Source organism: Dipodomys merriami, unplaced genomic scaffold, assembly GCF_024711535.1.
Source record: "Dipodomys merriami isolate MVZ:Mamm:240054 unplaced genomic scaffold, mDipMer1.0.p SCAF_7, whole genome shotgun sequence".
Taxonomy (NCBI): Eukaryota; Metazoa; Chordata; class Mammalia; order Rodentia; family Heteromyidae; genus Dipodomys; species Dipodomys merriami.
The window spans coordinates 68,043,422-68,267,653 of NW_027206290.1; the positions used below are offsets into that span (position 1 = coordinate 68,043,422).

Here is a 224,232-nt window from a genome sequence, read left to right on the forward strand (position 1 = left end):
CACAATGTTGAAACTGTATCCGCTGGCTGCATTGAGCTCTTAGGACTTGTCAAGATGGATGTGGTACAGGCCCTAGCGCACCTCGCGCTCTCCTCCAGGTCTCCAGCTTGGAGTCTAGGCCACAACCTCTCTGCCAACTCTAATGGAGAATCATGCTCATATTTCATGATCATCTCCTCCACCACCACCACCCAAGGAGATGCCCTATCCTTTGAGGGATGGCCAGGCTAGCATCTGTGAGGTGTGTGTTTTTCCAAGGAGAATTGGATGGTTGAAGCAGAAGCCTGAGGGGGACATGGTCAGGAACTCACCCACTTTAGCAGGGGAAGGGTGTGTGTGGCAGTGAGTCAAGGACCACATTGCTCAGTTCCTATTCAAATTGAAACATCAGCATTCTTAGTGTGTCTGAAGTTAAACGCAGGATTCTGGGGGATGGCTGGGGTCTGGCCAGCATCCTGGTCCCTGGCTTGCAGTGTAAGGCTGTGCTGGCCACTGCCTCTTGTCTGAACCTGGTTCCGCATCTGTCCCATGGAAGTGACCATAGTCCCAGGGCAGTGGTTAGCGCGAACTATGTAATGTAACATATGCAGAACAATCAGCACGCTCCTAGCTCCTGGCTCCAGGCAGGACATTGACCTTGAAATTATGATGGTAGCTTGTAAGAACAATAATATATAAACTATATTTGTAGGGACTGGGGTTTGAACTCAGGATCTTCTTCTTTCTTCTAGGTTGGTGGCTCTATGTGAGCTATGCCTCTAGTTTTGTTTTTTTAAGCTGATTATTTTGGAGATGGAGTCATGTGAACTTTGCTACCCAGGCTGGTCTTGAACCACTAGATCTAGCTCTCTCTCTTCTTGAGTAGCGTGAGCCACTAGTACCAAGCAGAGAGCTGTAAGCGAGTGAGTGTTACACATGAACGCAGGCGTCCAGTAGAGCCACAGAATCTAGTTTGGGCCCATTTCTGAGGAAGTAAGAAGGGTTCCTTCTTGTTTCTCTCATCTTCCCCCGGGGATGCACCTGTTCTCAGGCCCCTGCACCTGCTGGAAGTCCCGAGTAAAGTATCAGATCTGAAAGGGAGGGGGCAGATAGTATGCGGTGGGGAAGACCATGGAGCTCCACAAGCAGGTGGCCAGACCTAAGGGTTTGCGTTGGAGCCATATGCTATGATGACAGGATGGCCTTACACAGGGGTGGGGTGGGGAGGTGGAGGGAGACGTCATGGTTGGCAGGTGGAAAATGTCTCATCATTTGGGGGCAGATAGAAAAGAGAATGACTAATTTCAATGAAGAACTTGAGATGGGAGGTCTGTGGCTAGATCACCAGTGCCTGGATGGGGAGAATTTGATCTCTCCTTGGAGGGCAGAGGGCTGTGATTGAACAAGAGCCCCAGAATAAGCTCCAGGAACACTATTTGGAGGCGGGGTGGTGGTGGTGGTGGTGGTGGTGGTCTGAACATATGTCAGGAGGCACAGAGGGCTGTCCAGACCACCCCGGTGGTTAGGCCAGGGCTGTGGAGACCTGCCTCAGCTTGGGGGAAAGATGTGCCAGGGGTCAAGTGCAGTAGAAGCAACGTTTCTTGCCAAAGAACTAGAAGAGGCTGACTTTCAGATCACCAGCTTGGACGGCTGGACAGTTGAGATGCAGACAGAGGGTGGAGGGTAGATGGCAGGGTAGATTGCCCCTCTCACTAGCGGGGAGGGGGCATCTGGCAGGCATCTGCCTGGCCCAGGTGATTCCATAGATCCAGACTCAGACAAATCCGAGGTGTGGGGCTGAGTATTTGCCAATGGTTCTAGCTCTGAGTCTGGCCGGGTTGTTGGGAGAGAGAAAGGAGAAGAGAGTAGGGAGGGAGAGCGACTTTTGCTGTCACCCAGCCCACAAATGGCCCCATCTCAGCCCCAGGACAGGCTTGTCCTTGTCCTCTGTCCCCATCCCCCACTTCCTCTCATCTGACTTCCTTTCTGGTCTTACTTAGCTGCGTCATTTTAGGGAACTTGGAAACCAGGCCTCGCGCGTCTTTAACTTACAAAATTATACACTCCAATGAGCCGGAAAGGGGTTTTTGGAATAATTCTATTGAAAATATGTGGGTTTTTGCCTTGAAATGATCTTCCTGAAATTATCCCCTTTCTCTCTTTATAAATATTAAAAAGAAGGAATCAGAGCTTAGTGCTTTAAATCCCTATTCAGGGTCTTTCTCTTCTGCCTCCCAGGGAAGCAGGCAGTCATTTCTGTGGAAGAAAAGGAGGCTGGCTCAGTTCCCTCTAATGCGATCTCCTACCCCACCCTGAAATTCACATTTCAGAACACCCCTGAACATCCCTGGCCAACCCCCCTTCTTCCTCCCAGAGCCGAGCCGGGATCTGCCTTAGTTCCCTCAGAATACTCTGTGTCCATGTACTGGGGCTAGGGAGGGGAAAGAAGCAGGGTCCAGAAAGGGCAGATAGAGAGAAGCAGAGGGAGGAGGGGAGGGGAGATGAGAGAAGAGGAGAGGAAAGGAAAGAGGATAGGGGAGGAAAGGAGAGGTGAAGGGAAAAGAGAGGAGAGGAGAGGAGGGAAGGAAAAGAGAGAAGGAGATGGGAGAGGAGAGAAGAGAAGAGAGGGGAAGGGAAGGAAGAGGGGGGAGAGAAGGAGAGGAAAACTGAGGAGAGGGGAGGAGGGAGGAGAGAAAGGAGAGGGGAGGAGAGGAGAGGAGGAAGGGAGGAGAGGGGCAGAAAAGGAGAAGAGGGGGAGGGGAGGAGAAGTGAGGAGAGGAGAGGGGAAGAAGAGAGGAGAAGAGAGGGAAGGGGAGGGGAGGAGAAGAGGGAAAAGGAGGGGAGGAGGGGAGGGGAGCAGGGGAGGGGAGAGGAGAGGAGACTCATAGCCACACATACATACACGTGCGCACACACATACACACAGGGGTGTGAGGGAAGTTTCACAGAGAAAGGCAGTGACATGGATTGACAGCTTGGTAGAAAAAAGCCAGAGACAGTACTTAAGTCACAAGCACCAGAGAGACACACACACTGAAACAGAACGACCTGTCTGTCAGGCCTATGCACCGGCTGGAGCCTGGGACACCTGTGCATGAGGTGTGACTCAGCCTTGCCAACCTCTGATTCGGCAGGAGGGCAGGGCAGACGGGGCAGGGGTGTGGCTTCACAGACAGCTTAGTGCACGAGTTAGCTCTGCAGTAGCTGCTCTGGTCCTTTTAAGACACTTGGTCTTCTCATCTGAGAATTGGGGGGTGAAGATACTGGGAAGTGGGGTGCCATGTGCATCCTGGGTCCCAGTTGCCCTTAGGAGTCTATGGAGGTTCATCCTGGAATCTGGTCTTACTGTAACCACAGAGCAACCAGCACCCACCCTGGAGACCAGGAGTGAAAGTCTTACCCCACAGCCATCTGGATAGGAGAAATTAAAAGGAGGAAAGGGATCAGGAGGTCTTTGAGGGTGGGAGCAGGCCTGAGAGGGCTCTTTCAGGCTGCTGTGGTGGGAGCAATAGGAGGAGAAGGGTTGGTGTATAAACTATAACCTTGAACCCATCCTGGGCTTCTGCCCTCCCTGCCAGCTGAGCAACGCTGGACTCCAGGCTCCGTGCTGGCCTTTGAGTTCCTAATGTTCCAGGTTCTCAAAGTCTACGACTGTAAGCAGCCTCGACCTGGGAAGGGGTGGGGGGTGGGGGAGGGTGTCCCCAACTCCCCCTACCCTGCCCTCCTGCCAAGAGTGCGGCAGGAACAGAGGCCGCCAGCTCTGAAGGATCTGTCACAAAGCGCGGTGGTGGGTTACCGGTTACCACATAAGCCAAGCCCTTGATCTGCCGTGTTTGAGGAAACCCTTTGTTCCTTTCAAGTCTCTATTCTCTCAGCCAGGGCTGGTACAGGGACCCAAGCAGTGAGTTTTCTCTTTCTTCCTCTTCTTTTTTGGAATTTATAAAAATAACTGGCTCATGTGTTCAGGCAGTGATTCAGAATCGGGTTCCCAGGCTGGGTTCAGGACTCCTGCAGCCTCTTAACCCCTGAGAGGCCTGGGAAGGGGAGGTGCCTGCTGACAGAGAGGAAATACACAGGAGCTCAGGAGAGAGGTAGACATAGGCAGAAGATGGGGGTTCCTGTCTTGGCTGTAGCACTCCAAGATGCCTAAACTCAGTTCACCTCTCTCTCTTTCTGGACCTCAGAGTAGAGACCCAAGCAGACACGGATACCTCTCTCACTTCTGGGTCCTTGGCAGACATTGTTAATCAATCACCTTTCCACACTCACTTTGGATGAGCTCTAAGAATTCTTTTCAACACAAGGCTCTGGATATATACTATCAACTGCAAAATGAGGTCTTTCTCCTGAGATGCCATTATCTCCAAGGGACCAACTCGCAACTGGTATGCAATAAATACTTGGACATATACACATATATAATTTTGGGGGTTGGTCATGGGGCTTGAACTCAGAGCCTGGAGCTGTCCATGAGCTTTTCTGCTCAGAGATACCACTCTACCACTTTGAGCCACAGCTCCACGTCCAGTTTTCTGGTGGTTAATTAGAGATAAGAGTCTCACAGACTTTCCTGCCTGGCTGCCAGGGCTGACTTTGAACTGCGTGCTTCAGATCTCAGACTTCTGAGTAGTTACTATTACAGGTGTGAGCAGCACCTGGTGACAAATATATTTTCTAGCCTTTTCTACATGCAGAGCACTAGGCATGTTTGTTTGATTTTTTTTTTCTGAGTACTGGTTACTGGAGATTGAACCCAAGGCCTAAGCAAATGCTTTACCACCTGAGTTACACTCCTGGCCCTTTGGTTTTTGAGACAGAATCTTGTTAATTTGCCCCTGGCTGGTCTCACAGTCTCAATCCTCCTGTCTCTGCTTCTTGAGAAACTGGGATTATAGGCATCTGCCACCATACTCAGTTCCAGGCAGTGTTCGAAGAAAGAAGAAGAAGAAGGAGAAGGAGAAGGAGAAGGAGAAAGAGAAGGAGGAGGAGAGAGAGAAGGAGGAGGAGGAGGAGGAGGAAGAGAAAGAAGAAAGAAGAAGAGGAGGAGGAGGAGGAGGAAGAGGAGTAGGAGGAGGAAGAGGAGGAGGAGGAGGAGGAGGAGGAGAAGAAGAAGAAGAAGAAGAAGAAGAAGAAGAAGAAGAAGAAGAAGAAGAAGAAGAAGAAGAAGAAGAAGAAGAAGGAAGAAAAGAAGAAGAGGAAGAAAGAAGAAGAAGAAGAAGAAGAAGAAGAAGAAGAAGAAGAAGAAGAAGAAGAAGAGGAAGAAGAAGAAGAAGAATCACGTTCCTGACCTTAATCTCATGTGGGAGAGACAGACAGTCAGCAAATAAGCAGAGAACTGTATTGCATGACAGGTGGTGACGGGCACTAAGAAAAGAAAAATGAACCAATGTAAAGCAGAAGGAAGTGACAGGGCTCTGTGGACAGGATGCTAAGGCGAAGTCTTCCGAGCTGGGGATCTGAGAATGCAGAGCTCAGCGAAGCCAGGGTCTCCGGGGGTGCCATCCCTCTAGACTTTGAGTCTACATTGGTCTGGCTGTAAGATTTTTAATTTCTGTTGAGTAAGACTGGAATCCCATGATTACAGATTTTTTTTTACTGTGCTCATATTCTGCTGCAGTGATTTCACTGCTCTGTGGCTCTGAGATTCTAGGACTCATGGAAGCGTTGTTTTGCTTGAATAGACCAGCGTTCTTTCATTCGTTGCCTACCCTCTCCCCACTACCCCTAGGAAATGGAGCCAAAAATAGAAACAGTCAAAACAACCAACCATTCCAGCTCTAAGTGCCATAGTAAACAAATGGCCCGATGTTGCTCTGATAGATTAATTGTAGCAGTTTCCAGACAAGCCCATTCATGAAGGATCTTCAGTTGATGGGGAGGATGAATAAGCATGGGGGGGGGGGAGGAAGAGGGGGGAGGACAGCTTATGATTGGCCCAACAGGGAGGCCTGGGCCACCACCCCACCTGCAGCAGATGCTCTGGAAAACAGGCTGGATTTCATCCTCCAGAGCCCTGGTGGGGCTGGATCAAGTTCCTCTGCCTTGGGGTGAACATGGTGGTGGGTATTTTAACTGGGAGGGGCCCTTAAAGTCTAGCCCTGAAGATGGGAGAGAAGGCCAGGTTGGTAGAAATCTGGGAAGGTGAGTTCCAGGCAAAAGGAAGGGCCAGTTCAAAGGTCCTGAGGTAGAAGAGAGCTGGGCAGGTTTTCTATGTTGGTGGAGCATAGGACTGTGAGTTGAGATTGGAGGAGTTGGGAGGGCAATATATCACTTTGGGGTTTGAAGGTCAGGATTAAGATTTCAGAAGTTATGGGAGGTTTGCACCAGAGGAACAATGTACTCAAAATCCATACTTAAAAGATGATTCCTAAGTTCTCTGAATCAAATGGACTTACATGGGCAAATGCAGAGCTGGAAGCCCAGTGAGAGACAGTGGTATTTGTCCCAGTGAGAGATAATGGTGGCTTGGATTTAAATGGTAGCAGAAGGCCCTCTATTCATCTATGTTTTCTTCCTTCCTTTTCATCTGTTGCTGTGTCCTTCCATCCCTCAATCCCTCCTCCTCTCCCCTCCATCTGTCCATCATCCATGCAGGCATACATCATGCATCCGTCCATGCATCCATCCATGCATCCATGCATCCTTCCAACGGAACACTTACGCATCAGTGGGGATCCAGGCCCAATGTTGAGGTTCCAAGCATGAGTTATACATGGCTCCCAATGAAAAGGCCTTCCCAATTGGCAACATCATAGCACAGACGCTGTCATCAAGGAATGCACAGAGTGCCAAAGAGAGCTCCCAGGAGACAAGGGAAGTTGGGAAAGGCCTCTTGGAGGAGGCATTGAGGTTTTAATTGGGGTTCTGGGAGGACAGTTGAGTTGGCTAAAGGAAAGAAGTTCACCCAAGAGAGCCAGGGCCTGTTCAGGGAGTCTCGTAGAAGTCCAGGTTGGCCGGCTCCAGGGCAGTTGTGTGTGGAGGAAGAGCATGGGAGAGGCTCTGGGGTCAACTTGGGAAGAGGTGGCACGCATGCGTACCCCTGCCTGAGCCTGCCCCTTCTCGCTCAGCTCCGCCCGCCCATACCAAAGCCGAGCAATTTAATTACGTGCCAGCTCTTCAACAAGATGCAGCTGTTTAGCAGATGTTGCCTTCTGCCCCAGATGGAGGTGCATCTTGGCGACGGGCACAGCCTTTCCAGGGCGTCTAATTTGTGAGGCTATGGAGGGGAAAGAAAGGCAAGATGCTGCCATTATTCTTTAATGACTGTGGTGCTTTACACACATCCCTTTCCCCAGCACCACCATCACGTGTCAGATGTTCCCTTCCGCCTGGCTTTGGGACTGGAGGCAGAGCAGCCCCAGCAGGAGGGTTGGAGGGAGCCGGCCTTGATGACTGTCACTCAGAATGAAAAGTGGCCCATCCACAGAGCCCCCAAGAACATTAATGATGGTGGAAAATGACTTCTCTCCATCTTCCATGAAAGAGGTCCAGGTAATAACAGCTTTCTATTGAGCATGTTCTCAGAGCCAGGCGCTGTGCCAGCTGCTTCGGGTCTCAGATCCTCGCAACATCCAGACACAGTCCCCCTGGGAGGAGGGGAGCCTTGTCTCCTGGTTGGAGATGTACTTCCTCCAGACACCTTGAGGACTTGCTGAAACGTCGTCATCTTGGCCAGGCCTTCCCTCCACACCTACACTAAAGAACTCCCTTCCACACTAGTCTTCTTTGTTTTTTCTCCCTATCAGTCATAGAGTTTGAACTCCCAGCCTGGACGCTGTTCCTGAGCTTTTCTGCTCAAGGCTATCGCTCTACCACTTTGAGCCACAGCTCCACTTCTGGTTTTCTGGTGGTTAATTGGAGATAAGAATCTCACGGACTTTCCTGCCCAGGGTGGCTTTGAACCACAATCCTCAGCTCTTAGTTGCCTGAGTAGCTAGGGTTACAGGTGTGAGCCACGGGGAGCCTGGCTCTATACCACCATTCTTTGTTAGGTTTTTAAAAAGAGGTAGCCAAGTTAAGAACGGCACCACACACATGGTATTCAGGTAAGGGGTAGGTTTATTCATCGTTCCGGCTGGCACCAGGCCATCTTGGTCCTCCACGTGGTGGGGAAAGGTCTGGGAAAGAGAGCTGGGAGAGCTGGGAAAGAGAGAGAGCTGGGAAAGAGAAAGGAAGGAAAGAGCTAGAAAAGAGCAGAGAGGGCAGAGAGAGGGCATCTGGGCCTGGGCTAGGCCTTATCTAGGGTATGGGCGGAGAAAGGTATGGTCACATCAAATTCAGATGTGACCTCAGCGGATGCAGATGTGACCTCTTCCAGGTGTCCCAGTTGCCTAGGTAACGCAGGTACTGGGTGGAGACTTTGCTGCAAGGAGGGTGGAGTCTGCTTGCCATCCAGGAGCGGACCTTACATTCTTTAACCTCCTTCCCTGGCTTTATTTCTGTCAAAGGTATACAGTTGATCCCCACTCTGGGCTCTGATCTACTGACTCAATCAAATATGGGTCTAATTTGTTAAGCCTTTTTTCTTTCCTTGCCATTATTCCCTAAACAATACACTACCACAATTACGTGTAGCTAGAGTTGTATAAATATTTGTTCCGTGGGTGGGAGAGCCCATTGAACATACAAGAGTGGTCCGGAAGATAAAATCACCATCCCAAGAGTTCTGCAGCCATCCAGGGACAGGGCTGGATTTGAATTAGGGTCTGTCTACTCAAACCTCCAGCCCTTCATTTCTTCTCCCAAATACTTGGAGATTCTTTCTCACTCTTGTGTTTGGTTTCTATCTCTCCCGCCAGCATGGCCAGCCCCATGGAGCGCAGAGGTCATCTGTTTAGTTCACAGCAGAATCCCCCAGCACCCAAGAAGCAGCTCCCAAATACGTATTGGATGAACAAAGGCCTGGAAAGGCCATTGGGCTCCACACTCTTTGCTGTGTTCTGATTGGATTGGAGGGTAGGCACCTCCCAAGATGCTTTCCTCTCTCCTAGCTCCTCCCCCACACGCCCTTTTTATATCATCTGCCAGTTGTCAATCAGGCCATTTTACAGGTGGGCATATTGAACTTCATCAGAGATGACTTGGTCCCAAACCATCCAGCTAGTGAGTAGCAGGGTTGGGATTTGAACCCAGGTCTCAAGAGCTCATCTGTGTCTTTTATCTCTTACTAGCACCTACCTAGTCTACCCCAAGGCCAACAGATGCCTGTGCCTCCCTGTCAAGGTCGGCGCAGTGAGGGCCCAATGTGAAATTCACCTTTAATTCACCAACTCTCTGGTTTTGTCCATTTAAGTGAAAACTTTCATGTTATTTAAACTGAAAATCCCCCGTTGACTTCAATGGAAGCTTTGAAACCATGAGGAAGGTCAGAAAGTTTTTTTTTTTTTGGAGGTGGCACAAGCAGCCTGATGGAAATCACATTAGCATATTCATTATCATCAGGGCTCTTTGACTGTGGTTTGTAGCTGTTCTCTTCCAGTAACCTGGGGGCAATGGCACCTTTCCACTCAGGAACTCCTGGGTGTAAGCAGGACTGTCCTGACTCCCCTGTGCTGCGTGGTGCTTTCCAAAGGCCCACAGCTGACCCCCGTCACACAGGGTGAGGAGAAGAGTGCCCCCAGTGGGAGTTGCAGGAAGAGTGGAGTTGGCTCCATGGGTCTGGAAGAAAGTACTCTCTTAGGCCCAGAGCCAGGGGCTCACGCCTGTAATCCTACCTACTCAGGAGGCTGAGATCTGAGGATCATGGTTCAAAGCCAGCTGGGGCAGCCAGGCAGGAAAAATCAGTGAGACTCTAATCTCCAATTAACTAACAGAAAACTGGAAGTGGCACTGTGGCTCAAAGTGGGAAAGCGCTATCCTCAAGCAAAGGAGCTCAGGGACAGTTCCCAGGCCCTGAGTTCTAGCCTACCACCGACAAACACCAATAACAGCAACAAAACTTCTTTAGTCCTTTGGGCACCTGTGGTGGATCCCAGGCTGCATTCAGGCAGACTGCCTTCTGAGGAGGCTGGACCTTGTTAATTGAGAGTGGAGGTTAGGTCTTGGCCTCTTGAGGTGGTTGCTTAGTGCTTGTAGGTACCAGGATCATTGCGGGGGGGGGGGGGTGCGGGGGGGGAAACGAGGTGGGGGGGAGGGCTACCAATGTGTTTACCAACAACCAAAGCCCAAAGCCCAGCATGGCTCACTGGATCCTTAGACCCAAGGCTCAACAAGTGCCCTAGGAGAGATATGTATATAGAGGATTTCCTTGATGCTTGGGTTGGACCCATTCTCTTCTTCCTTGGGGTGGGAGGGGAAAGGGGAAGTGGGGGCTGAGGTAGAAGAAAGGGAAGTCCTCTGGGGATGTGCTGGGAGGGGTAGAGGAAGAACTTGGAGAAAAACTTCCTTCTTCTTCTTCTTCTTCTTCTTCTTCTTCTTCTTCTTCTTCTTCTTCTTCTTCTTCTTCTTCCTCTTCTTCTTCTTCTTCTTCTTCTTCTTCTTCTTCTTCTTCTTCTTCTTCTTCTTCTTCTTCTTCTTCTTCTTCTTTTCTTCTTCTTCCTGCTCCTCCCCCCACTTCTCCTCCTTCTTCTTTTTCTCTTCTTCTTCTTTACTTCTTTGTTCTAAACCAGAAGAAAATGGCCCGGATACCTCTTAACAGCCTGATTGGGGCAGCAGGGGTGCACTGTGGGATCCTTCCTGTTGTGCGTTTTCAGCTGAGTGTCCTGGGAAGGCCATGTGCCTGGCTGCCTCCTGGACACCTGGGAAAACAACACTGCTATTCTCCACTCCTGCATCTTGGGGGAGAGGTCACATCTTAATCTGATGTGGCCACACCTGGTCCCTCCTCTTACTTGGTCCCACTTCCCTTTATCTGGACACACCTTTTTCTGTCCCTACCCTACCCTATATAAGGCCTAACCCAGGGCCAGACACCCCCTTTGCCAGCCGCGTGGAGTGCCAACCTGGTCCCAGCAGGTCTACTAAATAAACCTACCCCTTACTAGAATACCACGTGTGTGGTGCTGTTCTTACTTGGCTACCTCTTTTTAAAAACCTAACACCCAGGACCCCCTGCTCTCAGGGGAGGACAAACCTTGACAGGAGAGCAAGCAGCCGGAACACAAATCCTTTCGCATTCAAGGCAATAAGCTAGTTACCATGAACAGGAAATCTCTAACGGTCATTCAGTAACATGATTCAAGAATAAAGGTTTATTTCCTAGATTAAAAGAAAGAAAAAAAATCCCCTCCTTGCTTGCTTCCCCTTGGTTCTCAGGCTTTGGGGCTGTCCAGCCCGAACAGCGTTAAGGGAGGGAGTGGACCAGTGTGGAGCCAAAAGCACCTGGAAGGTAGCCACTTAGATGTGTGACTCAGGCTGGGATGGCTCCAGGAGACCTTGATTGTGCTGCTTTGTGCATTTGATGGTGACTCACTGAGCACCTACTATGTGTTGGGTGTGATGTTCTAGGGAATGGGAAGACAGACATAATCCTAAACAGTGTGGAAGATGGACAAGAAACACTAAAAAGCACACAGTGCATGACAGTGTTAATTACTACAGAGAAAGGCAAAGCAGGAAGGAGATGGGAGGCCATGCCAGGGTGGGCAGCAACTGTGAATAAAGGGTTCAGGGAAGGCCTGTCTGGCAGGTGACAGAGATATTGGAACAGACCCAAACAAAGGCGGAAGTTCTCTAGGTAGAAAAACAGCAAGTGCAAAGGCCGGGTGTAGGAGCTCCTCTTTCAAGAACAATGGGCACCCTTACAAGGCTGGAGAACAGGGACAGTAGGAGTAGGGAAAGGAGAGGACTGGTCAGTGGGGAGAAGGCCTCTAGGGGAAGTAGGGCCTGACCATGTTAGACCTCAAAGGCATGCATAGATTCCATGTTCCTTTGAGAGAAGAGGTGGGCTTGAGCAAGAGGACCGAGCGTCCTGACTTAGTTCCACAGCGCTCTCTGATTGCTGAGCTAAGAATAAGCTGCAGAAGGAAAGCCAGAGCTAGAGGTGCTGGCAGATACTGGCAGCCAAAATGGCGGTCATAGTGGGTGTGGTCAGAAAGGGTCAGGTAGAGGTCATGGAACTTGCTAGCCAAAAAGAATGTTGGAGAATTGGAGGAGAATGGAGGAGAGCAGTCAGGACTGGAATCGGGGAGTTGATGGGTGTTTCCTGACATGGAAATCCTGTAAAGGGATAAGTTGGAACTATAACTAGGAGTGGGTTTTGGATGGGTCAGAAGTGAGGGGTCTGGGGCATCCAGTGGAGCTGTGATGTTATCTGTTGGTTGGTAGTCTGTAGCACAGGGGAGGGTCCTGGCCCAGAGTCCTGCCCCCGCCACCACCATCACTCCCCCCCCCCCCCCCCCCCCGCCATGGTAGGGACATCATAAAGGATGTCTTTGTACAGATGGAAAGCTCATACCAAGGACTGCGCTGGGGATTGTGGTCAAGGGACTGGGCCAGGCCACATCTCCTGGTTCTGTGAGGAGAGAGGGCTGAGCTGCCCTTACCTGATCACACAGGGCAGAACCTCTCTCTCCAATAAAACTTGGTCACAGAGATATTGCAAAGTTATCTGCAGAGATTGGAGGGCAGGGGGTTCTGACCACACATCACCAAATACCGGGACATCACTTAGGATGCAGTGCTCAGGGCCTGAGCTGGTTCACAGTGTTCCTGGGGACAAGGATGGTCGTCACCTCCCTTTGTACCCCCCCTCCCCCCTCCCCCCTTCCACGGGGAGTTTTGGCTTTCTCATTGGCCTGAGCCTTCTTGTTGTCTGTGAATGATCTGATCTGCTGGGATTTTTCCTCTCTTGTGTGATGAATCCCAAACTCTCTGTGGTCCATATTCAAACTGGCAGCTCCAGATGTTCTTGATGGGGTGGGTTTAGCTGATTGCACTAAGTCACCCTGCTGAGTGGGGCTTGGGGACTGGGGCTCCATCGTTGGCTCCCTTTGGGTCAGGTGGCTTCTGCTACTCCAGTCATCAAAATATGTAGTAGTCATGGAGATACTGGATATGTAATAATATGGGCCTGGCCTATTCTCTGATGGCAGCCTGGGTTCAAGTTCAGTCCCCATTCCCCCAGCATTTTTCTAGCTGTGTGATTTGGGGCAGTGTGTTCAACCTAACTGTAACCTTCATTGCTACATTCATAAGAGGGAAATACTATTGCTACCTATACTTTAGGGTTGTGGAAAAGGAATAGATAATTGAATCAACCAAATGCTTTGAGCACAGGATATAATTAGGGGTCACTTTGCATCGACATCGGGGAACAGCTCATCTGCATTAAATGAGGGGTATGAAGGCGTATTATCATTTGATCCCTGACAACCTCTGAATGAGATAGGGTACCTTATGAGAAATGGAGGTTTGTATAGAGGAGTGCTGTGATTTATCCCAAGGGCCTTCGGCTAGTACCTGCAGGGGCCAGGGTTCAGAGGCAGCTCTGTGGGGCTCATAGTCACTGGGCTACCCACACAGCTCCTGGGTGGAAATGCTGTCTCTGGGCCACCTGCCCAGTGATACTGTGGTCAGGAGCCCTCCTCTCCTTGGTCCCCAGAAAAGGTACACTATCATCCTTGACTTTCCCTCAAGGCCCAGATCTGTCTGCCTTCCAGAGAGAGAAGCCTTGCGTTGGTGTGGGGACCGAGCTGCCTGCTGGCTCTGGTGGGCTAAGGTCGGCCCCGTTCCTGTCCTGCTCTCCTCCACACTCTGCTTAATTAGCAGAGTGGGGAATTATTCCCTCCCACCTGACCACAGAAGCTGCGAGACCAAAAGAGTTGATCGTGATTCTGTCTGTCCCTTTCCACCCAGCCCCTCACAAGAGCACTTGGAGAAAGACAATATTGACCTTGAGGGGAATCTAGGCACGTAGAATTGGGGACGAACAGGGTCAGAAGGGAACCTCAGAGCTGCAGGTAGAAAGAGCCTTGTTTGTTTAAGTGGCTTGAGGTAAGCTTCCTGACCGAGGGCTGCTGGGAAAGAGAGGGAGGCAGCGGGCTCTTGGCTCACGGGCACATCCTGGAGTCTTAGACACCATGCACAGGCTTTGTCCACCCTCGCTGCCCCTGGGCTTCCATGCTTGAGAGTGGCTCGGAATCTGAGTCAGGGATTTGAATCTTGGCGTGCACTTGGAGGACGTCACCTAACCTCTCTGGTCTTCCCAGTTCCTCTTCTATGATGCTCTGTCCTGAGGTGACCGTGAAGACAAAGATGTGAGTACTGAGCGTTGTGTGGCACCTGGTGACCAATGTTATTGTCATTTCAGGCATTAAAGTCCTGTGGCCCTCATGAGAGTTCCAGATTCTTACCATTGGCATGAGAGGGACTTAAATTTTTACCTTTTAGGAAGTCAAAGCATGATAATAAAGGAAGGATGATGAGGATGATGATGATGATGATGATGATGATGATGATGATGATGATGATGATGATGATTTGGGGGAACTTTAGAGGCAGGGTCTTACTATGTAGCAGCCAAGGCTAATCTCAAAGTCATAACCCTCCTGCCTTCCCCTCCCCCCTCAAGGGCTGGGATTACACACATGAACCACTGCACTTGGCTAAGGAAGATTATTTCAATGGCAGCATGGTGGATGCAGTAGAAGGGGCAGGGCGGGTAGATGTCTCCTAGGAATGTGTCCTGCTGTTTCCTCTTCACCCCCACCCCCAAGGTTAAAACAACTTTCTACTTTTTCCTCATACCCACTTTTCCCTTCGGCAACACAATCCCTAATTTTAGCCTAGGCACACAGCACCTAGAGTAAATATTAGTTTTCACCCTCCCTTTCATCCCCTACCTGTGTCTGTATGAGTTCTGCCCAGTGGGAAATGCTATGTGTGATTTCCAGAGAATGTCTCAGAGTGCAAACATGGAGTTTCTTTCCTCCTCCCAGGCAGGGACTATGACAGGTGCTGACTCTATCTTAAGTAGCCATCTTGAGCCACGAGACAAACTACAGACGATTGCCAATTCCTTGACTCACCTCCCTTTGAGAGGAGTCTGTGCAGTTTAGGTCAATAGAATATGGCAGAAATGATGTTCTAGCACTTCCCGGGACTCACGTTGAAGGGAAGTTGGAGGCTCTGCCATGACCTCTTGAAGCCAGGAGGTCTCTGGATGAAGGCCAACTACCCTGCCAGTGACCCCCTGGAGAGGCCCCCCAGGGTACATGGAGCTGGGGAGAGGCCAGCTGAGCTCAACCCCTCATTCCTCTCCCCAAAGCCTCCCCCCACCCCGTCCCCCACAGCACCAGCTATCCACGGAAAAACATCTGACATTTCACATGGCCCAAAGATCAGTCAACTCCCACTGAACAGCCCTGTTCCCACCACCCTCTGAGGGTCAGGAGGGACCAGCCCCACGGAGCCCTGCCCAAATTCTCTGGAGGAAAAAAAAAGGCTGATGTTTGGAAGCAGGCTGTGGTGCAGCAGGACACACCCAACATAGACCAAGAAGCAGAGAATGTGCAGCAATCGCTCCAGCATCCTCTGCTGAGAGAAAAAAATAAATCAACCCTATGGGCTAAAGCTTTGATAACCTTGACTTTGGGCTCTTGCTCAGGGCCTCTATTTTCCCACCATTGGTAAGAGAAACATTTAACTCCTCTGATTATTTCCCAAAGGGGCCTGGGAAGTTGGAGTCAGAATCAAGACAAGGCCCTTCTCGTGGAATATAAACAGTGTTGATGTCTCAAAAGACCAATTATCGACACGCTCCAACATTTGTAAGGTGTTGAACATGTTCATAAAAAAAAAAAAAAGTAGAAGCTTGTCCAGAACCAATTGTGATGGATTTTTAGGATCAGAATGTTTGGGCTGAAGTGGCACATGCACTGTTACTTTCTAACCGATGGATCCAACCAGTCCCTAAATCTCTCCAAGCTTTAGTTTCCTCATCAATAAAACAGTGGCGTCGTGATTTCCCTCCCGGAGTCTGTGTGAGGAAGAGATGGAATGAGATTAGTCCATGTATGCGATAAATGTTCGATACTGTCTGGGCACTAGCCCAGACTAGCCCTGGCATGGGAGAAGCTGGTGCCCACTCACCCCTAGATCGAAATATTTAAAAGCTATAAATCAAGTTAATCCCTTGTTTAAAAAAAATGAAAGTTCTGTCCTCCCACTGGCTCAGCAGGACAACTTTAGAATGCCCGGGTTTCATTCACACACCTCTGTCTTGTCAGATAGCGACCCTGAAGGGGGTGATGGGCGGATGGGGGGGTGCCACCTCTTTTCCCAGCCTGGGACCTGCCCTCCCTCTCCTCATTCCATCTCCTCTCCCACCCTGTCCCATGCTGTGCACATCTCAGACACCCCATCTCCATTCAGACCCCATACTGCACATTGCCCAGTGGCACAGAGTTTGAGGCCCGGGGTTCTGCTTCCAAACACCAAGCCAGGTAGATCCAGCAGGCTAGACTCTGCAGCCAGGAAAGACAGGGACTCCAGGACCTGTAATATTCTAGCAAGTGGGCATAGGCTTGGGTGGACATTCCTTTTGCACATTGAGATGGTGGCTAGAGGGACCTTTGTTGTTGTTGTTGTTAGTCATGGGTCTTGAACTCTGGGCCTGGACACTGTCCCTGAGCTCTTCAGCTCAAGGGGAGTGCTCTACCACTAGAGTCACAGCCCCACTTCTTGTTTTCTGGTGATTTATTGGAGATAAGTCTCACGGACTTTCCTGCTCCAGCTGGCTTTGAACCTCGATCCTCAGATCTCAGCCTCCTGAGTAGCTAGGATTACAGGAATGCACTCGGCAAGAGGGACCTTTTTTTTGCGGGGGACAGGGAGGGGGGAGGGGAGGAGGGAGAGTCCGGTTGTGGGGCCTGAACTCTGGGTCTGGGCGCTGTCCCTAGCTCTTCAGCTCAAGGCTAGTGCTCTACCACTTGAGCCACAGCACCACTTCTAGCTTTTTTCTTTTTGCTTATGTGGTGCTGAGGAATCGAACCCAGGGCCTCATGCATGCAAGGCAAGCGCTCTACCACTGAGCCACCTTCCCAGCCCCAAGAGGGACCTTTTAAGGTGTCAGGGCTGGGGCTGGTGCCAGATCCTGGGTGGCAAGTAGGGGGGAGGCGGAGTTACTAACTCTGCCCAGGAAGATGGACACGCCTTCTTCAACCATAGCCCTAAGAAGAGGGCTTAGATGATCTGACGTTTCCAGATCTGTATTGGAGACAGGACCAGCAAGGAAGCTGGGAAGGAGGCAGGGAAGCCCAAGCTGGCCCCCATTATGTAGTCCCCTCCGCGTGTGGGTACAGAGTCTGTAGCAAGCTCAGGGACAACAAGGTGCACCATGCCCCTCCCCATCTTCTCACACCTCCCATGTCCCCCGTCCCGCTGCTCCACTCAGGGGCAGTGGAAAGTCCCCCAGCCCTTCCTTCCTGAGGTTTCTGAGATACTAAGCCAATCGCCCCACCACCCAAAGCTTTTGCCCTCAAGGTGGGGTGCCCTGTACCCCCAGAAGTGCTCTTTACCTGCCTGGGACCTGTCTCCCAGTCAGGCCTCAGCCAGATAGCCCAGGGGTGCTGGGAGCTGCCCAGCCTCCCTTGAGCATGGTGACATGCCGCCCTTTCCCTTCTAGCATGTTCAGTGGCCTCCATGTGGGCCTGGATTGCCTGCCCAGATCCAGGCTCCATCATCCACCCCGAGTCTGAGAAAGTTGTTGGACTGTGTCCCCCGCCCCCCCCCCCCCCCCCCCCCGCCAGGGCCGTGTTCTCCTTCTGGTTCGCCCCTGAGCGGATGCCTCCACGTCCCGTTCCCTATCTGCACAAGGTGAGACCACCTCGCGGCTCCTGGGTTTGTCCTGGGACTCCGGGGGCCCCGGAGCACACGTGTAACGCTCGGGGCGCACGCAGGGCTGCGCGTGCCGGGGGCACGCTGGTTGCCCTTCGCCGTGGTCGGGTCGGCGTCTGGGCTTGTTGATCTCCGGATCTCGGCTCTGCCAGGCTAGGCCAGCCTCCCGCCGGCCGCCCGGCCTGCCCGGGAGCTGCCCCCGCTCGATCCCTCGCTGGGAGCGCCTCCCGGGGTGGGGGACGGGGCGGGGGACGGAGGCAGCGGCGGGCTGTGTTTTGTTCCCTGCGGCGCGTGGAAGTCTTTCAGGCCGGATGAAAGCGCAGGCGGAAAGCGGCGCCGCCGCGCGCTCAGCTGCGCCTGGGTCCTCCGGGCCCGGTGCGCGAACAAAGGCATTTGCATGAAAACAGGAACTCCGTGTGTAAAAAGGATCGGTGTGTGTGTGGGGGGGGGGGGGTGCGACGCACACCCCGGCGCCCCACAGCTGTGCGCCCCTCACCTCCTCCTCCACCCCAGGAAAAAGCGGGGCGCAGCGGCCCGGGGGGGCACTGCGGTCCGAGGGGGGAGGGCACTGCGGTCCGAGGATCCCCCCCCCCTCCGCGGGTGGAAACGGCCGTCCGGGACCCGGAGCGCGCTCCGCAGACCCAGCCTGACTGCTCCGGGGAGTCTCGATTGGGGCGACGGGAACCCCGGCTCCCCCCCCCCCGCGCCCCGGCTCCCCAGGCTCCAGCCCAGCCCGCTGCAGCTCCGGGCCTCGGCCTCGTGGCGCGTCCCCCGGGGCGCCAACGTGTCCCCCGCACCGACTCCCGGGGCTGCGGGTTCCCCCGCGCCCGGCGCGCCCGCGGGCTCGGCCCCGGCGGGTGAAACCCTTCCAGCGGCACCCCGAGGGTGCGTTAGCGACGGGGTTCCAGCCCGGGGAGGTGGGGTGGGGTAGGGGGAGTGGTTTTGCCACCTCGGAAATGGACATCCGAACCCCGCCGCTCCCCCTTTACCACTGCGCACCCAGGGCGGCTGGCGTGGGCTCTTGGACGCCTGTTTCCCTCTTGGCAAACGGGGTGGGGTGGGGAGGCGAGGGAAGGGCTAACGAAGTGCCGGGTGCTCGGTTCCACGCCGCCAGCCAGGCGCTTGGTGGCACCCGGAACCATCTCCAACCCTGGTTTACAGACGCGGGACAGGCGCGGGGGAGGAGGCCGGGGCGAGGGCTCGGCTGCCCCGGACCCCACGAGGGAGGGAGTGCAGAAGTGTCCTGCCCGCAGGGCTTGCACCCCCAAAGGCTTGATGCACCGAGGGAGGGGCCGGAGCTGCGGGTCCTCGCCTTCCCTGATGCGCGCGGGATCCAAAGGACAGCCCTGGGGGGTCCTGGCTCGGCCGGGCTCTGGCTGGGGAACGGCCGCAGGGGCCACCAGCGGCAGTAAGGCGCTGGGGTCGGCTTTCCTCCAGTGTCGAGACTATCATTATCATCATCATCATCATTAGTATTATCATTATTGTTAATTATTGACAGTCCGAGGCCTTTTCTGCAGAAGCCGGTTTGCTATTCAGAGCAGACTAGGGCTCGGCTCCCCCCAGCAGCTCCCCGGGAAGGAAGCCTCGGCTGCCCTCCCGTGGCCGGCGCGGTTATGGCAGCCTACGAGGCTGCAGGCAGCCGGGGGAAGCCCCCCTCGCTCAGCTTGGGCTCTCTGCACCAGGCCTGGGACTGTCCAGGAGAGAGGAAGGAAATAAAAGAGCCCATGGGTTCCTGGATTGCTGTATTTTTTATTCCCCGAGGATCCTGGGAATCTCGGAAGCAGGAGAATCAACTCTGGAGTGGGAAAGGCATGGGAGGTTCCATAGTCTGCTTTTATGTGCTTTTGAATGGATAACAGGCCTCTAGGATTGGAAAGATTAAAAAGGAAGAGAGAGTGCAGGGAAGCCTCTTTTACACACAACAGGTGAGTATTAATTACTAATGATTGACAGCCCACCCATTTCCCCAACAGTCCTCCCCGGAGTAAGGGACTCTGTGCAAATACTAATATTTCCAGGCCAGAAGCTTTCCCTATGAACTCCTGGGCATCTTGTTGCTTTATTTAAAAATGTAGCAGGAAAAGCTGGGCACCAGTGGCTTGGGCCTCTTATCCTAGCTACTTCAGAGGATGAGATGTGAGGAGCGTTGTTTAAAGCCAGCCAGGACAGGAAAGTGGGAGAGACTGTTTAATCTCTGATTAACCACCAAAAAGCTAGAAGCAGAGCTGTGGCTCAAGTGGTAGAGCACCAACCTTGATCCTGAAAAAAAAGCTAAGAAAGAGTACAAGGCCCCCGAGTTTAAGCCCCAGTACTATCATCCCCCCCCCAAAAAAAATAAACTTTCAAAACTTTTTCAGCACAAATGGGTATTTTAATGGTGGCCTAAGTAGATAATCTAGCATTTGTCACAGCTGTTTAATAAATAATTCTGTAGTGTTCAAGAGGCAACAGGAAAAAACAACAAAGCTCCAAACTAACACGTTCATATGACTGTCCCTGAATCCAACAGAGGCAGTTTCTACCAGATGCAGCACAAATAAACATTCACTTGGTGACTCTGGGAACTTTCCTAATTACACATTCATGTGACCAAACAGCTCAGCACGCTTTCACTCGCCAGCATTGCTTCCACACACTTTGGGTGAGAGGAATTTTGTGTGTGCCACCTCATCAGTTTCCCCTTCTGTGAAGTCAAAAACTTTTCAACTGTAATTTGTCCACAGGCAGTCAGAAGAACTCTGATGTTCTGATCGTAGACATTAGACACCAACAGACATTAAATCTCGAAACCAGGAAATGGCTTACTTAACGCAAGAGACTGTACAGGTCTGAGAATTACTGAGATCTATAGAGATGTGAAAATACTACAGAGTTTCTGTATGCCCCTGACCCCTTGTTCACATATTACCCTGTAACTTCCTACAACTGAGCTTCATGCTTTATCCACATTGTGTAGGCTCTTCTTCAAGGCCTCCTCTCTTTATCCCATCCAGAATAACACATTGCACTCAGTCATCCGGCTTTTCTTGGCTGTGACCATTTCTTACCTTTCCAGCATTTATGCGCTTGAGAGCTTTGAGGGAGCACTGGTCAGGTACTGAGTAGAAAGTCCCTCTGCTTGAGATTGTCGGGTGTTATTCTCATGATGAGTGAAGGGTCAGTGGGTTTTAGGAAGGAACACTCTAGAGGTGACAGGTCTGCTCAAGATGTGATATCAAGAAACATGTCATCAGCTCCAGATAACATCAGTGATGTTAACCTGAATCAGCTGGCCAAGGTAGTGCTTGCCAATTTTCTCCACTTTTTTTTTTCTTTTCTCTTCTTCTCCCTTTCTGTGTGGTTCTTGGTCACAGGAGGTCAGCATACAACCATACACAGCTCCACTTCAGGGATGGAGGGCTTCTCTTCTCCCCTTCCTGGTAGGCTAAATGCCTCCGTAAAACACAGAGAATGCTGTTACTTCTTTATTCAATCATTTATTCAATTACTGGGCACTCAGGGATATTTATTTTGTACTTTGTGTCATACTTCATTACTATGTGATTTGTTTTGCATTCACGTGATTCCAATTTGTGCCACTGAGCACTCTTCCTGTGGGTGTCGCTTTGGTGCAGTTCTGTTTGTGAGCTCTTCCCTTACTTTCTGGTAGTGAGGGATAGTCCAGGGTCTTGGTGAATTATTATTATTACCTTTTTTTGAGCCATGTCTTCAAGAAGACTGGCTCTTTGGTTTTTGTTTTTGTCAGTCATGGGACTTGAACTCAGGACCTGGGTTCTGTCCCTAGCTTTTTTACTCCAGGCTTGTGCCCTACCACTTTGAGCCACAGCTCCACTTCTGATTTTTGAGTAGTTAATTGGTGATGAGTCTCATGGGGACTTTCCTGATTGGGCTGGCTTTGAACCTCAATTCTTAGATCTCAGCCTCCTGAGTAGCTAGGATTATAGGTGGGAGCTACCAGTGCCTGGAAACTGGCACTATGTTATTGGAGACTGGGATTATAAAACAAAATTTGAACACTCTGTGTGTTTCTTGTTACCGGAAACCCACACCCAGTATGCTGAGCTAGGAAATGTGTGTGTGTGTGTGTGTGTGTGTGTGTGTGTGCTAGCTCATGCATACACATAGCTACTTATTTCTGTTTCTCTTTGGAATCTATAGTAAGCTAAATGAGAGCTCATGCTAATGTGTCTCATTCTTACCCATTTCCACGGCTCTCTCCTTTTCCTCTCCTTACAGATAACTTCTTACTTCTATAGTGAGAAATCTGACCCCTACCCCCTGCCGTCCATTTACCTCATTGTTCAGTCTGACACGTGTGCTTGCACTTCAGAATTGTTGACCTGTACTCCTGAGAAACAGCTTGACTAACTAAAGGGCCTACAGACAGTTGTTTTGGTCTCCAGTGTTTTAGCCTATAGTTATTTTCCATGCCATTTTCAGCACCTCTGTCCCCCACCCCTGCCCCAACCTTCTAGATTATGTCATATGTTTAAAATACAATCAGCTTTGTCTGCCATTGTCCTCTATCTATCCGGTGATCCTGAACTTTCCTGTTAGATTGTTTTGAAGTTTGAATGCATTCCTTTTTCACTTTGTGCTATGGCTTTTGACAAATGGATTGTGATAAATGGATGCCAAAGAGCTCCGCATATGTTCTATTAAACTGGTCTTTCTGCTAGTTACCTCACTACCATGAAGAATGGTTTCATGGCTCCTGATATCCACTGTAATTCATGTTCAGCTTCCGGTCTCTAAACCTCTGGTAATCACCGATCTCTTTTTCCATCTCTATCATTCTGCTCTTTAAAGAAGTTGTATAAGTGAAATTGCACATACTGTGTAACCCTTAGTAACATGCATTGAACAATAGATGAGTTTGGGAAGATTTGGTAGCTCAATAAAATAGAGCCTTCCAATCCACGGATACACCATACCTTCTCATTCTTGTTTGTTTTGCTTTCATCTCCAAGTCTCTTCCCCTGTCCCCAAGCCTCTGGTAATCCACATTCTACACTGCTTCCAAGGGTTCAACTCTCTTAGTTTGTACCTATAAGTAAGGTCACATGGTATTTGTCTTTCTGTGCCTGGCTTATTTCACTGAGTTTCTCCAGGTTCATATAAATGGTTGCAAATGGCAAGATCTCCTTTTTAGACACAGGATGGGGTTCCACTGTGTGTAGCTGTGCACTACATTTTCTTTATCTGTTGATGGACTGTGAGGCTGATTTCATATCTTGGCTATTTTGAATAAGGTTGCCCCAAGCATGGGGTAGAAGATGTCTCTTCAATGTATCACCTCATTCCTTTTGAATATACACGCAAGAATGGGATTGCTGGATCCTATGATAATTCTAGTTTTAATGTTTTTTTAAAGTAGCCTCCACACTGTTTAACATAAAGGAGTGTATTGTCTATTCCGACCAACAGTGTGTAAGGGTTCCTTTTTTGTCTACAACCCCACCAACACTTTTATATGCTTCTACTGTCAATGAGATCCAAAGAAATGGCCACTCTTGTTCTTGATGTTGGAAGTCTGTGTCCTCTTACTTTCTTTCTTGGTTAGTTTGGCTAGAGGCCTATCCATTTAGTTAATCTTTACAAAGAACCAACATTTGGTATCATTGATTTTTCTCTATTGTTTACATGTTTTCAATTTCACTGATTTATGCTCTAATTTTTTTTTTATTATTTTATTCCTTCTATTGCCTTAGATTTAATTTCATGTTCTTCCTCTGGTTTTCTAAAAAAGAAGTTAAACTATCGATTTTCAGAACTTTCTTCTTTTCTAATATACACATTTAATGCTATAAATATCCTTCCAGATACTGTGTCAGCTGAAACCCACAAATTTTGACAATTCATTTTTCCATTTAGTTCCGAATATTTTCTAATTTCTCTTGAGACTTCTGCTTTGACTCATGGTTTATTTAGAAGTACATTGTTTACTTTCCAAATAGATTCTACTATCTTTTTGTTATTGATTTCTGGTTTAATTCTTTTATGGTCTGAGGATATCATTTCTGTGATTTCTAGTCTCCTAAATTTGTTAAGGCATATGCCCTGGTCCAGGAATGTGGTCTATCTGTGTGACCGTTCCATGAGCCTTTGAAGAGAATGTATATCGGGCAGTTATGGGAAAGAAACGTTCTGTGATTGTTCATTAGATCAATTTCATGGATGGTGCCATTTGGGCCATTTATGTACCTTTCTGGTTTTCTATCAGCTTCATCCGTTTATGACTGAGACGAGTTGGAGGTCTCCAGCTCTAAGAGCAGATTTTGCTGCTTCTCTTTTCGGCTCAGTTTGTTTTGTCTGTGGATTTTGACACTTTGTTCTTTTGGAGCTTAAAACCCATCTAGGTTTGACCTGCTTATTGCTTAGTAATGTCGTCGTTTATCCCTGATAATCTTCCTGTTCTAAATGAATACAGGCATACCAGTAGTCCTTTGATGAATAGAAACACAGTACCTCTTCCTCCATTCTTTTACTTTGAGAAGCAAAAAACAAAACAAAACAACCAAAAACCCCAACCAATCCAGAGATAATTTACACCCACCATAAATTTCATTCCCTTGGAGTTTGTTTAAGCAGAAACTATTCACCGTGATCAGTTCCTTTTTTTTTTTATTACCCTCCCCCCAACAGAAACTCCACAGCCACTAAACAGTACCCACTCCCCCCCTGCCCTCCCTCACCCAGCCCCTGGTAACTACTAATGTCACCAATGTTCTCCTGTCTCTATGAATTTGCCTGCTTCTAGCCATTTCAGGTGAGTGCAATTTGTTTGTCACTTTGTCTCTGGCTCTCTTAGGGAGGTGTTTCAAGGTTTCCCTTTGTCAGAGCATTTATCACAGCGTGAGGCCTCTCTGCCATGGAGTGAAATCCCTTTATGTGTGTAGAGGTCCTGCGTGTTTATCCTTCATCAGTGGAGGGACACAGCCTGCTCCCACTTTTTGGCAATTGTGAATCATGCTGCCATGAATATTTGGTGGATGACTTGTCTGTTTGAATTATTATTTTCCGTCCTTTGGGGGCTTAAGGCTAAAAGTGGAATTGCTCTGTCATCTGCTGATTCTCTGTCTAGCTTCTGGAGGGCCTGGCAAACTCGCCTACAGAGGCTTTACCATTTTACATTCTTACCAGCAGTGTACAAGGACTTCAATTTTTCCATAGCCTTGCCTCCGACACCTTGATTTCCATAAAATATTGATAGGTATGAAGTGATACCTCATTGTGGTTTTGATTTTGCATTTCCCTAATGACTACTGACATTGAATGTCTTCCCATATATGTATTAGACAATTATATATCTTCTTGGAAGAAATGTTTATTCAAGTCTTTTAGTCTGTGTGTGTGTGTGTGTGTGTGTGTGTGTGTGTGTGTGTGTGTGAGTGTGTGTGTCCCCAAACAGTGAACTCAAGGCTTCACACTCTCCTTCTGCTCATGCCTGGAGCTCTACTGCTTGAGCCATGCCTCCAGGTCCAGTTTTTTGTAGATTAATTGGAGATTAGAGTCCCATAGGTTTGGCTGCCTTGGTTGTTCCTCAGATCTCAGCCTTCTGAATAGCTAGGATTACAGGCGTGAGCCACCGGTGCCTGGCCAGATTGATTTTTTCTTCTTTTTTTTTTTTTTTTTGTCAGTTGTAGGGCTTGAGCTCAGGGCCTGGAAACTGACCCTGAGCTCTTTTTGTTCAAGATTAGTGCTCTACAAAGTTAGTGCTCTACAAGTGGAGCTATAGCACCGCATCCAGTTTTCTGGTGTGATTTTGGAGATAAGAATCTCACAGACTTTTCCTGCCCAGGTTGGCTTTGAACCATGATCCTCAGATCTTAGCCTCCTGCGCATCAGTGATTACAGGTGTGAGCCACCAATACCTGCCCTGATGGATTTTTTTTTAATGTTGAACCTTCCTTGCATGTCTGGGATGACTCCCACTTGGTCATAGCATTTTGCTGATTTTACTCACATTGTTATTACTAACTCAATCTCTTGTTATAAGTCTGTTGAAATTTTCTATAACTTCAAATTCAGTTAAGGTAATTTGTTTCTTTCCAGAAATTTGACCATCTTATCCGATTATTCAATTTATATTCACAAGCTTTGTTCCTTGTACTGGCTTATAATCTTCTTTTAGTTCTATAAAATTGGTAATAATGTTCCTATTTTTAATTCTGATTTGAGTCATCTTTTTTTCTCTTTTTTTCCCATCTAGCTAAAGTTTGCCTATTTTTAATCTTCTTTTGATGAACTGACTTTTGATTTCATTGATTCTGTATTGTGTTTCTAATCTTTATTTCTGAGCTCAGCTTGGAGTTTCGCTCGTTCTTCTTTTTCCAGTTCAAGTTATTGATCTGTTATCTTCCCCCCTTATTAATGTGGATGTTTATAGCTATAAAATTCTCTTTAGGCAGTACCTTTGATGCACCCCATGAGTTTTAGTACATTATGTTTTATTCTTGTTTGCCTCAAGGTATTTTCTAATTTCTTTTGTGATTTATTTTTCTTTGACTCATTGGTTTTTAAGAGTATTTGCCAGATACCAGTGGCTCACACCTATAATCCTACCTATTCAGCTGAGATCTGAGGATTGAGATTCAAAGCCAGACTGGGGAGACAAATCCAACAGATTCACCAGTAAAAAGCCAGAATTGGAGGTTTGGCTCAAGTGGTAGAGTACCAGCCTTGAGTGAAAAACCCAAGCAAGATTGCTAAGTTTCAGCCCCAATACTGGCACAAAAGAAAAAAAAAAGTATGTTGTTTAGTTTCTGTATTTTTATGAATTTTCTAGTTTTTATTCTGTCATTGATTTCTATTTCACTTTCTTGTGATCAGAAAAGATACCCTTAAAAAAAAAAGACAGTGTTAAAGTACTAAAAGGACTAGTTAATAATAATTAAAAGACAGGACAGGAAATCAAAGTAAGAAAAGACACTTTATATAATTTTAATCTTTTAAAATTTAGTAAGATTTATGTTGTGGCCTAACGAGTAGCCTTTTTGAGGAAACATGTTTCCATTATAACTGTTTTTTTGTTTTTGTTTTTGGTCAGTTGTGAGGGCTGAACTCTGGGCCTGGGTGCTGTCCCTCAGCTCTTCAGCTCAAGGCTAGTGCCCTACCACTTGAGCCACAATGCCACTTCTGGTTTTTTTCTGTTTATGTGGTGCTGAGGAATCGAACCCAGAGCCTCATGCATGCAAGGCAAGCACTCTATCACTGAGACAACTTCTCAGCCCTCCATTATAACTTTTAATGTACTGATAATAGGTATTAAATTGGCCATCTGGGAATTCTAAGATCTATGTTATATCTTATTCTGCTTCTGATGGTTGTTTTGTCTCTATCCTCTGTACTTTTCCTGGCTTTTTGGCCTATATGTCAGGCTGAATAATGGATCTTAAAATGAGAAGATGATCTTCAATTATCCAGGTGGAACTTAAATACAAGCACATATTTCCTTATAAGAGACAAATAGGGCCAGGCACCAGTGGCTTATGCCTGTAATCCTAGATATACAGGAAGTTGAGCTCTGAGGATGGTAGTTCAAAGACAGCCCAGGTAGGGAAAGTCCATGAGGTTCTTATTTCTAATTGACCATCAAAAGGCCAGAAGTGGAGCTGTGGCTCAAGTGGTAGAGAGCTAGCCTTTAGTGGAAAAAGCCTAGGGACAGCACCCCGACCCTGAGTACAAGCCACAGGATGGGCACAAGAAAGGAGAGAAGAGAGGGGAGAGGGGAAAAAGAGGAGAGGAGAGAAAGGAAAAAGAGATGAGACAGGGGAGAAGGAAGAAGGGAGAGAGGAAAAGGGAGAGGGGAGAGAGGAGAAGGGAAAGGGGAGAGGATGTGATCACAGAGACAGAGATTCCTATGGATTGGCCCCAAGCCAAGGAATGTTGGGTTTGGAGGCGTGGCTCAATTGGTAGAGTGCCAGCCAATGAATGAAAGTACCAGGTACCCAGTTTGAGTTCCGGACTGGGGGTGGGGGTGGGGGTGGGAAGGAATGCCAGCATCCGCCAGGAATTGTAACAGGAATTACTGGCCCAAGCCTTCCAACTGGAGCACAATTGGCCAACCTCTTGATTTTAGCTCAATGATAACGACTTTGGATATTTGGCCACCACAGTAAGAGAATAAATGTCTATTTTGAGTCAACTTGCCATGGCAATTTGTTACAGCAGCCTCAGGAAACTCATACAGCATACCTTGTTTACTTTTGGTTGAAAGTTGGACACGTTCTGTGGGGTAACAAATATTGAGGAAAACAGACCTTCAGGGTGAGGCTTGATGTGAATCCTGCCGGGACTTGGGCTCCATTTCATCTTGTGATAACAGGTGCTAGGAGTGGCTGATTCCTTTAGGGTCCTTGTTTCCTCTTCTTCTCTTGGCTTTCCTTGAAACGGTTCCTCAGACTCTGTCTTGCAGCTGTCACTCATGACATTATCCTGGAGCCTGATTGGCAGATGGTAACATGAGGAGCTTTCTGGAGGGAAAACCTATAAACCCTGACGTTGTCTCTCTCCTCCCTCCCTCCCAGAGCCTTACATGCATGCTAGTCTGCACTGAGGCAAATTGCCAGAACGGCTAAATAAATGCTCCCCTGACTTGTGGTCTTGCTCCGGGTAGCAGTCTTGGCAGTCAAGGTTTCAGGTGGTTGCCTGCCCTACAAGCTGTATTCTCTGATGGTTTCAAGAAAAGTCATGGATTTCTTTCAGCTTCTGTTACTTGTCCTTATTCTGATCTGAAAAGAGGAGTAATGACATCCAAGCTCTCTACATGTTGGAGTGAGAACCATAAGCCACTACCCTGGCCATTTTAATGTCAGTCTACTACAGCAAGTGAGAAATATTAGGAGCCACAAATATCATAGGACTTATACTCTTGGAGTTCTAAAAACTGGGGCATGTAGACTCAGAGTTTTATAATGGAGGAATAGTAAATTGGTCTTCTTTAAGTTTTTCATTGTTATTATAAAGGTGATGTACTGAGGGGTTAGTTACATAAGTCAGTAATGAGTACATTGTTTATCTTTTTCTTTTCTTTTTGTCGGTCCTGAGGCCTGAACTGAGAGCTTGGGTGCTGTTCTTCAGCTCTTTTCCTCAAGCCTAGAGCACTTTGAGCAACAGTGCCACTCCTGGTTTGTGGTGGATAATTAGAGATAAGAGTCCCACTGACTTTCCTGCCAGGGCTGGCTTCAAACTGCAATCCTGTCTCAGCTTCCTGAGTAGCTAGGATTACATTTCTTTATGAACAGTATCACCCCTTCCCTCATTCCCTTCCAGGTTTTCAAGAATCATAAATTGTAAGAATAAAATATTTCCTTGTTGAAGACCTTCCTTGGCTGGCTTGTGCTAACAGATAATCAGACACAGACTGTTCCCTTGATCTGACACTGGTCTAACCTCCATGGCTCTCAGATCGCTCGCAAAGCCTATGCTCTCTCCCCAACTCCCTTGTTAAACCAGGGTTCCAACCACATGTCAGAATTCTATAAAATAAGCAGGGCACTGGTGGCTTACACCCATAATACTGGCTACTCAGGAGGCAGAGATATGAGGATTGCAGTTCAAAGCCAGCCCAGGCAGGAAAGTCTATGAGCCTTATTTCCAATTAACCACTAGAAGGCTGGGCATGGAGTTGTGGCTCAAGTGATAGAGCACCAACTTTGAACACAAAAGTTCAAGGACAGGGCCCAGGCCTGGAGTTCAAACCCCAGGACTGGAACACACACAATTCTAGGTTACACCCACCCAATTGATTTCATGTCCAGTGAAGGTGTTGGTTTGAACAACAGCTTCTGTTCAACTTGGCAGGCAGAGACTCTCTCCCACATCCCTATACTCTAGCTCCTATGCTCACTTCCCCTCAGAGGTGGAGTTATTAGAAAGTGTTTCCTCTAGTAAAAGCTGACATGAGTCTCCGTACTTTCCATCAGCCTCTGCTCTGTGATAACCATCTGTGCTATCACAGACTCTGTGGTATGATTGGGTGTGATAACAATCATGTCTGTCTCCTGTCTTGCTGGGTTCCCCCTCCCGCACCCACAGGTGTCTCACGGGAGGGCAGAGAGCCTGGAAGTCCACCACTGAAGCCACCGGTGTGTGCTGATGTTCGCTATCTCCTATCAATCTGCTCTTTTAGGGGCCAACAACTGAGTCATGGTTGAAGTCTTAAGCTCCAGGACCACAGAAGTTAGCTGGAATTGTGGGAAATACCCAAAGAAGGGGCTTCTTTAGCCCCTGTTTTGTTTTTCTCTCCCCCCCTTGTTTCTTTTCCTCGACTCATTGAGTTTTCTTAATGAGTACCCAGTTGGGTTCACTAAGACCATTTCAGGAATCACATCTAGACAAAAGTAAAGCAAACAAACAAAAAACACTTGGCAACCTTTCACATCTTAGTCTGACCCAAAATGAAAGAGAGTGGTTAGCCTTTCACATCTTTGTCTGAAATTTCTCCCAGCCAGTCTTTTCCTCTCTCACTGTAGGATCAACCAGGGGGGCTGGGAGTTCTGAGGACCACTCTCCAAAGGGGTTTTCTCAGAAGTGGGGCCAGGGGCAGTAGCTAGCCCTCTCCTGAAGCGAGTGTGAGTTCTTAGGGTGGAATGCTTGATACCTTGGCACCGTATGCACAGGCATTCATGAGAAAATACTTGTTGAGTGCTTTCTGTGTGTTGAGCCTTGTGCGCAGTCTCACCTCGACTTCTCTGGAAGTTGCTAGAAATTCTCTGTAATAAAGTATGGTAGGCGCTCCTCTCAGGTCAGTGGCTGAGGGGCCTCTGAGTTGGGACTCCGCAGCCCACTGGGGGGTGAGGTCAGGAAGGCTTCCAAGAGGAGTCATTTGAGACAGAAGCTGCAGGACAAGGAACTCATGGCTGAGTGATCAGCCTCTCTCCAGCTCCATTCTTTTCCCAGAAGGCCTCACTTTGCAGTGTCCTTGGAAACCGTGACAGGCCACCGAGGTGTGAATATCTATCACCCAGTCGCTATGGGCCTTTCCCCCAGCCCCAGACACCTGCCCACAGTTGCAGCCACCTCTTCCTCTCCCACCAACACCCCCCCCCCCTCCGCCACCAGCCACAGTGTGTGTCTTCCAGCTGGGGGTTGGATCCTGCCAGCCCTGCTTCCAGCCCATGGCATTGCACACAGTCCACCTCCTTCCCCCAGGAGGCACCCTGGGATCCTGAGATTCCAGCCATTGCCCCTGCCCCCTGACTCTCTGCTCCCACCATAGCGATCTTACTGTGGCTTAGAGATGCATGCTCTCAGGCCCGGTCCTGCACCTTCCATTCCCCTCTCTGGATCATTCCCCCTCCTTCTAGAACTCTCCATGGCTCCCCCTGCTCAGGTCCCAGCTCACATGCCCCCTCCCCAGTTACAGCTTCTTATACATCCCGCTCTCTGTCTCCCGTCTTCTGTATGTTCCTTCATGTCCACCCGGAACAACACTGCCCAGTTACTCCTGATGTCCACCCATCTCTTTGGAATGTGGCCTCTGGAAGGGCAGAGGCCTGTCTGGCCCACTGCCTACTTGCTCCACTAGTGCCTGGCAGGTACCTGATTGGTTTCCTAATTGAGGAAAGAGTTGAGGTAGGAACGAGTCAGTGGGAAAGAACATGAATTCCCTGAGTGCGCAGCTCTGCTAGGCACTGAGGATCTGGGATGGAGAGAGTGGCCATGGAGGCCCCCTGCCCTCCAGGCGTCCAATCACCATGGGGGCAGGGAGATGGGTCTTTGATTACAGAGCCTTAGACTAAGGCACAAATGCGTCATCCAGGGGGAGTCTGAGGCCTGTATGAGTCAGGGTGAGGATGAAGGATCATGGATCATTGCAGCAAAGGGTTGGACTTTAAAGACCATTGATATACCCTTTTCTGAGGAACTGGAGGTTCTCTGTCATTCTTTGGTTCCACTTGGCTGGGCCAGGGGTCCAGACTGGTGACAAGGTCCTTCAGTTTCTAGAAAGACTTTGTTTCTGGAGCAGGTGAGAGTCAGTTCCTATCTGTGCTAGAATCTTGAAGGAGACCCTTGGGACTCCATGCAGGAAAAACCAAGCCCAGCCCAGTGGCCCAGCCTGGGGAAGCCCTGTGGATGCCTGGTCTCTCCTCAGACCATACACCGGAGGACTCTCATCTCCCCATTTCTCCTTGAGCTTTCCAGCCTCACCAGGCAGGCACCCTTAGCTCCCCACCCCCATGCAGGAGACTGACTGGTGTGTCAGTCTCCTCTGTCTGTGCAGATGGTGTGATTAATACTGAAGTGCCAATGCAGGATCCCTTTAAGGCAAACCTACTTCCAAGAAGGATACCTTCTTTGCTATCTAGCTGGGACTGGTTCTCTCTTCCCTTACTCTATAGCACATGACCTTCCTGTTGGTAGAGTCATGGACTTATCTGTGTAGTTGTAGATCCAAATCATACATTCTGCAATCCATCCATCCATCTGTCCATCCATCCATCATCCATCCATCCAGTCAGCCATAGATCCATCCATTCATCCACCTATTCATCCATCCATCCACCTATCCATCCACCCATCCATCCATTCACCCACCCATTCATCCATCCATCCCTCTGTCATCTATCTGTCCATTCACCTATCCATCCATGTATCCAGCCATCCAACCAGTCAGCCATAGATTCATCCATCCATTCATCCATCCATATATCCATACATCCATCCACTTATTGACCCATCCATCCATCCATCCATCATCCATCCATCCAGTCAGCCATGATCCATCCATTTATCCACCCATCCATCCATCCATCCATCCATCCACCCAACAAACATTCACTGAACACCTACTATATTTCTGACATTCTCATTAGTGAAGCAGGATGTGATGTGGTTCTTGCTCTCCAGGTCCTAGAGTCTAATAAGAGAAAGCGTCATTATGCTGCTAATTGAAAATTAAAATTTAATATAACTGCGATAAATGCTAAGCAAGTAAAGTGCCTGCACCCAGGAGACTGACGAAGGAAGTTTGTTCCTCTTTCCTGCTTGGTGGCGGCCGCCACCTGTGCCTCTAGCAGTGAGAACAGCACCAACAGGCACTAGATTTGACATTGTATTTAATTTTAATTGATCAAAATAAAAACTCAAGCAGTACACATGTTTTTGTTACTGTTGGTTCAACACAGCCTCATTGTTTGGGAAGGGCTGGTTTTCACTTTGTAGGAAATGCAAAGACAAAAGGAGAAGGCACATTAAATACCACAATATGGCTGGCATGGTGGAATATATCTGGATGTTAAATTAAAGGTTATAGTCATTAAAATTAATTTCACCTGTTTCCTTTCCTTTTCATTTTTTTACATATGGATTTTAGAAAATCTCGAGCTCTGTATGTGGCTCCCACAATATTTCTGTGGACAGAGTTGAGTGAAAACAGAACATAGTGGAGAAATTAACCAGAGAATGGAGAGGGGAATGGCTTGGGAAAGTGTATTTCTTAGGATGAAACACATTTGCTAAGCTCTTATTTTCTAGTTAAGACTCCAGCCTTTCTCTGTGTAAAAATCAAGCGGTGCTAGGCACGTATCACCAGTCCCTTCCTAAGGGCGTAGAAATAGGCTCAGGAAGGTTCTATGCAGGTGCTGGCCCTTTGTTGAACAGATCAACTTTCCAGGTTACCCAGTTGCACTGTTTGTGTGTGTGTGTGTGTGTGTGTGTGTGTGTGTGTGTGTGTGTGTGTGTGTGTGTGTGTGTGTGTGTGTGTGTGTGTGTGTGTGTGCACGCACACACACATGCATGCACACACACATATACACAACAGTACCAGGGCTTGAATTCAGGGCCTGAGCTCTATCTCTGTCCTTTTTGCTCAAGGCTGGCACTCTACCACTTGAACCACAGTTCCACTTCCAGCTGTTTTGGTGGTTAATTGTAGATACAAATCCTTGATCTTCAGATCTCAGCCTCTTGAGTAGCTATGATTACAGGCAGTGCCACTGGCACCTAGCTCTCCAATTCCTTTCTCTTGCTCAGTGAGGTACAAAGACAGACCAGTAACTCCATGTGGAAAGAGGTGCCAGCCTCCTCTCTGTGAAGGCACCCAGACCTTTTGGGGTGGCTTGCTTGGTTGGGTGGAGTAGGGGGCAGCAGTAGGCAGCAATAGGCATCCGTAACAAGCTCCCCCCTCCCCCCACTGGCAACTCCACTGGGTCTTTTCTCCCACATTAGTGGAAGGGGGCCTTGAGGGGGCGGAGACCCCCGGCTATTCTGAAGTTCCTAATGTGTGCACAGAGTGTGCCACCGCTGCCCACAGCCAGGAAACAGAGGCAGCATCTTCAAGACAGATCTTTTCCATAGGAGGAACCGGACAAAGGCCTGTCTGTCTGTGTGTCTGTCTGTCACAATGGACCATGGGAAAGCTGGCTGAAGTGTGATGAGGAGTAGAGAGAGATTGGGGGTGAGGGAAGCTTATTTTCCTAGGCTGGTCAGGAACTGACTAGTTGGAGCCTGACAGACAATTCTGGGCAATAGAATAGGTCCATGGTAGAAGCTAGATCAAAAATACACAGACATAATAAATTATACAGGTCTCTTGGCATTCACACACAGTGAGACCAAAGGAGGATACTTTTAGGAGAACACAAAGGCACAATGCCTATGTGCATCTGATCATACAAAATAATATTTATCAAAATGGAACTCCAGGAAATGGAAACAAGAGGTTTTTGTCTTTGTTGCTGTTTTTCTTTTCTTTTCTTTGTGTCCTGTTTGTTCATGTATATGTCTTTGGGAAGGTAATAGGGGACACAAAAATGGAGGGATACAGGGTGAACAAATGCAGTAGTGGTACTTCCTGGACACTATGTTGAAAATGAACTATACAACTGTGGATGGAAAGGGGAGGGAAAAACTGAGAGACAGCGAAGGGAAGGGGCGATATTGTACAAAAGGAAATGTCCTTTTTACCTGACTCACGTAACTGTAGCCCCTCTGTAGAGCACCCTCATAGTAACAAACAAAAAAACAAAACTAAAAAACAAAAAGGCCCAAGGGACATTCTTGGCCCCTAGTTAGGTAGAGGGACAGCGAGAGGTTTCAACCCCCCAACCTCTGTCTTTGCTGCCTTTGGTCTTATTTGTGAATGTGCTTATCCAGGACCACCGCAACCCGCCGCCCTGGGACCCTGGGCTGGGACTGGACAGCCTCAGGGGAGGGGACCCAAGACTCATTGCAGCCAAGGCAGCTCCGCAGCATGAAGCTCCAGGCAGAACTCAGTCCCTCCATGGAGCACAGAGAGCATTACACTGGCCAGAGGCCGCAGCCCAGCCCCAGCTGTGGGCCAGTGGAGTGTGGATGGAGATCTTGGCCACAGAGACCACTTCCATTCTAGTGGCTCACATTTTGGGGGCAGAAACCCACACAAGACACCCCAGGCTCATGCACAGTCATGTCCACGGGCTCAGATCGGGGACGTGGGGCACCTCTCTCGAGGTCTGCCACCCCCAGGCAGGGCCTAGACCCCTTCTTGCCCGCCCTTCTGCTGGGACTCACAGGTGAGTTCTGCATATTGCTCAAGGATACCCTCAGAACAGGTAAGAAGGAGCCTCCGAAATGACCAGCTCCCCACCACCACTATCTTGTGGCCCAGGGCGGGGAGACTGAGGCTTGGAAGCCCTGCCCGGGCTGTTTCCTGCGCCTCAGTGCTGTTTTACATTTTCTCCTCAGTGTGGACCTTGTGGGCCAAGGGAGGTAGAGGGAACTTGGGGGTCCGAGGAGGGACATGTGATATCGGGGAAGGGGCTGCAGGGAGGCCAGGCGGCAAGAGCGGACATGTTTCCTAGGTTCCAGCTCTGGGCCGAGAGTGTGAGATCTGAGTTGAAAGAGGGTGTGAAGGCAGGAAGCTCTTCTGGAAATTGAGGCCAATACCAGCAGTCTCCTATGACTCCTGTGGGGAAAAATAAGAACCTTTGTGTGTGCATGTGCACGTGTGCCAGTCATGGGACTTGAACTCAGGGCCTGGGTGCTGAGCTTTCTGTGCTCAAAGCTACTGTTCTACCACTTGAGCCCCAGTTCTACTTCTGGCTTTTTGGTAGTTAATTGGAGATAAGAGTCTTCTGGACTTTCTCATCCAGGGGGGCTTTGAACCATAGACTTCCAGGTTTTTTGGTAGTTTAGTGGAGCTAAGAGTTTCACAGACCAGCCAGGGCAGGTTTCCAACCATGATCCTCAGATCTCAGCCTCCTGAGTCACTAGGATTACACACATGAGCCACTAGTGCCTGGCTTCATGATGCTTCTTGATTTTGAAGTCTTCATAAACTTATACCCCAAAACGGAGAGCATGGTTCCTTACCTTCCCATCCCAACTCAATCCATCTTCTGACTGTGTGCTCCCCAAGGCTGGAGCCACATACAGCATAGTAGGCCCACAGGGCCTCCTCTTGCAGATTGCTATACGTTGGACCGTGACTCAGTGGGCACGCAGTCGCCATGTCTCTCTTTTGCAGCCGGGCAGCCTTTCATCTCTCTCAGGGGCCCCGCTGAAAGGACAAGCCCTGGAACGTCAGCCCCTTTCAACTGCACCACTGGCCCCTTCAGCTCCAAGGACTTCAACGTCACTTGACCAAGCAACGATGAGTGGCCCGCAGTGGACCAGCACCAGCTGCTCCAAGATGACGCTCACTCTATCCCCAGCAAGGCCTGGGTGGACCTGACCCCACACAACATTTTGTCCCAGGTCACCTGTGAAGTCACCCACAGGGACCTCAACAAGCCCCTGAAAGCCACCATGAATCTCTCTCAAGTGCTCCAAGAGGTGTGTGTGTGTGTGTGTGTGTGTGTGTGTGTGTGTGTGTGTGTCTGTCTGTCTGTCTGTCTGTCTGTCTGTGTGTCATTTGTGGGGTGGGCATGGCCAGATTGGATTTGAATCCTAAACCCTTAGGTTTACCTAAGGGGGGAACTGAAATTCCTCAGCAACACCTCTGAGCACTGTACATATAGACTTTAAGAATCATAGGTCCCAGAGGCTGGCTGCCTGTGTCATTTTACAAGTTGAATGGCTCTGAGCACATAAATATTTTCTGCCTTGGTTTCCTACTGGGGGGTGGGGGGGATGGGAATAAAATGTAGACTTCTGTTGAAGATGAGTTTTCCTTATGAAGGTCCTAGAGGGGTGCATAGTAGGTGCTTTATAGATGCCCCATCTTCTTGTTCTTACCTGGTTGCAGCCTCCTGTTCCAAGCGTCTCCCTTCTATTGATAATGTTGCTATTGTAATTGCTTTTAGGTGTGTTTGTTTTTGTTGTTGTTTTTTGGGTGCTGGTACTCAGACTTGTACTCAAGAACTGGGCACTGTTCCTTTGGGTTTTGGTTTTTTTTCTTCTCAAGTCTGGCTCTCTACTACTTGAGACACAGCTTCACTTCCAGCTTTTTTGGTGGTTAATTGGAGATAAGAGTCTCACAGACTTTCCTGCCCAGGGTGGCTGTGAACTGTGATCCTCAGTTCTCAGCCTTCTGAGTAGCTAGGATTAAGTCATGAGTCATTGAGGCCCAATAGGTAATTCTTGTTACTCTGATATTTCAAAAAACAAATCACAAAAAAACAAAACCCACATACCTCTATCTATATTGAATGAATATCAACGTTGAGCCCTACTTGCCTTATTTGAGCATGTCAGAGAGAGAGAAAAAACATTTGCTTAAAAAAGAGTGAGAGATGTTAAGACAGGTCTCTAGGACAGAGAAGCCTCAGGGTGATGCTAATTTTACCAGCTCTTACTTTTTATTCCTCTGCTCAGGTATTCCTTCTTTGAAAATCACATCCTCTGGGGTCTGTATCCACGTGAGCCTGACCTGTGACATGAGCTCCTTCTACCCACCTCACCTGGATGAAGAACAGACACAATGTAGACTCTTCCCAGGCCAGAAGAAACCCAGATGAAACATTCTCTCTGGAGCACACAGTGCAGGATGAGGTCAGAGAAGTGAGTTTGTGTGCTGGGTGATTCAGGATGACCAGAACTCTGTAAAATCCAACATCACCCTGAGAGGACCAGCTAAGGAGAAAGGTGGGCTTCTTTGTCTCTTTCCCATTTCTCCCCCCTCCCTTCCTCCTCTCTCTCTGGGGTAGCATTGGCCTGGAGCCCTGGAAGGTAGTTGAAGGCAGGCAGGAAGACCTGGTTCATGAGAAAGTTCCCACACAGCTATTTATACATTCTTTCCCCTCCCCTCAACTAAGGAGTGAGTGGGTTTCTCCATCTTCCCATTCCATGCGGTTCTCTGCCTTAAGGCTTGATTGCAAGAAACAGTGGAGATTAAGAACTGCTGTGCCCCCAAACCCTTCTAGGAAAGCCATTAATCAAGACTAGTTCAGCTGGAAGTTTCTGGAAATCAAGGTAATTCAAAAAAAGGTTTTGGGCAATTCTGAAGAGTCAGCTCAGGATCCTGTGTTTACAAGGCAGGTGCTAGACTACTAGAACCATGGCTCCCACCCCCTTTCTTGCCTTGGTTATTTTCAAGGGAGGGTCTCACTTGGTGCTGGGATTGGGCGGGGCTGTCCCCCAAGGATGACAGGTGCATACCATTACACCCAGCTACTGGTTGAGATGGAATCTCGAGAACTTTAATACCCCTATGCAGACCTTAAAACTTGAGCCTCCACCCCTCAAGTAGCTAAAAAATATGATGATGATGATGATGATGATGATGATAACGATGATGATATAACTATCCACCTAGGCTTGAGACACTGCCCCTGGCTTAGAATTCTTGACTCCCTTAGTACACCTCCTAGCCCTAATTTTCTCCATCTGTGGCTGCAGATATTTTCTCTCCACCAGGGGGCGCTGTCCGCTGACAGAAGGGCCCAGAGCCTGACATAATTGGCCTTTAGCTGACTGCACTAGGAATTCTCAGAGGCCGATGATCCCATTTCTCTTTAAGTTTCTCTGTGTCCTTCTTTTGTTGCTCATTCAAAGTGAGAAAAACATCCGCCCAGCAGGATGTACAGGTCTGGGTGAAAAACTCCAATAATGGGAAGCAAGGTACCTTGTGCCTGGATGACTTCACCCTGAGGGTTTTTTCTTCTGTCTTATTTTTTTTTTCTCCACATCTACACACACACACACACACACACACACACACACACACACACACACACACACGGGGCCTGCCACTGCAGGGCCTCACTCAGATGGCCCTGGTCTCTTGTTCAGCTTCGTGACACCCCAGGGCCCACAGCTGGAAGGGCAATCAGGCCCTTTCCTATTTGCTGTAAATATCCTTTTGCATCAGTGTCTTGCTTATGAGCCCTACTTTGTCAGCGCCCACTCCTTGCCCTGGCTTCTATTTGGTGCACCTATATAGCACTAACAATATACCAGACATGTTTGCCTCATTGTGATCATCAGCAGAGGGAGCGAATTCCAGTCTCTGCAGCGCTGGGTTTAGGATCCAGCCATCTGACCACAAAACCAGTGTTTCCTTCACTTCCCTTCTCTCCCGTCCCAGCATACAAACCTTTGTGTTCTCTCCCATGAGTTTCCAAGTCTCCACCCTAAGGAGCTGACTTCTCATCACACCGTCCACAGCCTTGGGCTGCCACAAGCAGCTTTCCCCGTGGCACCAGAACAGGGGCAGGCTTTTAGGGCTGGGTGTGAATGGAATTGTGTCCCACAACAGGCCCCTCGCCCTTCCCTTTCCAAGTCTTTGCTCAGCTTTGCCCTGACAAGGGCAACATCCTCATGCGGATCTGCCAAGGAGGCTCTCCCCCCCCCCCCCCGCCCTCCAGCCCCCTCGATACCCTGTGTGGCATCTGGACAGGGGAGCGCAGGGTTGGAGGGCTTAGCCCCGGTTTAGTCTCCACCAGCCAGAGTTAGGCTGAAAGCCAAGCAATCGTTAAGATCACCAGCGAATAGAAATCCAACCTTGGAGAATTAGAAGTTAATGTAGCAGAAAATTCCCCCGACTCCGGGTCAGAGCCCCTGGGTCGCAGTGTCAGTTTTGTTGCTTAGCCAAGGAGGCCGTCAGGTGACGTGGCAACCCTCTCAGAGACTTTTCTGTCTCTGGTCACATTCAAAGTGTGATTGGTGGGCTGGAGGTGTGGCTCAGTGGCAGAGTGCCAGCTGCAAGCCAGAAAGCCAAAAAAAGCTCAAGCCTGTAATCCTAACTGCTCAGAAGGCTGAGATCTGACAGTCATGATTTGAAGTCAGACTCTTATCTCCAATAACCAGCAAAAAGCTGGAAGTGGAGGTGTGGCTCATGTGGTATGGCACAAGCCTTGAGCAAGAAAGGAATGTCTGTGAGACTCTTTTCTCCAATAATCTATTCACAAAAAGCCAGAAATAGTGCTGTGGTTGAAGTGGTACAGCACTAGCCTTGAGCAAAAGAAGCTCAGGGACAGAGCCTAAGCCCAGAGTTCAAGCCCCAGGACCAACACACACACACACACACACACACACACACACACCAGCTGACATTTGTGGAACAACTACAGTGCACTTCGAAGTACAACAAGCTCCTCGCTTCATTTGGTAACTCTACGTCAGGAATCTTCCCCTTTCTCAGATGATGAAATTGAGGCTTGGAGAGGCTCAGCCAGAGGGATGGGGATGTGGATGTGGGCAGAGTGGGTCCCCTGAATCTGTGCTCCTTCCCCTTCCTGGTGAGATGTAAAGGAAAGTCTCCCCTTTTCGGGGACTGAGGTCGGAGCTGAGCAGTGGCCAGGGGCACAGACCCTGTGGCTGGGGTACCTCGCTGAAAACCCCTAGCTTTGTCCACTGACTAACTATGGACTTGGCATGTTGACCTAGCCTGCCTGGTTCTCCCTTGCATCAAGTGTGGAATGAGTGCCCCCTTGGGGCTGTGTGGGGAAATGCAGGATGCTGTTTGCTTAGGGGTATTTGCTCTGTGGTGTTGGCCTGTGTATGAACTGGGTCTTGGATCCCCTCTGGTCCCCTCTGCTGGTATCTGTAGCAGCCTTGGAAGGCTGTGGCTTCTCAGCAGGGAGGCTGGGCAGTCACAGGCATCAGGCACCTGCCGGACTCATGGCAAGCTGTTCTCCCACAGGGAGGATGGACCACGATAGGAACCTGAAAGGCCCTGGACAGCATACTGAGCCCCGCACAAGCATCCGGCTGAGCTACACATCGTTCATGGCGCACACACACAGCAGGTGATGGTGACCTGGTTCAAAAACATGCACCAGCTCCCTCAGTCCCACACCAGCATCGTCTCCAGTAGACACACATTCACCGTGACCAGCAACGTGTCCATCCCACTGCAGGAAGACAATGTGTTCTCCACCATCCTCTGCTCCATGAAACATGAAGCCATCCTGGTCTTCCAGAAGGTCATCAACCTGAGCCAGTACCTCTGAGGTAAGGACACCTCCCCCACACCCCCACCCCAGCCCCTCTGGCGGCAGGCTCCTCTGAGCACTATGGGGAAATAATTGGCATGGCTTTGTGGTGGCAGGGATTCAGTGATGGTGCACCTGTAGTGACAGCTCACAGGTGGTCATTGTGGGTGCTGGATTTGTACTCTGTACACACATACCCATACCCACAACCTGCCCCACCACATACATCTCTATAATTTAATTGAGATACTATTAGAAACATTGAAGGGGTTGGTGACCTTCTAAATTTTAGTAGCTGTGATAGTTTTCTATCATTTCTCTCACCAGGGTGTGGTCTAATGTTTCTTTATCTGTTTTATTTGTGTTGTTGATTGGCCTGGGCTTGACTCATTCTTGTGAATTGAATGAAACCGTAAGCTTTTGCTGGTGATGGTAGTGGTGGTGGTGGTGGTAGTGGTGGTGGTGGTATGTGTGTGTGTGTGTGTGTGTGTGTGTGTGTATGTGTGTGTGTGTGTGTGTGTGTGTGTATGTTGTTTGTTTGTTTTGTGCCAGTCCTAGGGCTTGAACTCAGGGTCTAAGCTTGTTTTTTTTTCCCTCAAGGCTATAGCTCTACCACTTGAACCACAGCTTCACTTCTGGCTTTTTGTGGTTAATTGGAGATAACAGTCTCATGAACTTTCCTGTCTCAGCTAGCTTTGAACAGTGATCCTCAGATCTCAGCCTCCTGAGTAGCTGGGATTGCAGGTGTGAGTTGGTGCTCAGCTGCCTCTGCTCTCTTTGGCTGTCAAGAAAACTCATGTTCCTATCTGCCTCACCTGGGTATTTATTACATAATTTCCTGGAGCTGGGACAGTGTGCGGGGCAATCAGAGCCATGCACAGCACAGACATTCATGAATGGATCGCTGCAGTAGAATGATGCTCCTCCGAACTTCGCCCGGCCCAGCGCATCGTGGCACAGGGTGTCTCGGTTGATTGGTGCTGAAAGCGGAGTCTGAGCACAGGGCTCTGGGGCTGGGGCCTGAGGGGTGGCAGTGAGGAAGCAAGGGGAATGGCTAGGGCAGGGTGAGTTGCTGGCCCAGGAGATGGCTGCTCTGGGCAGTGGTGGTCTCCACCATTGTGCCTCAGGGCGTGGGAGACCAACTTGCCCAGGTGGCTCTTCTTGGCTATAGAGAAATCACTGGCAGAGAGGCGGGAGGGATTCTGGGAGACTGAGGTGGAACGCTGTACGTGTGGCTGGGGAAGATGGACTTGGAGCTCGGGAACCGCCTGCTGGGAGGCCAGCCCCCTGCTGGGAGGGGGCTCAGCCTCCATCGAAGAGTGGCCCCTCATATCATGCTCCGCTGAGAATCCACACCCATGACTGAGTGGCTTTTGAAAAAAAATCAGATTAAAAAAATGGAGGCACATGATATTGGGGAGAATGAGTAGTTAAAAAGAAGAGGAGGAGGAGGAAGAGGAGAAGTAGGAGATAGGACGAAGAGGAGGAGGAGGAGGAGGAGATGATCTCCAATGCTAAGGAAACTGGGGACACTGGTTTGTTTAAGGAGTCCCCTATAAAAACAGATTCACCCTCATTTCAGATAGTTTCTCCATGTTACCCTTCCACGATTGTGCTGTGGATGTGAAGGTGAAGTATTGATTGGGTCACAAGCACAGTTTGGGGTGAGAAGTGGGGTCAGTTTCTTTCTACTCTAAGCATGCAGTCCCTCTGAAGAATTGGTATAGGTAGCTGCAATCATAGAATATAATCAAAAAGCAAATTAAATAAAACCATGTCATGATGTAAAAGGGTTTCAGGATGAAGTTTCAGCCAGTTCCTTCTTAAAACATTGTATGAAAATAAGGCCTGATTTTGTGTAGGTTCAGTTTTGGTCAGTGTGTGTGTGTGTGTGTGTGTGTGTGTGTGTTTAGTGCTGGTCCTAGGGTCTGTGTGATATATCTGAGCTTTTTTGCTCAAGGCTAGTACTCTACCACTTTGAGCTGCAGCTCTACTTCTTTTCTTTTTAAATTTTATTTTCTTGTAAAGATGCTGTACAGAGGGGTTACAGTTACATGAGTAAGGTAATGAGAACATTTTTTGTAGAATCGTTACTCCCACTTCAGCTCTACTTCTTGTTTTGTTTTTGTTTACTGATGGTTAATTGGAGATGAGAGTCTCATGAACTTTCCTGCCCCACCTGGCTGGGAACTGTGATCCTCAGATCTCCCCCTCCTGAGCAGCCAGGATTACAGGATTACAGGTGTGAGCCACCAGCTCACTTTCCTTTTCTTTTTTCCTTTTTCTTTTTGTCACTCATGGGGTTTGAACTCTGAGCCTGGCTGCTGTCCCAGATCTCTTCAGCTCAAGGCTGGCACCCTACCTTTGAGCCACAGCGCCACTTTCGGTTTTCTGGTGGTTACTTGGAGATAAAAGTCTCATGGACTTTCCTGCCCAGGCTAGTTTTGAACCACAATCCTCAGATCTCAGCCTCCTGAGTAGCTAGGATTACAGGCGTGAGCCACCGGCATCTGGTTCCAATTTTTTCTTTAGTATTAGTATTGAACTCAGGGCCTCAAGAATTCTACTCTTTGAGAACCACATCCTCATTCCCTTTACTGTGGTTTTTCAGGTAGGGTCTCATGTTTTTGCCCAGGCTGGCCTCAGATCATGATCTTTCTATACCTGCTGGGATTATGATCATATAAACCAAGCCCAGCTATTGTAGAGGTTCCTTCTAACTGCGGCTTTTCTCCTTTCCTTTTCTCTTCACACCATCTTTCTATGTTTATGTACTGGCTCTTGTGAAGATAAAATATGAAAATGCATGCAGGCTGCCCTGAACACTGCTGTGCACACAGAAGGTTCCGTCATCCACTGTGTCTAGCTGCTGGTGAGAGTTGATGCTGCACTGGACTTGGTACTTCCCCGAGTTCGCTTGGTTGATGGCACCACCCCCAGGCACCACCCAGCACCACCCACCAGGCCCCCAGTGACCTGGTCCTCCCTCCTCAGGTCTTGCCCTTGCTTGGTGAGAGCCCCTGTGTGGGCAGGAAAGAAGGATCACAGACAGCAAGCTTCTGGGCTGGCATCTCGCCTTGGTCGTTCACCCCTGGGGCAGCAGCACTGAGAGCATTCTGCAGGGCTGGGAGGGCTGAGAATAAGGAAGGACTATTTGGGAGTCAGAGGCCCTCAGTTCTTTCCACTTGCTCAATTAAAGGGCTTTCATTCTCTATCCTAGACCAAGGGCTGAAATCTGCTGTGACCGAGAGAGCTGATTTGACTTTAGAGAATGTCATCATTTCAGTGTCAGAAACAACAAATGTAGTCATAAGGTCTTGTTGGCTATAGGGTCATTTACTTCCTTCTTTCTGTCTATCCACACACCCATCCACCCACCCATCCACTATTTTTCCATACATCCATTCACTCATCCACTCATCATCCATCCACCATTCATCCATCCATCCATCTATCCATCCATTCACTTAACCACAGTCGTACATCCCCCCACCAACTCACCATCCATCATCTATCCATCCACTCCTCTACTCACTTATCCATCCACCCATCCACCATCCCTCCATCTGTTTGTTAACCACTCATTCATCCATCTACCCACCATTCATCCATCCATCCACTCTTCTACTCACTCATCCATCCACCTATCCACCATCCATCCCTCTATCTCTCACCCATCCATCCACTAACCACTCATTCATCCATCTACCCACTCACCATTCATTCATCCATACATTCACTCATCTACTCACTCATCCTTCCATCTACCCATTCACCTACCCACTCACCCACCATCTATCCATCTATCCACTTGATCATCCATCTACCCACCCACCCATTCATCCACCCACCCACTCCCCATCCATTCATCTACCCATCCTGCCATTCATCCATTCATCTATCCACCTACTTACCATCCATCCATTTACTCATCCATCTACCCACCCACCCACCCATCCACCCACCCATCCACTTACCCATCCATTCAAATATGAATTCATTTTTTTTTTTTGGTCGGTCGTGGGGCTTGAACTCTGGGCCTGTCCCTCAGCTCTTCAGCTCAAGGCGAGCGCTCTACCACTTGAGCTACAGCGCCACTTCCGGTTTTCTGGTGGTTTATTGGAGATAGGAGTCTCACGGTCTCTCCTGCCCAGGCTGGCTTTGAACCGCGATCCTCAGATCTCAGCCTCCTGAGTAGCTAGAATTATAGGCGTGAACCACCAGCACCAGGCAAATATGAATTCTTTATGCATGCACACTCTCCTTTATCACAACATTTTTTTTTATTATTCACCTTTTAACCAAGATCTAAATCTCCTAGGTGGAATGCTGGGCTGATCGTAGGCAAATAACCTAGTCCTCTAGGAACTCCCAGTGGATTTTGCACTGTAATCATCTGCTTTCTCTGGGCTCTGCCAGTTCCCCCTACAGTGACAGTGTCCCAGTCATCCACTCCTCTGGCTTGGTGGCAGTTACCTGCCATGTGCAGAGGTTCTACCCACAGGATGTGCGTCTTACCTGGCTGGTGAACTGCCAGGTGGTCAAGGACACCACGCTGCCTGAGCCTGTGCAGAATAAGATGGCTTCTGTGCCCTGGAGAGTGTGTACTGGACGAATACAAAGATGCAGAGGTCTGGGCACATATTCACCTGTGTGGTGGAGCATGACTCACAGCCTCCCCTCGGGGCCAGCCTCATACTGTATGCAGCACCCACCACCTACAAACATACAAGGAGCCCAGGTGAGTTTGGGCAGTGGGGCTTACCTCCATCTCCTGAGTGGATTTGGTGGAAGAGAGAGGGAGGCTGATAGTCTCCAAGGTTAGCTCCAGCCCACCAGCCAATAGGAGTGCTTGAATAATGGGCATAGAACCCAGCCAGCGACTTCCTCCAGAAGAGGCATTCTGAAAGGTTCTTTCATATCTGTGCAAAGAGTGGTTCGCAGCTCAACCTCCTCAAAAATGCCCTAAAAAGAGCCGAGTAATCCTAGCTACTCAGGAGGCTGAGATCTGAGGATCATAGTTTAAAGCCAGCCCAGGCAGGAAAATCCAAGAACACTGGAAGTGGAGCTGTGGTTCAAAGTGATGGAGAGATAGCCTTGAGGAAGAGAGTGTAGGGACAGCATCCAGTCACTGAGTTCAAGCCCCACAAACAACAGAATAAATGAATGAATGCATGCATACATACATACATAAATCACCCTAAAGAGACTTCGGCTTGGTGCTCATCACTGTGGAGGCAGAGTGGGTTTAGCAGTTGTCAGATGGGTTTAGCAGGGAGTGAGCAGGCTTGCCTGCATGTTGTTCTGCAAGGCTGCACCTACAGGGGCAGGACGTCTGCTCTGATCACAGAACAGGCTCTTTTTGTTCGTGGCCCTGGATTTGAATTCTAAGCAGGCATTCCACCAATTGAGCTATGCCTCCTGCCCTATCCCCACCCCTTTTTTAGTTATTTTTCTAATAAAGGTTGGTGTTATTTGTTTGGGGTCATCCGTGACTGTGACTGCCACCTTCATAACTGGGGTTACAGGAGCGTGCCTCTATGCTTATCTTATTGGTTGAGAAGTGGGATCTTGATAACTTTTTGTCCATGCTGGCCTCAAACCATAAACCTCCTGATCTCTGCCTCCCAAGTAGTTGAGATTATGGATGTGAGCCACCATACCCAACTTTCCACCCAACATTCTTACACATATATATATAAGTCTCCAGGCTCTACTTTGTTCCTTTGTAGATAGGGTGTAAGGACAGTTACTGATTTGCAGAGTCCTTGTGAGGATTAAGTGAACTAATATACCTGTACCCCATATACAGTCAAAATGTATGTTGACAACACTGTCATTTGAGTGTAGGTAAACTTGAACTTTTAATTTCCAGTAAACTGAGGCAACAGTCAGTGATCTCTCAGAGACTCAGTTTACTCACTTATATGATATTTTTGTAAATGGCACATTTAGAGATCATAGCACAGATCATGTTAAATGACCACAAGGCTGTAAGGACTGGCATTGGCGAAATTCAGATTTATGCCTTAAAGCTAAGCACCTAATTGTTGGCTTCCAGATATTCAAATAAGCATGTGTTGGGAGAGGTTCAAGGTGAGATTTCTGCTTTTTTTTCCCCCACCAGTACTCGGCTTAGGAGTCAAAGCCTTGTGCTTGTCATTCTATCACTGGATCCATACCTCTAGCCCTATTGGGATTTGGGTAAGGTTCTTGAGATTATTTTGCCGGGGTTGGCTTTGGACTGTCATCCTACCTATGTCTCACACATAGCTGAGATTACAGACATGTGCTGCCATGCCCAGCTTCTTTGTGGAGACAAGGTCTTAGCTTTTTTCCGGGGCTAGCTTTGAACTGTGATTCTATTGATCTCTGCCTCCTGAGCAGCTAGCATTTACAGCTAGGAGCCACCATGCCAGTCCCAAAGTTATCTCTTATTTAGGAGTGAAAAGTGTACAGAAAAGAGCTCAGAGCTGGAATTAGAGTTAGATCTGGCTCTTTGGCTCTGAACATTCCTGGCTCTTCATCCCAGATGAGCGAGCATCTAACCTCACAGAGCCAATCTGAAGGGCTTTCGGTTCTGTGGCTTTTAGATTCAGAGATGTCTGCCCATATTTTTGTGGCTTTGCTCCTGTGCCTCAAGGTGCTACTGCTGATGAATCTCATCATAGCCTATGTCTACAGGTGGTAGACTCTGTGACAGGTGGGTTTGGGGTGGGCCCTTAGTCTTAGGGTGGGAGGCCAGGGCTGCAGGCAAGGGCAGGCAAAAGGAGTTCAGAGTGAGCACACAAAGTCATAGGGTATCTGTAGACTGCCTGCAAGTCCAGTCCAGTAGCAAGAGAAGGTTGTGCACGCTCTTACTTTCTCCAGATGTGTTTTGAAGTTCCAGATCTATGCATAGCATCTTGTCCTAGAGTTGGGAGGTTTTAAGTTAGAGTCAAAGGCATAGGAGTGGAATGCAATCAAAACCCCAAGTGTTCACATGATACATCTACCACTGTGATCTGGAAGAGGGTGTATCTGAAGAATGGGAGGTTCTGATCAGTGGCAGGTGGATGTGGGCATGGGAGGGAATTCAGAATCTAGGAAGAGTGCAGTGCATAGGGCTTCACTTCTGATCTGCATCATGAGCTAAGACTGAGCAGAGTATTTGACACACAGTAGGTGTTCAATAAACACGTATAACAGCTCATGAATGAACCAATGAATGAATGATCTTCCCCTACAGCTTCTGCATGGGCGGTGACACATTGCTCAAGTGGAGAGAAGACCCTGCAAGGACCTGTAGGTGACCCCAGAACCCTGCCTACACTCTGTTGTCCTGGCACAGACATGATCCTTCTGCATACCATCTGACGTTCTACCCTCAGGGCTTTGGAGCTGAGTCAAGGGAAGATGTTGGGTGATGGACTTGGGGGTGTCTCTACTCCGAAGTATGGAACTTCACATGACTTTGCTTCTATTCGAAAGAGAATATAAGCGATCAAGTCAAATGTTGGTGGCTTGTATCTGTAATCTTAGCTACAGAGGAGGCTGAAATCTGAGGATTGAAGCCAGCCCAAGCAGGAAAGTCTGTAACACTCTTATCTTCAATTAACCACTAAAAAGCTAGACATGGAGCTGTGGCTCAGTGGTAGATCATCAGCCTTGAGGGGGAAAAAAGCTGAGGAGTGCCCAGGCCCTGAGTTCAAACCCCAGTATTGGCACCAAATTAAAAACAAAACAAAGCAATCCAAGTAGACAGATGTGAACCCTCTCCCTGATTGTGAACAGGTCTTAGTTTTTCACATCCCTGTTCATTATTATCCAGGGTTCCTGAAAGTGTGATTATATTTGCATAGACAGATGTTTTTAAAATTCCAGGTCTGCTGGGTAAGCATTTAAAAAAATCCTGAAATACATAAAAAAATAATACAAAAATATCCTCAGAGATACCATTGTAGATTTACAAAATCTTGCCATTGCATTGTTGTCTTCTTTAGTTTCCATTTAAAAAGTTTTGTCCCGAACTTGGTGTTAATCCTCCTTCAGCAGGATTGTGTACTTTTACAACATGTGTATTATGTTTCATGTTTAAACACCATACTCTTCTCCATGCTTTTATGTTGGACATAGCATTTTGGAACTTCATTTTCTATTGCATGTTGAAACACAAATTGTATCATGCTGATACATGTAGCTCTGCTTTATTATTTTTCCTTTCTCCTTGGGTCTCATATGGTAAAAATCCACCACGTTTCATGAACGTATCTCATCATGAATGTTACACTTTATCCAGCATCTCTGCTAGCTTTGTGACAAACATTTTGTGTTTTAAAACATTTTTTATTGTAAAGATACTGTACAGAGGGGTGACAGTTATATGAGTAAGGTAATGAGTACATTTCCTATTGATCATTGTTACCCCCTCCTTTGTTTTCCCCCACTATCCCTTCCCTCCCATCTCTCCAACTCCTCCCTCCCCCTTCAAGTTATAAAGTTCATTTCCAACATAGTGTCTATTATATGTCTCATTGTTACAATGGGTCAACCTGTATCCTTGTTTCAGCATTTTATTTCTCTCCCCCACCCCTCCATCCCCGCAAAATTAGAATAATGTATATACAAGATGCTGGGCACCGGAATCAAATACAGTGACAACAGAGGTTATACCATGGGGGAAGAACATAAAAAAGAAACAAAAAAATCACATAGTACATTAAAAACAACAGTGACAAAGAAAATACCTCTTGTGTCCATATCTTGGGGTTCATTTCACTTAGCATCATCTTATATGGTCATCTGTACATAGCTTTTGACCCTTTCTGCTGTGTGACAAACACTTTTGTGTTTGTCTTCCCTGGGTGCACAAGGCAAGCCCCTCTTGTTTCCTAGGTAGCACTCCAGGTGGTAGTATTCATACCACCTGGGAGTTTTTGTTGTTGTTGTTGTTATACACAAAACAGGTTTTCAGTTTTTGCTCAAATTATGCCCTTCCTATTTTATCTTTAGCTATATATTTTTTTTCTGGTGCATGAGTGGCAGGTGATATGTAGAGCTTATTTTTTGTCTACAATAATAAACTTTATTTTTAATTTTATTTTTTGGTCTTTTTTTTGAGCTGGGGCTTTGTGCTTATTTGTAATCCTAGCTATTCAGGAGGCTGAGATTTGAGGATCATGGTTTGAAACCAGTCCAGGCAGGAAAGTCAATGAGATTCTGATCCCTAACCACAAAAAATAAGTCAGAAGTGGAGCTGTGGCTCAAGTGGTAGAACATTAGCCTTTACCTTTAGGGATAACACCTAGGCTTTGAATTCAAACCCCAAGACCAGCACAAAAAAATCAATAATAATTCATTAATTTTTATTGCTGAAGTAGTATTTCATTATATGGATGCACAATTTGCTTGACCATTTGCTTGACCATTAGCTTGTAAGTGAATGCATTTTGATTGGTTAGTTCTTGTGTTTTGCTGTTCCAAATAAACCTATTATGGATATTCAAGCATATGACTTGTTTTGTTGTTTGTTTTACTGTGCTTCATCTTCCAATCCAAGAGTTCATGTGTCCCTGTGATGATGAATTTTCAGTGTCAACTTGACCAGATGAAGGGACCCACATAGCTGGTAAAGCATTATTTCTGGGTTCATCTGTGAAGACACTAGAATCAGTGAACTGAATCAGGAAAATCCCCATCACTCAGTGTGGACATGCAACCATCAAATGGCTGAGAACTAAAGATCAAAAGGGCAGAGGAAAGACAAACTTGCTCTCTCTTCTCGTGCTGGTACACCATGTTCTCCTGACTTTGGACATTAGAATCTTGATTCTGCTGCCCTTGGGTTTGAGACTTGCCCCAGCACCTTGTCCCCTCCCCCACCAGGTCCTCAGAACTTTGACCTCAATGAGATCAAAGCCACCAGCTTTCTCATGTCTCTAGTTTGCTTATGGCACATCACCTTATTCTCTGTAATTGCTTGAGTAAGACCCATGAATCTTGTCCTACCTACCATTTATCTCTATTTATATATCTGTGTATCTATCTATCTATCATCTATTCATCCTATTCATTCTCTTTCTGTAGAGAACACTGATTAATTATATTTGATTTTTCTTTGAGGAAAATATCTTCTGATTTTTTCATCAATGCTCGTAGGTTTTCACATGTTTTACATATCTAGATATAGATATAGTCAGATTTATGACCCAGATTTCATTTTTGAGCAATTCAAATAGTGTGAAGGTTTTTAAAAGTATTTTAATTTATTCATTGTTAATATGAAAGTGTTGTACAGAGGGGTTATCATCTTATTGGTTAGGTAATGAGTACATATTTTTTGGTGTGAAGTTTTTAATTTTTGCTTTCACAAGTTTGTCCATGCTATTCACAAATGTGCTTCATTTTTGTAACGTTGGTCATTTGCCTGGAAATCAAGAGCTTTTTGAGTAAGTTCTTTGGAACTTCCTACCAAGACTATTATGCATCATTTGCATTACAGTTTAATTTCTTTCAAGGCCTTTTCTTTTCTTTATGTCCTATCTTATTGCTTTGTCAAGTACTTCTAGTATTGTGTTAGAGTGCTCAGAGAGGAAGGAAAGCTGTCAGGAGAAATCATGTGGAGCTGGGCTGCCCATTGCACTCCTGGTGCACACAGTAGCCAAAGGGAAACCATGTGTTCAACACAAAACTATATCCAAATGCCAAGTGTAACATGGATGAATTCAATAGAATGAAGTAGGTAAGAATGACTTTCTATGAACTTAAATAGATTGAGCCTGGAACTGGTGGCTCATCTCTATAATCCTAGCAACTCAGGAGGCTGAGATCTGATCATCAAGGTTTGAACATGGCCCAGGCAGGAATGTCCATGAGACTTCTATCTCCAATTAATTATCTGTCAGTCTTGGGGCTTGAACTCAGGGCCTGGGTGCTATCCCTTTTGCTCAAAGGCTAATACTCTTATGACTTTGAGCCACAACTCCAGTTCTGTTTTTTTTCCTTCTTTCTTTCTTTTGTGCTGGTCCTGGCTTTTGAACTCAGGGCCTGACTGATGTTCCTGAGCTTTTTGCTCAAGGCTAATGCTCTACTACCTTAGTCATAGCTACACTTCCAGCTTTTTGATAGTTAATTGAAAATAAGAGTCTTACAAGGTAGGAGCCAATGGCTCATGCCTGTAAACCTAGTCAGGAGGCTAAAATCTAAGAATTATGGTTCAAGCCAGCCCTGGCAGGAAAGTTCATGAGACTCTTATCTCCAATTAATCACTACAAAATTGGAAATGGGGCTGTGGCTTAAAGTGGTAGGGCACTAGCACTGAGCAAAAGAGCTCAGGGACAGCACCCAGGCCCTGAGTTCAAGCCCCATGATTGACAAAAAAAAAAGTCTCACAGACTTTCTTGCCTGGACTGACTTTAAACTGCGATCTTCAGATCTCAGCTTCTTGAGTAGCTAGGATCACAGTGTGAGCCACTAATGCCTGGCCCCATGAGGTTTCTTCCCTTTAGAGGAACAGAACAGTTGGAGAGTGTTGGAGCTGCACACTCTCTTTCTCCACAAGGAAGATCAAAGATAGTTGGAGTTGGGTATTTCTCTAGGTAAATGCATCTCTAGTGGAGCCCACCAGGTTAAGCTCTGGTAAAATACTCTCTTGTGGTGAACATGTAGGAGTCTAGAAGTCCCCAACTGAGGGAACATGTCCCAGACAGAGCTGATGAATACAGCCAGGCGGGGACAGGATGTGGGAAAGTTTCCAGGAGGAGCAGGGCAGGCCTGGAGAGTTCCATGAAGTTCATGCCACACAGAGGGATGATGCATCTCCCCTTCCTGCAATCTGCCTCCCCCAACCCTGAACACTAGCAAAGCAGGGGTGTAGAAACATGTGCATGCCTCAGACATCCACACCTTAGCCTTCACATATGCAAGTCACATGATGTGGCCAGGTGTAAACCAGGAGGCAGATGAGGCCTCAGGTGAAGCAGCTGCCCCTTCCATGTACCATAAGGAATTTGGGAGTCCCAGAGGAGACAACTGATCTCAGAAGGTGGAGACGACAGGGATGGCACACAAATTGAGTTTAGGAATTCAGAGAGGTGAATTCAGGCCATTGGTGAGCAACTGGTCCTTTGAGATAGGGGATCCTTGAAAAGTTGTATTTGATCTTCCTGTCTCCATCTGGTACCAAGAGCACCAATAATGCCCTATGGTTATTTTTGTTTTTGTTTTTGTTTTCCTCAAGAATATTCCAGACAAGATTGCCTTTAATATCTGCTACCACACTTCAGGGCTAAAAAATACCCAAACAATCAGAAAAAGACTTCTTATCCCAGGTTGGAGATGACAAGATGAAGTGAGGGGTGACCTGCCCAGCTCCTGGTCAGGTCCTCACCCCAGTCACTCACCCTGCCTTCCTCCTCAGCTCCATCTGGCACAATGGGAAATGGCCTTGGTGCTTTCTATATAGAAAATACAGAGTCTGTGGTTGGAGGTTAGCTCAGTTGGTCACGCTCTGCCAGTGAGCTAATGCATCAGATACTGAATTTGAATCTGGTCTTGGACCAAAGAAACAAGAGAAAGAAGAAAGAAAGAAAGAAAGAAAGAAAGAAAGAAAGAAAGAAAGAAAGAAAGAAAGAAAGAAAGAAAGAAAGAAAGAAAGAAAGGAAGGAAGGAAGGAAGGAAGGAAGGAAGGAAGGAAGGAAGGAAGAAGAAGAAGAAGAGAAGAGAAAGAGAAAGGAAGGAAGGAAGGAAGGAAGGAACGAACGAACGAACGAACGAAGGAAGGAAGGAAAAGAGAACACAGAGTCTATGAGGTGATGTGCCTGCCCCAGGACTACAATATGCATAACCCTAGCCGCTTATATTAACCCCTAATCCCCAGCTTGCCCGACCAAGAAGCTAGCCATCTAAACCCACTTTCTCCCCTGGAATGAATCAGCAAATGGTTCCTTTTGTTGAATACAGGGACGCAGATCCCTTTGGTCCACATCACACCAACTTTGGGTTATGTGAACCAGTTATCTCAGCAGAGGGGTTACAGCAGCATGGCACTTCAGGAGCATGTGACTTCTGCTCCAACACTGAATGGGGCTGGGGAATGTTCCTTCTACCTCCATGAAGCAGGTACAAGACAAAACCACAAGCCAACCAACCATATCTGAGGCTAAAGACTTAAGGGTAAATTCTTCGTAGCCAAGCAAGAGCTCAAAAACCTCAAGGTGGGGTACAGGTCTTAGTGGATGGAGCTCAAGCCCCAGTGAACAAGAAGCATTCTTTCCATGAGGTGAATATTCTGAACTGTACCCTCGATAACTCCTCCTTGTGTAGCTTCCTGTGTTAGTGGATTTCTATTTCCCAATACCAAGACAGACTCTATGACAAACCACTTCCTCTTTCATGGAGAGAGGCAGGGTGCCTCATCTTTGCACACAGCAGAGTCTGGATTCTCCCCAACACTGACAGCAGGACACAGCAGACTGCTGAGGTCTCCATGATGCTCATTCCTGATTCCTGGCCCCAGTCTCCTCCTCCTGGCCTACTACTGATCCTCCTACTGGGATTCACAGGTGAGCATGGCCCTGAGCATGTTCCCAGTTCCTAATCCAGCCCTGCCTGTGGACTTCCAGATAAACCCAGGCACAGCCACAGGAGACAAAGACAGGGCACTGAGAGCCTATAGACTAGACACTTGAGCACTGTTTGTAGAGTCATCACCTACAGCAGGTGACCAGAGGCATCCAGTCAGAGAGCTTCTAACCATAGTCATGCCTGTGTAATATTTTAGATGATAACCTCTTTTCAATGGGATTATTATATTATACATAATATATAATAATACTTATTATTATTATATTTACCATTCCTCATCTCTCGATGAAGCAACCTGCCCAAGGCCACAGAGAAAGCTTAGGGACAGCTGCTTGAGTCTGTCTAGCTCTAAGGCTAGAATTTTCTGCTCATCCTCTGAAGACATGAACTCATTTGTCAGGCCTGACTATAACAATGCCCACTGTGCTCAGTGAGAAAAGAAATAGATATGTAGTTCCTTGGCTGGTGGTCCAAGATCAATGTGTTGGCAGGGTAAGCTTCTCGTCTTGCCTTGCCCTGGGCATCTTCTCCTGTCTTTGCACGTGGTCTGTCTTCTGTGTGTTTCTGTGTGTCTTCTTCTAACAGCACCAGTCCTTTTGGATGGCCCTCCCCCCACAACCTAATTTAAATTAGGTTAGTTAAATTAGCATCTGAGTAACAGCTCAGACCTTGTCTCCAAATAAAGTCTCATTGAAGTAAGGGAGCTCACAGGACTCACAAGTCAGCAGGTAACAGGTCTCCACAGACAGCCCTGCTCATCTCGCTTTTCTCATGGGAACTTTGTTTTCCCTCTTTTAGGACAGCAAGATGGAGGCCTGTCTTATCACAGGCCAGGACACCCTGCCCTGCTCACAGCTCCCCAACAACCTGTTTTGCCTTTGTCCCCCTTTTTTCCATAAAGCTGACCCCAAGGACCAAGTCCTGGGCATAACAGGCTTTCTGGCTCCACAGGTTTGGCCTGTGGTAATATGACCCCACAGTTCCTAAAGGGCTGGGGGCCAACTTTTACAAGTATTTCTACTACATACATAATGCACCCAAATGAGCAATGAGAGGCGACTGGCTGAGCCCATCTGAGGGGCAGGCAGGGCTGTCAGAACTTTGTTTTATTCATTTGCTGAAAGCCTGCCTCATTCCTGTGATAGATCCTCCTAGTATCCCAATAGCAGATGGGGAAACTGAAGCAGAGAGTGGAACTTGTCCACTGTCACCTCCCCTGGTCAGTGGAGATGCTGAGATTGAAACGCAGTTTTATAAGCATAGGTTTATTTCTTTTGTCCCTTCCTTCCTTCTTTCCTTCCTCTTTTTATCCTTCCTTCTTTCCTTTGTCCTTCATTTTTTCTCCTTTTTCCTCATTCTTTCTCTGTCTTTCTATCTCTGTTCATGCCTCTGCCTCTGTTTCTGTCTTTGTCTCAATACCCCTCTCTCTGTCTCTGTCTGTCTGTCTGTCTGTCTGTCTGTCTGTCTGTCTGTCTGTCTGTCTGTCTGTCTGTCTGTCTGTCTGTCTCTCTCTCTCTCTCTCTCTCTCTCTCTCTCTCTCTCTCTCTTTCAGCTGGATATTGAGCAAAATGGCCCCATTCATGTTAAGCCATACCTTACCACTGGTGATACCCACAACCCCCTAGATATCCAGATTTCTTTCTTCTTGCCGTGTTACGTTACTCAGCCTTTCAGTGCAGGCTAATTGCAGGAAGGAAGGTAGGAAAGCAACCTGCACTGTGACCACTGCCTGTTGCACAACTCAGAAAAAAAACAAAGTTAAAACCCAGTGTTGTTCCCATGTAATGTGTGATGTGTTCTTTACCTGCCAGGTATTTTATTCAACTTTCAATATGTAGCTTCATTAGCCCTCCAAAAAACCTTATATACTAGCACGGCAGATTACCCTGCTACATTTATGACTTGTGTGTGTGTGTGTGTGTGTGTGTGTGTGTGTGTGTGTGTGTGTGTGTGTGTGTGTGTGTGTGTGTGTACTAGTGTTAGTCTTTTACCAGGGTAGAGGTAAGGCGGAAATGAGCAGATGAAAGACACTGAGACACCTGCCTGCAGTACCTACGTCTATGCTGTCCTTTGGATCTGAAATCTCTCAGCTCCTGTGTGTTAAAAGCTTGGTCTCCAGAATGGTCCCACTGGAAGTTTGTGGACCTTTAAGAGTTGAAGCCAGTGGGAGTTCTCAGATCATGGTGGGGACACATTGTTGAAGGAGGAGGAGGGACCCTGGTCTCTTCCCTTTCTATCTCATGTTCCAGCATTGAGGTGAACAGGCTTTGGATCCCCTCATCCTCCTCACCATGAGGTGCTGACTCCCCATAGGCCACGGAGCAACAGGGACATCTTAACCTTCACTGAATCCTCTGAAGCTGTAAGCCAAGGCAACCCCTTTTACTTGACAGGTTGATTTGTCTCAGGCATTTACAGTCACACGAATGGAAAGTTGGCTAACACAATCTATAATACATCCATGTTTGTTATCTATATGTGTGTCTATTTACACATACCCATCTATATCATCTAAGATAACTGAAAACTTTTTGTGGGCAATCTGGAGTGATAACTCCCCTCTCTACGTGTCAGACACTGTCAGAAATGGTGTATGACTCTCTACCTCATGTGGTTAATATGTCCCTGTCACTCTACTTCACCAAAAAGGAGACAGGAACCCAAAATGCTCCAAGGCCACTCGATGAACTATCCTAATCTGAGATCCTCATGAGTGTTTATTGACATTTTTTTCCTTTTGATACTGAACTCAGGGCTTCATCCTTTTGAGGCAAGTATGCTATCATTTGAGCCATGTCCTTAGGACTTTGTTCTAAAGTTTGTTTTTCCAGTGGCATCCTATACTTTCTCCCTGGTTAGCCTTGGACTGAAATCCTCCCTCTGCATCTCCAGCAGCTGGGATTACAGGCCTGTACAACCACACCCAGTGGGAATGGTTTTAAGCATTAGTTTGTTAGACAGTGTGCCCAGATATGACACATGATCTTTCATGGTTTTAAGCATTAGTTTGTTAGACAATGTGCCCAGATATGACACATGATCTTTCAACAGTCTCTGTCAATTATGTGGAGGGGGAAGTGAGTTTGTGGTGTTCTTAGCAGGTCCCTTCTGCTTCCGGATATGCAAATAACCATTGGTTTTGGCCAAACTATTTACATAGGAAAGTCACTTTGTTACTGGGTCATTTCCACAGAAATATCTCCAGTGGCCCATGGAGATCTCACAGTGAGCAATCTATACACGACACACATGAATACTAGATATCTACTACATGCTGGTAATTCTTATAGGAACATGGATGCATTGGTGAGTAAAAGAGGCAGAGTCATTGTACTAGACTCTACTAGGGCAAATGACAGGAATCAGTACACATTACCACCACCACCACAAAATAAGGATAAGTGTGGTAAAGAAGAATTCACAGCTGGGTAAAGGGCTCAGAGAATCCACATGAGAAATGCACAAAACCAGAAGTATTTGGGTGGTCATCACTGAGGGGAAAATCTGAGTGAAATTTAGAGCAGGTGCCCAGTAAAGGTTCTGGCTGCCTGGGGGAGGGGCTTCCTGATGGGGCACAGGCATGTAATGCCAGAGAATCATTTTGGCTTTCACACTTCACGTGGTCTGGAACATGAAATTGTATAAACTGAGATGAAGTACTGGTTTGGATTTTGGTTTTTTGTTGTTGTTTTTTCTTTGTACTGGTCCTAGGCTTGAACTCAGGACCTGTGAGTTGTTCCTGAACTTTTGTGCTCAAGGCTTTAGCATCTGAGTACCAGCTCCAATGGAGAAAGATGAGACAGTGTGAGTGACTTGCCCATCATAGGTCAGATGAGGCCTGCTGCCTCCAGGAAGCACTTCTGCTTGGTGGCCAAGGCCTCTTTCAGGCCACAGCTCTAAGGACTCACTGTGTGCCAGGCTATACAAGAAATTCATGGGAAGCAGCAAGTGGCCCAGGCAGAGGTTCTGCTCCCTCCAAGCTGGGCCTAGGCTCATCCTCACCTCCATGATTTCCTGATGTCTTCTTCACAAGCAGCACTGAGGAGACTCCTGAGGGCTCAGGTTCCCTGCTCAGTGCCAGCCCTCAGGTGGAAAGGGCTGGGAGGTTGGGCCTCTACCCTAGCTCTGTGTCCGCATCCTGCATTAGGTACTTGCTCTCACAGGTGCTGAGGCTCTGAGCAGAGCTTTGTCATCCACCCAGGCTCAGTTCTCTTGTGGATGACATGGAGACTCAGGTGAGGCAGCAGAATTGAATTTTTCTGTCAGGCCTAGGGACTTCTTACCTCCAGACCCTGTGATTCTCAGCACACATAGGACCATCCACCACCAACCTTAACCCCCTTTTCACAGGAGAGCGCCAAATCCCAGAAATGGTCAGGACCAGGAACTAGGATCAGATCCAAGTCATCTTCACAGCAGATGCTAGAAACCATCTCCTCAGAGGAGCAAGGCCCAGCAGGTGCTGAATCAACCAAGAAAACAAAGGAAGTAAAACAACACAGCAACAAAGAGAAAAAGTCCTCGTGTTTCCATTTCCAGGAGTTCATGTAGACAAATATTATTTGATATACAACATAGCTTTGCACCTGTATGACCCTAGCCTCACCCTGCATAAATGTCTAGAGACTTGAATAATTGATCATGGCCCAGCTTATTTTTTCTTTTACTTGTAGATTTTTGGAGGGTAAGTGAGGCACAGAAATGGTGGGACAAAGGGTGAGCAAATGAAACAGTGATACTCACTAGACACTATGTTGGAAATCAACTATACAACTTTTGGGTGGGGATGGGAGGGAAAAACTAGAAGAGAAGTAGGGAAGGGGTGACATTGTCCAAAAAGAAATATACTCTTCATGTGACTTATTAACCCCTCTGGACATCATCTTTATACTAAATATAAATAAATTTAAAAGAATAAAAAGGGATGGTAGGGGAAAAAAACAAAGGAGGAGGCAACAATGCTTGATAAGAAATGTACTCATTACCTTGCTCAAGTAACTGTAACCCCTCTGTACAGTATTTTCACAATAAAAAACTTATTTTTTAAAAAAGAAACAAAAGCTTCATGAGATGGTCACTGAGAAAGGGCCAGCACTGTGATCTTCATGAGCTTCCTGGGGCTCAGGATCACTCTCCTCAACTCATTCCTGTGATAGCTACTCTTATTATTTCCTCATGGGGAAACTGAGGCAGAGAGTGGAAATTGTCCTTTGCCAACTGCCTTGGTCAGTGGAGACACTGAGATTAAAATTCACGCCCATATTACACAGGTTTATTTCTCTTGTCATTTCCTTCCATTATCTTTCCTTCCTTCTTCCTTCTTTCCTTTACCCCACCATCTGTTCTTCCTACAATTTTTTGGGGGTCCGGTCGTGGGGCATGAACTCTGGGCCTGGGCGCTGTCCCTCAGCTCTTCAGCTCAAGGCTAGCGCTCTACCACTTGAGCCACAGCGCCACTTCTGGCTTTTTTCTTTTTGCTTATGTGGTGCTGAGGAATCGAACCCAGGGCCTCAGGCATGCAAGGCAAGCGCTCTACCACTGAGCCATCTTCCCAGCCCCTCTTCCTACAATTTTATCATCACTCCTTTCTTTTTATCTTCCTTCCTCCCTATCTTCCATCTTTTTTCTTCTCTTCATCCCTCTTTTTGATCTTATTTCTCTCCCTTCCTCCCCTTCCCCCTCAGCTTCTCAGCTGCACATTGAACAAAGGACTTCACTCATGTTAACTCATACCCTACCACTAGCTACACCCACACCCTCCTAGATTCCAGATTTCTTTCTTCTAGCCATGTTATATCACTCTGCCTTTCAGTGGAGGTGAATCGCAGGGAGGAAGGCAGGGAGGCAAACCCCAGTGTGATCACTGACAGTCGCACAACTCAGACAGGACCAAAGTTAAAACCCAGTGCTGTTCTCATGGGTCACAGTGATGGATGTTTTTTCTACATGTCAAATATTTTGACTTTCAAAATATAGTTCATTGAACTCTTGATAAAGCCTTACATAGTAGCATAGCAGATCACCTATTACAGATATTTGTGACTCTGTGTGTGTGTGTGTGTACTAGTGTTCATCTACCAAGGTAGAGGTGAGTAGGAAGGAGGAGGTAAAGATACAGAGGCGCCTGCCTGCAGTATCTACCTCTGCTATACTTTGGATCTGAAATCTCCTCTCATCTGCCGTGTGTTAAAGGCTTGGTCTCCTGAGTGGCCCCACTGGAAGGCTATGGACCTTTAAGAGTTGAAGCCAGTGGGAGTCCTCAGATCATGGTGGGGACACATCCTTGAAGGAGGAGGAGGGACCCTGATCTCTTCCCTTTCTGTCCCAAGTTCCATTCTTGAAATGATCAGGCTTTGGACCCTCACATCCTCCTGACTATGAGATTCTGACACCCCATATGCCCCAAAGCAACAGGGTCAACTGATCCTGAATGGAAACTATCTTGAACTCTGAAGCCATAAGCCATGACAACTCTTTTTTACTTGATAGGTTGATTTGTCTCAAGCATTTGTTATAGCTCATTCGATATAAGGTATCATGGGCTTTCCTTCCTTAGCTGCCTTTGTTCTATGATCTTCAGATCTCAGCCTACTGAATAGCTAGAATCACAGGTTTGAGTCACCTCTGCTCGGCTTGAGATGAGTTTTTAAAGGATTATTCTAGTGCTTGATTGAACACAGACCATCACAGGACAGACAGAAGTCACCAGAACATGCAGAAGGAGAGTAGACAGCCAGTGCCTATATCCACACACAAATGGTGGTTTTGCAAAGGACAACAGCAAGTAGAGCAAGGAGAAAGAGCTCAGATTATTTGTGTACATGTTGAAGAGGAACACTCATAGAGGTGGAAGAAACTCCAGGGTTTGGTTGGGTGTGTTGTACGCATGTATGGACATGTTATGATGAAGCCCCTTTTGTACAATTAATGTGTACTGATATTAAATGTTTTAAAACTACACTGTACACAAAAGTTGCCATGTCAGGATTTCAAGTCAATGACATCGACCACACTCACTGTATTGTATAACCATCACACCCATTTCCCATTTCTGAAACAATATCCAAACTGAGTTCTCTACACACATGTATCAACTTCCCCTCAGGCCTGCTAGCCTCTGCACATTCTGTCTTTGTGAATTTGTCTGTGTGAGATGGAACCAGACCTTTGCCTTTGTCTTGGTAATAGTGATTCTAAGAGATGGGAATGGCTTCTTATTGTCATGAACTGTCCCAGCAAGTAGATTTGTCTAGCCTCTTTCCATGTGTTCATTGACTGCTCTATAGAGAAACATATGCTCCTGTGCTTTGTTCTTTTAGAAGTGAAGTGTGAGTTATTTTGTCATTCAGTTGTAGGAATTCTTTATATATTCTTGGTAACAGTCACCGTTGACATAGATATTTGGCAAATATTTCCTCCTTTTCTATTCTCTCATCTGCTTTTAAGCACAACATATGAATTTATTAATGTTTATCACTTTTTTCTGATGTGAAAGAAATAGTTACCAAATCTGATACGATAAAGAATTTACTTGCATTTTGTGTTTACTTAAGTTATCTTTTTTCAGAGTTAGGGGCATTTTTTAGTTTTAGAGGTTACATTTAGGACTTTGATTCATTTTCAACTAATTGTTGCATTGAATACAAGATAAGGCTCCAATTCATGCTCTTGCTTGTAGACATTTACTTTTTCCAGATGATGGAATTGAACTATATGGAGTTCGTTCTACTTCTTGGGTCTGTGGGGTTATGTTTGATCACATTTGGCGTGATATTTCATTGGGAGTTCTGACCACCACTGTCACTCCAGACTGTGGTGCTCTGGGGAGGAGGAAGCTGACCCTGAGTCTCCTGCTCCCAGACCATTCTCTGGGCTGTCACCCATGCTCATTTCTTCATGGCCCCCAGGAGTCACAGGACCCACCCACTATCATGGACAGGAAGTACAACGTTCCATGGGAACAGAAACCATGAGTCCTACAGAGGACTCAGGGACTCAAAGCTGAGCTCTCCCATGTGTATAGCCCTCTCTGTGCCTCAGTTTCTGCTTTGTATTACAAGCTCCTGTGAAAGTTCACCCTGGCCACATAGGCAGTGTGACAAACTCATGTTGTACACTCAGTCAGTGAGAATCAGAGTTGATTAAATTTTGAGGAACTTCACAGAGTCCCATTAGGATGAATAACTTCTGTGTTTCCTCCAGGAACTGCTGCAGATGAGCTGCAGGTGATCCAGGCTGACAGGGCGGTGTCTGTGGCCGCTGGAGAGACGGCCATGCTGCGCTGCACTGTCACCTCCCTGCTCCCTGTGGGGCCCATCCAGTGGTTCAGGGGGAAAGGACCAAGACAGGAGTCAATCTTCCATTTCAAAGAACCCCACAACCCACGCATCACACCAGTTTCAGATCCCACACAGAGAGACAACATGGATTTTTCCATCCTCATCAGGAACGTCACCCCAGCAGATGCGGGCACCTACTACTGCGTGAGGTTCCGGAAGACAGCCACTGAGGGGGACAAGGAGTTTAAGTCTGGACCAGGCACTGAGCTGTCTGTGAGTGGTGAGTACAGTGCGGCTTCCTTTGTCCCTAGAGTGTGACAGTATGTGCAGAATGACGCCCTCAGTTCTGTGAGTCACAGCCTAGAAGCAGGGGTGGTGCTGGGCAGTGGTGTTCATGCGCTGGTCTTCCCTCTGTGGGCCAGTGAAGCAGAGGTCTGCACAGGACCTGCTGCAGTGTTCCGCAGCTGGCCAGTGGGGACCTCTCTTCTCTGGTCTTCCTGCTGCACAGCCAAGCCCCTTGGATCCAAAGAAGGAAGATGAGACAGGTCAGATTGGCTCGCTGGTTCCAGAGAGCATTCTGCTTGGTGGCCCAGGTCTCTTTTCATGCCACAGCCCTGAGGACTTACTGTGTGCCAGGCTCTGTTCTGAAATGCATGGAGAAGCAGGGAGCAGTCAAGCTGTGCCTGGTCACTCTGGTCTGTCCCATGAGGACCACTGTGGCCAGGGAGGTGAGGGGCACGGCCTGATTTTCTGATGTCTTCTTCAGTGGCAGCACTGAAGAGACTCCTGAGGGTTAGGTTCTCTGCTGAATGCCTGCCCTGGTGGGAGGGGCTGTGAGGTTGAGCCTCTGCCCTGGCTCTGTGTCCTCACCCTGGATTAGGCACTTGCTCTCTCAGGTGCTGAAGCTCTTGGCAGAGCTGAGTCATTCACCCAGGCTCAGTTCTCCTGTGGGTCACATGGAGACTCAGGTGAGGGAGCAGTGAGGGTTTCTTGTCTGGTCCAGGGTTTTCTTTCTACCTGACCCCATGATTCTCTGCACACGTAGGACCATCCACCACCCATCCTAACCCCTTTTCACAGGTGAGAGCCAAATCCCAGACATGGTCAGGACCAGAACTAGAATCAGAGCCCATGCCTTATTCACAGCCCATGCTAGACATCATCTCAGAGGAGCAAGTCTCAACACATGGCAAGTCAACCAACCAGACAAATGAAAACAAAAACAGAAAGAAAGAGAAAAAAAATTCTTGTTTCCAATTCTTGCAGTTCATGTCAATAAATAATGCTTTTAAAAATTATTATTATCATTATTTTGTGGTTATGGGGCCTGAACACTTGGCCTGGGTGCTGTCTCTCAGCTCTTTAGCTCAAGACTAGCTCCCTAGCATTTGAGCCACAGCACCACTCCCAGCTTTTTCTGCTTATGTGGTGTTGAGGAATGAAACCCAGGGCCTCAGGCATGCAAGGCAAGTGCTCTACCACTGAGCCCCCTTCCCAGCCCGATAAATATTGTTTTATGTGGTCAGATGCACATAGCTATTGCACCTAAGTGATCTTCTCCTTAAATATCCTTCTTTGGCTTATAGAGTAGAGAGTATATATGTAGGATAGTATAATTTTTCATATCCCAGTATATTTTTTCTTTTTACTATGCATTGTGTTTACTTGTAGATTTTTGGAGGGTAAGTGAGGTGCAGAAATGGTGGGACAAAGGGTGAGCAAATGAAACAGTGATACTCACTAGACACTATGTTGACAATCAACTATACAACCTTTGGGTGGGGTTAGTTGGGAAAAACTGGAAGAGAGGAAGGGAAAGGGTGACATTGTCCAAAAAAAAATACTCTTCATGTGACTTATATAACTGTAACCCCTCTGGACATCATCTGTATAATAATAACTAAATTTAAAACAAAGAAAAAACTTCATGAGATGAGCCCCTGGGAAAGGCCAGTACTCTGATCTTCATGAGCTTCTTGGGGCTCAGGATCACTCTCCTCAACTCATTCCTGTGATATTATCCAATTTCCAGATTGGGAAACTGAGGCAGAGAGTGTAAATTTTCTAATGTCACCTACGTTGTGTCAGTGGATACACTGAAATTGGAACTCAGGCCCATATTGCATGTTTATTCCTCTTGTCATTTCCTTCCTTCCTTCGTCCTTCTATGCCTCCCTCACTCCCTTTCATCATGTCTCCTTTCTTTTCTTTCTTTTATCCTCCCTTTCTTTCCTACTTTTTTCCTCCATTCCTGCCTTCTTTTTCTCCTTCTTTCTCTCTATCCTCTCTCTTTCTCATTCCTTCTCTCTCTTAGCTTCTCAGCTGGACATTGAATCTAGGGCCTCACTCATGTTAAACCATAATTTACCATTGGCTACACCCACAGCCTCCTAGATTTCTAAGTTTCTTTCTTCTAGCCTGAATACCAGATTTCAAACTCTGTTACAACACCATATTTTAAAATAATATACATACTGCAACGAACTTCAAAGATATGGAAACAAAGGACCTTTTTCTTAATTTTTTTTGTCTCTGATGACTCTGTATTCTTTACCTTTTTGTGTATTCACATGCACATCTGTGGGAGGGCCGGGGGAGGACACCAAATCTGAGAAAAGAGGTGAAAAGTGCAGCAGTGAAACACATTGGCTGCATGAGATATTGATGAAAGTGAACTATGCCACTCGTGGATGAAGATGAGAATGGAAGAGAATGAGGGAACAGATGACACTAGGCAAAAGGAAATGAACTTATTACCTGATGTATGTAAAGGTAATCCCACTGTTATTTCTGGGTCTTCTAATCTGTTCCATTGATCTTTGGATCTATTTTTATGCCAATACCAAGGTGTTTTTGTTATTATGGCTCTATAGTGGAGCTTGAAATCTGGTATTGTGATATTGCCCCATTACTTTTTTTTCTTTGCCTAGAATTGCTTTAGCTATTCTAGGTCTTTTGTTGTTCCATATGTATTTTTGGATGGTTTTCTCTGTCTTGGTAAAGAATGTCATTGCAATTTTGATGGGGATTGCATTGAATTTGTTGATCATTTTTGGCAGCATTGCCATTTTCACAATATTGATTCTACCTATCCATGAACATGGAAGGTCTTTCCATTTCCTGATGTCCTCTTTGATTTCTTTCTTTAGATTTTTATAGTTTTTGCTATAAAGATCTTTTACATCTTTGGTTAGGTTATGTTTTTTGAGACCATTGCAAATGGGATTTTTTTTTATGATTTCTCTTTCTGCTTGTACATTGTTGGCAAACAGAAAGACTACTGCTTTTTGTGGATTAATTTTGTATCCTGCTATTTTTCCAAAGTGGTTAATGAGTTTGGGGGTGAAGCTTTTTGGTTCCTTTAGGTATAAGATCATGCCATCTGCAAGTAAGGATATTTTAATTTTTTCTTTCTGTATGCGGATCCCTTTTATGTCTTTTTCTTGCCTTATTGTTCTGGCGAAGAGTTCCAGAACTATATTGAAGAGGAGAGAAGAGAGTGGGCATCCTTGTCTTGTTCCTGGCTTTAGGGAAATAGCTTTAGTTTTTCCCCATTTCGTATGATGTTGACTGTCTGTCATATATAGCCTTTATTGTTTTAAGGAATGTTCCTTATATTCCTAGTTTCTCTGTGAATGGGTATTGTATTTTGTTGAAGGGTTTTTTTGGCACCTATTGAGATGATTATGTGGTTCTTGTCTTTGGCTGTGTTGATATGGTGAATTACATTTATTGATTTGCATATGTTAAACAAGCCTTGCATCTGTGGGATGAAGCCTACTTGGTCATTTTTTTATTAATAAGTTTTTTATTATGAAAATACCATACAGAGGGGCTGTAATTACATGAACAAGGTAATGAGTACATTTCTTATCAAGCATTGATGCCTCCTCCTCTGTTTCCCCTTACCATCATTGCCCTCCCATCCCCACCCCCTCAGCCTACTTGGTGATAATGTATGATTTTTTTTTTGCTTGTGGGCTTGAACTTGGCCTGGACACTGTCCCTCAGCTCTTCAGCTCAAGACAAGTGCTTTACCACTTGAACCACAGCACCACTTCATAATGTATGATTTTTAAGATTTGTTTCTGGGTTCTGTTGGGAAATATTTTATTGAAGAGCTTTCCATCTGTGTTCATCAGACAAATTGGTCTGTAGTTCTCTTTTTTTTTTTTGTTGGATCCTTACCTGGTTTGGGGGTTAGTGTAATATTGGCTTCATAAAATGAGTTTGGGTTTGTTTCCTCTGCTTCTATTTCATGGAAAAGCTTGAAGAGTGTTGGTATTAGCTCATCTTTAAAAGTCTAATAGAATTCAGCAGCAAGTCCATCTGGGCCTGGGCTTTTCCTTACTAAAAGACTTCTGAGCCGGGCGCCGGTGGCTCACGCCTGTAATCCTAGCTACTCAGGAGGCTGAGATCAGAGGATCTCGGTTCAAAGCCAGCCCGGGCAGGAAAGACCGTGAGACTCCTATCTCCAATAAACCACCAGAAAACCGGAAGTGGTGCTGTAGCTTAAGTGGTAGAGTGCTCGCCTTGAGCTGAAGAGCTGAGGGACAGTGCCCAGGCCCAGAGTTTAAGCCCCACGACCGACAAAAAAAAAAAAGAAAAAAGAAAGACTTCTGATTATTTCCTCTATCTGGTTGTATGTTATTGGTTTGTTTAGCTGGTTTTTATCTTTTTGGTTCAGTTTAGACAACTTCTTTGTTTCTAAAAATTCATCCATGTCTGCTAGGTTTTCCTTCTTTAGTGAGTATAGGTTTTGAATCATTTGGATTTCTTGGATGTTGTAATATTTCCTGTGGCATCTCTGATCTCGTTGATTTGAATTTCCTCTCTTCTCTTTTTCATTAATCCTGCAAGTGGTCTGCCAATTTTATTAATTTTTTTGTTATTGGAGTTTCTTTATTACACCACTTCATGTTACCATCAATGATTGCCAAATTCTACATTTTATTAATTATTTTAAAGAACCAGCTATTTGTTTCATTAATTCTATGTATAGTTTTTTAGTTTCTGTTTCATTGATTTCTGCCCTAATCTTTGCTATCTCTTTCCATCTACTAGTTTTAAATTTGATTTTTTTGTTTTTCTAGCAGTTTTAATTGCATCACGAAGTTATTTATTTGAGATGTTTCTGTTTTCTTTATGTGTGCACTTAGGGCTATGAACTTTCCCCTCAGTACTGCTTTTGCTATACTCCAGAGGTTCCATTACAATGTGTTTTTGTTTTCATTAAATTGTAAGAACTTTCTAATTTCTTTCTTAATTTCTTTTGTGTGTTATTTAGCCACCATGTGCGGGTGATTTCTGCAGTCTATTTTGTTGTTAAGAACTAATTTGATTCCACTGTGGTCAGAGAGGATGCAAGGACTTATATCAATCCTCTTGTATTTGCTTCGGTTCTTTATGTGTACTATGATATGATCTATTTTGGAGAATGTTCCATGGCTGCTGAGAAGAATATGTATTGGGTATTGTTGGGTGAGAATACTCTGTAGAAGCCTATTAAGTCCATTTGGGTTATGGTGTTATTTAGTTCAGAGGCTTCTTGGCTTAGGGTTTGTTTGGTGAGGTATTAAAATCTCTCACTATTGTCTTTGGGTCTATCTTGTTCTGTATTTGTTTAATGTATTTAGGTGAGCCATTGTTTGGTGCATAGATATTGACCACTGTGATTTCCTCTTCCTGGATCATTCCTTTTACTAATATGTAATGATGTTCTCTGTCTCTATACTGATTTTAATGAAAAGTCTATTTTATTAGATATCAATATGGCTACTCCTGCCTTCTTGCAGGTAGCATTTGCATGGAAGACCTTTTTCTACCCCTTCACTCAGAATTTGTTTTTTGTTTTTTGTACTTTTGGTCATGGGGCTTGAACTCTGGACCTGGGTGCTGTCCCTCAGCTCTTCAGCTCAAGGCGAGCGCTCTACCACTTGAACCACAGAGCTACTTCCGGTTTTCTGAGTGGCTTACTGAAGATAAGAGTCTCATGGACTTTCCTGCCCTGGCTGGCTTTGAACCATGATCCTCAGATCTCAGCTTCCTGAGTAGCTAGGATTCCAGGCGTGAACCACCAACGCCCGGCTCAGAATTGGTTTTTATCTTTGTGAGATGGGTCTCAAATGGATGGATATTTATTTGGAACCAATCTGCTGTCCTTTTTCTTTAGATTGGAGAATTGAATCCGTTAATGTTTAGGGTTAGCATAGGGAGATGTGTTGTTTCCTGATATTTTCTTGATTTCCTGTATTTTGTTTCTTTCCTCTTCCTGTGCTTACTAAATTGGTCTTCTAGTAACTTTTGTCTGATGTGTTTCCCTGATTTTGATGGTTTTCTTCAGATTGTATTCCTCCCTTTAGTATTCTTTGTAATGCTGGTTTAGTTTTCATGAATTCCTTTAATTTTTGTTTCTAATGGAAGATTTTGGTTTCACCATCAAATGTAAATGATACCTTCACTGGATATACCAGTTTGGATTGGCAGTTGTTGGTCTTCAGGGTTTGGGTTATAGCATTACAGGATTTTCTTGCATTGATTTGTGTACAGAGGTCTGTAGTGATTCTGATTTTCATTCCATTATAATATAGCTCCTTCTTTGATTTTTCAGCATTTAAAAGCAATTTCTTGCTATTACAAATCTAATATTTTCACTATGATGTATCAAGAAGTGTTTCTTTTTTTGAGGGGGAGGGATCCGGTCGTGGGGCCTGAACTCTGGGCCTGAGCACTGTCCCTCAGCGTTTCACCTCAAGGCTAGTGCTCTACAACTTGAGCAACAGAGCCACTTCTGGCTTTTTTTTCTGCTTATGTGGTGCTGAGGAATCGAACCCAGGGCCTCATGTATGCAAGGCAAGCTCTCTACCACAGCCACCTTCCCAGCTCAAGAAGTGGTTGGTTTTTTTTTTTTAATCCTGTCTACTAGGAATTCTATATGCTTCTGTTAGATAGGTGAGATTTTATCTCTTAAGATTGGGAAAGTTCTCCATTATTATTTTACTGAATAGATTTTCGATGCCTTTACTATTAAATTCTTTCCCCTTGCCGATCCCAATTATGCATTAATTTGATCTCTTAGCTGAGTCTGTAAATTCTTGGATTTCTTTTTTTTTTTTTTTGGGGGGGGGGGGTCCGGTCGTGGGGCCTGAACTCTGGGCCTGGGCGCTGTCCCTTAGCTCTTCAGCTCAAGGCTAGCGCTCTACCACTTGAGCCACAGCGCCACTTCCGGCTTTTTTCTTATGTGGTGCTGAGGAATCTAACCCAGGGTCTCAGGCATGCAAGGCAAGCGCTCTACCACTGAGCCTCCTTCCCAGCCCCTTGGATTTCTTTTTGGTAGTTCTGAGTGTTTTTCCCATACCTTTGGCTTTCTGTTCTGGCTCCACTGTTTTATCCTCAACTCTTCATTGTCTATTTTCCATTTCACTTATTCTGTTACCTATGTGGTTTGCATTGTGGAAATTGAACCTTTTATGCTTCTGAGACCAATTCTCATAGTGTTAATTTTATCTTAATGAGGTGTATAGTGTGTCTATTTTGTCCCATTTCTTTTTGGGAGTTCTGGATTTATTTGTCATTTTTTCTCTGTACTCTTGAAATTGTTTTTGCATCTCCCTTTATTTCATTGGCCATTTCTGCCATCATTTCTTTAATGGTTCTTTTGTCCTCCATCTCTTCTTCAATCTTACTGCGGTCCTTCACTGAATTGTTGTTGGCTTTTGAATTTGGCTTATTGTCTTTATTGTTCATGAATCTTGTAATCTTTTATTGTGATTTATGCATTTGGGTTCAGAGATTGTCAGGACTGTGGCCAGAGCTTGGCTTTGTTTGCACCCAACAGATGACTGCCCTTGCTTGGCCCAGGCTAGCTCATACTGGATGGAGTAGACCGCACTGGGTCCCTGGGTCAGCAAGCACCTATGTGGGTGCTTGGCCCAAGGGTAGCTGAAAAGCTCTCAGTCCCATATGCAGCAGGCCTGGGAAGATCAGGGTCAGGTCTTGGGATGAGTGCATGCTTCGGAAGCAGAAAGGAAGTTTGTTTGCACTTTGGCCCTCGTTTGGTTCTCCCTCTCAGGTGGCTGTTGCCTGGTGGCTTCTGCATGTGTGTGTGAGTTTGTGTGTGCAAGGGTCCAGGGCAGTGTGTGTGTATGTGCAAGGTTCCAGGGGTAAGTGTGTGTGTGTGTGTGTGTGTGTGTGTGCAAGAGTCCAGGGGAGTGATCCGCCAGCAGCTGCTCAAATGAGCCTGTTTGCTTGGAGGCTGGGGAGAGTAGCTTCAGGCCACTGGGATGGGCCAGATGGGCGTGAGGCTTCAGAAGGGGCAGCCGCCCATTGGTGCATGGAATTTTGTCTATGTTGTTTTCAAACAGGCCAGGTTTCCCTGCTGCTAGGGTTGTGGAGGATGCAGGGACCTCGGTCCCACCCACCATAATTGTGATGGCTTTCTGCTGGAAGCTAGTAGGTGGAGTGGGAGGAGCGAGGCAGGGCTCTGGCCCCTTCATCCTCTTCCACTGTAGTGCCCCTTCTTGGGCAGGAGGAAGTCATCTGGGCCAAGCTTCTGTGGGTGACCACCAGTAGTGGTCTCCTGTGGGCAGAGAGGAGGGGTCTCAGTAAGAGGGTACTTACTGATCCTGGGATGGGCTATGGACTGACCAGCAGCCCAGTGGCAAATCTCTGTGTCAGAATACTGCAGCTTGCAGACCAGGTCCAGAGGCCTGGGGAGCCGCAGAGTCTTGTAACTCTGCCCCATTGGTTGTGGGCTGACTGGTGGCACCATTGAAACTCTCTGGGTCATCACAGTGCCTTGCCACTGGTCTCTGTCTCTTTATGTTTCCTTGATTGCAGTCACCTATGACATAGATGCTTTGCAAATATTTGCTCCTTTTCTATTCTTTCCTCTGGTGGTAAGTTTGTGACTTTGTTGTCATATGAAAGAAGTAATTGCTGAATCTGATGTCATAAAGAGTGTACTTATGTTTTGAGTTTACTTATATTTTCTTTTCTCAGAGTGTGAAGTTTTTTATTTTATTTTTAGTGTTGTCATTCAGGTCTTTGATTCATTTTGAGCTATTTTTTGCATGTAGTACAAAGTAAAGCTGTGAATTCATTCTGTTGATCGTAGACATTCAGTTTTCCCAGATTACTGAGTTGAACTAGATGGAGCTCATTCTACATCTTGGGTCTGTGGGGTTATATTTGATCAAGTTTGGCATGACTTTATCCTGGGAGTTCTGAGCACCACTGTCGCTCCAGCCTGATGGGAAAAAGCCATCCTGGTACCTGTGGCACTCTGGGGAGGAGAGAAGCTGACCCCGAGTCTCTTGTTCTCAGACCCGTTCTCTGTGCTGCTACCCATGCTCATTTCTTCATGCTTATTCTTCACATGACCCACCCACTATCATGGACCAGGAAGTACAAGACACCATGTGGACAGAAACCATGAGTATTGCAGGGGACTCAAAACTGAGCTCTCCCATTATATTTTCTTCTCTGTACCTCAGTTTCTCCTTTCTATTACTAGCCCATATGAGATTTCATCCTGATCACACAGGCAGTGTGCTCTGCTCATGTTATATACTTGGTTAGTGAGAGTCAGGGTTGATTAAACTTTGAGGAACCTCACAGGGTCCTGTCAGGAGGAATAACTGCTGTGTTTCCCCCAGGAGCAGCTGTAGATGGGGAGCTGCAGGTGATACAGCCATACAGATTAGTGTCTGTCACCGCTGGAGAGATGGTCACACTGCCCTGCACTGTGACCTCCCTGCGCCCTGTGGGACCCATCCAGTGGTTCAGGGGGAAAGGACAAAGCAGAGAGTTGATCTTCCAGTTCCAAGAGCCCTACCATACACGCATCACACCAGTTTCAGATCCCACACAGAGAGACAACATGGACTTTTCCATCCGCATCAGGAACGTCACCACAGCAGACGTGGGCACCTATTACTGTGTGAAGTTTGAGAAGACAGCCACTGAGGGGGACAAGGAGTTTAAATCTGGACCAGGCACTGAGCTGTCTGTGAGTGGTAAGTAGTGCGGCTGCCTTTGTCCCCTAGAGTGTGACAATATAACCAGAATAATGCCCTCCGTTCTGTCAGCAACAGCCTAGAAGCAGGGGTGGTGCTCATGTTTATGCTCTGATCACCTTCTGTGGGCCAGGGAAGCCCAGGTCTGCACAGGACCTGCTGCAAGGTTCCACAGCTGGCCAGTGGAGACATTCATCCTCTGGTCTTCCTAGACCATTGCTGGCCAGTGAGAACATCCCTGGTCTCCCTGCTCCACAGCTGACCAGTGGGGACATCTAGCCCCTGGTCTCCCTGTTCCATGGCTGTCCAGTTGGGACCTTCACCCCCTGGTCTTCCTGGGCCACAGCCAAGCCCCTTGGCTCCAATGAAGAAAGGCCAGACAGTGTGATTGACTTTCCCTTCACAGGTCAGGCAAGGCCTGCTGTCTTCAGGGAGCACTTCTCCTTGACGGCCGGGCTCTCTTTTCACACCACAGCACTGAGGACTGACTTTGCTCTGAAAGCCATGGGGAGCAGGGAGCATCCCAGGCTGAAGCTTTACTCCCTCCAAGCTTTACTTCATCCCTCCTGTCCCTCCTCTTCTCTGAGGACAAGCTGCAGCACCAGGACGAAGAGGGACAAGTCATGATTTCCTGTCTTTTTCACAAGCTGTACTGAGGAGACACCTGAGGGACTCAGATTCCCTGCTGAGTGTCGGTAGGAGCCAGGCTTCCGTATGACCAGAAGTGGTCACAAGAACAGAGCCTCAGTGTCTCCTGATTTGTGATAATGGACCCAAATCCACCAGGACCCTCACTATATATCCACAACATGGAAAGAAACGTTTCTGTTTGAGCTTCTGCCACCTTTAAACACCTTATGAGTTAAAGGTTTCACAGACAAGGAAACTAGGACTGGGGAACAGTTGGGGTGCTGTTGATGACCCCTTGCCCTTAGAACAGGGGATTACATGAGCTTATCAAGGGACATCTGAGGTTCTTGAGGACCTGGCCACCAGCAGCCTGTAAAGCCGATGTGTGCTGATGAATGAAATGCTCCCCTCCAGTGCTCACTGCCCCAGTGGCTGGCTACAATCCTTCCTAGAACCACTCTGTGTTATTTCCCTGCCATGGAATACAGGAGCGCTTTTCCTCTTTTTGAAAAGACCAGGATCCTCCCAGCACAATGAGTGTTGTGAGACTAATCTTCTGGGTCAATGCTGGGTCAGTGGTATGATTGTGGGAAAAGTAAAGATAAGAAGCAAAGAACAATTTCATTGCTAGAGAAATGAACAGAAGATGCATAATCACATCCACTAAGAGTTCAGGCCTGGCTGGACATCCAATGCAAACAGAGTCCAGAGTTGGGTGACCAAGTGATTAAAGACATTGTCCTACAAAAAGAATATCACTCTCATAGTTAATAAGATTTAAAATCATTCTTCCACATCTAAAAGAGAGTACTAGGTACTGGTAGCTCACATTTGTAATCCTGTGTCCTAGGAGGCTGAGATCAAAGGATTGTGGTTTGCAGACACTCTGGGCTGAAATGTCTGTGAGATGCTTGTTTTCAATTAATCAGCAAAAAACTAGAAATGAAGCTGTGACTCGATTAGTAGAGTACTAGCCTTGGGCAAGAAGACTAAGGGATAGTGTCCAGACCCTGAATTTAAGCCCTAGTATGGAGATTAAACTAACAAACTAAATAAACAAGTAAATAACAGTACATATTTTTCAAAACAATTTTTGTTTTAATTCGTGTGTGTGTGTGTGTGTGTGTGCGCATGTGCATGCCCTTCCTGGGATTGAATTCAAGTCCTTGATACTGTCTCTGAGCTTTTATGCTCAAGGTGAGCACTCTACCACTTGAGCTACAGTTCCACTTCTGGCTTTTTGATGGTTAGCTGGAGATATGAATCTCACAACTTTCCTTGCCAAGGCTGGTCTCAAACCGTGTTCCTATGAGGTCAACCTCCTGAGTAGCTAGGATTACAGGCACCAGGGTTAATTCATCTTTAAATGGTAACATTTTCCTGTGAAAGTATCTGGGTATTAAAAAATCTTTGAAAACCAGGAGCCCATCATTCATGCCTGTAATCAAAGCTAATCAGGAGGCTGAGGTTGGAGGATCATCATTCAAAGCCAGCCCAGGAGCCCTTGAGACTTTTTTCTTTTTTTTTTTTTTTTGGTTGGTCATGGGGCTTGTACTTTGGGCCTGGGGAGACTCTTATCTCCAATTAAACACTCAAAAACCAGAAGTGGTACTATAGCTCAAAGGGGTAGAACACATTAGTCTTGAGCAACAGAGGCAGGCATTGTCCCTGAGCAATGCCAAGGCCCTGAGTTCAAGCCCTCAAACCACCAAAAAAAAAATCAAAATTGTTAAAATGATGAATTCAGCATCCCTTAATATTCTGGGCCACATAGTACTCCCTCTTATGTCAAATGCATGGTCCCTAGCCACTGATGCCATTTGAGGAGGTTCTGGAAACTTTAGGAAAAGGGGCCCAAATTGGAGGGATTAGGTCACTGGAGCATGGTTTAGGAAGCTCCGTCTTGTCCGAAACATTTTTTTCTCTCTCTCTTTCTCTGTTTCCCTTAATAAACCCCATGACACATCCTGAGTAACCCATATCACATGGATTCCAAGGCCAGGATGCTCTCTACCCAGGTGTCAAGAGTCAACAGAGCCCGGAAACATGACCTGAAACCTCTGAAAATGGAACAAAATCAATCCTCCCACCTTTTAAATTGGATTTCTTGGACATTAACAGAACCATTCCCATTAACTACATTAGGTTGAACCAATTGTAGGGAGTGGTGTTTTTGATGAACTGTTTCCTCTTCAGGGTCAATTTTCTGCATGCAGAATTCCTCACTACATACCCTTACCATCCCTGTGATTTATCTAGGATCAGCCATGGGTCCCCTGGTTCCATCCTGATGAGATAATGTGTCCATTTCTCCTGGGCATCATCAGTCTTACTAGAAGATCTCAATTTTACGACTTTTCAATGACCCAACTTCATGTTTCAGTAATCTTGGCCACAGTTTCTCTGTTTTCTACTTTCAGCTACTTCTAAAAAATTATTCCCTTTCTGTTGATTTTGCTCTTCAGTTTGTAGTATTGTGAGGTAGGAGATTTTGAGAGTGGACTTTAGACTTTCCTCTTCCTTTTTCCTCCAGCTTGAACCAGGGTAGCCAGGACAGGGCCCAGGTTCAAAGTCTTCAGAGTGTGGTAGGCCCAGGTCACTGTGGATGGGGCAAGTGCTGGCTCTGGGGAGAAATAACTCCGGGGGGCTCTCTAATGGCTCTTCCTGTGTCTTGATTTTTCAGGTACGATGTATTTTAATCTTGCTGTGCTCCTGATAGTTCTGCTCCTCAGCTCCAAGGTGTTGCTGGCAGTTGGAGTCTCTGCCATCTACATCCACAGGAAACAGATGGTAAGTTGAAAGGGAGGGAGGGCAGGCAAAGGAAGGGTCAGCTGGCAACCAGTTCACTGTCACACAGTGTCAGAGTCATTGGAGTCTAGAGGGGACAGAGACCCCTCCCCAGCTCAGAAGTCTCATGGAGCCTTGTGAGAGGTGCCCAGTTCCCAGAGCGAGTGTGAGTGCTTGCAGGAGGGGTGAGGTCAAGGGTTTGGAAAGGGTGTCCACAGGGTCTCAGGGGCTGCATGGAGGAGATGGAACAAAGAGTGGGAAGAGGGACAAAGCACTCCATAGTCCCCTTGGAGGCCATCACTAGATTCCTTCAAGGCTGGGACTCCCTGGGACAAGGAGAATGCAACTTGGAACAATGTGAAAAGTTTCAGGTGTGCAGATTAAGGGCTGGCCCTTCTCTGGCTGAATGGATAAAAGAGAGCCATTTGACCCAACACAATGGAAAAGAGTGAGCATGCAAACAGGAAGCTGAGGGAAGGGCACAGTGCTGTCCCAGGGGCTCCTGTCCTCTCTGGACAGGGGCCCAGGAGTGAGCAGCACCAGGAACATAAGAGCACTCAGGAGATACTTCATGAATGAGGCGAGGACTCAATGTGACATCTCCTCCACAGCGCTCTCCTTCCTCCAACTCTGCCAAACAGGACTCTCGGTCACTGACATCTTCACACTTGAAAACATCCAACCTGGGGTAAAAAGCAGACCAGAACTTTTCAAGGACTCTGCTCCAGATGCCCCCAGATTTCTGTTTCTCATCTGTATGGAGACTTGATGCCCACCCATAACCCCCACAATTTAGACTGCATTCCTGCTCCTGAACTGAAGCTATAAAACCAGCTTGAGGACTGACTCAGAACATTGCTTCAGGATGTGAAAGATGAGCCCAGCCTGAACACATTAAGAGGATCCCACCCATCACTTCTGGATGACCCTCACCACATGACCCATCAGTTATGGAAGCATGATTGTGTACCTAGGGCAATGCTCATGTAAGATAAGGTGTCTTTGGATCTGTGGTGGAGAAATTGAGGAGGTAAATATAATATAGCTGGGTAGCAGATAGACATGAAAGGATGAGTGTGATTTTTTTCTGAGTTTAACCAACCCCAGGAGATGACAAGACCACACCCTCAACAGGAATAAGGTAGGAGATTGTAGCTCCATAAGAGCAGACGTCAGATTCATATCTGAATAGTTGATTTACACAAATAAAGATGTCAAGAAGGCTGAAGAATATATGTCCACATCATGAACTCAAATGACTCAAATAGCAACAGGTAGATTAAAAATTTTGCTTTTTTGTATTTGTTGGTACTCTAGTACTCTACTTCTTGAACCACAGCTCTGTTCCTGCCACTTCTGGCATTTTGGTAGTTCACAAGAGTTAAGACTCTCATAGACTTTCAAACCATGATCTTCAGATCTCAGCCTCCAGAGTAGCTGAGATTACAGGTGTAAAGGACTGGTGCCTGATGACAGGATTTTAACCCGGGTTGTATCTGGTTCAAAAACTGGGCCTCTTGCACATTAATTCATTACCCACCCTCTACAGAGACACATGAAAGCAGTGTGGGATGATGTAGAGACTGACTATGTGTCTCTTGGAAGAATGTAGCTTTCCAGAACAATGGGATGTTCAGTAGGGGGGGTGACATCAAAGGGAGAAAAGAGAGTTATCTTTGTACATTACCTAACAGCAGGTGTAGCCTCTGCTTTCCTTTCTTCCCTTGTTCTAACTGCTGGCTCGAAACTTAGTGGGAACCAGAACAGGAGACATTTGTCCCAAAGACACCATGGATAGGAAAAGTGATTAATAGGAATGCTTGGTTGTTGAAGGCTTAGCAGCTGAGTATGAGAGTCTCTAGAAATAAGCTTGGTGATTGGGTAGAGCCCATTCCAGGGTTGAAGGAAGGAAGAAGGTTTATGCTGGTTCTGGTTTTGTTGGCATTGTGTTGCCTTTATTTTTTTTGCTGGCACTGGGGTTTGAACTCACATCCTCATCTCTCACGGCTTCTTTTGATCAAGGCTGGCGCTTAACCATTTGAGCCACACCTCCAAGTCTAGCTAGTTTTCTGGTTGACAACAGTGTCTCAGATTTGTCTACTCCAGTTACCTTTAAACTATAATTCTCAGCCCCCAGGCTTCTCAGTAGCTAAGATTACAGGCAGGAGCCTTCTGTACCTGGCTTCGGTTCTGCAATTTCTTAGCTTTTATTCTGCTTATTTTTCCTTCAAAAGTTGGCACTAATTGGAAGGATCAACATCGTGAAAATGGCAATTCTTCCCAAGGCTATCTACAAATTCAATGCGATACCTATCAATATTCTAACCTCATTCTTCAAGGAAATAGAAGAGGCAATCCAAAAATTCATATGGAACAATAAAAGACCCCAAATAGCAAAAATGATCCTTAACAGAAAGAATAGTGCTGGAGGAATATCAATACTAAATTTCAAAATCTACTAAAAAGCCATAGTAATTAAAACAGCTTGGTACTAGCACCAGAACAGACCTGAGGACCAATGGAATAGAATTGAAATCCCAGAAGTGAACCCACAGACCTATAGCCATCTAATCTTCAATAAGGGAGCTAAAAAAATAGAATGGAAGAAAGACAGCCTCTTTAGTAAATGGTGCTGGCAAAATTAGTTAACTACTTGTAGAAAACTAAAACTAGATCCTTATATTTCAGCCTGTACCAGAACCAACTCCAAATGGATCAAAGACCTTGGAGTCAAAGCAGACACTCTGAAAACATTACAAGACGGAATAGGAGAAACCCTAGGTCTCCTTGGCACAGGCCGAAATTTTCTTAATAGAGACCCTGAAACACAACAAATCAAAGAAAGGTTGGACAAATGGGATTGCATAAAGTTAGAGCTTCTGCATGGTAAAGGACATAGCTAGCAAAATCAATAGAAAGCCCAGGGATTGGGAGGAGATGTTCACTAGCATACAACAGATAAGGGTCTCATATCTAAAATATACCTGGAACTCAAAAAATTAAATCCCCCAACAACAAATCCTCAAAGAAACAACTGCCCAATAAGTAAGTGGGCTAAAGACTTAAAAAAACTTCTCTGAAGAGGAAAGAAGGATGGCCAATACACACATGAAGAAATGCTCAACTCACTAGCCATAAAAGAAATACAAATCAAAACAACATTGAGATACCACCTCACCCCGGTTAGAATGGCTATAATCAAGAATTCTAATAACAACAGATGCTGGAGGGGATGTGGACAGAAGGGAATCCTACTGCATTGTTGGTGGGAGTGTATTCTTGTTCACCCACTTTGGAAAGTAGTATGGAGGTTCCTCAAAAGACTCCACATAGAGCTCCTTTATGACCCAGCAATCCCACTTTTGGGCATTTACCTGAATGATCACAAACAAGACCATACTAAAGCTACCAGCACAACTGTGTTTATTGCAGCATTATTTACCATAGCTAAGATATGGAACCAACCCAGATGCCCCCTCAGCAGATGAATGGATCAAGAAAATGTGGTATATATACACAATGGAATTCTATGCCTCTATCAGAAAGAATGACATTGCCCCATTTGTTAGGAAATGGAAAGACTTGAAAACAATTATATTAAGTGAAATAAGCCAGGCCCAAAAATTAATATAGGTCCCATGGTTTCCCTTATTTGCAATAACTAGTATATATCTGAGACAAACAGAAACTGTCAGATAAGTTGATGTTAGGCAAAACGAACCACAAGATAAGGATTCAAATGGTTTTACTTTCTTATGATTGTTTCTAACATATTTATAAGAGGATTTCTTTGTTGCTTTGTATGTCCTTCCCCTCACGGTATAACCCCTGCTTTCATTGTATTTGATGTTGGTATAATTTGTGGAGGGGAAGATAAAAAACAAATTGCTTAACTAGGAATACAGGTGGACCCATTGCAACAATGATATGTACAAGACGTTATGTGGAAAAACGAACTTTACAACTTTGGCGGGAGGTGGGGGGTGGAGGGATGGGGGGGTGAGGGGAAGGGATGGGAAGGGGAAACAAAGGAGGAGGCAACAATGCTTGATAAGAAATGTACTCATTATCTTGCCCATGTAATTGTAACCCCTCTGTACGGTATTTTTACACACACACACACACACAGTATATACATATATGTATATATATGTATATGATTAAAAAAAAGTTGGCACTAGAATCAGTGAACTCATTCAGGAAAATCTCCATAATCCAGTATAGATAGGTGACCTTCAGTTGGCTGAGAACTGAAGAACAAAAATGCAGAGGAAAGGCAATCTTGCTCTCTCTTCTGATGCTGGGATGCCATATTCTCCTGTGTTTGGACATTAGAATCCTTGGTTCTGCCGCCCTCTGGGTTTGAGACTTGCCCCAGCACCTCATCCTCTCCCCCACCAGGTTCTCAGAACTTCAACCTCAGAATGAGAGTTATGCTACCAGATTCCCCATGTGTCTAACTTGCTTATGGCACAGCATGGGATTCTTCATTCTCTGTAGTTGTTTGAGTAAGTCCCATGAATCCAGTCATACCTATCATTTATAATATCTGTCTGTCTGTCTGTCTATCTATCTATCTATCTATCTATCTATCTATCTATCTATCTATCTACCTGTTTACCTACCTACATATTCATCTATCCATCCTATTCATTGTGTTTCTCTACAGAACTTGGATTAATTTAATTTTATTTTTTTGGGGGGTCCAGTCTTGGGGCCTGAACTCTGGGCCTGGGCGCTGTCCCTCAGCTCTTCAACTCAAGGCCAGCACTCTACCCACTTGAGCCACAACGCCACTTCCAGCTTTTTTTCTGCTTATGTGGTGCTGAGGAATCGAACCCAGGGCCTCAGGCATGCAAGGCAAGCTCTCTACCACTTAGCCACCTTCCCAGCCCCTCTTTCTGTGCCTTTTCTTGTCTTTTTTTCCTATCTTATTGCTTTGTCAAGTACTTCCAATACTGTGTTAGAGTGCTCAGAGAGGAGGGCAAGCTCTTAGAAGAAGTCATATGGAGCCACGGTGACACTGTACTCCTGGAGCACACAGTAGCCAGAGGGAAACCAGGTGTTCAACACTAAGCCTTATCCAAGTGCTAAGTGCAATTGCCCAAACCCACCCACTAAATGCACACAGAAAGGATGATTACCAACTAGGCTGTTTTGATGTTGAAGACCATCATAATAAAAGCCCAGACCAGATGATATTTATTATGCTAAGGCAACAAGGTCCCAGTAACAAAGTTGGAGTCATTAAAACTGAGAAGCTGGGGCTGGGAAGGTGGCTCAGTGGTAGAGCACTTGCCTTGCATGCCTGAGGCCCTGGGTTCGATTCCTCAGCACCACATAAGCAAAAAGAAAAAAGCCAGAAATGGCGCTGTGGCTCAAGTGGTAGAGCGCTAGCCTTGAGCTGAAGAGCTGAGGGACAGCACCCAGATCCAGAGTTCAGGCCCCACTACCGGACCCAAAAAAAAAAAAAAAAACTGAGAAGCTGACTGAATGGAATAATAAATTGCCATCAAGTAAGTTAGAGCTATACACAGAGCACCGTTGAATGGAGAAGCAAAGAGTTTGTGTTGGAACATGTTGTTTTCAATGACCTTTCAATATCTGTGAAGATATTGAAGTTAGATATCAATCTGGACTTTAGGAAATTGTATTGGGTTTGAGGTGTTAATTTGAGAGGTACTGGCATAGAATGATTACTAATAAAGGAATGGAGACATAATGCTAGAAGGTAAAAATCTGAGCCCAGAACTCCTCAACATTAAAGTTTCTCCTGCTAGTTACTGCTTTATATCTAATGGCCATAAAGTTCAGGGGTATAAAACAAGTAGCTGTAGCTCAGCTGATTGAGGCTGGTCTAGGCTGAGATTGATTCGTTGAGCTTGGCTTTAAGCTGGGTTGTGGCTTAGGTTGTGTAACAATGGATTTGCTTTGTAATACAGGCTAGCTGTTGCTCAAGCCACATTTATTAGCCCCCATGGATCAAGGCAGGTCAAATGGATGAGTTCAATAAAATAAAGCAGGCAAAATTGACTTTCTGTGGAGTTAGAGAAAGAGATTGAGCCAGGCTCTGGTGGCTCATGCCTGTAATCCTAGCTACTCTGCACCCTGAGATCTGAGGATAGTGGTTTTATGCCACCCTGGGTAGGAAAGTCCATGAGACTCTTATCTCCAATTAGCTACTAAAAAATCAGAAGTGGAGCTGTGGCTCAAAATGATAGCACACTAGCTTTGAGCATGGAGACAGTGTCCAGGACCTGAGTTCAATCCCCACGACTGACAAAATTTTTAAAAACAAAAGAGTCTCACAGACTTTCTTGCCTGCACTGACTTTAAACTGTGATCCTCAGATCTCAGCTTCTTGAGTAGCTAGGATTACATTGTGTGCTACTAATGCCTGGCCCCTCTGAGGTTTCTTCCCTTCAGTGGAGCAAAACTCGAAGGCCCTGGAGCTGCACACCCCCTTTCCCCACATGGAAGACCAAAGGCAGCTGGTAAATCAGGCTCTGGTGGAGCCCACCAGGTTACACTCTGGTAAAATACTCTCTCATGTTGAACATGGAGTCTACAAATACCATGGGGAAAACATGTCTCAAACATGTGAACAGAGCCAGGCAGGGGCAGGATGTGGGAAAGTTTCCAAGAGCAGAGCTCATAGTTCACACCACACAGAGAGATGATATATCTCCCTTTTCAGCAATCTGCCTCCTCCAACCCTGTACACCAGCAAAGCAGGGAATGTAGAAACCTGTGCATGCCTTAGATGTCCATCTCCTAACCCAAATGTATTCAAGCCATGTAATGTGGCCAGGCTTATACCATGGGGCAGCCAAGGCCTCAGGTGAAGCAGCTGCCCCTTTCATGCACCAATAAGGAATAGAGGTGCTGAGAATCCCAGAGGGCGCAATTGATCTCAGAAGTAAGTTCTTTGAGATAAGGCATCCTTGAAAAGCTGTATTTTCTCTACCTACCTCCATCTGGTACCAAGCGTATCAATAATGACCCATGGTTTGTTTGGGTTTTTCCCAAGAATATTCCAGACATGTTCCCTTTAATATCTGTTAAAACACTGTAGGAGTGGAGGGATGGTGATGGATAACTCCTTATCCCCAGGTTGGAGATGACAAGATGAAGCCAAGGGTTACTTGCTAGCCCCTTGGCAGGTCTCCATCCCCAATCACCCTTCCTTTCTTCCCAGCTCTATCTGGCACAGCAGGAAAAGGCCTTGGTGAATTCTATATAGAGAACCCAGAGTCTGTGGTTGGAGGTGTGGCCCAGTTGGCAGAGGGCTAGCCAAGGAGCAAAGGCATCAGACACTGAGTTTGAATCCCATTCTTGATCTTTAAACAACAAGAACATAGAGTTCCCAAGCAAATGTGCCTGCACCAGGACTTGCCCACAATATACATAACTCTGGCTCCTCATATTAACCCACAATCCCCAGCTTGCCCGAACAAGCAGCTGTTCATCTAAACCCACTTTCTCCCCTGGTACAAATCAGCAAATGGTTCCTTTTGTTGAATACAGGGACGCAGATCCCTTTGGTCCACATCACACCAACTTTGGGTTATGTGAACCACTTATCTCAGCAGAGGGGTTCCAGCAGCGTGGCACTTCAGGAGCATGTGACTTCTGCTCCAACACTGAATGGGGCTGGGGAATGTTCCTTCTACCTCCAGATGAGTGGCTCTTGGGGAAGCAGGTACAAGACAAAACCACAAGCCAACCAACCATATCTGAGGCTTAAGACTTAAGGGCAAATTCTTCATAGCCAAGCAAGAGCTCAAAAACCTCAAGGTGGGGTTCAGGTCTTAGTGGATGGAGATCAAGCCCCAGTGAACAAGAAGCATTCTTTCCATGAGGTGAATATTCTGAACTGTACCCTCGATAACTCCTCCTTGTGTAGCTTCCTGTGTTAGTGGATTTCTATTTCCCAATACCAAGACAGACTCTATGACAAACCACTTCCTCTTTCATGGAGAGAGGCAGGGTGCCTCATCTTTGCACACAGCAGAGTCTGGATTCTCCCCAACACGGACAGCAGGACACAGCAGACTGCTGAGGTCTCCATGATGCTCATTCCTGATTCCTGGCCTCAGTCTCCTCCTCCTGGCCTACTACTGATCCTCCTACTGGGACTCACAGGTGAGCATGGCCCTTGGGTAGAATTCATTCTTCCATCTCCTAATCTAGCCTTGCCCCTGGACTGCCAGATAAACCCAGACATGGGCACAGAAGACAAGAACAGGACACTGAGTGCCTAAAGAGCCAGACACCTGAGCATTGTCTGCGGAGCCATCACCTACAGCAGGTGACCAGAGGCTTTGGGTCAGAGAGTGCTTCCAACAATAACCATGACTGTATTACATTTCAGCTGATAAGTTCCTGTTCCAATGGGATTTTTATTTGAATCCTGGTCATTGCTCATCTCTTGATGAAGCAACAAGCCCAAGGATGTGGAGCAAGCTCAGGCAGCCACTGGGTCTCTCTAGCTCCAAGGCCAGAATTTTCTGCTCATCCTCTGAGGACAGGAAGTCTGTCATGGGGCCATCTTGATGTGGGCAAGGGTTTAGGGATCCCAGATTCTCAGTCATTGCCATTCTACAGTGGGAGTCCTCTGGCTCCACAGTCTCTACCTCTTTAATATATCTCACATTTTGTGCTGCACAGTTCATGTGTTCATTTGTCAGGCCTGGCTATAACAATGCATGTTGGTCTGGGTGAGAAAAGAAATAGACATGTATTTCTTCACAGCTTCTTGGCTGGAAGTCCAAGATCAATATGTAGTCAGGGGTGGCTTTTCTTCTTGCCTTGCCTTTGGCACCTTCTTCCTGTCTCTGACACATGGTCTTTCTTGTGTATGCTTCTGTGTATCTTCTTCTTACAGTACAAGTACCATTGGATGGCCCTCCCCTACAACTCAATTTAACCTCAGTGATCTCTTAAAGGCCTGATTTCCAAATACAGTCCCATTGAGGTAAGGGGGTTCACGGCTTCCACATATAGGACACACAGGTCAGCACATAACACGTCCCCACAGACAGCCCTGCTCATCTTGCTTTTCTCATGGGAACTTTGTTTTCCCTCTTTCAGGACAGCAAGATGGAGGTCTGTCTTTTCACAGGCCAGGACACCCTGCCCTGCTTACAGCTCCCCAACAGGCTGTTTTGCCTTTGTCCCTTTCTTTGTCCATAAAGCTGACCCCAGGGATCAAGTCTTGAGCATAGCAGGTTTTCTGGCTCCACAGGTCGGGCCTGTGGTAATATGGCCTCACAGTTCCTAAAGGGTTGGGGGCCAACTTTTACAAGTATTTCTACTACATACATAATGCACCCAAATGAGCAGTGAGAGGCGACTGGCTGAGCCCATCTGAGGGGCAGGCAGGGCTGTCAGAACTTTGTTTATTCATTTGCTGAAAGCCTGCCTCATTCCTGTGATAGATCCTCCTAGTATCCCAATTGCAGATGGGGAAACTGAAGCAGAGAGTGGAATTTGTCCACTGTCACCTCCCCTGGTCAGTGGAGATGCTGAGATTGAAACCCAGCTCTATAATTATAAGTTTGTTTCTTTTGTCCTTTCCTTCCTTCTTTCCATTCTTCCTTCCTTCTTTCTGTTGTCCCTTGTTTTTTCTTTCTTCCCATTCTTTCTCAGTCTCTCTGGATCTGGCTCTTATTCTCTGTCTCTGTCTCTCTGTCTCTCTGTGTCTCTGTCTCTGTCTCTGTCTCTGTCTCTGTCTCTGTCTCTGTCTCTGTCTCTCTCTCTCTCTCTCTCTCTCTCTCTCTCTCTCTCTCTCTCTCTCTCTCTCTCTCTCTCTCTCTCTCTCTCTCTCTCTCAGTTGGATTTTGAACAAAGGGTCTCACTCATGTTAATTCATACCATAACCACTGGCTATAACCACAGTCCCCTAGATTTCTAGATTTGCTTTTTCTAACCATGTTACATTACTCAGCCTTTCAGTAATGACTAATTGCAAGGGGGAAAGGCAGGGAAGCAATCTGAATTGAGATTGCTGCCAGTTGCACAATTAAGAAAGGAACAAAGTTAAAACCCAGTGTTACTCTCATGTTCCACAGTGATGCATGTGATATTTTCTCTTCCTGCCAAATATTTCATTCAATTCTTAACATGTAGTTTCCTTTAGCTCTCCCCAAAACTTGCATACTAACATAGCAGATCACCCTGTTACAGATATTTGTGGCTACATGTGTGTGTGTGTGTGTGTGTGTGTGTGTGTGTGCATGTGTACTAGTGTTTGTCTTCTACCAAGGTAGAGGTGAGTAGGAAAGGAGGAGATGAAAGACACAGAGGTATCATCTGCAGTACTTACCTCTGTGCTGTACTTTGGATCTGAAATCTCCTCTCATCTCCCATGTGTTAAAGGCTTGGAGAATGGCCCCACTGGAAGGAACTTTAAAAGTTGAAGCCAGTGGGAGTCCTCAGATCATGGTGGGGACACATCCTTGAAGGAGGAGGGTCCTGGCCTCTTCCTTTTCTGTCTCAAGCTCTGGCCTTGAGGTAAACAGGCTTTGGATCCCTTCATCCTCCTCACTGTGAAGGGCTGATTCCCCATAGGCCCCAGAGCAGCAGGGCCAACTTTTCCTTCACTATATCCTCTGAAAATGGAAGCCATGACAACCCTTTTTACTAGATAAGTTGATTTGTCTCAGGCATTTGTTACAGTAATGGGAAGTTGGCCAACACAGTCTATAATACATTCATGTTTGTTATCTGTATCTATTTACAAATACCTATCTGTATCATCTAAAGCCACTGAAAACTTGTCATGGGCAATCTCCTCAATGATAACTTCCCTATCTATGTGTGAGACACTGACATAAATGGTGTATGACTCTCCACCTAGTGTGGTTATTATGTCCCTGTCACCCTACTTCACCAAAAAGGAAACAGGAATCCAAAGAACTCCAAGCCTACTCAATGAACTATTCTAATCTAAAATAATCCTGAGTATGTTTATTGTTAATATTTCCTCCTTTAGAAACTGGAGTTAGGGCCTCGTGCATTTAGGAAAGTGATCTATCTCATGAGCCAGGTCCCTAGGACTTTGTTCTAAAGTGTGTTTTCCAGTGGCATCCTACACTTTCTCCATGGTTAGCCTTGGGCTGAAATCCTCCCTCTGTACCCCTAAGAGATGTGATTACAGGCCTTAAGCTACACCCAGTATGACTGGTTTTAAGCATTATTTTTCTTAGACACTGCTCAGATATGGTGCATAATCTTTCAACAGTCTCTGTCGGTAATACTGAGTGGGAAGTGAGTTTGTGGTGTTCTTAGCAAGTCCCTTCTGCTTCCTGCCTATTTGCAAATAACCATTCATTTGGGCCAAACTATTTACATAGGAAATTCACTTTGTAACTGGGTCATTTCCAGACAGAATTCCAGCCCAGAGAAGTATCACAGTGAGAAATTTATACATCACATACATGGTTACTAGATACCTACTACATGCTTGTAACTCTTAGGGGAACTTGGATGCATTGGTGACTAAAAGAGCCAGAGTCACTGTCCTAGCTCTACTAGGGAAAATGACAGGAATCAGTCCCCACCACCACCACCACAACAAACTAAGGGTAAGTGATGGATTATCTTGAAAAGTCAAGAGTGCTAAGGAAGAAATTCACAGCTGGGTAAAGGGCTCAAAGAATCCTCATGAGAAATACACAAAACCAGAAGTATTTGGCTGGTCACCACTGAGGGGGAAATCTGAGGGAAGTTTAGAGTGGGTGCTGGGTGAAGGGTGTGGCTGGCTGGGGGAGGGGCTTCCTGTCAGGGACACAGCCATGCAATGTCCAGAGAGTAGATCTCATTCAGCTTTCACACTGCAGAAGATGGGAACCTTCGCATGGCCTGGAACCCTAAGAGGCATAAACTGAAATGATGTGCTAGTTTTCATTTCGTTTCCTTTTGTTTTGTTTTCCATGCTGGTTCTTGGCTTGAAATCAGGATCAGGGTGCTGTCCCTGAACTTTTTGTGCTCAAGGCTTTACCATCCGAGTAGCAGCTCCAATTCCAGGGTTTAGGGTGGTTATTTGTGTGTAAGAGTCTAATAGACTATCCTGTGTGGACTAGCTTTAAACTGTGATCCTAGGATTACAGGTGTGAGGCTCAGTGCCTGGCTTGAGATGGGTTTTTATTTTATTTTATTTATTTTTGGAGGGGTCCGGTCGTGGGTCGTGAACTCTGGGCCTGGGCACTGTCTCTCAGCTCTTCAGCTCAAGGCTAGCGCTCTCTCACTTGAACTACAGCGCCACTTCCAGCTTTTTTCTTTTTGCTAATGTGGTGCTGATGAATCGAACCCAGGGTTTCATGCATGCAAGGCAAGCACTCTACCACTGAGCCACCTTCCCAGCCCCGAGATGGGTTTTTAAATGATTATTCTAGCACTTGGTTGAACCCAGACCATCACAGGACAGACAGAAGCCACCAGAGCATGCAGAAGGAGGAGGGGGCAGCCATTGCATGTGTTCACGCACAAAGGGTGGTTTTGCAAAAGACAACAGCACATGGAGAAAGGAGAAAGAGCTCAGATCATTTGTAGAGACTCCAGGGTTTGGCTGGGTGTGTTGCATGGGTGTGCGGACATGTCATAATGAACCCCCTTTTGTGCAATTATCGTATGCTGATATAAAAGCTTTTAAACATGCACAGCACACAAAACGTGCCCTTTTGCAATTTCAGTTCCACAGCACCTACCACATTCACTGTGTTGCTTAACCATCACCATTATCCATTTCTGAAAAATCACGTGAACTCTGTACACATACGTACCAACTTCCCCTCAGGCCTGCTAGGGTCTATGCCTTCCGTCTCTGAATTTGTCTGTGTGAGGCACTTCATATAACTGTACCTATATTATCCTTCTGTGTCTGGTTTATATACATGCCATGATATTTTGAAGGTTCATCTGTGAAGGATGTAGTAGAATTATTTTGCTTGTTAGGCCTGAGTAATATTCCATTACAAATGTCCATTCATTCACCTGTATAGGACTCTTTGAGGTGTTTCTACCTTTTGGCAATTGTGAATACAATGCATCTATGAAGATTATTTCATATCCCTGCTTTGAACTTGTGGAGTATCTGCCTAAGAGTAGAATTATTGCACCACTGGGTAATTCTATGCTTAGAGTTTCTCAGCACTGCCACTGTTTCCCACTGCAGCCACACTGCTTTCTTTACTTTCCCGTCAGGAAGGGATAAAGGTTCCAGTTGCTCCACACCCTTGCCAATGCTTATTATTTTCTGTTTGCTGTTTTTCTCTGCGTGTGTTCCATTTCTCTTTTGTCTTGGTAAGATCCGTCCCAAGAAATAGGAAGGGAATTTTATTGTTGTCTTGTTGTGCCCTGTCCCAGAGATGTCTGGCATTTTTTCCATGTGTTCATTGGCAGCTCTATAGAGAAATAGGTGCTCCTGTGCTTTGTTCTTTTACAAGTGAATTGTGAAGCTGAAGCCTGTGGCTCACAACTGTAATCCTAGCTACTCAGGAGGCTGAGACCTGAGGAATGAGGTATGAATTCAGCACAAAAGTCCCCATGAGACTTTTTTTGAATGATTACAATTCTTTATTATTATTATTATTGTGGAAACACTGCACAGGGTGTTATAATTACATGAGGAAGGTAATGAGTACATTTCTTATCAAGCATTGTTGCCTCCTCCTTTGTTTCCCCTTCCCATCCCTTCCCATCTCCCTCACCCCCCTTCCTCTCCTGCCCCCCCATGTCAAAGTTGTAAAGTTCATTTTTTGACATGACATCTTGTACATCTCATTCTCATTGTTGCAATGGGTCCACCTGTGACCCTATTTAAACAATTTGTTTTTTCCCTTCCTCTCCACAAATTATACCAACATCAAATACAGTGAAAACAGGGGTTATACCGTGGGGGAGGGACATACACAGCAACAAAGAAACCATCTTATACATATGTTAGAAACAATAGCAAGAAAGAAACACCATTTGAGTCCTTAACTTGGGGTTCATTTCGCCTAACATCAACTTATCTGACCATTTCTGCTTGTCTCAGACATATACTAGTTATTGCAAATAAAGGAAACCATGGGACCTATTTTTCTTTGGGCCTGGCTTACTTCACTTAATATAATTGTTTCCAAGACTTTCCATTTCCAAGCAAATGGGGCAATATCATTCTATCTGATGGACTCATATCTAATTATACCTGGAACTCAAAAAATTAAATCCCCCAACAACAAATCCTCAAAGAAACAACTGCCCAATAAATAAGTGGGCTAAAGGCTTACAGAGAAACCTCTCTGAAGAGGAAAGAAGGATGGCCAATACACACATGAAGAAATGTTCAACTTCCCTAGCCATAAAAGAAATACAAAACAAAACAACATTGAGATACCACCTCACCCCAGTTAGAATGGCTATAATCAAGAACTCTAATAACAACGATGCTGGAGGGGATGTGGACAGAAGGGAACCCTACTGCATTATTGGTGGGAGTGTAAACTTGTTCAATCACTTTGGAAAGTAGCATGGAGGTTCCTCAAAAGACTCCACATAGAGCTTCCCTGTGACCCAGCAATCCCACTTTTGGACATTTATCTGAATGATCACAAACAAGACCATACTAAAGCTACCAGCACAACTGTGTTTATTGCAGCATTATTTACCATAGCTAAGATATGGAACCAATCCAGATGCCCCTCAGTAGATGAATGGATCAAGAAAATGTGGTAGATATACACACAATGGAATCCCCATGAGACTCTTATCCTCAATTGACCACCCAAAACCCACTGTGGCTCAAGTGGTAGAGCACTAGCCTTGAATACAAAGAGGCTCAGGGACAGCATTCAGGCCCTGAGTTCAAGACTCACACCAACCAAAAAAACCTGAATTGTGGGTTCTTTTGTTGTTAAGTTATATGAATTTTTTATGTATTCTTCATAACAGTCACTGTTGTCATCCATCCTTTGCAAATATTTTCTATTCTCTCATATTAATTTATTCTATTAATATTAATTTATATTAATTTATTCAACATATTAACTTATTCTATTCATGTTCATGACTCTGTTGTCACATGTAAGAAATAATTGCCAAATCTGATGTCATAAAGACTTTACTTATGTTTTCTTTTCTTGGATTTTGGAGTTTTTTTAATCTTAGAATTTGCCTTTTGACCGTTGATTCATTTTGAGCTAATTGCTACATTTTGTATAAGGTAAAGCTCCAAATTAATTCTCTTGCTTGTAGACATTTAGCTTTCCCTGATTATTGTGTTGACCTACATGGAGTTTACATCTTGGGTCTGTGGGGCTGTGTTTGATCACGTTTGGCATGACATTGTACTGGGAGTTCTGAGCACCACTGTCACTCCAGACTGATGGGAAAAGCCATGCTGCCACCTGTGGTGCTCTGGGGAGGGGGAACTGTCCCGGAGTCTCTTGCTCTCAGGCCCACACTCTGTGCTGTCACCATGCTCATTTCTTCATGGCCCCCAGGAGTCACATGACCCACCTGCCCACTGTCATGGACCAGGAAGTACAACGCACCATGTGGACAGAAACATGAGTCCTGCAGAGGACTCAGGGACTCAAAGCTGAGCTCTCCCCTGTGTATTTCCCTCTCCGTGCCTCAGTTTCTGCTTTGTATTACAATCTCAAGTGAGGGTTTACCCTTACTACCCAGACAGTGTGCTGTACATTGGGTCAGTGAGAGTCAGGGTTGATGAAACTTTGAGGAGCCTCACAGGGTGCTGTCAGGATGAATAACTGCTGTGTTTCCTCCAGGAACCACTGCAGATGAGCTGCAGGTGATCCAGGCTGACAGGGCGGTGTCTGTCGCCGCTGGAGAGACGGCCATGCTGCGCTGCACTATGACCTCCCTGCTCCCTGTGGGGCCCATCCAGTGGTTCAGGGGGAAAGGACCAAGACAGGAGTCAATCTTCCAATTCATAAAACCCCCCAACCCACGCATCACACCAGTTTCAGATCCCACACAGAGAGACAACATGGACTTTTCCATCCGCATCAGGAACGTCACCCCAGCGGATGCGGGCACCTACTACTGTGTGAAGTTCCAGAAGACGGCCACTGAGGGGGACAAGGAGTTTAAGTTTGGACTAGGCACTGAGCTGTCTGTGAGTGGTGAGTACAATGTGGATGCCTTTGTTCCCTAGAGTGTGACCATAGGTACAGAATAATGCCCTAGTTCTATGAAGAACAGCCTAGAAGCAGGGGTGGTGCTGGGCACTTGAGTTCATGCTCTGGTCCCCTCTCCCTGGGCCAGGGAAGTCTGGGACTGCACAGGACCTTCTGCAGCATTCCACAGCTGGCCAGTGGTGACATCTGTCCCCTCCTCTTCCTGTTCCACAGCTGGCCAGTGGGGATATCTATCCCCTGTTCTCCCTGCTCCACAGCTGGACAGTAGACATATGCCCCTGGTCTTCCTAGGCCACAGCCAAGCCCCTTGGTTCCCAAGAAGAAAGATCAGATAGTGTAAGTGACTTCCACTTCACAGGTCATAGGCCTGCTGCCTCCAGGGAGCACATCTCCTTGGTGCCAGAGGTCTCTTTTCATGCTACAGACCTGGGGACTTACTGACTGCTCTAGTGGTAGGGGCTGTGAGGTTGGGCCTCTGCCCTGGCTCTGTGTCCGCACCCTGCATTAGGTACTTGCTCTCACCGGTTCTGAGGCTCTGAGTAGAGCTTTGTCATCCACCTAGGCTCAGTTCTTCTGTGGATCTGTTGAAGCAGTAGAGATGCTCCCTTTGGATTTCTTGTCAGGCCCATGGTCTTGTTTCTAGCTCCCAATCCCATGATGATTCTCAGCACACAGAACTGTGAAATCACCCAACCCAGTCTCCAAGTTTATGGTTTTTGATGGGACTTAGCCTCCCTCCAGTTGTCAGTCTCCACCCTCCTCATCTGTAAGATGATGGATGCCATTGCCCTGGACTATCAGTGTTCTGAGAACGTGGAGACACACACACCAAGAGTGTCAGGGTCATTGCTGTTGTCAGTAGCATAAGTGTCAAGAGGACTAGAGATGGAGCCTCATGGCTGGTCCCACATCCCAGCCCAGCCACTTGCCAGCCTGTGGCCTGGGACAATGTACTGCCCACAGTGGCCTTGATGATCCCTCTTAGAGCATGCATGGTAGGACAGAAGGATGCAAGTCCTGGGGTACTTAAAAAAGTGCCTGGTGTGTAGGAAATGCCCCATCTATGTGAGTGTGATGGGCCGAGGCCAAGGGACCTTGTACAGGTCACTTTCCCTCTCTGAGCCTTACCTGTCAATGGGATGGTGTGAGGTTGGTAGTTCCCCACCTGACTTCTCACTGGAACCACCTGGAAACCTGAAGTAAAGCCCAGGCCCAGACTCCACCCTGGAAATTCAGCTGTACTTGTTCTGCTGTGGGTGTGAAGTTTCCAAGTATGGCAGAAGAGTCTAAAATACAGCTAGGATTGAGAATCTCTGAGGTTCTCATGTTCACCTTCAGATCAGAACAGAAAAGTCGATGGGCAATATGGTATGAGACCCTGTTCCTTGTGGTTGAGTCAGAAAGCCATGTGCCAGACACAGCTCTCTGTGTCACCGAGGATTTAGGCACCCCGTCCCTCCGCCCCACCACCCACACACAGCGCTCCCAGCTTTCTGTTCACAGCTGCTCTGGGGAAAGGCCCTGAGCCCCATGTTTTTAGAAAGTTACATGTTTCCTAAAGGATGATCCTTTCACCGAGAAGGTACTGACCTGGTGCTTTCTGCTCCATTCTCATTCGGGTACCTGCAGGAGCAGGATGGAGCCTTGTCCTGCAATGCCTGAGCAGCTTGTTGTGAATGAACGTGTAGACATGGTGTCACTCATGATGTACCTACTATACATCAGATGCTGTGTCCAAATCAGTCCTCACTCACTACCCGGGGGGTAGGGGTGGCACAGGCAGGGTGTTGTATCCATTTTCTTTTGTTTAGTTTTTTGTTGTTATTATATAGAGAGGTTACAGTTACTGAGTCAGGTAGAATACATTTCTTTCTGGACAGTGTCATCCACTATCTCACAGTTTTCTCTCCACCCCCACCCACAAATTGTAAAGTTCATTTTCAACATAATGTCTAGTAAGTATCACTGCTGCATTTGGTCAGCCTTTGTCCCTCTGTTTCTGTGCTCCTCTTACCCTCCCCAAAATGGATAAGTGAATGAACAAGTCAAAAAGAATAAAAAGCAAACCAGTAATGAAGAAAAACACCTCTTGTTTCTATTACCTGAAGTTCATTTAGACAAATATGATTTTATATGTGTAGATGGACATAAGCATTGTGCCTTTGTGTTCCTCTCCTAAGAATATCTTCCTTTGGTCTCACTGTGTGGGAACACCTAGAGTTCTGTATTCTTTATCCACTGTGTTTAGATCTAGCTACTGCATATGAACGCAAACATGCACCATTTGTCTGAGCTTGGCTTGCCTCACTTAACATGATGTATTCTAGGTCCATCCATTTCCCTGAAAATTGTGTAATATTATTTTTCTAATGACTATATAAAATTTCACTGTGTATACATACCACATTTTTTGTTCCACTCATCTATTGTAGGGCATCTGGGCTGTTTCCATAGCTTGGATATTGTGAATAATACAGCAAGGATCATGGATGTGCAAGTGTCTTTATGGTATCCTGGCTTGTGATGTGCTGGGTAGATGCCCAGGAGTGGTATGGCTGGGTCAAAGGAAGATCTCTGTGTATCTACTTTTTATAGAAGGGGACACTTAGGCTGAGATGGAGAACAGGTATATGGGGAGGTGGGCCAGTGCTAGAACACTTGCCCACATCCACATGGGCCTGTGTTTGATCCCCTACTGTAGTGCATGCACATGAATATACAAAGTGTGTGGTGGTGTCTGTGGGTATCTCTGTGTGTATGAGAGGTGGAGGGCAAAGGAATGTGTATGTAATTGATCAGACTATATGGGATAGATGACCTAGGTGCCCTATGCCAGATAGAACACTCATCCTTATTCCAGAAAGAATCAAACACTTGTAACCCCTCCCCCAACATTAACATGATGGAAGAACTGAGGGGCCTAAAGCAATTGGGCTGGCATCAGGACCACAAACATTTGATATAATGAAGGTAATGACAGCCTCCCACATTCCAGTATCTGGTGGGCTACTGGAGTCTTGATGGCCTGGAGTCCAGCTGGCACATTTTTTTGACTTCTGTACCTCTTAGAGCCTTTGCATCTTCTTCTGAAAGAAGAAATTAAGTGTGTTTCTTCCCCATCTTTATTAGAAGATCTAATAACATCTTATCATCGGTGTCTGGGGACAGAGCTCAGAGGTAGATCCTGTGCTTAGCAGGCATGAGGCTCTGGATTCGGTGTTCAGACAGTAGTAGTCATAATGACAATAGTGTATAGTAGTACTAATAGCAGCAGTGTGTGGGAAGGTTGCTCACAGCATCTCTCCTGCACGGCAGGGCAGGCTCTGCAATCACATCTCTGTCTGTAAATGCTCCTTTGTAGCCAGACCTTCTCTTCCCGTGGTTTCCGGCCCTGAAGCCAGGGCCACACCTGGGCAGACAGTGAGCTTCACCTGCAAGTCCCACGGCTTCTCCCCTCGGAACATCACCCTGAAGTGGTTCAAAAATGAGAAGCAGCTCCCTGACTCCCAGACCAGCCTGGACCCCAAGGGAGAAAGTATCTCTTACAGTGTCTCCAGCACAGCCAAGGTGGTGCTGGCCCCCGGGGACGTCCACTCTCAGGTCATCTGTGAGGTGGCCCATGTCACCTTGTCCAGGAGCCCTCTCCGTGGGACTGCCGACTTGTCTGATTCCATCCGAGGTAGGTGACCCCAAGTCCCAGACCAAGCCCCTACCTGCCCACCAAGCCTGACCCTCATTAGGGATTTTGCTGTGGAGTCTGAAGGGCCTGGAATTGGTACCCAGCAGTCCTGCTGCCGAGCAGCCATGCCCACCACTCTGATGGAGGCTGCACTTCCTTTACCAGTGGCAGCTACTCGTACTGGGCCCACGTGCATGTCCAGCCCCCTCATGCTGTGGGTCTCATTGGTTTTGCTGTCCTCATTGCATCCGTCTGCATGACAGGGCTGCATGTGTTGGTTTCACTTATTATTCATTTAACAACAGCCATGAGCACATGAGGGCCTACTGTGCCGGTGCTATGCTTAGTGATTGTGTCCATGTGTATACCCTCAGTAAAGGAGCATCTACTATGTGCCCAGCACTGTCCTGGGTGTTGCTCTGGCGTTGGGGGTCAGTACTCCAGCTCCTCCTCTGGGGTCTCTGAGCCACAAGGTCAGAGACTCTACCCGTGCTGTTTTAGTGCCGCCCACCTTGGAGGTCAGCCAGCAGCCCATGATGGCAGGGAACCAGGTGAATGTCACGTGCCTGGCGTCCAAGTTCTACCCTTCAAGCCTCCAGATGACCTGGATGGAGAATGGAAACCTATCGCGGACAGACACCAGCTGGGCCCGCACCGAGAACAAGGATGGGACTTACAACCAGACGAGCTGGCTGCTGGTAAACGTCTCTGCTCACAGGGAGAACAATATGCTCACCTGCCAGGTCGAGCATGAGGACCAGCCCGCTGTCACTGCCAACCTCATCCTGGAGGTGCAAAAGGAGCAGGGTGCAGAAACAACCCCTGGTGAGCCCTCCATGACAGAAAACCAGCTCCTGGAATGTCTCATTAGCTGTTATTTCCATTTAACACATTTAAATGTCCAAAGTAGTGAATAGTGCTGATGATAGACTAATCTAGAAGTCTAGAAAATAGACTTTTAAAGTCAGTTCTCACGCTGACTCATAGATCTGGTTGCACAGCTCTATGGGTCTTTAGACATAAACATGTATTGAAGGAGAGAGGAGAGGGTTGGTCCTGCCCAAGCATTAGGCCTCCCGTCTTTGTTATCTTCAGTTCTTCTGTTCTCCTTCCTCATGGCCCTCTCCCTCTTCTTCAGTATTTTAACCTCCATCCAGTCTCCCTTCCATCTTAGACTTGTCCACACAGCTGGACCCTCACCCAGCAGACACTGGCACCTGCTGACTTAAATCTAAAAAGTGTCCCTGGGAACATGGGGTTGAAAGAGGAACCAGGCTTCAAGATGATCAACAGTGGTCATACAACAGAGCCTCCATGTTTCCTGATTTGTGATAATGGGCCCAATCCACCCTGGCCCTCACTATACATCCATGACATGGAATGAGAAATTTCTCTTTGAGCTGCCACCTTCTAGCACCTTGTGAGTTAGAGGTCTCACAGACAAGGAAACCAGGACTGGGGAACAGGTGGGGTGCTGTGGATCACTACTTGTTCTTAGAACAGGGGATTGCACAAGCTTATCAAGAGACATCTGAGGTTCTGAAGATAAGGCACTACCAGTCTCTAAAGCCAATCTGTGCTGATGAATGAAATGCTCCCCTCCAGTGCTAACTGCCCCAGAGGCTGGCTAGAGTCCTTCCTAGAATGAATCTGTGCTATTTCCCTGCCATAGAATGCAGGAGCATTTTTCCTTTTCTTTGAAGGTCTAAGATTCTCCCATCACACTGAGTGTTGCAGGACTAATCTTGTGGGACAGTGCTGTGTCAGTGGATTCACTGTGGGAAAGTAAAGATAAGAAGCTGAGGATAACTGGGCGCTGGTGGCTCAGGCCTGTTAGCCTAGATACTCAGGAGGCTGAGATCTGAGGATCATGGTTGGGAGCCTACTGGGAAGAAAAGTCCCCATGGAGCTCTTATCTCCCAAAAACTGGATGTGCAGCTCTGGTTCAAAGTGGAGAGCACTAGCCTCTCAGGAATAGTGCCCAGGGCCTGAGTTCAGCCCTAGAGAGAGAAAAAATGGAGTCAAGAACAGTTTCATTGCTAGAGAGATGAAAAAAAGATGCATAATCAGATCCACTAAGAGTTCGGGCCTGAATTTTCTTAATAGAGACCCAGAAACACAACAAATCAAAGAAAAGTTGGACTAATTGGGATTGCATGAAATTGCAGAGCTTCTGCATGGCAAAGGATATAGCTAGCAAAATTGATAGAAAGCCCATTGATTGGGAGAAGATCTTCACTAGCCATACAACAGACAAGGGTCTCATATCTAAAATATACCTGGAACTCAAAAAATTAAATCCCCCAACAACAAATCCTCAAAGAAACAACTGCCCAATAAATAAGTGGACTAAAGACTTACAGAGAAACTTCTCTGAAGAGGAAAGAAGGATGGCCAATACACACATGAAGAAATGCTCAACTCACTAGCCATAAAAGAAATACAAATCAAAACAACATTGAGATACCACCTCATCCCAGTTAGAATGGCTATAATCAAGAACTCTAATAACAACAGATGCTGGAGGGGATGTGGACAAAAGGGAACATTACTGCATTGCTGGTGGGAGTGTAAACTTGTTCAACCACTTTGGCAAGCAGTATAGAGCTACCTCAAAAGACTCCACATAGAGTCTCCTATGACCCAGCAATCCCACTTTTGGGCATTTACCCAAATGATCACAAACAAGACCACACTAAAGCTACCAGCACGACTACGTTTACTGCAGCATTATTTACCATAGTTAAGATATGGGACCAACCCAGATGCCCCCTCAATAGATGAATGGATCAAGAAAATGTGGTATATATACACAATGGAAGTCTATGCCTCCATCAGAAAGAATGACATAGCCCCATTTGTTAGGAAATGGAAAGTCTTGGAAACAATTACATTAAGTGAAGTAAGCCAGGCCCAAAGAAAAATAGGTCCCATGGTTTCCCTTATTTGCAATAACTAGTATATGTCTGAGACAAACAGAAACTGTCAGATAAGTTGATGTAGGGCTAAATGAACCCCAAGATAAGGATTCAAATGGTTTTTTCTTTCTTGCAATTGTTTCCAACATATTTATGATTATTTCTTTGTTGCTTTGTATGTACCTCCCCCAGGGTATAAGCCCTGCTTTCACTCTATTTGATGTTGATAAAATTTGTGGAGGGAAAGGGAAAAAGCAAACTGTTTAAATAGAGTTACAGGTGGATCCATTACAACAATGAGATTTACAAGACATTATGTCAAAAAATGAACTTTACAACTTTGGCGGGGTGGGGAGTGGGGGGTGGGGTGACGGTAGGGGTGGTAGGGGGGGTGGGGGTGGGGGGTGAAGAGGGGAAGGGATGCTATGGGGAAACAAAGGAGGAAGCAACAATGCTTGATAAGAAAATGTACTCACTATCTTGCCCATGTATTTGTAACCCCTCTGTATGGTATTTTCACAATTAAAAAACAAAAAAAGAGTTCAGGCCTGGCTGGATATCCAATGCGAAAAGAGTCCACAATTGGGTGATCAAGTGATTAAAGACAATTTCCTACAAAACCAACATTACTATCATAGTTAATAAACTACAATAAGTACCAGGTGCTGATGGCTCACAGTTGTAATCCTAGATACTCAGGAGGCTGAGATATAAGGATTTTGGTTTGCAGCCACCCTGGGATGAAATGTTTGTGAGACTGTTATTTTCAATTAAGCAGAAAAAAAAACTAGAAATGAAGCTGTGACTCAATTAGTAGAGTGCTAACCTTGAGCAAAAAGGCTAAGGACAGTGCCCAGACCCTGAGTATAAGCCCCAGTATGGAGATTAAACTAAATAGAGTACTATTTATCAAAAATAATATTTACATTTTTGCTAATTTGTTTCCCAATAATTTTTGTTTCAATTCATCTGTGTGTGTGTGTGTGTGTGTGTGTGTGTGTGCGCGCGCGCGTGTGCGCCCACATACACATACCCATCCTGGGGCTTGAATTCAGGGCCTGGATTCTGTTCCTGAGCTTTTGTTCTCAAGGCTAGCACTATTCTATGAATCTCACCTGTGCTTCTGGCCTTTTGGGTGGTTAACGAGAGAGAAGAATCTCACAAATTTTCCTGCCTTGGCTGCCTTCAAACCATGCTCTCAGCCTCCTGAGTAGCTAGGATTACAGGGTGAGCCACTGACAAATGTTTGAATTCATCTTTAAATGCTTGGTCACAGCTTCCTGTGAACACATCTGGGCACTAAAATATCTTTCCAGGACTAAAATGACTAATTCAGCTTCCTTAAGGGTCAAGTTCACAGAGTGCTCCCTCATATGTCAAATGCATGATCCCTGGCTATAGGCCATTTGAGAAGGTTCTGGATACTTTAGGAAATGGGACCAAGCTAAAAGAAATAAGTCACTGGGTAATAGATTCAGGGGCTCCTTCTTGTCCTTAACTCCTTTATCTTTCTCTCCCTTCTCCTTTCTCCCTCTTCCTTTCACTTTTCCTCTCCCTTATCCTCTCCCTTTCTTCCTCCCTACACTGTCTCCCTTAATGAACCCATGACACAACCTGAGTAGCCTCCTTCACATGGTCCCAAGGCCAGGGTGCTCTGTCTACCCAAGTGTCCAGAATCAACAGAGCCCAGACACATGGCCTGAAACCTCTGAAATGAAGAGCAAAATCAACCCTAGCACCTTTAAGTTTGATTTCTCAGACATTAGTAGAGCCATTCCCATTAATTATGTTTATATTAGAGGAATTGTGGTGAGTTGTGCTGGTCATGAATTTTTTTCTGTCTCTTCTCCTGAACTTTCTGCATTAAGAATTCCACACTACATACACTCAGAGCCCTGTGCTTTCTCAAGGAACAGCCGTGGGTGCCCTCATTTGATCCCGATGGAAGAAATGTGTGCCTATTTCTCTTGGACAGCATCAGTCTTTCTAGAAGATCTCAATTTTATGGCTCTTTTCAATGCCCCAACTTCGTGTTTCAGTGATCTTGTCTCAAATCTCTACTTTCATTGACTTAAAACTTATTTTCATCTTCTGTTGATTTTGCTCTTTGTTCTGTAGTTTCTTAAGGTAGGAAATTGACAGTGTTGATTTAGACTTTCCTCATCCTACTTCCTCAAACTTGAACCAGAGTAGCCAGGACAGGGCTCAGGTTCAAAGTCTTCAGAGTGTAGTAAGCCCAGGTCACTGCAGATGGGGCAAATGGTGGCCCTGGGGAGGAATGGACTCCAGGGGGCTCTCTAATGGCTCCTCTTGTGTCTTGATTTTTCAGATACTATGTGTTTTAATCTTGCTGTGCTCCTCATAGTTCTGGTCCTCAGCTCCAAGGTGTTGCTGGCAGTTGGAGTCTCTGCCATCTACATCCATAGGAAACAGATGGTAAGTTGAATGGGAAGGAGGGCAGGCCAAGGAAGGGTCAGCAAGCATCCAGTTCACAGTGTCAGAGTCAATGGAGTCACCACATGAAGCCTTCTGAGAGGTGTCCAGTTCCCAGAGCGTATGTGAGTGCTGCAGGAGGGGTGAGGTCAACGGTTTGGAAAGGGTGTCCACAGGGTCTGAGGGGCTGCATGGAGGAGGTGGAACGAAGAGTGGGAGGAGGGACAAAGCACTCCATGGTTATGTGGAGGCCATTGCTAGACTCCTTCAATGTCAGGACTCCCTGGGACAAGGAGAATGCAATTTGGAGCAATATTAAAAGTTTCAGGTATGATCCTATGTACATGGCTTTTGATCTTTTCTGCTTGTCCTAGACATATGCTAGTTATTGCAAATAAGGGAAACCATGGAACTTACCTTTCTTTGGGCCTGGCTTACTTCACTTAATATAATTTTTTCCAAGTCTTTCCATTTCCTAACAAATGGGGTGATGTCATTCTTTCTGATGGAAGCATAGAATTCCATTGTATAAATATACCATATTTTCTTGATCCAGTCATCTAGTAAGGGGCATCTGGGTTGATTCCATATCTTAGCTATGGAAAAGAATGCTGCAATAAACATGGTTGTGCTGGTAGCTTTGGTATGACCTTGATTGTGATCATTTGTGTAAATGCCCAAAAGTGGTTTGCTGGGTCATAGGGGATTCTATGTGGCGTCTTTTGAGGTAGCTCTATATTGCTTTCCAAAGTGGTTGAACAAGTTTACACTCCCACCAACAATGCAGTAGGGTTCTCTTTTGGCCACATCCCCTCCAGCATCTGTTGTTACTAGATTTCTTGATTATAGACATTTTAACTGGGGTGAGGTAGAATCTCAATGTTATCTTGATTTGCATTTCTTTTATGGCTATAGAAGTTGAGCATTTCTTCATGTGTGTATTTCCTCTTCAGAGAAGTCTCTCTTAAATTCTTTAGCCACTTATTAATCAAGCAGTTGTTTCTTTGAGGATTTGTTGTTGGAGGATTTAATTTTTTGAGGTCTAAGTATATTTTAGATATGAGACCCTTGTCTGTTGTATGGCTAGTAAAGATCTTCTCCCAGTCTGTGGGCTTTCTATTGATTTTGCTAGCTATGTTATTTACCATGCAGAAGCTCTGCAGTTTCATGCAATCCCATTTGTCCAACTTTCTTTGATTTGTTGTGTTTCTGGGTCTCTATTAAGAAAATTTCAGCCTGTGCTAAGGAACCCCAAGACAGGGACACAAGTGTTTTTTTTCTTGCTATTGATTTTAAGGTACTTGTAATGCACTGTGTGATTCTTTTGTTTCTTCTGTATGTTCTTCCCCACAGTATAACCCCTGTTTTCACTGCATTTGATTTGGGTGTCCTGCATCTTGTATATACATTTTTGTAATTTGAAGAGGGGAAGGAATATAACAATATGCTTAATTAAGTGGCTGGGAAGGTGGCTCAGTGATAGAGCGCTTGTCTTTCATGCATGAGGCCCTGGGTTCGATTCCTCAGCACCACATAAGCAAAAAAGAAAAAAGCCAGAAATGGCGCTGTGGCTCAAGTGGTAGAGCGCTAGCCTTGAGCTGAAGAGCTGAGGGACAGCACCCACGCCCAGAGTTCAGACCCCACGACTGGACCCAAAAAAAAAATGCTTAATTAAAGATACAGACTGACCTTTGGAACAATGAGATGTACAAGACACTATGTTGAAAACAAACTTTACAATTTCGGGGTGAGGAGGAAGGAGTTGGGGAGATGGGGAGGGAAGGGATGGTATATGGAAAACAAAGGAGGAGGTAACAATGCTTGATAGGAAATGTACTCATTACCCTACTCATGTAACTGTAACCCCTCTGTACAGTATTTGTACAATAAAAATGTATATGAAAAAAAGTTTCAGGTAGTAGATTGAGGGCTGGTCCTCCTCTGACTGAATGGACAAGAGAGAACCATTTGACCAAACACAGTGGACAAAGAGTAGGGATGCAATCAGGAAGCTGAGGGAAGGGAACAGTGCTGTCCCAGGGGCTCCTGTCCTCTCTGGACAGCTGCTCAGGAGTGAGCAGCACCAGGAACATCAGAGCACTCAGAAGACAATTCATGAACGAGGCGAGGACTCAATGTGACATCTCCCCCACAGCACTCTTCTTCCTGTAACCCTGCCACATGGGACTCTCAGTCACTGCAACCTTCACACTTGAAGACATCCAACCTGGGGTAAAAAAGCAGACAGGAACTTTTCAAGGACTCTGCTCCAGAGGCCTCTTCTCCCGGGACAATGCCAGTCCCCAGACTTCTGTTTCTCCTCTGCACAGGGACTTATCCCTACCCCCAGCAGTTGGGCTGCTTTTCTGCTCCTGAACTGAAGCTATGAAATCAGCTCTGAGGACTGATCAGAACACCGCCTGAGGATGTGAGAAATGGGCCCAGCCTGAACACATCAGAAGGGTCATACCCGTCACTTCTGGTGACCATCACCGCCCCCTCAGTCTGTCACGGAAGCAGTAACATTCCTTAGGGAAATTGCTCATGTAAAAAAAGTGCCTTTGGACCTGTGGTGGAGAAATTGAGAAGGTAAATTTAATAATGCTGGGTAGCGGGTAATTTTTTTCTGAGTTTAACCAACTCCAAAGGGGGACAAGAACACATCCTTAAAATGAATGAGATGGGAGATCAATGCTATATAAGAGCAGATGTCAAATTCACATTTGAATGCTTGATATATGCAAATAAAGATGTGAAGAAGGCTGAAGAGTATATGTCCACATCATTAACCCAAATTAATCAGATACTAGTAGGGGATTCAAGATTTTACTTTTTTCATATGGCTAGTACTGGGGCTTGAACTAAAAGCCTGGGCACTGTCCCTTAACTTTTTTTCACTGAAGTCTAGCACTCTAACTACTTGAGCCACAGCTCCTCCTCCAGTTTTCTGAGAGGTTAACTGGAGATAAGACTCTCACAGATTTTCCAGCCAAGAGTCTCAGATCTCAGCCTCCTGAGTAGCTAGGATTACAGGTGTTGAGCTACCCATGCCAGGCCTGGATATAGGATTTTAACCTAGTTTGTATTTGGTCCCCAAACTGGTGCTCCTGCCCATTAATCCATTATTCCTCATCCTCTAGCGAGCTCAGAGGCACATGAAAGATGTGTGGGATGATGTAGGAGATTGGTTGGGCAACTCTGCATAGACTGTAGCTCTGGGACAGGATTATGACATCACAGGGATAAAGGAGACTTAACTCTGCACATAATTTCACAGAAGGTGTGTAGCCCCTGCCTTCCTTTCTTCCCTTGGTCTAATTGCTGGTCCTGAAACCTAGTGGGACCCAGACCATGAGATATTAGTCCCAAAGACACCATGGATAGGGAAAGTGATAATAGGAATGCTTGGTTGTTGAAGGGTTAGCAGTTAAGTATGAAAGCCTCTAGAAATAAGCTTGGTGATTGGGTAGAGCCCATTACAGTGTTGAAGGAAGGAAAAAGGTTTATGCTGGTTCTGATTTTGTTGGTATTGTTGATGTCTTTGCTACTGTGCCATAATGGGGCTTGAACTCAGAGCCTCATGCTCTCACTTGGCTTCTTTTGATCAAGGATGGGTGCTTAAGCATTTGAGCCACACCTCCAAGTCTAGCTTGTTTACTGGTTGATAACAGTGTCTCAGATTTGTCTACTCCAGTTGGTTCTAAACCATTATTCTCAAACCTCAGACTCCAAAATAGCTAAGATTGCAGGTAGCAGCTTCCTGCACCTAGCTTTGGTTCTGCGATTTCTGGGCTTTCAATCAGCCTCTCTATTCCTTCTCCAAAAGTTGGCACTGGAATCAGTGAAGTGAATCAGGACAATTCCCATCACCTAGTGTAGAGAGGCATCATTCAAGTGGCTGAGAACCAAAGAACAAAAAGGCAGAGGAAGGCAACCTTGCTCTCTCTTTTGGGGCTGGGATGCCATGCTCTCCTGCCTTTGCACATTAGAATCCTTGGGCTTTGAGGCTTGCACCAGCACCTCATCCTCCCCCCACCAGGTTCTCAGACCTTTGACCTCAGTTTCCCCATTGTCTAGCTTGTTTATGGCACATGATGGTATTCCTCATTCTCTGTAATTGCTTGAGCAAGTCCCATGAATCCTGTCCTACCTGTCATTCTGTCATCTATCTATCTATCTGTCTGTCTGTCTGTCTGTCCGTCCGTCTGTCTGTCTGTCTGTCTGTCTGTCGGTCTGTCTGTCTGTCTGTCTGTCTGTCTGTCATCTGTCGTCTATTCATCTGGACTTTGGGAAAATGTCTTGGGTTTGAAGTGTAAATTTGGGAGGCACTGGCATAGAATGATTACTAATAAGCAAATGAAGACATAATGCTAGAAGGTAAAAATCTGAATCTAGGCTCCTCAACACTAAAGTTTTGTGTGCTAGCCAGTTACTGCTTTATAACCAATGGCCATAAAGTTCAGTGGCATACAACAATAGGCATCTGTTACTCAGCCAAGTAGCTGTAGCTCAGACGATCGAGGCTGATCTAGGTCAAGATTGATTAATTGAGCTTGGCTCTAGACTGGGTTCTGTCTTAGTTTGTGTGACAACTAATTTTCTTTGAAACACAGGCTAGCTGTTGCACAAGCCACTTTGATCAAGGCAGATCATGTGAACGAGTTCAACAAAATGGGGTAGGCAAGGATGACTTTCTCTGGAGTTAAAATAGCGACTGAGCCAGGCACTTATGGCTCATCCTTGCTACTCTAGAGCTTGAGATCTGAGGATCATGGTTTGATGCCACCCTAAATAAGAAGTCCGTGAGACCCTTATCTCCAGTTAACTGTGAGAAAATTGGAAGTGGAGTTATGGCTCAAAATAGCAGTGCACTAGCCTTGAGCAAAAGAGCTTAGGGACAATGCCCATGCATCTAGTTCAAGCCTTTGGACCGACAATTTTTTTTTGGGGGGGGGGGGTCCGGTCGTGGGGCCTGAACTATGGGCCTGGGCGCTGTCCCTCAGCTCTTCAGCTCAAGGCTAGTGCTCTACCACTTGAGCCACAGCGCCACTTCCGGCTTTTTTCTTTTTGCTTATGTGGTGCTGAGGAATCGAACCCAGGGCCTCAGGCATGCAAGGCAAGCACTCTACCACTGAGCCACCTTCCTAGCCCATGGACCGACAAAATTTAAAGAAAGAAAGAGAGAGGGAGAAAGAAAGAGAGAGAGAAAGAAAGAAAAGAAAGAAAGAAAGAAAGAAAGAAAGAAAGAAAGAAAGAAAGAAAGAAAGAAAGAAAGAAAGAAAGAAAGAAAGAAAGAAAGAGAAAGAAAGAGGGAGGAAGGGAGAGAGAGAGGAGGAGGAGGAGGAAAAGAGGAGGAGGAGGAGGAGGAGGAGGAGGAGGAGGAGGAGGAGAAGCAAGAGGAGGAGGAGGAGAAGGAGGAGGAGGAGGAGGAGGAGGAGCAAGAGGAGGAGGAGGAGGAGGAGGAGGAGGAGCAAGAGGAGGAGGAGCAAGAGGAGGAAAGTCTCATGGACTTTCTTGCCTGGTCTGACTTTAGGCTGTGATCCTAAGATCTCTTGAGTAGCTAAGATTACAGTGAGATCCACTGGCACCCAGCCCACATGAGGTTTCTTCCCTTCAGTAAAACGGAACAGTTGAAGCACACATCTTCCACATGAAAGACCAAAGACAGCTGGCATTGGTGTTTCCTTTCCTCCAGGAAAATCAGGCTCTGTTGGAGCCCACCAGGGTACACTCAGGTAAAATAGTCTCTTATATTGAAAATGTAGGAATCTACAAGTCCTTAAGGGGAAAATAAGTCCCAGACAGAGCTGATGAATACAGCCAGGCAGGGGCAGGATGTGGGAAAGTTACCAGGAGGAGCAGGGCTGGCCCGGAGAGTTCCATGCAGCTCACACCACACAGAGGGATGATACATCTCCCCCTCCAGAAATCTGCCTCCCCAAACCCTGAATACCAGCAAAGCAGGGAGTGTAGAAACAAGGGCACGCCTCAGGAATCTATCAACCTTCACATATGCAAGTCACGTGATGTGACCAGGTGTAAACCAGGAGGCAGCCAAGGCCTCAGGTGAAGCAGCTGCCCCTTCCATACACCAATAAAAGAAAGCAGGTACTGAGAATCCCAGAGGGTGCAATTGATCTCAGATGGAGCTCCTTGAAAAGCTGTATTTTGTCTTCCTGTCTCCATCTCATACCCAGAGTATCATAATGACCCATGGTTGATTTGTTTGTTTTTTCAAGATTATTCCAGACAAGTTCCCTTTAATATCTGCTAAAACACTGTGGGAGGAGGGGGAAACGACCTATCCCAAGTTGGAGACGACAAGATGAAGTCAGGGGTGACCTGCCCAGCTCCCTGGCAGGTCCTCATCCCAGTCATTCACCCTTCCTTCCTCCCCAGTTCCATCTGGCACACTGAAATGGCCTTGGTTCTTTCTATACAGAGAACACAGAGTCTATGTGGCTGGAGCTATGGCTCAGTTGACAGAGGGTTAGCCAAAGGACGAATGCATCTGATACCTACTTTGAATCCCAGTCTTAGACTTAAAAGAAATAAAAGGAAAAGAGAACACAGAGTCCCCAAGCTGATGTGCCTGCCCCAGGACTTTCCCACAGTATACATAATCCTAGTCCTCATATTAACCCATAACCCCCAGCTTGCTCCACCAAGCAGCTACTCATCCATCTAAACCCACTTTCTCCTCTGGAACTAAACAGCATACAGGGATGCAGATCCCTAAGGTGCACAGCACACCAACTTTGGGTTAGGTGCACCAGTTATCTCAGCAGAGGGGTTGCAGTGGGTGACATTTCAGGAGCATGTCACATCTGCTCCAACACTGAGAAAGTCTTGGGAATGTTCCTCCTGCTTCTACCTCAGGGGCTCTTGGTGAAGCAGGTGCAGGACAAAACCACAAGCCATCCATATCTGAGACTCAGTCATAAGATTTAAGGGCAAATTCCTTCTTGGCCAAGCAAGAGCTCAAAGACCTCAAGATGGTGTGCAGGTCTTAGTAGATGAAGCTCAAGTCCCAGTGAAGAAGAAGCATTCTTTCCATGAGATGAATATTATTAAGAACCTCAACTGTACCCTGGGTAACTTCTCCTTGTGTAGCTTCCTGTGTTGTCAGATTTCTATTTCCCAGTTCAGAGACAGGCTCTATGAAAAACTACTTCCTCTTTCATGGAGAGAGGCAGGGTCCCTCATCTTTCCTCACAGCAGAGTCAGGATTCTCCCCAACACTGACATCAGGACACAGCAGATGCTCATTCCTGACTCCTGGCCCCAGTCTCCTCCTCCTGGCCTACTACTGATCCTCCTACTGGGACTCACAGGTGAGCATGGCCCTTGGGTAGAATTCATTCTTCCAGTTCCTAATCCAGCCCTGCCCCTGAACTTCCAGATAAACCCAGGGACAGCCTCAGAAGACTGGACAAAGCACTAAGTGCCTGTAGAACCAGATACCTGAGCATTGTCTGTGGAGCCTTCACCTACAGCACTGACCATAGGCATGCAATCACAGAGTGCTTCCAACAATAGTCACACCATTTCAGCTGATAACCTACTTTTCCGAAAGGATTATTATTTAATTCCTTGTCATTCTTCTTCTCTTGATGAAGCAACCTGCCCAAGGCTTGGAACAAGCTTGGGGGCAGCCAGTGAGTGGCTCTAGCTCCAAGGCCAGAATTTTTGCTCATCCTCTTTGGACAGGAAGACTCTCATGGAACCATCTTGAGGTGAGCAAGGCTTTGGGGATTCTGGATGATCAATTATGATTGTTCTTCGGTGAGGGCCTTCTGCCTCACTTTCCTCCACAACCTCTTCCTCTTTAATACATCCCATGCTTTCTGCTTCATGGTACATGTGTACATTTGTCAGGCCTGGCTATAACAATGCACATAAAGCTGGGTGAGAAGAGAAATAGATATGTATTTCCTCACAGGTCTTTGGCTGCAAGTCTAAGATCAATGTGTAGGCAGGGTTAGCTTCTCTTCTTGCCTTGCCCTTGGCATCTTCTCCCTGTCTCTGCACACGGTCTGTCCTCTGTGTGTTTCTGTGTGTCTTCTTCTAACAGCACCAGTCCTGTTGGATGGCACTTCCCAATGTCCAAATTTAACCTCAATGATCTCTTAAAGATTTTGTCTCTAAATACAGTCCCATTGGGGTAAGGGGGTTCACAACTTCCACATATAGGACACACAGGTCAGCATATAACACGTCCCCACAGACAGCCCTGCTCATCTCGCTTTTCTCATGGGAACTTTGTTTTCCCTCTTTCAGGACAGCAAGAAGGAGGCCTATCTTAGCACAGGCCAGGACACCCTGCCCTGCTCACAGCTCCCCAACAGGCTGTTTTGCCTTTGTCCCCTTCTTTGTCCATAATGCTGATCCCAGAGACCAACTCCTGAGCATAGCAGGCTCTCTGGCTCCACAGGTTGGGACTGTGTAATGTAACCCCACATTCCTAAAGGGCTGGGGCCCAACTTTTACAAGTATTTCTACTACATATACACTGCACCCAAATGAGCAGTGAGAGGCGACTGGTTGAGCCCATCTGAGAGGACTCCTCCTATTATCCCAATTGCAGATGGGAAAACTGAGCAGAGAGTGGAACTTGTCCGTTGTCACCTCTCGTGGTCAGTGGAGATGCTGAGACTGAAACCCAGGCCTGTAATTATAGGTTTATTTCTTTTGGCCCTTCCTTACTCCTTTCCTTCCTTCTTTTTGTCCTTTCTTCTTTCTTTCCTTCATCCCTATTTTTCTCCTTTATCCCCATTCTTTCTGTCTCTCTATCTCTCTGTGTCTATCTCTTTCTCTCTCTCTTTCTCTCTCTCTCTGTCTCTCTCTGTCTCTCTCTCTGTCTCTCTCTGTCTCTCTCTGTCTCTCTCTGTCTGTCCCTCTCTCTCTCTCTCTCTCTCTCTCTCTCTCTCTCTCTCTCTCTCTCTCTCTGTCTGTCTCTCTCTCTCTCTCTTTCTCTCTCTCTTTCTCCCCCCAGCTGGACATTGAACAAAGGGCCTCACTCATATTAAGCCATACCCTACCACACCATCCACAACCCCTAGAATTCTAGATTTGTTTCTCTACCCTAAACCTTTCAGTGATGACTACTTGAAACAGGGAAAGGCAAGGAAGCAATGTGAACTGTGATCACTGCTTGTTGCACAACTAAGAAAGGAACAAAGTTAAAACCCAGTGTTAGTCTCATGTGCCACAGTGATGTGTGTGATGTTTTCTCTTCCTGACAAATACTGCATTCAACTTTCAACATGTAGTTTCATTTAACTTCTAAAAACCTTAAACACCAGCATAGAAAATCACCCAGCTACAGATATTTGTGACACTGTGTGTTTGTGTGTGTGTGTGTGTGTGTGTGTGTGTGTGTGTGTGTGTGTGTATACTACTATTCATCTTCTACCAAGGTAGAGGTGAATAGGAAAGAGGAGATGAAAGACACAGAGGTATCTGTCTGCAGTACTTACCTCTGTGCTGTACTTTGGATCTGAAATCTCTTCTTATCTCCCATGTGTTAAAAGCTTGGTCTCCATAGTGGCCTCACTGGAAGGTTGTGGGTCTTTAAGAGTTAAAGCCAGTGGGAGTCCTCAGATCATGGTGGGGACACATCCTTGAAAGAGAAGGAGGGACCCTGGCCTCTTCCCTTTCTGTCTCAAGCTCCAGCCTTGAAGTGAACAGGCTTTGGATCCCCTCATCCCCCTCACCGTGAGATGCTGACTCCCCACAGACCCCAGAGCAACAGGGCCAACTTATCCTGCACTGAATCCTCTGAAGCTGTAAGCCATGACAGCCCTTTTACTGTTTAGGTTGATTTGTCTCAGGCACTTGTTACAGTAATGGGAAGTTGGCTAACACAATCTATAATACATCCACGTTTGTTTTCTGTATGTATTTACCAATACCTATCTGTATCATCTAAGGTCACTGAAAACTTGTCATGGGCATCTCCTGAGTGATAACTGCACATGTCATACACTGTCAGAAGTGGTGTATAACTCTGCATCTCATGTGGTTATTATGTCCCTGTCACTGCACCTCACTAAAAAGGAAACAAGAACCCAAAGAGCTCCAAGACCACTCAGTGAACTATTCGAATCAGAGGTCATCATGAGTGTGTTTATTGCTCATTTTTCTTCCTTTTGAAACTGTAGTTATGGCCTCATACATTCGAGGCAAGTGCTCTATCATTTGAGCCATATCTCCCAGACTTTGTTCCAAATTTGTTTTTCCAGTGGTAACCTATGCTTTCTCCCTGGCTAGCCAGTAGCTGGGATTACAGGTCTGTACAACCACACCCAGTGGGAATGGTTTAAGTATTTTTCCTTTTATATATTTTTATTGTAAAAATATTGTACATAGGGGTTACAGATATATGAATAAAGTAATGAGTCCATTTCCTATCAAGCATTGTTACCTCCTCCTTTGTTTTTCCCCTACCATCCCTTCCCTCCCCAACTCCTCCCTCCCCACTCCCCGAAGTTGTAAAGTTTGTTTTCAACATAGTGTCTTGTACATCTCATTGTTACAATGGGTCAACCTGTATCTTTGTTTCAGCATTTTGTTATTTCCATTCCCCTCCCCAAATTATAAAAATATATATACAAGATGCAGGGCACTGGAGTTAAATACAGTGAAAACAATGGGTTTACCAAGGGGGAAGAGCATACAAAAGAAACAAAAAAATCACATAGTACATTATAAATGCATTAAAAGCAATAGCAAGAAAGATAAAACCACTTGTGTCCCTATCTTGTGGTTCATTTCACTCAGCATCATCTTATCTAGTCATATGTACATAGCTTTTGACCTTTTCTGCTTGTCCTAGACATATACTAGTTATTGCAAATAAAGGAAACCATGGGACCTATGTTTCTTTGGGCCTGGCTTACTTCACTTCATGTAATTTTTTCCAAATCTTTCCATTTCCTAACAAATGGGGTGATGTCATTCTTTCTGCTGGAGGCATAGAATTCCAGTGTGTATGTGTCTATGTGTATGTGTGTCTGTGTCTGTTTGTGTCTGTGTGTCTGTGTATGCCACATTTTCTTGATCTATTCATCTACTGAGTGGCATCTGGGTTGGTTTCATATCTTAGCTATGGAAAATAATGCTGCAATAAACATGGTTGTGCTGGTAGCTTTGGTATGGCCTTGTTTGTGATCGTTTGGATAAATGCCCAAAAGTGGGATTACTGGGTCATAGGGGAGCTCTATGTGGAGTCTTTTGCGGAAACTCCATACTGTTTTCCAAAGTGGTTGAACAAGTTTATACTCCCACCAACAATGCAGTAGGATTCTCTTTTGGCCACATCCCCTCCAGCATCTCTTGTTATTAGATTTCTTGATTATAGACATTCTAACTGGAGTGATGTGGAATCTCAATGTTGTTTTGATTTACATTTCTTTTATGGCTATAGAAGTTGAGCATTTCTTCATGTGTGTATTAGCCATTCTTATTTCCTCTCCAGAGAAGTTTCTCTTTTAAGTCTTAAGCTCACCTATTTATCAAACAGTTGTTTCTTTGAGGATTTGTTGTTGGGAGAAAGCATTATTTTTCTTAGATAATGTGCCCAGATATGACACATGATCTTTCAACTGCCTCTGTCAATGATATAGAAGGAGAAGTGAGTTTATGGTGTTCTTAGCAGGGCCCTTCTGCTTCCAGCCTATTTGCAAATAACCACTGATTTAGGCCAAACTATTTACATAGGAAGGTCTGTGGATCATCTCCACAGAAAATATCTACTAGACATGGAATCCAGTGGCCAAGAGAAGCATCACAGTGAGCAATTTATGTGCCACACACATGATTATTAGATACCTACTACATGCTGGAAACTCTTATGGGAACTTGGATGCATTGGTGAGTAAAAGAGCCAGAGTCATTGTCCTAGACTCTACTAGGGAAAATGACAGGAATCAGTACCCACCATCATCACAACAACAAACTAAGGGTAAGTGATGATTTGTCTTGAAAAGAGAAGAGTACTAAGGAAGAAATTCACATCTGGGTAAAGGGCTCAGAGAATCTATGGGAGAAATGCACAAAACCAGAAGTGTATGGATGGTCACCACTGAGGGGGAAATCTGAGAGAAGTTTAGAGCAGGTGCTAGGTGAAGGGTGTGACTGGCTGGGGGAGGGGCTTCCTGTCAAGGAGACAGCCATGCAATGCCCAGAGAGTAGATCATTATTCAGCTATGCTGAAGTGTTTGGCTTTCACACTGCATGAGATTGGAGCCTTCTCATGGCCTGGAACCCCAAGAGGCATAAACTGAGATGAGGTGCTGGTTTTGGTTTAATTATTTTGGGGGGGGGGTCGGGTCATGGGGCCTGAACTCTGGGCCTGAGCACTGTCCCTCAGCTCTTCAGCTCAGGGTTAGCGCTCTACCACTTGAGCCACAGTGCCACTTCTGGCTTTTTTCTTTTTGCTTATGTGGTGCTGAGGAATCGAACCCAGGGCCTCATGGATGCAAGGCAAGCACTCTACCACTGAACCACCTTCCCAGCCCCTTGGTTTATTTTTTTGTGTGCTGGTTCTAGTCTTGAACTCAAAGCCTGGGCATTGTCCCTGAACTTTTGTGCTCAAGGCTTTACCAACTGAGTAACAGCTCCAATTCTGGGGGTTTTGGTAGTTATTGCTGGGAAGAGCCTCAAGGACTTTCCTGTGTGGGCTGGCTAGTACTGTGATCTTCAGATCTCTGTGTCCTGAATAGCTAGGAATACAGGCATGAACCACTGGTGCCCAGCTTGAGATGAGTTTTTAAAGGATTATTCTAGCACTTGGTTGAACACAGACCATCACAGGACAGACAGAAGCTACCAGAGCATGCAGAAGGAGGAGGAGGCGGCCATGGCATGTGTCTACACACAAAGGGTGGTTTTGCAAAGGACAACAGAAAGTAGAGAAAGGAAATAAAGCTCAGGTCATCTGGGTACATGTTGAAGAGGAACACTTGTAGGGTAGAAGGGACTCTAGGGTTTGGTTGGGTGTGTTGTATGCATGTAGGGACATGTCATAATAAAGCCCCTTTTGTATGTGTGTGCTGATATAAAATCTTCTAAAACTGCACAGCACACAAACCATGCCATTTTAGGCTTTCTTTCTGATCAACAGCTCTGACTACATTCACTATTTTGCTTAACCACCACCATTCTCCATTTCTGAAAAATTATCTGAGCTCTGTACATGTATGTTCCAACTTCCCCTCAGGCCTGCTAGCTTCTGCGCATTCTGTCTCTGTGAATTTGTCTGTGGGAGATGCTTCAGATAACCAGACCTATATTGTCCTTCTGTATCTGGTTTATTTACTTACCATGATACTTTGAAGGTTCATCTGTGAAGGATGTATTACAAGTATTTTGCTTGTTAGTCCTGAGTAATATTCCACTATAAATACCACCCATTCACCTGTATAGGAACCTTTGAGCTGCTTCTACCTTTTGGCAATTCTGAATACAACGCATCTATGAAGATCATTTTGCATCCCTGCTTTGAACTTGTGGAGTATCTGCCTAAGAGTAGAATTATTGCATCACTGGGTAATTCTATGTTTAGAGTTTCTCAGCACTGCCACTGTTTCCCACTGCAGCCACACTGCTTTCTTTACTTTCCCACCAGGAAGGCCTAAAGATTCCAGTTGCTCTACAGCCTTGCCAGTGCTTATTATTATCTCTTTGTTGTTGTTTATATGTTTCATTTTTGCTTTTGTTTTGGTAATAACCATGCTTAGAGATGGGAAAGGCATCTTCTTGTGGTCTTGTTATGCCTTATACCAGTGAGTAGATTTGTCTGGCATCTTTCCCTGTGTTTATTGATTGTTCTATAGAAAAATATGTGCTCCTGTGCTTTGTTCTTTTTTTAATTTTTTAATGGTAAAGATACTGTACAGAAGGGTTACAGTTACAGGAGTAAGGTAATGAGTACATTTCCTATTGAGCATTGTTACTCCCTCCTTTGTTTTTCCCCTACTATCCCTTCCCTTCCCACATCCCCAACTCCTCCCTGCCCCCCCCCTGCAAGTTATACAGTTCTTTTTCAACATACTGTCTTGTTTGTCTCATTGTTACAATGGGTCAACCTATATATCCTTGTTTCTTTGTTCTTTTAAAAGTGAATCATGGCTCTTTTTGCCCCATCTTCTGCGAGAATGAGGACCATTCTCAGTAATCAGACTGTAGACATTCCAGAAAACATCTACATCACTCTGAAGGGACACATGGTGATTGTGAAAGGTCCCCGCGGAACCCTGCGGAGGGATTTCAACCACATCAACGTAGAACTCAGCCTCCTTGGAAAGAAAAAGAAGAGGCTCCGAGTTGACAAATGGTGGGGAAACAGAAAGGAACTGGCTACCATGTGCACTATCTGTAGTCATGTACAAAACATGATCAAGGGTGTTACTCTGCGCTTTCGTTACAAGATGAGGTCTGTGTATGCTCACTTCCCCATCAACATTGTTATTCAGGAGAATGGGTCTCTAGTTGAAATTCAAAACTTCTTGGGTGAGAAATACATCCGAAGAGTTAGGATGAGGACAGGTGTTGCTTGTTCAGTCTCTCAAGCCTAGAAAGATGAATTAATCCTTGAAGGAAATGATATTGAACTTGTCTCAAATCCAGCTGCTTTTATTCAGCAGGCAACAACAGTTAAAAACAAGGATATCAGAAAATTTTTGGATGGTATCTATGTTTCTGAAAAAGGAACAGTTCAACAGGCTGATGAATAAGATCTAAGTTAACGCATCTTTGGAGACTATCCTGGATCCTGACCAGTTTCTGATACTTCTATGATGCAATCAATAAAAGAATTCTATTGGGGAAAAAAAAGTGAATTGTGAAGCTAGGTGCTGGTTTCTCACACCTCAAGTCCTGGCTACTAAAGAAGCTGAGATCTAAGGATCATGGTGCAAAACCAGCGTGTGCAGAAAAGTCTCCATGAGACACTTATCTCCAAAACAGAAAGTGCTACTGTGTCTCAAGTGGTAGGGCACTAGTCTTGGGCACAAAGAGGTTCAGGGACAGTGCCTAGGCCCTGAGATCAAACCCCACAATCCACCAAAGAAAAAATGAATTGTGGGTTATTTTGTCATTAAGTTGTACGACTTCTTTTTTTTTTCTGGATTGTGGGGCTTGAACTCTGGGGATGGGGACTGTCCCTGTGCTCTTCAGCTCTACTACTTGAGCCACAGCACGACTTCCAATTTTCTGATGGTTAATTGGAGAGAAGGGTCTCATGGACTTTCCTACCCAGGCTGGCTTTGAACGGAGATCCTCAGATCTCAGCCTCCTGAGTAGCTAGGATTGATTATAGGCATGAGACACCAGCACCTGGCTGTATGACTTCTTTATGTATTCTTGATTACAGTTACTGTTAACATAGATATTTTGCAAATATTTTCTCCTTTTTAGTTCTCTCTTCTAGTGGTAAGCTAAACATATGAATTTATTCTATTAATGTTCATGGCTTTGTTGTTATGTTTAAGACACAATTGCTGAATCTGATGTCATGAAGCGTTTACTTATATTTTCTTGTCTCAGACTTAGGAGCTTTTTTTATCTTAGAGGCCTTGGATTCATTTTGAGCTAATTGCTGCATTTAGTACAGAGTAAAGTTTCATTCATCCTCTTGCTTGTAGACATTTACTTTTCCCAGATTACTGAGTTGAACTACATGGAGTTTATTCTACATCTTGGGTCTGTGGGATTGTGTTTGATCACATTTGGCATGACATTGTACTGGGAGTTCTGAGCATCACTGTCACTCCAGACTGATGGGAAAAGCCATGCTGCCACCTGTGGTGCTCTGGGGAGGAGAGAAGTTGACCCCAAGTCTCCTGCTCTCAGATCCATTCTCTGTGCTGTCACCCATGCTCATTTCTTCATGGCCCCCAGGAGTCACAGGACCCACCTACTATCATGGACAGGAAGTACAACGCACCATGTGGACAGAAACCATGAGTATTACTGAGGACTCAGGGACTCAGACCTGAGCTCGCCTATGTGTATTTTCCTCTCAGTGCCTCAGTTTCTCCTTTGTACTACAAGCCTGTGTGAGGGTTCACCCTGACCACACAGGCAGTGTGCTGAGTTCATGTCATACACTGGGGTCAATCAAAGTCAGGGTTGGTTAAACTTGAAGGAACCTCACAGGGTCCCATCAGGATGAATGACTACTGTGTTTCCTCCAGGAGTGGCCACAGATGAGCTGCAGGTTATCCAGCCAGACAGGGTGGTGTCTGTTGCCCCTAGAGAGACGGCCATGCTGCGCTGCACTTTGACCTCCCTGCTCCCTGTGGGGCCCATCCAGTGGTTCAGGGGGAAAGGACGAAGCCAGGAGTTGATCATCCATTTCAAAGAACCCCACAACCCACACATCACACCAGTTTCAGATGTCACACAGAGGGACAACATGGACTTTTCCATCCACATCAGTAACGTCACCCCAGAAAACTTGGGCACCTACTACTGCGCGAAGTTTGAGAAGCCGGCCACTGAGGAGTACTAGGAATTTAAGTCTGGACCAGGCACGGAGCTGTTTGTGAGTGGTGAGTATAGTGTGGCTTCCTTTGTCCCCTAGAGTGTGACAATATAACCAGAATAACACCCTCAGTTCTACGAAGACCAGTCTAGAAGCACAGGTGGGACTAGATGCTCCATTTCATCCTCTGGTCCCGCCTCCATGGGCCAGGGAAGCTCGGGTCTGCACAGGACCTGTTGCAAGGCTCCACAGCTGGTCAGTGGGGACCTCTGTCCCTTAGTCATCCTGGGCCAAGGCCAAGCCCCTTGGTTCCAAAGAAGAAAGATCAGACAGTGTGAGTGATTTTCCTATCACAAGTCAGATGAGGCCTGCTGTCTCCAGAGAGCACTTCTCCTTGGTGACCAAGGTCTCTTTTCATGCCACAGCCGAGTACTTGAGGGCCTACTATGCTGGTGCTATGCTTAGTGATTATGGCCACGTGCATACCTTCAGTGTTGGAGCAAATACTGCATGTCCAGTATTGTCCCAGTTGATACCCATGCCCTGATGTTGGGGCTCAGCACGCCAGACCTTCCTCTGGGGTCTCTGATCCACAAGGTCAGAGTCTGTGGTTGTGCTGGTTCAGTGCTGCCCACCTTTGAGGTCAGCCAGAAGCCCACAATGACAGGGAACCAGGTGAAAGTCACCTGCCTGGCATCTGACTTCTACCCCTCAAGCCTGCAGCTGGCCTGGAAGGAGAGTGGAAAAGTTTCACTGACAGAAGCAGGCTGGGCGTCCACTGAGAATGAGAATAGGACCTACAACCAGACGAGCTGGCTGCTGGTGAGCCCTCTGCACACAGGGAGAATGTGGTGCTCACCTGCCAGGTGGAGCACGAGGGCCAGCCCGCCATCACTGCCAACCTCACCCTGGAGAAGGAGCAGGGCAGGGACCCCACCCCCGGTGAGCTCTCACTAGATGTTATTTCCATTTAACCTGTTCAAATATCCAAAGTAGTGTAGAGTGCTGGTTATAGATGAATCTAGAAGTCTGGAAAATAGAGTTTTAATGTCAGTTTGCACATGGAGAGGCGCTGGTAGGAGTGTGGTTCACAGCTTCACGGATCTTGAACCTAAACAGATACTAAAGGAGAGACAAAGAGAAGGATGGTCCTGCCCTAGGACCCAGCCTCCTGCCTTCTCCATAATTGTTCTCTTCTCCTTCCTCATAGCCCTCTCCTTCCTCCTTAGTCTTTTTTTTTTTTTTTTTTTTTTTTTGTCGGTCTTGGGGCTTGAACTCTGGGCCTGGGCGCTGTCCCTCAGCTCTTCAGCTCAAGGCGAGCGCTCTACCACTTGAGCTACAGCGCCACTTCCGGTTTTCTGGTGGTTTATTGGAGATAGGAGTCTCACGGTCTCTCCTGCCCGGGCTGGCTTTGAACCGCTATCCTCAGATCTCAGCCTCCTGAGTAGCTAGGATTACAGGCGTGAGCCACCGGCGCCCGGCCTTTTTAACCTCTGTCCATTACATGTTAGACTTGTCCACACACAGCTGGATCTTCACCCAGCAGATACTGGCACCTGCTGATTTAAATCTAAAAAAAGCCCCTGGGAACATGGGGTTGAAAGAGGAACCAGGCCTCACTGTGACCAGAAGTGGTTATACAATAGGGCCTCAGTGTCTCCTGTTTGGTGGTAATGGACCCTAACCCACCCGGCCCTCACTACACATCCACAACAGGGAAAGAGAAGTTTCTCTTTGAGTTGCCACCACCTTTGAACTCCTTGTGAATTAGAAGTTTCACAGACAACGGACTGGAAAAGAGCTGGGGTGCTGTTCATGACCCTTTTCCCTTAGAACAGGGGCTACATAAGCCTATCAAGGGACATCTGAGGTTCTTGAGGACCTGGCCATCACCAGCCTGTAAAGCCATTGTGTGCTGTGAATGAAATGCTCCCCTCCAGTGCTCACTGCCCCAGTGGCTGGCTACAATCCTTCCTAGAACCACTCTGTGTTATTTCCCTGTCAATGGAATATAGGAGCAATTTTCCTCTTTTAGAAGGGTCCAGGGTTCTCCCAGCATACCCAGTGTTGCAGGACTAATCATCTGGGTCAATGCTGGGACAGTGGTTGGACTGTGGGAAAAGTAAAGTTAAGAAGCTGAGGATAACTGGGAGCTGATGTCTCATGACTGTTATACTAGATGCTCAGGAGGCTGAGATCTGAGAATTGTGATTGGGAACCATCCCAGGCAGGAAAGTCCCCATGAGGTTCTTATCTCCAATTAGCTACTCAAAAACCAGAAGTGCAGCTGTGGTCCAAAGTAGTAGAGTGCTAGCCTAGAGCAAAAGAGCTCAGGAACAGTGCCTAGGGACTAAGTTCAACCCTACAGAGGAAAAAAAAAAAGCCCTGGACAATTTTATTGCTAAAGAGATGAACAGTAGATGCATAAGCATGTCTACTAAGAATTTGCTCGTAGCTGGAAATCCAATGCAAACAGAGTCCACAACTGGGTTGTCAAGTGATTAAAGACATTGTCCTACAAAAGCAAAATCACTATTATGGTTAATAAAATTTACATAATTCTTCCACGTCTAAAAGGGAGTACCAGGTGTTAATGGTTCACAGTTGTAATCCTTGATACTCAGGAGGCTGAATATAAGGATTGTGGGATGAAATGTCTGTGATACACTTGTTTGCAATTAATCAGCAAAAAACCTAGAAATGAAGCTGGGATTTAATTAGTAGAGTGCTAGCCTTGAGCAAAAGAGCTAAAGGACAGTGACCAGACAATGAGTCTAAGCCCAGTATGGAGATAAATCTAAATAAATAAACAAATAGAGTATTATTTTTCAAAAATTAATTTTATATTCTTTCTAATGTTTGTGCCAATAATTTTTGTTTCAATTAATCTGTGTGTGTGTGTGTGTGTGTGTGTGTGTGTGTGTGTGTGCACGTATCTGCATCCTGGGGCTTGAATTCATGAGCATCACCTGCACTTCTGGCCTTTTGGTGGTTAATTGGACATAAGAAAATCACAATTTTTCCTGCCTTGGCTGCCTTCAAACCATGCTCTCAGCCTCCTGAGTAGCTAGGATTACAGGTGAGCGACTGACAATCAGTTGAATTCATCTTTAAATGCATGGTCACAGCTTCTTGTGAAAACATCTGGGCACTAAAATATCTTTCCAGGATTAAAATGACTAATTCAGCTTCCCTTAAGGGTCTAGTTCACAGAGTGCTCGCTTATATGTCAAATGCGTGATCCTTGGCTACAGGCCATTTGAGAAGGTTCTGTACACTTTAGGAAATGGGACCAAGCTAAAAGAAATAAGTCACTGGGTAATAGATTCAGGGGCTCCATCTTGTCCTTAGCTCCTTTATCTTTCTCCCCCTCCTTCTCCTTTCTCCCTCTTCCTTTCACTTTTCCTCTCCCTTTCTCTCTCCCTTTCTTCCTCCCTACACCCCCTGTCTTCCTTAACAAACTCCTGAGTAGCTTCTGTCATGTGGCCCCAAAATGAGGATATTCTCTCTAGCCAGGTCTCCAGAATCAACAGAGCCCAGATAAGTGACTCTGAAACCAAAAGCAAAATCAACCCTAGCACCTTTTAAGTTGGATTTCTTGGCCATTAGTAGAGCCATTCCTATTAATTACTTTTATGTTAGAGGAATTGTGGTGAGTTGTGCTGTTTCATGAATTTTTGTCTGTCTCTTCTCCTGAACTTTCTGCATTAAGAATTTCATACTACACACTCTCTGAGCCCTGTGATTTCACTAGCATCAGCCATGGGTGTCCTCATTCCATCCTGATGGTAGAAAAGTGCCTATTTCTCTTGGACAGAATCAGTCTTGCTAGAAGATCTCAATTTTTTGTTGTTGTTGTTGGTCATGGGGATTGAACTCTGGGCCTGGGCACTGTCCCTCAGCTCTTCAGCTCAAGCCAAGTGCTCTACCACTTGAGCTACAGCACCACTTCCTGTTTTCTGGTGGTTTATTGGAGATAAGAGTTTCACGGACTTTCCTGCCTGGGCTGGCTTTGAACCACGACCCTCAGATCTCAGCCTCCTGAATAGCTAGGATTATAGGCGTCAGCCACCAGCGCCCGGCAAGATCTCAAGTTTTAGTTTACTTTTCTCCGATCTCTACTTTCATTGACTTAAAAAATTATTTTCATCTTCTGTTGCTTTCTGTTGATTTTGCTCTTCTTTTTGTAGTTTCTTGAGGTAGGAAATTGACTGTGTTGATTTAGACTTTCCTCTTCCTACTTCCTCAAATTTGAACCAGGGTAGCCAGGACAGAGCCCAGATTCAAAGTTGTCAGAGTGTGGTAGGCCCAGGTCACTGCAGATGGGGCAAGTGCTGGCCCTGGGGAGGAATGGACTCCAGGGGGCTCTCTAATGGCTCTTCCTGTGTCTTGATTTTTCAGATACTATGTGTTTTAATCTTGCTGGGCATCTCATACTTCTGTTCCTTGGTACCAAGGTGCTCTGGCAGTTGGAGTTTCTGCATCTACATCTACAGGAAATAGATGTTAAGTCGAAAGGGAGGGAGGGCAGGCCAAGGAAGGGTCAGCAGGCAACCAGTTCACTGTCACACAGTGTCAGAGTCATTGGAGTCTAGAGGGGACAGAGGCCCCTCCCCAGCTCAGAAGTCTCATGGAGCCCTGTGAGAGGTGCCCAGTTCCCAGAGCGAGTGTGAGTGCTGCAGGAGGGGTGAGGTCAAGGGTTTGGAAAGGGTGTCCACAGGGTCTGAGGGGCTGCATGGAGGAGGTGGAACAAAGAGTGGAAAGAGGGACAAAGCACTCCATGGTTTCATGGAAGCCATCACTAGATTCCTTCAATGCTAGGACGCCCTGGGTCAAAGAGAATGCAACTTGGAGCAATATTAAAAGGACTGGCCCTACCCTGGCTAAATGGACAAGAGAGAGCCATTTGACCCAACACAATGGACAAAGAGTGGGCATGCAAGCAGGAAGCTGAGGGAAGGGAACCGTGCTGTCCCAGGGGCTCCTGTCCTCTCTGGACAGGGGCCCAGGAGTGAGCAGCATCAGAAACATCAGAGCACTCAGGAGACAATTCATGAACAAGGCGAGGATTCAATGTGACATCTCCTCCACAGTGCTCTTCTTCCTCCAACCCTGCCACATGGGACTCTCCCATGCAACCTTCACACTTGGAGATGTCCAGCCTGGGGCAAAAAGCAGACAGGACTCTGCTCCAGACTTCTCCTCTCCCAGGATACTGCCAGTCCCCAGAGTTGTGTTTCTCCTTATCTCCACCCACCACCCCCAGCAGTTGGGCTGCTTTTCTGCTCCTGAACTAAAGCTATGAAATCAGCTCTGAGGACTGACTCAGAACACCGCCTGAGGATGTGAGAAATGGGCCCAGCCTGAACACATCAGAAGGGTCCCACCCATCACTTCTGGTGACCATCACCGCCCCCTCAGTCTGTCATGGAAACATAATTGTGTACGTAGGGCAATGCTCATGTAAGATAAGGTGTCTTTGGATCTGTGGTGGAGAAATTGAAAGGGAAATTTAATATGGTTGGGTAGTGGATAATCATGAACAAAAGAAGTGAGTAATTTTTTTCTGAGTTTAACCAACCCCAGTTCAAAGACAAGACCACATCCTTAAAAGGAATGAGGTGGGAGATCAATGCTGTATACAGGCAAATACTAAATTCAGATTGGAAAACCTGATGTAAACAAATATGGCTGTCAACAAGGCTGAAGAATGTATGTTCACATCATTAACCCAAACTAATAAGATACTAGCAACTGGATTCAAGATTTTACTTCTTTGCATGTGCTAGTACTGACTGGGGCTTGAACTCAAAGCCTAGGCTCTGTCCCTTAGCTTTTTTCACTCAAATCTAGCACTGTAACTATTTGAACCACAGCTTCACTTCCAGCTTTCTAGTGCTTAACTGGAGAAAAGACTCTCACAGACTTGAGCTAAGATTCTCAGATCTCAGTCTCATGAGTAGCTAGAAATACAGGCATTGAGCCACCATTGCCAGGCCTAGATACAGGATTCTAACCTAGTTTGAGTCTAGTCCCCAAACTGGTGCTCTTGCCCATTAATCCATTATTCCTCACCCTCTAGAGAGTTCAGAAGCACGTGAAAGTAGTGTAAGATGATGTAAGAGATTGGCTTGGCATCTCTGCATAGAAAGTAGCTCTTCAGAACAATGGGATAGGAGAGAGACATCACAGGGAGAAAGGAGAGTTATCTTTACACAATCTCGCAGGGCATGTATAGCCTCTGCCTTCCTTTCCTCCCTTGTTCTAACTGCTGGCCCTGAAACTTATTGGGACCCAGATCAGGAGACATTGGTCCCAAAGAGGCCCTGTGTGGGGAAATTGATTGCTAAGAATCCTTGGATGTTGAAGGGTTAGCAGCTAAGTATGAGAGACTCTAGAAATTCTCTTATAATTAGATAGAACCTATTTCAGGGTTGAGGGAAGGAAGAAGTTTGCCTGTTAGTTCTGGTTTTGTTGTCTTTTTTTTTTTTTTTACCAGTATTGAAGTTTGAACTCAGAGTCTTATGCCCTCACTTGGCTGGTGCTTAACCATTTGAGCCACACCTCCACATCTAGCCTGTTTGCTGGTTGATAAAAGTGTCTCAGATTTGTCTGTTCCAGTTGCCTTTAAACCACGATTCTCAGATCCCAGGCTCTTGAGTAGTTAAGATTATAGGCAAGAGCCTCCTGCATCTGACTTTGGTTCTGCTATTCTGGACTTTTATTCTGCCTATCTATTCCTTCTCCAAAAGTGGGCACTGGAATCATTGATCTGAATCAGAAAAATCCCCATCACCTAGTATGGATAGGTAACCTTCAGGTGGTTGAGAACCAAAGAACAAAAAGGCAGAGGAAAGGCAACCTTTTCTCTCTTCTGGTGCTGGTTGCTCATGCCTGTATTCCTAGCTACCCTAAAGCCTGAGATCTGAGGATCATGGTTCGATGCCACCCTGGGCATGAAAGTCCATGAGATTCATCTCCAATTAACTACCAGAAAAATTGACAGTGGAGTTGTGGCTCAAAATGGTAGCACATTAGCCTTGAGCAAAAGAGCTTTGGGACAGCACCCAGACCCTGAGTTCAAGCTCCATGACTAACAAAATTTTAAAACGAAGAGTCTCACAGACTTTCCTGCCTGGACCGAATTTAAACTGTAGTCCTCAGATCTCAGCTTCTTGAATAGCTAGGATTACATTGTGAGGCACTGGTACCCGGCCCCCATGAGGTTTCTTCGCTTCAGCGGAATAGAACAGTTGAAGGCCCTGGAGCTGCACACCCCCTTTCTCCACATGGAAAACCAAAGACAGCTGGAGTTGATGTTTCCTTTTTTCCATGTAAATCAGGCTCTTGTGGAGCCCACCAGGTCTAACTCATGTTGAACATGGAGTCTACAAGTACCTAAGGGGGGAACATGTCCCAGACATGTGAACAGAGCCAGGCAGGGACAGGATGTGGGAAAGTTTCCAGGAGAAGCAGGGCTGGCCTGGAGAGTTCCATACAGTTCACACCACACAGATGGATGCTGCATCTCCTCTTCCAGCAATCTGCCTCCTTCAACTCTGAACACCAGAAAACCAGGGAGTGTAGAAACACATGCATGCCTCAGACATCCATCTCTTAACTGCAAGTCACATGATGTAGCCAGGTGTAAACCAGAAGGCAGCCAAGGCCTCAGGTAAAGCAGCTGCCCCTTCCATACACCAATAAAGAAGAGGGGTGCTGAGAATCCCAGAGGGTGCAATTGATCTCAGAAGGTAGGTTTTTAAGATAGTAGCTCCTTGAAAAGCTTTATTTTACCTTCCTTTCTCCATCTGATTCCAAGAGTATCATAATGATCCATGGTTGATTTGTTTTTTTTCAAGAATATTCCATACATGTTCCCTTTAATATCTGCTAAAACACTGTGGGGGGAGGGGAAAACAACTCCTTATCCCCAGGTTTCAGATGACAACATAAAGTCAGGGGTGACTTGCCCCGTTCCTTGGAGGTCCTCATCCCTGTCACTCATCTTTCCTTCTCCCCCAGCTCTATCTGGCAGAGCAGGAAAAGGCCTTGGTTCTTTCTACAGAGAACACAGTCTATGGTTGGAGGTGTGGCTCAGTTGGCTGAGAACTAGCCAATGAAAGAATGCATGAGATACCTAGTTTGAATCCTAGTCTTCTACTTGAAACAAAAAGAAAAGAGAACACAGAGTTCCCAAGCTGATGTGCTTGCCCCAGGACTTGCCCACAATATACATAATCCTAGCATCTCATATTAACTCATAACCCCCAGCTCACCCCACCAAGCAGCTACTCATCCATCTAAAGCCACTTTCTCCCCTGGAATGAATCAGAAAATGTTTCCTTTTTTGAATACAGGGACACAGATCCCTAAGGTCCACATGTGCACCAGTTATCTCAGCACAGGGGTCGCAATGGGGTGACGTCGGGAGCTGTTCCAACACTGAGCTGGGCTTGGGAATGTGCCTCCTGCCTCCAGCTGAGGCACCTTGGTGAAGCAGGTGCAGGACAAACCACAAGCCAGCTATATCTGACATTAAGCAAAAGCTCAAATACCTCAAGAGCTCAAGCCCCAGTGAAAAAGAAGCATTCTTTCCATGAGGTGGATATAATTAACATTCTGAACTATACCCTGGGTGACTCCTCCTTGTATAGCTTCCTGTGTTGGTGGATTTCTATTTCCCAATATCGAGACAGACTATGACAAACTACTTCCTCTTTCATGGAGAGAGGCAGGATCTCTTGTCTTTCCACACAGCAGAGTCAGGATTCTCCCCAACACTGACATCAGGACACAGCAGACTGCTTAGGTCTCCATGATGCTCATTCCTGACTCCTGGCCCCAGTCTGCTCCTCCTGGCCTACTACTGATCCTCCTATTGGGACTCACAGGTGAGCATGGCCCTTGGGTAGAATTCATTCTTCCAGCTCCTAATCCAGCTCTGCCCTTGGACTTCCAGATAAACCCAGGGACAGCCTCAGAAGACTGGACAAAGCACTAAGTGCCTATAGAGCCAGAAACCTGAGCACTGTCTGTGGAGCCTTCACCTACAGCAGGTGACCAGACACTTCTAATCAGAGAGTGCTTCCAATAATAATCACACCTCTATAATATTTCAGCTGACAACCTGCTTTTCAATAGATTTGTTATTTAAATCCTTGTCATTCTTCGTCTCTTGATGAAGCAACCTGCCCAAGGCTGGGGGCAGCCAGTAAGTGGGTCTAGCTCCCAGGCCAGAATTTTTGCTCATCTTCTAAGTACAGGAAGACTCTTGTGGAACCATTTTGAGGTGGGCAAGGCTTTGGGATCCCAGATACTCAGTCACCATTGTTCTTCAGTGAGGGCCTTCTGTCTCACAATCCTCCACAGCCTCTTCCCCCTCAATACAGCCCACATTTTCTGCTTCTTGGTGCATTTGTTTAATTGTCAGACCTGGCTATAACATCGCACCTTGGGCTGGGTGAGAAAAGGAATAGTTATGGATTTCCTCACAGCTCCTTGGCTAGAGCTCCCAGATCCATGTGTAGGCAGGGGCAGCTTCTCTTCTTGCCTTGCCCTTGGAATCTTCTCCCTGTCTCTGACACATGGTCTTTCCTCCCTGTGTTTCTATGTATCTTCTTCTAACAGCATCAGTCCTGATAGATGGCCCTCCCCTACAATTTAACCTCAATGATCTCTTAAAGGCCCGCTCTCCAAATAAAGTCTCATTGAGGTAAGGACGTTCACATATAGGACACACAGGTCAGCAGGTAACAGGTCCCCACAGACAGCCTTGCTCATCTTGCTTTTCTCATGGGAACTTTGTTTTCCCTCTTTCAGGACAGCAAGATGGAGACCTGTCTTAGCAAAGACCAGGAGACCCTGCCCTGCTCACAGCTCCCCAACAGGCTGTTGCCTTTGTCCCCTTCTTTCTCCATAAAGCCGACCTGGCCTATCTTCAAATAACCATTCGTTTGGGCCAAACTATTTGCATAGGAAAGTTACTTGGTAACTGGGTCATTGCCACAGAAAATATCTACTGGACATAGAATCCAGTGGCCTAGAGAAGCATCAGAGTGAGCAATTTATATACCACACACATGGTTAATAGATACCTACTACATGCTGGAAACTCTTATGGGAACTTGGATGCATTGGTGAGTAAAAGAGCCAGAGTCATTGTCCTAGACTCTACTAGGGAAAATGACAGGAATCAGTACCCACCACCATCACAACAACAAACTAAGGGTAAGTGATGGTTTATCTTGAAAAGAGAAGAGTACTGAGGAAGAAATTCACAGCTGGGTAAAGGGCTCAGAGAATCTACAGGAGAAATGCACAAAACCAGAAGTATTTGGATGGTCACCACTGAGGGGGAAATCTGAGTGAAGTTTAGAGTGGGTGCTGGGTGAAGGGTGTGGCTGGCTGGGGGAGGGGCTTCCTGCCAGGGACACAGCCATGCAATGTCTAGAGAGTAGATCTCATTCAGCTATGCCCAAGCATTTGGCTTTCACACTGCATGAGAATGGAGCCTTCACATGGCCTGGAACCTGAGATGAGGTGCTGCATCTGGTTTGGTTTGGTTTTGTTTATTTTGCTGGTTCTAGTCTTGAACTCAGGGTTTGGGCATTGTCCCTGAGCTTTTGTGCTCAAGGCTTTACCCTCAATTCTGGAGTTTTGGTTGGTTAATTGGAGGTAAGAGTCTCACAGACTTTCTGGTGTGGGTTCTTCAGATCTCAGTATCCTAAATTGCTAGCATTACAGGCATGACCCACCACTGCTTAGCTTGAGATGGGTTTTTAAATGATTTTTCTAGTATTTGGTTGATCACAGACCATCACAGGACAGACAGAAGCCACCAGAGCATGCAGAAGGAGGAGGAGACAGCCACTGCATGTGTCCACATACATGGTTTTGCAAAGGATAACAGAGAGTAGAGAAAGGAGATAAAGCTCAGATCATTTGGGTACATGTTGAAGAGGAATACTCATGGGGTGGAAGAGACTCCAAGGTTTGGTTAGGAGTGTTGTATGCTTGTAGGGAGAAGTAATGGTGAAGCCCCTTTTGTAAATTAGTGTGTGCTGACATAATCACTTTGAAATGCACAGCACACAACATGTGCCATTTTAGGGTTTCTGTTCAACAGTGCTTATTATATTTGCTATGTTGCTTAACCATCAACATTATCTTTTTCTGAAAAATTATCTGAGCTCTGTACACGTATGTTCCAACTTCCCCTCAGGCCTGCTAGCCTCTGTGCATTCAGTCTCTGTGAATTTGTCTGTGGGAGATGCTTCAGATAACCAGACTGTCCTTCTGTATCTGGTATCTGATATTTTGAGGGTTCATCTGTGGAGAATATATTACAAGTATTTTGCTTGTTAGTCCTGAGTAATATTCCATTATCAATGTCCATCCATTCACCTGTAGAGGAATCTTTGAGCTGCTTCTACCTTTTGGCAATTGTGAATACAATGCATCCATCAAGATTATTTCGCATCCCTACTTTGAACTTGTAGAGTATCTGCCTAAGAGTAGAAGTATTGTATCACTAGGTAAGTCTATGTTTAGAGTTTCTCGGCACTGCCACTGTTTCCCACAGCAGCCACACTGCTTTCTTTACTTTCCCATCAGGAAGGGATAAAGGTTCCAATTGCTCCATACCCTCAATGTGCTCCACAGCTCATTACTTATTATTTTCTATTTGTTGTTTTTTTAATGTTTCATTTTGCTTTTGTCTTGGTTAATAGCCAGGCTAAGAGATGGGAAAGGCGTCTTCTTGCGGTCTTGTTGTGACCTGTCCCAGTGAGTTGATTTGTTGGCATCTTTCCATGTGTTCATTGATTGCTCTGTAGAGAAATATGTGCTCCTGTGCTTTGTTCTTTCAAAAGTGAATTGTGAAGCTGGGTGCTGGTGGCTCACACCTCAGGAAACTGAGATCTGAGGATCATGGTGCAAAAACAGCCTGGGCAGAAAAGACACTTATCTCCAATTAATCCCCCCAAAACAGAGTGCCGCTGTGGCTCAAGTGGTAGAGCACTAGCCTTGGGCACAAAGAGACTCAGGGATAGCGCCTAGGTCCTGAATTCAAACCCTATAACCCACCAAAAAATTGTGGGTTATTTTGTCATTAAGTTGTACGTCTTCTTTATGTATTTTTGATAACAGTTGTTGTTGGCAAACATATGTTGCAAATATTTTCTCCTTTTCAGTTCTCTCTTCTGGTGGTAAGCTAAACATATGAATTTATTCTATTAATGTTCATAGCGTTGTTGTTATGCTTAAGAAACAATTGCTGAATCTGATATCATAAAGAGTTTACTTATGTTTTCTTGTCTCCGAGTTAGGAGCTTTTTTAGTCTTATGGGTTACATTTAGGTCTTGGATTCATTTTGAGCAATTGCTACATTTAGTACAGCATAAAGCTTCATTCATCTTCTTGCTTGTAGACATTTACTTTTCCCAGATGACTGAATTGAACTACATGGAGTGACTTCTACATCTTGGGTCTGTGGAGTTGTGTTTTACCACATTTGGTGTAATTTTGTACTGAGCACCACTGTCACTCCAGACAGATGGGAAAAGCCATCCTGGCACCTGTGGTGCTCTGGGGAGGGGGAAGGCGACCTGGAGTCTCCTGCTCTCAAGCCCATTCTCTGTGCTGCCGCCCATGCTCATTCCTTCATGGCCCCCCCAGGAGTCATATGACCTACCCACTATCATGGACCAGGAAGTACAACACACCATGTGGACAGAAACTATGAGTCCTGCAGAAGACTCAGGGACTGGATATATATTTCCCTCTCTGTGCCTCAGTTTCTGCTTTGTATTACAATCTCACGTGAGGGTTCACCCTGACCACACAGGCAATGTGATGAATTCATGTCGTACACTTGGTCAGTAAGAGTCAGGATTGATGAAACTTTGAAGAACCTCACAAGATCCTATCAGGATGAATAACTGCTGTGTTTCCTCTAGGAGCCACCACAGATGGGGAGCTGCAGGTGATACAGCCATACAGGGCTATGTCTGTCGCCGCTGGAGAGACGGCCATGCTGCGCTGCACTGTGACTGTCCTGCACCCTGTGGGGCCTGTCCAGTGGTTCAGGGGGAAAGGACCAAGCCAGGAGTTGATCTTCAATCTCAAAGAACCCCACACTCCACGTGTCACACCAGTTACAGGTGTCATGTGGAGATACAGCATGGACTTTTCCATCCACCTCAGGAACGTCACCCCAGCAGACGCGGGCACCTACTACTGTGTGAAGTTCCAGAGGACGGCCACTGAGAGGGACAAGGAGTTTAAGTCTGGACCAGGCACCAAGCTATCTGTGAGTGGTGAGTACAGTGTGGCTGCCTTTGTCCTCTGGAGTGTGACAATATGTGCAGACAATAACGCCTTCAGTTCTATGAGCAACTGCCTAGAAGCATAGGTGGGGCTAGGTACTTGAGTTCATCTTTTAGTCCCTCCTCCATGGGCCTGGGAAGCCCAAGTCTTCACAGAACCTGCTGCAATGTTCCCAAGCTGGCCACTGGGGACATCTGTCCCCTGGTCATCCTGGGCCAAGCCCAAGCCCCTTGGTTCCAAAGAAGAAAGAGACAGTGTGAGGGGCTTTCCCTTCACAGGTTAGAGGCCTGCCGCCTCCAGTGAGCACTTCTCCTTGGTGCCAGAGGTCTCTCTTCGTGCCACAGACCTGAGGACTTACTGTGTGTCAGGCTCTGCTCTGAAAGCCATGGGGAAGCAGGGAGGGGCCCAGGCTGAGTCTCTGCTCCCTCCAAGCTACACCTCCTCCCTCCCTTCCCATCCCTCCCCTCAAGTGAGCACCAGCATGGGGGGGGGGGGAAGATCAGGGTGTGAATTCCTGATGTCTTCAGAAGCAGCACTGGGGAGAGTTCTGAGAGCTCAGGTTCCCTGATGAGTGTCTGCCCTGGTGGGAGGGCTGTGAGATCCGGCCTCTGCTCTGGCTCTAGTGTGCACCCTGCCTTAGGTACTTGCTCTCACAGGTGCTGAAGCTCTGAGAAAAACTCTGTCATCTACCCAGACCCAGTTCTCCTGTGGGTGACAGAGGGGACTCGGGTGAGGCAGCAAAGATGCTCCCCTTGGGTTTTCTGTCAGTTCCAGGGTCTTCTTTCTACCTTCTGACCCCAGGATGCTCAGCACTCAGAACTGTCAGATTCACCCAAGCAATCCCCAAGTTTATGGTTTTTGATGGGACTTAGATTCCCTTGAGTTGTCAGTTTCTACCTCCTTCGTCTGTAAGGTGATAGATGTCATTGCCCTAGACTATCTGCATTCTGAGAGAGTGGAGGGACACACACCAAGAGTGTCAGGGTCATTGCTGCTGTCAGTAGCATAATGGTCAAGAGGACTAGAGATGGAGCCTCGTGGCTGGTCCCACATCCCAGCCCAGCCACTTGCCAGCCTGTGACCTGGGACAATGTACTGCCCACAGTGGGCCTCCGTGTCCCCAGCTGGCCCTGATGATCCCTCCTAGAGCATGGCAGGACAGCAGGATGGAAGTCCAGGGGCACTTAGAGCAGCACCTGGCTTATAGGAAATGTTCCATCTAAATGAGCTGTGATGGGCAGAGGCCATGTGACCTTGCACAGGTCACTTTCCCTCTCTGAGCCCCAGGTGTCAATGGGATTGGTGGGATTGGTAGTTCCCCACCTGACTTGTCACTGGAACCACCTGGGAACCCAGGTGGTACCCTAGAAATCCAGCTGTACTTGATCTGCTGTGGATGTGAAGTTCCCAATTATGGCAGGAGATTCTAAAACAGAGCCAGGGTTGAGAATCTCTGAGGTTCTCATGCTCACCCTCAGATCAAAGGAGAAAAGTCCACGGGCAATGTGGTGTGAGACCCTTTCCCTGTGGCTGACTCAGAAAACCACATGCCAGGCACAGCTCTGTGTCACTGAGGACTTAAGCACCCACCCTCTACCCCACCACCCCCACACAGCGCTCCCATGTCTCTGTTCACAGCTGCTCTGGGGAAAGGCCCTGAGCTCCGTGTTTTTAGGAAGTTGCTGTGGTAAATGAATATGTCAACATGGTATCATTCAAGATGCGCTTACTGTATACCAGATGCTGTGCCCTGACCAGCCTTCATTCACTTCTGGGGGGTGGGGAGGAAGGGGAGAAAGGGACAAGCAGGTATTGTATCAATTTTCTGTTGTTTAGTTTTTTATTGTTATTATGGAGGTAATATACAGAGGGGTTACAGTTACATAAGTCAGGTAAAGAGTACATTTCTTTCTGGACAGTGTCATCAACTCTTTCACCGTTTTTCCCTCCATCCCCACCCACAAATTGTAAAGTTCATTTTCAACAAAGTGTCTAGTGAGTATTACTGTTGCATTTGTTCACCCATTTGTCCTTCCATTTCTGTGCCCCTCTTACCCTCCCAAAGATAGATACATGAAAGAATAAATTAAAAAGTAAACAAAACAAAAACAGCAATGAAGAAAAAACACCTCTTTTTTCTATGACCTGAAGTTCATTTAGACAAATATGATTTTATATGCTTAGATACACATAGGCATTGTGCCTTTGTGTTCCTCTCCTAAGAATATCTTCCTTTTGGTCACACTGTGTGGGAACACCTAGAGTTCTGTATACTTTATCATGTTCCAGTATGTTTAGATCTAGTTTCTGCATATGAAAGCAAACATGCCAGTTTGTTTGAGCTTAGCTTGACTCGCTTAACATGATCTATTCTAAGTCCATCCATTTCCCTGCAAATGGCAAAATATTATTCTTTCTAATGGCTGTATAAAATTTCACTGTGTGTATACATACCACATTTTTTTAGTCCACTCATCTATTGTAGGGCATCTGAGCTGTTTCCATAGCTAGGATGTTGTGAATAATACAGCAAGGATCATGGATGTGCAAGTGTCTTTATAGTATCCTGGCTTGTGATGTGCTGGGGTAGATGCCCAGTAGTGGTATGGTTGGATCAGAAGGAAGATCTATGTGTATCCACTTTTTATAGAAGGGGACACTTAGGCTGAGATGGAGAACAGTTGTATGGAGAGGTGGGCCAGTGCTATAACATGTGTCCACATCCACATGGGCCTGTGTTTGATCCCTTACTATGCTGTATGCACATGACTACACAAGGTGTGTAGAGGTGTCTGTATGTATCTGTATAGTGTATATATATGAGAGAGAGACAGAGACAGAGACAGAGAGAGAGAGGAAGGAGGGAGGTAGGGAGGGAGAAAGGGAGGGAAGGAGGGAAAGGGGGCAAAGGAATGTGTATATAATTGATCAGGCTATATGGGATGAGATGAGCCTAGGTGCCCTAGGCCAGACAGAGCACCCATCCTTACTCCATCAAGAATCAAACACTTGTAACCTCCCCCCAACATGAACAGGATGGGAGAACTGAAGAACTAAGGGGCCTAAAGCAATTGGGCTAGCATCAGGACCCACAAACATTTGACAGAAGGAAGCTAATGACAGCCTCCCACCCTCCAGTTTCTGGTGGGCTGCTGGGGTCTTGATGGCCTGGAGTCTACCTGGCCATACTTTTTTTTACTTCCTCACCTCTTAGAGACTTTGCATCTTCTTCTGAAATAAGAAATAAAGTGTGTTTCTTTTCCAGCTTTATTGGGAGGTTTAATAAACATGATCTTATCATCAGTGTCTGGGGACAGAGCTCAGAGGTAGATCCTGTGCTTAGCAGGCATGAGGCTCTGGATTCGGTGTTCAGAACAGTAGTAATCATAATGACAATAGTATATAGTAGTACTAATAGCAGCAGTGTGTGGGAAGGTTACTCACAGCATCTCTCCTGCACGGCAGGGCAGGCTCTGCAATCACATCTCTGTCTGTAAATGCTCCTTTGTAGCCAGACCTTCTCTTCCCGTGGTTTCCAGCCCTGCAGCCAGGGCCATACCTGGGCAGACAGTGAGCTTCACCTGCAAGTCCCACGGCTTCTTCCCCAGGAACATCACCCTGAAGTGGTTCAAAAACGGGAAGCAGCTCCCTGACTTCCAGACCAGCCTGGACCCCAAGGGAGAGAGTGTCTCCTACAACATCTCCAGCACAGCCAAGGTGGTGCTGACCCCCGGGGACGTCCGCTCTCAGGTCATCTGTGAGGTGGCCCACGTCACCTTGTCTGGGGGCCCTCTCCGTGGGATTGCCGACTTGTCTAACGCCATCCAAGGTAGATGACCCCAGGTCCCAACCCAAGCCCCTGCCTGCCTACCAAGCCTGTTGCCCAGTGCTCAGCAGTCCTGCTGTCGAGCATTCATGCCCAGCACTGTGCTGGCGACTGCACTTCCTTTACCAACAGCAACTACATGTACTGGACCCACGTGCATGCCCAGCCCCTCCATACCTGTGCCCTGATATTGGGGTTCATCACTCCAGCCCCTCCTCTGTGGTCTCTGAGCCAAAAGATCAGAGTCTGTGCCTGTGCTATTTCAGTGCCAGCCACTTTGACGGTCAGCCAGCAGCCCACGATGGCAGGGAACCAGGTGAAAGTCACCTGCATGGCGTCCAACTTCTACCCCTCAAGCCTGCAGCTGACCTGGATGGAGAATGGAAACATGTCGCTGACCAAAACCGGCTGTGCCCACACCGAGAACAAGGATGGGACTTACAACCAGATGAGCTGGCTGCTGGTGAACGTCTCTGCACACAGGAAGAAGGTGGTGCTCACCTGCCAGGTGGAGCATGAGGACCAGCCCGCCACCACTGCCAACCTCATCCTGGAGGCCTCTGCCCAGCAAAAGGAGCAGGGCGCAGAAACAACCCCAGGTGAGCCCTCCACGGCAGATGGCCAGCTCCTGGAATGTTTCACTAGATGTTATTTCCTTTAACAGGTTTAAATATCCAAAGTACTATATAGTGCTGATTATAGACAAATCTAGAAGTCTAGAAAATAGAGTTGTACGGTCAGTTCACACCCCAAGAGGAGCTGGTGCGAGTTTGGTGCACAGCTCCATGGGTCTTTAGCATAAAGATATTGAAGGTGAGAGAAGGAAAGGGACAGTCCTGCCCAGGCATCTGGCCTCCTGCCTTCATCACCCACAGTTGTTCTGTTCTCCTTCCTCATGGCCTCTCCTTATTCTTTAATCTTTTAACCTCCATCCAGTTTCCCTTCCATCTTAGACTTGTCCTCACACAGCTGGATCCTCACCCAGAAGATGCTGGCACCTGCTGATTTAAATCGAAAAGGTGTCCCTGGGAGCCTGGGATTGAAAGAGGAACCGGGCTTCAAGGTAACCAGGCTTGGTCACACAACAGGGCCTCAGTGTCTCCTGATTTGTGGACAATGGACCCAAAGCCACCCTGGCCCTCACTACACATCCAGGACAGAGAAGGAGAAGTTTCTCTTTGATCCGCTGCCACCTTCAAACTCCTTGTGAGTTAGACATTTTACAGACAAAGAAACCAGGACTGGGGACCAGGTGGGGTGCTGTTGATGACCCCTTGCCCTTAGAACAGGGGTCACACAAGCTTATCAAGGGACATCTGAGTTTCCTGATGACTGGCCATCACCAACCTGTAAAGCTAATGAAATGCTCCCCTCCAGTGCTCACTGCCCCAGTGGCTGGCTACAGTCCTTCCTAGAACCACTCTGTGTTAGCTCCCTGCCATGGAATACAGGAGCACTTTTCCTCTTTTAGAAGGGTCTAGGGTCCTCCCAGTACTCATCTGCAGGGTCAGTACTAAGTCAGTGGCTTGGCTGTGGGAAAAGTAAAGATAAGAAGCAGAGGAAAACTGGGTGCTGGTGGACCATGCCTGTTAGCCTAGATACTCAGGGGGCTGAGATCTGAGGATCATGGTTGGAAGCCATCCTGGGAAGAAAAGTCCCAATGAAGCCCTTATCTCCAATTAACCACTCAAAAGCTGGATGTGCAGCTGTGGTTCAAAATGGTAGAATACAAGTCTTGCCAAAACGCTCAGACACAGCTCCCAGGACTTGAGAGGGAAAAAAAGGCAAGGACAATTTCATTGCTAGAGAGATGAGCAGAAACTGCATAATTACGTCTACTAGAAGTTCAGTCCTAGTGGGACACCAGTGCAAACAGAGTCCACAGCTGGGTTGTCAAGCGATTAAAGACATTGTCCTACAAAACCAAGATCACTATCATGGTTAATAAAATTCACAGTAACTCTTCCACATCTGAAAGGGAGTACCAGGTGCTGATGGCTCACAGCTGAACTCCGAGATACTCAGGAGGCTGAGATATAAGAATTGTGGTTTGCAACCATCCTGGGATGAAATGTCTGTGAGATGCTTGTTTTCAATTAATCAGCAAAAACCTAGAAATGAAGCTATGACTCAATTAGTAGAGTGCTAGCCTTGAGCAAAAACTCTAAGGGACAGTGCCCACACCATGAATGCAAGCCCCAGTATGGAGATTAAACGAAATAAAGAGTACTATTTTTTTTCTTTTTCTTCTTTTTTTTGGGGGGGGTCTGGTTGTGGGGCCTGAACTCTGGGCCTGGGCGCTGTCCCTCAGCTCTTCAGCTCAAGGCTAGCGCTCTACCACTTGAACCACAGCGCCACTTCCGGCTTTTTTCTTTTTGTTTATGTGGTGCTGAGGAATTGAACCCAGGGCCTCATGCATGCAAGGCAAGCGCTCTACCACTGAGCCACCTTCCCAGCCCCGAGTACTATTTTTCAAAAATTACTTTTATTTTTCGAATTTGTGTGCCAATAAATTTTCTTTCAATTCATCCATGTGTATGTATGCACACGCACACGCATGAGCATGCACGTGTGCATGCACGTGTGCCTGCATGGCACACCCATCCTGGGGCTTGAATTCAGAGCCTGGATGCTATCCCCGAGCTTTTGTGCTCAAGGCTAGCACTCTACCACTCTACCACGAGCCACAGCTGCAGTTCAGGCCTTTTGGTGGTTAACTGCAAGTAAGAATCTCACAAATTTTCCTGCCTGGGCTGGCTTCAGATCTCAGCCTCCTGAGTAACTAAGATTACAGGTGAGCCACTGGCAATGAGACGAATTCATCTCTAAATGCTTGGTCACAGCTTCCTGTGAAAACATTTGAGCTTTATAAATCTTTCCAGGATTAAAATGACTAATTCAGCTTCCCTTAAGGGTTCAGTTCACAGAGTGCTCCCTCATATGTCAAATGCATGCTCCCTGGCTACAGGTCATTTGAGAAGGTTCTGGACACTTTAGGAAATGGGACCAAGCTAGAAGAAATAAGTCACTGGGTAATAGATTCAAGGGCTCCCTCTTGTCCTTAGCTCCTTCCTCTTCTTTTCCTCTCTTTTCCTCCTTCTCCTTTCTCCTTCTTCCTTTCACTTTCCCTCTCCCTTTTTCTATCCCATTCTCTGTCCCTTTCCCTCTCCCTGTCCCTTTCTTCCTCTTTACATCCCCCTGTCTCCCTTAATGAACACCATGACACAACCTGAGTAGCTTCTGTCAAGTGGCCCCACAAGTCCAGGATGCTCTTTCTACCCAGGTGTCCAGATCAACAGAGCCCAGAGACATGACTTCAAACCTCTGAAACGAAGAGCAAAATCAACCCTTCCACCTTTTACATTGGATTTCTCAGACATTAGTAGAGCCATCCCCATTAATTATTTTTATACTAGAGGAATTGTGGTGAGTTGTACTGTTTCATGAATTTTGGTCTGTCTCCTCTCCAGTGTGAACTTTCTGCATTAAGAATTCTACACTACACACACTCTGAGCCCTGTGATTTCTCTAGGATCAGCCACTGCAGATGGGGCAAGTTCTGGCTCTGGGGAGGAATGGACTCAGGGGGCTCTCTAATGGCTCCTCTTCTGTCTTGATTTTTCAGATACTATGTGTTTTAATCTTGCTGTGCTCCTGATAGTTCTGCTCCTCAGCTCCAAGGTGTTGCTGGCAGTTGGAGTCTCTGCCATCTACATCCACAGGAAATAAATGGTAAGTTGAAAGGGAGGGAGGGTAGGCCAAGGAAGGGTCAGCAGGCAACCAGTTCGCTGTCACACAGTGTCAGAGTCACTGGAGTCTAGAGGGGACAGAGGTCCCTCCCCAGCTCAGAAGTCTCATGGAGCCTTGTGAGAGGTGCCCAGTTCCCAGAGTGAATGTGAGTCTGCAGGAGGGGTGAGGTCAAGGGTTTGGGAAGGGTGTCCACAGGGTCTGAGGGGCTGCATGGAGGAGGTGGAACAAAGAGTGGGAAGAGGGACAAAGCACTCGATGGTCCCCTTGGAGGCCATCACTAGAGTCCCTCAATGATGGGACTCCCTGGGACAAGGAGAATGCAACTTGAGCAATATTAAAGGTTTCAGGTGTGCAGATTAAGGGCTGGCCCTACTCTGGCTGAATGCACAAGAGAGAACCATTCGAACCAACACAATGGACAAAGAGTGGGCATGCAAGCAGGAAGCTGAGGGAAGGGAACAGTGTGTCCCAGGGGCTCCTGTCCTCTCTGGACAGGTGCCCAGGAGTGAGCAGCACCAGGAACATCAGAGCACTCAGAAGACAATTCATGAACGAGGCGAGGACTCAATGTGACATCTCCTCCACAGCGCTCTCCTTCCTCCAACCCTGCCACATGGGACTCTCAGTCACTGCAACCTTCACACTTGGAGACATACAGCCTGGGGTAAAAAGCAGACAGAAACTTTTCACGGACTCTGCTCCAGCACCTCTTCTCCCAGGACAACACCCAGTCCCCAGACTTCTATTTCCTTTCTACTTGGGGACTTATCCCCACCCCCAGCAGTTGGGCTGCTTTTCTGCTTCTGAGCTGAAGCTGTGATACCAGCTCTGAGGACTGACTCAGAACACCGCCTTAGGATGTGAGGAATGAGCCCAGCCTGAATACCTCAGGAGGTCCCACCCATCACTTCTGGGTAACCATCACCATACCCCCAGTCAGTCACGGAGGCATTAGTATTCCTCAGGGAAAGGCTCATGTAAGATAAGGTGCCTTTGGGTCTGTGGTAGAGAAACTGAGGAGGTAAATTTAATATGGCTGGGTAGCAGATAGACATGAATGGATGAGTGTGATCTTTTCTGAATTTAACCAACCCGGGGGATGACAAGAACATATCCTTAACCTGAATTAGGTGGGAATCATGGCCATATAAGAGCAGATGCTAAATTCATATTTGCATAGCTGGTGTACAAATAAAGATGTCAAGAAAGCTAAAGAGTATATGTCCACATCATTAACCCAAATGAATCAGATACTAGCAGGTGGATTCAAAATTTTGCTTTTTTGTATGTGTTAGTACTGGGGCTTGAACTCAACGCCTAGGCACTGTCCCTTAGCTTTTTTCACTTAAATCTAGCACTTTAACTACTTAAGCCACAGCTCCACTTCCAGCTTTCTGGTGGTTAACTGGAGATAAAACTCTCACAGACTTTTGCTAGCCAGGCGCTGGTGGCTCACGCCTGTAATCCTAGCTACTCAGGAGGCTGAGATCTGAGGATCGCGGTTCAAAGCCAGCCCGGGCACGAAAGACCGTGAGACTCCTATCTCCAATAAAAACCACCAGAAAACCGGAAGTGGCGCTGTAGCTCAAGTGGTAGAGCGCTCGCCTTGAGCTGAAGAGCTGAGGGACAGCGCCCAGGCCCAGAGTTCAAGCCCCACGACTGACAAAAAAAAAAAACCTCTCACAGACTTTTGAGCCAAGATTCTCAGATCTCAGCCTCCTGAGTAGTTAGGTTTACAGGTGTTGAGCCCAGTGTCAGGCGTGGACACAGGATTTTAACCCAGATTGTGTCTGATCCCAAAACGGATGCTCTTGTGCATTAATGATTATTACTCACTCTCTAGAGAGCTCAGAGGCATATGAAAGAAGTATGGGATAATGGCTGGGCATCTCTGCATAGAATGTAGCTCTCCAGAACAATGGGATGAGATGGTGACATCATAGAGAGAAAGGAGAGTTGTCTCCACACATAATTTCACAGAACATATGTACCCTCTGCCTTTATTTCTTCCCGTGTTCTGCTGATCCTGAAACCTAGTGGAACCCGAGGCAGGAGACATTGGTCCCAAAGAGGGCATGGATAGGGAAAGTGGTTGGTAGGAAGGAATGCTTGAATGTTGAAGGGTTAGCAGCTAAGTATGAGTCCATAGAAATAAGCTTGGTGATTGGGTAGAGCCCATTCCAGGGTTGAGGGAAGGAAGAATGTTGCATGCTGGTTCTGGTTTTGTTGGTGTTCTCGTCTTTATTTTTATGCCAGAATTGGGGTTTGAACTTAAAGCCTCATCTTAAAGCTTCTTTTATTCAAGGCTGGTGCTTAACCATTTGATCCATACCTCCACTTCTAGCTTGTTTGCTGGTTGTTAAAAGAGTCTCGGATTTGTCTGTTTCAGTTGGCTTTAAACCATGATTCCTAGCTCCCAGGCTCCTGAGTAGCTAAGATTACAGGCAGGAGCCTGCTGCACCTGGCTCTGGTTCTGTTGGTTCTGGGCTTTTTTTTCTACTTCTGTATATTCCTTCTCCAAAAGCTGACTCCAAACACAGTTCAGACAGTACAGGCAACCCTCACTCTCCAAAGTATGTTGCTAGGTATGTTGCTTTTCCTCTTGGAGAGGGTTCCCAAAGCCCTACCTTCCCTCCTGTCCTCTACAGAACAAGCAATGGCCATCTCCAAAACTCGGGTCGCTCTTTCAGTTGCCCCTGATTCCTCTGCAGGAAGCAGGGAAGAAAGTCACTTCCGGTATTGTATGGAGGGATCCCAGCAAAACCCAGAGCCCTCAAAAGACATTCCATCAGAATTCGGTTTTGGTCTTTGACACTTCTGGAGTCCAAGGAAAGGGTTCATTGTAAAGTCCACCTCCACTAGCAGTGGGCAGCTCAGCAAGCTCCAGTTGTAGGGCTCCTGCATGAGTAGGATCCATCCTGCCCTTCACAGGGCTTTGTGCTCCTGGTGCAGCCCAGCTCTTCAGGGCTCCTGCCGAAGCAAGGGCTCTGGGTCTGGAGAAGCCTGCTGAGGTGGAATGAGGTTCTGGAACAGTATAGTCTCACAGGTCTGAGAACGGTCACCTAGGACAATCCTGGACTTTGCTAGCAATGACTTCTCAACTTACAGCAAATGTGTCTGTCCCACCTTATAATTCCAAAGGAAAAACTGTCTCTCCCCTATGGCCTTTCCCCTCATCACAATCCCCTTCCTCTGACATCATGGAGGCAGGCACTATAGTCTACCCTCACCAAGCCAAGTCCAGGGCCTCTCCAGGAAAGGCATTCAGATAGAGCAGGCTCTGCAGACCACCATGATACCCATTCCTGCCTCCCCAGCCCGCCCGCCTCTGCTTTCCCTCCTGCTGCCCCTGCTGCTGGAACTCAGAGGTCAGTGGAGTCTTGCTATGGTGTGGATGTCATTCATACCTCAAGGTTCATGTGCTGGAATCTCAGTTCTTAGTAGGGTGGTGATGGGGGATGTGTAGATCTTTAAAAGGTAGAGCCTACAGAGAAGTCATTAGATTCCTAGATACTGCCCTTGGAAGGGATTAAGGTGTTTCTCATGGGACCTTCATTGGCTGTGGTGGGAGAGTTATTAGAAATTTCCCAGGCTGGCCCCATCCTTCCTCTTTCTGGCTTCCTGTTTAGCAGTGGGTTGTCTTCCTCCCTGTCATGAGGACGTTCAGTCAAGAGGGTAGGGGACTGTTTGCAAGAACCTGTGCTGTGCTATTTGGACTTTCAATCTCCTGAACTATGAGCTACATAAATTTCTCTTCTTAAAGTTTGTCTGCCCAGGGGAATTTGTTATAGTCACAAACAAAACAGACTAGTAAAGTATAGGTATGGTAGGGACTCCCCCTCTACCTGTTTAATTTGCTTTCCTGATCTTTTCCCATAGACTCTTGCTTTAGAAGGTTTTTCTATGGTCCACCCTGGAACAGTTAGAATTTAGAACATCAAACTGAGATTGCCCCCAGCTTACAAAATCTGGCTAGTGTTCCATTCCTTTGTTCCAATAATGGACTCACACCCAGGGGTCACAAGGCTGAGTACCCACCTCTTCAAAACTCCTGCCTTCTAACCTCTGGAAATTTATTACCACTTCACCAATATGAAATCATAAAGCAAGGGAATACTCTACGGTGCAACAACCCGGAAATCATTGCTGGAATTTTTTTTTAAAGTTACTGCACTTGTGGAACATGGCCAGAAGTTTCTCCAGACCAGCAATAGTGCTTCCTGGTTCTGCTTCTATTCTGAAGCATCTTAGAGACCCCTGGAGTCTCTTACTCAAGCCTTTGTTCCACATTATTAGAAGCTTTGAGTCCCAATTTGCCATCGTGGGGAAAATCAAATGTTCAGAGCAAATGGAAGCAGAATCAAAACAATTACCTCAGTATGAAGAAGGAGCAGGAAACCCTGAGTGTTTGAGTGGGTGAGACCTCCCAGATCCACTGGGAAGCCTTAGCAAATACCAAGCTTATGTAATCTCTTCCAGGAAACAGAAAAGGACCGACCACTTCCCAAATCATTTTATGAGGGTATTATTATCTAAATAGCAAAACAAGATAAATATTGTACAAAAGAGAAAAAACACTATACCCCAATATCTCTCATGACCTTAGGTGCAAAATCCTCAACAAAGTGTTAGCGAATACAATCTGACAATGTGTAAAGTTTATAACACCATGACTAATTGGATTTATTCCAGGCATGCAAGGTGTTTCAAAACGGGAAAATCAGTCTTTGAAATCCACCATACCAAGAGGTTAAAAGAAGGAAATTTGCAAGATGATACCAATTGGTGTGTGGGAGAAAAAAAACACAAAATTCAACACCTGTCATGACACAAGCTTTCAGCAAACTTGAGAGGAAGATTCTCCTCAATTTCAGAGCTCATTGACAAAACCTGATCACTATAATAATACTTAACAATGAAAGACGGGATGTTTTTCCCCTAAGAAAAACTCACACATCTTGATGAATATTTTATTTTCCAGACAATGTATAGTATACATTGGGGACTGACTTTTTAAAGAGAAGGTGACAATGCATAAAGATCATAGACTTTATTCCTAGTTAACGTTTTTGAAGGGGGAGCAGAAGCCATCCTGAAGAGATCCCCTTGTGATGACTGAATATACCCAAGTGCGTGGATGACTCTTGGAATGATACTTGAATAAACCTGAATGCGCCCAGTCAGTATTTACAAGGACTTTGTAGAAGCAACCCATTGTAAGAAAAAGTAATCTTGGTTTTATGAATAGGAAATCCCTTTTTAAATGTTACCCTTCTATTTAGTTTCAAGGTTTAAAAAGGCTTCAGTGATTATCTATCTTCATATTGATTTAATTTAGGTCAAACAAAAGCTAGCCTCAAGGATGTGTGAATGTTTTATAGGCATCATAGAAGAGGCACTTCAGTGTTACACTGGAAGCTTACAATTGCTCATAACTTGCTGACGATGGAGACATATAGAGACACATAGATCTCTATAGAGACATATAGATATATAGATAATTTCAGGAAATGTAAATTTACTTTGGAATTACTGAACTGAGTACTAGTGGCTCATCATCTCTGTAATCCTCCTTGCTCAGGAGGTGATATCTAAGGATCAAAGTTCAAAACCAGTTCAGGCAGACAAATCTGTGAGACTCTGATCTCAATCAGCTAGCAAAAAGCCAGAAGTGAAGGCATAACTCGTAGTTGATCCCCAGCCTTGAGTAAAAAAGCCAAGCAAGAACATGAGACCCTGAGTTCAAGCCCCAATACTGACACAAAAGGAAAAGCAAGGAAGGAAGGAAGGAAGGAAGGAAGGAAGGAAGGAAGGAAGGACGGAAGGAAGGAAGGAAGGAAGGAAGGAAGGAAGGAAGGAAGGAAGGGGAGGAGGAAAAAAAGGGGAAATAGGAGAGAAAGGGAAAGGGGTGAATGAGCAGAGGGGGAAGGAAGAGAGAAGTAGGAGAGGAGAGAGAAGAAGAGAGAAGATGAGGAGATGATAGCAGAGAGGAGAAGAAAGGGGAGGAAAGGGAAGGGGAGGGGAGGAGAGAGGAGAGGAGAGAAGAGAAAGGAGGGGAAAGGAGAGGAGGGAAGGAGGAGGGGAGGTGCAGGGGAGGTGCAGGGGAGGGGAGGGGGAGAAAGGAGAAGGGGAGAGAAGGGGAAGGGGAGGAGAAAAGTTTACTGAACCTGAACTAAATAATTCCTTTAAAAACCAAAGAGAAGGGAGGCCAGAATTCTTGTGCCTACATTATATCTTTGGCTGTAGTTTTGCTTGCTTTTCCCCTCACTACTAGAGGCCTTTATTCTTTAAGCCAACAGTAATGAACAAGTTATAATTTTTATTTTTTCTGATTCTGAATCTTTGGTCCTCATAATCTACCCAGGGTTTATAGCACCAGTAGAATGGGAGATGGGAATCAGTAGACTTGGAAGGTTTTTTTTTTCCCTTTAGACATAAGGTCTTATCATGTAAATCATGCTTAAATTGTCATATCAAGAAGCTCTCTTCAGCTAAGTAAGGTGGTACAAGCCTGGAATCTCAGCTACTCAGGAGACAGAGGCTAACTCAGAAGGGAGAGAAGGGCACCACTGAGATTTTTCTCCCGGGCAGCTCCTCCCTCTCATGCCCATACAGGCCACACCCACTGAGATCCCTGCCCTAGTCACCATAGGCTGTCTGCCACAGGAAGAACAGGACAAAGGTGAGAGTGAGATCCTCAGCACAACTTCTTTTATAATAGCTGAGGTAAGCTTTCTGTTGCTGCTGACTACTGGGGCCTCTGACTGAACAGGGAGTAGCTCAACTACAGCATTGTTTTGTTTGTCAGTGGTGGGGCTTGAACTTGGGGCCTGGGCACTGTCCCTGAGCTTTTCTGCCCAAAACTAGTGCTCTACAACTTTGAAGCACAGCGCCACTTCTGGTTTTTAGGTGGTTTATTGGAGATAAGAGCCTCACAGATTTTCCTGCCCGGGCTGACTTTGAACCATGATCCTCAGATCTCAGCCTTCTGAGTAGCTAGGATTACAGGCATGAGACACGGGTACCCAGCTTAAGGCAGGTTTATCTTCAAACCTTTATTCCTCCTCCTTTCCTCAAAAACCCAAGCAGCCTGAGCTTCTCCAGGCCTGGCACAGTCTCCCACCACCCATGATGGACTAGAGGGTCAATGGACCATAAATAGGGGTCTGAGTGGCCACACAATCCACTTGGGACCACAGTCCCATCTTAGAAGTCCATGAGTGGAGTGGACCCTGCCAGGGACTACAGTTGCTTTGGAGGATTTCAGACAAAATGGAACAGGGATTCCCACCTGGCTCAGCTCCACACACCTTGATGACTTCACATCCCCAGAGCCAACCTTGGCAATGCTGTTGACTCTGTGCTCCAAGCTCAGCTCTCTGTCACCTTCCTCCTGAATTCACTTCAGAAGATGTAGTGACAATTCAGAGATCTATCCATGTGCTCAGCTTGGCTTCTCCCTCTAAGGCTTCAAATCCAGCCAGCATCCCTGCTATCTACTCCACTGGGGATAACTCACGGGTCCTAGGAGTGTCACACATAGGCAGGTGGTACAGTGCCATCTCCTTCTGTTTGGATGAGCTCATCCCCTTCTCTGGTTCTATTAGCCATAAGCTGTCTGCTTGGTTCACACTTTGAGAAGAAAGAAGCCCCCAATTTCCACTTAAAGGTGGAGAGATTATATGTTCAACTAGAAGGATCATTACAGTACAGTTTTTCCTGTGCTTTTGTTGGCTTTCAAAAAGCAAAGAAACTAGCCACGCACTGGTGGCTCACATCTGTAATCCTAGCTACTCAGGAGGCGGAGATCTGAGGTTCAAAGCCAGCCCAGGCAGGAAAGTCTGTGAAATTCTTATCTTCAATTAACCACCAGAAAAACCAGAAGTGGTGCTGTGGCTCAAGTGGTAGAGCACTAGCCTTGAGATGAGGGACAACATCCAGGCCCAGAGTTCAAGCCCCATGACCAACAACAAAAAAAGCAAAGAAACTGCCTCTGCCAGGCCCCTCATATTCAGGACCTGAAGGAAGCCCGTAGGAATTGAGAGTCTCAGTTCTACAACTACAAGGTCCACGATCCTGCCAACTGCGGGAGTCAACTTTAAACCTTTCCCAGTTGAATCTCCAGATAAGAACACAGCCCCAGCTAGCTCCTTGATTGGAGCTGGGTAAGTCTGAAATAGACACAGGCAAGATGTGACTAAAATACATACAAGATGAAATAGTTAATATGCCACTACATTTTTGGCAATTTGTCATCCAGCAACAGAAAACAAACACAATGAATAAGCAAAATCAATCAGAAGAAAGTTTTCCACAGTTTTGAAGACCTTATAAAGCCCTTTAAAAGCTTACAGTTTGATGTCTTTGAAGTCTTGTTTTCAATTCATAAATCATGTTTATATATTTATGGAACCCAGTGTGTTATGGGTATACATCAATGATCAAAGCTGGATAATATACCCATCACCTTACATAGTTATCATTCACCAGTGATGAAAATATAAAATCCGCTCTTTTAAGCAACGCAATAGCTGGACACAGATGGCTTATGCTTATAATCCTAGATCCTCAGGAAGCTGACTAAGCTCCCAGTTCAAAGCCAGCTTGACAATTAACTAGCAAAAAGTCAGAAATGGAGCAATGGCTTAAGTGGTAGAGCATCATCCTTGAGCAAAAATGTCAAGCAAGAGCTCAAAGCTCCAACCAAGTTCAAGCCCCCCAAAATTTTAAAACTAAACAATGCAATGTATTACTATTAACTTGTCATTTTGCTGTACAGTGAATCAGAAGATCTTATTCCTCCTGTCTAACTGAACCTTTTGCCTTTTGACTAGCATCTGCCATTTCCCACCTACTTCCTTCACCACCATCTTCAACATCTAGTTAGAAAAAAAAATCCATTCTATGTGGATTTGACGTTTTTTAGAGTCTGTATATAAGTAGAATCATGTATTATCTGTCTTCTGGACCTGGATTGTTTCACATAGCATAATTGAAGGACTTGCCTCTCCTCTCTGGCCCAGTCATTTAACGTATCTAAAGATGGAATATGAAGGATTGACCTCCACCCTATTATCCCAGGCGCTCAGGCAAAAACCCCAGGTAGGCAGGGCAATCTGACCTGAGCCTGGCTGTAAACATTCCATTTTGGGGCTAAGCCTGTAAGGCTCTGAAGCTGAACTGTGAGGCCAGGAAAGGGTTAAGAGGTTGGAAAATTAAGAACTGTATGCTGTGAAAGTCAACTCATCTAGGCAAGACAGATGTAGAGATTCTAAACACTAAAAAAAAAGTCTGATATCTTGGATAAGGGCCTACTTACCCTATTCTCTGTCTGCACCTGCAGTCACCCCCTATACCAAACTCATGGAACCCCTTCCTTCCTCAGATCCTATAAAAACCTCAACTCCAGTGCCCTGCCGCCCCCCACACACACACAGCCTTCAAGCCAGAGGGAAGGCTGTGTCACTTACTGTCCCTCAATAAACAGTCCTAGCCTGTGGAAGATCGAGTCCAGCCTATTTCCTTCCATTCTCCTCCATTTTCCTAACAATAATGTCCTCTAAGTTCATTCATGGTATTACAAGTAATGACTATATAGTATTGTACACACACTTATACGTATGACATAAATGTGAATATATAAGATATAAATATGATATCTATAAGTGATATAAATGTGAAATATCCACATTTTTATTTGTTTACCTCTTGGTGGGCACTTTGGTTATCTCCATACCCTGGTTATTATAAATAAATGCTACAATGTTGTACAATTCATCTTGTATACATTTTGTGTATCTTGCCTGAACTCAGTGTTCCTTGTGTGATACTCAAGAACACCTAATAGTGCACAGTGGCTGTTATCCTAGCTACTCAGGAGGCTGAGATCTGAAGTTAGAAGTTTGAAGCCAAATCAAGCAGAAATGTCCATGACATGGGCTATTATCGCCATTAAACTACCCCAAAAAACAGAAGTGGAGCTGTGGCTCAAGTGCTAGAGCGTTACTTAGCCTTGAGCAAAAGAAGCTCAAGGACAGCACCCATGCACTGAGTTCAAACCCCAGGACCAGGATACATACCATAGACAGACAGACAGACAGACAGATAGACAGAGAGAACCAGCTAACAAAAGCAATTAAGTACTAAGTGCTAAGGGAAGAGATTTTGTTGGACATGATTGACTATTGACAAACACAAACATTTCTAATGTCTATGACATTTTCACACTCCACAAAACAATTTTCACCCAGTAGGGAAAATATCAACTCCATTGAAAATGTGTGCCTCAAGGCTTGTTTTGAGAGAAGTGGATGAAAGGGCTTTCTCAGCAACAGATGTGATATACAAGGGAGAATCTTCCACATGGCTGTCTCTCTGAGTATGCTGTGTAGGCCTTCGCTTGAGGCTATATCCCTAATTCTGAGACAACTAGAAAAAAACTGCCTCAAATTATGCCTTGCATTTTTCACTTGATAAAAATGTATTTGTCTATTTACTAACAGGTTCAAAAATTTCTTGACAGAATAAAGGACCTATTTACTAACCAACACAACCCCAGTCCCTAATCCCACAGGCACCAAATACTAGAACTGTCTTATGACTGGTGCTTTTACAGAATGCTGTAACAAAGGTAATATAATGAGACCCCACCTTTATCTACAACCAGACCCTCAAATGAGACCTTTTGGGACAAGACGGAAAAACAGAGATGATTCTAGATTTTTTTTTTTTTTTGCTTGTCCTGGGACTTGAACTCTGGACCTAGGTGCTGTCCCTGAGTTTCTTTTTGCTCAAGGCTAGTGTTGTACCACTTGAGCCACAGTGCCACATCCAGCTTTTACTGAGTAATTTATTGCAGATAAGAGTCTCATGGATTTTCCTGCCCAGGCTGGCTTGAACCATAATCCTCAGATCCCAGCCTCCTGAATAGCTAGGATACAGGCGTGAGCCACTGATGCCTGGCTGATTCTAGATTTCCCTTCAGGAACTTCACATGAAGAGTTTAAGATGAACCAGCCTGACAGCTCAGTGTCAGTCATTGCTGGAGATGACGTCATCCTGTCCTGCAGCATGCCTCGTCAGTCACCGAAAGGGATCGTCTCTTGGTTCAAAGATGCCGAGCCAGAGCCACAGTTAATCTACAGTTTCAATGGAAGTCAATTCCCCCGGGTAACCCAAGTAAAGAAAAAAAATGCTAATCAAGCAGACTATTCCATCCGCATCAGCAACGTCTCACCCAAGGATGTCGGCACCTACTACTGTGTGAAATTAAAGAAAGGGGATCATGATGTGAAGCTCAGAGCTGGTCCGGGCACCTATGTGTCAATAAAAGGTGAGTACAGCTTGGTAAGCTCCATCCTCCGACTTGTGTTTAACATCCTTTCTGTGTATCACATCATGACTGCATGTGGACACTGCAGGCTAGGACTCCGCAGACAACCCTTCTGATAAGCTACAGCCTCATGTCAAATATTGAGTCAAGCCACATGCACAGGTCAGAGGCTCTTCTTCCAGGACCCAAAGACATGGAGATGAGAAGTTTCCAAACAAAAGTATACTAACTACGCACATGTAACTACACATGGTTAATGTGCAGTATAGACTGAAGGAAAACAGACCTAAAAGGCTAGTAGGCTTGTTCCTCCTCCTCCTTCTTCTTCTCTTCTTTTTTGTGCAGATCCTAGGACTTGAACTCAGGGCCTGGGTACTGTCCCTGAGCTTTATTTTTTACTCAAGGATAGCACTCTACCTTGAGCCACAGCTCTACTTCTGGATTTTGTTTTGTTTTGTTTCGGTGTTTAACTGGAGATAAGAATCTCGTGAACTTTCTTGCCTGAGCTGGCTTCAAACCACAATTGTCAGATCTCTTCAGCCTCCTGAGTAGCTAGGATTACAGGTGTGAGCCACTGATGCCTGGCTTACTCATTGTATTCATGACACTGTTTTAGCCCAGGCTGACCTCAAACACAATCCTCTTTCCTCAGCTTCTCAAGTGCTAGAATCATAAGAATGTACCACCATGCCTAGCTATGACTTATTTAGAACCTCAATCCTCAGATCTCAGCCTCCTGAGCATCTAAGATTATAAGCAGGTACCACGGGTGCCTGGCTGCCACTGTCCTATTTCTTGATGCCCTTTTTCTTCACAACTCTCCAGCACTGATCTCTCTACAAATTGCAATAGCTCTCACCCTTCTCACAAGAGATGAAGGCCAGTCCCATCCTCATGGGGTGGACCCGGGTGGAAGGAATAGCATTGCATATTTAAGTCCTGGCTCTTGGATGGGTAGAACTGGTCTCTGTCTATAAATACTAACCCTGCATCATGTCCCCACACCTCCTGTCTTCTTCTGGCCTTGGTTAGGATCCAAGAAATGGAAATGGGATGGTGAATGTGGTCCTCTGGACCACTGGAGCACAAGGCCTCTCTGTACTCACTCACTATGTGAGCAGTCATGTGTGTCCTACATAGAAATAATGAGTGAGACCCAACCATGGCCTGCATCCAGGTTCTCCCTAGGTTGGCCTGAGCCAGAGCAGGGGAAATGAGAAATGATTTTCAGTTTCTTTCCAGGAAGCAAAGAGGAAGTATCTCAGGTGCAACAGAACGAGATGTCACAGACTGTATCAACGGGAGAGACAGTCACCTTGAGTTGCACTGTGCCCGACACCCTCCCCAGTGGCCCTGTTGCGTGGTTTAAGGGATCCGGGCCAAATCGGAAATTAATCTTCAACTTCAAGGATGATCGCTTTCCCAGAGTAAAAGCAACTGCGGACACCAGCAAAGCTGACAACACGGATTTCTCCATTCGCATCAGTGAAGTCTCTCTTGCAGACGCTGGAACCTACTACTGTGTGAAGTTCAAGAATGGGAAGCCTAATGAGTATCAATCCGGTCAGGGCTCCCAGGTGTTCGTGACTGGTGAGTGACACTCCTCTACCCTTTGCTGTGTGCTTTATTCTCAGCAATAATCTCTGTGTGATAGACTCTCAGCAATCATCTCTTCCTTTTAATGATCAACTACAGTACGAAAATATTCTTAAAGGTCCAATACATTCTGATCTTATCCTTTTCCCAGTAAGCTATGGGTACTTTTTATACAAGGATAAAGACTTAGAAAGGTTAACTGGGTGATAAAGGGTATTTCTGTTGACTTCTCAATATTCAACCAATCCCAGGGAGCTAAACTGAAAACTAAGATAATCTTATATCCACTACCAGTGGTGGATCCAAGTATAGACCTCGTTAAATCTAGTGTATATCTCTCCGACAGAGAAACATAGCATCTAAAATAACTCTCCCCACAGTTGTCTGTGGGGAGCTAAGTGATCTAAACACATATCCAGACTGGCCAGAAAGGGAGCCAGACTGGAAAAATCTACTGTCGATGAAGGCAGTGCTGTTGATCTGCATTGCTTACATTTATTGTATAGTGATGCTATCTATGGCTCTCATACTGTCTGTGGGGACCCACTAATGAGAGAGAAAACATCTTTGTTAAGCCAACTTGTCCTAAGGAATGCCACATAGTAAAGGCCATACAGTCACAAAATACCGAGTCATAGGGACTTACCAATGTCATTTTCCTGCTATCAAAGCCTTACTGTCTCTTATTGTTTTGCTACTTAAGACACTTGAACTTTGAACAATGCCCTTCCTGAGATATTACCAAATTACTGACATAATAATGCTACCATTTATAGCACATTTACTATATTCCTAAGACTCTGTTTGACCTACACAGCAACCAGGCAGTAGAGAGATGTGCATGTTGATTGTATAGATAAGGAAACTGACTCAAGGAGGCTCAGCAACTGAGGTAGAGAGGGAATAAAGGTGGGGGGCTGTTTAGGGCTCAAGCTGACATGCTGTATCTTAGTGAAGAGTCTCTTCTTACAATGGATAAGAAGCTAATACTTGCCTGGTGTTGATGACTCATGCTTTGAATAATAGCCACTTGAGAGGTTGAGATCTGATGATCCCAGTTTAAAGCCAGCCTATGCAGAAAACATTTAACCAGTAGAAAACCAGAAGTGGAAGTATGGCTTAGGTAGTAGAGCACCAGCCTTGAGTGAAAAAGCCAAGTAAGGAACTCTGAGTTTAAGCCCCAGTTCAAGCACAAAATAATAATAGTAATAATAATAATACGTTAATCAAAAAGTAAGAATTGACTGAATAGTGAGGAGGATTCTGGATTCCTCATACATTCAGTGAAGAATTTTAGGGACCAGAGACTAAAATGTATGTCATGTCTCAGTGCCCCCAAATTCTCACTTCTATAATGCTCTCATCTCTATCCATCTGGCTTTCTTTCTTGGTACACATAGACCTTGTCTATACGTTAGAAAAAATAAATGCAGAAAATGCTGACATTCCATTATTTAAGCTTACAAACCAGAGTGGAAAGAGGTCTTGTTCCCTGCCCCCTCCACCAGCATCCACAAATGAGTAATGGAAATCACTTGGGTTGGTCTTTCCTGTGTCACAATGTCCAACATAGAACTCATAACAGAGGTAGGAGGTGCTGTGGTCTGAAACCCTTCAGCCCCATTCAATAAATCTTAAGCAGATTGATAAAAAAAAAATGTCTTAAACAGAATCAAGAACAAAAATCACATGACCGTCTCAATAAGTACAAAAAAAAGGTTTGGACAAAAATTCAACATCCCTTCAAAATAAAAGCTTTGAAGAAACTAAGAATAAAAGAGCATATCTCAACATAGTTAAGGCTATATGTGATAAATCTGTAGCCAACATTGCTTTCAGTGGGGAAAAACTAAAACTAGGGTCTCTAAAAATCAGAAATGAGTTGAAATGACCACTCTGTCCATTCTTATTCAATATAGTGCTCCAATTCTGAGCCAAACCAGTAAGGTAAGAGAAAAAAAAAAAAAGGGATATAAACAAGAAAGGAAAAGTCAAATTGCTCCTATATAGAGATTACATGAGGGGGCGGGGAGGCAGGTCTTGAACTCAGGACATTGTGTTGTCTTTTGGCTTTTTTTTTTTCTGTTTTTGGTTGGTTGTGGCGCTTGAACTCTGGGCTTGGGCGCTGTCCCTGCACTCTTCAGCTCAAGGCAAACACTCTATCACTTGAGCCACAGTGCCACTTCCGGTTTTCTAGTGGTTTATTGGAGGTAAGAGTTTCAGAGACTGTCCTGCCTGGGCTGGCTTTGAACTGTGATCCTCAGATCTCAGCCTCCTGAGTAGCTAGGATTTACAGGCATAAGCCACCAGCGCCCGGCTCCTTTGGCTTTTTGCTCAAGGCTAGAGCTCTACCCTTCAGCCATGCCTCCATTTCTTATATGATCCTATACTTAAAGGACCTTAAAACTCTATCAAAAAAACTCTTAGATCCAATAAACACCTTCAGCAAAATAGCAAGACACAAATCAGCATTAATTAGTAGCTAGGTGTTGGTGGCACATGCCTATAATCCCAGCTACTCAGGAGGATAAGATCTGAAGATCACAGTTCAAAACCAGCCAAAGCAGGAAAGTCTAATGAGATTCTTATTTCCAATTAAATACAAAAAGTCAGAAATGGAGCAGTGGCTCAAGTGGTAGAGTGCTAGCTTTGAGCAAAAAAAGCTCAGAGACAGCACCTAAGCCCTGAGTTCAAGCCCCAAGTCTGGCACCAAAATGAATTAGTAGCTTTTCTATAGATTGATGATGAACAGAGAAATAAACCAGGAAAACAATCCCATTCACAGTAGCCTCAAAACTATCAAGTACCAAGAGATGGGTGACAATGTTGTCAGACACTTTGTACTCATATACTGTTTTGTAGAATGGGAACTTCTTTGTACAATTACTTAAAGATAATAATAAAAAAATTTAAACTATCAAATACCTTACCAATCACCGTGGCTCACACTTACATCCTCGCTACTCACTTGAACATTCAGGCACAAGTAATGTTTTCCTAATAAAACCCCAGTTGCTCATAAAATAAGAACAAGAATTAAACAATGGGACTACATCTCTGTAGCAAAGCAAACAATTACTAGACTCACAAAAATCTGCAGCATGGAAAAAATTTTACCATCTATTCATTAGATCAAGAATTGATAACCAGAATACACAAACAGCTTCAACAATAAACAACCAAAAGAATAAACAACCCAAATTAATAAGTGGACAAATGAACTGAATAGTTTCCAAAAGAAGTCCAACTGACTAGTAAATACATGAAGAAATGACCAATATCATAGGCATAAAAGCAAAACAAATAAAAACATCATTGAGAAACCATCTCACACCTGTCAGAATGACCATCAGCAAAAGAAACAAATAACAGAGCCTGGCAAGAGTGTCGGGGGAAATGGACTCTTACACACTGTTAATGAGATGTAAATTAATGCAGCCACTATGGAAATCAGTGTAGATGTTCCTTAAAAAAACTAAAGATAGAACCACAATATGATCCTGCTATCTGAAGAAATACTAATTAGCATACAGTCAAGATACTTGCACACCTACGTTTATTGCAGAACTATTCACCATAGCCAAAATATGGAACTACTCTATGTACCCATCAACTGATGAATGGGTGAAGAAAATGTAATATGTATATATATATGTATATATATATATATATATGCACACAATGAATTATTTACTCAACCATAAAGAAATGAAATTACATCATTTGCAGGTAAATGGATGGAACTAGAGATTATTATGTATGACAAATGAGCCAGACTGAGAAAGACAAATATTGTATCTTTGCTCTCATATTCAAAATCTAGTCCTTAAAAATGAATGACAGGAGCTGGGGCACTGGTGGATCATACTTGTAATCCTAGCTACTCAGGAATCTGAGATCTGAGGATTTACAGTTCAAAGCCAGCCCAGGCAAGAAAGTCTATCAGACTCATCTCCAATTAGCCATCAGAAAACTGAAAGTGGAGCCATGGCTCAAGATGGTAAAACACTTACCTTGAGCAAAAGAGGTCAGGAACAGTACCCAGGCCCTGAGTTCAAGCCCCACAGCCAACAACAACAAAAAGATAAGAATGCAATCTGTTGAAATGACTTCATTCCCAGAATCCTTTGGGTTTCTGGCTCTCCCAACTATGAGAAAACCAGAGTTAAAGTGGAGGTAAAGGTATGCTTTAAAATGATTTAGGGGAGCAATGTGAATGGATTTGACCCCCCTTTTAAAACTCAAACTTTAAGGCTCAGAATGCTTTAATTTTATTCACACATAAATATTCAGATGCATATGTTTAAAAATACTGAGCACGTATTTGGCTGGGGAGGGGGGATGTATTGTAACTAATTTCCACAAACTTCTAGGTCTAAAAGAGCAAAGAAAATATCTCAGTGGAAAGATAACCTAAGAGGCTCTACCAAAAAACTAGTGAAATTATAGGCATAGTGGGGCATGCCTATAATCCCAACTATTCAAGAAGCAGAGGCAAGAAGATTACAAGCTCAAAAAATACTCAGCCAAGAGGTATACTCTGCTCTAAAAAACAGAATGTAAACAAAAGAGCTTAAGTGGAAGAGCATTTGTCTAGCAAACATGCAGCACTAATTCAATCCTCAATGTAGCAAAAAATTTTAAAAAGTAAGTCTTTGTTAGGAAACTGAGTCATGAGTGTTAGGAGAGATCAAGTGGATGTAAGAAGGAAACAGCAGAGGAGAGCAGACTTTAATCATGGCTGCAAAGGGGCTCCATGAAACACCAAGCAGGGTTGGAGACACAAAAAGTGGGGGGTAGGGGTGAGAAGGCTAGGTTTTTATACATTCTAGGGTGAAACTCTTCTTTGGAATTTCTTTGTCTTGTCCTGTTGGGGGTTTATGGCACAAACTGTCCTGTTTGGGATTTATGGGGCAAACTCTCTCATTTGGGGTATCATGCAGCAGTCCTGCACATTCAGATAAGGTCAGATGTGAGGTTTTCCTGAGAACCAGGAGGGGTCTCTGGAGGAGGGTGGTCAGTGGGCCCTGGGAGCAACATGGAGCTATGAGAACAAAGCAGATCCCCCTCATTGAGGAATGACATCAGCAAATTGACTAAGAGGCTCTAGTCCCTCATTCTCCCATGAAGACACAGAGTGAACGGCAATATACCGGAAAACCTTGGGGAGAATTTTAGAGATCAATTGAAAAATGGAAGTTACACCACCTCCCCCCCCCCCCCCCCCCCCGCAAACCAATGCAAACCAAGCAGGGATGCCAGTGAAAGTGTAGGCAAGCCTGCACATTTGGCCTTGCCCCTCCTCTACCCCTCCCACCCCCCAGGCATGACAGCTAGGAAGAAACCTCTCCTAGGGAAGAGCCCACCAGGGATGAACACAAGAGAGTGGACCCTGTGGTTGTCTGGGGAATACCCCAGAGAATTTTTTTTTCTGTCTCATCTGCCTCAGGGTGTTGACATGAACAACAGCACAGTTGGAAGCTGCCACAATCAGAGGCCATTACTGAGCCTCATTAGTGCTGCAGAGATTCTGCGTTCCACAGAAAGATGTGAGGGAGAGCAAGACATTCTGAGTTCTCAAGAAGGAACAAACAAACTGCTGAATATTTGAGATAATGAAAAGCCTAGGAATAAACCCATAGGAGACAACCCCTCAGAAAGGACAGAGATTTCAAAATCTCTAGTTTGGCTGATTATTCATTTTCCCCTACAACCCCCATCCCCTAAAGAAATGCAGATTTGGATTTTGGAGTAAGACAGTGAACTGGATGTTTCCTCCCTGTGACTTTATGCATGAAAAGGGTTAGGAAAACAAAGAAGAGCCTACATTCAAAATAGAGACCGCCAAGCACTGGTGGCTCATGGCTGTAATCCTAGCTACTCAGGAAACAGATCTGAGAATCACGGTTCAATATCCCAGGTAGGACAGCCCATGAGACTCTTATCTCCAATTAACCAACAAAAAGCCAGACTTGAAAGGAAAAGCCCACCTGAATTCAAACTCCAGTATCCAGGGCTGGCACACACACACACACACAAAAAAAAAAAAAAAAAGAAAAGAAAAAGAAAAGGAGCATCAGAGTATCAGGAATCAAGGAAAAGAATGGAGAAACAGAAGCAAGACAATGCAAAACTCCAGGCATCAGTGGCTCATGCCTGTAATCCTAGCTACTTAGGAGGCTGAGATATGAGGATTGAGGCTGGAACCAACCCAAGCAGGAAAGTCCATGAGACTCCTATACCCAATTAACCACCAGAAAACCAGAAGTGGTGCTGTGGAAGAGCACTAGCCTTGAGCAAAAGAGATCAGGGAGAGTGTCCAGGCCCTGAGTTCAAGCCCCACAAGCAGTCCAAAAAAAAAAAAAAAAGCAACAAGACAATGCAGAGAAAAGTCAGGAAGAGTTCATAGCTCCCACCCTGACTTCCCAGGGGGAGGAAGTGAAGGTTGAGCACACGTTAATGCAGGCAGCCCTGGTGACAACAGACTGTCAGTCCTAGCCAGTCTCGCAAGTCTCAAACCCAGTGCGGGCTTTGCCAGTCTCGCAAGTCTCAAACCCAGTGCGGGCTTTGATGTGACAGGGACTCCTTCTGCACAACAGGCAAACATTGGAGAAAACATTCATTACATCAATTCCCATAGCTCAGAGAGCTTTAGCCAGGCTCCATCTTGACACAAGCCTACTAGACTGAGCTAGTCTGGGGACATGAAAACAATGAACAATCACAAGCCAGGGATACAATTTCAATGCCATTCCCATCAAAACTCCAATAATATTCTTCATGGAAATAGACAAATCAATCCTAAAATCCATATGGAAGCACAGAATATCCCAAACAACCAAAGAAATTCTGGGCAAAAAGAGAAGTGCTGGAGATATCACAATATTTGACTTTAAATTATATTACAGAATCATAGTAACAAACAAAACAAAAAAAAAGCATAGGAACAGACATGTGAACCAATGAGATAGAGCTAAAATCCCAGAAAAGGTAGCTGCACAGCTAAAACATCTGATTTTTATTTTCATTTTTACAAAAACGTCAAAATCCTACATGAGAGGATTAGTACTGAGAAAACAGGGTTTCTACATGTAGAAGACTGAAACTAGACCCTACCATTCCCCCTATATGAAAATCAACTAAAATGAGTCAGAAACATTAGTCTAAAACTCTTAAACTGCTATAGAAAAACATAGAGGACACACTTGAAGAAGCAGATATGCATGATGACTCTAGTGGCTCTGGAAATAAATGCAAGAATTGACAAATGAGCAAATTAAAAAGCTTCTGCACAGCAAAGGAAACAGTTATTACCAAATAAGACCCTCTACAGAATGGGAGAAGATCTTTACCAGTTAGTTATAATGTATTTGTGATCTATATTTACAGTCTGTAAAAATGAGTCCTAAAGTCATATAGTAAATAAACATCTATTCACAAAAACTGGCAAAAATAAGTAATAACTAGGTATCAAAAATAAGAATCAGCAAGACAAAGTCCACCCAGACAGATAGGCCAAGAACATAGGGGTTAAGTATTAACTTAAAACAGTAATATTTATTTAAGAATAAAGAACTTGTAACCTTCACCTTTGTATATTTTCCTCTAGGGTTTAAGCAGGATCTGCAATGTGCTTCTATTCAATAGAGCCCAATTATAGCATAACTGATTACAATGACATAAGAGCCATCACTACTATTCCTTTCTCTCTTCTGATTGTCTTGAAGTAGAAAGAAGCCAGACATTTCAAGCAGTAGGGACTGGCTAGAAAGACCCACATGACAAAAAAAAAAAAAAAAAAAAAAAAAACTTGAGAGCCTCAGTCTTATGACATGCTCATGTTCTGCCAACACCGTGAGCAAACTGAGAACAAACCTTTCCCCAGTTGAACCTCCAGATGAGAACACAGCCCAGCTGATATGTTGATTGGTTCTAGGTGAGACCTTGAAATCAAGAACCAGCTTTGCTGGATCCGAGATACAGACTCACAGAAACTATGAAATAGTTCATAGGTGTTCACAGCCACTGTTTGTACCAGTTTGTTACCTAGCAACAGAAAACAATTATACTAGTTGAGTATACTAGTATACTAGTGATGCATGCCTTTAATCCCAGTTACTGGGGAAGTAGAGGTAGGAAGATCATGAGTTTGAGGCCAGCCTGGGAAAAAAATAGGCAAAACTTGAAAGCAAAATACAATCCGAAGATCTGGTGGTATTGCTCACCTGGTAGAAAACTTGCCTCATATGTTAGAGAGCCATGGTTTTATCCTCAATTCTAGGAGGAAAAAAACAACATACCAACATACTCTGAGTAAAATAAAGCAAACATGAAAAGAAAGTCTGCAGAGTTTTGTAGCACTTATCTGGCATACATCTTGTGTATCTTATGCAAACTCTGTCAGCGCTGCTTGTGATAGATACTCAAGGACACACATTGCAAGAGTAATTGGGTACTAACTAATACAATTGAGCTGGGAAGTATTGAGTTTTGCTGAAGGAAAAACAATCATCATATCTGAGATGCTTGTACAGCCAAGGAATCAAATTTCACCCCTTAAGGGAAATATCAACCTCATTAAAAATATATGTTTCCATGTTTATTTGGGGAGAAGGCGATGGATGAGTCAGACTTTGTGGGATGACAGAGCTGGTATACAATGGGAACTACCTCCACCTGTAGGCCATTTGTGGATTGTCTGCATAATACTTAACCACAAGTGAAATGTTTCTCATTCTAGGACATAAAGGAAAATCAGACTCAAATTCAACCTCACATTTTTTTTTTAAAATTCATTTGTGTATTCACTTAAAATGTATTTAGTGCTGGGTGTTGGTGGCTCACACCTATAATCCTAGCTACTCAGGAGGCTGAGATCTGAGGATACCGGGGCAGGCAAGTCCATGAGACTCTTTTCTCTAATTAACCACCCCAAAATCTGAAAGTGGTGCTGTGGCTCAAGTGGTTGAGTGCTAGCCTTGTTCAAAAAAAGCTCAGAGGTAAAGCCTAGGTCCTGAGTTCAAGCCCCAGGACTGGCATTTTTTTTTTTAATGTTTAGTGCCTGTGTTTCAGGCACTAAACATTTTGCCCAAAGGAAAAGGAATGAAATTCTATCTTAGCCTTGAGCCAGACACTCAAGGAACCAAAACAGGAAACATGAAAAATGATTCTAAGTTTCTTTCCAGGAAATTCATTCGAAGAGTTAAAGGTAGACCAGCCTGAGAGTTCAGTGTCTGTCGATGCTGGAGATGAAGTCACCTTGCCCTGCAGCATGTCTTCTCTGTCACCCAAAGGAACTGTCTCATGGTTCAAAGAGGACGGGCCCAAACGGCAATTAATCTACAGTTTCAATGGAAATCACTTTCCCCGAGTAACTCAAGTACAGAAAACAGTACCCAATCAAATGGACTATTCCATCCGCATCAGCGACATGTCACCAATGGATGCTGGCACCTACTTCTGTGTGCTGTTAAAGAAAGGGAATCCTGCCACGGAGCTCATGTCTGGTCCTGGTACCTACGTGTCTGTGAAAGGTGAGTAACAGCCTGACACACTTATTCCATTCCCTGGGCATGCATGTGCATGTGTAAAACTCTTCATGGTACCCTCAATGAATTATTACAGCTCATTGGTTAATAGGCCTCTTTTTGCACAAACCATTCTCTGGGGTTGGGTTCTACAAGAAAGGACCTTCCGATAAAATTCTAGAGTCAAATGTCAAATATTAAATCAATCCATATCTGGAGGCTACAGTCCTTCTTCTCTGATGGTCAGATCTACCAAGGTCCAGAGACACAGGGAAAGAGACTCCCATGGTAAAAGATAGCTCATAGCATGACCCAAATAATAGGGAAATGGAGACCCAGAGGCTTGACTGGCTCTTTGAAGGTCTCAGAACTATTCCTGGGCTCAAATATAGGCAAGGCACTGCACTAGACTGAGAGTCTTTGAAATTTTAGTCACAGCCCTTTAAGGTGTAATCTTGTGTCTGGATTAAGTTTGGCCCCAAATGTCCAACACATCCTGATCCAAAGGAAAGAGCGATCTCCAGGCAGACATGATTCCCTTCATCTACCTCCATTACCAATGGGGATGTGATTGGGGCTCAGTAGCAGGCTGCAGGTGAAGTCTGAGACCACAAATGATCATACAACAGGTCAATCACTAGGCGTGCAATTAATCACTCCACAGCCAGAGAATTCATCACTCCATGGCCTGGGAATTGTGGAGCCAGAGGAGGGGGCTTGTGTTTGACCATCTCCAGACTCTGGAGGGGCAGGATGTCTTGATGAAGGGCCCAATTGTATGTCTGACACTTGGGTTTCCCCAGGTGAGCCCTGAGCTTCCATGCCCTCATTCCTGATGACAACCAGTGTTTCATTCTGGTCAACTTCCAAATTCATGTCATGAAGGGCCCTTGAGGCCACAGGCCCCTCTGTTCTGCAGCAATGTTTCCCTGGAACCAAGGCACCTTTTCAAGGCACACAACTGGCCATGGAAAATCCACGTGTCCCTCAAACTCAGTGGTGTGGCTACAGGCTACTTTGCTTCTCTCCTATCCTGACCTCACCGGACAAGAGTTCCCTTCCCAGCTAACCTACTCTTTTGTCTGTGATTTTGATGTCTTGGAGGCACTGCTATTACCAGGGCCCATCACATCATGAAGTAGTAATGGCAGCTATGTTGAGAAGGGAGTGCGGGTCAGGAAAAGACTTCCAATTATGAGGATCCCTGAGACAATGGTTCTTATTTTTGAGAGAAAATGAGCCTTCCACTTTCCTTGTACCTCTTGAAGGATAAGTAATGGAACCATGCATAGGGTCAACCATCAAATGTTTCAGTTGTGCTATCTCTCCACTTTCCCCTCTCCAAAACTCTCCAGCACTAATCTCTCCAGAAATTGCAATAGCTCTCTCGCCCTTCTCACAAGAGATGAAGCCTGTCCCATCCTCACTGGAGGACCTGGGTAGAAGGAACAGAGTAGCACATTTAAGAATGTGCTGGGAATGTGGCTTAAAGGTAGAGTGCTTGCCTAGCATGCATGAATCCCTGAGTTCCATTTCTCAGTACCATATAAACAACAACAACAACAAAAAAGGTGGTTCAAATGGTAGAGTGCTAGCCTTGAACAAAAGAAGCTCAGGCATAGTGCCCAGGCCCTGAATTCAAGCCCCAGGACTGGCAAAAAAAAAAAAAAAGTCCTGGCCTTTGGATGAGTAGAAAAACCAATTTCTGTCTATGAATGTTAGCCCTGCATAAGATCCCCACACTTCCTGTTTTCTTGCCGTGGATAGGAGCCAAGAAATAGAAATGAGGGGATGACAAATGTGGTCCTCTGGACCTAACACTACCAGAGGACGAGCCGTCTCTACATAGAAGTCATGAATAAGACCCAACCATGGCCTGCATCCAGGTTCCCCCTAGGGTAGCCTGAGCCAAAGCAGGGGAAATGAGAAATGACTGTGTGTTTCTTTCCAGGAACTACAGACCAGACATCCCACGTACAACAAAACGAGATCTCACGGACTGTTGAAATGGGGAAGACGATCACCTTGAGTTGCACTGTGCCCGACACCCTCCCCAGTGGCCCTGTTGCGTGGTTTAAGGGATCCGGGCCAAATCGGAAATTAATCTTCAATTTCAAGGATGATCGCTTTCCCAGAGTAAAAGCAACTGCAGACACCAGCAAAGCTGGCAACACGGACTTCTCCATCCGCATCAGCGAAGTCTCTCTTGCAGACGCTGGTGTCTATTACTGTGTGAAGTTTGTAAAGGAGAACATGAACAAGGATTACCAGTCAGGCCAGGGCACCCAAGTGTCTGTAATTGGTGAGTATGTCCTCTCACTACACTTCTTGCTGTCTCCCAATCATTGAATGACTGTTACAGGTCAAGTATGATCAAGGGGAGAATATATATTAGATTTTCCCCCATCTAACACCTAACTTTTCAGTTAGGAATTTTACAAGAGGGGAAACTGAGATTTAGAAAAGTAAGTGATTGAGTGATAAGGGAGATTTTGGCTAACATCTCAGCATTTATTCTGTCTCCTACCATTCGGCTAAACCAGTTAAAGTAACCCTACATCCCCTATCACTGGCCAACTCAACTATGGGACTAACTTCAGCCAATTTGGGCTCAGGGTTTTGCCTACTCCTTAATACAAAGCCTCTGGTTAGCTTAGAGGTGGAATAGCTGATGACCGTTGCTTAGAAAAAGAAAATTGTGAATGAACCCAACATTCCTATTAACATCCAAATACTCCAGGCTAGACATGTACTAAATGTATGCCATTCCTACATAAAGAATAAAGTGTGCATACATTTTAAAATGACGAGCTATATATTCATTTCCTGGGGTCAGTGTAGCTAATGGACACCAGTAATGGATAACTGAGACAATAGAATACATCATCATGAGTCAGGACAGTGAGGAGTTGTCAATCATCCACTCCACAGAAACAAGTAAAAATTGTTTTTAAGACACACCTAACTGCTGGGCACTGGAGGCTCACCCCTGTAATACTAGCTACACAGAAGGCTGAGATCTGAGGATCACAGTGCAAAACCAGACTGAGGAAGACAATCCCTAAGACTTTTATTTCCAATTAACTACCAAAAAAGCCAGAAGCAGAGCTGTGGCTCAAAGTAATAGAGCACTAGCCTTGAGTAAAAAAGCTCAGGGACAGCTCTCAGGCCTTGAGTTCAAGCTCTACCACTGACCAAAATAAAGTTAAAAGGGGAAAGGATAAGAGAAAAGAGGAAGCTTAGAAACCGTAACATAGAAGGGGCAAATTTAAATAACTAGTATACATCTAGGATAATCTTAATAGACAAGTAGAAAAGGTCAAAAGCTATGCACATATGACTATATAAGATGATGCTAAGCGAAATGAACCCCAAGATAGAGACACAGAGGTTTTATCTTTGTTGGTGTTGTTTTTAATGTATTTATAATGTACTATGTGATTTTTTTGTTTCTTTTGTATGTTCTTCCCCCCGGTATAACCCCTGTTGTCACTGTATTTGATTCCAGTACCCTGCATCTTGTATATACAATTTTCTAATTTGGGGAGGGGAACGGAAATAACAAAATGCTGAAACAAGGATACACATTGACCCATTATAACAATGAGATGTACAAGACACTATGTTGAAAACAAACTTTACAACTTTGGGAAGCAGGGAGGGAGGAGTTGGGGAGGTGGGAAGGGAAGGGATGGTAGGGGGTAAACAAAGGAGGGGGTAATAATGCTCAATAGAAAATTTACTCATTACCTTACTCATGTAAGTGTAACCCCTCTGTACAGTATCTTTACAATTATATATATATATATATGCATATATATATATATATATATATATAAAATTCAAAAAAGAGCCAGGCCCAGTGGCTCTGGCCTGTAATCTTATCTACTTAGGAGGCTGAGATCTAAGGATCGAAGTTCAAAGCTAGCCCAAGCAAGAAAGTCTATGATACTCTTTTTTGGGGGGGAGGCGGGGGGTCAGTCATGGGGCTTGAACTCTGGGCTTGGGCGCTGTCCCTGCACTCTTCAGCTCAAGGTGAGTGCTCTACCACTTGAGCTACAGCACCACTTCCAGTTTTCTAGTGGTTTATTGGAGATAAGAGTCTCACCGACTTTCCTGCTGGGGCTGGCTTTGAACCATGATCCTCAGATCTCAGCTTCCTAAGTAGCTAGGATTACAGATGTGAGCCACTGGCACCCGGCTCTATGAGACTCTTATCTCCAATAAACCACCAGAAAACTAGAAGTGGTGCTGTGGCTGAAGTGGTAGAGTGCTAGCCTTGAGCTGAAGAGTTCAGGGACAGCACCTAGGCCCTAGAGTTTAAGACCTACAACCGACTAAAAAAAAAGGGGGGGGCATTTAGTCAAAGTGCATCATATATATGCATGCTCAAATTATCACAATAAAGCCTCTTTGTACAATGAATTTGAAGTACATTTAGTATTGCTGACTCACCAATCCTAACTGTCTATCCATCTTCCTCCTTGAAGCTCCACCTTCTCTGCCTGTGGTAATAGGCCCCTTGGAGAGGGCCCTGATTAAACAGGCTGTGAATTTCAGTTGCATGTCCTACAGTTTCTTTCCCAAAAACATCACCCTGAGATGGTTCAAAAATGGGAAAGAACTCTCCTCCCTCCGGACCCAGGTGATCGAATTGAAGTACGGTAGTGGTGACAAAGTCTTAAGTAGCACTGAGGTGGTGCTGGACCCAAAGGACTTCAATTCCCGTGTCACCTGCAACATGGACCACCCAAGCTTTCCACACCCTCTTCATGGGAAGACCGAGTTGACTGACACCATGCTAGGTAAGTGACATCAACCCTGTCCAGCCTTCTGGAGCACACACTTTCCCCCTAAAGATTGTTTTAGTGCCTTAAGTCTAAACCACAGAACCTTTCAGCTAGTAAGAGCATCTACTGTGTGCTGAGGACTGCCCCAGTGCTAGGTAGCTAGCAAAGTCAATAGCTATTAAGTAAGCCAGAATAGCTCTGATTATAGTTCCAGATCTGAGCCTCTGTCCTGTGCTCTTTCAGCTCCGCCAACTGTGTTTATTTTTCAACACCCCATCTCAAATGACAAGATAAACGTCTCCTGCAAGGTCAAGAAGTTCTACCCGCAGAATGTCCGCCTTGCCTGGCTGAAGAATGGAAACACCTCCCACATCGATGAGACCCTGATCTCCACCAAAGGCAGAAACGGGCTGTACAGCGTGCAGGGCTCCATCTTGGTGGCGAACGCTAACCACACGGAGGACATTCTCCTCACCTGCCAGGTGGAGCAGGACGGGAGGCCTGAAGTCACTGAAAAAACGTTCTTGCTCTCCTCGTACCTGGACAAGCCTAAGATGTAGCCCCTGGAACGGCCTTCACGATTATGTAAGGAGGCTGGGCTCTGTCTTCATTCCTCAAAGCTTGCTTTTTAAGAATATAACATTTTATCTTATGAAAGCAAAATCTACTCTTCCCTCCCTCCCTGTCTCTCTCCTTCTCTTCTCTGCCTCCTCTCCTTCTCTCTCTCACACATACATATATGCATACATATGTGCACATACATGTGCAATATCCTCTTTTGCTCCCTCTTCTCTCTCTCTCTCTCTCTCTCACACACACACAGCATGCATGCACACAAGTTCACACAACCCAAACTTGTCTCATTATCTATTAGAAGTATCTAGTAGAGAACAAATACACCCAATCCAACTCTGCAGATGTCTGATTTCATGATATTCTATCGATTCTTTGAAAATCTCATTGAGCTGGGTGCCCGGGCCTCATTCCTGTCAGCCTAGTTACTCAGGAGGTTCAAAACCAGCCCAGACAGGAAAATTCATGAGACTCATCTCCAATTAAACACCAAAAAAAAAAAAAAAAAAAAAAGCTGGAAGCGGCGTTGTGGCTCAAATAGTAGAGTGCTAGCTTTGTGCACAAATGCTCGGGAATAGTGTACAGCCCCTGAGTTCAAGCCCTGGGACTGGCATCGAAATCATTATCATCATCATCACCATCATCATCATCACCATCATCATCATCACCATCATCAAGTCACTGATCCATACAGTAGGCTTCAGGCTAGTGAGAGGACTGGGTGATGAATGAGATTCCTTGCCAAGTCATACAAGTCTAATGTTCTTTATGGTTTCTGGCTAGGAGGATTTTGTTTCCTCATTTCCAGAGTGAATCCAAGTACTGATACCAATCAAGTCAACCTTGAAAGTCTCCAAGAACACATTCATGTTCTTACCACACATGGCATAGACAAATAATACACAGCTTGATCAGAACTCAAGGGGTAATGTGTGACCTCCCTGGGGTGGATATCAACTCTTAATCCTCTGCTAACCTTCACCTGGGAGAGTGTTTAATAGAGTCTGGAGCCAGGGGCTGTCACTCACACCTGTAATCCTAGCTACATGGGAGGTTGAGATCTAAGACCCAGTTTGAAGCCAGCTCAGGCAAGAAAGTCCATGGGACTCGTATCTCCAATTAACCACTAAAAAGATGTTAGTAGAGGTATGGCTCAAGTGGTAGAGAACTAGCCTTGAGAAAAAAAAAAAGGCTAAGGAACAAAGTGCCCAGGCCCTGAGTTAAAGTCTCAGTACTTGTGCACATGCATACGTGCACGCACACACATACACACATACCATATACACTCATGGAGCAGAATCCAGCCCTAATCAAAAAAAACATGTCTCTTTGTAACTACTACTGTGCCTAATTATTGAGTGTCAGGATCTAAGGTCTTACTGAGGTGGGGGACCCCAAGAAGGGGAGAAAAGAAAGAAAATGCTCCTGTGGAATGTCAAAGGTGATCCTGAGGCTCTAGTGCCTTAGTGCTTCTAGTGAGAGTTAGACTGGAGGCCAACTCCTGAGGTTACCGCATATACTTATGGTGAACCATAAAGACAATTGCTGGGCATCCAGAGTGTGAGGACAGAGCTGGCCCTGTTCCCACCACATGGTCCAGTAGGCAAGGTCAACATCAAACACAAGCATGTGACTCTACTGTGCAGCTTTTCATCACTGCAGCCTCACAGCTGGGAGAACAGTTAAAACAGAAAAGATTTCTTCTGCCTATGGTTTCAGGGGCTCAGTCCACAGGTACTTAGCCCCATTCCCTGGGACAGAACTTCATGGTGGTGCAGGTGGGTAGTGAAGGAGGAAGAGGAGGTTCTTTACCTCACTGCAGCCACAAAGAGAATGAGAAAGGAACTTGAGACCTAGCCAAGCAATAGTGGCTCACACCTAACTATCCTAATTACTCCAGAGGCTGAGATCAGAGGATGGCAAATTGAAGTCAACCCAGGCAGGAAAGTACATGAGACTTTTATCTCCTATTATTCACCAAAAATCCAGAAGCAGAGCTGTGGCTCATGTGGTAGAGTGCTATGCTTGAGTGAAAAGGCCAAGTACAAGGCTGTGAGTTCACAATATCGGAGGCATCTCTCTTCTGGCCAGCTATGGTTGGCTAGGTGTAGAAGGAGGAAGAAGGCGGGGGAGAGGGGGGAATGTGTGAAGGAAAAAGAGAAGCCAAGTGCAGGTAGCTCACACCTGTAATCCTAGTTTCTGGGGAGGCTGAGATCTGAGGACTGTAGTTCAAAGCCAGTCCAGGCAGAAAAAATTCATGAGACTCTTCTTTCCAATTAACCACCCCCAACCAGAAATGGGGCTGTGGCTCAAGAAGTGGAGCTCCAGCCTTGAGCAAAAACAGATCAAGCACTGCTCCCAGGCCCTAAGTTGGAGCCTCTTAAGTAGCCCCCAAGAACGTACTACTCTGGGGCTGGAGGCTTGAGTCAAGTGGTAGAGTATCTGCCTAGCAAATGCAAAGCTCTGAGTTCAAATACTATTACTACCAAAGAAATAAGAGAACCACTTGAACTGCAGTGTGAGGGCAAGACTGAAAAAGAGTGAATGAGGCAAATTTAAGAGACTGTCAGAGACAGAGATGAAATGTAGAAAGAGTAAGAGAGAAAGAGATTTAAGATTGTTAAGCACTGTCCAAACTGGATTACAGCAAAATCCCAGCACTGGGGAGACTGAGACAGGAAGATTCTAAATTCAAGGCCTGTCTGGGCTACACAAAACCCTCTCTCAAAAACAAAACAAAGCACAAAAAACAACAGCCAAAAGAAATCCCTAGGAAGACTGAATGTTTGATCACCCCTGATTCATATGAAGTCCTAACACACAACGTAATGGTATCATGAAGGGGGCCTTTGGGAGGCTCATATGGCATGAAGGCAGGGGCCTTGGGAATGGGGCCCCTGGGGAGAGGAGCCAGGGAGCTGCCACACGATGACACAGTGAGAAGGCACCATCTGTGAACCAGGGAGCCGGCTCTCCCCAGACACTCAATATGTACTGCTGCCTTAATCCTGGCCTTCCCAGCCCTGGAACTGTGAGAAACAAATTGCTAAGGCTCATAAGTCACCTAGCCTATGATATTTTGCTATGGCAACACTCATCAAGTCAGAAGAAGATCCTTTTCCAATGAAAGTATGAATAGGGTTGAAGTAGATTGTTGGAATGTATGAAAATAGAATGATGAATCCGGCAGAAATTGTTTTAGAAAGGGAGAAGGGGAAAAGGAGAGTGAAGAGGAAGTAGTATTTATTAGAATACATTGTAAACATGTGGAAATGTCACAATGAAATCCCTCCTTGTAATGTGAGCTAGATAGACAGACACACAGATTGATTGATTGATTGATTGATTGATAATAAAGGGGGGGGAATAATAAGTGGTCAAAAATGGCATCAAGGTATTCCAGCATAACAGAGTAGATGGAGGGGAAGAGCACAATGGGTAAACTGAGTCACAGTAGGTGACCATCTTGTGATCAAGAGGCATATGCATTGCTCAGAGCTAAAAGAGGAAGTGTGTCTTGTGTGCACTTTCCCATCCCTCCACTCTTGTCTCCCCAGACCTAGATGCCCAGGAAAGCCAACCCTCTTCCACCCAGCAGAAAGAACATGCTAAGACTCACTCTCTCTCTCTCTCTCTCTCTCTCTCTCTCTCTCTCTCTCTCTCTCTCTCTCTCTCTCTCTCTCTCTCTCTCTCTCTCTCTCTCACACACACACACACACACACACACACACACACACACACACACACACACAGAGTCCTCCTATAGAACTGAGACTATCTTCCCCCTCCCAAAGTATAACTCCTTGCTCACCCAAAGCACTACCCCTAGGAAGACTCAAAGCCAGGATCCCCACCCAACTAGGCCTCAAACTCGTTTACCACCAATGCCTCAAGAGCTGAGAGGACAGGGTCCTAGGCCTTTGAAGCCCCATGCCCAGAAGACCTTTTCCTAACTCCAACTGTGCTGCTCAACTGAGCTGTCATACAAGGCCATGCACCTCATACACCATAGCAGACTGTGTCTTCAGGCTCCAGTGCCTGAATGAGGGGTCCATGGAATAAAGCTTGGATATCAGAGCATCTGCTAGGATATTGGCAATCACCTAGAAACATATATGTGTTCTATATAAATGGAGGATAAGCAGGAACTAAAAAGGTATTGGAGCCAGGCATCTGTGGCTCCTGTCTGTAATCCTAGCTACTCAGGAGTCTGAGATCTGGGGATCACAGTTCAAAGCTACCCGGGGCAGGAAAGTCCTTGAGATTCTTATTCCCAATTAACTAAAACTGATGCTGTGGCTCAAAGTGGTAGAACACTAGCCTTGAGCACAAAAGCTCAGGGACAGGGCCCAGGCTCTGAGTTCAAGGATGGCTTAAATATATATATATATATATATATATATGGGTTTAGAAACTCCTGGATTCCAGCTGCTCAGAAAGCTCAGGAATAGCCACTAAGCCACTCCAGAACAAGGGGCTGCAGGGGTATGAGGACCATCTTGAAATGAAAATATGGAATTGATAGAATATTCAAATAGTCTTCAATCTCATGTCTACTAGTTCTAATGCTGTTAACATGTGTTGCAGTCTTAAGCAATGCTTTAATAAGGGGAAAGGAATAAATATTAAGAATGATAAATTAAATTGGAAAAATATAAAGGAAAGGGTATAAAACATAGAATCAACACTAAACTACTAACAAACAGTAAGTTAGAAAAATCAACAAGCAGAAATCAATAACCTTTACTTGTGCAAGCAAAGATCCATTAGAAGACATGACAGAAGATACAAGCATATACACAAGAACAAATCAAGTTAAATAGACAATTTCCACCAAAATAGGGACCAGAGTCTGGATTTATTCTCTAAAAATCTGGGGAAACTATTTACAGTGATCATAGACATGACATTAGTCATGGAGCCAGAAAACTTAAGTTGCCCCATTGGATGGAACATCAATGAAGTAAGCAGAGATTGCCCTCAGATTGCTCCCTTAGAAAACATCACCACCATGTGAGAAGGGAGATCTTGGGTGGAGCCCAGAGGTTTCTCTGGGTTGAGAAGGAGCTGAAAGTCCATGGAGGCCACAGTAGCTGGAGTTCTCAGGGTGACACACAAAATAATAGACAGCTTCACACAGAGAGACCTCCCTGTACAAAAGGCCCCTTGAATGCTCAACAGAAAAAAAACTGGAAAATGTATTCACATGAGGGAACAACCCAAGGCAGAGGTGGGGGAGGGGGGCAGGACCTCACCCAAGGCTAAGAATAAAGCTTGATCCTACCAACCCAAGAGAAAAAAACCTCATCATTCACAGAACATTTGCTGGAGCAGACAAGTTCCCACTCATCACAGAAGAATAATGATCCCAACACTAAATGAGGTTGTTTTTCTGGCCCACAAAGCTTAAGCATGAGATGTAAAAAAAAAATGTAAACTGTTTTCATACAATTTAACCACATCCCCAACAAGTTCAAACCTATTTATAGAAATTCAAACCATTCAATACCCACTGCAGTAAAATTCACATTGTCTGACGTTCAATTAAAAAAAATTATCAGGCATGAAAATGGCAGGAAAATATGATTTAAAATAGGGGAAAAAATCAATCATCTGAAACTTAACCAGTAAACACAGATGGTAAAATTGAAGTACAAGGACATGAAAGTTACTATAAGTCTATTTCTGCGTGTTCAAGAAGCTAAAGAGGGTGCCGATAACTTAAATATGTAATCCTAGCTACTCAGGAGTCTGAGATGAGATCTAGAGGATTTCAGTTCAAAGCCAGCCCAGGCAGAAAAGTTCAGGACACTCATCTCCAATTAATTAGAAAAAAATCTTAACTCGGGGCTGGGAAGGTGGCTCAGTGGTAGAGCGCTTGCCTTGCATGCCTGAGGCCCTGAGTTCGATTCCTCAGCACCACATAAGCAAAAAGAAAAAAGCCAGAAGTAGTGCTGTGGCTCAAGTGGTAGAGCACTAGCCTTGAGCTGAAGAGCTGAGGCACAGCGCCCAGGCCCAGAGTACAGGCCCCACGACTGGACCCAAAAAAAAAAAAAAAAAAAAGAAAGAAAGAAAGAAAAGAAAAGAAAAAAAGAAAAAATCTTAACTGGAAGCATGACTCAGGTGGTAAAGCATCAGTTGTGATCAAGCTGCCCAAGTATGAAGCCCTGAGTTCAAACCCCAGTACCAAAGGGGGAAAAAGGCAACAAAACCAGAACCATCAAAAGTGAACAACACAGAGATAGAAGTCTAAAGAAAAATCAACAGAGCAGCACTCAGCGGTAGGAAAACTTCAAGTGGTCTAATAAACAAGTTGTGGGAGTCCCACAAAAATGGGAACAGACAGAATATTTGAAGAAATATCAGTTCCCATGAATGCCAAAGGTGACAGAAACCATAGGCCATAGGGCAGAAACCATATGAGTCCTAAGCCGAAGTAACAAGATAAAAACCACACCAAGGCCAGATGCCGGTGGCTCACACCTATAAACCTAGCTACTCGGGAGGCTGAGGTCTGAGGATCACCTTTCAAATCCAACCGGGCAGGAAAGTCCATGAGACTCTTATCTCCAATAAGCCACCAGAAAACTGGAAGTGGCTGTGTAGCTTAAGTGGTAGAGTGCTAACCTTGAGCTGGAGAGCTGAGGGACAGTGCTCAGGCCCAGAGTTCAAGCCCCACGACTACTACCACCACCAACAACAACAACAAAAAAAAAAGCACACCAAGAGTATCGTATCAGATTACATAAACTGGTCACATAAAAAGAATTTTAAATGAGACATGAAAACAGAACTGTTAGATTCAAAGAAACATGGATAAACAAGATAGCAGATCTCTCACTAGAATAATGCAGGCCAATTGACAATGGAAGGTCAAAAGTGTGTGACACAAATGTAAAAGAAGCCAGGCCAGGCGATGGTGGTTCACATCTATAATCCTAGCTACTGAGGAGGCTGAGATCTGAGGATCATGGTTTAAAGCCAGCTGGGCAGGAAAGTTCTTGAGACTCCTATCTCCAATACTGGAAGTGGTGCTGTGGCTCAAGTGGTAGAGCACTTGCCTTGAGCTGAAGAGCTCAAGGACAGTGCCAGGCCCAGAGTTCAAGTCTCAACAAGAAAAAAAAGAAAAAGAAAAAAGAAGCCAGGTGGCTCAAACCTGTAATGCTAGTTACTCAGGTGGCTACGATATGAGGATCATGATTAAAAACAAGCCCAGGCAGGAAAGTCCATGAGACTCTTACCTCTAGTTAACTAGCAAAAAACAGAAGTACTGACATAACTCAAGTGGTACAGCACTAGCCTTGAGCAAAAAAAAAAAATTAAAAAATGAAGCATGAGACCCTGAGTTCAAGCCCCAGTACCAGCACATAAACAAACAAACAAATAAATTGAATGTGAAGAAGAATCCGCATTCCATTTCAGAGTGTCCCACAGGATAGGATTGAATAGGAAGGCAACATTTGGCATAGTAGGCGGAAGACACCACCTTTTTTGTTTAAAAGAGTAAAATGTACAAGCATATAAAGTTGCTCATGTTTTTTAAAAGAGAAATAAAATAAAATGTTATGTATCTTAGAGGGAGGAAATAGAGTGGAAGGGACAGGAATGAGAACTAGATTTCCATGAATGTTGGCAGGGAGAGACTAGGAGAGGCTGAGGTAAGGGAAGCACTGTACAAAAAGAAAAAGTCCTGGGGCTGGGAAGGTGGCTCAGTGGTAGAGCGCTTGCCTTGCATGCCTGAGGCCTTGGGTTCGATTCCTCAGCACCACATAAGCAAAAAGAAAAAAGCCGGAAGTGGCACTGTGGCTCAAGTGGTAGAGCGCTAGCCTTGAGCTGAAGAGCTGAGGGACAGCGCCCAGGCCCAGAGTTCGGGCCCCACGACCGGACCAAAAAAAAAAGAAAAAGTCCTTACCTGACTCATGGAATCTCAAGCCCTCTATACATCATCTTTATAATGACAATAAAGTGAATTTTTTAATAAACATAGATGTATGCTCAAAATAATCTAAATTGATGATCATTGCTGTAACTGATTTGAGTTTTAGCAAAATCACCATGGCTTGCCTTCCAAGTATGAGTTGTTAAGTATTGAAAAGCCGAATTAAGGAGGCTACTTTTATAAGAGTAATGATAAAGATTTATTAAGAGAAGAACGCTGGAGTTGAGACCTTGGAACAAGGTGAACCAGGAAGGTGGATATTATGCTAGAGAATAACTCGCCATCTTCATTTCTCTTCTCTCTCCTTCCTCTCTCCTCCTTTGTCTGATGGAATCTCAGCCCTCCCTTACAGAGATGTCTGACCCCTAGGCACAGTGCCAGCCCGTGCTGGTAGCTGACCCTCATCTGCATATGAAGTGGCTTTTATCCCAAAGCCATCGATGTGAGACAGTTTGAGAATGATGTGGAGCTTCCAGATTTCATACCCTCGACTTCCTGCCTGGAGATGCTTCCTCCTACAGCTTGGTCAGCACTGCCCTGCTGTTCTGTGCCTCTTCCTTACTCCACTCCCTGCCAGGTAGTCCACCGTGAGGTGCAAAGGATCCTCGGAGCTCATTCCCTGGGTCCTCTGAGGCAAGAAACACACACACACACACACACACACACACACACACACGCACACACACACACGCGCACACACACAGTCAACCTTTGCAGCCACCACAGGCTGCCATATTTTAGAGCTCTGTGCCTGCCTCCTTGGCTTCACTCTCTGCTAACTCCCAGGGAGGTGAGCATGAGGCTCCTTGCCCTGTAGAACTGTCCTCCTCTCCTCCATGTGGGCCTTTCCTATCTTCCTTCCAAATGGGCCATGTTTAAACTTCCTTCCAGGTTGTGGCTGGGTTCAAAAGATGCCCCAATAGATCGATGGGTGAAAGCCAGATCCACTTTTGTGAAAGCCTGGGGAGTCACACACGCAGATGGCACATCTTCCACATTCTGTTTATCAGCAGTCACAAAGTCCCACTCTGATTCCAGGGATCTCTCTAGTGAGGAGTGGCAAAGTTATGGAAAACCACAGGGGGCTTGTTGTCACTATTTGTGAGAAACAAAATCTGCCTCCTACCGTTGCCTCCTATTGTGTTATCCTTTTGTATTTGCACCCAAGGGTCACTTCCTCCAGAAACCTTTCCTAGCCACACTAAGTCAGGGACCCCTATTGTAGACTCTCAGGACCCTTGTTCAGGTCATATGACTCCTACCTTTCCTCCTGCCCTCCCCATCCGAGTAGGAGCTCCCTGGGGACAGGACCACAATGAGTGCAAGCTTAGATGGGTATAGATGCTACTTGAGCATGTTTTGCATGAAGAGAGAATGTGGCGAAAGCTGGATATCGGTGGCTCACGCCTGTAATCCTAACTATTCAGGAGGTTGAGATCTGAGGACTGTGGTTCAAAGCCAGCCTGGGTAGGAAAGTCTATGAGACTCTTGAGTTAATCACAGAAAAAGCCAGAAGTGGAAGTGGTGCTGTGGCTCAAGTGGTAGAGCGCTCGCCTTGAGCTGAAGAGCTGAGGGACAGTACCCAAGCCTGGAGTTCAAGCCCCATGACCGACAAAAAGAAAAAGAAAAGGCAGAAGTGGTACTGTAACTCAAGTGGTAGTGCTAGCCTTGAGCAAAAGGAGCTTAGGGGCAGCACCCAGGCCCAGAATTCAAGGCCCAGGAACAGAGAGAAAAAAAGAATGTGAGGGAAGAAGGCTGTTGTTTCAGTTGTGCCCACAGTGAGCTGCTCGGCACACCATGTCCTGGAACTCCAAGCACTATCATCACATGTCACATGCAAAGCTCCTACTCTAAAGATGTACAAATCACCTGGCTGGAGAGGAACGTGGTGGGACCATTGATCTCTTCAAGAATTCAGATGGGACATTCAGCCAAGACAGTCACATCCTGGTCAATACTTCAGGAGGAAAAGATGTTTAGCTGCCAAGTGTTTCAGGACACCCAGGCATTGGAACAGGCAAGCAAGTTCAGAGACCAACCAGTGGACTTGGGTAAGTAGGAGTGGAATAATCAAGCAGCTAAAAGCTCAGATCTCCTGTCATACCAGCTATGTGGAAGATGAAGATGTGAGGACCATGGAGAAAGGAGCATAGTGTCGCAAAGCCAGCCCCAGAAAAAAAAATAGTTAATGAAATCCCCTTGCAACACATAAGCTAGGCTTGTTGGTGCACACCTGTGATCCAAGCTACATGAGAAGTGAAGATGAGAAGACTGTAGCACAAGACCTGCCCCACAGCAAAAAAAAAAAAAAAAATGTACTTGTAAAATAAAGAAAAAGGAGTTTGGGATATGGTTCAAGTGGTAAAATGCTTGCCCAGCAAGTATAAGGACCTGATTTCAAATTTCAGCATAACCAAAAGGAAAAAACAAAAAAACAATGAAATAGAGACGGGTACCAATGGCTCATACCTGTGATCCTAGCTACTCAGGAGCCTGAGATCTGAGGATCAAAGTGCAAAGACATTCTGGGAAGGAAAGTTCTCATGACTCTTATCTGCAATCAATCAACAAAATGGCAGAAGTGAAGGGGTGGCTCAAATGGCAGAATGCTAGCCTTCACCCCAGGACCATCACAAAGAAAACGAAATGGAAGGAAGGAAGGAAGGAAAAAGAGGGGAGAGATGGAGGGAGAGAGGGAGTGAGCAAGAGAGGAAAGGAGGGAAAGAAAAGGGGAAAAGAAGGAAGGCAGGAAGGAAGAAAAGAAGGGAACAGATCAGACTCCAGGCAAGGGAGCTAGTTTAGGCACTAGGTTCAAATCTCAGTCACACACACACACACACACACACACACACACACACACACACACACACACACACACACTCAGCAGACAAGCTAGATTCTCATGCTAACTGTACTATGCTCACTATGTGTGGTTTTACCTGTCCAAAACTCCCTTCTTTATTGTAAAGTGAGGAAGAAATTATAGCACCCTCTTCCTTGGATGCCTTTGGTACTGAACAGCAGGAAGTACTGTTTTCATCACTCAGCTGGATGCTGATACCACCTGCTCATTTTATCAAATGCTGTTGAAAATCACTACATTAGTAGGAGCTGTCTTTTTCCAGTTCTCACACAGAAGCCATCCAGCTTTAACAGGTACTGAGCATTATTAGGTACTTTTCTTAGCTGTTCTGTCTTCCTATCCCAAGTTTAAAGGTAAGGGAAATGGACCTTGGTACTAGTGTCACATGCCTTTAATTCTTACAACTAAAGAGACTAAGATCTGGAGGATCATGGTTTGAGGCCATTCCAGGCAGAACAGAGGGAAGCTAGATGAAGTAGTATGAGCCTTTCATCCTAGATAAGACTGGGAGCCTAAACTGGGTAGATAAAGATCCAGGTACATACCCAGGCAAGAGGTGAGACTATCTTAAAAATCACCATCATACCTAGCTACTCAGGAGGCTGAGGATCATGATTCAAAGGCAGCCTGGGCCAGGCATCAGTGTCTCACACCTGTAATCCTAGCTACTCAGGAGTTTGAGTATGAGGATCACAGTCAAAGCCAGCCCAGGTAGGAAAATCCAGGAGACTCTTATCTCCAATAAACCACCAGAAAACTGGAAGTGCTGCTGTAGCTCAAGTGGTAGATCACTTGCCTTGAGCTGAAGAGCTGAGGGAGAGCAACAAGGCCCAGAGTTCAGGCCCCAAGACCCACCCCACCCCCAAAAAAAGCAGCCTGGGCAGGTTTATCACTAATTAACCACCAGAAAGCCAAAAGTAGAGTTGTGGCTCAAAGTAATACAGTGCTAGCCTTGAGCATAAAAGCTCAGGAGCAATACACACCCAATCCCATGACTGGCTCAAATAAAAATAAAAATATCCAAAATAGCAGAGTGCTGGTGGCTCATGCCTGTAATCCTAGCTACTCAGGAGACTGAGATCTGAAGATCTCAAAGCCAGCCTGTGCAGAAAAATCCGTGAGACCCTTGTCTCCAATAAACTACTTTTTAAAAAAAAGTCAGAGTGCCAGCCTTAAGCAAAAGCAGCTCAAGGACAGAGCCTAGGCACTGAATTCAAGCCCCAGGGCTGGCTCAAAAAATAAATAAATAAACAGCATAAAAAAGACTAGAAATAGTCAGGCACTGGTGGTTTATACCTGTAATCCTAGCTACTCAGGAGGCTGAGATCTGAGAACGGAGATTGAAAGCCAGCCCAGGCAGAGAAGTCTCCATGAGACTCTTATCTCCAATGAATCACTCAAAAACCAGAAGTAGTGCTGTGGCTCAAGTGACAGAGTACTAGCCTTGAGCACAAAGAGGCTCAGGGACAGTTCCTATGCTCTGAGTTCAAGCCCCACAGCAGACCAAAAAAAAAAAGGCTAGAAATGTGTCTCAACAGCAGAATGCCTGCCCAACAAGTGTAAGGCACTGAGTTCAAACCTCGCTACTGCCAAGGGGAAAAAAGAAAAAACAAAGAAGATAAGGAAACTGAGCTGAGAGGAGACCACAGTGTTGTCTTGGCAACTGAGGCTGAGCCTGCCTGGAATGAAGGGATGCAAACAGGAAACAGGCCTGTCCTGACCATGCTTATCTTCCTGTCACTGGGTGGTGATAGATGGACCCTGGTAGGGAGGAGACAGGGAACATTTAAAGAGGAAGAGAAAGAGGAAGTTGACATTTCCCAGGAAGAGTTAAGAGACCATGGCTTTGCCTCAGCTCCCTGCGTCCTATTCAGGTTACGGGCACAGAAAGGACAGCCCTCCTCTGTGGCATAGGACCTTTCATTCCCTTCTGTCTTATCTACAGGGCCAGGGCCAGGAGGAAGATGTGCCTCATTACCTGTAGCTATGACACCACCCTCCACCTCCACAGCCCTCTGATGCCTGTCCCTCTCCCCTGTCATCTGCAGCTCCCAAAGAAGATGAGGGAGGCCTACCCCAGGAAGTGAAGCTTCCTGGCCACTCTTCACTTCCAAGTTCAAGACCATGATGGAGAAACTAACAGGGACTTAGGACTCCATCCCACAGGAAAACCCACACCTGTGGTTCTGGCTACTTCCTGAGCCTACGGGGAAGTCCACCATGGGCTCAAGGTTTGATGTGAAATTTTGACAGCCCCATTGAGAGAATGGATTGAAAGCTAATAAACTTAAAGGGCCCAGCTGCATTATTTACTAGGGAAAGGCAAGGCACAGCCCTACAGCCAGGCGCCAGGAATTGGATGTTTCTTGTAGGAGTGTCAGTGGGCATGGTGGCTTGGGACAGCAAAGGTTGTATTGAACATTCCCATGGCCTAGAGCCTAGTATTTCTGCTCTCCTGTTATACCCAAAAGGAACCCCCAGAACTTCAGCTTAGGAAGCTGAGGGACAAATATATACACTATAACACTGAGAGTAGCACTGGTTAAAATTAGCAACAGATACAAATATGTGTCTGCAGGGTGAGGGCAGAAAGGTTGGTTAAGCTCCAGGTGAGACCTATTCAACCATAAAACTCAGTGGATTCCAACTACACTTAGCAGTAGTCTAAATCTTAGCAATGGAATATCCATAGAGGATGTAAAGCATAAATCATGACACTCTTTTGTATAAAAACTCAAATGCATGGGGCTGGGAAGGTAGCTCAGTGGTAGGGTGTTTGCCTTGCATGCATGAGGCCCTGGGTTTGATTCCTCAGCACCACATAAGCAGAAAAGGCTGGAAGTGGCGCTGTAGCTCAAGTGGTAGAGCACTAGCCTTGAGCTGAAGAGCTGAGGGACAGAGCCCAGACCCATGACCAGCAAAAAACAAACAAACAAACAAACTTAAATGTATTTAAAAATATTCACAAATAGTATGTGACTCAAGAAAACACAGGAAAAAGAATTACAAAATATAATGAAAGCCCTGGAGGGAATACTGTAAAAGGGGGATTGCAAGCCAGGTGTCAGCTGCTCACACTTGTAATCCTGGCTACTCAGGAGACAGAGATCTGAGGATCACAGTTCAAAACCAGCCTGGGCAGGAAAGTCTGTGAGACTCTTATCTCCAATTAACCACTAGAGGGGCTAGGAAGGTGGCTCAGTGGTAGAGCACTTGCCTTGCATGCATGAGGCCCTGGGTTCGATTCCTCAGCACCACATAAGCAAAAAGAAAAAAGCCGGAAGTGGCTCTATGGCTCAAGTGGTAGAGCGCTAGCCTGGAGCTGAAGAGCTGAGGGATAGTGCCCAGGCCCAGAGTTCAGGCCCCACGACTGGACCAAAAAAAAAACAAAAAAACAATTAACCACTAGAAAACCAGAAGTGGTGCTGTCCTCAAGTGGTAGAGAGCTATCCTTGAGCTGAATTGCTGAGAGACAGCACCTAGGCCCAGAGTTCAAGATCCACAACTGACAAAAAAAAAAAAAAAAGACCTTGAGTTCAAACCCAAAGCACAAAAGAAATAATCGTTATTGTAATGAGAGTGCAATGATGCAAGTCTCCACAGGCTCAGAAACTAAATGGCTGCTAGCTGATGGGGGAAAAAAAGAGCAGCAGGGAAAGCCTTTCTGAAAAAGAGCATTTAAGCTGTTATCTGACGAGCTTGGGGAATACCTCCTAGCCAAAGGGAACCTATTGTGCCAAATTCTAAAGTAACATATGAGATTGGAATGGTCAAGGAAGAGAAGGGAGTTGGAGGCAATAATAATGGAGACATTAGAGGAACTCAGACCACCCAGAGATACTACTGGCCACAGGAGACATTTTTAGGATTTTAATCAAAGAATAGAAAGGCACAAGAGAGTTTTAATCCACAGAGCAAATTACAAGATCCAATGCAAAATTCTAGAAATTTCCACTGGCTCCTGTGGGGTAAGTAGATTAAAGTAAAACAAGCAATCAGAAAACTGAGGTTGTACCCAGAGGTAATGGGAGTGAGTAGCTGAGAGCAGAAGGCAGAGATGAGGAGAAAGTGATGAATGAGAGGAATTCATGGAAATGGAAATGGCAGGATGTGCTGGGGGTAGAAAGGGAATGGGGAGAGAAATTGAGGCCAGTTTGTGACTAGGCTGAGCAAAGGACCAGATAAAGAAGGCAAGTGGAAGGATAGATTCAATGGTGGGAATTAGAAGTCCAGGTTGAAATTTGTTAAATATAACATTTGTTCAGCCTCCAGTGGAGTTATGGCATGAGCAGACAAACAGATATGCTTGGGGTGCCGGAGAGAGGGGTCAGGGTGCAAAAGAGACTTATGAAGTCATGGAGTCTATCCAGCAGGTTACTAGAGTAACTGGTCAACAGAGCTAAAATATCCTGATTTCCCTTTTCTATCATTCTGGCCTCTCAAAAGTGTTTGGATACAATGCAATCTCCAGGCCCTGGTACAAAACAGGTATTCAGCAGACATGGGTTGAAAGGGGAAACCAAGAGATCAAATGCTTTCCGCTTGTTAGAATGGCCTGATTAGAGATATATGTGTTTCCTTTTCATTTTCCTATCTGCTGAGGATTATCAGCATGATTCTTCAACTGATGGGTTGTTCTGTTGTGATTTTTTTTTTAACAATTGGATGTAGTCTGAATTAGTGGCAGAAAAAGCAGCCTATGGTATCTGCAGGGGATAGAGTGTTGGGGTGGTCCCCAGTAGCTTTGCGGGAGCCTGCGGGAAGCTTGCTTGCAAAAAGCCTGGGAGGGACAGGAAGCATTCACAGATGAGCAGTAGCAGTGACCACCCAGGAGGTGCTGAGCTGGAAATGCTCTTGGTACCACTGAGTCCACCCTCCGCCCCAACCTGGTTACAGATAGGAAAGCTGCCCTCAAGAGCTCAGATGATGAGACCAAATGAGACAACGCCACCAAGTTTATTTCTGCTATACTGCACTGTAGAAATTCTCTACAATCTAACATTTCTAGATGTGCCGTTACTGGGGCTTGAACCTAGGCCTCTGGGTTTTTTTTGTTTGTTTTTAACTCAAAGTTGGTGCTCTATTATTTGAACTACAGTTCCACTTCTGTCTGTTTGCTGGTTTAATTGTAGATGAGAGTCTCTTGAATTTTCCTGCCCAGGCTTGCTTTGAACCAAGATTCTCAGATCTCAGCCTCCTGGGTAGCTAGAATTACAGGTGTGAGCCACTGGCACCTGGCTAATATTTGTGTTTTAGTCAATTATCCCCCGGTGGTTCTAGTGGTTTCTCCTCCATCCATTGGTCCTCCCACCATTCTTCTGCCCAGAGTATCTGAGGTGCCTTTGTGTGATACATCAGCCCATGCAGGCTTCTGCTAAGAAGGGCTTCTGCACTTGAGGGCAGATCCACACAGGTGCCAGGACTGGGGAACCCAGAACTTCCTGCCCATTGGCTACAGCTCCACCCACAATCCTCTTAAGCATTCTGGGACTTCAGCTAGCTCTGCAATGTGGTCTCAGGTCCTTTCCACACAGACAGAAAGCACCCTCCATCTGCACTTCTGTTACCAGGCAGAGAACAGAACTCTATGAGGCCTGTCACCCTAAAACCCCCTGACTCTCTTTACAAATTTGATCTACTTTCAGGAAGTCAGGGTAGGACTTTTCTCTAGAGACCACTCTGGGGTTCTCCTCCTCTCTCCCACATCCTGAGTAATGTCACCTAATCCCAGCAGGTAACTGAGGTGAGTGTGGGGAATGGTAAAGAAAGGGCTGACTCTTCCAGGGCCTATATTTTTCTAAACTTCTGCACCTTTCATCTGGACCTCAGCTTTTGGAACTCAAAGGTGCATTTGCTCTGTAACTGCAGGAGCAGCTTCCCTGGAGACTGATGCATGACATTTACCTGCTGACTGAGTCACAATAAAACACGCCAAGCAGAAAGGGATCTGTGATAAACAGATTGCAGAGCTCTTCAGCGCCACCTGCAGGCAGCTTTGTTAATGTTGCTGTCTCAACAAAGCTATCCAAGAAAAACAACAGGGGGATTTGCATAACGTTATTTCACTTTAATCCGTTTATTTGCTCATAAACACCGATTTGACTTGAGGGGATCTAATGTATCCAACCATTTTAAAAAAACACACAATTCCCTCTGTGTTTTCTTCCTATAAATTTCCAGTACTCTTCCACTAGTAATATATAGGAAGAGAGAAAATAATGAATTTCATTTAGACCATGTGCAACCCTCATTTTTCTTGGTTCCTAGTGGAATTCATTTCAAGCTTTGCAGAACAAAACAAAAAGAAAGAGATAGAGAGAGTCGTGTGGAGGGCAAATTCAGACAGTGGGCAGCCCGGCCTGGTCTCAGATTTCAAAGGTCTGAATGTTCTGTGGATGGTTTCCGTGAAACTTTAATAAAAGTAATTTTTACTTCTAAAAGTAGCTTCTATAATGCTTTAATACTGGTAAGCATTGGCTTCATCTTGAGAAAGTTTTATTTTTCCATGTCTACTGTTTTGTATTTTCAGATTTTCCAGTATCTCTTGGTGTCAGCTTTTGACCCTCTACGAAGAGTGTGTGTATGTGTGTTCAGGTCCTTTCTAGAACTTCTGTTGCTAAGCTGATGACACCTAAGCATTTGGCAAGAAAAACACTATGTACAGGGGCATGTCAAAAGGAGATCTGGAAGAATTTCATGCGCCACCCCAGCTCCACAATTAAGAGAAATCATTGCACCAGGTGTCAGTGGCTCACACCTGTAATTCTAGCTACTCAGGAGGCTGAGATCTGAGGATTAAGGGTCAAAGCTAGTCTGGACAGGAAAGCCTTCGAGACTCTTCCCTCCAATTAATCACCAAAAAGATGGAAGTGGAGCTGTGACTCAAGTGGCAGAGAGCTAGCCTCAAAAGTGGAAAAATAAAAGCTAGGGGACAGCCAAGCTCTGAGTTCAAGTAACGGCACAATAAGTGAATTAATAAATAAATAATAACAACAGTCTAATAGAGGAAAGAGTGCATGTTTGATCCTGTGGTCCTTAGAAGCAGGTGCCGCCAGACCCTGTGGAAACAAGGCTCAGCCTCACAGACACATAGATGAAGGCAAATAAAGACCACATGAGCCAAGCGGCCAGTGGCTCACACCTTTAATCCTAGCTACTCAGGAGGCTGAGATCTGAAGATCCTGGTTCAAAGCCAGCCTGGGCAGGAAAATGTGTGAAACTCTTATCTCCAATAACCACCAGAAAACCAGAAATGGCACTGTAGCTCAAGTAGTAGAGTGCTAGCCTTGAGCTAAAGAGTTGAGGGACAGCGCTCAAGCCCGCAGTTCAAGCCCCATGACCGACAAAAAAAAAAAAAAAAAAAGACCACATGATACAACATAAATGTGACATTCAACAACAGAGAAGAACTTCAAAAAACCTTTAAATAAGAAGGAGGGATGTCTGCAAATGGTGAAGTCAGAGGTCCCAGAGGCTCTCTCCTGCAAGGAAACATTAATTCTAACACCAGTGGACCAGCTGCCCTCATAAGAAATTTAGAAACTAGTTTGGAGGTTGCTGCAGGCCAGCAAGTTAGAAGCCAATTGCATTTAAACTCCATAGGGAGAAAATGGCCTGAAGTTACCAGAGCCCCACTCCCCACACCTCCATCACACCCCGAATACAAGGCAAGAAACACAGGAGGGACAACACAATTCCTGCCTTGTACCTGAGGGAAAAGGATGGTATGTTCACTCAGTAGTGTGTTGGCTTTACCATGACTGAATACCTGACATAGGCTACCCACGATGTAATGGATAATTTAGTTAGCTCACCATTTTGGAGGTTCAAAGACATGGTACAGCCTCAGTCTAGTTCTGGTGAAAGCAGAGGCTAGCAGCACAACATGGAGGGAGCATGTATAGCAGAAAGCTGTCAAGACTCAAACCAGAGCAGAAAGAGAAGAGAGAGAGAGGCTAGAGTTCCCTTCTAGGTCATGCCCCCAATCACCTAAAGATCTCCCACTAAGCTCCACCTTGAATTTCAGGACCTGGGCACTGTTCCTGTGCCACAGCACCACTTCCAGCTTTTTCTGAGTAGTTTATTGGAGATAAGAGTCTCATGGACTTTCCTTCCCAGGCTGGTTTGGAACCACAATTCTCAGATCTCAGCCTCCTGAGTAGCAAGGATGACAGGTGTGAGCCACAAGCACCTGGTTTGGGGCCCACCTTTTAAAGGTCCATCTCACTTCCCAGTATCAATACCCATAGTCAGGCGCCAGTGGCTCACGCCTGTCATCCTAGCTACTCAGGAGGCTGAGATCTGAGGATCGTGGTTCAAAGCCAGCCTGGGCAGGAAAGTCCGTGAGTCTCTTATCTCCATAAACCACTAGAAAACCAGGAGTGGCGCTGTGGTTCAAGCAGTGGAGCGCTCGCCTTGAACTGAAGAGCACAGGGACAGTGTCCAAGCCCAGAGTTCAAGCCCCACGACCAATCAAAAAAGAAAAATACCCAGGACAGCAAACCTTTACATGTGGACCTTAAGGTAATGCTCAACATCCAAGCCTAGCAGCTAGCTTCTGTCTTGTCAGAATCTAAACATTGACAAGAACAACCTGGTGTGTGTGGGGGGGCGGGGGCAAGAGGACAGGTATGGAAGTATTGAAAACAAGCCTTCAACCTGCTGGACATAGTATGACTGCAGTGTCACATACAGACACTAGGCAGTGCACCAGGACCATGGCTTACTACAGTACCAGAGGAGCCACATCATTGACAATAACCGCCAGAAAAACCGGAAGTGGCGCTGTAGCTCAAGTGGTAGAGCACTTGCCTTGAGCTGAAGAGCTGAGGGACAGCGCCCAGGCCCAGAGTTCAAGCCCCATGGCCGACCAAAAAAAAAAAAAAAAAACGAAAAGCCTGAGGAATAGAACACAGCAAACCTGGTCCCGAAAGAGAGAACAAGCACCGAAGGAGATACCCCAGAAGAAAACTGGGAAAATACCTAAAAAATCAGATGACTATAAAATAGGGTAGGTGTTATGTTTAACTTTTGTTTGTGGTGCTGAGGTTTGAACTCAGGGCCTTATGCTTGCCAGGTAGGTGGTTTTCTGGCTTGAGCAATACTTTCAGTCCTTAACTTTTTAAGACACTGCCCAGTTGTTTTCAAGGAAATTGTAACATTTTACAGTTCTTTTTTGTGCCGGTACCAGGGCTTGAACTCAGGACCTGGGCACTGTCCCTTAGCTTTTTTTGTTGAGCGCTGTACAGGAGTGTTCATAAATGTTGTATTTGCAATATTTCCAAATCACAAATAGCTCAAGTCTGCCAACAAGTCAGCAGAAAAGCAAGCTGTGGTTTATCCACACAAGAAATACAGATGACAGTCTCACGGTATTTTCTACCCAGGCTGGTTTCCAATCCCAGTCCTCAGGTCTCAGCCTCCTGAATAGCTATGATTACAGGCGAGAGCTACCAAGTGTCTGGCTCTTCTGATTCCTTACAGATTTTCCATTAAACAACTCTTCTCTCAGCCAGCCACTCCATCCCTTTTCCCTGTCCTCTCCAGCCACACCCCCTCTCCTGTCCTGGGCGATTGTTCCTGGCTGGATAATGAGTAGATTTCCCCCCCTCCCCTTTTCCCTTTTAGAGCTCCAGGTCTTCTTGTCAAGTGAAAGTCTGCCTCCATTGGTCCCAGGGTCCTCAGAGCACAGCAGAGAATGAACCGCAAGTGCTGCAGCCTGGGGGCCCCCTGCTGGTGGCAGAAGGTGACACACTCCTCCGACAGGATAAAATGGATCATGGTGAGCACTCAGGACAAACAAAGAGACTTACAACTTCCAGCATGGCGTCTTCCCTGGGGTCAGACCCATGAGCCAGCAAACGCTGGAGCCGCTGAGGTGCCATTACTCCATCCACATCCTCAGTGTCACCAAGGAACATGCTGGAACCTACCTGTGTATGAGGCTCCCAGAGGACTCAGCAGGGAAGGTGGATGGGGGCACCTGGGTGCAGGTGAGGGGTGAGTACAAGGCCCTGTGGCTTCAGGACTGATCAGGCTGTTACACAATAAAAAAAAAAAAAAAAAAAAAATCACAGCAGCTTGCTGAGTGCTGGTGGCTTGGCTCACATCTAGCTTTTCAAGAGGCTGAGATGTGAGGATCACAGACTGGGAGAGAAAGGCCATGAGACTCTTATCTTCAATTAAACCACCAGGAAACCAGAAGTGGCTCTATGGCTTAAGCAGAAAAGGCCATTGATAGCACCTAGGCCCTGTATCCAAGTACCACAACTGACCACCCTCCCAAACCCGTCCCCAGCTCTTTTGCTGGCAGCTGGGATGATTGTATTCCTTGAGTCTCATGCCAGGGCCCAGAGTAGAGGGGTAGCAGTCACTCAGGGTGTGTTTGTCTCATCGAGATGGCTGAAGCCCAAGAGGTCCCTTTGTAACTGCCCAAGTCCACCCTAAACACGTATTGTGTCTGCTAACAGCCCATTGGCTACAGCAAGTCATGGGGCTCAGCTCCTAGTGAAAGGACTCCAAGTGGAGTCAGAACCTGGGGCTGGTGACCTGACAGCTGGTGATGTGGCCCTGATGTCTAGAGTTCCACCCATGGTAGCTTGTATATGCAGGACTTAGATCTATCATTCTATAGGAGTGTGTACTGTTCTTTTTTCCTTGCCTTGCTATGTAAGCAAGCTATGTGAGTCCCAGGCTGGTCTGAGACTCACAGTTCTCCTACTTTAGCCCCCTGAGTGCTGGGATTACAGGTATGTGCCACCATGCCCAGTTTAGCAGTGTAGGACTTGGTTGATTGGATTGTCTTCCTGTTTATTTGTTTGTTTGTTTTCTCCGTAGTAAGGGTTGCTTTTGGATTGGTTTGTTTTTTTAGTTTAGTTTTGTTTTGTTGGTGCTGGTCCTGGGGCTTAAACTTAGGACCTGGGCACTGGTCCCTGTGATTTTTTAGTTCAAGGCTAGCACTCTACCATTTTATCCATAGCTCTACTTCTGGCTTTTTGGTGATTAATTGGAGATAAGAGTCTCAAAGACTTTCCTGCCCAGGCTGGCTTCAAACCTTGATTCTCAGTTCTCAGCCTCCTTAGTAGCTTGGATTACAGGCGTGAAGAACCACCAGCACCCAATTCAGTAGTTGGGTTTGAACTCAGCCTTGCACTTTCCAGACAGCTGCCCTGTCTAGTATATTCCATTGGATATCCACCTGCCTACATCCTCCCACTGCCCACATCCCTGGGATCATAGACACACACCACCATGCCTGGCTTATCGATTGAGATGAGGTTTCACTAACATTTTGCCTGTGTTGCCCTTGAACCTCACTCTTCTCAAACTCTGCCTTCCAAATAGCTTCCAAGGGATTACAGCCATGCCCTACCATTCCTGGCTGATCACTCTAAGTACAAGTACATAACATGTAAACTAGGCAGCAGTGTGTGCCTGACAACCCACTGGCTGATCAAGTAGAACAGTGGACACGAGACCACCCAGATGCTGTGGACAGTCACTTTCGCTTGATGCCCACATTGCCAAAAAATTTCCTGGCTCCTTCGAGGTTCAGGTGGTTTCTCCTCTGAGGTCCTGAAATCCCATGGGGTCCTAGGTCCTCTGTTTCCATCCCTGGGTACTTTCAGGCTCTCTCTACCAATACACTGAGAATGACTTCCAGCAGAAGGAATTCAACAAGGATGATTTTTTTTGCCTTCAGGCTCTGGGGACCTGAGTCAAATGTCTGGATCAGCCAGTCAGTCACAGGAGCTGGTATCTGTGACCAGAGACAATGACCTCCTGAGCTGCCTGGCCCTCCAGCACTGACTTCCATATTTGTCTACGTCATCTCTGCTGAGGATGCTGGCACCTACTGCTGTGTAAAAATCCAGAGGAAACCCAACAGGCAATACCTGTCTGGTCAGATGTCCTGAGAGTAAAAGGTAAGACAAACTGCAGGGGAGGTGTTGAGAGCAGGTGGTCCCAAAGGCCCGACCAAGCCAGCTCTGCGAAGCCTCTGTATTATTATATAAGCTGTTCCCTAGAAGGCTTTGTTTTGTCCTCTTAAAAAAAAATCTCCTATTCCTTCAGAACCCAGTGTAGAAACAAAATCCTCCTCAATGAATTTTTTGTCTCCTCCCAGCCACAGTTAACCTCTTCCTGTTCTGGCCATCATCAAACTCTGCATAGACCATTTAACCATTCAAGACATGTCTGCCACCTGCTTATTGAATGTCCTACTAAGAGCTGGAAACACTGATAGAAAATCAGACACCGGCTGTGCCCCATAGACACACTGCCATGACCTCTATAGCTACAGAATATGACCTCTGGCCCCACCCCAGGTAGAATCTAGGCTATCCTAGGGATGCCAGCTCTTGGCCCAGGGGCTCATAATGTGGGGACGGGTGAGGGGAAGCATGAGACAGGCCCTCCCTCTTACAGCAAAACCATCTTTCCCACGGAGAAAGACTTTTCCAGGAAACCTGCAACCCAGATAGCTCCAACAGATGAGAGTACCGATCATCTCCAATGAAGTTAATGGGAGCCCACGTACTCGACACAGAGGAGGCCACGGACAATTTCGCTATGGGAAGGGAGCCATTTCCAGCAAGCTCACACAAGTCCAGCTCCGCTGCAGAGCAGGGACTCAGAGAACCATGTTCTAGCAGCCTAGCCAATAGATAGACAGATAGAGCTGTCTGCATGGGCAGTCTTGCCTGCGCAGTTGTGAATCTCCCACAACAATGTATTAAATAAGGTTGAGCCATGAGGCTACTTATAACGGCACTGAAGGGTGTGGCTGTGGGGCAAGGATTCTGGGATGGAGCCTTGCTCCTTGATAGCTGGTGTCTGATTCCATGAGCAAAGGGGGAGTGGAGGGGATGAGAATGGAAAGCCAGCCTCATGGGCTGTGTGGTTCCAGTGAGATCACAACTGTCAAGTGCCAGGAAGTGTCTGGGACATCATCTGTTAACACGTGGTAACTCCACATGGTGACGTGGAGCTTGGGGTAGAGCCAGCCTGAGGCTTTGTTTCTCATTTAAAATTTGTTTCTTCATTCGTTCATTCATTCATTCCATAGTGCTGGGAACTGAATCTAGGCCCTCACCTTTACTAGGCAAGGGTTCTACCACATGAGCCATACTCCAGCCCTTTTGGTTTTTAGTTTGTTTTTTGAGATAGGGTTTCACAGGCTGCCTTGGAACTCCTGAGTAGCCTGCATTACAGGTGGATGTCACCATGGCTGGCTTTTTTTTCTTTTTGTACTGACACGTAATTGTATTAATTTGTAGGGTAGGGTGGGATAATTCAATCCATGAATAAGGTGTGTGATGGCTTCTTTAACATATGTGATCCTGTGCAAGGCTTGTCTCACTGTGGGTCTGTCTCCTCTCCAGAGACTGGGCCATTACTCTGTATGGGAGTGTGAGCTCCAGGATTGCGTTAATTAGGAAGCACATGGTATGGAGTCTGAGGCAAAGAGGTGGAGCAGCCAATGCATGAGAGCAGATTTCCACTGCTTTGGGAGGTCAGAGTTTGAGATGGCATTGGTCTAAGCCAGATGTCAGTCAAGGCCAAGGCAGAGGGAGGAGTGGTCTTTGATCAGTGTAGAAAGGATCTGGTTCCAGGGACTATACAGCAGCTGGGCCCAGCCCACCCCAGGAACACAATGAGGTGTGGGCTATGGGGGTACAGACCAGGAGCCCTGGTGTGGATACGCTCTCCCTTCTGTCCCTCAGGCCTCTTGTCTGTACTTACAACTGTGGTCCTAGGGATGAAGGCGGTGGCCTTGGCTGAACTTCTACTGGCCCTGGCTGCCTGCTAGTGGATCTATGGGCAAGGAAGATCCAAGACCTCACCTCCAGAAGAGCCAAGCTCAGCTCAGCAAGGGGTAAGAGGCAAGAGTAAGGGGTCAACCCTGGAGTAGATCCTCTGAAGTGGACAGGAGCCAGGGACTCCTACCATTGCTCAGCCTCCAAATCCAGCCTCCACATGCTCCCCAGGCCTGAGGACAAACTCTAAGATTTCTATATCTGTTTGGATTACTTGGTGAAACTCCTCTCTTGGTGCTGGGTTTCCCTCTATGGCCTTCTCTGCCCTCAGACTGTTCCAGTCCTCTGGTTCTTCAAGGCTTCCGCTGGCTGGGCTTCTCAGGTCGCCCAGCCAGACTACCTGTGCCCCTTCTTTTGCATATCCTTCTCTCTAACCCTCCAGGGGGTATAATAGTTGGGATGCAGGCATACACAACTGTAACAAAGCCCTTAAGAATATGTCTTTTTTTGTGTGTATGTGTAACAGTCCTGGGGCTTGAACTCAGGGCCTAGGGCCACAGCTCCTCTTTGGGGTTTATTTGGGAAGTTCATTGGAGATAAGAGTCTCACAGACATTCCTGGCCAGACTGGCTTTAAACCTCGATCCTCAGACCTCAGCCTCCTGAGTGGCTGAGATTAGAGGCACGAGCACCAGTGCCCAGCTTAAGTAAATGTCTTAAACCAGAAGAGCTTATTTCTCCAGCAACATCCTTCCCTAGGCATTCTGGTCAACACTGGTATGAAGGGCCAGGACTCTGTGATCTTGTGGGTACTCAGTCTTCATTCCAGGAAGCAAGACTATGGAGGGAAGTTGAGGAAAGGAACCTGCCCCTACCCTTCAAGGGCACACCAGAGACTTTGTTTGCCCTGCTCAACTCTCATTGGCTGAAATGTGGTCACATGATTACAACTAGCTGCAAAGAAGGCTGGGAAATGTAGTGCTTACTCTGGCAAAAATGTGCCTCATTGAAAATTTTTCACCAGACTAGAGAATGGATGTCAGGGAATAAGGTAATCATCTCCACTCTTGGGACATGAAGGTGTGAAGCCTAAATTGAGTTCCCAGCTGCCTCCCCTTACCTCCACTGGGGCAACATAAAGTGGAGTAGTACAGTAGTTCTCAAGGAGAAATTGGGTGTCAAATCATAATGGCTAAGCCTGGTTGCCATTACTTGGGCAGTTACTACTGCCACCTAGTGGGCAGAGGCCAATAGTACGCCCAACAGCTGATGGACACCTCTGAGGCTCCACCCCACTGCAAAGCAAGACCTTCCCTGACTTCTAACCCTAAAGCCTCTGAGCCTTCACTGGACGCTTTAGTGATTCATCTGTCACCTGAGTATGAAGGACAAAAACAAGGACTTCCCCGTGTGTGAGAACCCTTTTGTCCACCAGAGGCCGAGTTTGCACTGCCTGTACTATATGGACGTTGAATCCATGTGAATTCCCTTTTTCCATGTGTGCATTTTAAATAGCACCCACTGCAGAGGAAGTGGAGCAGTCTGCAAGGTTGTCACTATAACAAGCAGAAAATCAGCTCCAACTAAGTCAATGGTGATGTTAATTGAGACTGAAAAGGGGTAGGTCACCAAACTAACTGATATCCATAAAGATAGGAAGGTAGGATTTAAAATATCCACCACATCTAACCACATCCTAGTCTCTGCAACCCTTGAACATGTCCTTATATGACTGTAAGAAAAGCCTTCTTTCTATCAAAGTAGTTTGCTTCCTTTCTGTTAATATTGTGAGAAGTGTTTTTCTGAAAAGTGCCAGCTTTGGCCAGCAGGTTGGCTCCTGTTAATTACATTTTAGTTACATCCTTTTTTTGCTGCACTTTAAGACATCCTGTTAGCAGGGAGAGGGTGGCTCATGCCTGTAATCCTAGCTACTCAGGAGGCTGAGATCTGAGGATCGAGGTTCAAAGCTATCCCAGGCAGGAAAGTCCATGAGATTCTTATCTCCAGTTAACCACCAGAAAACAGAAGTGGCACTGTGGCTCAAGTGGTAGAGCACTAGCCTTGAACTGAAGAGCTGAGGGATAGCAACTAGCCCCAGGACTGCCAAAAAAAAATTAATTACATCCTGTTATCTAAACCACATCCCTTTGCAGATTGTGAACTTGAGCTCAGCCAAGCAGAGGAGCAGAGCCTACTGAGTTAGGGATAAAAAAGGGAGCTGTGGGCTAGGAAGGTGGCTCAGTGGTAGAGTGCTTGCCTTGCATGCATGAGGTCCTGGGTTCGATTCCTCAGCACCACATAAGCAGAAAAAGCTGGAAGTAGTGCTGTGGCTCAAGTGGTAGAGTGCTAGCCTTGAGCTGAAGAGCTGAGGGACAGTGCCCAGGCCCAGAGTTCAGGCACCACGACTGGAAAAAAAAAGGGGGGGAGCTGTGTGCTTAAGTGACTGATAGTGCACCCGTTGGCAGAAGTAAGCCTTTTGCCTTGCAAAGTTCTTTTCAAGTTAGTGTCCTTATTCCTATGTGACACTACAACAACTCAAGCTAATTTTAACAGTGACAAAGTGGGGGGTAGGGGGGAACCAGGCACAGGTGGCTCATACATATTATCCTAGCTACTCAGGAGGCTGAGATCTGAGGATCCCAGTTCAAACCCAGCCTGAGCAAATTCAAGACTTATCTCCAATCCACCAGCAAAATGCCAGAAGTAGAGGTGTGTCTTAAATGGTAGAGTGCCAGCCTTGAGTGAAAAAGCTAAGGGACAGTGCCCAGGCCCTGAGTTCAAGTCCCAGTAGCTACACACACACACACACACACACACACACACACACACACACACACACACACACACACATACAGGACATAAGGCAGAACAGCAGAGCAGTGGGGCCGCAGAGGCAGAGGTGGGAGCGACATGGCCTTAAGTTAAAGAACACCTGTAGCAGGAAGCAGCAAGGAAGGATGCTCCCTGGAGGCTGCCTGGGCAGCATGACCCTGCTGATGCCTCAGATGGTAGAAAAATACATTTCTGTTGTGTGAAACCACTGGGTTTGCAGTCATTTGTCAGGGCAGTTCCAGGAGGCTGATGCTGCAGGGGAGGAAGTGTGGAGCTTGGCCTGCAGAGTAAGTGCACTGGAGTCTCAACCTGCCCATGCAAGTCTCACCCTGCAGGCCTAGCCTGAGCTGGTCACAGCCACCCCTCTGACCTCACCCCCACTACCTCTTCTGGTGATTCTCCTCCATCACCTGCTTGGACCATGACTACACCACTGAGTCTCTGCTCAACTGTTTCCTTTGAGTTCCCTCCCTGGTCCATCACCTCCACCTTGCTCATCTTCCTCCCCCCTCCCACACACATACCACACACACACACACACACACACACACACACACACACACACACACACACACTTATTTTAATCCTAGCACTTATTGCTACCTGAAAAAAAGTGTATGTCTTGTGAATGCATGTGTACTAGCTGTCTGTTTTGTTTTCTTGATAGCTGTCAGTTAGTGGCTTCCACTAGAAGTTTTGTTCCGTGAGGACAAAAACCTCACTTTCCCCCAGGGTAGCACCTTTCATGCAGTCCTATAAAGTAATAGAGGGCTGACTATGTGCTAGGCACTGCTGCTTTGTGTTGAAGATTAAACGAAGTGTGCCCTCCGAGAGAGCTTACCTTCTTCCGGGGAGACAAGAAAACCAGGAAACAGATATAAGCCTCAGGTCATGTGATGGTGCAGGGTGAGGGGTAGGAAGTTCCCAAGGTGGGATGATTAATCCAGTTTACCAATTTGATTGTGGTTGGATCCAGAGCTGCCTGGGAGATTGCTAAAGTACACTCCTGGGTGAGTCCGCAGGGCCTTGGTAGGGAGAGACTGGAAGGATGGGAGGCAAAGTCCCTCATTCAGCCGCTCTGAAGGCTGGAACACTGCACTGGCAGGACTACCCACAGAGGTCTGAGTAGGACACAGGCCCCCAGGCTACCGCCACCTCCAAGGGCCACCTCACAGGACCTGGGAAGTCCGTGGGGTTGTGGGTACGGTCCTCCTTGTGTTTCTTCCTGTTCTGCAGCTTTTCATCTCTTTCCCTCCTTTCCAAGGCTCTTTGCCACTCCTGCTCTCCCTCACCTAAGATGATGCCCCAGGCTTCTGATAAGAGTCTATGCACCTTTGCCCTCCTCCAGCCTTCAGGCTCCTTTACTTCCTCCTGCAGACAAGATGTAGAGCTGAGCCAGCACAGTTGTAGCAACTCTGGAGGCTGAGATCTGAGGATCTGTGTTCAAAGCCAATGGAGGCAGGAAAGTCCATGAGACATTTTTTTCTTTTTTTTTTTTTCTTTTTTTTGTCAGGGGACTTGAACTCTTGGCCTGGGCTCTGTCACTCAGCTCTTCAGCTCAAAGCTAGCGCTCTACCACTTAAGCCACAGCGCCACTTCCAGCTTTTTCTGTTTATGTGGTGTTGAGGAATCGAAGCCAGGGCCTCATGCATGGGAGGAGAGCACTCTATCACTGAGCCACCTTCCCAGCCCCTCCATGACTCTTACCTCCAATTAAGCATCAAAAAAGCCAGAAGTAGAGCCATAGTTCAAGTAGTAGAGTGCTAGGCTTTAGCGAAAAGGTGCAGGGACAGCACCCAGGCCCTCAGTTCAAGCCCTCCAGGATTGGCAAAAAATAAAAAGGATGTAAGCTAGGCACTGGTGACTCATATCTGTAATTCTAGCCACTCAGGAGGCTGAGATTTGAGGATCACAATTTGACCAGCCTAAACTTTTATTTCCAATTAACCATTAAAAAGCTAGAAGTAGAGCTGTGGCTCAAGTGGTACAGGGCTAGCCTTGAGAAAAAAGAAAAACTCTCAGGGACAACATTCAGTCCCTGAGTTTAAGCCCAAGGACTGGCACACAAAATAAAATAATAAATTTAAAGATGTAGAGCTAGGCCCAGTGCCGGTGGCTCACACCTATAATCCTAACTACCCAGGAGGCTAAGATCTGAGAAAAAGCCAGACGAGGTGATGTGGCTCAAGTGGTAGAGTGCTAGCCTTGAGCACTAAAGCTCAAGGACAGTACCCAGGCCCTGAGTTCAAGCCCCAGGACTGACAAAAAAACAAAGTGTTTGTCCCTCCTCAACTCTGTCATATTGCCAAGTTATGTTACAAGGTCATTGAACTAACACATTCCTCTACACAAAGTCCTGTTGCCTCATGCCCCTGGCCAGTGCTTCATATGTTCACAGTTGTGAGCTCTTACCAGTGGCCATTGTGGTTGGATTTGGTCTCACGGTTGCCTAATGAAGCATCTTCCTACTATTTATATTTTTTTTTGTCAGTCATGGGGCTTGAACTCTGGGCTTAGGCACTGTCCTCAGCTCTTCAGCTCAAGGCAAGCACTCTACCACTTGAGCCACAGCACCACTTCCTGTTTCTCTGAGTGGTTTATTGGAGATAATAGTCTCATGGACTTTGCTGCCTGGGCTGGCTTTGAACCTCGATCCTCAGATCTCAGCCTCTGTAGTAGCTAGGATTACAGGCGTGAGCCACTGGCGCCCGGCACATCTTCCTACTAAAAAAAAACAAACCAAAAAAACCAAACAGGTTTTTTTCCCTCACAAAGGAAGAGACTCCCCACCACTGTCTCTCAGTCATGGAAGGATTGTGCACATTGCAGTGAGATGTGGGTTCTTTTCCCTAGAATGTACATAATAAAGGGGGCAGAAACTTTTTTTGGGGGGGAGGTCCGGTTGTGGGGCCTGAACTCTGGGCCTGGGCACTGTCCCTCAGCTCTTCAGCTCAAGGCTAGTGCTCTACCACTTGAGCCACAGCGCCACTTCCAGCTTTTTTCTTTTTGCTTATGTGGTGCTGAGGAATCGAACCCAGGGCCTCAGGCATGCAAGGCAAGTGTTCTACCACTGAGCCACCTTCCCAACCCCAGGGCAGAAAATTTTTTGGTTGGTATTGGGGTTTGAACTCAGGGCCTCTAGCTTGGCTGATGTTCACCACTTGAACAATACCTCTAGTAAGGTATTTTGTTGATTATTTTGGAGATCAGGTCTCATGGACTTTTCTGCCCGGGCTGGCTTTGAACCTCTAGTCCAGATCTCAGCCTCCTAGGTAGCTAGGATTACAGACCATGAGGCCCCAGCACCTGGCTAAGGATTTTGTTTTGGGCCTTACCTTATCCACAGCCTTGAATAAGCATCAGGCCATAACTCTCCGGCAATACTTTAACAAGGATACAGGTGAACGAGTGAATAATTTAATGAAATGAGGGGATGAGTCACGGACGGGTAATGATCAGACTCTTCCAGGGCCTTTCAATCCACAGGTTTTACTCCCACTGTCGCCGTTGGGCTGCGGTTCGGGCTTCGGCCGCCAGAGGGCGCGGAGCGGTGAGGTTTCCCACCCGGAAGGCTTTTCGTGAGGCGCCGCGCGGGGCGGGGCCTGCGGGGCGGGGCCTGTGGAGCCGGGTCGAGCAGAGCAGCGAGTGGAACGCAGAGGCGGGGCTGGGGCTGTGCAGCGGCCGCCGGAGCGGTTTCAGGAGCGCACGGGGCGAAGATGGCGGCGGAGCGGCAGGACGCGCTGAGGGAGTTCGTGGCGGTGACGGGCGCTGAGGAGGACCGGGCCCGCTTCTTCCTCGAGTCGGCCGGCTGGGACTTGCAGGTTCGCGCCGCGAGGCGGGCCGCGTCGGGCGGGCCGGGGGGCCGCGGGACGCGGGCGCCGGGGACCCGGGGCGGCCGAAGCGCACCGTCATCCCTGCCGGGCCGGGGCCCGACCCAGGCCTCAGGGTCCCGGGGCCGCTGGGCCTCGCGTCGCGGGCTCGCCTCGGGGCGGCCGAGGGACGCGGGCCGGCCACCGGGGGGCGGCCCCGCCGGGCCTCGGGGCGCTGCGGCAGCCCGCGTGGAGCGGGGTCGCCGGGGGGCGTGGCGGTGGCACCCGGGCCTGCTGCCGGCCCGCCCGAGGCCGAGCTGCCCAGCCTGCGGGGGAGGGGAGCCCCGGCCCCGGCGGCGACCCACGCCCCTGCGTACCCACCCACCACCGGGAGAGCTGGCTTACCTGTAAAATAGGAGTCTCGTGGAATGTCCTGTCCAGCTTACTGGCATGTGGTTTTTCAAGGCTGGGGATGAGCTAGGACACAAAACCAACGCCCTTATCCGGGTGCGGGTGGCTCACGCCTGTAATCCTAGCTACTTAGGCTGAAATCCGGAGGTTGGAGGTTCAAAGCCAGCCTGGGCACGTACTTCGCGTTCACTGCATGAGGAGGTGAGCTGTGGGAGGCCGGGATTCAACCATTACACACTGGCGAATCGTCACTACCTAAAACAATACCTGTAAGAAACACTCGATAATTAATAGCAGACAGGATTGCTTAGGTAGGTGGTGATAGTGGTGGTGATGATGATGATGATGACGATGATGACGATGATGACGATGACGACTAATGTTTATTGAGCATCTGCTATGAACCAGGCACTGTTCAGCTCTACCTCTACAGCGAAGGTTTAAGGAGGTTAAGTAACATGCTCAAGGCCTCGCTAACTACTAATCAGTCAGGTAAACACCAGCCCTGTTTGTAAGGGTGAGGAATTGGAAACTCAAAAGGGCAGGGGCAGTGTCCTAGGTCAACACAGCCAAGAATGAGTAGGGTGTGGTATTCAAACTAGATCTTGACTTCAAAATTGGAATTGCTTCCCAAATCTGAGTTAAATATGGTATCACATGCTTTTATAAGTAGTGTAAAACCAGTGTGCTGGACAGAAGTAAAACTAGAAGAAAGTCTCCTAAAAGCACATTGTGTTCTATATTCAGCAGGTTATCTGCTCCCTTCTCCTCGCCCTACAGGTGGACAAACAGGCCCATGCATGTAGTGGGACTTACCTAACATGGACGGCTAGGGCCTGAATGTTGGGTCAGTTCAAGTCCCAAGACAGAACACTACCTTCTGATTGTGTCCTCCAACAGCTCACTGCCTCCAGTGTAGCAGAATCTCATCTCACCTTACTATAGGAGCTGTGTCTTTTCACTCCATTGCTCTCTTATCTCCAAGCAGAATATGTAATTAGTAAATGTTGAGTTGGTGAGAGAGACAGAAACAGCCAAAGTATTCCCATATTCCTTAAGGATATATAGAGCTAAGACATAGAGAGGCATATCATTGTAATGAGTCATCTAATATTCAGGGTTGGTAGGATAAATGTTCCTATTCTACAGGTAAACTGGGCTTCAGAAACCGTGACCCATAGTTTCTGATTTTTGACTAGAAAAACTTAAGGACAAGTCTGAGCATACTGCCCAGGGTGGAACCTGGCTCCACTCTTTACTAACTGTAGCTTGGGCAATTTTCTTAACCTTCTCATTGTTTCTCTATCAACTGTAGAATGAGACAGGAGTACTAATTGCATGGAGTTCTGTGGGGATTGAATGAATGAGTCCATGTAGAGTGTTTTGAATAACCTAGCACATCAATAAATACCCAATAAATAGATAGATTTTACTTCAGAAGAATGTCTTTCACCTCACTCTTACCTTTTCTCTCCCCTTAATGGGTAGAATTTGACTAACAGTTGGCTAATTATGTTTCTGCCTAATTCTTTGTGGTCCTGGTTATAAGTCCTTTGTGCTCAAAGTAATATGTATTAGGTGAAAGACTGTTGAAGGGTCCCAAGGTACTACCTTTCTGTTTCAGATTGCACTAGCGAGCTTTTATGAGGACGGAGGGGATGATGACATTGTGACCATTTCACAGGCAGCCCCCAGTTCAGTGTCCAGAGGCACTGCCCCCAGGTAAGGGCCAACTTCAGTTACTGTTACATTAGTGTTTCCAGCAGTGATGAGGAACTCTGTTCTGATTTGATTAGGTTAGTCCTGCTTGTATGAAGCAGGAAGTTCCTGGGTGTGGTTATGGTTTAATTCTGGGAGAAAGACCAGGACCTACTTTTAAGATTCTTGGGGGACCTTTCACTTACAGATTATGAAGAGTGGCTACTACATCTCTGTAAGGAGTCATCTAATATTCAGGGTTGGTAGGATAGATTTTCCCATTATACAGGTAAGAAACTGGGCTTAAGAAACTGAGCGACCCATGGGCTGGGAAGGTGGCTCAGTGGTAGAGCGCTTGCCTTGCATGCCTGAGGCCCTGAGTTCGATTCCTCAGCACCACATAAGCAAAAAGAAAAAAGCCGGAAGTGGCACTGTGGCTCAAGTGGTAGAGCACTAGCCTTGAGCTGAAGAGCTGAGGGACAGTGCCCAGGCCCAGGCCCCACGACCGGACCCCCCCCCCCCAAAAAAAAGAAACTGAGTGGCCCATAGTTTTTTGAGTAAGAGCCAAAGGCAGTCCTTTGGAGGTGCTATAGAGGTAAAAAGTTAGGGCTGGTGAGTAGGAACTTCATTTGTGGTTTAGGATGCCTGCTACCCTACAAAGAATCCCGTACAAATAAATTTGTGTGACCAACCCTTAGTAGATGAGTTTTATTAATCTTTGGGATTTTTTTTTTTACTTTTTTACTTCACTTTTCCTGACCTCTGCCTTCCATGGAGATCACTCTTTTACCACTCAAAGCTGGCACTCGTCACTTGAGCCACACTTTCACTAGTGGCTTTTTGCTGACTAGTTGAAGATAAGAGTGTCTTAGATTTGTCTGATTTTGAATGGTGATCCTCAGATCTCAGTTGAAACCTAATCTCTAATACCAGTCATTTGCTTACTTCTCTCCTCCAATAATCCCAAAGTCCTGTCATGGCAGTAATTTATTAGAGAAAGGGCAGGCCCAAGAGCCTGGTTGCCCAGGTTCAAATCCAACTCTGCCACCATAGTTTTGTGATCTTGGGGAGTTTCCTTACTTCAGTTGTTCAGCTTTCCTGAAAATGGTAATCTTTCACATGGCAAATGACATGAATTAATACTTACAAAGCACTTTTTACTGTGTGTCTTGTGAAGGAGATACAGTTTAACATTAATCCTGAAAGGAGCAAGAGACTGGACACACATTCAGACCTAAAGACCTTGCCTTATCACTTTGGTTATACCTTAGATTTGCCCTGTCTACAAGGAACTGACTCCATTCTCAGGAGAGGTGAAGCAGGTTAAAGCTGCTGACCTCTCTCTTCCCTATGCCATCTTCTCACCATTTTTTCAAGTTGTTACTGCTTCTGCAGAACAGTACCCAGTCAGCAAGCTCCTCCTTTGAGTGGAACGTCTGGCCCCCTAAGAAGAGAGTAGAAAGGGCAGGAGAAGATCTTTAGATTACCTGAAACTGTAGGTGTGCATGCATATATCACATTGATTGATCTCTCTTCCTTGACTCTTGGTCCTGCTTTCACTGTGATGTTCTCTCATCTCATTTGCATATGCAGCTTTCTGGGAGGCTATACTTACTGTCCCCTTTCCTCCATAGCCCTACCACCTTTCATCCACCCATTTGCTTGCCTGCCATCCAAACATGATGTTTTTCTGATGTGTTTTTTTGTAAGTCCCCTCTCAACACAACCCTGAATAAGAGATTTGAGAATCTTAGTGTCCATGAGACCTGGTGTATTTCCTCTGTGACCGCTCCTATTCCTGAGCATTACAGTGGATAGCTGCCTGGCCACCTGTGACCACCAGCCTGTGAGACCTGTGCTGGGTTTCCTTATAGTTCCAGTAGTCAGTTCAGTCCCAGGCATATAAGCATTTCATCAGGACTTAAAACTAGTTAGTGGTAAACAATGATCAGAGGCTACACCCCATTTCACCACTCCTAGAACAGCCCAGATGCTACTGCACCTCAGCACTTTCTAATGTATGCTTGCTCAGTCCTGAGGGACTCAAAGAAATAAATGCCACATCATTTTGGCTATAAACTTAGGGGGCTTTGCCTGCCAAACACATGCTCTTCTCACCCACCACCTCACACAGATTCTTACCCTTAGTATCCTCATTTAGTAGCTAACAATGGGCATTACCTTTCTTTTAACTCTTCCTGAAATAATTTTGTTCCTTTCTGTCTCTAGTGATAATAGGGTGACCTCCTTCAGAGACCTTATTCATGACCAAGATGAAGACGAGGAAGAAGAGGAGGGCCAGAGGTAAGTCTGTTGGGAGCCCACAGGAAGTCCACAGTAGTACCTTAATGACCTAGAACAGGACATGGAACATTGCTGTTACAGTTGACCATTGCTACTGTAGGAGCGATACACTACTAGTCGCTGCAGCTTACATGTGATCCCCGTCCCTGTGCTTGTTTTATTTTGTCATGTTCTGAGTTGGTTTGTTTTAGGGTTTGGGGGGGGGGGTTGTTTGTTTTTAGTTGCTGAAATACAGAGAAATATTATTCATGGAAACCAGTAAGAAAGGAGAAGTCATTCCACAACCCAGACATAAGCTTGTGTTTATACTTTTGGTGTATTTCTTTCTAGCTTTTACTTTTTAAAATTATTTGTATATGTTCGTGCACTCCAGTCCTGCAGCTTGAAATTAGGGCCTGGATACTGTTCTGAGCTTTTGTGCTCAAGGCTAGCACTTACTTGAACCATAGCTCTGTTTCCAACTTTTTTGATAGTTAATTGGAGATATGTGTCTCATGGAGTTTCCTGCCAGGCTGGCTTTGAGCCACAATCCTTGTATCTTAGCCTCCTGAGTAGCTAGGATTGCAGGCATGAACCACTGGCACTTTTTTATAGGATAAAACAATACAAAAGTAGAATAATAGCCTTATAAATATACATTCCCCCAACACACCCGTACTGTTTTTATTTGTAGGAACATCATAATAAAATTTATGTTTACTGTGGAAAGTATAGTTTAGTATAATGGAAAAGTAACATTCACTTACAGTTTAGTAACTGTAGTTAATATTTGGTATATTCTCATTCTACCTTTGTTCTATGTATAAATACACTTGGTTTTATATGCTGGGTGTAATTACGTGATAAAAATATTTTTTGAAAAGCCGGGCGCTGGTGGCTCACGCCTGTAATCCTAGCTACTCAGGAGGCTGAGATCTGAGGATCGCGGTTCAAAGCCAGCCCGGGCAGGAGAGACCGTGAGACTCCTATCTCCAATAAACCACCAGAAAACCGGAAGTGGCGCTGTAGCTCAAGTGGTAGAGCGCTCGCCTTGAGCTGAAGAGCTGAGGGACAGCGCCCAGGCCCAGAGTTCAAGCCCCACGACCGACAAAAAAAAAAAAAAATATTTTTTGTAGCCAGCCACTGTGGCTCACACCTGTAATCCTAGCTACTCAGGAGGCTGAGATCTGAGGATCACTGTTCAAAGCCAGCCCAGGCAGAAAGTCCATGAGCCTCTATAACTCCAATTAATCACCAAAAAACCAGAAGTAGCATTGTAGCTCAAAGTGGTAGAGTGCTAGCCTTGAGCAGAAAAGCTCAGGGACAGTGCCAAGGACCTGAGTTCAAGCCCCATAATCAACAAATACTTTTTTTCTCCCCTTTGGCTGGATTAATACTATCTGTCTCATTAAAATTCTCCATAAACATTCTCAGTAGCTATAATAATAATTCATCAAACAGGATGTCCAGCATTTAGGTAAGTTTTAAAATTTGACTAAAGACTTTTTAGTCTATCAGGTAGAATAGTATCTAATAGGATTGAACGAGAACAAACTGGTTATGGCTTCATTTCATGGGTTTTGGTTCTTGTCTGTCTTGTTCTGTCCAGCATTCTTTGGGACCATAATACTATAATCATTGGAAATGGGTTTATCTCACAGTGGTCAGTGTATGAAAAGTGGGCAGAGAAATTACATGTGTTCTATGTTTGCATCCATATGGTAGCCTTCACACTACCTCAGGAATATATAATAGGAATGTATTTTAACATTTTACACTCCTCGGGTGAAAGGCATTATCATCAAGTAGGTGAACGTCCACCTCCAAGTGACCTTCTCCACCTTTTGCCAGGCCACATTCTCCAACCTATGACCCCCTCTTGGTTCACAGTCCCATCTTGAAACAACTCTCACTCTTGTCTCTGTCAGGGCCCAAGCTTTGCCAAATTGAAGGAATTGGAGATCGACTATTACAAGTTTTACTCTCCCCACTAGGGAATCTACTGTTGACTTAGCACTAGCAGACACCAAGAGTGATAGGAGGCAATTAGTTATATGACAGCTCAGTCTCAGACCCAGGCAAAGTCCTAACTATGTCTCAGTCTTAGCCTATTACAGCACCCAGTGTGGTGTTGAATGTTGTACTTGAGTTGGAACTTTCCTGCCTTCTCAATACTGTCTCCTCCAGGCACTCAGTATGTCACAGAATGGCAGTGGGTAGTGAGTCTCGCAAGGGCTCTTAGTATTGTCACACTGCCTCACATGTACATTCCTCTGCTTATTCTTTTGCATCCATCTGCTGATTTGAACTTGACGACCTTCACTTAAGGAGCAGGTAGGTAGGGCATGTGAAATCCTTCCTATGTCAAAGAAAGGAGAGTGTTCATAGCAGATGACACAGTGGTAGAGCCAGGACTTGAGCCTAGCCGCTTGTATTAACTATTCCACTGCCACCATTGATCCAGAGCTGCTAGGGTAGCTGCTTCTGACTAGGGCCTCATTTGCTGTCCCTGGAGAAGTGCTGGCCTCCAGATGGATGGTCCCCATTGGTACTCTCCTGAGCTAACATGCTGATATGCGTGCCTGGAATGCCTTTCTCCATCCTTCATCTCCTAATCTCATCTTAGACTAGCCTAGTAGATACTCTCTTGGCAGCTTTGGCTGTCTTTCCATGCTCATTGTGCCCAGAGACTTTACTGACTTCATGGCTGCTCACATTGCATTGTGCCTGCCTCCCTCCTTAACATGTGTACCCAGCTAGCTAGTAACTTCCTTGAAGATGAGCATCGTACCCTTTGCTTCAATGTGCCCTTGCCCAAAACTTGGTGCATGTGCTATTCATTTCCTAAGTGCATTTGGCTGCTGTTCATGTTTTGGTGTTAGAAGTCTGTTTTCTACACAGGTTTTATGCCGGGGGATCAGAGAGAAGTGGACAGCAGATTGTCGGCCCTCCCAGGAAGAAAAGTCCCAATGAGCTGGTGGATGATCTCTTTAAAGGTGCCAAGGAGCACGGAGCCGTAGCTGTGGAGCGAGTGACCAAGAGCCCTGGAGAGACCAGTAAACCAAGAGTGAGATAGGAGTCATTGTCTGTGCCCACACCACTGAGTTCCTAGGAGGGCTACTTCGAGCCAAGGACTGATTTGTCTGTTTTCTCATGTGTTCACTGGTTTCCTATGTAGAAGATGGGTAGTTTCTTTCACCCTTTTACAGGGAAACACAGTTAAGGGCAAAATTTCTAAATCTGTGACCTAAGTCCAGAAAAGGTCCTGAAAACATGTTTGCTTTGTCCTACTCATTATGATTAACTCAGTGAATGCTTTGCTTCATTTTGTTTGAATTGAAGTAATCACTACCAATTTATATGTAAAATCTGAGTATTTGATGTTGGGAAAATATAAAAGTCTTTAGTGTTGTACCCAAATTCTTCCATGGCCATAATTAACTGTTACTTAGTGGCAGGTATTTCCTTTAGCTGGGCGTCTTTGCTGTTTGCAGCTTTCACCCCAGTCCTGACCACTTGATTCATTTACCATACTCCTGGCCTTATGGCCCCTTGAGTTTGATTTCCACTGGTCAGGATCCTCGTCCTCTTTGCTCACTTAAAATGCATCACCGTATGAGTGATAAGCACCACCATATGTTCATGAACTCTTCTTTGACAGCCATTTGCAGGGGGTGGCTACCGCCTTGGGGCAGCACCAGAGGAAGAGTCTGCCTACGTGGCAGGAGAAAGGCGGCGGCATTCCAGCCAAGATGTGAGTGGGCCCCTCCCTTTGGTAAAGAAGCAGTGACTTGTGCATGAACCAGTGACCTCTGAGAGAGGCCTACAGAAACTGTTCTTGCTATGGTCTCAACTGGCGCAGTCCAGGGAAGGCTAAGGCATCTAATCTGCTGTGGGAGGGTGTGGTGCGGCTGGTGAAATGGGATGGGGAAGGTACAGATAAATGAAGGTTTCTGAGCATTCCACAGGTCTCAGGCAGAGGGACAGTGTATGGTATGGGCCTGGTTGAAGAACTTGACATTCAGAACACCAGATTAGGCCTAAAACACTTTTTGTTCATCTGTTTTCCTAATGTCCAGGACTTTTTTCCTGTGGAAGTACATAAAGTCTCTCCTCTTACAAGTGCAATCATACTGTATAATTTTTTTTTTTTTTTTGCCGGTTCTGGGGCTTGAAATCAGAGCTTGATCCTTAGCTTTTTCCTCAAGGCTGGTGTTTTACTACTGGAGCCACGGATCTACTTCTGGCCTTTTTTTTTTATTTTAACAGTTAATTAGAGATAAGAGCTTTGCGGACTTTCCTATCTGGACTGGATTCAAACCTAGATCCTCAGATCTCAGCCTCCTGAGTAGCTAGAATTACAGGCAGGAGCCACTGGTGCCCAACTAATTTTGAATCTTTTTAAAAAAATACTTTGGGGATTTATTCCAAAGTAAAAGGAAATAGGCTGAAAACAAATCTTACTCCCTTGTGGCAGCAGCTACCAGGGTTGTTAACAGAAATTGTAGGTACCTTTTCTTTTTTATTTTTTTTATTGTTATGAAGGTGATGTACAGAGGGGTTACATACAGTTACATAAGTCAGGTAAAGAGTATATATTTCTGGGGTTGGGAAGGTGGCCCAGTGGTAGAATGCTTGCCTTGCATGCATGAGGCCATGGGTTTGATTCCTCAATACCACATAAGCAGAAAAAGCTGGAAGTGATGCTGTGGCTCAAGTGGTAGAGCGCTAGCCTTCAGCTGAAGAGCTGAGGGACAGCGCCCAGGCCGAGTTCAGGCCCCACCACTGGCAAAAAAAAAAAAAAAAAAGTATATATTTCTTTTGGGACAGTACCATCCCCTTTCCTCGCTCTTGCCCAGTTTTTCCCTCCCATCCCCACCCACAAGTTGAATAGTTCCTTTTCAACATAGTGTCTAATGAGTACCATTGTACTTTCCTAGCTGGGCTGGCTTTGAACCACAATCCTCAGATCTAGGATTACAGGCATGAGCCACTGGCACCCGGCTGTAGGTACCATTTTTAATGACTGAAAATAGCCTAGGAGTAGTCTGGCTATGGCAGATGAGTAGAATACTAGCTGCATACATGGACTGGCAGCCCTACAGATAAGGGAACCATAGCTTTGATTGGGGCACCCACTCACAGCCACCCAGCTAGCAAGTCCCAGTGAAGACACAAACCCAGGTCTTCATAAAGCAGTGCCAGTGCTCCTCAACTGTACCACATTCCTTCCTATTATCAGCTAGTGCTTGGTTGGTGGGGTGGTCATGTTTCATTTGCATGCATGTGTATATTCGTATGTATGCTTGCCTATTAGTGTTTGAATGCTGCATAGCTGATAATAGTTTGTAAGCTCAAGTTGATGGGTTGTCAGGTTCCTGTCATTATGTTAATGGCTCTCACTGCTGTCGTCACAGGTTCATATTGTGCTGAAGCTCTGGAAAAGTGGATTCAGCCTGGATAATGGTGAACTCCGGAGCTACCAAGACCCATCCAATGCCCAGTTTCTGGAGTCTATCCGCAGAGGGTGAGCAGAAAGGCCTTCTTTTTAGTCTTGAGTTAGTGAATGTCATGGCAGGTAGGAAGAGAGAAGCTGAACATTTATCATAAGGTTTTTGAGTTAGAGTTAGTACAGTCAAATACATATTCACGGACCAGTTTCAGAAACTTTTTTCCTGTCGGTCTTGGGGCTTGAACTCTGGGCCTGAGCCCTGTCCCTCAGATCTTCAGCTCAAGGCTAGCACTTTACCACTTGAGCCACAGCAACCACTTCTGGTTTTCTGGTGGTTTATTGGAGATAAGAGTCTCATGGACTTTCCTGCCCGGGCTGGCTTTGAATCATGATCTTCAGATCCTCCTGAGTAGCTAGGATTACAGGCGTGAGCCATGGCACCTGGCTTAGTTTCAGAAACTTTGTGTCCATTCTTCCCTTTGGACCTAGAGCCAAGTGGCAAAGTAAGAAGTATTTGCTGTGGTGGAACAGGAAAGAGAGAAATGGAGCCTCTCCATGGCTGGAATGGAGCCTCTCCATGGCTGGCTAGCAGTAACTTCCCTCTAGAACAGAGTTTTCCCCTTTCTGGCATTTTTCCATCCTCACTGTGAACCCCAGCATTGCTTTTTTTTTTTTTTTTTTGGCTGGTACTGGGTCTTGAACTCAGGACCTAGGCACTGTCCCTGAGCCTCTTTGTGTTCAAAACTAGTGCTCTACCATTTGAGCCACAGCACTACTTCTGGCTTTTTCTGAGTAGTTTACTGGGAGATAGACATCTCACGGACTTTTCTGCCTGGTCTGGCTTCAAACCGCAATCCTCAGATCTCAGCCTCATAAGTAGGTAGGATTATAGGCATGAGTCACTAGTAGCCAACCTAACGCTACCTTTTGTCTCACAGGGAGGTGCCAGCAGAGCTGCGGAGGTTAGCTCATGGTGGGCAGGTGAACTTAGACATGGAGGACCATCGGGATGAGGACTTTGTGAAACCCAAAGGAGCCTTCAGAGCCTTCACTGGAGAGGGCCAGAAACTGGGCAGGTAAGAACATGGCTTGAGTTGTGTTGTTCCTGCGTGTTATAGTGCTTCCATTCTGGCAGGGGTTAACTTGACAGTTGGAAAAACTTCACCTGTTTGCCAACAACAAGAATACACTTGAGGGTGAGGACACTGCTTCTGGGTGAGACTTGGTTGCTTGCCAGGCCTTCTGCAGTGGTTGTTTTTGTGAAGGACATGGCTGAGTCCCAGAATTGTAATTGGGACAGTTTATTCCATTGTGAAGACAATTAGCACTTTGTTGACTGAAGCTCTTGTTGTGAGAAGGGCTGGTTTCCCGTGACTCAGTGTTTGCAAGGAGACTGCTGGTTGTGGAAGTCACCTCTGACTTTCTTGCTTCTGGGTGGATCGTCCTTACTGCGGCAGATAGCCAATTCTTTGGGGAGACCACCAGTTCTTTGGGGAGACCAGTGGCCGGAGGGACAGTATTCAAGAAGACCAGACTGAGTCCTGTCCTTGGTGTGTCCTACCAAATGAATAGAATGCTGGTGCTCTTACTGAGGAAGCAGAAGCTCAGTGTGTCAACCTCTGTCTGCTCCTCTTCTCAGAAGGTGCAACTCTCAGAAGGTGCTATGATGGTCATAGGTAGTTGGGAGCACCTCAGTGATTTGGGTCTCAGATTCACGTAAACAAAACAAGACAAGATCTTGGATAATGACAGCAAGCAGCTATTTGAGGGCTTGCTGCTATGTACAGAAAGAAACATTTCCATGTATTTATCTCCTTTAATCCTGTTTCGTCCCCATTCTGCAAGTAAGGACTGAGGCACAGTCACTGTCTAGCCTTGCCTGGGGTCAGATTGCTGGTAGTGCTGAGCTAGGCTCCCCGTCTGCTCTTGTTGGCCATGCTGTGTGTGGGTTTCTGGATGTTCTTGCACAGCCTCTTGGTGCCTCTATTATATGCTGGGGTGGTATGTACTTTCAGTGTTTCCTCTACTGTCTAGGAGATTTTACTTTTTAATTGGTGAGGTTTCTGGAATTCTGTCCTACTACCCTTCAGATCAATACTGGGCTCTTGAACAAGATGTTTCTTGTTTTTTGAGACAAGGTCTTAACTGTGTCACAGTGCAGGGTAGCCTCAAACTCACTATGTAGCTCAGGTTGGCCTCAAACCTAACCACTAATGCTGGTATTACAGCTGTGGGCCTCCACACGCTGTCTTCACCTGTACATAGACATAAGTCCCTGTCTTATGGACTGTTTTGAGGTTTAAATGAGTCTGTGTGCATTGGACCTTGGAGATGGTGCCTTACAAATAGCTATTGGGCTCATTGTGTGTGCCATCCCACCTCCCCTTGTAAAAGAAATGGTAGGTGAGAGCACCACAGCCAGGTCTGTGCATCGGACTTCTTCCGTGTCTGCTCCTTTGCCAGGCCCTCTGCCCATGTCCTCTCTCTGATCCTCCCAGCCAAACAACTTGTTTTATATAAAAACACAGAAGCCTTAGAAGTTGTGTGACTTGCTCTAGGCCACTCTGCTACTTCAGTGGTGGAGCTTGGGCCAAATGGCTGGCAGTACCACTGCAAAGGTTAGTGGTGGCCGCCACTCATTGGGCAGCCTGCTCTGAAAGGTATGCAAGGTGAGGAGTAGATCTCCATTTACAATAGAGGAAGGGTGAGGTGTAGGAACTACTACCATTCAGTAGAGAATTTGGGGGCAGTCTGTTCACCTAACAGCCTCTCCTCTCTCAGAGGTCATCTGCTAAGAGAAAAGCTAAGAACACGGTAGCTAGGTGGTTCACAGGGGAGACTTCCAAATGGCTATAGAGAGTTGGGTAGTGTGTGTGGACTTCATGTTTGTCAGCCACTCCCAGTGTTTTATATCATTCTCTAATCCTCACGAAAAGGGAAGTAGGTAGACTCTTCATCCTTTTAAAAGCCCCTTATTGAAGCTAAGGGAGTTTGAAGCAGTAGCAAAGAGCACACAGCTAGTTGGTGGTCTTAGGTCCTGGTCTGATTGTAAGATCTGAGCTGTAAGCTGGCAGATCTCCATTTGTTGTATAATTAATACATACACAACTTGGCCCTTAATTAGTCCCCAGGAATTCTTGTCCCCTAACCCCCATGGTTGGCACATAAGTATGCAGTGTATACTATGGGATGCCACCCTGAAGAGTGCATCACAACCAGTCACCTGCAAAGCTGTGTTAAGGCTGCTGAGGCCACAGGCTTGGAATGCCCCTTCAATCACTTCATGGAGCCTAGACTTAACTTGGTCCCCTGGGCCCTTCAGCCTCATGGCCTATTCTCTGCCACCCCAGACCCTTGATCAGGTGGAGACACTAAGGAAGAAGGGAAGTTAAGAGCTGACCCAAGGCTCCTCCTGAGGAAGCAGTTCTAACAAGTGACTCAGGGGAGAGGGAAATTCTTCTGGGTCCCATCTGTCTGCTTCAAGTCATTATGTGGCTCACCAAACAGGGTCATGTGCAGGACAGCCATTCAGTAAACATCAGAGTAAGGGCTGCCTGCTGGGGTCTGGTTTTTGCTCCTGACCTGATGTGCTCCCTTTCTCTCAGCACTGCCCCCCAGGTGTTGAATACCAGCTCTCCAGCCCAGCAGGCAGAGAATGAAGCCAAAGCAAGTTCTTCCATCTCAATTAACGAGTCAGAGCCCACCACAAACATCCAAATCCGGCTTGCCGACGGAGGGCGGCTGGTGCAGAAATTTAACCACAGCCACAGGTACCTTGTGTTGTCTGGCCTAGCTGGTGCTAGCAGTGTCTCTGGCACAGGTGTGGGAAGTTGGTATGGGTAATTTGTGCTTTTCCTGAGCAGTAGGGTGGAATGTCTGCAGGTCTGAAGCCCATGGTCCCAGTCCCCACTCACCCATCACAGTAGCCAAGGACTGCTCTTCCCTCCTGTGGGTCTCATTCTTCATCTCAGGTTCAAGCCCTGAACTCTCTCGAAAACAAATCTTAGGCTAAAGCCCAGGTACCAGTGAGACCTAATTAGAGCTGCTATAGCTGACAGGGGAGAGGAAATACAGTGCCCACACTTAACCAGCTGACTTTCTCTCACATCCTCCCTTCAGGGGCCTTTGGAAACCACTAGATTATAAGTTTTTCCTGGAATTGGTCTTTGAGAATCCTGCTGTATTGTCCCAGGCCATCTGAGATGGTCAAGGCAAACTGCTTCCTCTGTTTTAAAGATAGGGAAACTGAGTCACCAAGAAGTAAAGAGACTGGTGTTTTTTAGAGGGCCGTTGCCTGTGAAGGCAACTCCTTTCTCTAGAACAGAATAGAGTGTCTAAGCTTCATCAGTTGTGAGCTAACCAAGCCAGGACCTATGTGTGGGCCAGTGACAGGTTTCACAGCTGTTAAGTGTTAGCCAGGCTCAGGGTAAAGGTATGAAACAAGATAGGGATGAGGCCAGGAGCACAAGGAGGCCTCCTGGACTTTTCTAAACGGGTGGCATGACCCAGCTCACTGACCTGAGATGCTGCCTCACTCATCACCCAGCATGGCTGCTGCTCACCCAAGATGCAGCCGGTACAGAGTGGAGGAGGGAGAGAGCAGGACTACATTCCATACATTGTGCAAAAGCAAGAGGCTGTTGGAGGGAGGTGGCTATCCTGCCATTGCAAAATTGAGGTCATAGGCACCTTGTAGATAAAGGGATTCCTGGACAGCTTGCTGTTATTGTCCTGTGCCATTCTGGTCTACTGAAAGAGACAGTAGTCAATGATTGCCTGGAATTGTTTGCTTCCAATTCAGTGCCCTGGAACAGGGGAAATGCTGCCCTGTGGAAGTGTGGTCAAGATTAGAGGAAAGGAGACAGGGCTTACAGAACTGCACAGCAGAGGGTAGCTTGACGAAGCACTAAGTAAAATGAGAGGAGAGAGAGTAAAGGAAGGAGGCCTTGGACACAGTAGGAAGTTGGGAGCTTCCCACATGGGAGTGTGGCTAGTCTGTGATGCTTTCTGGTGACAGCTTTGCCAGCTCTGGAGGAGTAGGCAGAGAGGGGGCTCTGTAGGTAGTCATCCTTCCTCCCCAGGGTGGGAGCTGTGGGCATCAGCAAAGGACTCTGTTCACTGCTTCCCATTTACACCTTCTCCAGGATCAGCGACATCCGGCTCTTCATTGTGGATGCCCGGCCAGCCATGGCTGCCACCAGCTTTGTCCTCATGACTACCTTCCCCAACAAAGAGCTGGCTGACGAGAGCCAGACCCTGAAGGAAGCCAACTTGCTCAATGCTGTCATCGTGCAGCGGTTAACATAACTGCCCAGCCCAGCCTCCCCTCTCTCCTGTGTTTCCCATGGCCAGCAACCATGCCTGTGGGGACACCCTCCTGCCCCTGTGCATACCCAGCAGTCCAGTGCCACGTCTCCTCCGTAGCTCTGGGTTCTTAGACTTTGGTTGGACATTTTTTTTTTCCTTAGTTGCGTTTCTCGAGTTTTTGTGATGATCAATGGACTTTAAAGAAAAAAAAATAAAAAGAACCAAAAAAACTGAAGGGCTGTCACCACATGTTGTATGAGTATCCACAGAGGCAGCTTGATAAAGTCTTGCTTATCTTGAAGATGGGGACCTTTAGCTTTTGTAAAAATCATTAGGTGCATGCTGCTCACCTGCTGGCATGTCCTTCCACCACCCCTAAAGGTGGCTTGTGGGGATCCCCTTCCTAGGGAAGGAAGTGGGGAGATAGGGGTTGCGGCTTTGTAGCTCTCATTCCACAGGAGCACATCCCCCCTAAAGTGTGAGGGCAGACCTGGATGCACACAACCAGACACTGCAGGGCCTGCACCGGCCAAGGTACTGCCCTACCCACCCTGCCCTGTTCTCACCAGCTGGACTGCTCTCCCTGGTGACTCAGTTGCTGTCGTTGCTTTCTGTGTACAGTTCAGCCCAGAAGAACCAAAATGCCACTGAGCTGTTCACCAGTGATGTGGGAGTGGGTGTCTTCTGCCATAGCACCTCTGTTGGTGTCTGCTAGAGCTTTCAGTCAGACAGCTGAGGTGAATGCGGCATGAGCCTTTGGCTATGGTGTATACTTTTTCTCTCCCCACTTCTGACCAGTGCCTTAGGCTGCAGTTCTGGCCTGGTAAAGACCCTCTACCTGGCAGTTTGCTTCCTTGCTCAGGTCAGGGGTGGGGAGCCTCTTTCACCTTACTGTAATGACCCAGGAGTGAATGGATCCTTGATACTGTCCTCAGCCATTTACTTTTCTGCATTACCCACCACTCCAATCCAGGACCCTGCACAGGAGTGTACTCAGCTGCAAAGACTCATCCTGAGAACAGGCCTTGGCTTGATGCTTCCAGCCCAACAGCCACAGCAATTGCCTCCCATGTTTACTGCAGCAAGGTGGAGGTGACTGGAAAAACAAAATTGTCATCTTGACTATAAAAACCAGAATAAGAGTTGGGTGCCAATGAGATCTGAGGATCACAGTTTGGAGCCAGCCTGGGCAGACAAGTCTGACTCTTCATAGATAACTATCAAAAAGCTGGAAGTGGAAGAGTACCAGCTGTGAGTGGGAAAGTTGAAGCTCCAGTACTAGCAAACATAAAAAGGACCAGGAGCCAGGTACTGGCTCACACCTGTAAGCCTAGCTACTCAAGAGATCGAGATCTGAGGCTGATGGTTCAAAGCCAGCCCAGGCAGAAAAGTCCACAAAACTGGAAAGGAAGCTGTGGCTTAAAGTAGTAGAGTGCTAACCTTGAGCAAAAGAGCTCAGAGACAGCACCCAGGTCTTGAGTTCTAGTCCCACAACCAACAAATTTTTTTAAAAAGCCGGGCGTCAGTGGCTCACACCTGTAATCCCACCTTCTCAGGAGGCTGAGATCTGAGGATCGTGGTTCAAAGCCAACCTGGGCAAGAAACTCTGAGGCTATTATCTCAATAAACCACTCAAAATCAGAAGTGGCGCTGTGGCTCAAGTGGTAGAGCACTTGCCTTGAGCTTAAGAGCTCAGGGATGGCACCCAGGCCCAAAGTTCAAGCCCCATGACCAACAAAAAAAAAAAAAAAGATGAGGGTTGTATATTTTGTACTGAGCTCATTGCCTTTCTAAGTGCTATAGAGATTCCCAATGCCTCACTTGGCAGTATCAACCTAATAGCCAGGGCACAATTGCTAAGTAATAAGGTGCTGCCTGGCAGCTCCTGGAACCCATGCTCAACACCTACTCAGGCCCTGTATACACCCTGACCCTTGGGGGCGACTGCAGGGTTCCCACATCACAGGGCAGGGGAACAGACTCAGCCGGTGAGGGAGCCTCAAGACTGCTAGCAACCTCAGAGACTCCACAGTGCCAGGCCTCTGCCTCATACCTGGCCACTTGAAGAGCAAGAGAGGCTGCTAGAGTAGAGAGAACTGAGCATTTAGAGGAGCCCTACACCCCAGGAGTCTGTAGGACTTGCAGTGTCTCCTAAGGGCCAGAAGTAAACAAAGCAGCTGGACTAGGCTGTTTTGCATCCTGCTGTAGAAATGGACCCGGGTAGAGGATGGTCCTTGGGTTCCACCACTCAAGAGAGAAGCAAGCAGTCAGGGCCTCCAGGAGAATATGAGCCAGTGCTTCTAGCAGTGGACCAAGACCTGAAGATCCCGAAGACACCCCATTGAGAGTGTCAGAGCATCTTCCCCGGCCACAAGAAGCCAAGAGTTGCTTTCCTACTCCACCTCTCTGGCACCTGGGCCTTGATATGGCAGAAGCTGTACCTTTAAGAGAAGTTCCAAGTCAACTGGCATGGGAATGAGGTGGGTTTTAATTTACATAATGTATGTACAACCTAAATATATTGTTTAAGTTGGTGTTTCTTTTCTACCTCATCCATTTGAGAGACACCCTTCCTTCCCTCCCCACAATGTAGTTCTTAGGCAGCCATCCTTCCTGACTTCCTGAATATAAACCAATAATTGATGCGTACTCTAAGACATTAAATTCCACTTTTACCTGAAGCTTTGAGAAGGACAAGCTCGAGATGATCACAGCACAGTGACACAGAGGGAAGCATGCAGTGCTCTTGGTTGTGTCTGAAGCAGCTGTGAGCAGAATGGTTATAGGAAGAGAGAAGGGAAGGCCCCAAGAGCTCTGGACAGATGGCCAGCTCCCCAACAGGATGGCAAGGCCCAGCACAATGCCTGGCACATAGGAGGTGCTCAATAATTAGTCATCATTACTAAAAACAGTTGACCCATTCCTGTGTTTGTCCAACAAGTATCTGTGTACAACTGTTGGGTAAGTGAATTTATGAATGGTGAATAGCTAACAATAGAACATCAGCTGCCATTATGAGCCTTGGCTACTTGCCAGGTTCTAGTTTGCAGTCACGTGAAGCAATTCATTTCATCCTAACAATGGCCCTGGGAGACAGGTGTGTTAATCCTGCTTTAGAGATGAGGCAGCAGGTTGTCTGGCTCAAAGCCAAACAGACGTGGATGGGATTTCAATCTGGTCCAGGGAACTACAGACCTTTTGAATAATAGTACCATGGGATATTTTCCCTGGTGGTATACCCAGCTCCTTCCTGGGGCACTGTTGGGGCAGCAGTTAATCTCCATATGTGTTCAGCCTGTATGTGAGCCCCAACTTTGCCATTTTGCCTATGTGGTTTAGCTGTGCCTCAGTTTTCATCTGAAAAAATGACATGGGTGGTAGCAACACCTGACCTCCCAGATGTTGTAAGGCATTGAAGAGGTTGAAGGGCCTCTGGTGGCTCAGAGTCCTAGAGTAGGAACAGTTGGGGAAATGGAGCCAGTGGAGTTAGCAGCATCAGAGGGCACCAATGTAAGCTGGACTCAGCCATTGGATGGCTAGAGAGATGACAGTGGTCAGGCACCCGGCTGGAGGGAATAGCAACTGGGGGGGGGGGCGAGAGTCTAGAGTTTTCTCTAATGACCCCATAGGGCAGGCACTGCAGGAAACAATGTACTGCTCCATTACTTCCTGTGAACCCCAACAAGACTGGAATTCTCCAGCCAGACTCTCCACCCCTCAGTCCTCATGGACAGCTAAGGCCCAGTGAGCTGCCTACTGGCGTCCACTCATCCATCACCCCCACCAGTCCCCTCTTCCTACCTCACATGTAGCCCTCATGGTTGACAGTTGGATTGACCCAGCCCCAGAAACCCAGGCAGATTGAAGTGGGGGGTGTTCAGGCCCTGGACATAGTCCCTAGCACCTGCAGGCATGCAATGAAGGTGAGGGGCTAGTCCCCTTCACGGAGTTACTTACTTCTAACACAGTGGGTAAGATCCTAAGAACAGGAGTGTGGGGAGAGGGAACAACAGGGAAAAAGGTTTGGAGACGTGAAAAAGGCACAAGTTCTTTAGAACACATTAAGTCTGGTGTTTGTGGGTGTGAAGTGAGTGTGAATCTGTGTGACAGCAAGCTTCAGTGTGTATATGTGTGAGGGTATATCTGAGGGTATGTGTACCTCCCAGGCAGCTTATTGGCAGGACATGAATGTGCACAAGGGCACTCACCGTCACACAGAGGGCTGTCACACACCTGGCCAGGTGGCTTGAGGTCACAATCAGGCAGACACAGTGTCTTTAACTCAGTGTTGTTTGCAATTTCTCTTGTGATTTGCACAACAATGAAACCCCCCCCCTTTTTTTTTTTTTGTCAGTTGTGGGGCCTGAACTCTGGGCCTGGGCGCTGTCCCTCAGCTCTTTAGCTCAAGGCTATCGCTCTACCACTTGAGCAACCTCACCACTTCTGGCTTTTTCTGCTTATGTGGTGCTGAGGAATCGAATCCAGGGCCTCACGCATTGCAAGGCAAGCAATCTACCACTGAGCCATCTTCCTAGCCCGTGTCATTGTTTTTTGAGGGATATGAGTTTATTATTCAAAATTGTGCCACACATTGGGCTGGGAAGGTGGCTCAGTGGTAGAGCGCTTGCCTTGCATGCATGAGGCCCTGGGGTCGATTCCTCAGTGCCACATAAGCAAAAAGAAAAAAGCTGGAAGTGGCACTGTAGCTCAGGTGGTAGAGTGCTAGCCTTGAGCTGAAGAGCTGAGGGACAGCACCCAGGTCCAGAGTTCAGGCCCCACGACCAGACCCAAAAAAAAAAAAAAAAAAATTGTGCCACACTGATGCTGATGACTAGTATACATATGATCATGGCTTTTCTCTTGGGATTAATATTGTGGTGTTTCTATATACTAAAATATTTCCATAGGACTAAGACCGTTAAGAGAATAAGGATCTTAGGTGAAAATGGTCACTAATGGCTCTGGTGTTCTAACTCATGGAATTAATATTGAGCACCTGTGAATTATGTAGTATGGAGAGCACAAGGTCTCTTAGAACTTAAGACTAATTCTTAGAACTTCAGACTAGTTCTCAGTGAACTTAAGACTTCTTTGCACATTAATCCTTTTTTTTTTTTTTTTTTTTTTTTGTCAGTGGGGCTTGAACTCTGGGCCTGGGTGCTGTCCCTCAGCTCTTCAGCTCAAGGCAAGCACTCTACCACTTGAGTCACAGTGCCACTCCCAGTTTTCTGGTGGTTAATTGAATATAAGAGTCTCATGGACTTTTCTGCATGGGCTGGTTTTGAACCGTGATCCTCAGATCTCAGCTTCCTAAGTAGCTAGGTTTACAGGCATGAGCCACTGGTGCCCTGCTGCACTTTAATCTTTAGTTTTTATAATTTAACTTTTGTCTACCCTGGCCACCATCATACAAGACACCTCAGATAATTCCCATACTAAACTAAATCTATTTTAGAAGAATTCTATTTTTAAAAGAGCTGTAGCAGATTAGTGTACTAAGAAAAAGAAAGAGGAGGAAGAGAGGGAAAGGAAGGAAAGAAGGAAGGGAGAGAGGGAGGGAGGCAAGAAAGGAGAAAGGGAGAGAGGAAGGGACGAATGGATGGTTTGAAAGTGCAGTCTGAATTTTTTTTTATTTTGATTTGTTTTTATTATCAAGGTGATGTACAAAGGAGTTACAGTTATGTAAGTCAGGTAGAATACATTTCTTTTTAAAATGCTTTTATTGTTATTACAAAGGTAATATACAGAGGGGCTACAGTTACATAAGTCAGATAATAAGTACATTTCTTTTTGGACAATGTCAGCCCTTCCCTTTCTCTCTCACAGGTTTTCCCTCCCATCCCCACTGAATTAATTTGTTTTCATGTGTCATTTTTGTCCCCATCTTTTAGTCTGTGTTTATGATGGCAACTAAGAAGTCTGATGGTGTCTGTTAGAGACTCTAAGCACCTCCCTGGCACCAATTCTTGCTTCGGCCACCATGATGAGCCTGTAAGAAAATGAGTCCTAAACAAACAGCATTGGACATAACTTAATCTGTGCCTGAAATTCCTAGAAATAACTGGCCAATGTACTTGTAGCCACTGAATTTTTACATAATGCAAAGCTCTTGAGCTCACCTTATGGGCACTTAACATTTTAGTGTGCTTAACTAAAAGATTTTTGGCATGTGTTTATGCACAGTTGAATATCTTTTGATAGTTCTTATTGTAGGGTTAATACAAAGATCCATTTCCAGAAGAGTAATTAAGCTCAGCAATAAAAATGCTATGCTTTTTGTAAATTTATGACCCAGAAAAATTCAAGCCCCAGATTCCTTTCCAGGAAAACTTGGGACAGAGCCTGTAATCCTGCTACTACGGAGGCTGAGATCTAAGGATCATGGTTGAAAACCAGCACAGGCAGCAAAGACCACAAGACTCTTATCTCCAATAAACCACCAGAAAACGGGAAGTGGTGCTGTGGCTCAAGTGGTAGAGCACTCTGCTTGAGCTGAAGAGCTGAGCGTCAGTGCCCAGGCACAGAGTTCAAAACCCACAATTGACAAGAAAAGAAAAGAAAAAGAAGTCACCACAAAAATAGCAGGGATTGCATCTATTCTCCTGCAGATGACATTTCATTTTTCCTTATAGCTGTGTAGTATTCCACAATGTATGTGTAGCATTCTTTACCCATTCATCTGTTGTTGTGCACCTAGGTTTCCATCACTTATCTACTGCAAATTGTGTTAAAATAAACATGGATATATGAGTGTCTTTCTCCTATTTTGACTTACTCTCCTTGGGATAAGATAATGGCAGACATTTTTAAAGGTTACCTGAGAATGTTCCTTTTCAGAGCTAAGAGTGGACTCTTGAACACACCCTATGGTTCTTTCCTGTGGAGGCTCCATCTTTCTTTGTCAGGCTCTGACTGCTAAATTCCAGGCATCCAGTGTGCGCTCTCCTTTCAGGAATCCTTGCCCATTACACTACTAGTGCCCCAATTCCCAGGCCAGCAGCATCACTTGGAAACTTGTTAGAAAAACAATTTCTCTGGTTACACCTCAAACTACTGAATTAAATACTATGAATGAAATCCACCACTGGGTTCTACCAGATTGGCGCATTTCAGAGAATCCCGGAGAGCCCCTGTGCCCTACAAGTGCAGACTCTTCGGGTCAAGATCTGTGAGCATGGATCGTATTACCCCAGAGACTTCTAGTTGCAAGTATCAGAAAGTCCAGTCCAAACTGGCAGCAAGGAGAATTTATTGGCCCACAAATTGGAAAAATTTAAGAAGCTACTGAATTATAATCAGGGTTCTCTCTGAGTGAGTAACTGCACACATAAGGATGTGGAATTTCTTACCTCTGTGATATGACTGAATTGTGTCACCCCCATCCCTACCTCTACCCCCAAATTCCTCTGTTGAAGCCTGTTCACCAGTGTGGTGATGTTTGGCGATGAGGACTCTGTGGGGTAATGGGGCTGAGGTCAGAGTGAAACTGACCCCATGTCCAGATCCATCTACCCTTAGAAGAGGTCCCTGCATTCATTCTCTCCCTGCCTCTCTCCCCTTCCAGTCCCCCTTTTTTCCCACACACTCACAGATGCAGCTGAATCTAGATAAACTCCCTTCTCCCCCTACCCCCCCCCTTGTTCTCCTGTGGCAGATGACAGTAAGCCAAGAAGGGAAACTTATCAGACCCAACTATGCTGGAACTCTACTCCCAGACTTCCAGACTCCAGAAACATGAGAGACTTTAAAAAAAAAATTATGTATAAAATAAGGACAAATGGAAAGGTAGAAAGCTTGACATATAAAGAACAAAAATAGCCAGGTGCTAGTGGCTCAAACTAGCAATTCTAGTTACTTGGGATGCTGAGATCAGAAAGAGTTCAAGGCCAGCCCAGGCAGAAAAGTCAAGACTCCATCACAGCAGAAGAAAGCTGGATGTGGTCACACATGCCTGTCAGGTATCTATGAGAAGCCTGAAATAGCAGATCATGGCCTAGGCCCTGATAGGAAGTAAGATCCTATCTTAAAACCAAACAGTACAGCTGGGCACTGGTGGCTCACACCTGTAATCCTAGCTACTCAAGAGGCTAGGGGGTCTGCGTCTGGGAAGGTGGCTCAGTGGTAGAGTGCTTGCCTCGCATGCGTGAGGCCCTGGGTTCGATTCCTCAGCACCACATAAGCAGAAAAAGCCAGAAGTGGTGCTGTGGCTCAAGTGGCTCAAGGCCCAGAGTTCAGGTCCCACAACCAACCAAAAAAAAAAAGAGGCTAAGGTCTGAGGATCACAGCCAGCCTTGACAGGTAAGTCCCTGAGCCTCTTATCTTCAATTAATCACCAAAAAGCTAGAAGTGGCGCTGTCTCAAGTGGACTATCCTTGAGTGAAGACTATATGGAAGGGGAAGAAAGGGAAATGGAGGGGGCGAGGGGATTATGTAGATTCAGCTGGAGCTGAGTGTTGGGTGGGGGGGATGAGGAAGGAGAGGAGGACTGGATGGGGAGAGGGAGAGGCAGGGGGAGAATGAACTCTGGTGCCTTTTCTCCTAATGACATGTGGCTCAGACATGGGGGTCTGTTTCACCCTGACCCTGCTTAGGCCTTATCTCCAAACATCACTATACAATACCCAAGCCTTGAGTTCAACCCTTAGGAACTGTGGTCCCCTCCCCCCTCCTCGTGTGTGTGTGTGTGTGTGTGTGTGTGCGCGCGCGCGCGCGTGCGTGCGCGCACTTGTGCACAAGTACACATACCCTCAAAACCAGTGAACATTATGGCAAGAGGCATGGCTCAGTAATGGATAACTTGCCCCACAAGCCTGAGGCTCTGAGTTCAAACCCCAGCACCACCACCAAAAAGGAGAAGGAAGGGAAGGAGGAGGAGAAAGAAGAAGAAAATATTAAAACTAAAAACAACAAATACGTCCTTGGAGGCTGGGGGTAGAGTGTGTGGTTTAGCAGACACAAGGTCTTGGGTTCAATCTCCAATATCAAATTAAAAACAAAAGCAAAAACCTTTATACATGTTCATTAGGCAAATGTTCCTTGTGCTGTATAACACACATCAATCCTAGAGTCCAATTCATCTCAGGCCTTGCTGCATGTTGTCACAGGTCACTGAAATGATAGCCTCGTGCCTGCCTTCCTTTCCCCAAAAGCAGTGAGGAGGGAGTGTACATGTGAGGTGGTTGAGAAATCTTCATAGGAAGACATAAAGTCGACGTGGTGGAATGGCCACAGCCTCAAGGGTTTTGACCAGATGCCCAAACAGAGCCATGAGAGAACCTCCAGATCATAGGATGAAGATGAAGCATCTTCCTGCTCCAGCTAGGCTTGGGGGAAAATGGAATCCAGGAATTCTCTTAGCTCCTGGCTTCTCTCTCGCTTCATCAGGTATCTTCTATGCAGTCTGATTTTCTCTGTGTGGTAGGGGCAGGGTCTAGGCTATGTTCCCTCATTTTTTTTCCTTTTTTTGGGTGGTAGTGGTGGTGGTGCTGCTGCTGCTGGTCCTTAGGCTTGAACTAAGGGCTTGGGTACTGTCCTGTCCCTGAATTTCTTTTGCTCAAGGCTAACACTCTGCCACTTGAGTCACAGCTCTACTTCTAGCATTTTTATTTTTATTTTTGGTAGTTCAGTGGAGATAAGAGTCTCAGGGAGGGGCTGGGAAGGTGGCTCAGTGGTAGAGCGCTTGCCTTGCATGCATGAGGCCCTGGGGTCGATTCCTCAGCACCACATAAGCAAAAAAGAAAAAAAGCCGGAAGTGGCGCTGTGGCTCAAGTGGTAGAGCGCTAGCCTTGAGCTGAAGAGCTGAGGGACAGCGCCCAGGCCCAGAGTTCAGGCCCCACGACTGGACCCAAAAAATAAATAAGAAGAGTCTCAGGGAGCCGGGCACCGGTACCTCACGCTTGTAATCTTAGCTACTCAGGGAGGCTGAGATCTGAGGATAGTAGCTCAAAGCCAGCCCAGGGAGGAAAGTCCATGAGACTCATCTCCAATAAACCGCTCAGAAAACTGGAAGTGGCACTGTGGCTCAAGTGGTAGAACGCTGGCCTTGAGCTGAAGAGCTGAGGGATAGCGCCCAGGCTGAGTTCAAACCCCACGACTGACCCAAAAAAAGTCTCAGGGACTTTCCTGTTGGGGCTGGCTTTAAACAGCAATCCTCAGATCTTAGCTTCCTGAGTGGCTAGGATTAGTTGTGTAAGCCACTAGTACCCAGCCTATGTTCCCTCTTTTAAATATTTTCTCAATATTCGTTATAGACAGACCCCCAATTTTCACTTAGGTGTGTGTCCATCCAAAATGAAAAACGTGTTCCCAAAGCTTCCACTTTGCTAAACATGGCCATACCACTAAATTGTAGTCAAGCCAGGTGCTGGTGACTCATATGAGCCTGTAATCCTACCTAGTCAGGAGGCTGAGATCTGAGGACCATGGTTCAAATTCAGCCCAGGCAAGACAATCTGTAAGATGATCTCCAATTATCCATCAAAAAGCTGGAAGTGGAGCTGTGGCTCAAGTGGTAGAACACTAGCCTTGAGCACACCCCCCTCCCCCAACCAGGCCCTGAGTTCAAGCTCCAGGACTGGCGCGCGCACGTGCGCGCGCGCACACACACACACACACACACCAAGCTAATGAGGTGTGAAGAGATGTAAGTGGCTCTGATTTTATGATCTAGAAGTTTCTAATCCATGTTCTTAAAAGGGAAAGAGCTATTTTTTCTCCGTCCTCCTTTCCTTCTTCCCACCGTTGGATAAAACATGGAGCTGAGTAATCTTGGACCACACATATACCTCTAAGGATGTAGAGATACAAGCAGAAGCAGCCTGTGAGCTCCTGCCTGCGGGGAACACTCGAAACTGTTAAGAACCTTCCCTCTCGTTCCAGCGGATGATTTGTATCCTAACTAAAGGGCAGATTGCCAAGGCTCCCTCAAGCTCTAGGGAAGAAAGGAGACAAGGGATGGGAAGAGTGTCAAGAAGTTTCAGATGGAGTTTGCCTTAAGCAAAAAAGCTATGAGTTCAAGCACTAGGCCTGACACAACAACAACAACAAGAGATCGCAGTTTGGGTCAGGAGCTGGTGGCTCAAGCCTGTAATACTAGCTACTCAGGTTCGAAGCCAGCCCAGTCAGGAAAGTTCTAGAGACGCTTATCTCCAATGAACTAC

The 224,232-nt window shown here is 46.1% G+C and overlaps 5 protein-coding genes, 1 long non-coding RNA gene and 3 pseudogenes across 9 annotated transcripts in view; 8 read left to right on the forward strand and 1 right to left on the reverse strand.

The window, feature by feature from the left end:
• The window catches only part of LOC138817287 (uncharacterized), a 15,715-nt gene extending 8,821 nt beyond the window's left edge, over window positions 1-6,894 (reverse strand). The window contains exon 1 of the long non-coding RNA XR_011368796.1: window positions 6,641-6,894. This is a non-coding gene — a long non-coding RNA (uncharacterized lncRNA). The remainder of the gene's footprint in view (window positions 1-6,640) is intronic.
• Window positions 6,895-35,149: 28,255 nt separating this feature from the next.
• Window positions 35,150-47,748, forward strand: LOC138817123 (signal-regulatory protein beta-1-like; annotated as a pseudogene).
• A 6,699-nt stretch (window positions 47,749-54,447) lies between these two features.
• On the forward strand, window positions 54,448-80,298 carry LOC138816819 (signal-regulatory protein beta-1-like). Its single transcript, XM_070006919.1, has 5 exons — window positions 54,448-54,598; window positions 62,823-63,179; window positions 72,556-72,915; window positions 76,229-76,335; window positions 76,944-80,298. Exons 1-5 carry the CDS (start codon window positions 54,523-54,525, stop codon window positions 77,022-77,024), a joined length of 981 nt encoding a protein of 326 aa, XP_069863020.1. The 5' UTR covers window positions 54,448-54,522; the 3' UTR covers window positions 77,025-80,298.
• A 4,059-nt stretch (window positions 80,299-84,357) lies between these two features.
• Window positions 84,358-115,709, forward strand: LOC138816817 (signal-regulatory protein beta-1-like). Of its 2 annotated transcripts, none has more exons than XM_070006916.1 (6): window positions 84,358-84,477; window positions 92,109-92,465; window positions 95,842-96,159; window positions 96,661-96,984; window positions 101,407-101,513; window positions 115,634-115,709. In XM_070006916.1, the coding sequence occupies exons 1-6, from the start codon at window positions 84,402-84,404 to the stop codon at window positions 115,634-115,636; spliced, it is 1,185 nt and encodes a 394-aa protein (XP_069863017.1). In that variant the 5' UTR covers window positions 84,358-84,401; the 3' UTR covers window positions 115,637-115,709. The 2 variants fall into 2 exon arrangements, with proteins under 2 accessions (XP_069863017.1, XP_069863016.1); XM_070006915.1 differs by lacking the exon at window positions 115,634-115,709 and adding an exon at window positions 103,666-104,248.
• LOC138816820 (large ribosomal subunit protein uL6 pseudogene) lies at window positions 115,648-116,374 on the forward strand (annotated as a pseudogene).
• A 14,602-nt stretch (window positions 116,375-130,976) lies between these two features.
• Window positions 130,977-140,104, forward strand: LOC138816818 (signal-regulatory protein beta-1-like). Its single transcript, XM_070006917.1, has 5 exons — window positions 130,977-131,319; window positions 134,841-135,158; window positions 135,422-135,754; window positions 138,781-138,887; window positions 139,493-140,104. Exons 1-4 carry the CDS (start codon window positions 131,007-131,009, stop codon window positions 138,882-138,884), a joined length of 1,068 nt encoding a protein of 355 aa, XP_069863018.1. The 5' UTR covers window positions 130,977-131,006; the 3' UTR covers window positions 138,885-138,887; window positions 139,493-140,104.
• Window positions 140,105-142,160: 2,056 nt separating this feature from the next.
• LOC138816816 (immunoglobulin gamma-1 heavy chain-like) lies at window positions 142,161-179,624 on the forward strand. Of its 2 annotated transcripts, XM_070006914.1 has the most exons (8): window positions 142,161-142,273; window positions 149,890-150,237; window positions 151,480-151,827; window positions 161,019-161,366; window positions 163,312-163,662; window positions 165,851-166,165; window positions 166,394-166,735; window positions 179,574-179,624. In XM_070006914.1, the coding sequence occupies exons 1-7, from the start codon at window positions 142,198-142,200 to the stop codon at window positions 166,708-166,710; spliced, it is 2,103 nt and encodes a 700-aa protein (XP_069863015.1). In that variant the 5' UTR covers window positions 142,161-142,197; the 3' UTR covers window positions 166,711-166,735; window positions 179,574-179,624. The 2 variants fall into 2 exon arrangements, with proteins under 2 accessions (XP_069863015.1, XP_069863014.1); XM_070006913.1 differs by lacking the exon at window positions 179,574-179,624 and having other exon boundaries at window positions 166,394-167,121.
• LOC138817124 (signal-regulatory protein beta-2-like) lies at window positions 167,288-191,335 on the forward strand (annotated as a pseudogene).
• A 6,371-nt stretch (window positions 191,336-197,706) lies between these two features.
• On the forward strand, window positions 197,707-219,837 carry Nsfl1c (NSFL1 cofactor). Of its 2 annotated transcripts, none has more exons than XM_070006920.1 (10): window positions 197,707-197,934; window positions 199,958-200,055; window positions 202,261-202,335; window positions 205,216-205,381; window positions 205,976-206,068; window positions 207,732-207,841; window positions 208,705-208,842; window positions 211,372-211,536; window positions 212,911-215,553; window positions 218,965-219,837. In XM_070006920.1, the coding sequence occupies exons 1-9, from the start codon at window positions 197,830-197,832 to the stop codon at window positions 213,071-213,073; spliced, it is 1,113 nt and encodes a 370-aa protein (XP_069863021.1). In that variant the 5' UTR covers window positions 197,707-197,829; the 3' UTR covers window positions 213,074-215,553; window positions 218,965-219,837. The 2 variants fall into 2 exon arrangements, with proteins under 2 accessions (XP_069863021.1, XP_069863022.1); XM_070006921.1 differs by having other exon boundaries at window positions 219,398-219,837.
• The last annotated feature ends 4,395 nt before the right edge of the window (window positions 219,838-224,232 follow it).

Excerpts from the sequence above, each read along its gene's own strand:
- LOC138816819 (XM_070006919.1), top strand. The coding sequence starts at position 54,523 with ATGATGCTCATTCCTGATTCCTGGCCCCAGTCTCCTCCTCCTGGCCTA. Across the intron at positions 63,180-72,555 it reads CACTGAGCTGTCTGTGAGTG|GAGCAGCTGTAGATGGGGAG; the intron begins GTGAGTACAGTG and ends TGTTTCCCCCAG. Across the intron at positions 72,916-76,228 it reads CACTGAGCTGTCTGTGAGTG|GTACGATGTATTTTAATCTT; the intron begins GTAAGTAGTGCG and ends TTGATTTTTCAG.
- LOC138816817 (XM_070006915.1), top strand. The coding sequence starts at position 84,402 with ATGATGCTCATTCCTGATTCCTGGCCTCAGTCTCCTCCTCCTGGCCTA. Across the intron at positions 96,160-96,660 it reads CTTGTCTGATTCCATCCGAG|TGCCGCCCACCTTGGAGGTC; the intron begins GTAGGTGACCCC and ends GTGCTGTTTTAG. Across the intron at positions 101,514-103,665 it reads ACATCCATAGGAAACAGATG|CACTCTTCTTCCTGTAACCC; the intron begins GTAAGTTGAATG and ends TCTCCCCCACAG.
- LOC138816818 (XM_070006917.1), top strand. The coding sequence starts at position 131,007 with ATGTCTGTCGCCGCTGGAGAGACGGCCATGCTGCGCTGCACTGTGACT. Across the intron at positions 131,320-134,840 it reads CACCAAGCTATCTGTGAGTG|CCAGACCTTCTCTTCCCGTG; the intron begins GTGAGTACAGTG and ends GCTCCTTTGTAG. Across the intron at positions 135,755-138,780 it reads GGGCGCAGAAACAACCCCAG|ATACTATGTGTTTTAATCTT; the intron begins GTGAGCCCTCCA and ends TTGATTTTTCAG.
- LOC138816816 (XM_070006914.1), top strand. The coding sequence starts at position 142,198 with ATGATACCCATTCCTGCCTCCCCAGCCCGCCCGCCTCTGCTTTCCCTC. Across the intron at positions 163,663-165,850 it reads CACCCAAGTGTCTGTAATTG|CTCCACCTTCTCTGCCTGTG; the intron begins GTGAGTATGTCC and ends TCCTCCTTGAAG. Across the intron at positions 166,166-166,393 it reads GTTGACTGACACCATGCTAG|CTCCGCCAACTGTGTTTATT; the intron begins GTAAGTGACATC and ends GTGCTCTTTCAG.
- Nsfl1c (XM_070006920.1), top strand. The coding sequence starts at position 197,830 with ATGGCGGCGGAGCGGCAGGACGCGCTGAGGGAGTTCGTGGCGGTGACG. Across the intron at positions 205,382-205,975 it reads GAGAGACCAGTAAACCAAGA|CCATTTGCAGGGGGTGGCTA; the intron begins GTGAGATAGGAG and ends CTTCTTTGACAG. Across the intron at positions 208,843-211,371 it reads GAGGGCCAGAAACTGGGCAG|CACTGCCCCCCAGGTGTTGA; the intron begins GTAAGAACATGG and ends CCTTTCTCTCAG.